The sequence below is a fragment of the Macrotis lagotis genome, chromosome 3 (genome assembly GCF_037893015.1).
Source record: "Macrotis lagotis isolate mMagLag1 chromosome 3, bilby.v1.9.chrom.fasta, whole genome shotgun sequence".
NCBI lineage: Eukaryota > Metazoa > Chordata > Mammalia > Peramelemorphia > Peramelidae > Macrotis > Macrotis lagotis.
In genome coordinates this window covers 282,993,700-283,267,418 of record NC_133660.1, presented here as the reverse complement: position 1 = coordinate 283,267,418, position 273,719 = coordinate 282,993,700, and the positions used below count along the sequence as shown (strand labels likewise).

Here is a 273,719-nt window from a genome sequence, read left to right as displayed (position 1 = left end):
GACTCCACCCACCCTGCTGCCTTGGTCTGGGAAGTAATTTAGGGACTAAGAATGCAATATAAAATCAACTGTAAAAGGAGAGTTTTATAATCTCTATTTAAAGTATATTTGTATTCTCTTAAAAAACAAGCAGTATCTCCTGAATATTTGTATTTTTTCCAGGTATATGTAATAATTAGACTTCTGGCCCATGTGAATATTCTTTTGGATCTGCTTTTAATGTCATTAATGTTTTGTCATAGTTCTTTTAAAAAAATTATCCAAAGACTTAGTTTGAATTATATAAGCCCATCGTGTCTTAGGTGAATTGTGAATTGTGTCATAAATGGTATTTCCATCAATTTCTCTAAAAAATATTATCTCCTAAATATTTGTATTTTTTCCTGGTATATGAGGTCATTATGAATCTGGCCCCTGCAAATATTCTTTTGAATCCACTTTAATATCACCAATGTCTTGCTATGGTTCTTTAAAAAAAAAAAAGTTACCCAAAGACTTGAGTTTGAATTATATAACCTATTGTGTCTTGGTGGGTGAAGTGTGTATTCAGTTATCATAAATGGTATCTTCATCAATTTCTTTTTTGGTCAAGAACAGTATTTTTAAAAGAATGATTTATAGTTTCATATTCATCTTGTTTCTCTTGACAAATCCATTTTGTCATTGTCTTTTTACTAATATGATCTATTAGTCACCGTTGTCCCACAGACCATGAATGGAACCTAATCCTTGTTTTGATTTGCTCTCAGTACTAGAGCTGCCCACCCATAGATACACCCCATAGATGCCAAAGATGACCATAAAGACTCTATCCCTTTGGAAGATCATGTGTCCTTATTTCTCTGAAGGAACCCTATTCTCCATAGTATTGTTCCGAGGGTGCTCTCTCTGTTAGATGAGATCATAATCCATTTACTGTTCTGAATTCCAGGCAAACTTTTGTTAGGTGTGTATGTACATGTGACTGCCCACATGTCCCCTCAACCCGTTATCTGAGTCTCCCATATTGTGTGCTTTTCAACCCCTGAGTCTTCAACCTTTATATGTATGTGTTCCAACTCCTAACCCCAGCTCACCTGCTACCCAGAGTACCTGGTTTCTTGTAACTTCCCTTATAATGTCTTTAGATTATTAGGTTTACTATTATTGACTATTATTATTAGATTATTAGGTTTACCTTCGAGTTGCCATTGATTTGTCTTCTCCCTGAGCCATTTCTCCACTCTCCCTCCATACTCAGGAATTAGAATCCTCCAAACTTGTTAAAGCAGTTACTTCCATTTATTCAGCAATGACCTTTCTTGGGCCTTGAGAAGCAAAACGTTTTTTAGCTGTATAACATATGCCAGCAATTTTAGGCTATAAAACAAAAGGTTTATAAAAAAAACCCATTAATTATAATTTTAAAATTCTCTTTAATAAGCATTATCTTTCCCTCCATCTCCCTTAGCATTTGTAGTTTAAATATAAAACTGTGGTCTATGTGAGTATTATTTTGGTTCTACAGTATTTAATTATCTTCTCGTGTTTTATTCATGACTGTTATTTCTTATGGTACAACAATGTTCCATCGTATTCCAATTGTTTTGACTTCTCCCCATTGGTTAGACATGTGGATTTCCAGGGGTTTCTTATAGATAATGCTGCCTTGCATAGCTGAATGAGACCAGTCCATGTGGTAAAAAGGTCTAAGTAACCTTGCATTTTTCATTGTATGATCTGTGTTTCACTGAGGAAATTCCTCCAGCAGCAGCATGATGAGTCTCTTATCATAGCTCTACTACCAGTGTGTCTTTTATTGTTATCTTTGCCAGTTTGATCATTAGATATTTCAGTCATTAAAAACATTTAGATAACTTGTTTTGGAATGTATACTGTGAGATCTCTCCAGTCTGTAAGATAATGTATCCTTTCCCTGGTGTTTTGATAGTTTTGGTCATTAAAATCATGCATTTAGTTGATATAGGGTTATTTCATTTGATTTACAGCTCATTTCTTATTTTTATCTAATATAACTCTGTAGTCATAATACATGTATATTATTTAATATTAGTTTTGATTAGTCCTTTAGAGTATTTTTTGGTTTGAAGGCAGCAAAATTCAATGAACTCTTTGGTAATCATGTACATTAACTCTGTCTAGTTTAATTATTGACTGAAGGCATACATGTTTTTTGATGAATTCCCAAATAAGTTAACAGATTCTATTGTTGTAAATGGTCTTTGATTAGTTTTTTCTTCCTGCTGTTTTTACTTAGAGAATGCTATAGGGATGTTGACAGTCTTATGGGCTTCCTGGCATCCTGTTTTTGCTAAATCTACTTAGTACTGTGTTTTGATGAGTTGCTTTTTTATCTCTTTGTGTTATGGTATTAGTAGTCATGGTTGTAATGGGGGATTGACTGCAATCTCACTTTTTCTTTATTTTCCCCAAATTAGTCAGTTTAAGGATCTGTGAATAGGAAATGCTTAACGGTGTTGGAATTGAATCCCATGAAACTCATTTACCTCAGCTCTTCCTCTGAGTGTTGCTAGGAAGGAGGAGGAAAGTGAGTTTGCTGCCCTCTGATTCTGTTTGTGTGTGTGTGTGTGTATGTGTGTATGTACAGCCTAATAGGGCTGTGGTACATCCCCGCAATTCCCCTACTTGAGGACCCCAAGATTTCAAGATATTGTCTTGATGTTGAGTCCCCCCCACTCAGTTTGATATGTATATATTAGCCCTCATAGCCCCAGCTGATCGTGACTCTCCTCTCGGCCTTGTACCCCATCTGTTTCTCTCTGTCAAAGTTATGTTTCAAATAAACATTGTTTATTCTGTTTTTGCCCAACTTTTCTCCCTGCCAACCCCCACCCTCCTCCTGCCTCTTTTGAAAACTTTGCCAGGAGTAATACAGGGAAGGGTTAGGCTTGTATTTGATATTTATAAGGTGTTATTCTGATGATCTCCATGGATCTAACCCTTCAACCTTCTCCCTAGCACCTGCCCCCCCCCAAATGTCTGTGAAATTCTTCCCTCAAAACTCTTTAAAGCCCATGTCAAATACTGCTTGCTAGTGGCATCTTCCCTGATCCACCATTTTATTCTGCACTGACCTTTCCCGAGCTTCAAGTACTAGTAATTGATTTTCAGTTCTGCAGTAAACTTAGAGGTTGCTAATTTTAGAATATAAGAACTTAGAACTAAACAACAAAACCAAGCTTTTTTTATGTATGACAAATTTTTTTCCTCTAAAAAGCCATAACGATCATAATCTTCCAAACATTTGTGTATTTTTCCCTTAATGTTTATAGTTTGTATAATCATGGTCATTATGAATTTAATATTTCACTTCTTTCCACATTAAAAAAATTTCATCAAATTTAGATTATCCTGATTTGCTAAGAATTTCTCCCCGGCATATAACTATGATATAGCATTCTATCAGGTCCTAATATTTTAAGATATAGCTTTAAAATAGGTGACCTGCATTTGCAACCCACTGAGTGCAGGTGTTGTGGTATTGATGTCTGACTGCCGCTTTTGGCTCTCCAGTTTTCTGTATATTGAATAATGGATCCCTTCCCCAGTGTTTGACTCTATCTCCCTGTGAAATACTAGCATTTTCAGTTTAATATTTTGGCACCACTTAGGTGATTTTCTCTGATCTGTTGATACAAATGTCTATTATGTGGTTTTGATTCTTTCTTTAGAATATATTTTGAGATCTAGTTGTATTAGATTCCCCCTTCTCCCTCATGAACATTTCCATTTGGTGTATAAATGTTGTTTATTAGTAATCATAATAGCTAAACTTATACAGCACTTTTAAGGTTGCAAAGAGCGATACACAAGCTGTTTGATTTGTTCCTCTTTATAATCTCTGAAGGTAGGTGACAGGATCTGGTTTTTTATTATGTAAATATTTTACTTGTTTTTTAATTATGTACAGTAATAATTTCTATTGATCATTTTTTTGGTAAGGTTTTGAATTTTACACATTTTCTCCTCCCACAGAAGGCAGTCTGGTCATCTTTACATTGTTTCCATGCTATACACTGATCAAAATTGAATGTGTTGAGAGACAAATCCTAGGATCTGTATTTTTGAAAAGAAAAGCACCCTTAGAGTCACTGACTTTGCCCAAGATCCCACGTCCCATAGTTGCTTGAGGAAGTACTCAAACTCAGCAGAACCTGCTACCCATCAGGAATGGTCTGTGAAGGAGCCTTGACACCCAGGCTCTGAAAAAGCAAATTGAATGTAACTAGGCATGGTTTTGCCCTCCCTACAATGTTGTCTTCCTCCAGTTGGTTGATCTATGATCGGCTTTATGTATCTAAAGTGCATTCATAACCGAACTCAAATATCTATTATGTCTTTGAAACTGATATTTCTACACATCTATTTAAGAAAAGATTTTTGTAAAATGTTTGGTTTTGTAGTTTTATCCTGTTTTTGCTAAGATTACTTACAGTTTAGATTAGTTTTTCTTTTGTGTTTTGAGGAGGTGGTATATAGACCACACTAAAGTCTAATCCAAGCTTTGATTGCCCCAACATTGGACTCTAAAAACCATAGATGCATAGAATTGTGGGAACTGAATCCCAAGGGATGATCCTGAAAGAACCCTACCCCTTTAGAAGACAAATCCATTTACCTGCTCCAAAAGCCTATATGTCTTTTCTGTAACATGTGTATGTCTGTGTGTTTACCTGTGTTTCTCTTTGATGTGTTTGTTTCTTGGCCTTTCTTGGGCTTCAACCAGGAACAGTCATTGGTATGATTCAATTAATGTATTCTAAGTGATAGGTAAACTTGAACAACAAATATACAAAAACCCACCAAATTTCATTGTTGATGGTAGATTTTTCTTCTCTTTTATCGAGCATTTCTATAGTTTTGTTATCAGAGATAGTCCCGGGATGCTAAGTTTTAGTATAACAACAAAATGATGAATTAGTGTGCTTTTTAAAATGCTGATTTCAGTCATGTGCATTGTTTCCTTATCTGCTTTAATTCTTTTTCTAAATTGTAATTATATAATATGTGTGTGTATATATCCAAACATTTCTATCTTAGAGAAATACTCTCATATACAATATAGTCTTCTATACCAAGACAGTCTGAGATGACATTTCTAGGACCTTTGAACTATAGAACAGCATAAACCAGAGATAAAAAAAAAGTCCAATTTTGAGTTTCTCTTCTACTCCATCTACAAGAGAACAATGGTCACTTAAGACAATTTTACTCAATTTCTTCTAATACCGTCCTCCAAGATGGAAAGGGTTGCCTCCCTGTGAACAATATCCTAATCCATTCCATATGATGAAAGGACTCTTTTATGTTTTCAGTTTAATTCTCTCTTTATTCATAGCTCTTCACATTCACGTCCAGGTTTTTAGACTGGAGTACTAGTTCTTAATACCTTTCCATTGAAACAAACCAGTTTTAAAATGCTTCTCTTCCAGAGACTGCATATAGAAATGTTGACTATTTTTTGTGTATACTTTACATTCCATTTTTCCAAAACTACTAACTGCTATTATTAGTAGTTTTCACCTGGTGATAGAGCATAATAACCCTTTGGTAGTATGGCTTGGTTTCTATGATCCTGGTGGTCATTTTCAGAGTTGTATTTCAGTGCTTATTTCAGAATTTGTTGATTTGAAATTTTTCAGCACCTTTATTTAAAAAAAAAAAAGAATTCACATGTCCCTTCTAAGCATGGTTCTAAATACATTGGAAAGCATCATTTATTGCTGAACACGTAGATGCCGTTTTTCTTTGTGGTGTGTGGTTACCGAACATATTGGTTCCCTTGAACTGTATCAACAGGCTCACAACCTGCCCCTAGCCCTGTACTGAGCCCAGCTGTTGATAACCTTCTTCCTCCTAAGACTTTGTACCAAACCAGATGCCTACCTCCCATATGCTTTTTATGTAACTTTGAAATGGTTTTTGTCTCCTCCATTCACATCTTCTATTCTCTCCCCTGTCCCACTGTCCAGGAGGTAGTGACCTTTCCCAGGCTTCAAATGACAACCATTGGTTTACTATACTATAATGTATTGGGCAGTTGGCAGTTTTCAAAATTTAAAAAACCCCAAGATTTGTATTCTTTAAATAGTCATAACAATTGTCTCTTGAACATAGATATATATAATTATGGTCAATGTGATAATCCTTTTAGTTTCATATTTTGTTATTTTTTCCAAATAGATTGTTTATGATTGAGTTCAGCTATTTGTCCAGTCATTAATTCTGTTCAGCCACTCTTCACCTTGTTAGACATGGGGATTTTCTAGATTTTTGTTGTTTGGAATAATCTTATTCCTGCTAAAATATTTGCTTGAAGCATAGCCCTAGGAGTGGAATCAGGCATTAGAAGTGTGGCAGCTCTTTATTGTATGGGACCATATTGCATTGAGGGGATCATGCCACTTTCCAGCTGCCCCAGTGCCAGTGCAGTGTGTCCATTTTGCCACAGCTCTACCAGAACTGAATGATGTCTTTCACAATCTTGGCCAGTTGGACTATGAGAATATTAAGGCAGTTTTTCTAGTTTGCATTTGTTTAAAGACTTCCATGAGGTTATTTGTATTTCTATTAAGAATGAATGGGGGCGGCTAGGTGGCATGGGGTGGCTAGGTGGCGCAGTGGATAGAGCACCGGCCCTGGAGTCAGGAGTACCTGGGTTCAAATCCGGTCTCAGACACTTCATAATTACCTAGCTGCCTAGCTGTGTGGCCTTGGGCAAGCCACTTAACCCCATTTGTCTTGCAAAAAAAAAAATGAATGTATCCTAATTATTTGAAAAATGAATATTTTACATTTGGATAAGAAATTTTCTTTGTTCCCAAGATATACTCCCTCCCTAACCCCAAACATTTGCTTGCCTTTTTCCCCTTGATGTTTTAAATTTTGCTTACGATAGCTCTTTATTCTCACATGATAAAATCCATTTGTGTTGTTTCTTATAATTCTTCTACTTGATGAATAGTATAGGATTGCCCTTGACTCCTAATTCTATTTTTAAAGTTATATAATTTTATTTTTTCAATTTCATGCAAAACATGTTTTTCAACATCTTTTTATATAAGCTTTTGAATCTTATATTTTTCTACGTCCTTATGATCATAAAAATGACATAGGTTATACATGGACAATCTTGTTTCACATATTTCCATATTAGTCATATTGTGAAAGAAAAAACAACTAAAGGGGGGAGAAGCCATCTGGTTCATTGAATCTCTGACATATCTAGCACTTGGTAAAGTTGATTACAGGTTACATGTATGTCTAGGTGAATGCCCCCGTGTTTTCTGTTGTTGCAATGTTCTATTTCTAAGGTTTCATGTGCTTCAGGTTAGCATTGTGTCAAACAACGCCAGCTGATGGTGCTCCACTCTTCAAATCTAACTCGGTGCCTTACAACTAACTTAGTATTGTATTATAGAACTGTACCATAGAAGTATTAGTAGTTAAGGATCAACAAAATAAGATTTTTCAAAAAATCTCTATAATTTTAACAAAGCAGTAACAAAGTAGCCCTTGATTTCTTAAATGATTTGCTGTTATGTAACTACATAGATTCATTTACTTCTAATATGCTATTATTTACTTAAAAAACAGAGATTCCATACAAATTTACCTGTGGACAGGCTGACTCTTTGAGCTTTGCTTAGGTCATTTCATTTCATTCAATTATGTGCCAGTTATTTCCTGATTTACCTTTGTTTTTTCCTCTCCCATGAGCCTTTCCTCAAAACCAATTTAAAATCCCCCTAGCCCCCAGATTGGGCTCTCTTAGAGAAGAGAAGCTCTTGTCTGTGTATTTTTCTTTGTATGAAAATTCAATACTTTTCCTTCTCAGATTGTTCATTAATGTCCTTTGACCATTTAAAAGTACTGATTTCAGATCACAGACTCAAATATGTGTGGCAAATCTCGTCCTTTTTTTGGTAAGCAATATTTTTTCAATTATATGTAAAGATGGCTTTCAACAACCTTTTTCATAAGATTGAGGTTCAGATTTCTTTCATCCCCAAGATGGCAAGCAATCTTAATAGTTTCTTTTCTGACAACTTGCATTTTTCTGCCTGTGATTTCTCTCTTGGTTGAATACTTGAGAATTTTGAAGCAAAGTTAACTACAGCATTCCATTCTTTCCCAGTTCTTATAATTTGAGATAATTAAAATTTCTAGTATATTTGTCATATTCTTTCCTCAGTGTATCATGAATTTTGATCTTCTCCAATACCAGTTTATTTCATCTCTATTTCAGTTTTCTGTTCTCCTTTTCTAATATTATTTGAAAATAGGTAACTTTGATAAAGAGATTTAAAGGGCACGTGTTAGCATCTGGACATGTTTCAAGTATCCCTCACTTCCAGAGAAATCATTTTTGAGACAATAATGTCCTATTTTGGGTATTCTATTTTCATCAAGTTCTGTGAAAGCAGCATGTTGGTATAGAAGTTTAATGCAATACCATATTACATATTACAAGTAGTGTGAGTAATGTTGCCATCTAAAGTTTACTACATTGGACTAACTCCTAATTTCTCCAAACTTTCCAAAGACATCTAAAAGAGAGGGTACTTAATATATTTTTGTCATTTATAATAAATATTCATTTATTCTTTGTTTTAAAAAAATTACTGTCAATAAATAAAAAAAATCTAAAGAAATCTTTAAACTTCTATTCTTGCAATAGGTTTTAAGAAAGATACATTAAAAAAAGGTACATTCTTCCTCTCTTCCTTGTCCTGTCTAAACTTTTCTGTTTTTTTTTTATGTGATTTGCTATTTATGTATTGCAGTCAGTAAAAATGTATGATGTTAGAGCTGTAGAAGGAATGAGTTATTTCTCATTTTGCTATGAATAACCTCGTATCACATTCAAAAAAAAATTTCTCGCAACCAGGGAATAGTAAATCTGTTTACCCCAGTCCCCACCATCTTTGGATTCTATATTTTCACTAACTTCTCCCTATGAATAGTAGAAGAACATCCTAGTGCTTAAATTACATTCCTTTTGCTAGAGTTTGAGCATATTCATGTGGTTATTGATTTGTTTTCTTCTGAGAATTGCCTGTTCGGTTCCTTTGACCATTTTTTTGTCTTTTGGGTTAATGAATCATAACACTATAAATTTAGGTGTCAGATTTTTATCCAAATGTATTTTGCAAATATTTTCCCTTAATTTCTTGGTTTCTTTGTCACAATTTAGGACAGTGGCACACTTGTAATCATAGTTTAGGTGACTTGATAACCTGACTAAACATTTTTTAAAAAAAATTTTTGTCTTCTCTACCTGATGTGTTTTTTATTGAATGTTTTATTTTATAAACATCAGTTTTTCTGATCATGGAATAGTCTTATACATTTTTCTTATTATTGTCATTATTCTTACATGTTTGATTTTGGTTCAGTGACCTTTTATATCCATGTCCTTTTCTTATTCCTAACTGGTACCATGTTGTTTTGATTACTGATACATAATATATTCAAAAATGTTGTCATACAAATCTACCTTTCTTTTTTCCTTCTCATAATTTCCTTTGACTATTTGTTTTTTTTGCAAATTCATTTTTTACATATTACAAGTAGAATATATTCATTTCACCTAGCCATGCACATTGAATCTCTAAAATTATTGAATTATTCTATTTTTCTAAAATACTTAAATAACATGAAATATTTATTTTTAATATTAGTATAAAGTAAATGTTTAAATTTAAAATACTCAACTTTTAAAATGTCTTATAGGTCTAGTTATGTGTCTTGGTAGATAAATGTCCTGGTATTTGCTATATTACCATTATTACAAATGTCTTTTCTCCTTGTCTTTTGTGACAAAATTATTTTAAAATTGAGTTATCTCACTATCTCAGTTTTAAGGGTTTTTTTGGTTGCATCTCCTGGTAATATGTTTCAGTGAAGCCATTTGCCTCATTCCCAGTCTCCCCTCATAATCTGCCCCTTAAAGATTCCCTAGTGTGTCTTTGAGGTAGTCAATCTTCCCTCTCCTCCAATGGACTTAACCAGTCAACTGAACCCTCCCCATCCCTTGTAACTGCTTATATCATAGCATCGGACTTGCCCAAAGCTTGTGGGACATACATGATGCTATTCAAAGCCTTTTCTGGGCCAGGGCTGCTATCCTCTATTTTATCTCATGGTATTTTCCTGAACTCTCAGGTATTGCAAGTTTTGTAAACTTAATTTCAGGCAGTATGTGTATTGGTTTAGTTCTGCTTTCTTCACTAATGTTTCCTTATTTCTTCCCATATATCTCTAAACTACAGTTATCATATCTTGGGGGACAGACTCCTGGATGTTGACTTGCAGACTTATTCAGTCCCTTGCCTCAGGTTGTTTAGAACCAAGAATATTAGATACAAAAAGTTTTCTTCTTTGGTCAGTAACTTCTTTAACTCCTAACAAAGTAATGTTATATGCCTTGAGAAGAGATTATGGTTATTTGTCCACAGGAGTTTTTACTGCAAAGATTCTATCTTTAAATTCTCCTTCATTTTTCTTTTTTATTTGGATATAGTTCATTTTGTACAATTTAATAATCAAATAACTTGTCTATTGGAATCAGAAGAATTTTCTAGTTTTTCAGTAACTTTATTGATATAATTGGAATTGAAATTGTGATATGTGAGATGAATTCAACACAGGTTTTGCTACACGAAAATTTAATTTTCTGCTTTTTTAAAAAATTCAGTATCTTCCCTGATATATTAAGATCGTGGATTTGTCAAACTGTTGGTTGGTTCTAGCTGAAGGTAGCCTAATTTGTTTTTTAATCTGTCTACTACCTGGAGTTACATGCTTTTGATTACTACTTTTTATATACTTTTGAGATTTCCTCATACAAATCCTTCTTCTAAACACCCTATCTTCTAGTTTTCTCTGATACTGGTCATCTGTTGGAAATTTTTTCTAATTCAAGTCTAATGGAATACCAGCTCAATAGAGGAATTTGGGTAATATTGTCCCCTTTGCTGTAAACCTAACCTTCATAGTGAACTTCTTGACTTCTCTGTCACCACAATAGGAACAGAACTGTTTTTCCCTGTAATCTACCCTCCAAAAGATATAAAGATGCAGAGTCCAACAGAACAAATAATGCCATGGACCATGTCCCCAAATACTTCATGACTTCTAAAGGTGACTGGTGGGTTTCCTATTTACTTCTCTGGATTTTGCTATATCATTCTGTTGCTCAGAATTCTAAAGCCTATTGGTTTTTCTCTATAATATTGTCATTATATAAATTGTTCTAGAAAGATTGAGGCACTTTATTCAGACAAGTTCCCAGATTTCTTTCAGCCCTGTAATAATCTATTCATAAATCATAATGTGCTTGGTTTCCAATTGTTAGATACTATATTGTCTAAAAGTTGTTTTAATTTACCTTTCTCTATTAGTGATTTAGACAGTTTCCAATATAATTTTCCATTACTTTGCTATGTGTTCATATTGTTTGATCAACTTGTCTGTTGAGAAAGGCTCATCTTGAATATGAGACCTTTTTAACAGAACCTTGCTGCAAAGAGTTTTCCTATCAACCTGTTCCCCTTCTGATTTTATTATATTTGTGCAAAAACTTTTAAAAATTCATTTGATCAAAACTGCCCATTTTATCATGTGATCATTTCCATTTCCCATTTAGTAGTGAACTTTTCCCTTTCCATAGATCTAAGAGGAGATGGCCTTTACCTGACACATGGGTTGCTTTGGAGCTTATCTGGTACGTGGTTGGAAGGGCTGGTCTAATATTCTTTAGCCAACATAGTCTTCTCTGCCCTCAACCTCCTTGGGTTTAATTGGCTTGAGTTTCATTAGAAACTTTTCCTGAATTTTGGACCCTCATGCCTCTGTTAGCTCTATATGGGCAGATTTGTCCCATGCTCTAGAGGGAACACCATGTTTATTTGAGCTTAATCAATAGAACACTGTTCACATGACTGTTGGTGTCTTTTCTCGTTTTAACTCCTTAACTCGTTTTGACTCCTTAACTACCATTCTGTTTGTCTGGTGCTTCTATGTTTTGGGTCTTATAGGCCAGTGTTTTATATTGGATGACTTCCAGGCCATGTTTGGCAGTGGTTCCTCCTATCATTGGGAACAGTCCATACTTCTATTCTAACTCATGGGGGACTCTTCATACTGAGCTGGGGGGGGGGGGGCTCTGTCCTTCTGAGAATGCTGGCGTGAAATGCGGTTCTAACCTTAGCTTTTCCATACATTGCCCTACTAGCTCGCCTCTGGCCTGCCTCTTCCACTTACTTGTCCTGTTGCCTTGCCTTCTGTAGCCCGCTGACCTCAGACGGTAGTCTGAGAGCTAGCAGGACCAAGCCCCCCACCCCAGTGTTCCCCTTTGTTTCTCATGAGTTTCTCATGCCCTTTTATTCTTCAAATGGATTTTGTTTTGTCTCAGCCTTCCAAGGCATCCCTTCAGATAGTGTGGTTTAACGCAATTGCACCAACCTGCCCTCTTCTCCAAGCACAGTCTCCCTGTACATGGTCTCAAGGATGTAACCTGTTCAGCCTCCAGCTCCCAGAACTGCCTCCTGTTGCCCATTCCCCTCCAAAGCTCCTAAGACTGCACAATCCTCCCCTTTTCCCGCCTCCCCAATTGATGTCCTCATCTATAAAATCCCCCTCCCCTCCAGGAAGCCTCTGTACCGTCTGCACCCTTAGCATGGCACAAGTGGTACCCCTGAATGACTGTCTTCAGGTTTGCTGGCTGTTCTGCTCACCCTGACCAGATTGGACAGCTGGAGTTTGTTATAAATCTAATTCTTCTTTGGGTAGGAAGGGAACCTGGAAAGAAGTGAAGTGAATGATCCGGAGCTGTCCTTTCCCTCACCTGACTGACTGTCCTTGCTCTCATCAGAATGCCTTCCTTCCAAACTTCATGCTGGATGCCCGACCCTTAAGACTGCAGGCCCGAGCTGGCATGCCCTTGACCCGCCCCTAAGCCTCCTTGGCAGCCTGGCAATGGGGAGGTTGCCGGCTTGGTACCATCTCTTGGCTTCCCTGCCTCCCCCAGCCCTTGACTCTACCCTCACTACCCTCCCCCAACTGGAAAGTTTCCCGTGGACCCTGGCTCCCCTTCTTCCCCCACCCCACTCCCTGTACTCCTGTATCTTTGGGAAGGAGGCCAAGAGGTGTGTTGGCCCCTGCATTTCTTCTGTGGCCCGGGCAGCTCCCCAGTCAAGGGGAATGACATGAGGGCCTGCTTAGGAGGCTCCTCCAGAATGAGACAAGGCTGGCTACTCCACTGTGTCCTCCAACCACCTGATGTGAGACCATCCCTCCAATCCCCTGTGGAAGCAAGCAAGCAGGACCCTTCAGGGAAGCAGTGAGTGGGGCCTGGGCATGGGGGGAGAGGGAGAATTGTGATGGGGGGGCTAGCATTGCCTGGGTGTCATCTTAGGAGTCAATTGGGAGAAAACCTGGGTTCGGAACCTGCTCTGTAACTTACTGACCGTGGGACCTTGGACAGGTCCCTTCTAGCCTCTGTTTCCTAAATTATAAATTGAGGGAATTAGTTCAATCATCTTTAAAGGGCCCAGTCGGGTGTCCCTGGAGATACCAGCCTTGATTGGGAGGGTGTCTGCTATGGTCAGAATGTCCTTGGTGGCTCTGTCCCCTTGGCTGGATTTTACCATGTGGTCTTGGGCAGGGAGGAGAACAATGGTATAGAGAGGGGAAAGATGGCTGGCTGGGCACAATTGGCATCTGCTATCTCTAGAGATTTCCTCGTCTGTACGACATATTGGGGGCAAGTGTGGACGTAAGGAAGGGGTGAATTACCACTGTTAGAAGTAAGTTATGTTCTGAACCCTAAAAGGCCAAGGAGCCCTTGTGAGCACCAAAAGTGATGGCAGGTACCAGGATGAGGCCTGTGGAGAACCTGGAGCCAGGTCAGGGCTAGAATGGAGGAGAAGGAAGCAAGCCAACTCCTGGGGTGCCCCTCCCCCATTCCCTTCCTTCCTGGGGTTCAACAGGAGTAAAAGAAAAAGAGGAGCAGCTCAAGGCAGGCTTGGTAAGATTTTCTTGGGGGCCATTTCTTGGGGAGGGATGGAGCAGCTGAGAACTCTATAGGAGAGCATTCAGGGGCATCCTGGCCAAGGGAAAGGCTTGTCTTCATTGGGCACTGACCTCCTAGGCTTCTGTCTCGTGAATGACCTTCATTAGAATTGGCTCAAATCAGGGTGGGGGTGAAGGGGGAATTGGCAAAGAATGAGTATTGGGGAGGGGGAACCAGTAGAGCTAAAGGGAGAAATATACAGGAAGAAAAGTGAAGGAATAGGAAAAATTAGCAGAAGGGAGAAGTGACAGGTAATAGAGGTAAGAAACACGGAAAATGGAAAAAAATGGCTCAGAGGGAAGACAAGAATCTGGGAGATGGGGCAGTCAGATGAGAGAGAAGAGGAGAAAAGTATCACAGGGGAAAGAAGGTGAGAGTCAAGAGATGAGAAGGGGGAGAATAGAAAGGTCAGATACAAAGAGGAGAGGGGTTGGTTAGAGGGGGAAAATAAGAAAAGGTCAGATGAGAGAAGAGATGAGAAGGGTCCCAGAGGAGAAAGAAGGCAAAGGTCAGAGGGAGAAGAGGGGAGGAAGGGTTAAATACAGGAGGGTTAGGGTCAGATGTGAGAGAGAAGGGCCAGATGGAGTGGGGAGTCAGTCAAAGAGGAAAGAAAAGAAAAGATCAGATCGAGAAAGGAGAAGAGAAGGAAGGGTCTGTCAGAAAGGGAAAAGTGATACTCCTAGTACAGCAGCTGGCCTGATCTGAAGGGCCTGGACAGGAAGGAGGCCCCTCCTTCCTGTGGGTGCTGTTGGGACAGTGGGGGGACAGCCCCGTCCGCGGGTGTTTCTTTTCCTGAGGCCGCTGTGCAGCCTCAGGTTTTGCTTTTCACCCTTATGTTTGTGAGAGAAAGTGTGCCAAAAAGCAAAAGGCACTGGCGGTGGCGCGCCCAGTGGGCCGGGGTTCGAGTCCCCGCGGTGTCTCTGCTGCTGGCTCCCTCCTCTCCTGACTCCTTGCCCCTTGGGGAGGGGGGCTTGAACCTGCTTTGAAGTCTCCTTCCAGCTCTAGCTTTTCCTGAGGCCTGAACTAAACCACTAGTGGGCTTTTCCCTGGTCATAGATTGAGCTGGGCTGAGCTCAGGTAAGCAGGTTGCAAGCTGAGGAAACACCTACTGGTGCTGGGAAACAGCCCCCACTTGCAAGGATCTTACATGGGGGGTCGGGGCATCCTGGGCACCTGTGTTGAATGTTGCTCAAGTGAATTTGGGTTAAAAGTCAGTTATGGGGGCAGCTAGGTGGCACAGTGAATAGAGCACTGGCCCTGGAGTCAGGAGGACCTGACTTCAAATCCCACCTCAGACACTTAATAATTAGCTAGCTGTGTGACCCTGGGCAAGCCACTTGACCCCATTTGCCTTGGGGGAAAAAACCTAAAAAAAAAGTTATGACTAAAAAGCCCAGGCTTGGGTGGGCCTCAAGCTGAAAGCTCTCCATGGAACTCTGCTGTGATAACACAACTGCGTCCTCCGTGGCCTCACTTGTGTGATAGCCTGTACCTGAACTTCTTGCCCTGGGTTCATTCCTGCTAGGTTATTTCCTGCCTAAGTTTGAGAAACCTCATTGTTTTATCCTGTGTGCTAATTTTGTGGCTTTCTGCGATAAAGAACTGTCTGATAACTACCAAAAAACAGCTCTGCTAGGTGTCCTACCCGCATCCCCACCCCAGTGTACTTGTGTTTCTTTTCTCTCCTGAGCCAAATCAATTCCCTGGTGGACAGGGGAATTTAACACTCACGTGGGGCAGGTATTGGGACTTGAAGCTGTCCAGAGGCTGTGATAGTCTTTCAGGAGAAGAAAGGCCATGGTAGTCCGGAGATGATTCAGTTGAGGGGGATCTTGATGAGAGTCAATAAGGGTTGTCAGCTTTTTACTTACTTTTTCCAAGCAGGTAGAGTGGATGTAATAGGGAAGTAACTTTTTATAGAGCTAAAAGGCGCCAGGGCAGGATGTAAATATTTTGAAGAAACTGGCTAAAGAGAAGGGCTTAGAAATGATCAAAAAACAAATAGATAAGTTTTTACAGATTGTTTGTGAGTGTTCTCCATGGTTCCCAAGGAAAGGAGAATTGAGCTTAGAAGGTACTTTGCAAATCTACATGATGGGAGAAGAGTGTGTGAACAGATAAATGAATATTAATAGGATAAAATGCTGTTTGACTTTTTCTCTTCCCCGCTTCTTCACTGTGATTCTGCCAGACGCTTCCCCCCACCTCCCTCTCCGGAATTTGTTCATTTGCTTATCTCTCGACCTTGAAGTTTAGCAGAAAGAATATTTTTAGAAATAGGACAAGCCAGAGAGAGAGAATTACTTCCTGAAGATCTGGATAAACAAGTGTTAAAAAGGAAACTTATTTGGAGTTAAAAGAATTAGGAAAGAGGTGGTGTATATTACCAAATATGTTATATATAGAGATCATAAAAAGAAATGCTATTTTTAACTTGAAAATTTGGGGGAAGTAAATTCCAAAAAGACAAGAGAGTCAGGTTAATTGTAAAGTATATAATTTGGTGGGGCGGCTAGGTGGTGCAGTGGATAGAGCACCGGCCCTGGAGTCAAAAATACCTGAGTTCAAATGCGGCCTCAGACACTTAATAATGACCTGGCTGTGTGGCCTTGGGTAAGCCACTTAACCCCATTGCCTTGCAAAAAACTAAAAATAAATATGTTTAAAGTATATAATTTGGGTATTATGTAATGCTATAAATAAATAAAAGAAATAAGGGGAAATTAAATAGTTAATCTTTTTCATTTTTTTCATTTAAGGCAATGGGGTTAAGTGACTTGCCCAAGGCCACACAGCTGTGCAGTTATTAAGTGTCTGAGGTCAGGTTTGAACTCAGGTACTCCAGACTCCAGGGCTAGTGCTCTATCTGATACTGGACCATCTAGCTGCCCCCTAAATAGTTAATCTTTTATCAGAATGATATAACATTATAGCTTAAGGTGTTTATCAATATAGATTCTGACAATGTTAGTTACTACAGAAAATTATGGGTCAAGTGAAGATTTGAGAATGGATTATTCCACTCCTCCCCCCCAGAAAATACTTAGGACTGTCCCCTTAAAAAGAAATTATTTGGTTTATTCTATTTGAAGAAAGGGGATATTCTAATTAGGCTGAGGGATTTTGAGTGACTGTTTACCTTCTCAAAAGTTATACTAGTTAAAATCCAGAAGTGCTAAATATTAGTACCCTTCTATGGAAAAATGTATTGTGATAAATGGAAGGTTCCCTGTATTTTCTCCAGTGTGAAAGCAATGTGGGGTTTTTCCCAGAGTTCAGGGGCCTCTCTGGTTCAAAGTGCTCTCATTCTGTTTGTGTTTTATATGTGTTTGTTTTAAAATACAGGCAAAGGGAACCTCTCCACTATCTCTGTATGGTCAGACCTGCTGTCATGTCTTTGTGTTCTGATTGGCCAATCCTCTTTCTTTTCTCTCTTTTCAAAACTGGATCTTTTTCTTTTTCCAAAAAACTCATGATTCAGTGAAACAGTAGATTTTTCTTGAAAATCATATTTGGGGGCAAGAAGGGGTTCTATTAATTTTCTCTTATTTTCTATTGTTTATTTCCTGGTCTGATTGTGTAATAGTTTTACTTACTGATTTGGCAAACTATACTTATAAGGGACCTAGTAGAAATTGAAATTGTCCCTAAAATTATTTTTTCTTGACTGATCTTGATAAAAGAGATTATGGAAAAGAATAATGAAACAGTATATTAAGGGAATATGTAAGTAATTCAGTCTGAGTAATGGGTTCTAAAAGATTTGGATAAAGAAAAAAGGGTTGCAAGGAAAAATGAAAAGGCATAAAGAGACTTATTGGGATTTTTTAACCATTTATGAAGTATGGAAGTTGGTTAATGTCTGCAGAAAGTAAGTATGAGAGGTTTGACTTTGTATAAATAGGAGATGGATTTTGGGAACTTTGAAAAATGATCTATAAATCAATGTAGTAAGAGAAGAAAGTATAGAGAGCTATAAGTCTATATGGATATATGTGTTTAAATGAGGTTGGGATAATCTAAAAATCGCATTAAACTGCCACTTTTGTAATATCTGGCAGTGAATTGACTGGGAAAGTAATAATCCCCATAAAGTGAAAAGTTCAATATGAAAGCAATTGCTAGGTAAATGTTAACTGTTTCTTCAAATTGGTTAATTCTATAATATATGTTAATCCTGTGTACAAAGTTATCTGAAATGACATGTAACTGAATTAAAGGGGTTTGTAAAAAATAATATTGATTTTTTGGGGGGGTTATAATGTTTTTTGATTCCTCCAAAGTCATAGGAGGAAAAAGAACTAATGGGAATGCTAAAATAGATAGGGTCAGAATGGCCTTGATAGAGGCTGGGACTGCCAAAACCTTTGTTAGCCAGACTTCTGAGTTATGTGTTCTTAATCAAGCTTTATAATTGCTTAAAAAAAAGGGGGGGGTATAGTTTATGTATTCAAAATTTTTAGGGTGACAGAGGAATGATAAACAATAGAGGTAAAGAATTAGTATGTACTATCTCGATATCTCAAAGTTCCCAGAACATCATTTTGTCAGGGAGGATAGAAAGCTCTTATTAAGTTAGAGTATTGAGAAGTCAGAATAGCACTAATACAGATAAGAAGAATTTGAAAACTTTTATATTTTGAAAAGGAAAATAGTTTAAGGTAATTTTTTAATATGAATTTTGGAATTTATAAGATTATTAAGAGAACTCTAAAGAAAATCTTGTAATCATAAAAATCTTTAGAAACATTTGGTCTTAAGAGTTTTTTTTATTGTAAAGCTTTAGGGAATAAAGGGAATATACTTTTAAATTGAAAATATGTTATGGGGCGGCTAGGTGGTGAAGTGGATAGAGCACCAACCCTGAAGTCAGGAGGACCTGAGTTCAAATCCAGCCTCAGACACTTAATAATGACCTAGCTGTGTGGCCTTGGGCAAGTCACTTAACCCCATTGCCTTGCAAAAAGTAAAAAAAAAAAATGTATAAATTAGTAAACTTTATATAAGAACAGATTCAAACAGGTTTTTTTTGAAAATGTAAAACTGTGTCACAATAACAAAATATGAACGAGTTGAAGTGTCATCTATCACATTTGTAAAGATTTGTGATAAGAAAATTAGAGAATACCTTGCCAATAGGTTATATCTCTCAAGGTCTTTTTTGGCTCAGTTTCCACCCCATGTTTATGAAATTTTATATTATATATATTAGAAATTAAATATGTATCTTGTAATATATATATGTATATGTATCTGGTTTTGGTAAAAATTTTACATTGGGTTTTCTGAAATATTTAAAACTAAATTCATATAGAATCTTATTTTCTTTTTGAAAATAGGAGTATATTTGGAAAAAGAGAAAAATAATCTTATAATACAGAGATATGAAAGAAATTTGTGTGTGAAAGATATTCAGGTCTAAGGTTATCTTTAAAAGAACTTGTTTTGTTTCTGCTTTAAGAGAATGAGATGTCAACCTGGAGATCTTATGTTTCTCATGGGTTGAAAGTTAATTGTTCAATTTTAAAGAAGTGAAATGGTAAACTCAGAAGAGTATATAAGAGATTGGGAAGCATACCCTAACTGCAATTATTTCCAATAATACTGAGGATATGTGAGGGACTTTGAAAGATGATTGGGAAATTGAAAATTATGTAACCCATAGTTAGGTAACTTACTGATGAGCAAGATGTTGAAAAAGTTATGAGATCTAGTTTTGTCTATATAAGCTATTTTTACTATAATAATATCTAAGCCTAGAATTAATAATTAATTGCTTTGTAAAGATAATGAGGGAAAATATCAGAAGTTATGACCTTCTGGGTTCTCTGAAATTTTTAAACAATGTGATGGACCTTATTCTAAACCTGTAGGTCCAAACATATTGCAATAATAGAAAAGAAATTATATACTCTTTTTATATCAACACAAGAATGAATTATATGCTGTATTATTGGTATTAAGATAACAGCCATAAATCTTTAATATTTTAAAGATAAGTATGATTATCATGTGGTCAGATGCAAAGAAACAGCCTTTATTAAACATAGCACTGATGTAGTATTATATCAATTCTTTAAAGAACTACTAGAAGTTAATAGAAATAGATACAATTCCTTTTTTATTGAACACATAAATTTTCACCCTGGATTGCCTGGAGATATATATATATATGTATATATATAAGCTTAGTGGAAGAATAAGCTAAACTGTTTTACAAAAAAAATTCATCAGAATGCCTCTTTACTAAGGAAAGAATTTTAAATCACCAGAGAGCAAGCTTGGAATATAGTAAAATCCTGTCCACAAAGGGCTATTTATTTACCTACCTCTCCAAATTATTTTAAGAATTCTAGAGGCCAGCCTCCTAATGACTTGTGGCAGATGGGTGTGACTCATTATGCACCTTTGGGGAAAAATGAAATTCATGTTATTGTAAATACATTTAGTTCATATACAATGGCAACAGCACAAAGTTCAGAGTCCCCTCAAGGTGTGATTGATCATTTATTCCATTATTTTGCAGGGATACCAAAATCGATAAAAACAGATAATGGCCCTGGATATGCTTCTGTGGCATTTAAACAATTCTGTCTAATTACAGTATAAAACATATTACAGGCATTCCTTATAATCCCATGGGTCAAGCCTATAGTTGAAAGGAAGAATAGGTCACTAAAAATGTTCCTACATAAACAGAAAAGGGGGACTGTGGGGGAGCAGATACTGGATGTGCCTAAATACTGATTATTTGACTTATTTGACTTTGGATGATAAGAATAAAACTCTGGCTGAAAAACACTACAAAATTACCATAGGTAATATAATAAATACCCCTAAAAAGAACTTACAGAGTAATGTGGAAGGATATGAAAGATGGTCATTGGAAAGGACTTGATCAGTTACTAACCTGGGGTCGAGGGTACGCTTTTGTTTTGTCCACAGATGGAGAAACTGTCTGGATGCCAGAAAGGAACATCAGATCATGCAGGTCAGATGATCAAGCAATACAGGAAATGAAAAACTTACACTTAAGAAATTAAAAAAGAAAGCATAAGAGAAGGAAGGACAGACCATGCAAAAGGAAAGCACAACATGGACTTAGAGGACAGCTTGTGACGCTTGCATTAATCATGAACAATTTGGGGACAGCAAAAGGAGCTGTATATTGGACTTATATTCAAAACTATGCTATGGAGAGAAAAGTATGACTGAAGTTGTTTTGATAGGGGAAGCTGAAAATTCTTTGGGATATAACAAAGTTACTATTGGAAATATCAAAGAAGAGATGCTGAGAAGTTAGGCATAATTTTTCTGGCTTAAATAGTATCAACACCCCCTATACAGGAATTTATGACCATTGCTGAGAAAAAGAGGGGAAATAATATAACCTGTTACAATTGCATTATTGAGTATGTAAAGAAGTGATGAATAAGGAAAAGATAGAAGCAAAATATACTCAAGAATTGTCTGAAAATGTTACTAGAACATGAAAGGCTCAGAAGAAGACTTCATGAAAATCTTTATCATTTGATTAATACATTACAAACTTCTGTAATGAACAATTTGTTTTAGGGAAGAAAATACAGATTTGAGCAAGAAATTGTACGATTGGTTGTCTGTAATTGGTATATGGTTACATGGTATTAGTTCTGTTTTCAGCTTTGTTATAATTCAGATACTGATCATTTGTTGTTTGTCTCTCATTTTAAAAACTATCTTTGCTCTAAGTAAGACTGTGGGTTTCACATTCAAGATGTTAAAAACCAAAGGATAGGACCAATCCACTGCTGATCATGTTTTTGGTGAATTAATTCAATGACAGGAAAACCTCCCATCTGGAAGGTTTAAAAGATGTATTAGTTGTTCTGTAGTTGGAGTTATTATGTTTGTATCTCTTACAGCCTCATCTTGTATCACTTGCCCTGTCTATATCTTATGTACAAAATGAAGCAGTTCAGGCACATTATTTAGAGGAACTTAGTAATAATATAAGTTTGGGCTTCCAAAAACAGACATTGATAAGCAGTTTTTGCAAATGTTAGAGGATTTGAAGAAGACAGGAGTTTCTATAGGAGATGGATTGCATATGGTAGAGATTAGACAGATACTTAGTTGTGAATGTTGCTACATGTGAATTTGTGTGACCAGTCTGGAGTATAGTGATCCTCAATGGGAATGGGAAAAGGTTAGGAATCACCTTTATGGATTGTTTGGATAAGTTGGCTAAAGACATCCAAGAACCCTCCCAGTGAGATTTGATTCCTGAAAAGACAACAGATAAGATACTAAAATGGTTTCAGCATCCCGCCCTCTTCAGGCAATGGACCCAGAGTATTACACAGTCGTGTCTTATGTTGATTCTCTTGATGTTTCTGCTTTGCTGTTTTCCAAGTTTAGTCAAAGTATTTTTTTCCTGTAACCAAAGCTACTGTATATGCTATCAATAGAATGCAGAATGGTGGAACCAGGTGGAACATCAGGTTGGGCAACTGTGAGTTTGCTGTGGCCTTCACTTGTGTGATAGCCCTGTACCTGAACTTCTTGCCCTGGGTTACATCCTGCTAGGTTATTTCCTGCCTAAGTTTGAGAAACCTCATTGTTTTATCCTCTATGCTAATTTTGTGGCTTTCTGCGATAAAGAACTGTCTGATACTATCAATAAACAGCTCTGCTGGTTGTCCTACTGGCATCCCCACCCCAGTGTACTCCTGTTTCTTTTCTCTCCTGAGCTGAATTCATCCCCTGGTGGACAGGGGAACTCAACACACCTGCACCTGCACGTAGGCGCTGACAGACAGCTTGACTTGACCTGGTGAAGAGGAATGTCCCCCTTTTTACAGATGAGTAAGCTGAAGCCAAGCACCTCAACCACCTGGCCAAGAATCCCCTAGCTTGTATATGCAATCATGTAGGAAGTGACTTTTGAACTTTGAACATTGTAAGAGCTAGGAGGCCAGACTTAATTGGGGGGGAATCAAGTGTTAAAAGGGCTCGAAGGTCAAACAGCATTTTGTAATTTCTCCTAGAAGCGATAGGGAACCATGAGAGTGATCTGTGCTGCGGGACAATCTCTGGCAGCTGCCTGGCAGTCTGGTGGTGGAGACTGGAGGTGGGGAGGCCCACCAGAAGTCTGTGCCATGAACCATGAGCCATGAGCAGGGTGGTGGCAGAGGAGGTAGGGAGCTGTCACTGATGCGGAGTCTCCAGGACCTGATAAATGGGTACAGAGGAAAGATGAGCAAGGCAGTGATTCTGAAGCTGGGAGCCTACATGTATGTGGGAAGGGAGGTGGGGGGATGAGTGTACCGAAGGAACAATTGCAAGAGATTGAGTGAAGGTGGACATGACAAGATTTGGCAATACAGTGACTGTGGGGGAGGTGAGAGTGGAGAGGAGGTATGGGTGATGAGGTCTCTCTTGGACATAATTACATTCAAGATGACTACAGGGCAGCTAGGTGGCACAGTAGATAGAGCACTGGCCTTGGAGTCAGGAGGACCTGAGTTCAAATCCGGACCTCAGACACCTAATAATTACCTAGCCCTGTAGCCTTGGGCAAGACACTTAACCCCATTGCCTTGAAAAATCTAAAAAAAAAAAAAATAAAAAAAAAAAAGATGACTACAGACCATTCGGTCAAGGGGTCCAAAAGGCAGTTGTTGGTGCCCTGGCCAGCAGGAGTGATCTTAGGGCTAGCAATAGAGATCCAGGAATTGTTTACACAGAGATAATTGAACACCCCCTTCCCCTCCAGAGTTGATATTGCCAACTGGAGTCTTGAGGGAGAAGAGGGCCCAGGGAAGATGCCACAGAGGAGATAGCAGGAATTGTCTGATAGGTACCAGAAGAACTGAAAGATGTCCTGAAGACTTGAAGAGAAGAGAATAGCAAGCAAAAGCAGAGTGCCCAAAACTGCAGAGGGCCAGAAGAATGAGGACTGAGCAAAGGCCCCACTGGGGATGCAGCTGAGCCTAGCCTAGCCTAGGTTGATTCCTGAATTGCTCCCCATATCCAGTTTGGGTCACCCTGCCTGTTCAGAGCCCTAGGTTCTGAACTGATGATCCTGTCCCTCCTGGAAGACAGGCTATTGATCCTAGGCCACCCCTCTTCCATGCTTCCTGCCCTGGTCACTTAACCATTGGATTAATTAGGATGTAGAAGTTCAGATAGCAATGGAAGGTAAGAAAATGGGAGACAGATTTCTGACCTATAATTTATTTTTTTAACATTTTATTTGTTTTCCAATTATATACAATAGTAATATGTACCCATCATTTTTTGCAAGGCTCTGAATTCTACAATTTTCCTCCCCACCCTCCCTTCCCTCTCCCATCCCCAAGACTGTCTGATAGTCTCTACAGTGTTTCTATGCCAAACATTGATGTAAATTGAATGTTATAAGAATAAACATAAACCCCCTCCCCCCCAAGAAGATGGGAAACCTCAAGAATAGAGAGGGGAAAAAATGTACTTTAGTCTGTGTTCAGATTTCAATGGCTCTGTCTCTGACCTATAATTGAGGAACAGCAGAATGGCCTCAAACAGTGATTGGGTCTAGCTTGGGTCACTGCCTCCTATTTCTTGCTCCAAGTGTCAATACCGGTCTTCCTTGGTGCAACTGCAGCAGCCACTAGTAATGATTAGGGAGGTTACGGTTTAATCTGCTTTCCATTGAGGGGAAAAAAAATGTTGAAGGAAAATAAAGATGCTAACATGCAGTGGCAGTGGATTTCAGCCCTTTCAAAAGAAGTTATTACATCACCCAATTGCCCTCAATTGCCCAATAAATCATGATGCCATCCCAATATTCACTTCCTGGCAGGTTGCTGATGAAAGAAAGTCATAGATGATCATCCTCCTTTAATAATTGTGATCATATCCTTAAACTTAAACTTAAAACAGATTATGTCTCAAATAATTGGGCAAGAAACACAGAAAGGGAATTTGGAAATAATTTACAATCTCCTTTTTTAGTAAAACTAAATATTAATAAAATTTTCTCTGATATATAAAAATGCTCCCCTTTTTCCCATTAGAAATGTAGGTTAGGGGGTGGCTACGTGGTGCAGTGGATAGAGCACTGACCCTGGAGTCAGGAGGACCTGAGTTCAAACCTGGCCTCAGACACTTAATAATTACCTAGCTGTGTGACCTTGGGCAAGCCCCTTAACCCCATTTGCCTTGCAAAAAAAAATGTAGGTTAGGTCAAGAACAAAAGGCCTTTTTTAAGGAAATGTATTAAGGATAGAGACTTAACTTGGAACCAAAAAAATCTCTTGGTTTCTTACTTTGCCTTTCCTGCACCTTGGACTGAGCCATTGATCTATCTATGAAAAGTCTCTTCTTATACATGTAATGAAGCCATGGTCCTGGCTTCTTCCCTTTTCCATTACAAAAGGATGATTCTGACCCACCGAGATCTTTTTCAGTCCTTCAGAGGAATGATCCAGGATGGAACCCAAGTAATGATTTTTGTTTAGTGTTTTATAATCTTTTCCTAGTTCAAAATTTCTATAAATGTTATTTCAAATTATCTTAAGGAAAAGAGTCGTGTTCAAGGATTTGAGAGAGGAACTGAGCTAGTTTGGTTGTTTCTTGTCTCAGTGCTAGAAATGCTTGGATGGTAATAAAAATTCTCTATAAAGAAAAAAAAAGAGGAGGCTAGGTGGTGCAGTGGATAAAGCACTGGCCCTGGAGTCAAGAGTACCTGTTCAAATCTGGCCTCAGACACTTAATAATTACCTAGCTGTGTGGCCTTGGGCAAGCCACTTAACCCCATTTGCCTTGCAAAAAATAAAAAAAAAACTTCTCTTATAAGAAAAAGAAAAAAAATGTGCTCACCAAAATAAAGGAGGTGAGAATGCAGAAGGAGTCAGGAATGCATCACTCTTCTTATGTACATCATGATGATTTCAGTAATATGCTTCCTCCTCCGCCTGCATGGCTTGAATGCCCAAAAGCCTATTTTGAACTGAATGAATCATCCTAGATGAGCAAAAGCACCAAGCTGGCCTCCAATTTTTTTTCCCTTAACTCAACCCTGGAAATGTCAAATTTTAAGAATGCATTTGCAAAGAAAGTCGAAATGGTAAAGTAAGTGTGAGGTGTTGCTATTTGGAATCTTGACTTTTCTCTATATTTCCCTTGTTTTTATATTATGTATGTGTGTGTGTGTGTGTGTGTGTGTGTGTGTGTGTATATTATTCAAGACAATGTGTGGACTGAACCAGTGATTACATTGGGTTAATACTTCCCTTGAATTGTACAATAAAGTTTAGTTTTTCATTGGGCATCAATAAATATGAAGGTTTGCAAAATCATTGTATTAGTTCTATGTTCCTATGCAAATTCTCAAAATGTACAAGAATTGTTCAATGGAAGTTAGATGTAGAAAATCTAAAAGAAAGTTCGAAATATTAAAGGGGGAGGGCAATCATTTGATGTACATATCAGATTACTTGATATCCCAGGGTGGGATAAGGAAAGGGGGGAAAGAGAAATTTTACAAAAATGAATGTTAAACATATAATACAACTACATGTAATAGAAAAAATAAATAACAATCATATAAAAAAGAAATCATTGAGTAACTTGGTTGAGAGTAGTTTTGGTTAAACTGGTTAGAAAAGAAAACTGCAAATTATTAAGAGAGGATAAAATTGAGGTGCCTACAAAGCGAAGGAGCAAAATGGGACAAGAGGGAACCACTAGGGGCAGCTAGGTGGTGCAATGGATGGAGCACCAGCCCTGGTGTCAGGAGGACCTGAGTTCAAATCCAACCTCAGACACGTAATCATTATCTAGCTGTATGACCTTGGGCAAGTCACTTAACCCCATTGCCTTAAATAAAATTTTAAAAAAAGAGGAAACTACCAGTGCATAGAGGACTGACTCTTGAATCAGACTCCTCTTCCTGAGTTCAAAGCTGGTCTCAGACACTTACTCATTATGTGACCCTGGGTAAGTTACCTAACTCTCTTTGCCCCTATTTCTTCATCTGCAAAATGAACTGGAAAAAGAAAGGACAAGCCACTCCAATGGCTCCACACCACTCCTTGAGCAAGAAAATCTCAAATGGGATCTTAGTCATAGAGTGAAATGACTCAACAACAACAAAAATAGGTCCCCACCCCTCCCCTTGCTGTATTTGTGAGGTTTGTTTTTAATCCAAGCCTAAAGCACTGTATTTCCCCTTCATGAAATTGTTTTAAAAAATTTTTTAAAAGCTTAAAAAAATTCTAGGGCCAGTTGGGAAGGTCAGGGGAAATATTTTCAGAAATGATAGTGAGGAAAAAATGAAAGCTATCCATGAAAAGTGCCAAGAAAAAAACCCATTGTGTCCCTGTTGAGCTCCATCTTGTTCCATCCAGTCAGTGCTCCAGTTTTTCAGGCTCTCAGATGAACAGTGGGTAAACCTGGAGTCAAACCAGGGGAGCTGAGCCAAGTTCAAATCCCAGTTTGGATTTCCAGGCACTGCCCTCTCCAACTGGCTCCCACAGCTGAAACAATGAGATAATTCTCAACCCTTCCAGGGGCTGGTCGGGGGCTGGACCTAGCCAGAGATGGCAAGGGAATCTGCCAGGGTCGCCCTGAACATTAAAATTCCTCTCTAGCCCTTTTACCGAAATAAGTGTTTCTTCATCTAACAGATAGGCTCATACTTTCACTACAGGCAGTAGAGCTCCCTGAGTTCAGAGCTGTATTGTAGTCATCATTCAACAAATACTTATCAAGCATCTGCTGTATGCCAGATGCGAAGGCCACAGAGATGAACATGAAACCACATTCGCTGCCCTCAAGGAGCTTCTGCTCTATTGAGGGAGAAAATGTGTCCATTTATGAGCAAAATTGGACACTCATCCATGGAGGTCATCTATAGAGGGGACAGGCAGGGGAAGGGCCTGGTCCTAGAGTGCAAAGAGTCTGGAGTGGACCAGGAGCAAAGCTGGAGGACATCAGTTCTCTGGAAAGTGTGGCAATTGGACTGAGGGCTTGGCTTGAAGTTAATCCAGGCTCAAATCCTTTAAAAACCAGTGTGTGACCCTGGAAGACTCACTTCTCTTCTACATGCCCCATAAAAATGAAGCAGAATTCCATGTCCTGACTCAAAATCTGTAATCCTAAAGAGATGAATGAAGAAGTTTGGAGTCCTCTCCGCCCAGAAACTTTCATCTTCACCTTAGACCAGGCTCTCAGGAGGGGAAAAGAGAGAGAGAGGTAAAAAACATCATCCAAAGGGCCAAAGATTTAATGTTTGTCCTTCATTTTTGAAGAGGACCTGGATATTAGGGAGCTCCTGGTAGGAGCTAATACCATGATAAGCACATGAACTGGATGGGGGGGGCTGTGTTAAGTCCCCAGCCTCACTTACTCCTCCAGAGACATCTGGGTCCAGTGGCCAAATATGGAGATGGCCCTGGCCCTGGATGCAAGGCATCAGGGTGAAGTGACTTGGCCAAGGTCACACAGTTAAGCATCAGAAGTTGGATTCAAATCTGGCTTCCGATACTTCTAGCTGTGTGACTCAGCGCATATCCACGAGGATAGGGACCTTAGATCAGAAAATGTGAGAGATGGGGTCAGGAACCTTAGACCAACGATGGACTAGACAGGAGGGACATTAAAACACAAAACAAGGCCATGGCTGGGAGGAACCTGGGATTCCAGTGAAGGAAGAATCAAAATGGCGCCAGACACTGAGGAGCAGAAACAATCAAACATCACACTACTGATGCAAGTCCATGAATGGAGGAGTTTCTTAAGGGTCACTGAGAGTCCCTGGACTTTCCCAGTCAGACCCCACCTTCTTAGGCTTGGGAGATGACAGAATGGAGAGACCCAGAAGGGCTGGCTGCCACATGCACTTCCTCTTTTGAGGCCTCCTGAAAGTGTTAAGCAAAGTTTCTGGAAGCAAGGACTCCTTGTCTTCCACAGGGTGATATGGTAGCTTTAAAAAAAAGAATGTGCTCTAATCGACCTTGAGGATCACTCAGTTCCCAAATGTTGACCTGGAGCCAGTGATGTGATAGCAAATATTTAACTACAGTTTTCTATCAAAAAACTGTGGGCAAGACCCTCTTATAAAGTGATGATGATGGAACACTATTGTTCTATTAGAAACCAGGAGGGTTGGGAATTCAGGGAAGCCTGGGAGGACTTGCAAGGACTGATGCTGAGTGAGATGAGCAGAACCAGAAGAACACTGTCCACCCTAACAGCAACATGGGGGTGATGATCCACTCTGATGGACTCGCTCATTCCCTCAGTGCAACAGTCAGGGACTATTTGGGGCTGTCTGCGATGGAGAATACTGGCTGTGTCCAGAGAAAGAACCGAGGGGTTTGAACAAAGACCAAAGACCTTCAATTTAGAAAAAAAAAAAATCTGCTATCTTCTTGTCTGATCTCGCTCTCTCTTATACTTTGTTTCCTCCTTAAGGATCTGATTCCTCTCTCATCACACTCAGGTTGGTTCAATGTGCAACATGGAAACAATGGAAAGACGGACAGCCTGCCTTTTGTGGGGGGGATTGGGGGAAGGAAGGAAGATTGGGGAAAAATTGTAAAACTCAAAATAAATAAAATCTTTATAAAAAAAATAAAGTGATGATGGTTATTTACACGGGGCTGCTAGGTGTGGAAGTGAATAAAGCACCGGCCTTGGAGGCAGGAGGGTGGGAGTTTGAATCCAGCTTCAGACACTTGCCACTTCCTAGCTGGGTCACCCCACCCTGATGGCCTCCCACCCAGGGCCATCTCCAGTCTGATTCGTATCTGGTCACTGGACCCAGTTGACTCTGGAGGAGGCAGTGAGGCTGGGGACCCGGACATGTTCCTCACTCCAATGCAATGCATGGGCCCGTCATGGCCTCACTTCCCCCAAAGTCATGGTCTTCTTTGAGAACGAAGGACAAACAAGAACTCACATTAACCTTTCCCCCGACTCATTTATCTGGGTTTGTAGCATTTGCAGATTTCTGAGGGAATGGAAATGCTCCATCCCATTGGCAATTTACCAGGCTGCTCCCTCTAGGGACAGGCCTGGGCTGGGAGGGGCCTTCCACATAAGGAAGGTATTGGGTTCTTTCTTGGTGACCTTATTTGGGGTTTTCTTAGAAATACTCCAGTGGTTTTTCATTTCCTTCTCCAGCTCATTTTACAGTGGAGGAAACTGAGGCAAACTGGGTGAAGTGACTTGCCCGGGGTCATACAACTATTAAGCATCTGAGGATAGATTTGAACTCAGGTGTGAGGCCGGCTGGCACTCAACCCACTGACCCACCTAGCTGCCCACGAGGGAGCAGAAACAGGTGGTGGTGGTGCCGTCCCTGTCCTAAATGGACAGAGTCTGGGCACCAGCTTTTAGGAAGGACATCAGTCAGTTGGGGGTATCAGAGGAGGCTGGCCAGGGTGGGCACAGTTGTTACCAAATGAAGGACTTGAAGATGGCAGAGCTGGGCTGGCAGTGAGGCTACCAGGAGAGTAGTGGGAGGGGGAGCACAAGAGGCTTCCTCTGGAGATCAGCATCTTCATCATGGGGGGCTGGGGAGGCAGGGGGCTCCCCCCAGGGGACCTCCCCCAGACTGAAGTGCGGGGCCTGGGCCAGGGCGCCCTCTTGGATGCTCCTGGGGGCTGCTGGCCCGAGAGGCCGAGGAGACTAAGGGAGGGAGGGGCCCAGCCCTGGTGCGGCGCAGGGAGGGGGCCCCGTCCGAGCCGGATGGAGATGGGGGGCAATCCCCTCCGGTTACAGCGAAGGAAACTGAGGCCTGGGGGGGGGACAGGAGACCCGGCTAAAGGGGCTGGTTCCGGGGCTCCTCCCCTCCAGCGGGCCCCTGATGCGAATCCCGCGGGGTGGAGGGGAGGGACTCTGCCCCAATAACGGCCCCCTGGGGAGAGGGGAACCTTGCAGTAAAGGGGGGAAGGCGCGACCCCCCAGCCCGGGGCCTGTGCCCGAGGGGGAGGGGAGGCCCCACCCCAGGCGGGGGCTGGGCGCGTCAGCCCGGCTCCTCCCGGCTGCGGCCGCCAGGGGGCGCGCGCGGGCAGGCTGGCCTTCCGCAGGGGGCGGGGCGCCTCGGCGGCTCCCGGAGCCGAGTCACGTGCAGGGGGAGGGGCGGGGAGGGGCCGGCAGGTGCCCCCCCGCCCCCACCCCCATTTACAGCAGAGGGCACTGAGGCCGGGGAAGGCGCGGGGCCGGGTCAGTGACCCCGGTGCCACCCCGGTGCCGCCCCGTGCCACCCCCGCCCGGCCCGGCTGGCGCTATATTTGGAACTCCCAGAAGCCCCCGGGGTGTTTACCCGCTCGGCCCCGCCGGCCCGGCCTGGGGGAGGGGCACGGACCCCGCCCCCCTGACCCTGCCCTCCCCCGCCCGGGGCCAGGGGCGCCCCGGGAGAGCCCACCCCCGCCTCGGCTTCCCCGCCTGTAAAATGAGGAGGACGGGGGAGCCCATGCCCTTGGCTTTGCCCAGACTCGGGCTCAGCTACGGACGGGAGCCCGGGGCACGGGGGGCTGTGGAAGGGGGGATCACGGGGGGGCTGTGGAAGGGGGGGATCACGGGGGGGCTGTGGAAGGGGGGCTCACGGGGGGGCTGTGGAAGGGGGGATCACGGGGGGGCTGTGGAAGGGGGGATCACGGGGGGGGCTGTGGAAGGGGGGATCACGGGGGGGCTGTGGAAGGGGGGATCACGGGGGGTTGTGGAAGGGGGGGGATCACGGGGGGGCTGTGGAAGGGGGGGATCACGGGGGGGGCTGTGGAAGGGGGGATCACGGGGGGGCTGTGGAAGGGGGGATCACGGGGGGCTGTGGAAGGGGGGCTCACGGGGGGGCTGTGGAAGGGGGGCTCACGGGGGGCTGTGGAAGGGGGGATCACGGGTTATTCTGGGATCAAAGGGCATCAAGGCCAGGTGGGGGGATGGAAAGGGCAAGTGGGGGGCCTTGGGAGCCCCGGAAGTGGCAGGGTCAGCCCCGCAGCCCCCCAAGACCGGAGAGGACAAGGCCATGAGGGCCCGGCGCAGGAGGAGGGTGGAGGGGAGAGATGCTGACTGGGGGAGGCCATGACTCCCGGGGCTCCGTGGTTGACAGGCCCAAAGGGGGGTGACTTAAACAAGGTCACACGGGGGACAGTCAGCAGAGGCAGCTTCAGACTGGGGTTCAGAGCACTCTGTGCTTTTCCACGGTGCCCCCGGGGGTTAAGCCCAGCCCTGGCTCTGGAGGCAGAGACTTCTGGCACTAAGTGGCCCCTCCTGGTCCTCTTCTCATCCTGATTCACAAAGGGAGGGAACAAGCTTTTATGAATGCCCAGGGGCAGCTTGGGGTACCACAATGGACAGAGAACCAGGGTTGGAGTCAGCAAGACTCCTTTCCCTGAGTTCAAATCCAGTCTCAGACTCTGTCCGTTGTGGTACCCTCAGCTGCCCTGTTTCAACTTCGGGGAACATTTTTCTGGCATTCCATCCACTGTGCCACCTAGATGCCCCCATGTGCCTCACATGGAGTTGGCATTCATAAAAGCTTGTTCCCTTCCCTTCCCTCTGTAAATCAGGATGAGAAGAGAACTTAGTGCCTGTCTTACAAAGGGCACCAGAAGGCAGCTAGGTAGCACAGTGGATAGAGCACTGACAGTGGAGTCAGGAGGGCCTGAGTTCAAATGTTCAAATGTGAATTCAGACACTTCATAATGACCTAGCTGTGTGACCTTGGGCAAGTCACTTAACCCCGTTTGCCTTGAAAAAAATTAAAGAATTAGGAGAACAGCGCTCAGCTGCCTCACTTATAAAGGGCAACAGATAAAGGGGAGAGAAGGAGAAAGGTCTTTGAAGCAATATGGCCTCCCTCATGGGAGCCTGAGACCCTAGCATGGGTGGTGACTTGCCCAAGGTCACTCAGGTTAAGTAAGGCTCAGAGCCAAGAGATTAGTCTGGGGCTTGCAGCATCCTTTCTACTCCTCTGAGCTGAACTGAAATAAAATACTTCATTTGAAGAGACCCTTAAAAAGGGACCAAAAGCCCCTGGTGCCCCAAAGGGACTTGCTGGGCCATGGACAGTCATTCTGGCCCCAGCTTGCCCACTTTTGTCCGGTATCCCAGGCCGCCCCTGCAGTGTCCTTCCTCCTCAGTCTCTGAGTCATGCTGCGGCCCTCTGATCACGGTAAGAAAGGACACCTCCGCCCAGTTAACGCAGGCTAAGCGCAGGCTGAGCTCATACTGCGGCAAGCAGCCGCTGGGACTGACAGGAGGCCTCTGCGGCAGGCAGGCCTTCCGGGGGAGTGAGAGCAGGAGCAGTCTGATGACTTTGGAATTTCTGAATCCTCCTCCCAAGATGCCTTTGTTCCGAGGTCTAAAGACAATTCTGAAGCAGGAGAATGTGAAAGGAGCCAGGAGAACATGGTCTCTACTCAGAAATCCCTGGTTCAGATTTCCTCCATTTGCCCCCTGGACCATAGAAAACTTGAAGGTTTAGAGGGTCACAAAGGCAAGGGAGATAGAAGGAAAGTGCTTTTGCTACCCTGACCTCCCCTCCCCCCCAGTCTAGGGTTACAGATTGAGAGCTGGGGGGGCTTAGGGAGTCCAGTCCACAGATGAGGGGATTTCCCCTATAGCAATCATAGAATAATAAGGATCAAAAGTAGAATTCGAACCTGGGGTCCTCTAGCTCCAAAACTAGTGTTCTGACCAGGGTCTGGTGCTGCCTCTCAAAGGATTCTGGGTCTGACTTTGTCAGCAACTTGCTAAGGGAATGTCCTAACCTCTTACTGTGTCCAAATGAATGGAAGCCTGGAACACTGGGGAATTCCACACCAGGGAGAGAGGCAAAACTTGATGGATGTACCCGGGAGGTGTTAGAGATCCTTCTCTGAGGTCTAGGAAGATTCAGCTACATTCCTGGGTTTGGGGAAAGGGCATGACAGGCATAGGGCACAACCTGGGCAAAGACACAGAGATAGGCCCCTAGAAAGCAGGGTCTGTTTCCTTTTGGATCTTGTTTTCCCAAGTGCTTCAGCCCAGCATAGGGCACTTAGTAGGCATTTAATAAATACTGGCTGATTAATCTGTAAAATGGATTGATCAGACTAGAGAGCTCCAAGTTCCCCATCTCCATATGACACCTTATCTCTGTCAGTGGCCTCATCCTTCACCTCTCAAGCAGTGATACTGGACCCAGAAAGCCTGCCTGCCCTAGTCTCTCGAGCTTGTCTCCCATCACCAAATGTCTTTTGAACATCTTGAATTGGCTGGCTCATCAACATCCCCCACACACATGTTCAAAACAGAACTCACAAGCTTTCCCTCCTAACTTTCCTGTTGTGAGGGTACCATTGATGGGGAGGTCTCTAGTCCATCTGCCACCAGGAATTTTCTTTAAGCACAAAGTCTAAGTCACCTCCCCCATCAGACACCCACACATGCACACCTCAATAAACTTCAATGGCTCCCTATTACCTCCAGGCTCAAATATAAAATCTTCTATTGGACTTTTAAAGTCTTTCACTACCTAGCTCCTTCCTACCTTTCTTATCTCCTCAGAGTTGACTCTCTTTGCATCCTAAGATCCAGCCTCATTGGCCTCCTTACTACTTCTCACACAGGACCTTCCCCCCTTCCAGTTCAGGGTATTCAAGGAGGACCAGCATCTTTGGGGGGACGGCTGCTCATCCACCTTTGGTGTCCACCTTTCCCCTGTGGCCACAGAAGCTCTAGCCCATGCAGTGGCCACACCCCTGTAAAATAGACTCGGAAGATGGGCTAAACCACATTGAGGGTAATCAACAGGCCTCAAAACTGTCAGTGAGATAGGGGGTGTCTACCCCAAGCACGTGAAGACTTCCCTCAAGGAATGAATAAATGAGAATACTGTTTTAAAGGCAGCCAAAGCAGGCTTTGTGGTCATCCACTACATCCAGAGCCTTCTTTGGCCAACTTGACTTTGGTCGTGCCATTAAGACTTCGATAACACTGGTAGAGAAATGAGGTTGGTACCTTTGGGCAACCCTGCCTCATTTAAATCCAGTTCATAGCTGAACCTAGACATCCCTGCTTACTGACATTGGCCCTCTTTGAGACTCCTGAAATCCCATCTTCTGCAGGGAGTTTTTCTAGGGTACCCTCCTATCCCCAGGTGTCTTCCTGGAGGTTACTGGCACGATGGAGCTTCTAGGCAGCTGGTGGTGTTTCAGTGTACAGAGAACTGGGCCTGGAGACAGGAAGAACTGAGTTTGGATCTAACCTCACATCTTTAGGGCTGTGTGACTCTAGGTAAGTCACTGCCCCACTGCCTACCTCAGTTTCCTCATCTAGAAAATGAGAAGAAGAAGAATAACCCCTGTCTCCTTGGGTTCTTATGAAGGTTCCCATGAGATAATATTTGTCAACAGCCTTTAGCAAAAAGGAGGTGCTGCATATATGTTTAGCCCCACCCTTCCCTCTAAGATTCCTTTGCAGCAATTATCCAACCTTACATAGTTGCTGCAATTTTCTCTCCCCCTTTAGCTCCATGAGGCTGGGACCATGTTTTTCCTTCCTTTGTATCTCGAGCTTAGGTAAAACACTCAGCAAAGAGCAAGTGGTTAATAAATGTTGACTTGAAGGACAGATCAGAGCTCTGATTGCTTGATGATCCGGTGACTTGGAAGGCTCTGGTTAGGATGCCAACGTCACCCAAGGCACAGCAGGGCAGGGCAAGGGGCCCTGTGGTGACACATGGATAGGTCTGCTAGGAGGGCCCAGTTGCTCTGAGGAGATACAGTCAGAATTCCTCTTTGCTCATGGAGGTGGGAAGAGGGCAAGGGAGGGAAGCAGCTTCAATGCTTCTTTCAATCATCCAGTTTCATCAACACTCATTAAAGGGTTGCCATCTGGGAGCTGCCCTTCCTCCTCAACAGCCTCTGCCTGGCAGCTTCCCTGCCCTTCTCCTTCCAGGCTCACTGCCAGGCCAGGACTGAACTCTTTGAAGGCAGGGACCCATATGTTCAGGTGTCTTGTATCCGCTCTCAGAGCAGTGGCTTCCAGTGCTAAGAGTCTCTTGGTGCTGCCCAGCACTGATGGATTCTGTGACCCTACTCCCAGTTTGACCCTGCCCTCAGAGAGCTTCCTCTGGACTCCCCTTCTCCAGAGCCCTTGGACCACGGAAACACAGCTTTGTCCTGAACAGGTTCACCCCCTCCTTCTAGACTAGGGGCCACAAATCATATGGTGCAGCTAAGCACAGCTTTTACATTTTTAAATAAAGTTTTATCATGTTTAAAAAGTATAAAAAAGGTCTTTCAACAAAAGACACACCAGTAGGCCTGCTGGCAGTTTGCTGACCCCTGCCCTGGACTCTCTTCAACCTACCCACTTTGAGTTACCATACACACTCATTTCAAGGACCTGGTCTCTTTCTAGATGTCTTCCATTACATACTAACCTTTCTGAACCTTGTAATATCTCATGTTATGAGAGAGGTTGTGTGCTCTCTGTGTAGGACAGAGTTGGCCTGAGCCAGGAGGACCTGGGTTCAAGTTTTGTCTTAGCCATATACTAACAATGAGACCCTGGACAACTCCCATCATCTCTTCTCTGAGAAGATTAAGTTTCAGAGGAATTGCCACCTGGATTTACACTGGCAGGGGAGATGTTTTCCAGGGGCTCTCCGTACTAAGAAATAACAGATCTGGTCCAAAAATAAAATAGTGCAGATGATTTATAACCTCTATGGGTCTGTCCATTGTCTTTTGGGTGACCTGTACTGTTAATTTACCCGAATGAAATTAAATTTCCAGAAACGGATAAGTTAAAAAATTTGGAGCATTATGGGGAGGATACTTCCAGAGATGTTAACTTGAGACGTGGGGCTCCCTCAAAGTACTGCCTAGTTTCCCAAAGGTGACCCAGTCTGCTCCCCTCCATCTCTTCAGTAACTGCCCATCTAGTAAGACTTTCCAGGAAAGCTATATTAATAGATGACCAACTATAGGATTTGTTCTTTCATTTTCCTAATATAATTGTCACAATAAACTTCAATCATCCACTTGGTTTATCATGTGTGGATAGTTAGGCCAAATCCTCTTGATCAGGAACCTCATTTGAGGTTCTCCTCAGAACGAACCCCTTGAGGGTAGGAACTGCTTTTGTCTTTTTTGTCTTCAGCACTTATTATAGTAACTGACATACAGTAAACTTTAATAAATTCTGGTTGACTGATAAAGCTGAGGCGGGTTGTTATCCTCTTTTCACTGATGAAGAGACCAAGGGTAAGAAAGAAAAGTCAGATTATTTGCCAAGGATGACAGACATAGAAAGCATCTCTCTGTTTTGAAAATATGATTATTGAACAAGTATTTATTTAATATTTATATTTTACTAGTTCTAATAGCAAAGGGTGAAATTCAAAACAAGTATAAGACACACATAGGAAAAAGTTAAGGAGCTAACTTTTTGGATCCAATTTTGCTTTTTTTCAAATCCAACCTAATTCCTTATTATTTCAGATAATTTTTCAGAAATTATTTTATATTAAACATTTTTATTTACTAAAATGCTTTCAATTTCTCCAATGTTCACTAGTGCCTTTAAAATAACAACTTCATATGTGACAATTTGAACCCAAAGTAATTTTTTAAAATCCTGAAAAGTACGGTTACATATATTCTATTTAATCTAACTAATTTCAGTTTTTGGCAAAATGATATCTAAGTTAAAATTCTTTCTTAAAAATATCTATTTACAGGGGCTGCTAGGTGACACAGTGGATAGAGCACCAGTCCTGGAGTCAGGAGTACCTGAGTTCAAATCCTTCAAATCCGGCCTCATACACTTAATAATGACCTAGCTGTGTGGCCTTGGGCAAGCCACTTAACTCCATTTGCCTTGCAAAAATCCTAAAAAAAAAAAAAATCTATTTACAATATATTATTTAATTCTGGAATGTCTTTTTCTCTTCTGTACTTTTTTTTTTTACCATATCTAAATATGTTTACTTGAAATTATTTCACCAAATACAATGTATTAGGAAACATTAGAAACAGCTCTGCTGTGTTCCTGACCTTGATACACCCACTACACTGATATCCTCCAAGAGGGGAATTGTGATTGTTTTTGTGATCTTTTTGTGATCTTTTCCCTACATTTCAGCTAAACTAGACTTTTTCCAATATGCCTGGTGATTTTTTGGCTTCTCTGCTTTTCTTTGCCCTCCCCATCCCTGGTCTTCTCTTATTGAAATTCTTTCCATTTCCTAAGCCAGTTAGTTCATTACTGAGTCTTTCTGGCTTCCCTCTCCTGGGCCCCAATCTCTCCTCTCCTTGGTGTTCTTGTGTCTCTTCATCCTCTGAAGGCTCCTTTCACTTAGCTAAAATAGTAAAATGGACTCCTCACCTTCCATGCCCTGATACCATTTCTCATCCGGATACCTTTGCTTATGAACAAGGAGAGTCCTGTCAGACAGGTTACATAAGTGTACATGGAAGGTAGATAGGGAGCACCCGGTGGAGATAGGTGTCTCAAGGTGTCATTGAATTCAGGAATTTTGAGGGGGAGCAGGAGAAGGGACCTTGAGCTTGCCCTGATGCTTTCCTCCAAGAGAGAAGAGTATCTGAATAGAACTACTTCTACCTGCCTCTGATTGCTAGTGGTCTGGGGGCGTGATCGATTCTGAACAAAATGCCCAGTTTCCCAGGTCATTCTTCCTTAGGGGCCGTTCCCTAAGCTTGCACCCTTACCATTAAAGTCCAGTTACACAAAAGAGCCCAGGTGGTGAACTATGAGGAAGCCTAGGATTGTTTCCTATTTGGCGTCTCCAGAGTCTAGCTAAGTACTTCACCATCTAGGGGCAGCCAGGTGGGGAATTCTAGGATAAAGGGCAAGGTGCCCAGGTAGGTTCACCTCCAGCCCTCCTGGAGGATTTGAGTCTGAGTCCCTCAATCATATTTCCCTGGCCTCAGTTGCTCCAGTGTAAAATCAGAAGATTGGATTGATCTCTACAGCTCTGCCCTCTGCCAGCTCAGAATCTCGTGATTCTTAGTTATCTTTGTGTGACTGAGTCTAAGAGGCTGTAAACACTAATTGAATGAGCTCATCTTTCCTTTTTAATCCCTTCATCCTTCTCTCCCTTCAGGCCTTTCCAAGATAGGAGGAGGGGAAGGAGTCCGGGAATAGGAAAGTCACCCTCCCCAGACTCCCCAGCTGAAATCAGGTCAAAACCAATATCCTGGGCAGCCTTAGTTGGGGAGAAGAGAGAGGGAAAGGATGCTGAAAGACCCTCTAGAAAGAAGTTGAGGATGGGGCTAGGGCTGGGTGGTAGGGAGGGAGGGTCACCTGGTATTTGACCTAAAATTCAGTTATGGATCTTTTGTTTCTGAGAGTTGTTTTGATTTTGTTTTTCTGTTTGAGCTGGCCTTATTCTGTTCTCTTTTCCCTGGGGCAGCCCAATAAAATACCAGGGAGGTGGAGGGGAGGCTCAGAGAAGGGGGGGAGCCAGTACCCAGAACCAAGGCTGAATGCTGTCCTATATTCCTGGCCTCATTTTCCAGGGCCCTTTAGAAGTCCCCAGAAGGGACTCTCTGGCTCATAAGGGAGTAACTGTGTCAGTTAAGAGTCCCAGGCTGTTCCCAAGGCAAACCCTTCTACTCCTTTTTCCTTCTTTCCTTCGTTCATGGAACTCTAGAGGAACTGGGATGGAGTTGTGACATCAGTATTTCTTAATCTAGGGACCCTGAACATATTTTCAAAATATTTTGATCTCTGTATTTCAATATACTGGCTTCCTTTCTAAACCTATATATTTTAGTTTTTACCCTTTAAAACATGATTGTGACGAGGAAGCCAAACTGTCACACAAGGGGTCCCCCCCAATCTAGTCTACCCACTCTGGCCAGAACAGAAGGTGGATTCTGAGTGGATAAAATCAATTCCACAAGAATTCATCAAAGGCCTGCTATTTCCTGAGGTGGGCTAAGCCTTAAGATAACAAAATTCCTCAAAGTCTGGACCTAGGAAACCTGATCAAATCCTCTCTACCATTGTTCCTGAATGGGGCCAGTCAGTCTTCCTTCCTAGGTTCACTTTTCATCTTGGTCATCCCCTGCACCACATTGCTGCTCCTGGTCAGCACGCCCTCCCGGGGTGGACTTGTTATGAGGGTGAACTCGACATGGCTTTCATTTTTGTATCCTCAGTGCTTCTGTGCTCATGTGTGACTCATCACAACTATTTAATAAAGCTCCTTCATTCATTCATCTACAATATCATAGCCCATATAAGAAGGGAATTCTTATTCTACATAACATATCCACAAAAGGTCCTATACTTTTTGTTTTTTAAATTTTTTTAAATTTTAGTTTTTGCAAGGCAATGGAGTTAAGTGGCTTACCCAAGGCCACACAGCTAGGTAATTATGAAGGCCAGATTTGAACTCAGGTACTCCTGACTCCAGAGCTGGTGCTCTCTTCACTGTACCACAAATTTGAACAGGGACCACCATTTCCTTATAGACATTAATGAAGACACCACAGAAAACTAATCCTATAGCCCTGAGAACAGTAGGACCTTGGGCCCAGCTATCAGTTGGCCATGTTCCCACAGAGGTTTTGGCCACAAATACCAAAGACCCAGCAAAGAAAGGGTTTACCACCAAAGGCCTTCACACTTCACCTTTGGATGGTTCACCTTCAGGATCTGATAGGCCTGTCTACAGAGAAGAGGCCTGGCCACTGGCTCTGTGGCTGTCCCCGGGGGGCCCTTCCATGGGACTTGGGTTGTCTCCCCTATTAGAATGTCAGCTCCCTCACAGCAAGAACTGGCCTTTTCTCTTTGTAGCCACAACACTTACACTATTATAAGCTTGATAAATGTGGTCAGGCCTTGACTCCACCCCACCCCCACCCCTCTGCCCCAGGTCTTCTCAGCATTGAGTTCTGGGCAGGACGTGTTTTTGCATCTCTAGGATTTAATCACATAGTAAGCACCTGATGCCTTAACCTCTCTCTCTAGCTTTTTGTGATGCCTCCTCTCTTGGCACTCCCACCCACCCCTCCCTTTCATTTCTCCCCCCCACCCTATTCCCACTCTTCTATCTAGTACCCTTCCTTAGTCTTCTCTGCTGAATTTTCCTCTACTTCATGCTAACTCCCCAAATTTTTATTTGACTAATGTTTCTACCTTCACAACATCTCTTAAAAAAAAACAACCCATCTTTCCACTTGCCCAGCTGCCACCTTGGTATAGGCTTCCTAGCCTGCAATCTTCTTCCCTCCACCCCCACATACTCTGCCATCCAGTGATGTGCCCGGAATATTCTCTCTCCTCATTGCCACCTACTGAGTTTCCCAGCTTCCTTCCATCCCCCCCCCTAAAATCTCATTATCTCCAGGAAGTCTTCCCAATCCCTCCTCAATCTAGGACCTTCTCTCTGATGATCACCTACAGTCTTCATGTATGTTTTCTGGTTTGTACATAGTCCTTTGCATGTTGCCTCCCCCCCCTTAGATGATGAGCTTCTCCAGATCAGGGACCATCTTTTCCTTTTCTTTGTATCCCTAGTGCTTAGCCTAATGTCTGGTAGTCTAGTAAAAGCTGATTTTTGACTGACTCTTGTAATAGCCAGCTAATGGATGGGAAGTCTACCTGGACCAAAAGATTGTCCCTGTTCCATTCAGCTGTCAAGGAGCTCTTCCTAAAGCTCAGCTGAGACCACATCACCCTCCCACTGGTGAAACTCCAGTGGCTCCCATGGCCCCCAGAACAAGGATGAAATCCTCTAGTTCATCACCTGCCTCATCTTTCCAGCTTTCTTACACCCCAACAACCTACAATCCATCAACACCAATTTTCTTGCTGTTCTTTAGCAGAACAATCCACCTCCTCATAAAAAAAAAAAGTCTTTTCACTGAGGGTCCCCCAGAAATGGTCCTTCCTTCTCCAACCTGTGCCTGAGGGCTTCCTGGGCCTACCTCAAGAACACAGAGACCCTTCCCAGACCCCCTCCCCCCTCACTGCTGCTGGCTCCATCTCTTCTGTATAGAGACTGTGCCTATGAATGAATGTCCACACATATCCTTGCTGTCCCCCTTCACGGCAATGGAAGCTCCCTATGGACATGTCCATTCATTTGGCCCCTACTAAGAGCTGGTGCCATCTTGGGGAGATGGAGGATGAGGCAGTCTCCCCATCTAATGGGGGGGCAACATAATAGTGCTGTCCATTTTTGAAGAAGGCCACGACATCAGGGAGGTGATGCCATGACAAGCGCATGGATTGCACTGGAGTGAGGGGCGGCTATGCTGAGCCCCCAGCCTCACTTTCTCCTCCAGAGCCAGACAAGAATCAGGACGACCAGAGATGGGAGGGGGGCAAGGAGGGGTAGGTGACATGCCCAAGGTCCTACAGCCAGTAGGAGTCAGATGTCCTCCGACTCCATCACTGAGCCCCCAGCTGCCCTTAGGGACCACATGCCTGGGCACCAGGAGATAAGCAGAGGCCCCGGCCTCGGGCCCCGGCCCGACGCCAGCCCAGGCACGGCCTGGGGTCCTGGGGCATGTCGGGGCCCAGCGGGCCGCTCGGACCCTGATGGCAAAGGAAGGCCGCCCTGCCCCGGCTTCTCTAGGGGCCAGGAGAGGAGAGCCGTTGCCATGGCAGCCCGGGAGGGAGGGGCCCACCCACTCCTCGGCTCCCGGAGCCGGCTCCAGCCTAGCAACAAGCCCGGGCCAATCCGCGTCCAGAATTCCGGGGCCTGAGGAGGGGGAGCCAATGAGCGCGCAGCTCTGCCTCGGGAGCTGGGGCGCCGCAGGAAGCCGTCACGTGGCCGTTTCCATGGTGACGGTCCCAGGCCTGGAAAAATTTCAGCTTGTTTTTGAGTTCTGGGAAATTCCACTCCAGGAGGAGGGGGGAGGGGGGAAGGGAGGGGAGGGGGAGGGGAGGCAGGGAGGGGGCAGGGAGGGGGAAAGGAGGGGGAGGGGGAAGCCTCTTATGTTGCCCCTACTGTGTACAACCTTGTGCTTTTATGTTGGGAAGACCTGGGGCCGGGGTGGGGGAGGGGGTCAGGGCCTGAGCCTCAGTTTCCTCATGTGGAAAGTGGGGGATGGGGGATCAGCTGCCTCTGTGTGAGACCTCCCTTCAGGTCTCAAGGTGCCCCCCAGACCCTCCAGGGGCACCTGGGGAATAGAAGGAGGCAGAGATGCAGCCCAGAAGGATTCAGTCAGCATATAGTAGGTGCCTAATAAAAGCTTGTGAGAGGAATCCATCCCTCACAAGGTCAAGGCAGAAGAGGCCCCTCCTGATTCTGGTGCTCAGAATCACGTTTTTGAGTTGCCAGGGTTCCAAAGGACACCAGATATATTGAAATAACGATGCCATCCCCTCCCCAGCCCCCATCCGAGCTCCCCAGGCAATGGCCTCCAGGTGAAGAACTCCTGGTCAAGCTTCCCCTTTCCAAGGCCCAGGAGTTGGCACGTTGGATAGCATCTACGCAGCCATGACCTTTGTACCCTCTGGCTGGTTAGCCTCCATGGACCTTCCCACGCCCTCCTCACCTACATGGGGACCCTATTGATCAGGCATTCCAGCCATCAGAGGCGGCCGGGCTCTGGGGCTTCAGACTGGGCAGCTTGGATGGCCTCCACCAGCCTCCATGAAGGAAGGGCAATGGAAGAGAGCCCAGCAGTGGTCCCGGGTGCCCCAAGAAGTTGCACAACACCCTCAACAATCAGAAACTTCCGGCATCTCTGGTATGTGACAAAGAGGTCAGAGGTTGAGGAATGCCCAAGGAATTCCCTGGCTGCCTAGCCCAGGGCCAGGGGGACCAGGTGAGGTCAGGAGACATTGGGGGTGACTCATGTTTGACCCCTCCCTCATCCCCAAAGCAGGAAGTTTTCAAGAGGTCTCATCAGTCAAATATGGAAACCCTCTTTAGAATCCCAGGGCTTGAAGGACTCTCCCAAGGTCATCTAATCTTCCTTCCGGGCCCCCATGGAACACTGCACCCAAATGGCCCCAGACTGACTCTAGTCTGTCCGACAAAAACAACCAAGCTCCACCTTGAAGTATTCTGGGGAAATAAAGAAGTTTCCTGTAGGGTCTAATATCTAGGGAGTCCAAGAGGAACCATGACTTTTATCACACTAAATATTTAAAACATTTTAACAAGGGCAGATTTAATTGACTAATTTGTCCCTGGGAGTATGAACAACAATGTTCATTCATTCATCCAATAAGCAAGTATGAAATGTCTATCCAAAGAGTTAATGCCAAACTATCCAAACAAATGTGGATTGGCTATTCAAGGCACTAGGAAGGATGATAGGAACACACAACTGGAAAGGGGTCTTTGCTTGAACAAATAAGGATGCTCCAGGCTAAACTGTCTACACAAGAGAGGCCCAGTTTCTGAGCAATCTGAGGGAAGATGGGCAGCTTTTGCCTTGAAAGCTTTCAACCAGTCAGAAGAAGGGACTATGATCAGCATTGGGGAGAGGCCAGTTGGCAGGAGAACAAGGGATGAAATCAGGAAATGGGAGGGAGTTCAGTTGGGTGGGAAGGGCATAGAGCAAAATCAAGGTGGAAGGACAGGTTGGAGCAGGCCTTGGAGACCAGCCCTGATGGGCAAGCTAAGGAGACTACATGGGCCATGGGGAGCCATGGAAAGGTTTTGAGCAGAGGGGTGGAGGGTCTTTCAGTAATCTTAAGAAGCACCTTTTCCTATCTCTGGGCTACATAAGATCAGCCACGTGGGTTCCCCAGTACTTAGGGTGGCCATGGAAGAACAGAGGCTCACGGGAGGCAGCCAGACTCCTCAAAGGCTGGCTTGTTTCCCAGCCAGGAGGGGGTCTTCTCGCCCAGGCCTGAGGCTCCTGATAGCAAGCAGTCCTTCAAGCACATACTTGGTAGATCCTCCAGGTTGAGAAAAGCTAGACACACATACATGAACCCTTCTGCACCAGCCGACCCAAGGGGGAATCCTTTTCTTACGCTGACCACATCTGTGAATCCATTGCTATATTGCTGTTGGTAGAGATATAGACCCTGGGGCTGCCCTGACCTAGAGGGGAAACTCCTTCTACCAGCATGAACCAGGTTCCTGAGAGTTTTGGACAAATGTCTACAACCCCGGGGGGGGGGGGGGGGGAGGGGAGTCAAGACTAGTCAACTGATTGCCCACCTGGGGTGAGGGGCAGAGAGCCTGAGGAGATAAGGATGAGTGTGAAGCTGTGCACCTGGGGGTCCTTAGACTGGAAGTGCCTTGAGGGCAGATTCTGGCACAAGCCTCTAATAAATGATGGTAGACCGTCTGGCTGACCTGGCTGACTGGCAAGACAGTGGTGCCCTCCAAAGAGAGGAATCAGAAAAGAATCTTTCTCTAAAACTTCCATCCCCACATTTGCAACTGCCCCATAGTCATCTCAAGGTCAACAGGTCAAAAACAAATTATTCTCCTTTCTTCCCACTCGTTGAGCTACTGACATTCAATCACTAGCCTCTACACCTTTGCCTCTTCTTGCCATTACCTTTTTGATGACCCGGATTCCTCTAAGGCTGTGAGGAGGCCATGAGGATGCCCCATCATTGCTCCTCGACCACCACTGTCTGTCTCTGTCCTCCTGAGGCCAGTGGATTTCCAATGTGTCTAGGTTGTTATTCCAGAAAGAACAGAAGCCTCTGGAGGGCAGGAAGATTCCCTTTTGTCTTCCTATCTCTGGTACCTGACAACGAGTAGGAGGGACCCTGTGTGATTTCACTGGCACAGAGAGCTCCCAGCTATGGGTAAACAAGTGATCAGGGTCACAGCAGGGATCAGAGGAAGGACTCGAATCCAGGACCAGGACAAACCAAGTGCTTAATCAATGTAAGGACACTCTGGGGCTGGTTGCCCTTGGGCCAATCAATTCTCTCTGGGGAGATTACTCTAGATCTGGGTTCTTACCTTTCGTGAGCCACAGTTCTGGCAGACAACTGGTCAAGCCTGTGGGCCCTTTAGATAGACATGAAACCTCCCAACTTTTTTTCAGAATAATTTTTTTAAAGTTCATAACTGAAGGAAATGTGTTATTTCAGTTAGAGGTTAGTGAAAATAAAGGTGTCTTTTCTTCCCCATCCCCATTCCCAGGCCCCCTTGAAACCTGTCCTTGGATGGACCTCCAGCCCCTGGGAAAACAGGTCGCACTCTTGGTTCTGTGATTTTTGGGGTACAAGACCTCTGTCTGAGAAGCCAAGCTGAAGCAGGAGTCTCTATGTTACAAGAAGCCTTGTCCTCCATCATTCTCTAGGAAAGGCCTCAGTTTCCCTAGACTGGGCTGCCCGGGGTGTGGGTGTTGGTTTTCACTTCCCCCAATGTACTTTTTTTGTTTGAGATGGAGATGATCTGGATCTAGGCAGCTCCCCCTCCACTTCACTTTCAGGGACCTGCGTCATCTTGCAGGCAAAAATTTTCCTTCTGCAGAGGCTGACTGCGGAGATGGGGGCAGGGCAGACGGTGCTTTGTCAGGAGACTGCAGGGTTCTGGATGGGAGGGGGGATGGCTCTGGGAGGCCAGCAGAGGACAAACAAGGCGGCCTGGAGCTCCGCTGGGATGGGCTCCCCTTCACAGACCCCTTCTCAATATATTTTGTTTTGGATTTTCAGAAAGAGAAGAAATGTTTCATTTTAATCAGAGGTTCAGAAAAGTAAACCCCATTTTCCTGGGGTCACAGACCCCCAGGCTGTCTGTCCATGATATCAGGTTAAAAACCACTGCCAGAAAGAGAGAGTGAGTCCCCCCCCCCACAAGCCCCTCTAAGCTTCATCAGGACAAGCTGATGGAGATTTGCATTGGTAGGGGGGTCAAAGGGAGAGGAGCACCAGCTCGAACCTGGCTTTGATACTGGGGAATGAGCCTCAGTTTCCCCATCTGTAGAGGACATCCTGAACTAGGTGACTTCAGAGCTGGTGGTGCAGCCAGGATCCTCCTAGAGAAAGAGAGAACATTGGCTGGGACTAAAACCTAAGGGCCTGGGGGTGGGCCAAATGGAAATTTGTCCTTGCTTTCCAGAGGAATGGGCTGGAGAAAGGGGTGAGTAGGAAGAGGGAGGAAGCCCGTTCTGGTGATCTGGGGAGGTGGGGGAGCTTTGGACAAAAGCTCCATTGTAAAGGCCCAGGCTCAGTGAACACTTGACTTTTCATCCCCTGCAGCTGCAACTGCAGCTTGGTTTGGAGGCAGTGACCATCAATCAGCCGACTTCCTGTTCAGTTATGGGGCCACCTGTGGGTTGGCTCCCCTAGACCCCCCAATTTCTTCCTCTGAGCATCCCCCCCCTTCAGCATCCTTTTTAGCTGAGGAGCTGAAAAAGAATCCTTGATTCACCCTGAGATCCCAGATCCAGAGAATTCAGACTCAACTCAAAGTTTACTAAGAATATTCTGGAAAGTTTACCCAGAGTCTTCCGGCCTTGACTTGGGAACTCACTGCCTCATGACTAAGCCTATTCTGCTTTGGGACAAGCAGAGCAGAAAGGAGCAGCAGTGTTTCCTTGGCCAAACTAATAACTCTGTTTTTATTTCTTTACCTCTACTGGAGATCATCCGTGGGGAGGGCAAGAAACAAGTAAACTGAATTTAGTTATAGAATTTGCGGTAGAAGCTCCCTGAGGGAGCTTTTCTCCAAAGAGCCAGCACAGTGACTGGCAGACAGTGGGCACTCCTAAATGGGCACCGCTCCCTCCTTTGAGGCAAAGGTTCTGGATTTGAATCAGACCCTGGAGGAATGTCTCTGGCCCCTTTCCTACAGAAATGCTTTGGAGATCAAAAATACATGAGAAGAGTTTGAATTACCTAGCTGTGTGGCCTTGGGCAAATCACTTAATCCCATTGCCTTGAAAAAAAAAAACCTAAAAAATAAACCAAATAAAAAGAAGAGTTGGAAAAAGCAGAAGCAGAGGTTGAGTCAGGTAGGGGCAGAAGGGACACGAGGGGATGGAATTATCAGGGAGAAGAGAAGGTTAAAGCCTTCCCAAGGTGAATCTTCCAGAACTTGAAAGTGGCTTCTGATGCTCATCAAATGGGGAATGGCTAAGTAAATATCAGCCCATGAATGTCATGGAATATTCCTGGGCTTTAAGAACTGACAGATGGGATGAATATAGTGAGACAGGATGCCGAGTGAAGCCGGCAGAGCCAAGAAAGCATCCTATTTATGACAAGGGAAATGAAAAATGGCAAGAACTAAAACCATGGAGAATCCAAAATCAAATGTGGCAAAAACACGAGTTGGGAGAAGAGATAGCAGACATCTGGCGGGCACGACTATTATATAATGTACTCTGATGTATTAGCAGTCACATTGATTTTTTCCATCTTTTTTTGCCTTTAAAAATACTTCTTGTTAAATGGCATAATCTCTGGGAAGCAATGGGGGAGGGACACTGCGGTACTCCACAGGGATGGCTTAAAATATACCAATAAAAACTCAGTTTTTAAAAGAAGATTCTGAAATGGTTGAAAAGAGATCATTTACCCCCCCACACACACACATATTCTGGGGAGACAGGTTCGAATCTTTCCATAAAGGACTGCCTGCAATGACCAACTTGGCCCTGGCTAGTTCAGCCCAGATGAGGACCTTCTCTGAAAAAAAGGGCTTTGTGATGCAGCTCAAAGAAGGAATTCAAGAACCTTGGGAGATGAGGAAAACAAGCCCTGGGAAGCCTCCTGAGCCATTCCCCAGGGCCCATGAGACAGACAGACATTGGTCACCGGTAAGATGGCATTCCAGACCCCCAGAGCAGGGGTGGTGACAAATGCCTCATGATTCATGGATGCCATTCTAAAGTTTTCATCAAAATGAGCCCTTAGCAGAGAAATCATAAAAGGCCAAGTTCAGGAGGCCAAGCCGAGCCCTTTGGCCTGGGACCCTCGCGAGCCTGCCCTCCCAAAGCCAGTGAAGGGGCAGCAGCGGGTGGAAGCTTCCAGGGTCCGGTCTGCTCCAGCCAGGCCCTGTGCCCCTGACTCAACTCCTTTCCTCTGAAGTGGGGAATTCTCTTCTCCCACACCTCCCAGGACTAATTCCCTGCAAGAGTCCCAGGCCGAAACAGGAACCAGGGGCTTGTTGCTTCTACTCATGCTCTACGGGGAGGGCCTGGGAGACCCAAGGGGTCAGAACCAGGGCTCGGGTGAGCTGCAGGAAGAAGGGGCGTCAGGCTTGGACTGGGAGCTCTGTGGGCAGCTGACCTCGTCCCCGGGGGCCACCATCTGCAGCTGCAGCAGGCAGACCCCGTGGCCCCAAGGGCCAGCCTGGGAGCCCCCTGAGTGTGGTGGGGGGCTCAGGAAAGAGCAGCCACAGGACTGGCACCCTGGGTCTGGGGGGAGGGGAGGTCCACTGTTTGGTCACAGAGCCCCCCAAAAGCCCGAGCACAGCAGCCCGTGCGTGGCTCGGTGGGTCCGTACAGCCTCGCTGCTCACGGGACTAACGGGGTCTCCCCCTGCTCGGGGCTCCTTCACCTCCCAAGCCTCAGTTTCTCCTCCTCTAAACTGCGGGGGTTCTCCTCAGCAGAACAATGGGGACCCCACAGGGGAGGGGGAGGGCACCATTTTCTTCCCTTCCCCCCAAACAAGCCGCAGCGAGGTGGGGGCGGGGGAAGGAAAAGAGTCGCGCACGCGCAGTAAGTCACTGCGCCACTCCACGCCGCACCCGGGGGCGGACAGGGGCGGTTGCAGCCGGTTAGAACCGGCCGAGGCCGCACGCGCGGGCCGCGCTGCACACAAAGGGAGGGGAGCCGCCTCACCCGGCCCGCCGAATCCCTGCGCCCGCCGCCCGGCCTCTCCCCTCTGCGCAGGCGCCTTGCTCGTGGCTCCCTTTCCCCGCCCCCCCAGCTCTTTTGGGGGGCCACCCAGCGCGGGGAAGGAGCCCGCGTGGCCCCCGCTCCGCCCGCCTCCCTTGTCCTGGAGCCCCCTCGGCCCTGGGGCGCCCAGGAGCCCGCCCCGAAGCTCGAGGAGGAGGAGGAGGAGGAGGAGGAAGGGAAGACGGGCCGCGCCCGCTGCCATCTGTGCCCGCTCCCCTCAGTCCCCCGGGGAGAGCTGTGGCCCTGCTTCGGGGGGGCCTGGGGTGCGCGGGCCGGGCAGGGCTGGGGGCGCCCCAGGGCGCCGCCCGAGGCGCCATGTACCGCCGGGCCGCTTCGGGGCCGGGCCTCAGTTTCCCCCGTGTGACGCCGGCTGCCCCGGCTCTGCAGCGGGCATTGCCCCCTCTCAGTTCCCTTTGGGGTACGGTGGGGTACACTTGCCAGGGTGTTTTCAAACGCACGAAGGGCAGCATTTTCCCGGCCAGGGCAACATGGGCACGGGAATGGGGGCCCCGGGGGCGTGTGCTGACGCCCCTTTCTGGGCCCAGACTCAGTTTCCTCAAGCGGGCGGGCACGCAAGGAGGCTTTGCGATGGGGCCCTCGGGGCAGGGGCGCTGCCAGGCCTCCCGCCGCCACCCCAAGGGGGCGCTGTGCTTGGCCCCTGGGAGAGGGGGGTCACCGCCGGGGGTCTGGGGGCAGGAGAGGCCGGGTTCCCCGGTGGCCTCGGAGCCCGGGCCCGGGGGTGGGCACCCCGAGTGAGGAAAGGCCCCCTACATGAAAGCAACCCCCGGGCAGGCGGCACCCCCCCGGGGAGGGCACCCCCCGGGGAAGCGGGCAGCCCGCTCCCGGGCCCTGGGCCACCCCGAGGCCGCGGGCTGGGGCCCTTCCTCAGTTTCCTCTGGCCGGGCCTTAGAAGGTTCTAGAAGGGTCTAACTGCGCCCCCCCAGCGGCAGACTCCTTTCGGCTTGAGTGGGTGAAAGGGCGGGGCCGGGCGCAGGGGTGGGGGCGGGGCGGAAGGGGACTACTTTTGCTTGCTTAACAAAGGGGGCGGAGGGTTACGTCACCGCGGTGAGGCGATCCCGGGCCTATAAAAGCTGCGCTCCCAACGCCCGGGCAGGCAGACGCAGGCAGAGAGGCGAGGCGCTAGAGCAGGTAGGCGCAGGGAAGGCCAGGGAGCTGCGAGGGAGGACCCGGGGCGGCCTTGGGAGCCAGCCCGGCCTGTGCTAGGCTTTCTTGGGATCTGGTCTGAGCGCACGGCGCCTTTGGCCTTATGAGGGTCCTGTTAGGGAGGCGGCAGAAGGATCATGCTGGCCAGGCCCAGCCGAGAGGAGCAACTAGCAGTGAGCCGATGTCAGAAGAAGCTTGAGCCGGTCAGGGAAAGTGCCTTTTATATGAACTGGCAGGGAGAGGCCTCCTGTGGGAGCCCGAATTTTAGCCCAGATGTCTTAATGAGTGGCAAAGGCGGCCCTAGGTCTGAATCGGCAGGAGTTAGGGTTGACCTGAAAGAGCTTTTCTGTAACACGCGCCAGGGCTAGGGCCAAAGAAGCCAGATAGGAAAGACGAGAAACTAAGATGGGGGACAGTAACCCAAACCCCGCCCCCCTTAAAATGGCACCAGCTGTAGGGGAGGAACTCGGAAATGAGGATCAAGCTAGATGAAGAAGCGGCCAGGGAGGGAAAGCCCAGGACAAATAGTCAAAAGCATTCGAAGAAAAAGAACTAGCGAGATGGGAAAAGAAGGAAGATAGGAGTTAGGAAACGCCCGATTGGAAGAAAGAAAATAGGATTTAGAAATAGCAGGAGACTGGAAGAAAAACTTAAGCAAAAGAGCAGGTGAAAATAGAAGAAAAGATTAGCAAGAGGGTTTTGAAGGACAAGGTTTAGGAAAACGGCAGGTGAACGATTGAAGGAAGACAATTAGAACTAGCAAGAGGAAGGTTGGAAGAAGGAAAATGCAATTGAGAAAAATAGAAGAAGGAAAATAGAAATTAGAGCAAAACAAGATTGGAAGAGCAAAGTAGAATTAGCGGAAGTAGCAAGAGGACGATTGAAGACAATAAGAATTAGAGGAAACTAGCAAGAGGACGATTGGAAGACACACTAGAGCTTAGAGAAAAATAGCAGAAACCCCAGAACGGCCTAGCCTTAAGGGAGCCAGGTAGCGGAGCATTTTGGAAGAGCAATTTTGACAGCAAAAAGCGACGGCTAGAAAGGAAAATGAGAAACAAGATAGAAGAAAATAGGGAACTTCGCAAGATAATTAGCAAAAAGGAAAATAGCAAGTTACAGAACAAGAAACTAGGAAAAATTTGTAGCAAAAAGAATCAGAAGAAAATAGGATTTCTGAGAAAAAATGGAAGAAAAAAGAGAAGAAAGCAAAATAGAGAAAATTAGTAAATTAACGAGACACATTGTAGTTCAAGTAGGACTTTAAGGCAAATCTGTAGAAGAAAAGGCTAAAAGAAGATAGGAAAGAGCTCCTAAAGCTCATCGGGAGGTAAACTTAGCAAGGTTGTCCTCCCGCTCAATGACAAGTGAGGCTGAGCGCTTCGGGAAGATGAGGCAGCGAGTAGAAGAGGAGCAGAGCAGCTGCAGGAAGAAGGGGCGCGCCTGGGGGAGCGGGGGAGCAGGACTGAGCCAAGCGCGGCCACTCGGGGAGAGGAAGAGCAGTTGCTAGGCGCCCTGCCATCGGACTGAGCGCGAGGCGAGGCGAGGCGAGGCGTGGCGTGGCGAGGCGTGGCGAGGCGTGGCGAGGCGAGGCGAGGCGAGGGAGTGCCCGCGGCCCGGCCGCGAAGCTAGGAGAGGAGCAGGACCCTGGACAGGGCCGCGGAGGAGCGCCGCAGCTGCCCGCGGGCGTAGCGAGGAGGGCGGCCCCTGGCGGCAGAGCCGCGCAGCGCAGCGCTGGAGGCAGCAGGAGCAGGAGAGGCCAGGGAGGAGAGGAGGAGGAGGAGGAGGAGGAGGAGGAAGGCAGGAGGCGGTAAAGGCGGGAAGCTTGCTGAGCCGGTAATGTGAGGCCCGTGTGCGGGGAAGGGGGAGAGGCGCGTGGCCGCCCCAGGACAGCCAGCTCTCGGGCGTGCGTGTGCGTGTGCGTGGCCGACGGGTGTCGGAGGCTCTTTCAGTGAGTGGCTGCGGCTTGGGAGGGCTGCCGAGGCTCTTAGAATCCTGCAGGTCTCCTTGGCAAGGCTCAGTAAACGTAGCTGGCCGCCATGGCCAAAAGAAAAGAGAGAGAAAGCAAAGTGGGGCACTGGAGAGAGAGAGAGAGAGAGAGAGAGCTGGAGCCCCCCCATCTTGTGAGGAAGTGTAAGCAAGTGCAAATTTCAGCTTGCACACGTTTGTATTCTATTTTATGCCTAAACGTTTTTATTCTTCCCACCCCTCGAATTTTAATTTTCTAATAATGTTTTTCATGTTTTTGGGGGGCCTTGAGAAGGGCAGGAACTGGGGAGGGCCAATTTTTTTTTCAGTTCTTTTCCCCCCAGGTGTTTTCTAGAGCTCAAGGTCAGATGACTCGAATAACAAAGACAAGAAGCAAGTATCAGGATAAACACTACAAAATGAAAGGTTTTACAAATTTCTAGAAAAACTAAAGCTTAACTTTAAGCCCTCAGTGGAACTGGGCAGCCCTTTGGAAAAATGGCCGGTAGCTATTTTCTATTTTTTCAACCAGACTTTAAAAGTTAAATTTGCAGATATCTATATACTTTTGGGGGAGTTATTAAGTTGTACTAAGTTTTTATTTATTTTTCGGGTGGGGGTAGATGACTGAGCTTGTTTCTAAGACTTTCCCCCCTCACAGATGACTAGTCAAACTGGGTAGAAGCATTGATTACACTGCCATACTGTTGTCAAGAAAACATCAGAGACGCTTGAGCTGGCTTTTTTTTACCTTGGAAGAATTGGAAACCAGCTTGTGTTTGATAAATTCAGTCTACCCTGGAGAGTCTCAGAAGAGCAATAGGCCAATCTGGCAAGTGAAGTGTTAAGGAAGTCTGGGGCCTAACCGTTTCTTTGAGTGAGTCAATGTTTAGAAGGCATAGATGTCTGGTATTGTGGGGGGCTGGGGGCTGGGGTAGGTAATTGTTTATATTTTCAGATTACTGAAAGCCAGAGAGCCTAAATACTTAGACGGAAAAAAAAGAGAAACAATTTTCAGCTTTCAAGTTGGCAAGTAATTCATTCCCCAAATATGGTAAATCCGTCCATTTTTAAAAAGTTGGCAATTGGGGAAGTACATTAAAGACCCTTGGGTCCCTGGAAAACTTAAATTGTTCAAAGAGAGGAGGAAGAGAGGTAAAGATCTTATTTGAATCTTTTAAAGTGGCTGATCTTAAAAGAATTTTAAGAGAAAGAAAAAGTGCACTCCACCCATCCTTTTCTTCTTTAAAGCGAAAGGTAAAAAAAGTATTGGGGTTTGAGGGTTTGTGATGATATTGTCTGCTTTTGGCTGAGTGTATGTGTGTGTGTGGGTGGTTTTTTTCTTGGCATTTTTTTCAGGTGATTTAATAAAATTAATACTCTAGAACTTCAGTGGAAAGGCATTGCTAAGATCCTGAGGGATTCCTTCCCATGGTAGCTTTGATATCAAGTAAGATTCTGTTTTCAGTCTATAAACAAGTTTCTTCTTAGTGGAGGAAATACATAAGATGCTTTCTTTTTGTATGACTGCACCAAGATGTTAAGGTATGCCCTTTTTAAGTTCTGTACATTTGGAATTCAAAGTAAAAGTACAAAAACTGAATCTTTAACCAAAGTAATTGATTAAAAAAGTAAGAACTCTATACTCTTTGATTTGAGCTGTGCTCCAATGTTGTTGTCTTTTCTTGTGCGTTGGCGGTGGGGGAGGGGAAATCTTTTTTTTTTCTGTAGACTCTTTTCAGATAACTTCATCTGAATCATAACCAGCTTGACAAAATGGCGGCCTAAATGGAGAGAAGGGACCAAACTCCTTGGTGAAAATGATAAGTAAAAGGCAGAAAAGATTCTAAGTAATCCTACCTCATGGGAGGGAAAATAACAAATGCCCATAACCTGAGAATGATGTTAAACTACCCTGGTCAACCACAGAGAATCCATTATCTTTCTGCAAATGCAAAAAGGAAAAATTAAAAAAGCTAAGCGAGGAAAAAAAATCTACCTATTTTAACAAAAAGAGCTTTATGGCTTGACAAATGAGAGCTATCTCAATGGCAAAATCTTTTAAGGACATTTTATTTGCAATGAAGAGAAATTTCACCTTGAAAATGGCTGCTTTTACAAAAGCAGAGTAAAAAGAAAAAGGAAAAAGAATTTAAAAGTATTGCTGGCTTTAGAAGAAGCGGAAATGATATGCAAAGATGAGTGGGAAATTGGAGTGGAACAGTTTGGATTGAAAGGAGGCTGTGTGCTGTCTGTCCATTTCGTTTGCCTCAGACAGGTTTCTCTGTTGAAGAGTTCATTTCATCTGGGAGCAGAAAACAGCAGGCATCTCTTACCAGATAAGTTTAATTTGCCTTTAGCAGTTAATTGCATGTCAGGGATAAGAAGTAAATGCTTTTTTGTTCAGGACTGAAGCATCTCTCTTGCCCTTTTCCTTTAGGGTGACCACCTACAAGAACATAGCTTTTTCTATTCTGTTGATGCTGTACTGGGGCAACCTCCCCACCCCCACCCCCTTACCCTTAGAAATAGATAACCGAATCCTCAGATTTTCTCTGCCAGACTTGCCTTTTGTCTGTGGCACCCTGAGACCAGATTACAGCTGACTGCATCTAACTTGTTTCTCAGGTCAGCCTCAGAAGGTCCTATTATTATTTATTTGTGTGGTTTAGGTTAAAAGTCACATGTTCTAAATTCCATTTTTAAAGGGATTAAAGACTGTATTTACTTGTAAAGTTGTATTGTTTTAAGATCAAACTAGTAAGTCAAGCTAATTAAATAAAGTTCTAGTCTTGTCTTGTTTTGTGGTTGGTGTGGGGCAATCTTGGGGGGGATTCTTCTCTAATCTTTCAGAAACCCACTCTTCGAACAAAGTTTAATGGACAAGATCAGGATTTGAGCTGAAGATGGAAACAGGCAGGAAAGACTTAAATTTAAACCTACCCCAACCAGCATTTATAATCCAGGCCCTTTGACAATAGAGGCCCTCTAAAAATAAGGAATAAAAAAGCCAAACCACTTAGACAGTTGGGACACTTGCTTATGCTCAGACAAAACAGGTAACTGGTGAACTCATCCAGTCGGTAAGGGCTTCTCTATCCAGAACAGGTGATTGTGGTGATGACAGCAGCCAGGATTGAGAGAAGTGAATTCAGGAGGAAAAGCACAGTCAGTTTGCACAATGCCAAGAGACCTGCATGCTGATTTTTGAATGCTGAAGCCATCTCATTTAGCCTTTTGAATCGTGATTATCGGAGCTTTTGGGGGCATGTGGGGGTATTTTTTTTGTTCTAGACTTTTCCTTTGCAGAGAGGCTTCATTTCACCCTTCATGAAGCTGCTCAGGATTTGACATGCATAATAAGCAAGTGCTTGGCTCTGCTCTCCTCTTCTAGTGTGTGAGTCCCTGCAGTGATGAGTAATCATTGGTCTCTTGAAAACTTTGCTCTCTTTGCTCTGAGGGAAAGGGCGGCTCAGGATGGGTGGGGGGTTTACTTGTTTTGTAGCTTTTCTTTTTACAGACTTCACACAGAATGAATGCAGTGTATTGACAGCAGGTCTGGTCTGTTGGCAAGTAATGGCCGTGTGCTTGTGGTCGGCTGGGTGTAGCTCGCATTTTGGAACGACTGGAGTATGAGTTATTTAAAAAAAAAATTGTTCCCCAATGCTTGGAGTAGTGATTGTTGATGGAGAATCCAGCTGATGAGTGGTTTAAAAAAAATGCTGAGTGTTGAAAGGAAATTTCTGCAGATTTAAGCAGTCGTGTTTGTGTCTGGCAAGTTGGGCTTCCTTCCTTTCGGTAAAATGCTTTTTTTTTCCCTTTCTGTAAGGGGGGGTGGGGGTACTGAAGCCTTTAGTCTTTTCCAGATGGAGCCATTAAAATCAGTTCAAGAAATACATTCAAACAAGCAGAAAATGTTGAAGACACAATTTATGGCAAGTGAAATCCAAAATTGACGCAGTTCAGTGGCAGTGCATCTTTTTTTGTCCTAGTCTCTCTCTCTTTCCCCTTTTGGTGTTTTTAACTGTCATATGCAGGAACATACAAACAAGCTCTTCCTTGTGATGGGCCACAGAAGCCAACCCAGTAAGAAGTAGCTCATTTTCTTTCCAAACAATTTAAATGCCATTGTCATGATGGGGGAATTGGGAGCAACTTTTTGAGATAATTCTTCAGAGCATTAGAAGGGACTTACACGAGACATTTACTACAGAGGACAAAAAAAGAACTAGCAGGTGACTCAAGTATTTCTCAATCTGTTTACTGAGGAGTTGTAATGAGCAAACCCGAAGGGAATGGAGATGTCCTGCTTTAGGTGGGACCAGTGTTAGTTCCCTCAGGATGGAGGTGGACTAGAGAAGGGTGGAGAGGGGTGAGGTGGGCGCTAAGCCTTTTTTCTTAAGATTTTTTCAGATTACCCTTCATTAAAGGAGGCACCTAAGACTTTAAAAAAAAAAGTAGCTGTATCCGAGAAGCCTTCTTGTGGCAAGTGCTGGATGACACAGCAGTCTTTATTGAGCATCTCTATGGGGAGATTGGCGTAAACCAATACAGTGGATAATAAAACAGTATTCTCTTGATTATCTCTGGGGAGATGAGATGGCTTAAACCAGCGGTGTATCTTAATTATCTCTGGGGGGAGATGGTGTGTAAACCAGTCCAGTAAATACAGACTGACTATAAGCATTCAGCACCTATCAACTCTTGCCAGGCTCTCCTGGGCCTGAGCCTCTGGGGGTACACCAAGGGATGGCTTTATTGGTATCTTCCCTCCCCCTACTCCCTCTTTGTTCTAAGAACTTAATGACCAGAAAGAACTTAAGTTCGGATCCTGAGCCCCTGCACCAAGTAACTTGGCACCTTTAAGGTGTCCCTGCAGGGGAGGGGGCAGTGCATCCTAGTGATCTGACTGCCCTTGGCCCGTCTGGCCTGGTGCTATGTAACCGAATGCTTACTGATACCCACTCTACTTTGGGCTTGGTAGCTAATAAGGGCAGACTGTTTTTAAAGCAGTTCCCAAGGGAGCCCAAAGTATACTTTTTTTTTGAGGGGGGAGGGAAAAGGGCAAAAATCCCCCCCCTCAACTTTTCCAGAAGCTTAAACCAACCTCTCCCCCTCCCCTAAGTGACTCCTTCCTGCCACATTCTGCCTGAATCTTTGGCCTAGCCCAGACCACACCCCCCTCACTTCACCAGGCTTGGATCCTCCGCCAACTGGGCACTTTAAGGTAATGGAGAATGGCCAGAGGGCTGGCTCCTTGGGCATTAACTCTTAACACTTAGACATGTGTAGAGACTGAACAGTTAGTAAAGTAGCTCTTGAATGCCATGCTAATGCCCACAGACCTCTAAAAGAGGCTGCTCTGGTCTGAGCCACGGGGTAGTTGCCATGGGGGGGGTCAGGGAAGGCAGGAAGCAGCTGGTCCACTAGGGACATCCAGTGTGGGTGGGATTGCCCAACTCTTCTGCTCAGACTTTTTTCAGGTGAACCGTACACACAGGGCAGCTTCACTGAAGCCGATTCTGCTGCTCCTATACATTCTATCCAAGGGTTTTTCTTTTCCTGAGAAAACACGTTTGTTTCCTCAGGTTTTGCTTTTTCACCTTTCCTACTTTAAAAAAAAAAAGCAAAAGATACTGGTGGTTGGCACTCCTGGTCTCCAGGACGGGGTTCAAGTCCCTGCGGTGTCTTTGCTTTTTCTGCTCTCCCACACACTCTTTACACACTTTCACACACCTTAGGGTTTGTAAGGTCTGAAGGCTCTTGCCCTTCCTGACCTCTCCTCTCCTCCTATTTTCTGTTTTTTGAGTTTCCAGGCTGCCTCTCCCTTGAAGATGGAAGAAAACTTTGTAAAATAAAGCTTGTTTTAAAGTAAAATAAAAATGCACTTGTGAACTTTCTGTGGTGGTGGGAGGTGGTGAAGGGGCTGGAACAGGCTGAAATGGAAGCTGATTGGAGGGTAGGAACTGGGGGTACTTCATTTTTGTTAGAGCAGAGGCAGGCCTGCTGTTCCCATCCAGCCCAAACCTGCCGGCTGTCTGCATTTCAGAGTTTGGGGCACCAAGATCAGCTTTGTGACTTAGATGCAGGGAAGACCCAATAATTGACAGGACCTAGCTTAGACTGGGAAAGCTGTTGCCCTAATTGGACAGAAGGTGGCCTCTATTGGAGCTCCCCAGCCAACTCGGCACATCTTGAGATTTGAGGCTTCTTCTCAAAGGGTTCTTGAAGCTAGTGGGCCCCGCTGGACTGAGACCCTGGGCTCCTTTTGTCTGGGGCACCCTGACACCAGAGGACAGCTGAATGCATCTAACCTAAGGTTTCTTGGTCAGCCGTAGGCTGTTCTGACTGTGGCGCTCGGCTTGCCACCCTTGGCTGCTCTTGCGTGGTGTCCTGCCTAGGCCCCCGACTGCCTGGGGGTGCTGGGGAGGGAATGGGCCCAGCTCAGGATCCCAAAGGCTAGTTGGCAGTGGCCGGCCTCCAAGGGTCTCCATAAATCCAGGATTGGAGGGGCTGCCCCACCCCCACTTGCTTTAGCATTAAAAAGTGACCACGCGGACAGTCCGCAAGGCAGCTGGGAGGTTGGGACTGACTCGAAGTGAGATTTGGAACATCGGCTACGGTGATGCAGCAAAACAACTCTGACTTGAGTACTTAAGGAAATGATAAACCAGTCTAAAGGCCGACTGCGCCCCCTCCCGACCGATGCACTGAAGATGCAGAGTTGCATTTTGGGACTGGCCAAAGCTGGAGGTTGTATCTGGGCTGCACTGGGTGGCTTGTAGGGAGGAATTTTTTTTCCCCCTCAAGATTTTTGGGCTTTATGCAAGGCCGTGGGTTATGTGATTCGCCCAAGGTCACACAGCTAACTCGAGTGCCCCTGACTCCAGGGCTGGTGCTCCAGCCACTGCAGCACCTAGTTGCCCCTTCTAGGATTATACGCTCAAGAAAGCTTGTGGGGACCCTTGGCAAGTCTGCACAGAGGACAGCTATTGGGTGCTTGAGAGGACAGGCTTTTAGAGAAAATGAGTAGGGGGCTAGTTAGAGGTTTCTCTCCTTTATTGCCAGAGATTGGAAGCAAAAGCAGGCAAGGGAGCTCGGCAGATTGGTCTCATGGAGGCTGGGGGACAGTTCTACGGGGCCCTTCTGTCTCCCCTTCCCTGAGTGGGAACTATGGAAAGGGCTGAGAGTCAACTGACCTGGTCGTGAGTTCTAGCTGAGCTCCTTCCGGCCTAGCCCTGGGACCCGGAGGACCAGGATGTCACCATCCTGGGTGATTGCCTCGGGGATTTCAGGGGCTTCCAGGACTTGTCAGAAAAGAGCATGTGGGATCATTCTGTGTTTTGGGAAGGTGCAGGGAAATAGCACAGGACGTGGTCAGTTGAGGCCTCCCAGGGAGAGCCCAAGTGAGGAGGAGATGTGTCTGGGACAACTGGAAGATGCAAACAGGGCAGAGTGAGTGGCCCTAGAGCCTTGCCTGGGCTGGAGGCCTTGAGAGGTGGGGCCATGGGGCCCTGCCCGAGCTCCCTCTCTTGGGGAGAGGTCAGAGTCTGACCTTTGCCCCTCAGGTGCTTGGGGGCAGGCCTGAAGTTGGCAGGTATGGCTTCAAGGCCCAAGGGCAGTGACCTCCATGGGCAGGAGGCCTGGGCACAGGAGGGACTTCCTGGGGGAGAGGTTGGAGCCTCTCTGTGCTGGGGGCCCTTCTGCCTCAAGGCTTGGGGGGTGCATCCTTCCTTTCTCCCCATTCTTCCTTTCAGTAGAAATGAGTGGAAATCCCCGAAGGCCTTGGAACAGACCATGGCTGGGCCTTTGCTGCCATCCAGTGGTCAAACGCACCCTTGCAGCCATTGATCCTAACAGGCCTCCCCCTAGGATGTAAGGCTGATTATGGGGTGACTCTGCTATTGGAGCTGCCCCTCGGCCCCCTAACCCCCTGAAGGATCATCCTCTTGCACGGAGGGTGTCAAACAGAATATACCCCCTAGGAAACTGAAGTTAATTGGGGAAGGGGCAGGGAGGGGATGCCTTGGAAGCAGCGCAGCATTCTGGGAACCTGGGACCCACTGGGTGCTTGCTGATGACGTAATGGACTGAGGCCTGGCTTGAGAAGCGGGGGAAGGGAGAGAGAGAAGTCTTGAATACCAGAGGCAGCAACAGGGTTGCATTTGGTTCTGCTGCCAAAGGACTCCCTCGGGGAGCATCTTGGGCACAAGAGCCCTATGCCCCTAGACCCAAGACCCCAGCTCTTCAAAGCCAAGGATATGACCTTCACTCATATTTGAGAGGCAAAACTGTGGGCAGCGGTCATCCCAGGCACCAGGTGGAACCCTGAGGGGGCAGGTTAAGGGTTGCAAAAGGCTTTCCTAAGGCCAGGGCAGTGGATGGACTTTATGTTGTTGAAGCCTTGTTACAGCCCTGGAGTGTAGGTGCTATTTATCCTGATTTAACAGATATGGAAGCTGAGGTTGAGAGTCTCAGTGACTTGATCAGGGTCACCTGGGGGCAAGGGTGCTCACAGATTTCCTTTTCTCCAAGGGGATCTCTCAGGGTGGGGGGGCATAGGAGAACTGACCTTCCCTACTGCCCCCCAGGAGAAAGGGACACTCCCAGTGACCCCGCTGGGCTCTCATTTGACTTTTCTTTCCTTGAGGCTGGCACTCTCCTCCTCTGGGGCCCAGGCCAGGCAAGAACTATGTTTATTAAAGGTCCGATGGTGCCAGTCTCTGGAGCAGAACAAGACAGAGGGAGGCTGCCTAAGAGGGGCTTGGTAGACCCTCGGGAGGCATGCAGGTAACCGATACAAAACATGTAGAGTACGTAGTAAATGGGGAAGGCTGGGGGGGGACAGTGAGGAAGCCCTCCTGGTCAGCACGGGGAGTCAGCCTAGAAAGAGGCTGGAGCTGGGGTCAGAGGGAGCCACTGAGGCTCATACAGCAGGGGAGAGCCCCCTCAGACTGGGGGGGCATGGGGGGGAGAAAAGAAGCCCAGCGGAGGCTCCAGGATCATCTGGGGGCTCTGGGGCACTTTGGATCCCGGGGTGCCTAAAGAAAAGGTCACATGTCTGAGGCTGGCTTTGAACCCCACTCTTCTCCTGCCTCTGCCCATCAGAAGAGCTTGGGGGACCAAGGGCTTGGGGCCAGCACCGGGATGCTGCATCACCCAATCAGCTTTCAGTTTCCGACTCAGTCGCCAATCAGTCGCAAGATTCCATCTTCCCCTTTCTGCCTTTTAACAGGCCTCCAGGAGGGCACCGCCCATCTCTAGCATCGTCCAATGGGAAACATTCTTTCTCCAGCCAATCAGGAGCGGGGGGCTGCAGTCAGTTTCGTGCCGCCCCGCCCCGCCCCGCCCCTCCTGGGCCAGGCCACCCAGACGCTCCACCTTCTTCCCTTGCCTCCCACCTGCCCTAATTCACAAAAGATCCCACGGACCACCCCTCTGTCACCCCCAGTCTCCAAGCAGTGACTGACTTATTTATGAGTTTTACCTCCTGAAGAGCCCCGACAGCTCTAAAAACCAGTCCTCAAACGGGGCCTTTCACTCATCTTGTTCGTTCACACTTACATGAAGCATTCTGGGGAAGCAGAAGACTTTTTATTTCCCTTCAAACAGCAAACTGTTCACAGATAAAAAGGAACTTCACCTTCTCTTATCTACAAGGGAATTGAATTCAAGCCCAGAAGCTTTTATCAAATTCTGGGCTTGGCCAGTCTAAGCCTTATACTCTGGCAGTCTAGATCTCTGATCAAAAATGAGTTTCTCAGCTTCTAATTCTTCTGAATGGTGACCTTTGGCCTCCTCAGGGTCTGTGTCTCTACAGCCAGACATCTGAAGGCAGCCTCTATCTGTTTTATACAGCCTGTTTCCCCTGATTGCATAGGCAAGCTTGCAAGTTTAACTTTCCCAGCTGGATCGAGAATTGGCTCTAAAAGCTCTCCTGAAGAAACAGGAACGTTGCCCCTGTTATCCCAGAATAGGATACAGTAGCTTGCCTTCTACCTGCATCCTTATCTTTACAGATATATTTTTAGGTTTTTTTCCAAGGCAAACAGGCTTAAGTGGCTTGCCCAAGGCCACACAGCTAGGTCAATATTAAATGTCTGAGACCGGATGTGAACCAAGGTCCTCCTGACTCCAGGGTCGATGCTCTATCCACTGCGCCACCCAGCCGCCCCATACCTGCATCCTTATCCATTTCCTTATACTAGCACAGACCTTGAGTAATCTATAAGTAAGATTAATGCCATTTTACGCACTAATGTCTAACTGATCAAAATTTTACAGTCCTTCGTAAGATTTCTATAAACATTGTTCCTCATGAGGCTCTTGGCTGATATCTTTACTGATACCATCCATCCGCGGTGGCTAGGTGGCACAGTGGATAGAGCATCGACCCTGGAGTCAGGAGTACCTGGGTTCAAATCCGGCCTCAGACACTTAATAATGACCTAGCTGTGTGGGCAAGCCACTTTAACTCCATTTGCCTTGCAAAAACCTAAAAAAAAAAGAAAAGACTTGATACCATCCACCCATCATTTGGATAAAACCCAAGTTAATAGCATACAAAGGTAAAAAACAGAGCTTGCAGTTCCAGGAAGGAGAAACCCTACAAACAACTGTCTACCAGAGGCATTGGAGAGCATCTCAAAAAAGCCCCTAGGATGAAGGGCCTGGAAAAAAAGCTTTTTTTGGTAGAAAGTGGGACAAAGCTGAAATCTGAAGGAAGACAGGGGAAATCTATATTTCTTGGCATCTGAAGTTTAACCATTTTTATTAACTCAAATTGTTCTTCTGCAGCCAAATCGTTCATCTATAAGAAGGACATTGTTACTTCCCAAGAGAACTGATTTCTTCTCCTTTATCCAAAAAAACACTTTTTCTGCCTTTTGTAGCAGTCAGTTTTTCTTAAGGGGACACTACCTTGTACTAGAAAATAATTTGCTTAGTTGTTCGCCCTTTGTCGTAGTTTCCTTAAAATTCTTACTTTTGAAAAAAAGCTCCTGCTGCACCCATCAGATGGACTAATATGGCAAAAAAAGGAAAATGTTGGATTTTGGAGGCACTGTTGGTGAGTGGAGTTGTGAACTGATCCAACCATTCTGGAGGGCAATATGGAGCTGTAACCCAAAGGGTTATAAAGCTGTGCATACTCTTTGACCCTGCAATGTCACTACTAGGTCTGTATCCCAAAGAAATAAAAAACAAAATGGAAACAGACCTATCTATACAAAAATATTTATTGCAGCTCTTTTTTGTGGTGGTTAAGAAATAGAAATCAAGAAGGGGCCCATCAATTGGGGAATGACTAAACAGTGGTATATTATTGTGTGATGGAATGCAATGCTATAACAAATGATAAGCAGGATGATTTCAGAAAAACCTGGAAAGTCTTACATAAACTGATGAAAAATGAAGTGAACAGAACCAGGAGAACATCTTACACAGTAACAGCAGTACTTCTGAGAAAGACTTGTGAATGGCTTAGCTATTCCATCAATGCAATGATCAAAGATACTCCAAAGGACTCAAGATGAAAAATGCTATCCACCTTCAGAAAAAGAATCGATGGGAATTTGAATGTAGATCAGAACAGATCATTTTTCACTTTTTAAAATTGTTCTGGGGGAGGTTCTTGGTCTTTTCTTTTGCAACATGGCTAATAATCTTTCCCTTCCACCCCACCTCATTGAGAAAGCAATTTGATATAGGTTATAAACATGTAGTCATATAAACCATTTCCATGATAGTCATGTTATGAAAGAAAACACCCCTCCCCTCTCCCCCAAAAGAAACCAAGAAAAATAAAGTAAAAAAGCATGCTTCAGTCTGTATTTAGACACTATTAGCTTTTTCTCTGGTGATAGCAGTGTTTTTTTTAAATTGGTATTTTACTTTATTCTTCTAATTACATGTTATAAAAGTTTTCCAACATTCATTCACATGCATATTCATGTTTTTAAGTAACATAATTTCCTTCCACTCTCCCTGCCCCCTTCCCCTCAGCAGCCAACAGTCAGGTTAATGTTGTACATACACATTTGTGTTTAACATGTTTACAGATTAGTCATTTTTGGTATGAGGAATTAGGACTAAAGGAAAAGGAAAAAACCATGAGATGGGAAAGAAAAGCATAAGAGAAGTTTTTATAAAGTGAATGTCGTGTTCATTCAGATTCTGAAGGATTTTTTGTTTTGTTTTTCTTTTTGTGGACAGGGATAACATTTTCCATAGCAGGTCTCCTGAACTGCTGAGAGCAGCTGCTTCCATCAAACTTACAATGTTGTTGTCAATGTGTACAATGTTCTCTTGGTTCTGCTCCCTTCGCTCAGCATCAGACCCTGTAAGTCATTCCATGCTTCTTTAGAGTGTGACCATTCATGGTTTTTAATAGAACAATAGTATTCCACAACAGTCATTTACATAACTTGTTCAACCATTCCCCAATTAATGGGCATCCCCCTCAATTTCCAATTCTTTGCCACTCCAAAAAAGAGCTGCTAAGAATATTTTGGAATATGTAGGACTTTTCGCATTTTATATGATTTCTTCTGGCTATAGAATTGGAATTGCTAGGTCAAAGGGAATGAGCAGTTTTTTTGCTCTTTAGGCATAGTTCCGTATTGCTCTCCAGAATGGTTGGATCTGTTTACAACTCCACTAATAGTATATTAATGTCCCAATTTTCCCACAACCTCTCCAACATTGATCATTTTCCCTTTTAGTCATCTTAGCCAATCTGATAGGTATGAGGTGATACCTCATAGTTTTAATTTGCATTTCTCTAATCAGTAATAATTTGGTATTCGTATCCTTTCACCATTTATCAAATGGGGAATGTCCTTTATCAGAATCCCTAGTAATGAAAATTGTTTGCCAGCTTTCTGTTTCTCTTCTAATTTTGGGCAACATTGGTTTTATTAGTTTCATCATTCTTAATATAGTAAAAAATCATCCATTTTGCAATTTATAACGTATCTATTTCTTGTTTGGTCATAAATTTTTCCCCTTTCCATAGATCTGACAGATAGAGAATTTCTTGATCTATTCACTGATCTATGGTGCAGCATTTTATGTCTAAATCCTGAACCCATTTCAACCTTATTTTGGTGTAGGGTATGAGATGTGAGTCTAGGCCTAGTTTTTGCCATACTACATTCCAGTTTTCCCAACAATTTTTGTCAGCTAGTGAGTTCTCTCAAAAGCTGAAGTCTTTGGGTTTTCCAAATAGGAGATTGCTGTAGTCATTTACTGCGGTTTCTTTTGAAGCAATTCTAATCTACTGATCAGTGATTCTAACCTGTACCAGGCAGTTTTGATGATGGCTGCTTTATAGTACAGCTTTAAATCTGGTAGAGCTAGGCCACCTTCCTTTACTTTTCTTTTTTTAGGTTTTTGCAAGGCGAACGGGGTTAAGTGGCTTGCCCAAGGCCACACAGCTAGGTAATTAAGTGTCTGAGACTGGATTTGAACCCAGGTACTCCTGACTTCAGAGCCTGTGCTTTATCCACTACGCCACCTAGCCGCCCCCTTTACTTTTTTTTAACAGTTTCCTTGAAATTCTTGACCTTTTGTTGCTCCAGAGGAATTTTGTTACTATTTCTTCTAGCTTGGTAAAATAATTGTTAGTTTGATTGGAATGAATGGCAGTCTTAAGTTCATCAGAATGTCTTTGTGTCACAGTATTGCTGAGAAAAGCTAAATTATTCTCAGCTAATCATCCCATAATACTGTTGTTACTTTTTACACAGTATGTTTCATTTTGCATCAGGTCAGATAAGTCTTTCCAGGTTTTTCTGAAATCTGCCTGCTCATCATTTCTTTTTGTCTTTGAGAACATTTTTTTTATTTTTCACTGCTTTTTCAGACCCATGACAAGTTCTTGCAGGTACACACATCCAATGCTGTACTCTTCTCTTAGCTAAAGACAATGAAAACAAAACCAATGATAAAATACCCTCCTCTATTCTGTACTCTCAATAAAATGCATAGTACAGTCGACAGATATCTTGTGGCATCTTCTGCAGAAAACTTAAAACTGGGACATAAAGTGAGGACACACACCATCTAGTGGTCGGGTTAAGACTTCACAGCCAGTGTCCGTGACCAGCAAAGGTGTGCTCAAGCTGAGCAGAGCGCTTCCCGTCTCTAGTCACAGCTGTCCAGCCATCTGGCCAGGTTTCATCTTACCATCCACCTTCACAGATCATAGGTTCAATTGTAAATACATGATCGGGCTTCATGACTCCAACTGCTTTATTTTTGGCATAATGTGGGACATTGGGGGCTGTATGGAAAAGCTTATGGATTCCATGGCCGCAATAGCTTCGAACAACTGAAAAACCATTTGCTTGAACATGCTCCTGAATAATGTTCCCCAGTTCTCTGTATCAAACTCCAGGTTTCACTGCATCAGTTGATTTGCATGAGACACTCAAAAATTGTCTGAACCAGCTTTCTTGCACTGTCATCCACTTCTCCAACAAAAAATGTTTCATTCAGGTCCCCATGATAACCATTTCGATAGATAGTGATACCCACATTAACAATATCACCATCTTGCAAGGGTCTCCTGTCTGGAATTCCATGGCAGATCACTTCATTTACTGAAGTACAACATGACTTAGGAAAATTATAATAATTCAATGGAGGATAGCAATTTCTTGCAATGCAAGTTAAATGGACAGCATGATCTATTTCTTCAGTAGTTACACCTGGTTTAACCATCATTACAGCAACATCCAACACTTCCCTCGCAAACTGCATGCCTTCTAAATTGTCAGAGGAAAGTATTTTTATTTGAGAAGTACCTTTGAGAGCCTGTTCAGATTCAGACATTCCTAAAAGATGATCAGCATAATCAGGTCTCTGGATGTAACTTGGCACTGGTCTTGTTGGCATCAGGGGATAATGTGGTCTAAGTTTACCAGTATATCTATAACCTGCCCAAAGATCTGTGTTAATATCACCTTCCACAGTCCAAGAAGAAATTTCTTGTTTTGCTTTTTCATCTTTCATTTCTTGTGAAGTAACTTGTGAGTGGCCCAGCTTCCCTTAAAACACTCTTGAGAGCAGAAGTAGGAGCCCTGGATCCCCAGCTTGATGCAGGTGGAGCACTGAAGCTTGGCCTCGCTGCTGCAGCCCGCTGTCTCTCACACACAGCTCTCCACGGCCGCCATGCTGCTGCCACCGGGGCCACATGAGCTCCGCTTGCTCATCATTTCTTATGGAGCAATAATATTCCATTATATTATATACCACAACTTGTTCAGGAATTCCCCAATTGATGGGCATCTCTTCAATTTCTAATTCTTTGCCACTACAAAAAGAGCTTCAATGAATATTCTTGTACATGTGGGTTTTTCCCCTTTTTTGGTGATCTCTTTGGGATATAGAACTAATAGTGGCATTGCTGGATCAAAGGTTATGCACAGTTTTATAACCCTTTGAGCATAATTCCACATTTCTCTCCAGAATGGTTGGATCAGTTCACAACTCCACCAACAATGCATTAGTGTCCCAGTTTTCTCACATCCCCTCCAATATTGATTATTTTCCTTTCTAGTCATGTAGGCCAGATAGAAGAGGTGGTTACCTCTGAGATTTTAATTTACCTTTTTTCTTTTTATTCTTTTTTCTTTCTTTCTTTATATCCATATGCACATGTATATTTTTAAGTTACAAAATTTCCTTCCATTCCCCCTCCCCTCAAGCAGCAAACAGGTTTAGTATTATACATATATATTTTGATAAACATATTTACAGATTAGTCATTTTTGCTATGAATCAGGATTAAGGGAAAGAGATACAGAAGAGATAATTTTTATAAAGTGTTCATCAGATTTTGCCTTTTTCTAATCAAGTGTCACTTAAAGGGCAGCTACATGGCACAGTGGGTAGAGCATATCTGAAATTATGATTGCTACCCTTGCCTTCTTTATTTCAGCTGAAGCATAATAGATTCTGCTCCAGTCCTTCATTTCAACTCTGTGTGTGTCCTTCTGTTCCCTTGTACATAACATACTGTTGAATACTGGTTTCTCATCCATTCTGCTAATCACAAGTTTGTTTTGCTTTTGGCATTGCCTTTCTCAATTCCCTCTTCTCCTTATCATCACTCTTTCCCAAACTCTCCTATTCATTTTCCCTCCTATCTTTCTTCTGAGTAACAGATTTCTCTAAGCAACTGACTATATACACATAATATATGCACATTTTCCCCTCTGACCCACTTTCCCTTCCACTCCCCCATCACTGTAAACATTATTCTTTATCCACCTCCTTCTTTGTGAAAAAACTTACCCCATTCTACTCTTTCACCTTCTCCCAATGATTCCCTCTCACCCCTACATTCTCTCTTTTAAAAATCATTCCAATGAAACTGATTCACACTCAAACCTTTACCTATGTAAACACCTTTTAATTGCCCTTATAATAATAAAGTTCTTAGGAAATATATTATCATCTTCTTGCAACAGAATATAAACAGTTGAGTTTTATTGAGTACTTTGAGTACTTTATGATTACCTTTTTTTTTTTTTTAAGATTTTTTCAAGGCAATGGGGTTAAGTGGCTTAGGCTATACAGCTAGGTAATTGTTAAGTGTCTGAGCCCATATCTGAACTCAGGTCCTCCTGACTCCAGGGCCTGTGCTCCATCCACTGAGCCACCTAGCGACCTATGATTACTTTTTTTTTTACTTTTTTATGCTTTTCTTGGGTCTTTTGATGTTTGAATGTCAAATTTTCTATTCAGCTCTGGAGAAATACAATAAATTTGAGCTTCTTGGCCTTGAAGCTGCTCCTTCAAGGACATATATATTTGGAGTGAATTCTGTCATTTGAATCTTTTTGTAATGGTTAGCGTCCTTTTGGTAGGCTTCCGATAAAAAGGTGCAGACATTCAGTATCTCCAAACCCACCAATAATGTGAATGCTTGAAGTCCTCTATTTCATTAAATATTCATTTCCCCACCCCTCCCTGACCCATTTCTTTGAATAATTATCTTCAGTTTTGCTGGGTAGGTTATTCTTGACTGTAATCCTATCTCATTTGCCCTCTAAGTTTTCTGCTCCTTTAATGTAGAAGTTGCTAATTCTTGTGTAATCCTAACTGTGGCTCTGTAATATCTGAATTGTTTCTTTCTGGTTGCTTGCAACATTTTCCCTTTGACCCAAGAGCTTTAGAATTTGGCTATCCTATTCCTGGGAATTTTCATTTTGGGGATTGCTTTCAGGAGGTCATTGGTGGATTCTCTTTTTTTTCCAAGTTAAATATATTTCCACATTAGTCATGTTGTGAAAGAAGAAATAGAACAAAAGGGAAAAAACATGAGAAAGAAAAAACAAAAAACAAACTTAAAAAACATGAAAATAGTATGCTATAGTTGGCATTCAGACTTCATGGTTCTTTCTCTGGATGTGGATGGCATTTACTGTCAAAAATATTTTGAAATTGTTTTTTATTATTCTGTTGTTGAGAAGAACTGAGTCTATCAGTTGATCATCACACAATGTTGTTAATGTATAAAATATTTTTCTGGTAAAGGACCCACATATACATAAATATAGCAGCTCTTTTTTAGTGGCAATGAATTGGAAAAGGAGGGGATGTCCATTAATATGGGAATGACCAAACAAGTTATGATATATGAAAGTAGGGAACACATTGTTCTGTAAGAAATCATGAAGGACCAGACTTCACAAAAGTCTGGAAAGACTCATAAGACCTGATTTTGAATGAAGTCAGCAGAACCAGGAGAACACTGTTTACATTTTAGGATCAAGTATGATGCACTCAGCATTGCTGAGAAGAGCTAGGTCATTCGCAGATGATCATCCTGTAACATTGCTGCTACTTTGTATCCAGCATCTTTCCCATTCCATCTGCTCATGTAAGTCTCTGACTGAGAGTATCCTGCTCCTAATTGATGCTAACAGAACAGCATTTCATCTCAATCACCTATCACAATTTGTTCAGCCATTCCCCAACTGCTGGGCATCCCCTCAATCTCAACTCCCCACCACCAGAAGAGAGCTGCTAGAAATATCTCTATACATATAGATTCTTTTGTTCCAGTTTTTCATCTCTTCTGATAGTGGCACGGTTAGGCTGAAAGGTAGGCACGGTCTTTTAGCCCTTTGGGCATAGTCCCAAACTGCTCTTCAGAATGGTTGAATTGGGGCAGCCAGGTGGTACAGTAGATAGAGCACTGGCCCTGGAGTCAGAAGGACCTGAGTTCAGATCTGATCTCGGGCACTTAATAATTGCCTAGCTATATGACCTTGGGCAAGTTACTTAAGCCCACTGCCTTGGAAAAACCAAAAACAAACAAAAAAGAATGATTGAATCATCCCACAACTCCTCCCAAGGGACCTCAATTTCCCTACATCCCTTCCAACATTTGTCATTTTCTCCTGTCCTATAAGCCAGTCCAATACCTATAAGGTTGTACCTCAAGACTGTTCGAACCCACATTTCTCCTATACATAGTGAGTTAGGACATTTAAAAACTATTTTTTTTTAGGTTTTTTTTTGCAAGGCAAATGGGGTTAAGTGGCTTGCCCAAAGGCCACACAGCTAGGTAATTATTAAGTGTCTGAGACCAGATCTGAACCCAGGTACTCCTGACTCCAGGGCCAGTGCTTTATCCACTACGCCACCTAGCTGCCCCTAAAAAAATTTAAATAGATTGTGTTGATAACCTTATCTGAAAATGTCATATCTCTTGATCATTTATCAATTGTGGCTCTTTTTTTTTAAATAAATTTGACTTAGGTCTATATGTTTGAGAAATGAGATCTTTATCAGAGAAACTTGTTTCAATAATTTTTTTCACAGTTGCTGTTGCTAGCTGTATTTCCCTCCATCCTATTCCCCTCACCCCCATTTATTCTCTTTTCTTCTTTTACCCTGACCCTTCTCATAAGTGTGTTGCATCTGACTATTCTATCCAATGATCTTCCTTCCCTTCTATCACCTACATCCCCCTCCCCCCCCCATTCCCCTTTCTCTATTCCTTTCCCCTCCTATTTTCCTTTAGGGTAACCAATTGAGTATGTATGTTATTCTCTCTTTGCTCTTTGAGCCAATTCAGATGAAAGTAAGTCTCACTCATTCCCTTTTACCTCTCCTCTCTTCCGTAAAAGCTTTTTCTTGCCCCTTTTATGTGAAGTAACTTACCCCATTCTAGCTCTCCTTCCCCTTTCTCTCAGTACAGTCCTTTCTGACCATTAGTTTCATCTTTTTAATATATTATACCTTCAAATTCCAGTCCCTATTGTGACTTATCTGTATACTCTACTTTTAACTTCCCATGCAGGGAATATAAGCAGTTCAATATCATTAAATTACTTTTGATTTGCTTTTCTAGTTTACCTTTTTTATGCTTCACTTGAGTCTTTTATTTGAAGAGCAAACTTTCTGTTCACCTCAGGTCATTTCATCAGGAAAGTTTGAAAGTCCTCTATTTCATTCAATGCCCATCTTTTCCCCTGAAAGAATTTGGTTCAGTTTTGCTCAGTAGTTGATTCTTAGTTGTAATCCAGGCTCTTTTGCTTCTGGAATATCATATTCCAAGCCCTACAATCCCTTAATGTAGAAGCTTCTAAATCCTGTGTAATCCTGACTATATGTGCATGATATTTGAATTGTTTCTTTCTGACTGTTGGCAATATTTTCTCCTTGACCTGGAAGTTCTGAAACTTAGTTATAATATTTCTTGTAGTTTTCATTTTGGGATCTCTTTCAGGAGGTGATCAGTGGATTCCCTCAATTTTTTTTCTTTTACTTTCTACTTCTAAGATATCATGGGCAGGTTTTTCTGGATAATTTCTGGAAAAATGATGTCTAGGCGCAAAATTTTTTGATCATGGCTTTCAGGTAGTTCAATAATCTTTAAATTATCTCTTCTGGATCTGTTTTTCAGGTCATTTGTTTTTCCAATGAGATAGTTAACATTTTCTTCTAGTTTTTCATCCTTTTGGTTTTGTTTTATTGTTTCTTAATTTCTCACAAAGTCATTATCTTGCCTTCATTCCATTCTGCATTTGAAGGAATAATGTTCTTCAGTATTTCCTTTTCCATTTGACCATTTTTGCTTTTTAAGGCATTCTTTTCCTCATTGGCTTTTTGGTCCACTTTTTGCATTTGACACAATCTGACTTTTAAGATGTAATTTTCTTCATTATTTTTTGTTATCTCCTTCTCTAAGTTGCTTACTTGGTTTTCATGATTTTCCCTCATAGCTCTCATTTCTCTTCCCAATTTTTCCTCTACCTCCCTTACTTGATTTTCATAATCTTTTCTGAGCTCTTCCATAGCCTGACACCAATTCATATTTTTCTTGGAGGTTTTGGATTCCAAAGCTTTGTTTTCTTCTGAGTGTGTATTTTGATCCTCCATAGGAACAAAGTAATTGTCTATGATCAGATTTTGTCTTCTGTTGTTTGCTCATTTCCCTAGCCTATGACTTAATTTTAATTCTTTATTAAGATGGAGTCTGCTTCCAGGGTGAAGGACTCACTGTCCTGAATTTTTGAGGGTTTTTGTAACGATTTTCAGGGACACCCTTCAGGGACCTGCAAGTTTTCACTTCTTCCAAGATCTTATGAGAGGCTATGACTGCTGTCCTGGCCTGTGCTCTGGTCAGTGGATGAACACAGGCACTCCTTCCTGTCCTGGAATCGTGAGGAGAGTCCCTGTTCTATTGCAGGCAGTACATTTCATTGTGCTTCTGCTCCTTTTCCTGAGACTGGGACACCAGACTTCGACCTGGCTCTGAATAAAGCAGAATCCTGTAGGGACTCTCCCTACAGGGAGCCCCAGGGATAGCAAAGAGACTCCTGTAATCTCCCTCAACCCCCTTACTGTTCATGGGCTGAGCTCTCTTGAAGCTCTCCAGGGCTGCTACTGGTCCCTAGGGGTCAGGTCTAGCTTGAGGCCTGCTCTGGACTGGGCTCCCCTGTCACTCTGATGTGGGAGAGTTTTCCCCTCTGACCTTCCAAGTTATCTTTGGCAGTACCTGACATGATAAATTTTGAAGTTGTCATTGCTCACAGACCCAGGTACCCTTGATCTGTTCCTGGATGTCTGGAGCTGGTTTATTCCAACAGTCCCAGCTGTGTTGCAACCCTTTCTAACCCTGGTGCAACAGACCCTTCCCGCAGATCTTCCAAATTGTCTTGGGTTGGAAAATTGTTTCACTCAGTTTTGGGGGGATTTCTGCCACTCTAGAATTTAGTTAGAATCATTTTTTTTTGCTAGGCAATAGGATTAAGTGTCTTGCCCAAGGTCACCCAGCTAAGTAATTATTAAGTGTCTGAGGCTGGATTTGTAGAATAATTATTTAAAGGTATTTTGAGTGATTTGGGGGAGAGCTTGTGGGAATCTCTGTCTTTACTCTGCCATCTTGGCTCTGAGACTTTCTCCACCCACTTTCTCTTTTTCTCTTTCTTTGAAAGAAAGTCAGATTTACATTTAATTTGAGGAAAGACTTCCTAACATAATGTAGTGGGTTCCTCAGGAAAGTTTTGTTTTCTTGGAAAATATTCAAGAGAAGTTTGAGTGACTGCTTGTTGGGCTTGCTGTAATGAAGGGGCATGCATGGAATTAGTTTTAATGTCTTTAACTGGATTTCAATATAATAGATTTCCCTTGTAACCCAATGTAGTTTATTTTACATATGTCAAAAAACTCTGAGAAAGGGTTACTAGGCTTCTTCAAACTACCAAGGAGCCCAGGAAGCAAAAATGGTGATTAATCCCTGATGTAGGGTATTTCTGTACCTTATTAGAGTAGCCCTGAAGGTTTTTTGTGTCTATGAATACTGGATCTTATATCTGACAGAGACCATTTCTTTCTTAGATTCAGGGTATGAGTCAACAACCCCTATTTCAAAAAGCAACTTCAGCATCAAAGAAAAAGAGTGAGTTGTTCTTAGACAGTTGAGTTGATTTATTTTGTATGTTACTATCTCTTGTTTTACTGAAAAGAAAAAGTAAGATATCTCAGAGTCAGCTGGGCCCAACCCAAAGAGGCCAGACAGTTGATTCTTCCATCTTGGGGCTCATGGTTGTGACCCTTCTTGGGTGAGAAGCCCAATCCCCAAGGAATCTACCTATGTCAGTATCCTCAAGAAATGGATCATCCCAGGGCAGCTAGGTGGCACAGTGGATAGAGCACTGGCCCCAGATTCGGGAAGACCTGAGTTCAAATGTGACTTCAGACACTTAATAATTACCCAGCTGTGTGACCTTGGGCAAGTCACTTAACACCATTACCTTGTTTAAAAAAAAGAAATGCATCATTCAAACTATATATATATATATGTATATATATATATATATATATATATATATATATATACATATATATATATAGGAGGTGGAGGCGGGGTGGTTCAGGGTGAAGGCAGTAGGATATAGTAGAGAGAATGTTGGATTTATTGTCAGGAAACCCAACAGTCTCACTTACAACATCTAAGAGCTGTGCAACTTTGGTGTTGTGAGTAAAATGGCAAGAAAGGCATGCTGAGACAAAATTTCCTCCAGGGCAAGATAACATTTTGTTAATAACGATTAACTATTCTGATAGTTAAAATGGGCTCCAAAGGTATCTTTCTCTGATGTAATTTCATATAGAACCAATCTTTAGGCTGTAAGGGAGTGACAGTTCATTGAAAGCTCTGGGCAATATATCTAGGCTGTACAATTCAATTATCATCAGTCACATGAAGAATTGCATTCAAAGGATTTAAAGTGGAAATATTGGTTCTCTTACAAGTCTTCCTATGGATTTCCCATGAAACCATTGACTGGGTTCAGTTTTACATAATTAGGATGGGTTTCCCACGGGCTGAACACTTCCATAGTGTTCTTAATAAACCATCATCAATTAATGCAGAAGTCAATGATTGTTTACCTCAGTTGAAATCAATCTGTTCCTAACTGAAGTTCCAACTGAAGAAGTCTTTTTTTTTTTAGGTTTTTTTCAAGGCATGGGATTAAGTGGCTTGCCCAAGGCCACACAGCTGGGTAATTATTAAGTGTCTGAGGCCGGATTTGAACTCAGGTACTCCTGACCCCGGGGCAGGTGCTCTATCCACTGTGCCACCTTAACTGAAGAAGTCTTGAATGCTATTAAGCTCCTTTCAAGTGCAAAGCACCTAGTGCTGATTCTATTCCAGCTGATGTTTACAAAGTGGGGGGGGGGGTCTATTACTCATCTAAAAGTTGACTGAAATTTTCCAGGTATGGAGTTTAGGGTTGGGAAATATAACCAATAAAATCTAAGGTACAGCAGATCAGCTGAATTCATAGGGCTAATTAGTCTGGAATCCCAACTTATTCTGGCATTCAAGGCCTCCTTCCCCTACCCATGCCCTCCACTCAAGTTACCATGGCACCCCACTCCCATTCTATGTATTTGCCAGTATTAAAGGTGCATAGAAAGTCTTTGGTTTTTGTTCATTTTTGTTCAAACTGTTCCTCCTCCCCTGTTCTATTCTATTCTACACCCCTCTCCACTCTTCTTATTTCTCCCCTTCCTTCAGCACCTACTTCAGGTCCCATCTACTTCTTTTTTTTTTTTAGTTTTTTTTTTTTTTTTGCAAGGCAAATAGGGTTCAGTGGCTTGCCCAAAGCCACACAGCTAGGTAATTATTAAGTGTTTGAGGCTGGATTTGAACTCAGGTACTCCTGACTCCAGGGCCGGTGCTCTATCCACTGCACCACCTAGCTGCCCCCTGTTATTCTTTACATTGTTTCCATGGTATGCATTGATCTAAGTTGAATGTGATGAGGGAGAAAGCATATCCTTAAGGGGGAAAAAATAAAGTATAAGAGATAGCAAAATTACATAATAAGACAATTAAAAAATTAAATTAAAGGTACAGAGAAAGTCTTTTGTCTTTGTTCAAACTCCACAATTCTTTCTCAGGATACAGATGGCATTCTTCATCGCAGATATCCCCAAATTTGTGCGTGATTGTTGCACTGATGGAGTGAGAAAGTCCATTAAGATTGATCTGTGTTGCTGTTAGTGTGTACAGTGTTTTTCTGGTTCTGCTCATCTCCATCAGCATCAGCATGCAAATCCAGGCTTCCCTGAATTCCCGTCCCTCCTGGTTTCTAATAGAACAATAGTGTTCCATCACATATATATACCACAGTTTGCTAAGCCATTCCCCAATTGAAGGACATTCATTTCAAATTCTTTGCCACCACAAACAGGGCTGCTATGAATATTTTCGTACAAGTGATGTTTTTACCCTTTTTCATGATCTCTTCAGGGTATAGACCCAGTAGTGGTATTGCTGGATCAAAGGGTATGCTCATTTTTGTTGCTCTTTGTGTGTGTTTTATCATCTCTTTTAATTACATTTGTTTTTTGCTTTAACTTTGTTGAGATCATAATTGCTACCCCGGCTTTCTTTATTTCAGCTGAAGCATAATGATTCTTCTCTATTTTTATTTTAAATAATACGTAATTTTTCTATTTCAAGCACATTTCTTATAAACATTATCAAATTCAGTTTTTTTATTTTATTTTTAATTCTCATTTTGTACAAATGTTTTTTACATTAATAAAATATTCTTGTTTAAGAGTAAACAAAATACCCCTCCCCTCCCATGAATATAGACTTGCTTGGGTGATAAAGTAAAGGGGAGAGAAAAAAATTAAAATTAAAAAAATAATAGTAATTGTAGGTATGGCCAGGTGGTGCAATGGACAAAGCACCAGCCCTGGAGCCACGAGCACCGGAGCCCACATCCAGCCCCATAGACCCAACAATCACCCAGCCATGAGACATGCAAGCCATCCAATCCCTACTGCCCTGCAAAAACCAAAAAGAAGGGGAAAAAAAGACCCAAAATAAAATAAAATAGTAATCATAGTAAGGGTGGCTGGGTGGCAGACAGAGCATTGGCCCCTAAGCCAGGAGCACCCGGGTCCAAATTCGGCCTCAGACACCCAAAGATCACCCTGCTATGTGACCCCAGGCAGGCCACCCAGCCCCACTTGCCCTGCACCCTCCCTCAAATAATAATAGTAAAAAATGTGCTTCAGTCTGTGTTCCAACACCAACAACTCTGTCATGGATGGATCGCATTCTTTATGGTAAGTCCATCGCAAAAGTTACTTCCATATTTTTCCAACGTTGCCATTGCTGATCGCAACTCCCTCCTTTCTTATTTCTCCATTACTATGTACTATATTTTCTCTCTCCTTTCACTCTGACTCTGCTGTAGGGTCGCTGAGTGGCACAGCAGCCAGATCCCTGGTCCTGGGGCCAAGAAGCCCTGAGCCCCCATACCACCCCTTAGGCCCAGAATCCACCTGTCCCTATGGTCCTGGACAGGCCTTCCAATCCCAGCCCCTTGCAAGAAGTAAAAAAGAAAATGTGTTATATCTGACCACGCTTCCCCCATGATCCATCCTGTCCTCCTTTATTCACATCCCCACCCCTTCCCCCTGCTCCCCCCCTCCTTCTTACTCCAGATGTCTATACCCCATTGAGTATATATGCTGTTTCCTCTCCTAGCCATCTCTGATGAGAGCAAAGGTTCCCTCATTCCCCCTTGCCTCCCCCATTCCGTATCATTGCAATAGCTCATTGTAATAAAAAAAAATCTTATTATATGAAATATCTTGGCCTATTCCCCCTCTCCTTTTTATTTCTCCCATTACATTTCCCTTTTTTTCTATTGACTCCTTTTTTTACACCATATTTTATCTTCAAATTCAACATTCTCCTATGCTTCAACTATAAAAACTCCCTCTACCTGTTCTATTAACTGAGAAGGTTCATATGAGTTTTATCAGTGTCATTTTTTCTATGCAGGAATACATGCAGTTCATCATCATTAAGTCCCTCAAATTTCCCCCCTCTTCCAATCTCCATGCTTCACCTGAGTCCTGTATCTGAAGATCAAACCTTCTGTTCAGCTCTGGCCATTCCAAAAGGAACCTTTGAAATTCCCCTGGTTCATTGAAAATCCATCTTTTTTCCCTGGAAGAGGACATTCATCCTTTCTGGGTAGTTCATTCTTGCCTGCATTCTAAGCTCTTTTGTCTTCCAGTATATTATATTCCAAGCCCTACGAGCTTCCAATGTAGTTGCTGCTAAGTCCTGTGTGATCCTGGCTACAGCTCCACGATATTTGAACTGTGCCCTTCTGGCTGCTTGTAATATTTTCTCTTTGACTTAGGAGTTCTGGAACTTGGCTATAATATTCCTAGGGGTTGTTTTTTGGGGATCTCTTTCTTGGGGGGATCAGTGGATTCTCTCCATTTCTATTTTGCCCTCTGCTTCTAGAATATCAGGGCAATTTTCCTGTAGTAATTCTTTGAAAATGATGTCAAGGCTCTTTTCCTGATCATGACTTTCAGGTATTCCAATAATTTTTAAATTATCTTTCCTAAGTCTGTTTTCCATATCAGTTGTTTTTTTCAATGAGATATTTCACATTTTCTTCTAATTTTTCATTTTTTTTTGTTTTGAAGTATTGATTCCTGATTTCTGGTAAATTCATCAATCTCCCTGAATTCTATTCTTTGTCTGAAGGATTTGTTCTCCTCAGAGAGTTTTCTTATCTCTTTTTCCATCTGGCCAATTTTGCTTTTTAAGGCATTCTTCTCCTCAATAACTTTTTGAACTGTTTTATCCATTTGACCTAAGCTGATTTTTAACATGCTATTTTCTTCAGCATTTTTTTGGATTTCCTTGACTAAGCTGCTGACTTCATTTTCATGTTTTTCCTGGATCTCTCTCCTTTCTTTTCCCAGTTTTTCTTCCAACTCCCTCATTTGATTTTTTATTTTTTTATTTTTTATTTTTATTAAAGATATTATTTGAGTTTTACAATTTTCTCCCAATCTTGCTTCCCTCCCCCCCACCCCCACCCCACAGATAGCACTCCGTCAGTCTTTACTTTGTTTCCATGTTGTACCTTGATCCAAATTGGGTGTGATGAGAGAGAAATCATATCCTTAAAGAGAACAGAATTCTCAGAGGTAACAAGATCAGACAATAAGATATGTGGTTTTTTTTTCTCCAAATTAAAGGGAATAGTCCTTGTACTTTGTTCAAACTCAACAGCTCCTTATCTGGATACAGATGGTACTCTCCTTTGCAGACAGCCCAAAATTGTTCCCGATTGTTGCACTGATGGAATGAGCAGTCCTTCAAGGTTGAACATCACCCCCATGTTGCTGTTAGGGTATACAGTGTTTTTCTGGTTCTGCTCATCTCACTCAGCATCAGTTCATGCAAATCCCTCCAGGTTTCCCTGAAATCCTGTCCCTCCTGGTTTCTAATAGAACAATAGTGTTCCATGACATACATAGACCACAGTTTGCTAAGCCATTCCCCAATTGAAGGACATTTACTGGATTTCCAATTCTTTGCCACCACAAATAGGGCTGTTATAAATATTTTTGTACAAGTAATGTTTTTACCCTTTTTCCTCATCTCGTCAGAGTATAGACCCAGTAGTGGTATTGCTGGGTCAAAGGGTATGCACATTTTTGTTGCCCTTTGGGCATAGTTCCAAATAGCTCTCCAGAAGGGTTGGATGAGTTCACAGCTCCATCAACAGTGTAGTAGTGTCCCAGATTTCCCACATCCCTTCCAACAATGATCATTATCCTTCCTGGTCATACTGGCCAATCTGAGAGGTGTGAGGTGGTACCTCAGAGAAGCTTTAATTTGCATTTCTCTAATAATTAATGATTTAGAGCATTTTTTCATATGGCTATGGATTGCTTTGATCTCCTCATCTGTAAATTGCCTTTACATATCCTTTGACCATTTGTCAATTGGGGAATGGCTTTTTGTTTTAAAAATATGACTCAGTTCTCTGTATATTTTAGAAACGAGTCCTTTGTCAGAATCATTAGTTGTAAAGATTGTTTCCCAATTTACTACTTTTCTTTTGATCTTGATTACATTGGTTTTATCTGTGCAAAAGCTTTTTAATTTAATGTAATCGAAATCATCTAACTGGTTTTTAGTGATGTTCTCCAACTCTTCCTTAGTCATAAACTGCTCCCCTTTCCATAGATCTGACAGGTAGACTAGTCCTTGATCTTTTAATTTGCTTATAGTATTGTTTTTTATGTCTATGTCCTGTAACCATGTGGGTCTTATCTTGGTAAAGGTGTGAGGTGTTGGTCTAATCTAAGTTTCTTCCATACTGACTTCCAATTATCCCAGCAGTTTTTATCAAAGAGGCAGTTTTTATCCCAGTGGCTGAACTTTTTGGGTTTATCAAACAGCAGATTACTATAATCCTCTCCTGCTTTTACACCTAGTCTATTCCACTGGTCCACCACTCTATTTCCTAGCCAATACCAAACAGTTTTGATGACTGATGCTTTTTATAATATAGTTTTAGATCGGGTAGTGCTAAGCCACCTTCGTTTGCATTTTTTTTCATTAAGCTCCTGGCAATTCTTGACTTTTTATTTCTCCATATGAATTTACTTACAATTTTTTCTAACTCATTAAAGTAATTTTTTGGAATTTTGATTGGTAGGGCACTAAACAGATAGTTTAGTTTTGGTAGAATTGTCATTTTTATTATATTAGCTCTCCCTATCCATGAGCAATTGATATTTGCCCAGTTATTTAAATCTGATTTAATTTGTGTGAGAAGTGTTTTATCATTGTTTTCAAAAAGATTGTGAGTCTGTCTTGGCAAATAGACTCCCAAATATTTTATATTGTCTGAGGTTACTTTGAATGGGATTTTTCTTTCTAGCTCTTCCTGCTGTTTCTTGCTAGTCATATATAAGAAAGTTGAGGATTTATGGGGGTTTATTTTATAACCTGCAACTTTGCTAAAATTGCTAATTGTTTCCAGTAGTTTTTTAGATGATTTCTTGGGATTCTCTACGTAGACCATCATGTCATCTGTGAAGAGTGAGAGTTTTGTCTCTTCCTTCCCAATTCTAATTCCTTCAATTTCTTTTTCTTCTCTAATTGCTGAAGCTAACATTTCTAATACAATATTGAATAGTAGTGGTGATAATGGGCATCCTTGTTCCACCCCTGATCTTATTGGGAATGCCTCTAGCCTCTCCCCATTGATTATAATGCTTGTTGATGGTTTCAGATAGATACTGCTAATTATTTTAAGGAACAGTCCATTTATGCCTATACTCTCTAGTGTTTTTAATAGGAATGGATGCTGTATTTTGTCAAAAGCTTTTTCAGCATCTATTGCTATGATCATATGATTTCTGATAGGTTTGCTGTTGATATAATTGAGTATACTTACAGTTTTCCTAATATTGAACCAGCCCTGCATTCCTGCGATAAATCCTACTTGATCATAATGTATTATCCTAGTGATGACTTGTTGTAGTCGTTTTGCTAAGATTTTATTTAGGATTTTTGCATCTATATTCATCAGGGAAATAGGTCTATAATTTTCTTTCTCTGTTTTAACTCTTCCTGGTTTAGGTAACAGTACCATATTGGTTTCATAGAAAGAGTTAGGCAGAGGTCCATCTTTCCCTATTTTTCCAAAGACTTTATATAGGATTGGAACCAATTGTTCCTTAAATGTTTGGTAGAATTCCCTCATTTGATTTTCAAAGTCTTTTTTGAGCTCTGTCATAGCCTGAGCCCAATATCTGTTTTTCTTGGAGTCTTTAGATGCAGGAGCTTGTGCTTCCTCATCTTCAGACTGAGTATTTTGATCCTTCTTGGGCTCATTTGCAAAATATTTCTCAATGGTCTTTCTCTTGTTTCTCTAATTGCTCATTTTCCCAGCCTGGGCCTGGTTTTGGGGTGCTTCCTGAGCTTTTGGGACACTCCCACAAGGGTCTCAGTGTGTGAGGCTTTGTCCTCCCTCCTGGTCTGTGAATGACCAGAAGCGCCCCCCTCTGCCACAGGGCTGAGGTGGGGGGGGGGCCCTGCTGTTCTATGGGGGGGCCTAGACTGGGATCAGGATCTGAATGTAGTCAGAACCCCAGAGTCCTGTTCCAGGGGCAGAGGACAGAGCTCTGCTCTCTCTCTTCACTCCCCTCCCTCAGCTCAGTGGGCTCATGCCCTGGGGGCTCCTGCTTACTGGCTCCACCTGCTTCTGTTTCTGGGTCTGGGCTTCCAAAAGACCAAGCTACTAGCTGTGTGCCCTGAGGGCTGGGCTCCCCATGCTCACTCTGGCAGAGGGCCCTGCTGTTCCCCCACTTTGTGCCCGGTGCTCCCCGGGGTGCAGCTCAGGAGACTCCCCGACTTCTGTGAGCCCCGGCTCCCAGCGCCCTGGGGCTGCCTCCGGGAGGCTGAAGTTCTTTCGCTCTGGCGGGCCACCCCCTCCTGCGGGCCGCCCCTCCAACCCTGGGGAGCTGAGCCTTTCTGCTCTTTTCCAGGTTACCTTGAGTAGGAGAACTGCCTCAATGGGTCCCTTTGTGGGTTCTGTCTCTTGAAAGTTTAGTTAGAGTCCTTAGTTTCAAGTTTTATCACAGAGCGCCTAAGACTGGATCACTTCTTGTCGCCATCTTGGCTCCGCCCCACCCCCCAAAATTCAATTTTTAAACCATACTGCTGTTCTCTTTTTTTGTCCTTGACTTCGGTGTTCTGGATTTTGCCTACTATATTCCTTTCAGGAGGTGATCAATGGCTTCTTTCAGTTTCAACTTTATTGCAGATTCTAACATATCTGGGCAATTTTCCTTTATAATTTCTTGAAATATCTCTATTCTCTTTTTTAATCATGATTTTCATGTAGTTCAAGAATTCTTAAGTTATTTCTCCTTGATCTATTTTTCAGGTTAGTTGTTTTTTTATGAAATATTTCATAATTTCTTTTAATTTTTTCAGTTTTTGATTTTGTTTTATTATTTCTTGATATGCCATGGAGTGATCAGCTTCTATTTGGTTAATTTCAATTTTTAGTGTTTTATTTTCTTTAGATTTTTTTGTATCTCTTTTTCCAAATTGTTTTTGTAATATTCATGTATTGTTTCCATTTCTTTTCCCATTTTTCTTGCATAGCAATTATTTGATGGTTTTTATTTTTTAGGTTTTTGCAAGGCAAATGGGGTTAAGTGGCTTGCCCAAGGCCACACAGCTAGGTAATTATTAAATGTCTGAGACTGGATTTGAAGCCAGGTACTCCTGACTCCAGAGCCAGTGCTTTATCCACTGCGCCACCTAGCTGCCCTGTTTTCTTTTTTTCTTTTTAAATTGTATTTACTTAGGGCAATCGGTTTAAGTAACTTGCCCAGGGTCACAGAGCTAGGCAATCATTAAGGTCTGAGGCTGGATTTGAACTCAGGTTCCTCCTGACTCCAGAGCCAGTGCTCTATTCACTTTGCCATCTAGCTGCCCACACTTATTTGATTTTTAAAGCAATCTTTTTCTTTTTATATGACTTTCTTTATTCTTCTAGGAATTGTTATTGGCTTTGTGTTCAATCTGAATGTAGATGATTTCAAGTCATTGTCTTCTGAATTTGTGTATTGAGTTTGCCAGTTGCCATAGCAGATTTTTGGTCAGGTTCTTTTTTTGTTATTGGCTCATTTTCCCACCCCACTTATTGATTTCTAATAAAAACTTCCATTGCTCATATCCAGAGCTCCCAGGTAACAGAAAATATACTGTCGGCAGCCAGGAAGAAATTACTCAAGCACCAAAAAGCTCCAAGAAGGATCACACATGTTTTAGCAATTACCCCTATAAAGAAGCAAAGAATTTGGAATTTGGAACTCCAGAAGGGCACAGTTAAAAATAATTTATCCAACAAAATTGAGCATAATGTTAGTGAAATATTGACTTCTAAATGTTCCTGATGAAAGCAATGGAGAAACTAAGAAGTTCAAACAAGGAGTTAAGAAAAACATTTATTGTTATTCAGTCATTCAGTCATGTCCAACTCTTCATGTTCACATGAATTAGAGCATATCAGGTCCCTCTATCCTACCTTATCTCCTGAAGTCTGTCTAAGCTCATGTTCTTGCCACTGTCTATCCCTTTTACCCTCTGCTGTACCCTTCTCCTTTTGCCTTCAATCTTTCCAAACATCAGGGTCTTTTCCAATGAATCTTATCTTCTCATTATCTGGGCAAAGAGATTACAACAAGTTTTTATTTGTTCAGGCAGGATTTATACCAGGTAGGTAGGGATGGTTCAATATTAGGAAAATAATCAACATAATTGAACATATCAATAACAAAACCAACAGAAATCATACCATTATCTCAATAGAAGCCGAAAAAGTCTTTGACAAAATATAACATCCATTCCTATTAAAAACACCAGAGAGTAAAGGAATAAGTGGAGTTTTCCTTAAATTAATAGGCAGCATCTATTTAAACCCATCAGCAAATATTTTATGTAATGGGGATAAATTAGGAGCATTTCCATTAAAATCAGGGGTGAAATAAAGGATATCCATTATCACTACTACTATTCAATATTGTATTAAAAATATTAGTTTTAGGGATGGCTAGGTGGTGCATTGGATAGAGCACCAGCCCTGGAGTCAGGAGTACCTGAGTTCAAATCCGGCCTCAGACACTTAATAATTACCTATCTGTGTGACCTTGGGCAAGCCACTTAACCCAATTTGCCTTGCAAAATCCTAAAAAAAATGTTAGTTTTAGCAATAAGAGAAGAAAAAAAGAAATTTAAAGAATTAGAATTGGCAATGAGAAAGCAAAACTTTCACTCTTTGCAGATGATATGGAGGTATACTTAGAGAACTCTAGAAAATCATCTAAAAAAACTCCTTAAAACAACTTTAGAAAAATTGCAGGATATAAAATAAACCCAAATAAATTATCAGCATTTCTATATATGAACAACAAAGCCCAAGAGCAAGAGATAGAAAGAAATTTCATATAAAGTAACTGTAGACAACATAAATTACTTAGAAACCTATTTCCCAAGATATTACAAAATACTTTGCACACAAATAAAGTCGATCTAAACAATTGGAAAAATGTCAATTACTTATGGTTAGGTTGAGCTAATATAATAAAAATGGCAGTTCTATCCAAATTAATTACTTATTCAGTGCCACACTAATCAAACTAGTAAATACCTTTTTTTAAAGATTTTGCAAGGAAATGGGGTTACTTGACTTGCCCAAGGTCACATCACAGCTAAATGAGTATTAAAAGTGCTTGAGGTTGGATTTGAACTCAGGTCCTCCTGACTCTAGGGCTGGTGCTCTATCCACTGAACCACCTAGCTGCCTTCTTACCAAATAACTTTTTTCAATTATTTTTTTTTTTGCAAGGCAATGGAGATAAGTAACTTGCCCAAGATCACATGGCTAGGTAATTATTAAGAGTCTGAGGCCAAATTTGAACTCAGGTCCTCCTGACTCCAGGACCAGTGCTCTATCCACTGTGCCACCTAGCTACCCCCAAATAACTTTTACAGAGTTAGGGGGGAAAAAGTAACAAAATTCATCTGGAATAACAAAAGCTCAAGAATATCAAGGGAATCGGTGAAAAAAATGCAAAGGAAGGTGGCCTAGCTCTATCATATCTTTTTTTTTTTTTTGCAAGGCAATGGGGTTAAGTGGCTTGCCCAAGGCCACACAGCTAGGTCATTATTAAGTGTCTGAGGTCGGATTTGAACTCAGGTCCTCCTGACTCCAGGACTGATGCTCTATCCACTGCACCACCTAGGTGCCCCATATCATATCTTAAAACTATATAAAGTAGCAGTCATCAAAATTGCCTGGTACTGGTTAAGAAATAGAGTAACAGATCAGTGGATTAGGATAGGTGTAAAAGAAAGTGTAGTGATGATTACAGTAACCTCCTGTTTGGCAACCCAAAGATACCAACTTCTGGGATAAGAACTCACTATTTGTCAAAAATTGCTGGGAAAATTGGAAAATAGTATGGCAGAAACTCGACCTGGACTTACATCTCAGATCCTATACCAAAATAGGGTCAAACTAGGCCTGGATGTAGGATGTAGACATAAAGGGTGATACCAGAGATAAATGAAAGAGATCGAGAAAAGGTCTGTCAGATCTACGAAAGGGGAAGAAATTTATGACCAAACAAGAAATAGAGAATATTATAAATTGTGAAATGGGTAAAATAGAAATGAAAAGGATTCATTGATCTGAAAGATCTCAAAATGAAAATTCACAACAATATTAAGGGCAAATTTCAGGACTCCCAGGTCAAGAAGATCATATTGCAAGAGGTCAGAAAGAAACAACGCAAGTTTCATGGAGTTACAGTCAGAATAACCTAAGATTTTAACAACTTCTACATTAAAGGATTGCAGCTTGGAGTATGATTTTTCCAAAGACAAAAGAGCTCAGTTTACAACCTCAGATTCCCTAATATGAAAAGACAGAATGTAGCTTACATGCATTAGGAGGGCAGAAAACGTTAAATCCTTAAAATCTGGATCTCAGACCACCTTCATATTGATCTGGGAAATAACTCACAGTGATCAGATTTTTCTTGAAAAGATATACTAATCCTATGAGCAAATTCAATTCTCATTTCCTTTGAAATCATTCTGTTGCAAGTTGCTAATTTTCATCACCCACTGTCAACCTACCTATCTTATGGGCAGCCATGCTTGTTTCTCCATCATGTTTACTTAACTGTGTCAACATTGGTAGAAGTAAACCTATAGGAGAACATCCTTATTTCTTCAAATCACTTTTTCCTTTGTTTCTCTAGTTCCCAAGCAATCAAGAAAATTTATCTCTATATTTTGGAAATAATTAATGAAAAACTTTTATTTTCTGTTTTTACATTTCTGTTATTTCTTACATTTAGCATGGATAGTTAGTTGCAAAGAATAGGTCTTTTTTAATGGTGGAAAATTTATATATTTTATTTTTGAAGATATTGAGAATTTAAAAGAAATCAATATCAGCTAATATATATCATGGATTTTTTTGTCTATTTGCTTGGAAACAAAATTCATTGTATTAAAGTGAAATATTGACATGATAGGATTAGGAGTAAGACTCCTAATATATCATAAGTGACTGACTTGGAAAGGAAAAATGGTAAAAATGCAGACTGAAAAGTAAAATTAGGAGAAAAAAACCCCCTAAATTAATAAAGCAAATCAGTTGACAGAAGGTTTTAAAATATTTTTAAAAATTTATTCATTTTGAATTTTACAATTTTTCCTCTAATCTCGCTTCCCTCCCCCACCCCCCACAGAAGGCAGTCTGTTAGTCTTTACATTATTTCCATGCTAAACATTAATCTAAGTTGAATGTGTGGAGAGAGAAATCATATCAGAAGGTTTTAAAATGTCATGGAACAACCAAATTAACTGGAGCAATAGAAAAGACAGATATGATGAAATGTAAACTCTTTGATTAAGGGACTGATTTCAGCTTTTAGGAAAAGGATATAAGGCTTTTTCAATTTTTTCCATAGGGCCTAGCACATTATATGTGGGCAATTAAGAGCTATATGTTTACTGGTTAAAAATTCTAGGCTACTCATTAAAGAAGAGATACTTCTTAGAAACACAGTATCTTGGATTTTCCTGGTTTTTAGTGGCCTACAAAATCAATGAACCTATCAGAATTCAAATTGGTTTCAATCATATCATTTGATGAAAATAACAGAAATATAAATCAAAAGTCTACCAGTAATGCAGGAAGTTAAATTATAATGGATGATTTAGGTTTTTTCCCACATAAATAACCAGAGGGTTTAATGGATTCATCGTGAAAAATCAATCAATTAATAAACCTCATTACTGAGAATCAAGCTTTATTTCAGCAAGTGTGTTAATCCCTTGTGCAATTATAATTGGAAGACAAACTCATTCCCATATATCTCATTCAAAGATCAATTCTAAACATGATAGAACATTTCGTTTCTCTTCAATATTTTTTGGTGGAAATCTTTTGAACTACCAATGGAGATAATGTGCTTTTTTCTGCTTTGATGCAGTTTTGTCTTTTTTCTTTTCTTTACCTCACTTTTTTAAAAAGGAAATTTAAGGAGGAGCTATTTTTTTCTGTTGTATTCTTGCCTGATACAACCTTATCTGAAAAAAATCATCTCATTTCCAAGAGAAACTCTGAAAATAATTCTAAAAAGAACCTGGGTTAGGGAGGAGAAAATACTTAAAAACATATCACCTGCCTCAGAAGAGAAGGGAAATGTACCTATAATTTTCTTTTTCTTTTCTTTTTAAAGATTTTATTTATTTTGAGTTTTACACTTTTCCCCCCTAATCTTATTTCCCTCCCCTTACCCCCCAGAGAAGGCAATTTGTCAGTCTTTACATTGTTTCCATGGTATACACTGATCTAAATTGAGTGTTATGAAAGAGAAATCATATCCTTGAGGAAGAAACATAAAGTATAAGAGATAGCAAGATCAGACAAGATACCAGATTTTTTCCTAAATTAAAGGTAATAAATAGTCCTTGGTCTTTGTTCAAATTCCACCGTTCTTTCTCTGGATGCAGATGGTATTCTCCATTGCAGACAGCCCTCCAATTGTCGCTGATTGTTGCACTGATGGAATGAGTGAGTCCATGAAGGTTGATCATCACTCCCATGTTGCTGTTAGAGTGGACAGTGTTCTTCTGGTTCTGCTCATCTCACTCAGCATCACTTCATGTAAATCCCTCCAGGTTTCCCTGAAATCCCGTCCCTCCTGGTTTCTAATAGAACAATAGTGTTCCATGATGTACATATACCACAGTTTGCTAAGCCATTCCCCAATTGAAGGACATTTACTGGATTTCCAATTCTTTGCCACCACAAACAGGGCTGCTATGAATATTTTTGTACAAGTGATATTTTTACCCTTTTTCATCATCTCTTCAAGATATAGACACAGTAGTGGTATTGCTGGATCAAAGGGGATGCACATTTTTGTTGCCATTTGGGCATAGTTTCAAATTTCTCTCCAGAAAGGTTGGATGAGTTCACAGCTCTGCTAACAATGTAATAGTGTCCCAGATTTTTCACAACCCTTCCAACAATGATCATTATCCTTTCTGGTCATATTTGCCAGTCTGAGAGGTGTGAGGTGAAATGTACCTATAATTTTTATTTTGCTTTTCATAGTGAGGTTAGGTATATATATATATATATATATATATATATATACATACATTATATATATAATATCTTCAGATAATCTTTTAAAACAATTATTTTTTGAAACTCTAATGAAGACAGCACAAATTGTCAAATCTACTATTAATATAGCTATAATTCCTCCACTTTCATGTCCCTATTGTCTTTAAGGAGGAATTTATTAAAATTATTATAATTCCATTCCATATAACTCATTTTATTGACATAAATGGTATCTATATGTTCCTACAACATTATGAGAGAAAGACAATATGCAAATAAAAAAAGAAAACCCAGATAATATTTTTTTTAGGTTTTTTTGCAAGGCAAATGGGGTTAAGTGGCTTGCCCAAGGCCACACAGCTAGGTAATTATTAAGTGTCTGAGACCAGATTTGAACCCAGGTACTCCTGACTCCAGGGCCGGTGCTTTATCCACTATGCCACCTAGCCGCCCCAGCAAGGAATCTTTAAAAGAAAACATTGTACTATGCCTATGTTCTGTCTTTTTCACTAATTATTCAAAAGATATTGTCTTTATTGAACATCAAGCTTAATTATTTCAATATGTGATAGCCCAAATGGTCTTGAAGAAGCCATTCCATTCTATGAAGTATGTAATTTGTGTTTCCAAAAATTTCCTAATTACATAATTAATTGATAAAATGGATTGATTCCAAAGGTTATACAAAATAGAGATGTTTAAAAAAAGCACAGAACCATACAATAATCCATATTATATATGTATTAGGTTTTTGCAAGGCAAATGGGGTTAAGTGGCTTGCCCAAGGCCACACAGCTAGGTAATTATTAAGTGTCTGAGGCAAATTTGAAGTCAGGTCCTCCTGACTCCAGGACCATTGTGCCACCTAGCTGCCCCCCACAACAATCCATATTAACCAACTATATAAAGTGTTGTAGTTCCCGTTTAAATTTACATAGATTAGATTAAAAAAGTAGAATTCATAAAGCTGATGAATGAAAAAGTGAAAAATAATGACTCAGTCTAAGAATGAAAGTGAGCAGAACAGAATTTGGATTTCCCTGATAGAGAAAGCTATTGGATGAAGAAACTTTCCCAATCAATGGAGATTCCTATATTCTCTTTGACATATTTAACTCATATATTAACTTTAACTTAGAGATTTACTTATAATTCTGTGATGTTTAGTGATTTATTCAGGGTCACGTAAACAATATGTAACAACAAGATTTATTCCAAGATTTGGAATTGATTACTAATGTGGTGCAAAAGCCAGTTTGCCTATCTACTCACATGAGCTACATATGTTTCTGACATGTCCCTAAATCAATGCAGATATGTCAAAGCTTTACTCTAACTTAGCAGATGATGTTTCAGAGGTGACAGTAAAGTCAAGTTCATTCTGCTATAGCAATTCCTAGGTTATTCTGCTAAATTTAACCAGATTGGCCCTGGAAGGGGAGATCTTAAGTCTTGTTTTTGTCTGTCATTCAAGCTAGATACGCACAGTTGGTTAGATCCCATCGGAATGTGTGTACAACTGATATTTTTGGAAAAATCAGTGGTACTTTCAACTTCAAGATAAGGTCTTCATAGAAGGTTTTTCATTATTAGGAAGTAATATTAATTTAGACCACTTGGGATAGATGGCATTTTTGTTGGACACTATGGGATTAACAAAGCCACCTTCCAAAGTGCATTGGTCATGGTCTAGATATCATCACACAATGAGTCATTAGCGAGATGTAGATTTTCATGGAATTTTTGTTTTTGCAAGGCAATGGAGTTAAGTGGCCTGCCTAAGGCCACACAGCTAGGTCATTATTAAGTGTCTGAGGCCGGATTGGAACTCAGGTCCTCCTGACTCCAGAGCCGGTACTCTATCCACTGTACCATCTAGCTGCCCAGATTTTCATGGAATTTGAATAAATTCAGCATCAGAAGAAATTTTACTGGCAAGTTTTTAATTGTCAGTCAGTGAACATCATCTACAACATTCCTTAGAAGAACTAATCCCATATTTGTTTGAAGGACACGAAAGAGTAAAAACTTGCTCTTACCTCATTGCCTGTTACTTTCTGTTCATTGCTAGGCATCGATCATGCCTCAATTTCCCTCTCTTCCCTTGCACAAACTGATGCTGAATGAAGTAAGCAGGGGAATGTTCCAGGGGAACATTATAAACATTAACAACAACACTGAGAAAATCAACCATGATGGACTTAGCTTGTCTCAGTTGTTCACTGATCCAAGGACAAATCCAAAAGACTAGTGATGGAAAATGCCACCCACATCCAGTGAAAAACCTTTGGAGTCTGCATGCAGACCACAGCGTACTATTTTCACATCTTTTAAAAGTTGTTTTATGTTTTTTACCTTCTCATATTTTCTCTCCCTTTAGTTCTGACCTAATATGGAAAAATGTTAAGCATAATTGATGTAAAAACCTATATCAGATTACTCACTATCTTGAGGAGAGGGGCAGGGAGGGTGGTAGAAAAATGGGGAATTCAGAAACATACAAAAAGATGACTGTTGAAAACTATCTTTGCATGTAATTAGAAAAAATAAAATAACTTTCAAAAAATTATCCTTGGGGCATCTAGGTGGCGCAGTGGATAAAGCACCGGCCCTGGAGTCAGGAGTACCTGGGTTCAAATCCGGTCTCAGACACTTAATAATGACCTAGCTGTGTGGCCTTGGGCAAGCCACTTAACTCCATTTGCCTTGCAAAAACCTAAAAAAAAAAAATTATCCTCTTTTAAAACTCACTACTTCTGGATCTGCTTTCCAGGGCCAAAGGAAAGAAAATCTATTCCATATAATAGAAATTTGAGAGGATTTTAATTACAGAAATCAAATCCTCTCAAATTTCTTTTTCTGACGAAACTGTTTCCTTAACCGTTCTGAAAATGCCTTGAACACATTCTTACCTTCTGTTCAAAAGGTAAGCATTTAGGTTAACTGGGTGGGAACATGTTGTAGTTGTTGGTTGTGGTCCCTTGTTTGCTTTTTGTTTTATTTTGTTTTTGACAGAAACTCACTTCACTCTCTCAAATTATTACAATTTAGTCAGGGAACTAGTCTGTAAGAATTTATTGAGGACTGAAGTCCTAGGGTTAAGTCCTAGAAGAAGCAGAAAAAAGCAGAAAAAAACGAAGACAGCTTCTTCCTCCCAAAGTGCTTCTATTTTTTTTTTGGGGGGGAGGGAGGCAATGCTAAAAAATGGAGCTCAGGAGAGGAGAGAAGCAGAGGGTCACCAGCGTGGGAGCTGGGTCAAGAAAGTCCAGAATGGAGACTGGAGAGGAATGCAGATCTGGCTGGTCAATTTTCCAGGACGAGCTAGCCAAGAAGAGGGAAAGGCAATGGAGCTGCTGGATGTATTTTGGATGGATGAAAGCCAGAGAAGAGAGGATTTTCCAGTATGAAAATGTTTCTGGGTATGGTAGAGAAAAGTAAGGAATTTAAGTTGGAAAGGAATAAAAGCAACTGTTTATCTTGAACCGTAAAACCCACCATTAAACAGAGACACACAAAAATAATAAAGCCATGAGAGTACATAGAAGCCATACTAGTTCAGTTGTTAAGGGAACAAGAGAACATTTCAAATAACTACAATTTATTGAGCTCATATCTGGAACAAAAATGATGGTGTCCAATATTCAGATTATCCACCTCATCACCTAAATTATTCTGTTACTAAATAAAAGAGGTTACATAGGGGAAAGAAAATTCTGATTGTACACATTAGTCAAAAATGGTCAGAAACATATGAAGCATGATTTTTTCCCTTAAAACATATGAAGGGGGGCAGCTAGGTGGTGCAGTGGATAAAGCACCAGCCTTGGAGTCAGGAGTACCTGGGTTCAAATCCGGTCTCAGACACTTAATAATTACCTAGTTGTGTGGCCTTGGGCAAGCCACTTAACCCCATTTGCCTTACAAAAAAAAAACAAACCTTAAAAAAAACATATGAAGGGGGGGTGGTGGTGCAGTGGATAGAGCACTGGCCCTAGAGTCAGGAGTACCTGAGTTCAAATCCAGCCTCAGACACTTAATAATTACTTAGCTGTGTGGCCTTGGGCAAGTCACTTAACCCCATTTGCCTTAAAAAAAACTAAAAAAAAACCCAAATAAACATATGAAGGATGATTTTTTTCCCTTAAAAAAAGGAAAAAAACCTCAAAATCTGTGGGAAACATATTAATGTAAATAAATGGAGATCAGAGATCAGAGTAGAGGATAAATATTGTTGAAATAAAAATATCATCTTTCTAGACTTGTGAGAAGCAATACAGCCATTAAGTTCCAATTTCATCTATTTTTTACAATTAAGAAAACAGATTCAGAGATGAGGATCTTCCCCAAAGTCACGAGCATAGCAAGAGTCAGATGTGGGATTTGAACTTATTTCCTATGCTGTCCGGCATTCAAGGGGCTAACCATTTGAAAAAAAGAATCATACTTGTGCCTCTCCTTATGTTTTTCTCCATAGCTGGAATATTTTCCCCTTAATATTGAATATAAAGTCAAATGCCATCACTTCGTGAGATGAAAGGAAAGAAAATGTTAAGCACAAGGAAATTACTTCATATGCCTTTTGGGAAAATGTTGAAATAAGAAAAGGTCTTTTTATTAGGGAACAGAGTGATGTTTCTACAAAAATATGCTAAGTCCAGACTGAGCCACGCCAGGTTATGGCTTTTAAAAAAGTTAAATACTATTGACTGTCAGTGAAACTTTTGAATGAAGGACACACAGCTTTTCTGTGGATGATCTGTCATTGTTAAGGATAACTGGGGTGTGCTTAGGTGGAACAGTGGATAGAGCACCAGCCCTGGAGTCAGGAGGACCCGAGTTCAAATCCACCCTCAGACACAATAATGACCTAGCTGTGTGACTTTGGGCAAGCCACTTAACCCCATTGTCTTGCAAAAAAAAAAGACAACTGGGAGTTATATATATCAGAGGCCTTCAGAAGCAATATTAAGGGGCATATTAATAGAACTGGACAGGCAATTCTTACAAAGTCACATGTTAGAGTTAGTTAATATTTTAAAATATCTCAGTCAAAAAAAATAAAGATTTTTCTTTCAACTTGATAAAATACATAACTTTGCCTTCAAAATAACTCTTTGGCAATTGCAAGAAGGTTAGATTATATTATTATTTCTATTGTTGATAATGATGACAATAAATTCAGACCACTTCACAGTTTCTTTTTTGTAAGAAAGTAGGAGAAATCATCCATTGACATCTTTCAGATTTATAGCATGTCCTTATAACTTTAATTAACAATGAAAGATGCAGGTAAAACTTTTTTCCTCCTAAAATACGAAAGGAGGGAGTTACAATCAGCAATGGCAACGTTGGAAAAATATGGAAGTAACTTTTGCGATGGACTTACCATAAAGAATGCGATCCATCCATGACAGAGTTGTTGGTGTTGGAACAAAGACTGAAGCACATTTATTATTATTATTATTATTATTATTATTATTTGGGGGAGGGTGCAGGGCAAATGGGGCTGGGTGGCCAGCCTGGAGACGCATCGGTGGGTGTCTGAGGCTGGATTCGGACCCAGGTGCTCCTGGCTCAAGGGCCAATGCTCTGTCCGCCACCCAGCCACCCCTACTATTATTGCTATTTTATTTTATTTTGGGTCTTTTTTTTTTCTTTCTTCTTTTTGGTTTTTGCAGGGCAGTGGGGATCGGGTGGCTTGCATGTCACACGGCTGGGTGACTGTTGGGTCTACGGGGCTGGATGTGGGCTCTGGTGCTCGTGGCTCCAGGGCTGGTGCTTCGTCCATTGTGTCAATTATTACTATTATTTTTTAATTTTAATTTTTTCTCTCCCCTTTATTTTATCGCACAAGCAAGTCTATATTTATGGGGGAGGGGCTAGTTCATTTACTCTTAAACAACAATATTTTATTAATGTAAAAAACATTTGTACAAAATGAGAATAAATATTAAAAAAAAAACTTTTTTCCCCCCGAGACCAAAAAAAGTCACTGCAAATTCTTAGGTCAAGATGATCACGATATATCATCATTTCTGTTCCCTTTGTAATGGTTCCTTTGGGACAGATGGGGCTTCACAGCCCAGGGACAAATTCTTTTCTTGCTTGGTGATAGTTTTAATGTGAGCAAGCATTTGCTAATTGGAAAACTTACCTATAAATTACACTTCAGGATCATGTTGCTGTCTTCTAGCAACTCTACTTCTGAGTTCCCTTGAAATGTCTTATCTAAAGTTCTCAGAGTAATAGATCCATATGCTTTGAGAGAAAAAAAATGGGGTTCGAATACTGAACAGGTACCAAATCATGAACAGAAAAAGTCAGCACAGTCTTACAAGGACACCAGGCATAGAACTCCCAGAATGAGCTACAGTTGGCAACAAAAGCTGGTCACAAGGGAGATTTGTTTATTTTGTTTATTTGGGGGGGGGGGTTTCGATTGTTTTGTAAAACAAATAATTGTGGGGAAAGGATCCTCTAAGAAGAGATAAAATGCTTCGGATGAATAGGTCAATGATAGCTGAGAACAAAACTTGGCCAAGCTAGGGGTGCAGTGGATAGAGTATTGGGTTTAAAGGTGAGGAGATCTGAGTTTAAATTTAGCCTCAGACTAGGTGACTTTGAACAAGACACTTAAACCCTGTCTGCCTCAGTTTCCTCAACTGTGAGATAAAGATAATAACAGCACCTAAAGAGATGAAGAGAGTTAATATTTGTAACATGCTTACACAAAACCTATAGAATAGTTAAGTTCTATACAAATTCTAGCTAGTATTAAAAATAAAACAGAAGAGCAATGGATGATTTCAAATTATTAATGGAGAAACAGAAGAATATTATTATCCTCAAGAGATATTAGGGCATTTAAAGAAAGGGTGAGTTGGAGGGGGCATTAAGACTTGCGATAGATAAGAGTCCATTGACCTGGGTTCAAATTCTACTTCCAACACACAGTATATGATCTTGGGCAATTCATTGAACCTTCTTTGATCCATGATTTCCAGATCTATGATACTACAAGTAAGAATTTTAATTGCCAAAAGCTTGATGGAGAGAAATTGAGCAATAAGAATTAGAGATAGTGGAGAAAGGAAGGCATAATTGTTGACTCCATGAGAGAATCTGTTTGGGATATTTTTACCCTCTAACATCAACACAGAGGACCATCTTCCTTGGACATTCATTCAACATGTTACAGGGAATGTCTATGAACTTCTGGTGATTCATGTGTACACAAATGATATTGAGAAAATAAATTCATTTAAAATATTACAAAGAATATGAAACTAGAGACCCAAGGGTACAGATTTTTTTTTTTTTAGGTTTTTTGCAAGGCACATGGGATTAAGTGGCTTGCCCAAGGCCACACAGCTAGGTAATTATTAAGTGTCTGAGATCACATTTGAACACAGGTACTCCTGACTCCAGGGCCGCTGCTTTATCCACTGCGCCACCTGGCCGCCCCAAGGGTACAGATTTTACCATCATCTATCAGTGAAAATGGCTTCAGAAGACAAAATAGTTTTAGCAGAGTTCTTTACGGTATGAGTCAATGAACTTTTTATTAGGTAAAATAGCTTACATTTATACACACAAATATTCTAGACAATGAAGTATTATTATGAAGACAATGATAGAAAAATCTAATTAGAAAAAATTGGAAAAACAAAATTTAAAAAAGTATGACAGGAGTTAAAATAAAAAATTTATCTATTAATCATTGTGAATGTATTAATTTTATCTCTAAATCCTTTAATCATTGGTGCCTTCTTTGATATGGCTCCAACATTCATTCACATAGGTATGTCTATATCCATAGATATATATGTAAAATATATTCATATACATATATGTATTCATATATCCACACATATGCATTCATAGACATGTATATATCTGTGCATGTATATATTTATATGTATCATTCCATAAATTCATAGACAATCTATGTAAAATTTTATATTATTCTCCACCTTCACACTTTTAAATCTTATCATCTGGTGATCACTACTGAGGTAATGAGATTTTCTATACTTAGCTAGGCTGGTCTTTCAATAATTGATTTAAGGGGCAGCCAGGTAGTGCTGTGGATAGAGCAATAACCCTAGAGTCAGGAGTACCTGAGTTCAAATCCAGCCTCAGACACTTAATAATTACCTAGCTGTGTGGCCTTGGGCAAACCACTTAACCCTATTGCCTTGCCAAAAAAAAAAAAAACCCAACAAACTAAAAAAAAAAAATTGACTTAAGATCTGTTCCTAAAATTATATCTTAAATATTTTATCTTGGGAGCACTTGACACAGCCTAAAATCCATCACCACAATCTTTGTTGATTCTGTGGCATATAAGTGGAAGATACTTATGGTATTTTTTTTTGCTCAATTGTTCCACAGATAAAGAATTAAGTGATTATCCCCCAAAGTCAGTGCTGTTGTTATCTGTATTTCACAGTTGAGGAAAAAGAGAGAGAGAGAGCAAGAGCGAGAGAGAGATTAAATGACTTTTCCAGGATCACACAGTAAATGTAAGACTAAATCTGAACTTGTATTTTCCTAATTTTAGGCCTGAGACTCGATCCACTGAACCATCTACCTGCCTCATCATACAGATTAGTTTTTTTATAGATAGATAGATAGATGGTAGATATATATTATAGATATTGGTATAGACAATTATAGATATAGATGATGATAAATAAAGATACAGGTTAAATAATAACCAAGACTTTCTGCTCAGATGGTCAATAGAATGCAGGCACTATATTTCAAGAAAGCTAAATAAAATTGTCAAGATATATTAGAACTAGAGCACAAAATAAATGTAGTAATAATCTACTCATTACCTCTGGAGAAAAATAAAGCTCTAAATGAAAAGTGCAATCAAAATTCATAGTGTTCAAATCAAATGAAAAATATTTCTTTCATCCATAATGTAGGAGATTACTTCAGAATTGTCATAGTCCCACAAGTTGTAGCAGCTTCGACCAAAACCCGAAGAAGATCTTGGAATAAATATTTCAAGATAATAAAAATCATGGTGGACTTAAGAATAACCACTAAAGATCACTGTAAATTTGTGGGCTAAAAGAAAATGAACCTTTAATAACACAGGGGACTTTCAAATATTCCTGATTAAAAGACCTGCCTTGGACTCATTTCTAAAATATACAGAGAACTGAGTCATATTTTAAAAAAAAAGCCATTCCCCAGTTGACAAATGGTCCAAGGATATGCAAAGGCAATTTACAGATGAGGAGAACAAAGCAATCCATAGTCATATGAAAAATTGCTCTAAATCATTACTTATTAGAAAAATGGCAATTAAAGCTTCTCTGAGGTACCACTTCACACCTCTCAGACTGGCCAATATGACCAGAAAGGATAACGATCATTGTTGGAAGGGTTGTGGGAAATCTGGGACACTACTACATTGTTGGTGGAGCTGTGAAGTCATCCAACCTTTCTGGAGAGCAATTCGGAATTATGCCCAAAGGGCAACAAAAATGTGCATACCCTTTGATCCAGCAATACCACTACTGGGTCAATATTCTGTGCTAGATACAGAGCTGAGCACACTGCAAATGATGGTGCTGATATTTTGCTCATGTTACAGTGCCGAAATCTGAACCAAATAGAGACTAACTGACTTGATCAGGCTCCACAGATATTAAGTCTCTTAGGTTAGATTTGAACTCAGAATTCCCTTCTTTCATTTCCACTTCTGCACCACTACAGTGTAACCTTAAGGCCTTAGGGAAATCGATATTGTAAAATGAATCAAAAACTTTGAAAGAATTGATGAAAGGAATGACAAACCTGTATATATATATAAACACATTTAAACATGCACAAAATGGTATAGCGATGATAAAGATAATAGATATAGATTATATATAATATGATATAGAAATAGGAAATATAGGATCATGGTCATCACAGCAAGATCTCAAATCATTTGAAGTTTGAATTAATATTCAGAGTTAGAGCACTGGATAAGAATTCTGGGCAGTTATCAGAGCTTTAGGAAGAAGAGTTATTAAATGATAAGAATAGGCCATAGCAATCTCAAATTAATTTCTGCTATTGAGCATCATGGAAAAGAATTTAACAGCTAAAGTAACAGAGAGATACTCCCTTAGAAACTGTTACATATGAAGGGTACCAAGACAATGATGTTTCTTCACTAGAGAAAGGCCCCATGAAAGGCTTAATTAAAGCGAGAAAAATATCAACTGAGAAATGGGAAAGGAAAGCTCAGTAGTCTCAACACCGTAGATTACCTAAATAGCAATAACAATATTCTGACCAAAAAAACCAGAACAAAGCAAAGCTAACTATTTCTTACTTTTTCAACTTAAGGATAAGCTAAAATCCCATTAATGGTCATTTTGATAAAGTTTTCAGATGGCAAACTTGATGAGTTTTATGTTTAAATATCTCTTTATAATAGTCAAGACATGGCTAGGTGCCACAGTGGATAGAGCACCGACCCTGGAGACAGGAGGACCTGAGTTCAAATGCGGCCTCAGACACTTAATAATTACCTAGCTGTGTGGCCTTAGGCAAGCTACTTAACCCCATTGCCTTACATAAAAAAAACCCCCCTATAATAGTCAAGACAAGCTAAATTACATTGCGTAGACCATATACATAGTGAATGTGATCTGAAAGTGAGTTTCTATTAAGCAATTAAATTATTAACATTTCCTCTATTTTACTTTGCTTTCAATCAAAAGCATTTGTGATCTGCCTTACCTAATTTACACGGAGGCTCTTGCCTTATTTACACATTGATGCATCTAACAAAAAGCAGTTCACATAAATAGTTAAATATCTAATACAGTATCTGGAAAGAACCATTTTATGTCTCTTCAAGGCTGGCTGTGATTTCTACCTTTGTGGAAAGTTAAATGAAGGACTGAGGCCATACAACATTTCAGATATTTGAGGTTCATGCATATGGAATCTCCTTTAGTAGTTCAAACATCGATTTCCCCCAGGTTCTCTCACCAAGAGAGTAACACTTCACTTATTCTTGCTACTTGGTTCCCTCTCACATGCATGCCCTAAACAAAATCATGAACAGCTAGTCAACCTCTTTATCTAAATGGGATATAAACAGAAATTGTAGAAATTATCCATATTAGGAAATATCAATATATAGACATAAGTTAGTAGGGTTTTCCATGGAGAGATAAGAATAATCTGAGGAGAAACTTAGAAGCTAAAGGGATGTGTCTCTCTCTCTCTCTCTCTGTGTGTGTGTGTGTGTGTGTGTGTGTGTCTGGGAGGGTGACTAAATAAGGGTATTTAGGAACCAGTTTTCTTAGGGCTATGCCAATGGGGAGATTTCTCATGGTCTATTTCCAATTTTCTCATCTCTTCTATATATCTCTCTTGAACTCCTTTTCCAGATATATCAACCTATAGTTCAACTATCAAAGAGAAAAGTCACTTCTTCACTGTTGCAAGAATTTAGTGGTTTAGGAGAAAAAGGCTTTCTCAGCTTACCAGGTATTATGTTTTCCCATTAGTATGCCACACATAGTGCCAGAGGACTATAGCTCAGGAAAATGTCTGACACTTGTGGTAGAACTGTTAACGTGCATTGGAAATCCTTGATTAAAATCATGGAGAATTTTTTACATGTAAATGTTCATCTCTGAAATGAGTATTTTCCTTGTCATTCAGATCAAACTTAGAATCACAAATTTTTAAATTGGAGGGGACTTCAGAAAACAGTCCGACAAACCCATATTGGGGAAAAGAAAACAAAGAATCGAAACTTTCTCAGCTAATAAATATTTATAAAGGGGCCAACTTTCTTGAAGACCTACAATGAGGGAAAACCAACTTCTTCCCAAACTTAGCCCAGTTTACCTTTAGATATCTTTTAAAAAGAATATATTTTCCTCAATTATTTATAAAAAAATTAATATTTTCTTTTGTAATTTTGAGTTTTAAATTCTGTCCCTCTACCCTTCCTGAGATGGTAATCACTCTGGTATGGATCAGAACTGTGCAATCATGTAAAACCTCAAAGAAAGTAAGGAAAAGAAGAAAGAATGAAAGAAAGAAAGAAAGAAAGAAAGAAAGAAAGAAAGAAAGAAAGAAAGAAAGAAAGAAAAGAAAGGAAGGAAGGAAGGAAAAAAACAAAGAAAAATATGACTTGGTTTGTATTTAGACTCCATTGTTTTTTTTCCCTTAGGAAGTGGATAGTAGTTTTTCTCTTGAGACCTTGGGTTTGTCTTGGATGAGTTTAGCTGAGGATAGCTAAGTCATTCACAATTTTTTAGTGTAAAATATCACTGTTACTGTCTCAAATGTTCTCCTGGTTCTGTTCACTTCTTTTTGCATCAGTTCATGATGGCATTTCCAAGTTTCTTCCTGAACTCACCCTGCTAGTCATTTCTTAGAGTACAATTGTATTCCATTATACTCATATTTACTACAACTTGCTCAGCCATTCCCCAGCTGATTCCCTCAATTTCCAGGTTTTTTACCACCCCCAAAAGAGTTGCAGTAAATATCCTAGTATTTCCCCTTTCTTTGATCTCTTTGCTGCTACTGAATCAGAGGGTAAGCACAGTTTTCTAGCCCTTTGGGCATCCAAATTACACTACAGAATGGTTGGATCAATTCCTGTCTGCAAAAACAGTGCATCTCAATGTATTTTAATAGTCAAAAAAAGGTATTTGAGAGTATTTTATCAGAGGATTTATGGGATCAGTTCAGGTTCTAGGCAGTGGATGGACCTCAGTTGCCTCTAAGATGATTTCTAATTCTTGGATTTTATGAGTCATTTTGAAATCTCTTCTTAAACATATGTCATTAAAATCCAGACACTTAGCAAGTGATACAATGTGGAGAGGGGGGAGATAGACTGGGCCCTTGCTAAAGGGTTTTTGATACCAGTAGCTCCTGGTTGGGCCCTGGATGAGGGGTGTGGAGCTGGGGATGTGCCCACTGGTAGGTGACCCAGGAAGAACCCCTCACCCTGTGATTTATAAAGGCTAGGGAGATCAATTCTTTCTGAGGAGGCCTCTGCTGAAAAATAGGAAATTGCAGCTCTTCGAACTCTCAGTCAGGGGAAGTCTCTCTCCTCTTTCCTCCCAGAAATTATGGCAGATAAATATAGTGGCAGCAAAATGCGTCTCGACCTCAAGTTTAGTCTGCTGCCTAACCCGGCTGAGTCTGGTTTGTGTTTCTTTCCCTTTGCACCAGACCAAACACTGATCTGGTGGATGCATCCTGCTCTGGTGGGAAATCGAAGAGGTTGGGAGTTTCTGGAAGCAGGAGGTGATTCCTCAGCTGGCTTCCGAGTTGGAAAGTACAGTACCTAAAGGATGCCAAAGGCCTACAGACCAAGGGTGACCTGGCTTGCTGGGAGATTAGAGTTCGTGAGTTGCTCAGACAGGGCAGGGTCAGAGGGGAAAGAGAAACACCTGTTCCGCAGGCCTGCAAAGGTGTAATGTGAGCTTGAGTCTTCTGTGTTTTTATTTTATTTTATTTTATTTTTTACTTTTTTTTTTTTTGGTACAGAAGGAAATAAAAAGCTGTCCTCTTGTGATCTACTACTTTGTACATTGAATTCCAATAGGGAATCTGGCAGCCCTCTGGAACAGAGCCTCAGACCCTCACCCCTGGACTGTTGCAACAGCTACTGGAGGGGGAAGGGCTCTGCCCGCCTCAGTCTCTCCTCACTCCATTCAGCTACTTCAAGGATTTTCCTAAAACACAAGGCCACATATCCAGAAGAAACCATAAAAAAATGGGAAAAGTTCCACATATTCCAAAATATTCATAGCAGCTCTTTTTGTAGTGGCAAAGAACTAGAGATTGGGGGGACGCCCATCCAGTGGGGAATGGCTGAACAAGTCATAGTATATGAATGTTATGGAGTACTATTGTTTTATAAGAAACCATAAATGTCGGACTCTAGAGAAGCATGGGATGAATTATAGGAACTGATGTGGAGCAAAGGGAGCAGAACCAAGAGAACAATGTCCATATTAACAACATTTGAGTTGATCAACCTTGATGGATGCAGCTCCTTCTCAGCAGTTCAGAGAGCTAGGACAACCCTAGGAGACCTGTTATGGACAATGTCATCCCCATCCATGCAGAGGAAGAAAAACAAAACAAAACAAAACAAAAACTGATGAACACTACATTTGCTTTTTTTTTTTTTTTTTAGATTTTTGTAAGGCAAATGGGGTTAAGTGGCTTGCCTAAGGCCACACAGCTAGGTAATTATCAAGTGTCTGAGACCAGATTTGAACCCAGGTACTCCTGACTCCAGGGCCAGTGCTTTATCCACTACGCCACCTAGCTGCCCAGTACATTCACTTTTTTTAAAAACTTCTCTTATGTACTTCTTTCCCTTAATCCTCATTCCTCATACTGAAAATGTCCAATCTGTAAACATGTTTAACACAAATGTATATCTGCAAATAGTCACCTGATGTTCACCACTGAGGGAAGGGGGGTGGGAAAGGAGGGTGTAAGGAAATTATGAAACTTAAAAATAAACATATACATATGGATGAATGTTGAAAAACTTGTAACATATATTTAGATAGATAAAATATCAGTTAAAAAAAACACAAGGCTGACTATGTCACTTCAGGATCAAATATAAAATACTGTCTGGCATTCAAAGCCCTTTATAACCTGGCTCCCTCCTACCTTTCCCTTTCTCCTAACACCTTACACTCAGATAAGTAGTGATCCTGGCCTCCTGGTTGTTCCCAGGCCTAGAATGTTCTCCCTCTTCTACCCCAACTACTCATCTCCCTGGTTTCCTTTAAGTACCACCTAAAATCTCCCTTTTTACAGGAAGGCTTTCCCAACCTCTCTTCACCCTGGTACCTTGCCTTTCTTGATTATTTCCTATTTACCCTGTTTATAATTTACTTGTATATGTGCTACTTATCTTCCCATTAGAATATAAGTTCCTTGAGGGCAGGCTCTGTTGTTTGTATCTTTTTGTACTCAGCACTCAGTACAGTTTGGCAGGTGGTAGTAAATGTTCCCCAAAATGAAGAAGAGTCCTCACTGAATTTTGACCTATTAGAAATAAATATGGGTCAACCTTTATCCTAATCAGAACAAACATTAAACCCAGAGCTTGTCCTAATCAGGGACAAACGTTACTATAGTTTGTCTTAAGAAAAGCAAAACCGCGCAGCTAAGTGACATAGTAGATAGAGCACTAACCTTGGAGTTGGAAGGATCTGAGTTCAAATCCAGATTCAGATACTTAATACTTACTTAGCTTTGTGACCTTGGGCAAGACACCTAATCCCATTACCTTGCAGCCCTTCTCCCCAAAGAGCAAAACAGAAAAAGTTAACAAGCACATTTATTGATATTTCTCTAAATTGAGGGGGACAAGGGGAGGTGGGACAGGTCTAATTAGAGAACCAGACTCCCCCAAATGGAGGTCTGCTGCCTGCTTTTTATAGCTTTTGGCCATCAGAAGCAATCTGAAGCATCACCTCTGGCTAGTCCAATCAAAGAAGGCCACTCAGGATGGGGAAGGGGCAAGGCAGGAAGGGGCAAGGAGAACTGATGTCAACTATGCCAGTAAAAAGAGTGCCTTATCCTAAAAGACCTTCAAAGTAATGGAGATTAGCAGAGGGGGCTCTTGATAGGATTAAGATGGCCAGCCTTGGTTCTGTTTACAATTGAGGGAGTCTTCTCCAAGTACCCTTTTCCATTATTAAATTGATTTGATTACAGGAGGCCCTTAGTATCTAAGGGAAAGATGGATTATTAAATTGACTTAATTATAGGAGACCTTTAGTATCTAAGTAAAATATCAATTATTAAATTGACTTGATTACAGACTTTTAATATCTGATTTTTTTTTTTTTTTGGTTTTTACAAGGCAATGGGAGGTTAAATGACTTGCCCAAAGTCACATAGGCAATTATTAAGTGTCCCAGACTGGATCTGAACTCAGGTCCTCCAGACTCTGGGGCCGGTGTTCTATCCACTGCATCACCTAGCTGCCCCCCAATTATTAAACTGACCTGATTACAGGAGACCTTTAGTATGTAAGTGAACGTTTGACCTCACTCACCAAACTGCTTAGAGACCCAGAAATATAATTATTGGAAGGGTAAAACTCTCTGTTGACAATGCTTAATAAATGTTTGCAGACTTGATAGATTGTGTTTGTGTTTGATTCTTGAGATTATAGAGTGCTATTGGAGTTCACTGAGAGGGGAGGGAAGTTCAAGTTGTACTCTAGGAAGAGAGTGGATTAGGAGGGAGACCTCACACCTTTCCTCATACCTTTCCTGAGATCTGTAGGTGTGACTGGTTCAGAAACTTCCTTCTCATTCCCCTGGGGAGCTGAGAGGTAGATGACTCCAGAGAGCACATAGTTCATTTCCTTTCTTCTTCTCTCATTCTGTTTAAGAAAATGCAATTACTGTAGTTTGTGTAGAAGTCCTACCCCTCCCTCTGCCCTCTGCCACTTCCACATCATCTCTTTGGCAGCATAACTAACTTCTTGTTTGAGCTCTGCCCTGCTTGCCCAGAGATCAATCACCCAATCCGGGGACTTGTTGTCCTTAGCAATCTGGCCCTGAGTCATTCTCTGGAAGTTGCCCTCCCCACTTGTCCACAAAGGATATCACAGTCATACCTGCAGGTGCTCTGCCCAAAGGAATATAAATTTTGATCTCTGAAACCTCACAAGATATCTTAGGGTTTACCAGCTACATTTCTAACTCAAGGACCATGCCTTAAAACCCAAATCACTCTGGATTGGCCAACTATGGGTCCAAGGTCAAACCTCATTTCGTTATTGTTTGGGTCCTGATGGCTCAGTGTGGAAGTAAATAGTTACTGTTTCTGATTGCCCAGAAAAGTATGAACGTCTTCCCCTCCCAGATTGATTTCTTTTTTTTTGAATAGGTGAAGAGGCCATTCATTGCCTCATTTCTTCCCTTCCTTAATCCTTGAAAGGGTCCGGTTCTCCCACTGCACCCAGGGCCATCTCCAGTCATTCTGATTCACTTGTCCCAGGTGGCTCTGGAGGAGAAGGTGTGGCTGTTGACTTTGTACAGCATCCCCTCACTTAGATCCAGTTCATGTGTTTCTCATGGCATCACCTCCCTGATACTATGGTCCTCTTGAGAACAAACAAGCCATCCCCTCACAAACATCACTGAAGCCCTTGTTTCTTGGTTTTGGCTTGGTTTTTGCGGATCAATGGAATTAAGTGACCGGCCTAAAGTCAGAGCAGCTAGTAAGTGAGACTGGATTTGAACTGAGGTTCTCATGACTCCAGGGCTGGTGCTCCCTCTCCTGTGCCACATCAATGCCCCAAAGTCCTTCCTTGTAAGATGGAAGCACAATTAAGCAATCAAACGTAGAACACTCTCCTCTGGAAGTTTCAATGCTTCTGGGTGGTTAGAAGGCCCTCTCCTCTAACCAGGAGAAAACAGGTATAAACCTAATCTCTGTTCATAGCCTGAGATCTATTGAGATCTATACAGTCTAGGGAAGGGGGAGCTGCCAACATCAAGGTTGGGGAAAAAAACCCAAGGGAGGTTCAGTTGGCTGGCTTAGCCAACATGTCCCAGGACAATTTCTCACAGAGCTCCATGGAAAGAGATAGGAAGATGGAAAAGAGGAGAAGGTTCTATTATATTTGTGTTGTTCAGTCATTTTTCATTCATGTCTGATCCCATCTGAGTTTTTTTTTTAGGTTTTTTTTTTGTAGGGCAAATAGGGTTAAGTGGCTTGCCCAAGGCCACACAGCTAGGTTATTATTAAGTGTCTGAGGCTGGATTTGAACCCAGGTCCTCCTGACTTCAGGGCCGGTGCTTTATCCACTGTGCCACCTAGCCACCCCTACCATCTGAGTTTTCTTGACAGAGATTTTCGAGCAGTTTATCATTTCCTTCTCCTCTCATTTTACAGATGAGGAAACTGAGGCAAACAGGATCAAGTGACTTGTCCTAGGTCAAACAGCTAGAACATGTCCAAGCCAGATCTGAACTCAGGAAGATGAGTTTTCCTGACTCCAGGCCCAGGGCTCTGTATACTCTATGGCACTAGTGGTGCCCCTTCTATTATTCATACACTCTATACTTTTCAGTTAAAGGCCCAATAGATGGGCCTTTCCTTCATTTCCAGGTTTCTGTTTGTTGTTTTGTTTTTGTTTCCACAGAGTCCTACCTTGACTGTCTTGGTACATATTGGGTTTTTATGTCTGTCTTTACCCTCCTTTGGGATGTGCTCAGTGGTGGGATCATTGAGTCAAAGGACAAGAAGTCTAGTGACCTTTCTTGCCTCATTCCAAACTGATATCAAAAGCACTTGATCCAATTTACTGTCCCACTAACCCCTCTGCCCTCTGCCATAGATCCTCAGGTACTGGTCATCTTTGCCAAATTGTGGGGTGTATTGTAAATCCTTGTGACCTTAAGTCATTCCCCCCTTTTATTTCTCAAAAAGAAAATTTGGCATCTGGTGCACAGTCTTCTCCAACTCTATTTCTACCTGCCTGCCTTGGGGCTTCAAAATGCATATTGATGTCCCCTTAGACAATGACGGTCACATCCTTGATCTGACCATCTCCTACAGCAGTTCCAACTCTGAGTCGAACTCTGAACTCTTACCTGATCACAACCTCTCCACTTCTCTCTTTGCTTCACTCCTCCTGAATCTATCTTTAATTGTCCCCTGGCCTCCATCCTAGGGTTGGCTTCTCATTCTGTCTCTTCAAACCCCAAATGTGGGTTCCCCCCTAGTTCTTCCTACCCTCCACTCCTAGCCCATCTCTGCTCCTACTCAGGTGCTCTTGGACATTCTCCTGCTTCCTCAGAATGAGGGAGGATCCAGGAGATCCAGAAGGTGCCTCTTCCTCAGACAGGCCAGAGTTAGAGCTGGATCAAGTCTACTTTGGTTTGTACTCTTTGTTTGGGTTTCTAGGCACTGACTAGATTAATAAGTCACAAGACTATCAAGAATTCTTTATATATTCTCTTTTAAAATTTTGCTTTATTTTCGGTTTCAAATTCTTTCCTTCTACTTTCTTCCCCATTCATCGAGAAGGCAAGAAATACATTACCCAATAGATATACAGAGTATCAGGCAAAACCTATTTCCACGTTTACCATGTTGTGATGGGGTCTCTGCCCAGTTCTTCCTGTCTTGAAATGTTTCTAATTACCAAAGATTATTGAATTCACCACTTAAAAATGTTTTTAAGAAAGGAAAAAAAAAAAGGGAATCGTATCCAATTAATGGGGTGGCATTGTCTGAGAGAAGCCCTTAGGATGGGATCTGGAAAGGATGAAAGGGATTTTATATTGCTAGCAATCTGAGCTATTCCAGATATCTCTAGGCTCCTGCTGAACTGGGGGCCAGAGGTATCCCCAAGGGCAGGTTAGGAGATAGCAGGGTGCAGTAGCAATGACTTCTTTTTTTTTTAATTTTTGCAAGGCAATGGGGTTAAGTGACTTGCCCAAGGCCACACAGCTAGGTAATTATTAAGTGTCTGAGGCCAGAATTGAACTCAGGTCCTCCTGACTATAGGGCCGGTGTATCCACTGCATCACCTAGCCACTCAAGGGGATTGCTTCTTGCTATTTGTGGACAACCCCCTTTGGCTCCAGCTTCAAAGATGTGATGCCAAGGAGGGATGGGAGAGCCAAAGTCCCTCCCTAGCCACAGAGAGTGATGGTACCCATATGGCTTCTTAGCCTTGCCTCCTCTATGTCTTTTGGCTCTGGCTGCCTTTGGGTCTTTGTGTTTACCACCCCACCCCCCCAGCATCCTGAGGGACTGGCCTCTTGTGCAGTGGTTGTGTTGGTAGCATCCTGTTAAGTGGGCAGCATCAGAGTGATGAAGCCATTAGAAGATATTTCTTGGTGTTTGATCTGACTGGGCTTTCTTGGAGACTAGATAATTAACAATCTTGCAGAAAACCAAGTTTACTCCAATAAGGTTTAAATGAATAGACTCCCAATGAATTGTACTAGAAATGCCATGTACCATATGACAGGCAGCTAGGTGGTGCTATATTGCTATATTGCTCCATGCTGGGCATGGAGTCAGGAAGACTCATCTTCTGGAGTTCAAATTTCATCTCAGATAACTTACTAGTTGTGTGACCCTGGGTAAGTCATTGAACTCTGCCTCAGTTTCTTCATCTATAAAATGAATTGCAAATTGCAAATCATTGCAGTATCTTTGTCAAGAAAACCTCATATGGAGGTCATGGAGAGTCAAACAATACTGTAAAACCAGACAAATAAACCACACCATAATTCTTTTTTTTTTTATGCTTAGCATTCTCTATTCTGTTTAATAAGGATTCTATTTCAACCCTAATTAATGTGTGCATATTTTGAGCGTTTTTTTTAACTTCCCTACTTCCTCAACCCCTTTCTTTGGAGGAACCCTAGAGTCAAAGGTGACATTACTCCAAGGGGTAGCTTTCCTCAGGAAGCCCCAGTGGGGATGATGAATGTGAAAACTGGGGAGCTTATCTCCCCTGAGCTTTCCTAGAGCTGAACCTCAGACATGCTGGGAGATCAGAGAAAGGACAGGATTAGGCTCTAGCCAGGCTTGAAAACATCCAGTGGAGAGCTGGTGATATAGAATTGCAACTCAAGAAAAGACAAACCCAAGCAAAAGATAGTCAGGCCTTGATTTCAAAGCTCTGCCATTCCAGTCATAGGTGACAATGGATAAAAGTGAGCTGAACTAGGGGACAGAGGACCCAAAAGTAGGAGTGAACACGTGGGGTAAAGGTTGAGCCAGGTTTGAAGAAAGAAGAGTTGGCACAGGCACCTCAAATGGAGGTCTCAGAGAGGACTGGCTGGGAGTTGTTGTTCTTTGTTCTTTAAGGAGCCAAATGACCTCACTACATTGGGTCAAGGTCCAGTGCATCCAGACGGTGGCTAATCAGCCTAATGACGAGCCCCAAGGCTCAAAGGCTGGGAACAAATTATCCCCATGAATATTTAGAGAGAGCATCTCACACTTCTGTGAAATCACTGTAATTCTGCTTCACTCATAGAGCACATCACCCTCTCTGATGAGGGCACACCATGGTGGGCAGTCTTGTGCTAGTGTCTCCTATGTCTCACAATCAATTTTTAAGTTCTTCAGAGAAACCTTGAGGGTGTCCTTGTACAGTTTCTGACTTCTAGGTGAATGCTTCACTTGGGTGAGTTTTTGTGTAAAATACTTTGTATAGTGTCCGTTTGGCATTTGAATAAAGTGGCCAGATGACGGAAGTGCTTTCTCTGAAGTAGTTGGAATGCTTAGCAGCTTAGCTCAAGAAAGAATCTTACCAAAAACCAACTAGATGATTTCGATTACATTAAACTAAAAAAGCTTTTGCACAGATAAAACCACTGGAACCAAGATCAAAAGAAATGCAGTAAATTGGGAAACAATCTTTATAACTAATGATTCTGACAAAGGACTCATTTCTAAAATATACAGAGAACTGAGTCATATTTTTAAAATGAAAAGCAGTCCCCAACTGACAAATGGTCAAAGGATATGCAAAGGCAATTTACAGATGAGGAGCCATAGCCATATGAAAAATTGCTCTAAATCATTAATTATTAGAGAAATGCAAATTAAAGCTTCTCTGAGGTACCACTTCACACCTCTCAGATTGGCCAATATGACCAGAAAGGATAATGATCATTGTTGGATGGCTTGTGGGAAATCTGGGACACTATTATAGTGTTGGTGGAGCTGTGAACTCATCCAACCCTTCTGGAGACCTATTTGGAACTACGCCCAAAGGGCAACAAAATTGTGCATACCCTTTGACCCAGCAATACCACTACTGGGTCTATACCCTGAAGAGATGATGAAAAAAGGTAAAAACATCACTTGTACAAAAATATTCATAGCAGCCCTGTTTGTGGTGGCAAAACAATGGAAATCAAGTAAATGTCCTTCCAGTTGGGGAATGGCTTAGCAAACTGTGGTATATGTATGTCACGGAACACTATTGTTCTATTAGAAACCAGGAGGGATGGGAATTCAGGGAAGCCTGGAAGGATTTGGATGGACTGATGCTGAGTGAGATGAGCAGAACCAGAAAAACATTGTACGTCCTAACAGCAACATGGAGGTGATGATCAACCTTGAAGGACTCGCCCATTCCATCAGTGCAACAATCGGGAACAATTTTGGGCTGTCTGCAAAGGAGAGTGACATCTGTATCCAGATAAAGAGCCGTGGAGTTTGAACAAAGTTCAAGGACTATTCCCTTTAATTTAGAAAAAAAACCATATCTTATTGTCAGATCTTGTTAAAAAATAAAAAAAAGAAAGTTAAAAAAAAAAAGAAAGAATCCTAGTATCTGGTATCATATCTTGTCAGGTGATATTCCTAAGACAATTTAAATGGAAGTGATTCCGTTTCCTGACGTGGCACTGGTGGACTGTCCAGGTTTCACAGGCAATAGCAATGAGGTCAGCACAATGGCTCTGTAGACCTTCAGTTTGGTAGTCAGTCTAATCCCTGTCACCTCCCACACTTTCCTTCCAAGCTTCCCAAACACTGAGCTCTGGCAATGTTTAGGTCAGTCTCATCATCTATGCAGACATCCCTGGAAAACAATACAGTCAAAAGAAAGAGCTTATTCACAGCATTCTCCATTTGCTGTAATCGATAGTTCTATGTGTGAATGGTGCACTGCTTACTGGGTGGGGAATCTCTGTTTTCTTAGTGTTAATTATCAGACCAAAATTAGCACAATCAGCAGAGAACCAAGCCATACTCTGTTGCAAACAAAAAAAAAAATCATACCTCAATTCTCCTTCCATTTTAGTCTTGGCTTGTAGCCTTTCCAAGTTAAATAATTTGCCATCAGCGTAGTAGATGACCTTGAAGCTGTGTTTGGTCTCATTGACAACATTGCTAAACACACCATGCTAAAATGCATGGAGGCAAGGACCCAGCCCTGATTCACTCCATTGGTGATTTGGAAAGCAGGAGAGCATCGGCCATCATCCAGAACCAGGCAAGCATGCTGAAAAGGAGGACTGTAAACGAAACCGTGAAATACTTTTATGCACAGATGCTTTATGGGTCATTATCAGTCTTTTTGGAGTCCACACTGGTCACTGATCCAAGTTCTTACATTTTCCACAGTTATTTTTCTGAAGGTCAATTTGAGTGTGTAAGGGGGTTGTCTCCATAATATAGATGAGACTCTTAACTGCGTGGCCAGATAGGATCTGAGTCTGGCACCTTTGCTGTTGTTTTTCATATTAGAAAGGGACCAATGATATCACAGATTTGACTTAAGGGAGGCAGAGTTGCACAGCCTTACCCTTCCAGAGTCACTGGAGTCTGGTAGCAGGACAACAGTCAGGACAATGGTGATGGCTGAGAATGCTTTTTTTCTTCTGTGATCTTTATAATGGAGGGCTTGAAAGAGGGGGAGAAAGAGGAATGGATTTGGAAATTAATGCCCAGGTCACACAGCTAGGAAGCGTTTGAGACCCCATTTGAACTCAGGGCTTACTGACCCAGTCTCATCCAAGAAAGATTATGGTATTCCCCAGTGTTCCCCAGTGAGTTTGGGGCCTGCCTCTCAGCTTTTCTCCACTCCCCAACTCCTGCCATCCTACCAGAGGACTCCTAAACACAACAGTGCTCCCTCAAAGACCCTGACCTCCCAGTTCCTCATTTTCCATGACTTCAGCCCCACACAGAAATGCTGGAACCCATGATCCACCATCACCACAAATGTTTCACTTCCATGTTTCTGATGATACTTTGTGGTCATCCTGGCTCTCAGTCTGCCCTGAAGGCCCCTGAAAGTCACCACATGTGACCTCCTCCACCCCACCCCCAGCCCTTGGTTCTTTCCGGGATGCCCCCTCTGCCCCAGCCACCCTCTTCTTCTTCCTCATCCTGAGCCCTTGGGTATCATTTCAACTCTCCCCCCATCCTTTTCTTTCTTACCCCACCAAGCCTCAACCCTAGAGTAGTCTTCCTCTGCCAAACTGTCCCTGTCACCCCCTCCCCGTATCTTCTGTCTCTTGATTCTTCCCCATCGCTCACAAACATGTCCATCCTCCACCCCCTCTGACACAATCCCTCCATCATTCACCTGGAACTGTTCTCTCCCAATGGCCTTTCCCCACCCAAAGGCCTTGACCTCTCTGCCCGCCTTGGATGCATTGACCACCCTTTTCTCCCAGAGGCTCTCCTTTCCCAGGCTGTCTGAGATCATTCCCTCTCAATCTCCTTGCCTGGCTCTTGTCAAAGTATAAGTTCCTAAACTAGATTCTTGGTTAAAAACAGGCTAATTTCTTTGGATTGTACTCTGCCTTTCCGACTCAGTCACCTTTGCCCCTGGGTGAGCCGTCAAGACCTGTGGGCATCTCTCCCATCTTAATGACCAACTCAGGAGGACAATGACCAGGACCTGGAGGACACCGCCTACCCAAATGGCAAGGAGCCATCAGTAGAAGTCAATGGTAGAAGGACGCAGCAGCTGAGGAGCACCGGGGCAGCCCCCAAGGAGGGCAATGACCAGACAAATGCTCCCCTCTCTCTTAGGCCGGATGGTCATCTTGGCCATCTCGGTAGCCTCCCCGGAGAGCTGAATGGTCAATCCCGGGGAACAAACCTTGGAGTCTAACCTCGGTTTCCTGGTGCCCAATTTCTCTTTTTAAGGTTTACAATCTTTCTCCTGGCCCCGGTCTTTGTGGGTCAGTCGTTGTCCAGTCGTGTCTGACACTCAGTGACCCCCATTGGGGGGTTTTCTTGGCAGACCCATGGCGGAGGGCTTTGCCATTTCCTTCTCCAGCCCATTTTACAGGACAGGAAGCTGAGGCAGACAGGGTTAGGAGACTTCTGGATTTGAACTCAGGTCCTCCTGTCTCCGAGGTCAGTGGTAGGATAGCTCTCCTCCCTCTCCCCATTTTTCAGGGGAGGATGCCAGGGGTACGTCGTGGGCTCCAGTGGAGGGCACATCTGAACCCGGGGCCCCCGACTCCAGTGCAGCCCTGTGCTTCTGAGACTCATGGCGGGTGGCCGTGGGCAAGTCATCTCCCCCTGCGCCTCCGTCTCCTAAAAGCCGCTGCCCCGCCCCCCTGCAGGCCGGCCCGGGCCCGGGCCGGGGCGGCCCTGGCTTAGCGCCCGCGGCGCGCCGGCCCCGCCCAGTCTGCCCACGTCACGGCCGGATGCGGGGCTTCCGTTCCGCTTCCGCCGTCCCGTCTTCCGCCCCGGCCTGCGCCTCCCTCCGCCCCCTCGAGCCCCGCCCCTGCGCGCCGGATCGGCGACTGGCGGGAGACGGAGAGGCTTCGAGGAGGCGGGGCCGGGGAGCGGCGTGCGTGAGGGGCGGGGCCCAGAGGGGCCGGCGCCGGACGGGGGCGGGGCCCCGAGGGCGGAGCCTCCGGGGGCGGAGCCGCTATTGGCGGAGCGGCGAGGGGGCGGAGCCGGGCGGGGGCGGAGCCGGGCAGAGGCGCAGCCGGAGCCGGAGCCGGAGCCGGAGCCGGAGCCGCAGCCGCAGCCGAGCGGGCCGAGCGGAGCCGGGGCCCGAGCCGGGGCCGGGGCCGGGCGGAAGATGTGGTTCTTCTCCCGGGACCCGATCCGAGACTTCCCGTACGAGCTGAGCCCGGAGCCCCCCGAGGGCGGCGGCGCGCCGGGGCCCGGGCTGTGGGCGCTGCAGCGCGGCAAGAAGAAGGTGACGGGGCCGGGCCGGGGCGCCGAGCGGAGCCGGGCGGGCGGGCCGGGGGGCCGGCCCCGCCCCCGGCCCGCCCCGCCTGACGTGGCCCCCGCGGCCGAGCCCCCGCGGGGCCGGGCGGGGGAGGGGGCGCCCCGGCCGCGGCCCCCCACCAGCCCTCGCTTCCCCGCAGGCCACGGGACACGCCGTGTCCGTGTTCGTGTTCGAGGCCCGGCCCGGCGACGAGGAGCAGACGCAGCTGGCCAGGGCGGCCTTCAAGCGCCTCAAAACCCTGCGGCACCCCAACATCCTGGCCTACACCGACGGGCTGGAGGTAGGCCGGCCCCCCCCGCCCGAGACCCCAGCCCAGTCTTGGGGGACCCGGGGCCGGAGGCGCCCGGCCCGAAGGTCACGGCGGAGCTGAAGCCCCGGACCCCGGTCCAGGGTGCCCCAGACCCCCCACCCCCGGGCGTTGTTTGCTCGGGCCCCCCCCCCCCACTGACCGCTGTCCTGGGCCTCCCCCAGACTGACAAATGCCTTCATGTGGTGACGGAGCCCGTGACCCCGCTGGGGACCTACCTGAAGCTGAGAGCAGAGACGGGGGGCCTCAGCGAGCTGGAGATCTCCTGGGGGCTGCATCAGATTGTGGTGAGCACGGGCACTGGGATCCCCCCGCTCACCCTCGGGGGCCGGGAGGGCCGGGGGGCTGCCGCCTCCCAGGTGGGCCCCAGCCTTCTCTCCTCCCGCACAGAAAGCTCTGAGCTTCCTGGTCAACGACTGCAGCCTCATCCACAACAACGTGTGCGCCGCGGCCGTCTTTGTGGACCGAGCCGGGGAGTGGAAGCTGGGCGGCCTGGACTACATGTACTCGGCCCAGGGGGACAGCGGGGATCCTCCCCGCAAGGGGATCCCCGACCTGGAGCGCTATGACCCACCCGAGATGACAGATAACAGTGGCAAGAGCGTGGGGGAGAAATGGTGAGCTTGGGGGCATTGAATGGGGGATGAAAGGCTTGAACCCCTTGTGCAATGAGACCTTGTGGGGGGGGGCCCAGAGGTGCTGGAAGCCGAGGGTGAGGAACAGCTGATCAGAGTCCTGCCCCTTCTCCTCTGCCCCTCCTTCTCCCATCCCCTTTTTCCTCTTCCCCCATCCTTTCTTCTCCAGCTTCTAGCTGTACCCCAAGAAAGGGTAGGGAGGCCCTGGGGCCAGCGTGGTCAGGCCCCAGAGGGCCCCTAAGTCCCATCTTTGGGTCAACACAGGTCAGCTGACATGTGGAGACTGGGCTGTCTAATCTGGGAGGTGTTCAATGGTCCCCTGGCCCGGGCCTCCTCCCTACGCTCCCTGGGGAAGGTGAGTCTTTGGGAATCTGTTCACCCCCAGACCACTGAATACTCCCGGTTTCCTGAACCTTGCCTTCCTCCCTTCGGCCATGGACCCCTCTCTCTTCTCCGGTAATCCCTGCCCTTTTGCGGTCTACCTCTTGAACCCCTCGTCCTCCCTGGCCCACTGAGGCCCCTCTCGTGCCTACCCTTCTTTCAGATTCCAAAGTCTCTGGTTCCCCATTACTGTGAGTTGGTGGGAGCCAATCCCAGGGTGCGTCCCAACCCATCCCGCTTCCTGCAGAACTGCCGGTCCCCCGGTGGGTTCATGTGCAACAGCTTCGTGGAGACCAACCTCTTCCTTGAGGAGATCCAGGTGAGCACAACAAGAGGGAGCCCTCGAGAGCAAGGGCCCTGGTGGATGGCCTTCTGCCTTACTTGTCCCTTTTGCTCCCCCTGCCTGGGGCCAGAGCAGCTGGATGCCCACTATTATTCTTCCAAATTCCTTCTTTGTCCTCTGCAACTCAGGGAAATGTACACACATATCTCTCTCACACACACATATCACACATATCACACACATCACACAGTCACACATCACACACACCACATATCACACACAGACACATATCACAGATATACATATCACACACACAGACATACACATCACACACAGACACACGTCACAGACACATACATCATATATACACACACACCCACCACACGTCTCACACACACATGCATCACAGACACATATCACATCACTCATACACGCTACACATCACATACATCACTCACACACATCACACACACACACACACACACACACACTCACTCACACACTCCCCTCACTCTAGATGTTATTTCCTGGCGGGCAACCCAATATGCCAGTATAAACAAAGTGATGGCCTTGGACACCAGACTGGTCTGTTGGCCCGGCCCAGCTGACCTGTGACCAGTTAAACAAGACCCCAGTTCGTTCATCTGTGAGCAGCAGGCAGGTGGGACCATCCAAGGTGGGACCATCTCACTTGGCAGAAGAGAACCGAGCCTGAGAGGGAGGGGTGAAAAACATGCTGGGAAGAGAGGGGAGCGGGGGAAGGTCTTCAAGATCTGCTTAAGAAAACTAATGACAGCTTGGAAAACAGCCTCCCCAGACATCCCAGGTGAGTCCACATTCATTGTGCTGAAAAGTCCCTCTCCAGACCCTCAGGAGAGGAGGCCGAGGGGTGCAGAGTGTGACAGACAAAGCAGAGGTTGCTTCGTCAGCTTTGCCGTTTGTGTTTTTGATCCCGAGGGATTTCTCTGGGGAGTACGTTGAAAAATGATGTGTGTTGGGGTTTATTAAAGTTACACATTTCTTAAAATAGAAATGTCTACCATCACACACATAAGAATAATTTGACAATGCCCCTTTTGGGACTCTTAAATTAACTCTCTTATAGGATCATGGCTAGTTTAGAAATGAAATAAAGGAGGGCATCCATGATAGCCCTTTGGTTTCAGGTGAGCTGACCAGAAAGGGGACTGGCCCCAATGCCCACAAATTCATTGCTTTGGGTAACCCACAAATCTGAGCCTCAGTTTCTTCTTTTATAAAGGGAAAGGACTGGACCCTAGGGCCCCTAAGTGCCTCCTCACCCCCACCCCCAGGATCTTACTTTTGTGGACTAATCAGAGCACAGGGTCTAGAATCAAGAAGACCCAAGTTGCTTAACCTCTCATTGGCTCAGTTTCCTCAACCGTAAAATAAGGATAATAATGGTATCTACACAAGGTTCTTGTGAGGATAAAGTGGGATACAGCTGTAAAGTGCTCCCTGGCACACAGTAGGTGATCTGTAAATGCCTTCTCCCGTTTCATCTGCACTCACTGCCCATCCTTAGAGAAGGAAGCCATGATCACACAGCTGTGTGAGGGTAGCACTGGGGACATGGTCCCTCGAGTTTGCCAGGTGTTAGCAGATCAGAGCAGGGAGGGAAAAATTTGGTCCCACACCCTCATTGTACCAATGAGGAAACTGAGACCCAGAGAGGGGAAATGATTCATCCAAGGTTACACAGGGCTAGGGTTTGAACTAGATTTCTCCCCTCCAAATGCAACAAGCAGTCTTTCCACTGCCCAGGCTACAGTTTTGAGAACTCATTGAGAGTCCAGAAGGAGGTCTGAAATGGGGGGGGGGGCTGTGAGGTTTAGCAATTCTTCCAGAGACTTGGCTAAAAGGACATGTGTTCTGTCTGAAGGCTGACAAAAAGCAGAAAGGGTTCGCTGTCTCTGGATCACAGGATACATTCTTGACAGTCTAAAGGGCTGGGACAAATCTAAGAAAATGGAATTTTCTAAGTTTTATAAACTTTTTTCCACCAAATAGTATTTTATTTTTTTCCAATGACAAGTGATAATAATTTTCAACATTTTTATAAGATTTTGATTTCTAAATTTTTCTCCCACTTTCCTTTTTAAATTAAAAGGGAAATTTTGTTTGTGACAATACTACATCTTTCATCCAATACCCAACATTCCCTCCCTCCAGCCCTTCCCCATGACAAAGAAAAATAGTTAAGCAAAAGCTCCTGACTGTCAATGATGCATGTACCATTCTGTGTCTGTGGTCCCCACCCCCAGCTTGTCTCACAGACACTTTGGGAAGTGGGTACCATTGTTATCACCATTTTACTCCTGAAGAAATTGAGGCAAATGAGTAAAGTGACTTACCTACTCAGGGTCACCCACTAGTAAATGTTTGAAGCTGGATTTGAACTCGGGTTTTCCTGACCCCAGACTCTGCACTCCTCCCATCGCCACCTGGCTGCCACTGTGATCGTTTCCGTATTTGTGCTTGGCCCTCAGTCTCACATGTCTGCTACTCTTCTGTGTCTCACACCTTTTATTTGGGACATTGGAAGCACAGGTGGCGCAGTGGTCAGTTTCTCTTATCCTAGTTGCGATCAGTTGTAATTACTATTTTTATTTCGGGGCGGCTAGGGGGCGCAGTGCATAGAGCAGCGGCCCTGGAGTCAGGAGAACCCGAGTTCAAATCCGGTCTCAGACACTTCATAATGACCTGTGTGGCCCTGGGCAAGCCACTGAACCCCACTGCCTTGCAAAAACTAAAACAACTACAACAACAACCACCAAAACCCCCATTTTGATTTCATTAAGTCTTTCCCAATTAACAAGCATTTAAAAAAATCTTAATTGCAAATTCTCTCCCCCTGTCCCAGCCCTTCCCTCCTTGAGAAGGCAGCAGGCAGTTTGATTTCGATTGTACATGTGAGGCCGTATGAAACATTTATTTCCATATTAGCCATTTAGCATTTTTTGCAGTAGATCATTTGCTTTGTCATTTGTGATCCTCTCTCCGGCTTATTTGGTTCTGAAATCTCTTGATGGCCGTTCTTGAAAGGGAGCTCTTTCAGCTCATTCTTTCTTCTTCTTTTTTATTTATCTATCTATCTATTTATGTATTTATTTTTTAGGTTTTTGCAAGGCAAATGGGGTTCAGTGACTTGCCCAAGGCCACACAGCTAGGGAATCATTAAGTGTCTGAGGCCACATTTGAACCCAGGTCCTTCTGACTCCAGGGCCAGTGCTCTATCCACTGCACCACCTAACCACCCCCAGCTCTTTTTCTTTTTTGGCAAGGCAGTGGGGTTAAGTGGCCCAGCTCTTTCTTTTGATGAAGTGATTTCCTGTGTTGAGTTCACTCTGGGAGTGTTTCATGATTCCCCCCCCCCCAGATAAATGGATGTTTCCTAGGAAGGATTGGTCCCTGGGGATTTAAAGCAAGTCACTGGAGGCACAAGAGGTTCACTGTGGGGGAGGGGGTGGTCTCCCAGCTTTAATATGAGTTAAAAGCCAAGAGAAGCATGGCGGTTGGGACTTGGAAGTGACCTCACCTGGGATGCTCCGTTTAGTTTGGAGGACCACCCTTTAGGACAGAAAAGAACAAACTGGCATGTATCCAGAGGAGGGCAAGTAGCCTGCAGAAGGCCTCAGGAGGCTGCCCTAGGCGGATAAATGGCTGGAGAGGGGGAGGCAGTCTTGGGAGGTTTGTCCATGGTCCCATGATTCCAGAGAATAGACCAGGAGCGATGAGTGGCTGTGGGAAAGGGGTATGTTAAGTTTTTTTTTTTTAAATAAAGATTTTATTAATTTTGAATTCTACAATTTTTCCCCTAATCTTGCTCCCCCCCCCCCCACAGAAGGCAGTCTGTTAGTCTTTACATTGGTTCCATGTTACACACTGCTATCTCAGTTGAATGTGATGAAAAGAAATCAGATCCTTAAGGAAAAAATAAAGTATAAGATGAGATAGCACAATTACATGATAAGACAATGGTGCATGTTAAGGTTTCAAGTGAGGAGAAAAGCCAACACCTGAGCCATTGGAGCTGTCTGCCACTAGCCCAGGCTTCCTGCAGCTGGTGGCCCCTTCCCAGAGATGCGTCAGCAGGTGACTAGATCGTCGGAGCCCCCTTCCTCAGAGCCGCTGTGATTCCTCCTCCCATGGGCCCTCCACCTTCCATCTCTCTAGATCAAAGAGCCAGCGGAGAAGCAGAAGTTCTTTCAGGAGCTGAGCAAGAGCCTGGATTCCTTCCCCGAGGATTTCTGCCGGCACAAGATCCTGCCCCAGCTGCTGACGGCCTTTGAATATGGCAGTGCGGGATCGGTCATCCTCACCCCTCTCTTCAAGGTGGGCAACGTGTCCGCAGGGGCCCGGGAAGGGGAGGAGGGAGCAGAGGGCCCTCGGCTACCAGCCCGTGTTTTGACTGCCGCTTTGGCCCTTGCAGGTTGGGAAGTTCCTCAGCGCCGAAGAGTACCAGCAGAAGATCATTCCTGTGGTGGTAAAGATGTTCTCCTCTACAGACCGAGCCATGCGCATCCGCTTACTGCAGCAGGTGGGTCACTCTCTGGCCCAGCACAGGGCCTTGCTCCCCTGGAGGCCCCGGGGCAGGGATGTGTCTCTGCTGGGGGTGGGTGGGAGGAGAGCAGTGAAGCCTGGAGGGGGCAGTTGGGGAGTCAGAGGACAAGCTGTGCCTCCCCTGGGGCCTGGGGCTATCACAGAGTGTCTGGCCTGGCAGGATGCCCCACAGTAATGGTCCTGGGGCTGGAAAGCCAGGCAGCAAAGGCTCTGATATGTTGGGCTGGCTCATAGGGTCTCTTTTAAGTTGAAGAGATCCCGGGCAGTAGCCAGAGATGGAGCTTCCCAGGAGAGGAAGCCTGCAGGTGATGTCTGCTGGTCCAGCCTGAGCTCAGGATCTTTGTTGTTTGTGGACTAGTTGGGGAAACTGAGGCAAAGAGGGCCACATCCATGAGCAAAGAAGTGAAAAACCATGAAGCACTTCGTTTGGCACACACTATGCTAGATAACTAGAGATATAAACTGTCCTGACCGAGGGGGCCATAGTTGAGAGCAGGTCTGGCTCTGGGGCTTTCCCCTGGGGACCTTCCTGGGCCTCATGTGTCTCCTCTTCCCACCCGCTCTGGCACAGATGGAGCAGTTCATTCAATACCTCAACGAGCCAACGGTCAACACCCAGATCTTCCCCCACGTTGTGCATGGCTTCCTGGACACCAACCCCGCCATCCGGGAGCAGACTGTCAAGGTGGCTCAGGACTGGCTGAGCACTGGCTCCAAGGGGCTGGGAGCCACCCTGACCCTAAGCACCCTCAGCCAGGGTTGGGGGGGATGGCCTCCCTCTATTCCCTGGGACCTTGCACAAATCAGGGCACCTCTTGGGCCTCAGCTTCCTCATCTTAAAGAGGAAGGGGTTGGGTGGGATGACCCTTCAGGCCTGTGAACCTCCTTCCTGGGGTTTGGTTGCCATGGGATCTCCTTGGGATGAGTCCTTGACTGGAAGTGCCATCCAGCGCCTTCCTTCAGGACCGAGGGAGGAGGGCAGAAAGGCCCTGGCCCCACCTCCCTCAGGGAAGCACAAATGAGGGTGGGGAGAGCCAGGTGCTAGAAGTTGGGAGCTTTGGGTGGCTGGGATGTTCAGAGAGGGGGTCATTGCTATGGGACAACAGGACAGAGGGGCACCCTGTGGGTCTGCCCAGGGCCCCTCTTCATTGCGGCTGATGAGTTGGTGTGACAACAGACACTAGGGTCCCAGGCTCCTCTTCTACTTCCTGCCTGGGTGACTGAGGGCAAGAATGCTCCCATCCCAGCTCCTCAGAGGAGGACTTGGAGGCCTTATTGAGGTTCTGTCCAGACCTCTCGGTCTAGGATCCTGCCCGCAAGGCTCAGGGTCTGACCGGAGAGAGCATTTGTACTGGGTGGTCTCTCCCAAAGATGTTGGCACACCTGCATTGGGAAACTTACAGGATTCCTCTGTCAGGGATTTTGGGAGATCTGAGTGTGGGCAGTGGGCCGGGTGCTGGAGCTGGGGGCTCGGGCACCCTGGGCAGGTTCTGAGGCAGACCGGGCCCTGATCCCTCTTCCTCCAGTCCATGCTGCTGCTGGCCCCCAAGCTGAATGAGCAGAATCTGAATGTGGAGCTGATGAAGCACTTTGCCAGGCTCCAGGCCAAGGATGAGCAGGGCCCCATCCGCTGTAACACCACCGTGTGCCTGGGCAAGATCGGCCCCTACCTCAGCGCCAGTGTGAGTTGGGCCCCCGCCTCTGCACCCCGTACCTACGGGGCCTCCACCTGCTCCCCTCTTCCCTTTGGCTCTGCCGCGGCCACGTCCAGGGCCACTGAACGCCATCTCCTCTTCCTCAGACCAGACACCGGGTCCTCACATCAGCCTTCAGCCGGGCCACCAGGGATCCCTTTGCCCCATCACGGGCCGCGGGCGTCCTGGGCTTTGCCGCCACGCACAATCTCTACTCCATGAGTGACTGTGCCCTCAAGATCCTGCCGGTCCTTTGCACCCTCACTGTAGACCCTGAGAAAACTGTGCGGGACCAGGTGAGGCTGGGCAGCAGCCTGGGCACTGGCCAGACTTGGCAGGCTGCCGCACTAGCTGGGGCTCGTCTCCCACCTCCATTCTTTTGCCTAGGCTGTGCCCCCATGCACTTCATCCCCGTTTCTTGTCTGTTGGAATCAGGTGCTCACCAGCCCCCTCCCCAGAAGCCTCCGTTGAGCCTCCCAGTCCCCCGATTGTCTGAGAGAGTACTGTCTGGCCTTCTCTCTGGGCTCTTCTGTATTGCTTTTATGAGTGCTTGAGCCCAAATCTCAGCCAGAGTCCTAGATCGAGAGCTGAAAGAGAAGGAAATGGGGCCTAATCCTCTCTTCTTACAGATGGGGAAACTGAGGGCCAGGGAGGGGAAGCTTTATTCAGGATGACTGGGCCATAGAAGTAGAGCCCAGGATGGCTCCTTTCTTTTACTCCTGAGGCAGGATTGGAATCCAACCCCTGGGCCACACTACCTTGGGGTCCCTAACGCCCCTTTGTATGGATCAGAAAACTGAGTCCGAGGTAACTCATTGTTTAGGATGCCATGGGGTGGGGTCTCCTGGCCCCTCCTCTGGCTTGCTGAGCAGGCCCCCTCAGGTCCCCCACTTTCCCTTCTCTCCCCCTCTCAGGCTTTCAAGGCCATTCGAAGCTTCCTAACCAAACTGGAGTCTGTGTCTGAAGACCCAGCCCAGCTGGAAGAAATGGGTGAGTGCCCCTCAGTCCTCCACCCCAAAGTTCTTTGTCAGTAGCCTTTGGGATCAGTGCCCCATCCCCCTGGGTCACACTACTCCTCAAGCTCTCTGCTGGGAGCCCCTCCCCAGGGATGCCTGGGCACCCCACATTGTCTGCTCCTCCCCTAGAGAAGGATGTCCACAGAGCTTCTAGCCCCAGGCCGGGGGCCACCGCAGCAAGCTGGGCCGGCTGGGCAGTGACGGGGGTGTCCTCCCTCACTTCTAAGCTGATCCGAGCCAACCCCACCACCACCACTGAAAGCGCCTCAGCCAGCGATGCCTCCCTCAGGCCACTCCCAGAGGGTGAGTCTTCCAATTGCTTGGGAGCTTAGGCTTCCCAACCATCCTGGTCCCCAATTATAGATGGCATCTGGGGTACCTCTGCAGAGGGCCAGCTTCAAATCCTACCCTAGATGCCTCACTTTCTGATGTACAAAATGAAGGGGCCAGCACGATGGCCTCAGAGGGCCTTGCCAGCTTTGACCCCTGGGAGATTTTCGTTTGGGGAGGGCCTGGGAACCTCCATCTCACCTCAGCTAAATGCTCCAGAGCCCTGGAGGCCTGGGTGGGGTAAGGGGGCTCTCCAGAAGAGGGCTTTGTGCAGCCCCCCGTGGAATGCTTGGCCCCTACAAAGTCCTCGAGGGACCTGGCAGACCCATGTCCTTCCTTCTTTCCCTTGGGTGATGGGCAGAGAGGAAATCTGGGGTCTCTGAGGATGCTGACCTGACATGCCCCTTTCCTTCCCTTCCCAGCTTCAGCTCCAGCCCCAGCCCCAGCAGCTGCCCCTGCCCAGGTCCCTCCGGTGACCTCAGGTCAGTGGGACACAAGAGGGGTGCAGGGGGAGGAGGAGGAGGAGGCGGCTGAGGAAGGGCAGGGCTCGGCTGACCGCTGGGACGATGAAGACTGGGGCAGCCTGGAGGTAAGCAGCCTCTGGACCGCTCTCTGGCTTCGCAGCCGCTTCCCCTCTCTGCCCTTACCCATGCTGGGAACGTAAGTTCTGGGAGGGCAGAGGCTGGCAGACTTTAGGCCTCCATCCCTGGGCTGTTATTTTGAGTTGTCAGTCTTGGGGCGGAAGAGACCAGCCCCCTGGGAAGGTGACCTCTGAAGGTGGCGGGCCCAGGAGTCCCCCTCCATTCCCGTCTCGGGACTCCATCTACCGCTCATCTTCCCCTCTCCCTGGCATCCTTCCTTTAGCCATCCCCCAAGGCCATAGTGACGGGCAGGGGAGGATCGAGGCTCAGGTGGACCAGAATTGGGGCGTCCTGACTGCAAACAGTCTCAGACACATCCTGGCTGGGTGACCCTGGATGAGCCACCTCACTTTTTTATTTATAAAATGGGGGTCAGTGCCAGCTCCCTCCCTCAGCTCACTGTGGGCTAGGCTCTCCTTGGCAGAACAGCTGGCAGAGTTGATGATTTTCTGGAGGGTGGGGGGGGGGCGGGTCCTGTCTATCTTCCCCATTAGAGTATAATCCCCAGGAGACAGTCCCTTCTCTCTTCCTGGGGCAGGAGAAGGATAGACTGATGGAGGGAGACCCTGGGGTGGGAGGGGTGGGCTGCCAGGGAACAGGCTCCCCAACACTCTGCCCCCTGCCCTTCTTTACGGCAGGATGGAGAGGCTCAGCGGGACGACTGGAGCGCCAGTGAGAGGGAGCACCAGGCCAGGAGGGTGAGGTCCCGGACCGGGAGTGGGGTGCCTCGGTGGGGGGCTACCAGCCGGTGGGCTGAGTCCACCTGGTCCGGGGACTCTCCATCCCCTCCTCCCCCCACAGGCAGGCAGCCCCTCTCGGAAGCCCCCCGAGTCTGACTGGAGCAGCTGGGAGGCCGAAGGCTCGTGGGAACAAGGCTGGCAGGAGGATCAGCCCCCCAAGCCCCTGCCCGAGGGCACCAAGCTGACCAGTGAGTACAACTGGGGTGGCACGGAGACTGGCGAGAAGGCGGACCCCTTTTCAGCCCTGGCACCGCGCCTGGCTGCCCACACGCAGGTAAGGTGGGATGCCCGGCGGGGGGAGGGGGCCTGGGGGGGTCAGGCCTCTGCCCAGCCGGGGACCCCTGACTTCTTTCTCTTAATCTGCAGCGGAACCCGGATTCCTGGAGCACAGAGGCCTCGGGGGACTGGGGGACGGAGGAGAGCTGGGGGTCGCTGGAGGCAGAAAGCAGTAAGTAGGGCCCCGAGCCGCTGTGGCCCTGGGGGAGGGGGCCGGGGCGGCCGTGGCCCCAGCGCCCCCTGACCCGCCTGTCTCGTCCCCCAGAACAGGCCAAGGCCGAGCTCGCTCGGAAGAAGAGGGAAGAGAGGAAGCGGGAGATGGAGGCCAAGCGGGCCGAGAGGAAGGCGGCCAAGGGGCCCATGAAGCTGGGGGCCCGGAAGCTGGACTGAGGGGTGCTCCGCCCCGGCCCTGCCGCTGGGAGAGGGGGCGGGGCCTCCGCCCGGGCCGCCGGTGTACAGAGCGCGCGTGGGGGCCCGGCCCGGCCCCATGTACAGAGTCAGAGCTGGAATACACTTTATTTCTAGTCCCGTCGAGTCTCGGGCCTGCAGTGTCGGGGCGCGCGGCGGGGCGGGGGGACGAGGGGCCCACCCCCCCCCAGGTCCCCGCGGGCCGGGCGTCGGGCCCCGGCGGAGAGAAGCGCGCCGCGGGCCCGCGCGGGGAGGGCGGGACGGGCCACGTCCACGGGCGCCGCGCCGGTCCAGTTTCCTCGGGGCGGGCCGCCGGGCGGCCGCGGCCACGCAGTCACGCAGTCACCGGGCCTCCGTGGCTGAACGCCCCCTGGGGCGCCCGGCCAGCCCCGCGGGGGCGCTTGGGTCGGGCGCGGGGCTCAGCGGCGCCTCTGGGGTACGCAGGCCCCGTGCGGCCTGACCCGGACGAAGCCGGCCTTGCAGGCGCAGCGGAAGGAGCCGCTGGTGTTGACGCAGCGCTCGCTCTTGCACAGCAGCCCCCGCTGGTTCAGCTCGCGGCACTCGTCTATGTCTGCGGGAGACGGAGCGGGGATGGCGCGGGCCCGGGCGCCGGGAGCCCAGTGGGGGCCGCGCGCCGCTCCCCCAGGCTTACCCACGCAGCGCGTGCGGGACGCGTCCAGCTGGAAGCCGCCCGGACACTCGCACACCGCGCCCCCCGGGCGGGCCACGCAGCGGCCGCTCACGCAGCGACACTCGTCCGAGTCCTCCTCGGAGCTGTCCTCTTCTGCGACCGAGAGGGATGACGGAGAGAATCATAGCTAACACTTACACAAGGCTGCCGTGCGCACCCTGGGGGGTAGGCGGAGTTACGACCCCCGCTTCGGAGTGTCCGAGCCCCCCGGCTCCCTCGGAGAGGCCTGCGGGGGGGCTCCGGGGAGCCCCGAAGCGGCGGAGGGCGGGGCGACTCACCTCGGGGGGGCTTCCTCAGGAACAGGGGGCTCACGTCCCAAAAGGAGTTACTTTCGCTCTGGGAGTTCGGACACTGAAGTCCTGGGGGGGGGGGGGCGCAGGGGAGAAGCGAGGTCAGTTTCGAGGTCCGTGAGCTGCGCGGCCCCCTTTTACGGGGGGTCCCCTCCCCTCCTTTCCCGGCCCGCGGCTCACCTGGGCCCCGGGGTGGGCAGGGTCGGCACTGGGCCCCCCAGCCGCGGCCCTGGCGGCAGCAGCAGTCCTCGTAGGGCAGGAGGGGCCCGGCCAGGGGCCCGGCACACATGCCGTCCTCCCCGCGCTGGCCCCAGCACACGTCCCTGCGCTCCTGGGGCCTGTCTGCGGGCACCGGGGACAGGCTGACTACCCTGGGGGGGCCCCCACCCCCGTGGCTCCAAGCCTGCCCTCCCTTTCCCGGCCTGGGACGACCCCCACCCCCAAGGTCCCGGACTACCGTCGGACCCCGGGCGCCAAGCAGGGGCGCCCCGCCCTCACCTGCTGGGCTCTCCAGGAGCTGGCAGTCTCTGCCGGTGGGCCCTGGCACCCAGGGCAGGTGGCACTCACAGCGGAACGAGCCGGGGAGGTTGAGGCAGCGGCCGTGCTGGCAGGCCCCGGGGTCCTGGCACTCATCCACGTCTAGGGGCACGAGAGTCAGCCCGGCCGCCTCCTCCTCCTCCCGCGCCCCCCCCGCCCCCCAGGACCCTCCCGCGCCCCTCACCCATCTCCTCGGGGATCAGGCACTGGCGCTGCGCCGGGCTGTACTCGGCCGGCGGGGTACAGGAGCAGCGGTAGCCCCCACGGGTGTTCTCGCACACGCCATTCCTGCACTTGGACTCGTCTAGACACTCGTCCACATCTGAGCAGAGGGACGGGGGGCTCCCGTGGGCTGGGGGTCGCCCCGAGTCTGCCGCCCGCCCCCGCTGCCCGTGGCCTCATTTCCTTTGCCCGAGGGAGCAGACCGGGAGTCGGTCAGTGAGGAGGAGAGACTGGGGGAGCCGGGGGGGGGGGGTCCTGCTCTCACGGGGTGGGGGAGGGCTCCTGCACCCTGGCCAGACCCTCCTGGGAGCCCTGGGTGCGGGGCCGGGGCAGGAGCAGCCGGACCCCCCAGGCTCACCCACACACTCCAGCAGGTTCCCGTCGTAGTAGAAGCCCTGCTTGCAGTAACACTCGTAGCCGGGCTGCGTGTTGACGCACTTGCCCTCCTTGCAGATCTCCTCCCCGAAGAGCACGCACTCGTCGATGTCTGGAGGGGCCGGGGGGTCAGCGGGAAGCCCCTCCCCCCCGCCTTCCCCTCTTCGGAGCCGGAGCGGGGCACTGCCCCCCCCAGCTGCCCCTCCTCCCTCTAGCTCCCTTCCAGCCTCAGCCCTGGGGCCGCCTCCCACGGGAGTTGTTGACACTCTGCTTGAACCCCGAAATGGACTTCGGATCTGTTTTATACGTCCGGAGGAATAAAACTCCCTAAGGGCAAGGTTCCACCTTCTGTCCTGGTTGTCCAGCATGCAGTAGGTGCTTCCTAAGTGCTTGGGGCTTTTGTTTTTCCCTTGGCCAGGCAGTGGGCTTAGGTGACTCGCCCAAGGCCACACGGCTAGGTCACGCTGAAGTGTCGGAGGCCGGATTTGAACTCGGGTCCTCCGGGCTCCAGGGTCGGCCCCCCTAGCGCTAGTGAAGTGAATGACAGAACTAGCGGCTGGGGGGCGGTGGGGGGAGGCGGGGGGCGGCGGCCCTTACCCCGGTGAGCTGGGATGCCGTAGCTGATGACGTTGCTCTCTTGGATGTAGCCTTTGCCATCTGGACAGAGACTATGAAATTCCGCTGCGGGGGGCGAAGGAAGGCGGGCGGGTGAGGCAGCACCGGGCTCTGGGAAGGGCCTGAGGAAGGGTCCTGGGGGTCCCACCAGCCGCCCTTTGGCCCCGGCCCGGGCACCCACCTGAGCTGTGCACGGGGCAGGGGTAGATCTCGCAGTGGTCGCCCCAGCCGGCGCCCAGCGAGCAGCAGCACTCCTGCCGGGTGACGTTGGTGGCCAGGACGCTGTCGCAGAAGACGGGGTCGTCGAAGTTGAGGTAGCACTCCTTCTTGTGGCGGGGGGGCTCGGCCTCTGGGGGGGGAGAGCCAGCTCAGCACCGCGGGGGGCCCGGGGCCTGGGGTGGGTGGAGGCGGGGCGCTCACCCTCGCAGGCGCGCCCGTCCCGCGTGGGGGTGAAGCCCTCGGCGCAGATGCAGACGTAGGAACCGTGCACGTTCTCGCAGGCCCCGTGGGGGAGGCAGAGCCCGGGGTCCTGGCCGCATTCGTCCACGTCTGCCGGGACAGGACAGAGGGTGGAGCCCCCGGCCGGGCCGCCCCGCGGGGCCCCCCGCGCCCAGCCCCCCCGTACCTTGGCACTTCCTGCCCCCCACCAGCCGGTGGCCCGGGGGGCAGAGGCAGCGGTAGGAGCCGTTGGTGTTGCTGCAGTCCCCCCCGATGCAGGCCGCCGGGAAGTCGCACTCGTCCACGTCTGGGGGGACCAGGAGCCGTGACCCCGCCGGGCCCCCCGCGCCCCCGCAGGGAGGGAGAGGGGGAGAGACAGACGGGGCCCAGCCCGGGCACGGGGACCACCCCCCCGCCCAGGGGACCCCCGCCCGGCCCCCCCCCCCAGGGCCGCAGGGGCGCCCGGGCAAGGAGTGAGACTGCGGGCTGCCGCCAGGGGCCCCGAGGGCGCCCTTGGATGCCCTGCCTCTGGGGGACCCCGGAACCAGAAGTCGGGGCCCAGGGGTCCGGAAGATGGACCGTGGCAGCCCCCCCCCCCCGCACCTTCGCAGCGGCTCCGGTCGCGGGACAGGTGGTAGCCCGGGAGGCACTGGCACTGGAACGCCCCGGGCGTGTTGGTGCAGGCGCCGAACTCGCACACGCCACCCGCCTCGCACTCGTCCACGTCTGCGGGGCAGGCGAGAGGGGCTCAGAGCCCGAAGGCCGGGCACGGGGGGCTGGGGCTGGGGGCTGGGGACGCCCCGGCCTCGGGGGCACTCACCCAGGCAGCTGCGGCCGTCGGGGGCCGGGGCGTAGCCCTGGGCGCAGGTGCAGCGGAAGGAGCCCGGGAGGTTCTCGCACCAGCCGGGCTGGCAGGGGCTGCCCTCGGCGCACTCGTCCACGTCTGGGGGGGGAGGGGGTGCTGGAGGGGCCGCTGGGGCCGCGCCCCCTCCCCTGCCCTTCCCCCGCCAGGCTAGGGTGGGCTGGGGAAGGCCCTCCCCACAAGCCCCGCCCGGCAGGCCCCGCCCTCCCCACGAGCCCCGCCCGGCAGGCCCCGCCCTCCCCACGAGCCCCGCCCGGCAGGCCCCGCCCTCACCCCGGCAGGCCCCGCCCCCCTGGCTCCGGTAGCCCGGCTGGCAGGCGATGCACTTGAAGCTGCCCGGCTTGTTCTCGCACTTGCTGTCGGGGCACGAGCTGGGGTCTCGACACTCGTCAATGTCTGCGGACGGAGGGGCGGGTCAGGGGGGCCCCCGGGCCGGGAGGGGGGGCGGGGGGGCGGGGCCTACCTTCGCACAGGGGCTGCCGGGACGGCTTGGGCCGGTAGCCCGGGTAGCAGCTGCACTTGTAGTTCCCGGGGAAGTTGATGCAGAAGCCGCCGTCCCCGCACAGGTGGGGCTTGGTGCACTCGTTGAGGTCTGGGGGCGGGGCGGGGAAGGGGCGGCAGCCGCGCTCCAGGCTCCGCCCCCTCGGGGCTCTGCCCCAATGAGAGCGAGCCGCTCCTCCCCGAGGCCCGCCCCGCCCCTTATCTGCATAGCCGCGCCCCGCCCCGCCGGGCCCCGCCCGCGCCCGCCCCGCCCGGGCGCCCCCTTACCCACGCAGGAGCGGCCGCTCGGGGTGACTTGCAGCCGGTAGCCGCGGTTGCAGTGACAGTTGTAGGACCCTCCCGTGTTCATGCAGACGCCCTTCCCCACTCCGCAGGGCTCCGCCTCACATTCGTTCACGTCTGGGGGAGGGTCGGTCGGGGAGACGTCGGGGCAGATCCCCCCGTGGGACGCGGCTGAGCCCGCCCCGCCCCCACTGCGGCTCCCCCGCTCACCCACGCAGTAGAGCTGCTGCGGATGCGGCCGGTAGCCCGGGTAGCACTGGCAGGAGTAGCCCGCGGGGCCGGGCACGCACTCTCCGTGGCCGCAGATGTTGCGGTTCACTCGGCACTCGTCAGTTTCTGGGGGGGGAGCGGCGCCCTAAGGAGCCGGGGTCCCCGCCTGGCGCCCGCTCCCCTGGGCCAGCTGGTGGGGCCGGGGCCAGGCTGGGGGAGGGCCAACTGGGGGGGCCGGGGCCAGGCTGGGGGAGGGCCAACTGGGGGGGGCCGGGGCCAGGCTGGGGGAGGGCCAACTAGGGGGCCGGGGCCAGGCTGGGGGGGCCCAGCTGGGGGGTCGGGGCCAGGCTGGGGGGGGCCCAGCTGGGGGGGCCGGGCCCAGCCTGGGGGGGGCTGGGCTGGGCCGGGGCCAGGCTGGGGGGGGTAGGCGGGGGGAGGCCAGGCTGGGGGGCCGGGGCCGGGGCCGGGCTGGGGCTGCGGCTGGGACGGGGCGTACCTGTCACCTGCGTGGGGGCGATTTCCACTGCGCTCCTGGAGGGCAGCAGATCGGGGGGGACTCTCCGCACGGCTGGCGGCGTGGGGCGGGATATCAACTCTGCAAGAGAGACCACCCGGGCGTGGTTGATCCCCTTGGGTGGGGGGCGAGATCCCCGAGACCTGGCCCCCAGGCGCAGCCCTCCCCCCCGAGGCCTTTCCTCCTGGCCCGTCTCCTTCCCCTTCCCTGGCTCACCTGGATACTGGCGCACCGGCGGCGGCGTGGTGACGGGGGGCTGGCCCTGTGGAGGGGAGCGCTCCTCCGAGTCCATCTGGGGTTTGGGTGGGGTGAGCGGGGAGGGCAAAGAGGCAGCCTTGAGCTCCGGGCTCAGCCCTGCCCCCCATTCTCCCCACTGCTTCTCCCGGGCTGCTGATGCCCCCCGGGCTCCCTGCCGCCCTTTGTGCCCCCCCCCCCCACAGCAGAGGAACCTGTATACTCACAGAGTCCGTGGTCACCCCTGGAAGAGAAAAAGCCACCATTTAAGAGGCCGGACTTTAGGAAAGTCTGAAGTCCAGTTAAGGACTGAGAGTTACAGGGAAATTACTGTCATGGGGCGGGGGGGACGGAGGGAATTTGGTCAGAGCTCTGGTGAGGGTCCTGGTGGAGGTAGTCGGGGTCTCTGCAAGACAGGAGGTCAGGGCTTTCGGAGCTGAGAGGGCCCAGAGAGGGATTGGCGAATGGCGGGAGATGGAGGTCCTGATGAGCTATATGGGGTCAGATGGTTAATGCAAAGAGACTGAGGTTTAGCCCCAAGTCCTAGACATGTCTATCCCTGGGGTGCCTAGCATAGGGCAGGGGGGAGAGGAGGAACTGGAGATGCAGCTGCTGGTTGGACTCCTTGGGGAGAAGTTCCCCCACCTATCCCCCTCCGCCATCCCCCCTTCCACACCACCACCTGGGCCTCTGACTCAGTGCTGTGACTAGTGCGCCAAGCTCTTACCTTTATCCTCCTCCAGCTCGTCCTGCAGGGGGGCTCGGCTGGGGCTCTCTGGGAGCTGCTGGGATTTGGGGGGCCCATCAGGGTGCAGGAATAGGGAAAAGTCACTCTCTCCTTGGATGGTGAGAGTCTGGTGGGAGGTCAGGATGTGGTAACCTTTCCCCGCAGGGCAGATCTCTTTGAAAGCAACTGGGGGGAGGGAAGGGAAAAAAGAAGTAAACTTTCCCTGGACTTCTCTGGGGTTCCTGCCTGCCCAAAGTAACATCCTGGAGCTGAGAGGAGCTTATGTCCTCTAGAGGCACTCTGGGGTTCCTGCTCCCTCCGATTTCCCCTCTAGCTCCTGGGAGGCTGGGGGATCCCCCCCAAACAGTGCAGGGGGCAGCCGGTGTCTGACCTGTGCCATCAGCAGGGCATCGCTGGCAGCGGGCTCCCCAGGCCTTGCCCACACTGCAGCAGCACATCTGGCGGGTCAGGTGGGTGGTGAGGGGGTGCTGACACTGCAGGTCAGGGCTGACCAGGCGGAAACAGAGACTTTTCTCCTCTGGCTTCTCAGCTGAGACATAGGATGGGAAGAATCGGGATAGAAGCTCCTCGGGCACCCTGCCTCACCACCTCCAGGCAGCCCCACCTGATACCCCAGGGTGACCCTGACTCCATAGCAAACTCGACCCATGTTCTCCATTTTTGCTTCAACCTATGTATATATTTTCTGACTTATCCACATATGTTTGAATGATTCTCAACCTGACCTTACTGACCTCTGACCTCTCTCTGCATCTGACTCCTGCAGATCAACCACCTTTTTGGGTTTTTTTTTTTTAAACAAGGCAATGGAGTCAAGTGACTTGCCCAAGGCCACACAGATATGTAATTATGAAATGTCTGAGGTCACATTTAAACTCAGGTACTCCTGACTCCAGGTGCCCTATCCACTGCGCCATCTAGGCACCCCCAAACCACCTTTGATATTGCCATGTGGCCTCTGATCTTTCCCGGAGGGCTCTTACCCAAGCACTGGGTTCTGGAGGGGCCAAGGCTGTGTCCAGGGGGACAGACACAGCGATAGGAGCCTGGGCTGTTGAGGCAGTCTCCATGACGGCACATTCCTGGCATGGCACACTCATTGATGTCTGTGGGGAAAAGAGGGAGAGGATGGAAGGAGGGAGAGAAGTGAGGATGCCCTCCCAACCCTGTCCACCTTGGCTCCCTCCTCCTCTCACGGACCCTCCATGAAGTCAAATCTCCAACCCATGGTCTGGCCTCTCTCTGGCCATTCCCCACCCCGACTTTGTATACCTCCCAGGGTCCCCATACCCTGGCAGTGGGTGCTGTTCAGTCTCTTGTAACCCTGGGGGCAGTCACCCCCCAGCTCCCCTCGGACGGGGCCTGGTTTCTGCACGCCGGTGTCTGGGGAGAGCATGGCAATAGGTCACTAGGGAGAGGGAGAGGGAGGCCAGCTAGGAGGGGATGGGAGGGAGGGAAGGATGGGGAGGAGGAGCAGGGCCAGCAGGTCAAGCAATGGGAGGGGGCTGGGCCGGGCCACCATGGACTCACACTGCAACTGGGGACACTTGTGACATTTGTTCTGCCCCCAGGCCGTGCCGATGCTCCCGCAACAATCTTCCTGCTTGGTCAGGCCAGGAAGTGGGTTACTGCCACACTGGGGCCCAAAGAAGGAACAAGTTAGGTTCCAGCCCCCCCATCTGCGCCTCCCAGCCCCCAAGGATCTTGGGATGGTACAGCTGCAGATTCGAAGGGCATCTCATTAAGTCCCTGGTGATAGACAGGGAAGGGGCTTCTCTAAAGTCACTGGGTTAGCCAGAATCCGACTCCCCACCCAAGGCTGCCTACATTGTCTCAGAGCCAGTTCAGGGTTGGAAAGGAGTAATGGGGAGCAGGATTAGGGTAGTCATAGCCTGTTGGGGAGCCTAAGGGTGGTCCGAAAGGCTGAGGTGGGGCTCCTGGGGGGAGGGCCTAGGGACTTTGGGGGTCACTCACAGCCTGCTTGGGTAGAGTGTCCTGGAAGCAGCGGCCCAAGGGCTTCTGAGTAGGAGGCCTGGGGTGGGGAGTCTTGGGGTGAGGGAGGAGGTGCTGGGGGGGTGCAGGGCCCTCAGCATTCAGCCCTTCGATGCGGTGAACCTGGACAGAGGCCTCTGGGGGATGGTGAACTCTCACATTTACCAGGGGTGGCGGTGCCTGCACTAGAGGCCAGAGGATACAGTGGATCAGTATCATATAGCCTGGACACCCCCCCAGCTTTCTGGTGTCCCCCACCCCACAGCACTTCCCCACGAGGTCCCTTCCTAGCTGGGGTACTAGTTCTGACTCCCTGTCCATCAGTTAGTCTGTCTGTCTCTGTCTCTCTCCCTCTCTCCCTTCTGTCCTTTCTTTATCCTTCTGTCCCCCTTCCTTCCTTCCCTGCGAACGTAATGTAGGGAGTCGTGTAGCCCTAACTTGAATGAGGACTCCCTCCCCTCCACAAAACCCTCAGGTGACCTCCTCCTGGAGGCCTCTGATGAAGAGGGACCCACCACCTCTCCTGGGAGCCCCAGACCCTTGGAGGTAGAGCTCATTCTGAGGAAGGTTCCCTTTCCCCCTCCATCAAATCTAAATTGTCCACGTTGGCTCCTGGCCCTGTTCTCTGCCCTCCCCCCATTCCTGAGGTTCCCATCATCGGCACCTGGGAAGGACCCTGCGGCCTCCTTGGGACAGCCTGCAAGATGGCCACGCTCCCTTTCCTGAGCACAGTTGGTCAGGAGCTTTCTCACTTCATAGCTCCATCACTCCCTGTGAAGCCCCTCCCCCTCTCTGAGCCTCAGTTTCCTTTTCTGTAAAATGAAGGGGTAAAACTATATGATCTCTGCGGTCTCTTCTGGGTCTAATTCCTCTAAATGAATGAATGAAAGCATCTCTGTGAATTCCCTGGAGACGCAAAGAGACAAACTGAAGCCACCCTGGACGTCTAAGGACATCGAGTCCACTCTTGGAGGAGGTTTCCACTCCCCCTCCATTCATACCCATTCCCTGTCCTGTCTCCCACCTGTCTTCCCCCTCTGTTCTCTCACCTTCAGCTGAGATCTGGCCAGGCCCCAGGGGTACCAGGAAGGCTGCATGCTGGGCGGGGGGCTGCTCCCCTGCACCAGGGGGGTCTGCGATCACCTGGACTGCATAGATGGCATGCTTGCTGGCCACCGGTTCTCCCTCAGGGGCAGGGGGTGGGGGGCCACCCAGAGCCCCCCCTCGGCCTAGGCCTGCCCCGACGCTGCCAGCTGGCACCTGACAGAATCGGCCGGTGAAGTCCGGGGGGCAGAGACAGTGGTTTCGAGATGAACACTGGCCCCCATTCATACAGGGCAAAGGGCACACCACTGCAAGGGAAGATGAGGCAGGGTGGGGAGGGGTGGTTAGGCCGCCCACCCACATCCTAATCCAGTCTCCACTTTCCCTCAGTCCCCCCCAACTCGAGAGCTCTCCCATCGACCTCCCCCAGGGGCTTCTGGGGGCCAAACTCTCCCTTGGCTACACCCACACATGTAGGGTCCGGAGGGTTTAGAGCTGAGAGGGATTCGGAGGAAATCTCCAATTTGCACCTGGCCTCTCGCATATGTGTGGCCTTGCAGGTGCACCCAGGGGTTTCGCGCCTCACACGTACAAACCCACCATAGAACCACTCGGCTACGAGTTTCTAAGCTAGGGATCTGAGAAAGGACAGGGCCAGCCGGAGCCGGGAGAACCCTTGGAAAGTGAGCTAACCCCAGACCCTGGCTTTAGGGCTGAGAAAATGGAGAAATGACTCGTCCAGGGTCACGGGGGTGGCGATGGGTCTCAGCCAGGACCTAGTCAAGGCGCCACCTCCCCAGCACCCCCCAGCCTTCAGCTCCCCTCCTGTCCTGGAGACATCCTCTCTCCCTAGCCCAGGGCTGCCTCCCAGATAGCAGGAACAGGGTGGGGCAGCCCCTTCGGAGCTCAGCCCTCCTCCGTGGCCCTGGCTGGGAAGCCCCCAGCCCCTGGGAAGAAGCATCCTTCCGGGCCCATCCATCCTGTTGGGTGGGGGTGAGGGGGCAGGGCCTCCTTCCTGCCCTCCTGAGTGAGTCACTCCTGGCGGTGAGCTTGACCTCCCAGTGACACCGCCCACCCGCGGCCGGGCACTGTGCCCGAGGGATGTGGGCAGCCCAGACCCAGACAACAGGCCCGGGCTCGGCAGGAAGGCCTAGCTCCTGCCTGTTCCCATCCACACACCAACACTCACCCATGCCTCACTGGACACACAGTCACACAAGTGAGGGACTGCAGGTGGCCCCTCCAAGCTGGGGTTCTCTGGGGGGGGCACCTTCCTGGGCCCTGGCTGACTAATTACTCCCCCAGAGGCATAATTAAAAGGGGCTCCTCCCTGCCCCCCCAGGGTCCTGGGGATAATTATTAGACAGAGTCAGGACAGAAAGAGCCCCCTCCCTCTGCAATAAATGGTCCTTTGCCCTCAGCTCTTGGGGCCTTGAGGATTTGAGGGGGTGGGGATCCCCTGGCTGTAGGGGGCTGAGTGTGGGGTTGGCAGGGCCAGGAGGGCAACTTGAAAAGGCCTAGACCTAAGAACCCAGACCTAGTGAGCCTGAGGCAGGGGGAACAGAGACTGCCCAGGAAAGGAAGACCTGAAGAACCCCCCCCCTTTGATTTCTGCTCCTGGAGCTGATCCACACTCCCATCCAGTCACAGAGTTCTTCCTCCCAGAATCCTCTCTGGATGCCCCAGGCAACCAAAATCCAGGTGCCTCCCCCAAAGTCTGAACATCCTGGTGTTCCCTTTCTAACCCAGGTGTCCCCTTCCCCAGACACCGTGGAACCCCATTTCTCCTCCTGATTTCCTGCCCTCTCCAAGTCACCCCATGAATCTGCCAAAACCCGGGTGACCCCATCCCCACCGGGCCCCCAGCCTCTCCCCCTCGCTGGAATCCAAGGGTCCCGGTCCAGCCTCACCCACTCGGAAGCCGGAGCCAGTGAGGGTATCAGTGCTGTGCCCGTTCTCCCCGATCAGGGTCATGTTGCTGCCCTGCTGGCAGCTGTCCCGGCACTGCCCCTTCAGACACGTTCTCTTGCAGATGACGGGGGCAAAGACCACCTTGAAGCGTTCCCTTGCCAGCGCCCCCCCGCCCCCTGCCCCCCTCTCCCCTGCTGGGCCCCCCAGCACCCCTTCTCCCAGGCCCCCCAGCAGCAGGAGAAGCAGCAGCCCGGAGGGGGGCATCTCAGGAGGCAGAGGGAGGGGGGCACAACAGGCCCAGAGCATGGGGTCCCAGGCAAGGGGGCCCCAGGGAGCTGGGGCAGAGGGACTGGAAGAAGCAAAGAGAGAGAGAAGAGAAAGGAGGACAGAGAGAGAGGGGAAGGAAGGGAAGGAGGGAGAAGGAAGTGGGAGAGATGAAAGTGAGAAGCCCCAGGAGGGCGGGAGATGGGGAGCCAACTGGCCCCAAGGCTTCCAGGTCCTGATGGGGGGAGCCGGGTGGGGGGAGCGGGAGCGGGAGTGGGGGAGTGGGAGTGGGGGGAGCGGGAGTGGGGGGAGCAGGAGTGGGGGGAGCAGGAGCGGGGGAGCCGGGTGGGGGGAGCGGGAGTGGGGGGAGCGGGAGTGGGGGGAGCAGGAGTGGGGGGAGCGGGAGTGGGGGGAGCAGGAGCGGGGGAGCCGGGTGGGGAGCCGGGTGGGGGGAGCGGGAGCGGGGGAGCCGGGTGGGGAGCCGGGTGGGCAGGGGCTGGCCCGGCCGGCCCGAGCTCCGCAGCCTGCGATGGCGGCCTGCCTGCCTCCTCCGGCGTCCCGGCGCTGCCTCCCGGCCCGCCAGCTCCCGACGGACCCGGGGAGTGTGGGGCTGGGCAGGCCGAGCGAGCGACGGAGGGAGGGAGGCAGGGAGGGAAAAATGAGCAGTTGTTTTCCCTGGCTGAGGGAGCGGGGAGAGCAGGGGAGGCGGCGCTGGGGGCTGGGAGGCTGGCTGGGGGCCAGAGGGGGAGGCGGCCGGCTGGCTTTGGAGAGTCACCGCCCGCCCTGCCTTCGGGGGAGAGAGAGGGGGGCACGTCTGGGGCGCCTGGGCCCCCCTCGCACACCTGGCCAGGAGCTGGGGCCGACTGTCTGCCCAGCGCCCCCAGAGCCAGCTCCTGCCTCACCTGGGAAGTGATGTGGCAGCCAGGGGCCAGGAGGGAGACGGCGCAGCAGACGGCCCTGCCAGCCCCCCTCTCCCTCTGCCCGGCTCCAGCTGGGGCACAGGGAGGCCCCCGATTCCACTTGGGAGCCCGGCCTCTGCTAGCCTCCCTCTTCTGGCCCTTCGTGGAAAAGGAGGAGGTGGGTCTGGAGGAGCTCTAAGGGCCATCTCCTCCCTCAGCAGCGGGAACTCTGGGGCAGGGGTGGAGGTCCCCAAGCTGCAAGGCCCCGTCTTGCCCCAGGTAACAATCATACCACCTCAGGGCCAGAAGTCACCCCCTCCAATCTCCCACCTGCCCTCACCCTCCAGGGAGCCCCCAGGGATACAGGGCAGGGCAGGGGGCAAACCCGATCCTCTGGAAGTAGGTTGGGCAGAGTAGCAGAAGGCAGAGCCTCAGCCCCCCCCCCCCCACCTGCAGCTCCCCCCCCGTCCTCAGACCCATGGCGCACTCAGGTCGCCCACCTCCCAGACCCCCGGGGCCAGGTCCTGGTGGTGTCTGGGCTGGGGCTGGCTCCTTGCCCCAGACAGTTCTGGCTGGAATAGCCAGCGCCTGAGCTCAGGGCCTGGCCCCTTTCCCAGCCGGATGGCCCGGGAGAAGATGGGGAGCCAAGCAGAGCAGGACCAGGGGATGAGGAGGAGGGAGGCCCAGCTTTGGGGCCCAGGGCTTGGGAGAGGGGGCAACGGGCCCCTAACGGGGGGAGCAGCCCGCGCCAGCCCAGCCCTCTCACCAGGGTCTGAGCAGCAGATGAAATAGGAAGCCCCTGGCCCAGGGTTCAGGCGGATGGGGCCAAGGGGAGGGGCCTTCTCCGGAGGAGAGAGGGCCAGGCTCCTGAGCTCCACTTCTCCAGCCTTGGCTGAGCGTTATGGCCTGTCCAGGCCACGGCACCGGCCACATGGCTGAGCGGGGCCGACCCGGCTGTGGGAAATGCACCAACCGACTGGGGGATCCCATTCAACTCACACTTAGGAGTTTGTATTTATTAAGCACTTAGTAACCATTCAGAAACGGTCCAATAACGGAAATGAAGAAGACAAAAAGAGCCAATGGAAAATGTCTGTTACGGTGCAATCTTCTAAAAAGTTTGTGAAGTATCTTATAATTGAAGTCTATTTTGTATTTTAGTGCAATTTCATTCAAGAGTCACACAGTCATCTCTGTGACCCCACTTGGGGTCCCAGAGTTCATTTTACAGAAGAGAAAAACAGAGTTAAGTGACTTGCCCAGGGTCACTCAGCTAGTGGGTGTCTGAGGCCAGATGTGGACTCAGGAAGAGGAGACTTCCTGACTCTAGACCCACAGCTGCCCCTTAAGACCTGGGGGAGGAGGAGGAAGGTGAATAGAATATAATGAACTTGGAAACCAAAAGAGCTGAGTGCAAATCCTGATTAGACACAATGCTAGCCCTGAGACTTTGAACAAGTCACTTAACCCCATTGCCCCACTAAAGGAAAAAACAAAAGAGCTATGTTGGGTGTGAGTGGGGGGTGGGGGGGAGAGAAAAGAATAAAATAATGATGGACTTTGAAACAGAAAGAACTGAATGCAAATCCCACTTCTGATATTTAAAACTATATGTGTTCCTGGCCATATTATTGCACTTCTTTGGGGCTCAGACAGTTCCCCAGGATTTCTCTGCAGCGTCCCAGTGATGCCTGTGGAGTGTTCCAACATGAAAAAAACACAGATCTTTTAAACATTCTAACTTTTAAAAAATAATTATAAAACCAACCATGTCTCCTCCGGATGGTTTTGTTTTTAACATGCCTTAGCATGGATTTTTCTGGATTTCAGTGGACAATTACAAAGCTCTCATTCTGGGGTAGTCAATTGGGCTTAGATTCCAACACTTGCTAGCTCTGTGACTCTGGACAAATCACTTAACCTCTTTGAGACTCTGTTTCTCCATCTGTCAAACAGAACAAATTATCCCACCTGCCTCCCAGTTCTGGACTCACCTTGACTGGATGTGATCTCAGGAACCTTAAGGTTCTCTATTGCTTTTTATCCCCTCACCCAGGACAGTTTCCAAGCCAGCACTTTGGAAATAAGGAATACTTATCTACTACAAAGCAAGCTTTATGTCCACCCCTGGAAAAGGCAGGAAACACTCAGCCCACAAATTCCCCTTGGGAGTAAGCTGATGGGGTTGTAGGAGGGACATCCTTCTTACATTCTGATGAATCCCTGACTCTGATCCCTTCCTCCCTCCTATACAATCCTCATTTTTGCAATAGGGGAAAGTGAGGTACAAAGAGACTGGGAAGTGGCATGATTGGAATTTGAACTCAAAGCCCTCTGCCTCCAGGTGCAGGGTTGTCTCCCTGCTATCATGATAGGTGTAATCACCGGGGCAGCTAGGTGGCGCAGTGAATAGAGCACCAGCCTTGGAGTCGGGAGTACCTGGGTTCCAATCCGACCTCAGACACAATAATTACCTAGCCATGTGGCCTTGGGCAAGCCACTTAACCCCATTGCCTTGAAAAATCTAAAAAAAAAAGGTGTAATCACCAAGATTAGACATAGACACAAATAACCACCCACCCATACCCAACTGATGGCATCCTGAAATTGGCAGGGGGTCCGATCTGCCTATTCTGAAAAGGAAGTCTGCCAGAAATCTGGGATGGACATTATGTCCAGAAAGGCAATGGGGGGGGGTGTAGCTATCATGAAGGGAAATTACTCACTTCATGAGTGCTGACTGGATGCCTGTCTCCATGGGGACACAGGCTAAGGCCTTGGAGAAGTGGGTAATCCCTCTGGGGCAAAGGTGTAACCAGGGTAGGCCAAATGGGGCTTTGTCCCAGGGCACTGTATGAGATAGAGGCAACGACTGTCCTCCAGGGTCCTCTTCACTACCCCAAAGTGCAGCCTCTGACCCTCTCCCATGATCTGTTTTCCTCATCAACCTCCATGATTATAGAGGCTGAACTTCCTAGTGGGTGGCTGTCCCCTATTTGAACCCATGGTCAAACTGACCCCATCTCTCTGTTCCTTGCTCCTCTCCCACCTTTAGCTCTTTTACCTCAGGGTAGATAGAGTCATTAGAAGATAGATTTGGAACTGGGAGGAACCTGAGAGATCACCTACCCCAATGTCCTCCTTTCACAGAGAAGGAAACTGAGGCTAAGGTGACAGTCAGAATTCCAGGTTCACTCTTCTATTTACTGGTTGAGTGCACTGGCAGAACTGTTTCCCTATAGGTGTCTCAGTTTCTTCATCTGTAAAGTGGAGATAACATTTGGGTTATCGGGAGCGCCAAAGATCAGCTTCCTTTCCACACTACCTCGAAGGAGAGAAGGATCCCTGGAACGAAGTGAGAGTCTTTAGCTGGCAGAAGAAGAGAGGGCAGGGACCTGTAATCAGATCATGACTTGTCTGAAGGATGAGCAGCTTGGCCCCAGAAGCCATATGGGGGTGAGAGGGAGGGTATCACAAACTGTAGTCTTAATGGGAAAAGCCCCCAACTTTTTTTGGTTTTGCAAGGCAGTGGGGTTAAGTGACTTGCCCAAGGTACAACTAAGTAATTATAAAATTTCTGAGATCTGATTTGAACTCAGGTCCTCCTGACTCCAGGGCCAGCCACCTAGCTGCCCCTGAAATCCCAACTTCTTAACTGTTGATGTTATCTAAAAGAATGAGTTGACATGGCAGGTAGTGAGTTCCCTGTCACTGGAGCTCAGTCAGTGGTGGGGCTGGATAACCACTGGGGAACATCTGGAGAGAATTCTCAGGAAAGCTACAGGTTGACCTTGAAGTACCTTCCAGTCCTGGAATTTGTCATTTTCTCCTGCACTCTGGAGGATGACCAGGCTTTGGTCCAGCAGGAAGGAAAGAGAGCAATCTCTAGGGTGGGGGACATAGTGGGAGCAAATGAACTGACATTTGGGGGAGTCTGGGGAGAATTCTGATAAGGCAGAAGTGGGTCATGAAGAATTGTGGATGGTTTTGAATGACAGGCCAGGTCCACCTCATCTGGAAAAAACTGCTGGGTTGGGTTCTCCCAGGAGAGAGAAGGTCCTCAGAGCAGCCCTTGGTTTCCCTAGTTGAGCCCCTCAGAAATGCTCTTGTGGGTTGACTGTTTGGGGGAGTCTGGAGCAGGACAGAGAGATGGAGGCAGTGCATGGATGGGCCCAGTGCTTTCCAGGCTGTGGGTCTGGATGAGCTGAGACCTCAGGGAGCAGGAACATCTAGGAGCTCCTGTCTTTCCTCAGTCTCCCTCTTATTTTCTGGGATGAAAGGATCTGGACTAATGAGAAAATAAGGAAGAATAAAAATCATGATCACGTGAAGGGTCTGTGACTGTTCTAGAGCCTCCACATTCTTATTCTTTCATTAGGAATTAGGAATTCACGTTGAGAAGCCAATGCTTCTGCAACCCAAGTTGGTTTCTCAGTGTGAAAGGTGGAAGATCTGGGCCCCCAGCTTGGACAGTCCTAACACCTAGAGTCAAGTCATGCCAAGTCTACAGATGGAAGCATTTATTAAACACTTGCTGTTTGCTAGATACTCTGCCAAGGGCCGGAGGAGGGTACAAAGGAAGAAAAAAATGTACTGTCTCTTCCTGCAAGGAACTTCCATTCTAAAGGCAGCTGGAAGAATTCAGGATTTGCCATTAGAGGATCTAGATTTGAATTCTGCCTCTGCCAAGAGGGATTGGCTAATCATTCCACTCTCAGGGCCTCGGTTTCCTGATCTGTATAGTAGGGACAAGAACATTTACTGTCCTTATAGCCAAGGGCCATGGTGAGGAAAGCTCTGGAAGGCTTGACAAAGCCTGGCAGGTGACATCAAGCCACAATGGCTTCGGGTGGGGCCATGGACAGAGTCCAAGGAGGCTCAACATCAACAGACTGGGATCAGGAGGGAGAGATGTTTAACTGTTATCTCCAATGTACCCATCAGGGAAAGGGGGCCATATATTCAAGAAGCCATAGATTCTTGAAGTATTATAATTTTTTTTTTTTTTTAGGATTTTGCAAGGTAAATGGGGTTAAGTGGTTTGCCTAAGGCCACACAGCTAGGTCATTATGAAGTGTCTGAGGTTGGATTTGAACTCAGGTCTTCCTGACTCCAGGGCTGGTGTTCTATCCACTGTGCCACCTAGCTGCCCCCATTATAATAATTTTAAAGTTGATTTTAAAAAATTTTTATTGTACAGTATTTCCACCTGAAACCAAGGCATTTCAGGGAGAATTCCTTTACAAAAAATATAATGCCTGAGAGCCCCCCCTTAGCTCTTCCAAAGGATACCCTAGATTCAAGCTGCTTTCTGGATCCAGCCTCCGTTAAAACTATTTGTTTTTGAGCCCCAACCACTGTAGTTAACTTTACTAATCAGTCAGAAGACACAATCTATTCAAAACAAATGCATTTAATGAAAACATATAGTAAGAAAAGTAGCTCCAAAGCATTCTCTCCCATAAACGCACCAAAACATCCCACCGGGAAAGATGGACATAGATGGGGAACACCCTGGAGAGGCACCAACCCATGGACCTGATGGGGGGGACGCTTCTTCTGCCTCCAGTGCTGCAGGGGATTGTCCTCCAGGGTTGCCATTGTCTTGCTCCCAGAACTGGATCATCTCTGCCAGGGATGTGAGGTGCCGCCTGCTGGGCCTGTGGCTGCCATGCCTCCTGGGCCTAGAAGTTTAAGCTTTGGCTTGTCAAAAGTGAGGAAGTTTTAAACTTCTATTTCTTATGAAGTCTGTCCTTGGCTCCTGGGCCTCTCAGTTCTCCATGAGAAGAGTGGGTTCTCGGGGGCTCTTTTAATTCAAAGCCTGATGAGGTTTTTAAAAAAAAAAAAGTGGCACATTGGATAGTGCACCAGCCCTGGAGTGGGGAGGACCTGGGTTCAAATGTGACCTCAGACACTTAATTACCTGGCTGTGTGGCCTTGGGCGAGTCACTGAACCCCGTTGCCTTAAATAAAAAATTAAAAAAGAACAAGGAAAAAGTATTCCTCTGGGGGAACCAGCTGGCAGGGCCTTTCCAGGGACCCTTAAGGGGTCTGGGCCAACAGGACTCCCCCGGGGCCCGAGATCCTCCCCCCCAGGGCAGACCCTTCCCCAACTGGGGAGCTCATGCCTTCGGGGCCCAAACCCAGGGTCCTGGCCAAGCTCACCCCGGCCCGGGCTGGCCCTTCCCCCAGCTGATCTGGGGTGTCCCCCCTCCTTTTAGGGCCGGGATTCTGGGCTTCCGGGGTCTCCTGCTCCCCAGAAGAGGGGGGAAGGGGGGCAGCCAGGCCGGGCTGTGACCTCATCCTAACCGACCCCTCGGCCGCGGGGTAGGGGTCCAGGCCCCCGCCCTTGGGGGGCAGAGGGGGAAGCGGGCAAGGACTAAGCGGGGGTCCCATCCGGGGCCCCTGGGGACTCAGGCAGGGGCGGGGCTCGAGCGCGCTGCCCGGCCCCGCCCCCGGGCTCCGGAACCGGCCGTTTCCTCGGGGGCGGGGCTTACGCGCGTCTCCGTGGCAACGCCTCAGCGCGTCCCAACTTCCCTCCCTCCGGGCGAATCCCCCGCTCCACCCCCACCCCGAGCCGGCTCCAGTCTCGCGAGAGTGCAGGAACCGACGCGCCCCGGGGCTCAGGGAACGCGCCCGCCCTCACCCCGCCCCTCCCGCCGCCAGTGGATGAGCGTCCCTGGACGTCACTTCCGGGACCGAGGAGCGAGGCCAGTGGCCGTGGCGCCGGCACTTGCGTCACTTCCGGCGCGGTGTTTGTTAGCGGCGGCAACGGCGACATGGCTCTGAACGGAGCAGGTGGGCCCGGGCGGGGGCCGGGGCGGGGGGCCGGGGGCGGGGGCCGGAGCGGAGGCCGGGCCTCCTCACCGCCCCGGGCTCCCCGCGTCCACAGAGGCCGGCGGCGAATCGGAGTGGGAGCCGCCTTCCGAGGCCGAGACCAAGGTGCTGCAGGCGCGGCGCGAGCGGCAGGATCGTATCTCCCGCCTCATGGGCGACTACTTGCTGTGTGGCTACCGCATGTTGGGGGACACGTGCCAGGACTGCGGGGTGCGTGCCCCGGGCCTCCCCAGCCATCCGCGCCCTCGGGGGGTGGGGGACACGGGGGACACGGGAACGAGGTGGGGGGGCAGGAAGCTGAGGCCGGGCTCGGAGGGCCCCGCCTTCCCCTCCCACCCCCGCCCCTTACTGGAGAGCCCCCTCACCTCGGCCTCTTAGAATCCCAGGCTTCCTTCAGGGCCCAGCGGAGCACGGGGGGCTGGGCAAAGCCCACCTGGGATCACCTCCTCCTTCGACACCCAGTATCTCCGTGGCCTTGGGTCACCCCTCCCCCCCAGTTTCTTCATCAGGGAAGAGTGTTCCAGAGGAGGAGATGACCTTCCAAGCTCCAAGCAGCCGATCCCGAGACCCTTCTGGAGCCCTGCTTGGAGCCTTCCCTGCCCCAGGCATTGGCATCCTTTGTCCCTCTCTCCAGGGAAGCTGCCCAGATACAAATACGTAGCGGATGTGGGGAGGGGCTTGTGAGACCACTGCACACCAGAGCACGGAGATTTAGAGTATCAGGCGAGGCCAGGTGGCAGGGTGAAGAGAGCTGCAGTGGCCCTGGAGTCGCGAGGACCAGACAGTCAATAATGACCTAGCTGTGTGGCCTCGGGCAAGTCCCACCCCATTTACCTTGCAAAAACAAACACAAGATTTAGAGTATCACTCCAGCGCATTTGTTTACTTGTTCAAAATTTTATTGCACATGAGAAGGAAACTGGGGGGGGGGGGAATGACTTACCTAGGATCACATGGAGAGTAGCAGAACCCTTTGACTATTTTTTCCAGACCATTTTACTCCAGGACAAACAGCGGAAAACTTACTGTGTAGCTTGTCAAGAGCTGAATTCAGATGTGGACAAAGATAACCCAGGTGAGGGGGACCTGGGGATCTTTGGGGTGAGAGCAGATCAGTGTCTCTGATCTGGGGGCCCCAGAGGTCCAGAAGATGCCGTTTCTGGCTTAGGGAAACCGAGGCGATGAAGGAAGGGGCCGACTCATCTGTTTGATTCTGGAGGACATAGGGCTGTTTCTTTCCTTATCTTGAGGGAGTCGAGGAAGCTGAGAAATATGGGGGGATCCCCTTTAGGGATAAGGCCCTGTCAGGCCCTGTGATGTCCTCTTCCTTCTAGCTCTGAATGCTCAGGCTGCTCTCTCCCAAGCCCGTGAACACCAGCTAGCCTCCTCAGAGCTCCCCTCTGCTTCTCGACCAGCCCCACAACCCCCAGTCCCCCGGCCAGAGCACTGTGAGGGGGCAGCTGCCGGGCTCAGGGCTGCCCAGGGGCCTTCTCCCACCTTGGCTCCCACGACATCTCTGGCCCCAGATGTCCTGGCAGCCTCACAGTCAGCTTTACTTCAGAAACTTGCCTGGGCCTCAGGAGAACTGGGCCCCAGCACCTCTTTGGAAGGAAGCATCCAGCTCTGCACCCTGATCCGGGTCTGTGCTGAAGCCCTGCAGGGGATTCGTCAGCTGCAACAATGAGGGGGTCTTGGGGAAGAAGAACGGCCCCCGGGCCTTGGACTTGTCTAGTGTATGGGTCCAGGATTTATAATGAATAGCTGCAAGAGAAAGGCACAAAAAAACCCCAAAACAAAACAAAACCATTGCCCCCGTGTGGTTTGTTTCTTTTCCCCAGTCTGCTTGTGGCAATTTCTAGAAAAAAGAGGCTTTGCTGGAAGCGGAAGGCGTTGGCAGCTGCCAGTGAGGCTTTGCTCTTGTGTGACATGAGACATTTGCATTCTGGTTGCCTTCCAGGTGAAATGTCCCCCCAGGTTCAGTGATCTCTTGAGCTCATTCTCCCCCAAATCTTCAGACACTTTGCTCCTGTCCCTTTGCTGCGGGAGGGATCCTGACCTACTTGTGCAGTGTTTGGAAGTCCAGCCCTGGGATCCCCCGACCCTGGGCTTCACTCACCTAGGCTGAGTGCCAGAAGGCCCCCCACAGAGGGCCCCCGCTGCGCATGAGCAACCAGACCCCCCAGGGAGATGTTTAACGTAGCTATGAAAAACCAAGTTGGGAGCAGGTGGGGGCAAAGCTAGCTGATGTAACCAAAAAATTATAAAGGGCCTCCCAAAGGGGCTGACATTTCAGTCGAGGCTCTGATGGTGCACTGTTGTGCCATAGCCAAGGGCATATGGGTCAGGACAGCGAGGAGGGAACTGGGGGTCCAAATCCCTCCCAGTGCAAGGCTGCGTTTTGGCCGATAAGAGTTGTGGGTCGAGTCCAGAGAGAGCCTGATCCCCCTCCCCCCCATGACAGGTTAGGAAAGTGCCGGGTGGGGGGCCCCTGCTGCCTTGGGAACGGGGCTACCCGGCTGTTCCCCCAAAGTGAGGGTCGAATGGGCTCCGGCCGCCTCCCGCCCTTGAAGGAGCAGCGTCCTTTGCCCCTCCCCCGCGGGCCCCGCAGCACCCCTGGGCGAGCGGTCCTTGCCGCCTCCCGGCCAGGCTGGGCCGGGCCTCTCCTCCGGGCTGCGGGAGCGCGGGCAGCGCGGGCAGCGCGGGCACCGCGGGAGCGCGGCCGGCCCAGGCGCTTCTCCTTTTACCGGAGGCCCCGCCTCCGGGCCGCGGGGAGGGGGCGCAGGGTGGGGCTTCTCGGGACCGAACAAAGCCGGCGCTCGCTGGGCCGGAGGAGGAGGGGGCGCAGCCGGGGATCCCCGCCCCGGGCCCGCCATGAACGGGCCGCCGGGGGCCCCCGCGCCCGCGCCCCCGGGCTGCCCGCTGGAGGGGCTCCCGCCGCTGCCCCGGGGGCTCAGCGGCCTGCTCAACTCCAGCGGGGGCTCGTGGCGGGACCTGGAGCGCGTCTACAGCCAGCGGACCCGCATCCAGGACGAGCTGAGCCGGGCGGGCCGCGCCCCCGAGGGCCCCGCGCAGCCCCCGCGCCGCCCCGCCAACCTGGACTCGGCGCTGGCCGTGCTGCGGAAGGAGATGGTGCGGGGCGCCGGGGGGCGGGGGGCGGCGGGGCGGGGGCGCGGGGCGGGGGGCGGCGGGGCGGGGGGCGCCGGGCGGCCGCCGCGGGCCCGACACGCCCCCGCCCCGCAGGTGGGCCTCCGCCAGCTGGACATGTCGCTGCTGTGCCAGCTGTGCTCGCTGCACGAGGCCATCCAGGACTACAAGCACCTGTGCCAGGACGCGAGCCAGGACATGTCCTCGTCCCTGCACTCGGACACCGGCTTCTCGGACGACGACGAGGAGCCCCCCGACTGCGGCCTGCCCCGGGACCCGCCGCCGCTGCGCCTGCCGCAGCCTGCCAACTCCCGGGACCAGTGGCTGCGGGACTCCTTCAGCCTCTGAGCGCCCGCCGCCCCCCGCTCAATAAAGCGCTCTGCTCCCGCTCCGCCGGCTCCTTTCTCCGAGGGCGGCGGGGCCCGGGGGCCCCCCAAGTCGGCCGGGGGCGGGGAGGAGGGAAGGAGCCGCCGCGGCGCTGGGGGTGGGGCAGGAAGTGCGAGGGCCGGGCCCCCGGCCCAGCTCTGGGGAGCCCCCGGGGGGGGGGCCGGGGCCTCGGGCGCCCCCCAGCCCCAGCCCAGGAGGGAGAGCAGGCCCGCTCCAGGGCCGGAGGGGGGCGCTAGGCCTTGACTGGGGGGGTGGGGCACCCCCTCATTCGGGCCCCCCGCAAGCGTGGCCGCTCGTCTCGGGGGCCCCACCCAGCTGGGAACCCCCCCCCCAGCGGCTCGACTCCGCCCCCCCCGCCTTTCCGGGGGGCCGGCCCCGCGCTGGCGGGCCCCCCGTTTTACGGATGAGGACACGGAGGCCCCGGGGCGCGGGAGGGGCCCTCCAGAGGCGGGGTGACCCCGTCGCCCCCCCCCCCCGCCCGCAGCCTGCCCCACGGGGGGCCGCGGGCCCCCTCCACGCCCCGGCCCCGCCCCCTCGGGCCCCGCCCCGGCCCCGCCCCCTTCCGCGGGGGGGGGCGGGGCGGCTCCAGGAAACGGGCGCCGGGCCGCGGCCGCCAGAGTCCCCCCGCGCCCCGAGCCGGCCCCCACTCGGGCCTCCGCTATTCGGGGCGGCCGCCCCGGACCCCGGCCCCCGGCCCCCGCCCGCCATGCAGCCCCGGCGCCGCCGCTGAGGGGGGCGGCCGAGGCCATGACCTCGGTGTGGAAGCGGCTCCAGCGCGTGGGCAAACGCGCCGCCAAGTTTCACTTCGTGGCCGGCTACCAGGAGCTGGTGGTGGAGTGCACCAAGAAGTGGTGAGCGCCCGCCTGGCACGGCCCCTGCCCTCGCCCGGCCGCCGCGGGCCCCCCGGGGGCTGCCCCTCCGACCAACCTCCTCCAGAGCGGGACCGGGAAGGAGCCGGTCGAAGGGGGGCCCTGGGGGGCCCAGCCGCCCTCCAGATGGGGGCAGCTGCCCGCGCTGCCCCCCGGAAGGTGGGGGGACCCTGCAGAGCCCCCTGGACCTGGACCTGGACCTCCTGAAGTCATCCCGACCCCTCGCCCCTTCCAGCCGCAGCCCCCACAAGCCCTTCCCTCGGAGAGGAATGGGGCTGGGCTCGGGGTGGGGTGCCGAGGCAGGACGGCAGACCTCGGGGGTCTGACGGGGGTGCAGGGGCGCCAAGACGATCAGAGGAGAGGCCAGCCCCGCCCAGGGGCAGAGAGGGGCCAGACGCGGGGCAAAGCCTCCCGGCGGGGCAGGGAGCCACGAGGCTGGGAGATTTCTCCGAAATGCCCTTAAAAGGGGAAACTGAGACTGTAGGAGGAGACCGCGAGCTAGAAGGGGACTGGAGGGAGTTACGGGGGGGGGGGGGGCGAGGAGCAGGAGTGCCAGGGAGCAGGGGGAGCAGAAGAGGAAGAAGCAGCGGGCACAGGGGGCAAGGCCCCGAGGAGAAGAGGGGGGAGGGCGAGAGGGCCAGGCCTCGGAGGGGAGGGGGGCCGGCCTCCCCGGGGCAGGCCTCGGCCTGCCTAGAGCTCCCCGGTGCCATCTCTGTGACGGGCCCTCTCGTCCTCCGGTCTGGGTGACCCAGCCCAAAGCGGGGCCAGGTGGCTTCCTGGCAGCCACCCCTCCAGCTGCTCCGTGTCCCCTCGTCATACCCTAAATATACCCTCGCCGCCCGGGTGTCAGCTTCCCCTCCGCAGCGGGATTAAGGCCGCAGCTGTGGGCACCTCTCCGCACCCTGCCCCTCCGAGGACTAAAATTAGGCTTCGGAACACAAGGGGCCCGGGAGGGCGTGTGGATGGGGGAGGGGAGCCAGCTCAGAAGAAGAGACTGCGGCCCCAGAAGGTCCCGGTCCCCCCACGGTGGAGTATTGACTGTGTCTGGCTGAGTCACTTCTCTGAACCTCTCTTTTGTCATCTTCAGGGAGGCCTAGTCATCTGGGCAGGGATTCTGTGAGAAGGGTGGGAATGATGCTGAGCCAGGGCCAGGCCAAGGGCAGAGCGGCCCTGGGGCTGGGCAGAGCCCTGGGTGGGTCGCAGGTGGGAGTCAGGATCGTTGACTCAGGGGCGTCCCTGGCCCTCTGGGAGCATGCTCAGGGGTGTTGGGCCGCCCTGGTCACAGGATCTAAGGGAGACAGAACCTCGATCTAACCCCCTCGGTGAATGGGCAGAGACTTTGCCCAAGCAGGAACCCCACCTTTCTGGATTGGGTTCTTGCTGTTCTTGGGGCTCTCGACCCCGACCTCCAGGCCGCTCTCATACCTAAGGAGGGTCTCGGGGGGGGGGCGGGCAATGGGGAGCCTGAGGCAGGAGGCCGGCCTTGGGGGGCAGCCCCAGCTCAGGCGATTATCCAGAGCCTGGATGGGTGGGCTGAAAGGCAAAGCAGCATCTGCTGGCATCAGCTGCTGCTCGCTTGGCACTGCCCCAGCCCAGGCCCTTCAGCCCCACCCTTCAAGAGCCAACAACCGTTGCCCTGGCCTCTGACCCGCTCCCAGTAGAACACCCAAATAGAGAAGCCTGCTCTCTTCTCCCAGAGATTATGGGGTCCCAAGCCTCCTCTCGGTCTATCGGGTCCTTCCTGCCCAGTCTGGGGCCCCCACCTCCCAGCTGTATCTCATTTTACTCCCCTCCACACCAACTGCCCCTCCCCCAACATGCCCCAGATCTTCCCACCTCTGCACCTTTGTCTGGGCTGTATCTTCTCCCTCTATCTTTACAACTCCAGCGTCACCTCCTCCTTCCCTGATTCTTGCCCCCTCCCCCTGTAAATGGCACAAAGGTAGGGCTGTTTCTAGTCCAAACCCAGCCTCTCCTGCCCCCCCCCCCGTCACAGCAGGCACCTGAGGGGGCAGGGCAGAAAATTCTCTTTCCTTCTCTCCTCTGATCAAAGGAGGGGGGTCACTCCCTCTTCCTGCAGAGAGAGCTCCCCTGAAAGAGCACCCCGCTCTGGCCTAGGGACCACACGTGGAGCCAACCAGAGCCCCATCAAGGCCAGGCTCAAACAGGCCCTTCCTGCGCCTCTGCCCATCTGCCTGCTGGTCCTGGCTGCTGGAGACCACCTGCTCTAGGCCCATGGCCTACTTCTGCTGCCCCCTTTCCCTCCTGCCCTCTTCTCTTTCTACCCTTTGCCCTGCTGCTCCCAGGCTTCACCCCGCCCTAGAGTCTCCACCCTACAACTGTGCCCCAAGATAAGAACCAGCTGGTGACCCTTCCCTTCCATGGTGTCAAATATGGGGGGAGCTGGAGGGGGAGCAGGGGATGGGGCCGGCCCCACCGAGCTTTCTCCCTTTCTCTCTGCCTCAGGCAGCCGGACAAGCTGGTGGTGGTATGGACCCGGAGGAACCGACGCATATGCTCCAAGGTGAGGAAGGCCCCCCCACAAAAAACAGGAGGCTGAGCTCATTGCTGGATGTGTCCACGTGGCTTCCTTGGCTCTGGTGGAGAGAGGCGGGGTTCGGGAGGGAGATGGAGCGCTGGGGGGCTACTCTGGGGACTCAGAAATCTTTCCACAGGCCCACAGCTGGCAACCTGGGATCCAGAACCCTTATCGGGGCATGGTGGTGTGGATGGTGCCAGAGAACGTGGATATCTCTGTGACCCTGTATCGGGTGAGCCCCCCATCCCTGTGCCCCCCACATTCCAGGACTAGGGATGTGCAAGCTGGGCAGGAACATTTCCAAAAGGAGCTGGTCAAAGCTCTGAAAGGCCTGGTGGGGGTCTCCAGAAGGCAGCAGAGACCCTTCCTGAGCTCAGCAAGTCTTTATGGAGCACCTTCTGTATACAGAGCCCCAAGTTCTGATAAGTCAGAACCAGGCCATGGGCCACTCAGGGTTGGGTGGAGAGAGACGGGATAGGATTCCTTTGTGGAATTCACACCTCTGGTTTCGGTAGGGGAGGAAGTTCCCAACAATGAAGTGAGAAAGGGAAGGAGGGAGGACATTCATGCTTTCAGTTCCGTTTCTCCAAGGCCTACTATGCCCTAGGAGCTCTGCCAGCACTCTACAAGTCAGACTTCCTTTGCTGTCCAAGGCATCCCCCTTCAGGCTCAGAGAGAGTTCTGGCACACTGAGGGATTTGCCTGGAATCGCCCCTCCCATGTCAGATGTGGCATTAGAACCCAGGTCTTCCCCTCTGAGTCTCACGGGTGTGGTCAGTCCTGATTGAACAATTAAGTTGTACCCAAGCTTTGACCCAGAAAATAAGAGTGACGACAATCACGATATCGTGATTGTCGTCACTCTTATTTTCTGGCTTTATTAAGTCTTTAACACATTACTTAGTTCCCAACAATCCTGGGAGGTGAGTGAGGCCTGTGGGAATTCCTATCCTCATTTGCCAGCCAGGGACACTGAGGCAGGGAGTGGTTAAAGCACACACCTGAGAGCCTTGAGTCAGAACAGAACCCCCAAACCCCTTCCACTCCCCTTCTTTTTTGTTTGTGTTTACAAAAACCGTGTCCTCGTGATTCGTTATCCATCCTTCAGTCTCCCCACCATCTTCTAAAAAACAATGTTTTGGGCGGTTAGGTTGTGCAGTGGGTAGAGCACTGGCGCTGGAGTCAGGAGGACCTGAGTTCAAATCTGGCCTCAGACGCTTAATAATGACCTAGCTGTGTGGCCTTGGGCAAGTCATTTAACCCCATTGCCTTGCAAAAAACCCCCTAAAAACAAAAAACCCAATATTTTGCAAAGATTGAATCCCTGTGTCCTGGTCTGAGAGTCTCTGTATATTCTGCTTCTTTTGTCCCCTTCTCTGTCCTGGATGGAAACAAATATATTCTGTCTTGAGGCCCCAGATCGGAGCCTGCCCACTGAGAGGCCACCAAAGTTCTGCTGTTGATGGGAATTGTGTCACTGTGGCATTAGACTGGTGGAGGTGGGAAGTCTCCTCTTCCCTCTGTCCCTGCCTCATCTTCCTCATCTCTCACCCTCTTCCAAAGTGCCCTTGACTCTGGTCATGCTCATTGGTTCAATAGGACACCCAGGAAGTGGGGAGGGAGGTGAGGCAGGATTTCTGTTCTCCGTGAGAGGAGGACACTGAGAGTCTGAGAGGGTTCCAGAGCTAGTGTGTCCAAGGTCCTCCCACTCACCTGCAGCCCAGAGCCCTTGGTCTTGTCACTGCCCCCTCCATCTGTTCCTGGCCCCTTATTCTTGTCCCTGACTACCCACAGGACCCCCACGTGGAGCAGTATGAGGCCAAGGAATGGACGTTCGTTATCGAGAACGTGAGTGAAAGAATCCAGCATTTGGAGATTCGCCTAAATTTGGATTTATGTAGATTTATAGATTTTATATATATATATATATATATATATATATATATATATATATATATATATATATATATATATATTTAAGTTGGCATGTTTGTCGCTACACCCAGTCCCACTCCTTCCAACTGAGGGACTGCTTTGTGTGAGCTGCCCTGTGGTGGGCCAGGGTGGAGTCCCTGCTCTCCGAGGGCTTCTGGTTTACCAGTTATTAAAGGCTAAGCTCCTAGCTGTAGGGGAGGAGCCGACCCGAGACCTAGTCCAACCCTCTCATTTACAGAGGGGGAAACTGAGGCCCAGGGCCGTGGTCTATAAAGGACGCCCACCCAGACTCATCCCTTCACAGCTCTAGATCCAGAAGGGCCTTCAGAGAGTAGCCCACACTCCTTCATTTGACACGTGAAGGAAATGAGGCCCCAGGGGACAGCATTCACTCAAGATTACACAGCTGGGCCTCCAAATTCTCCTGTCGGGGAGCTAGGATCCCCTCCTCTGGTGCCCGTCATGTCTGGGGGTGGGCCTGTGTCCTCAGAAGCTCCCCCAAGCCACCAAGCTGGATAGGCATGGGGTCCAGATGGACTGGACTGTGCTCTTCCCGACAGCCTTGGGTGGTCTTTGGGCCATTTTCCAGAGGAGGTCCCTGGCGACACGGGAGCACACTTGAGGGTGGGGAGCCCGGGGGGGGGCCCCAGGTCTCTCTGGCATCAAGTCTACCCCTTCCTTTCCAGGAGTCCAAAGGACAGCGCAAGGTGCTGGCCACTGCAGACGTGGACCTGTCCCGCCATGCGGGACCAGTCCCGTCACAGGTGCCCCTGCGGTTGAAGCTAAAGCCCAAGTCGGTGAAAGTGCTGAATGCGGAGCTGAGCCTGACCCTGTCCGGGGTTCTGGTCAGGGAAGGCCGAGCCACGTGAGCACCTTTCCCATAGTCTCCCGGGCCCCGGCCATCTCGGTTCCGTTCCCTTTAATTCAGTGTGCCAGCCCACAGTGAGCTTCCATTCTAAAGGGTGGATAGTTACGCCGGCAGGGGGGGTCGCCAGCATTAGCAGTGAGGGGCTGTACAACGTGGGAAGGCTGCTGGGTGGACGGCCTCTGCAGAGGCCCAGAGAAGGCAGGTGGCCAGGAGGCCAGCTTGAGAAGGAAGGGAGCAAGGGGCCTGAAGCAGCTCTTGCCCTCAGGGATGACGACATGCAGAGCTTGGCCAGTCTGATGAGTGTGAAGCCCAGCGATGTGGGCAACCTGGAGGACTTTGCCGAGAGCGATGAAGAGGACACCATGGGACAGGGGGCTCCGGAAGCCCGGGCCAGGCCTGCCCAGCCAGGTGGGGTCTGGGAGAGGACAAGCCCCAAGTCAGCCCTGAGTCTAACAACTTGGGTCTGAGCTGCTCCTTCGAGCTTCATGGGGTTTCTGCTCACTAAGGGGACCTCAGGGCCCCAGCTCTCACCCCTCAGGCTGACTTCACCCCCTCTGCCCCTGCTTTTCCTCTGTCTCTGTCTGGATTTCTTCCTGCTCTCTTTCTCTCTCGGTTTCTCCTCCATCTCCGTCTCCGTCTCCATAGGTCGGGCTGCCGCCCTGAGGTCAGGGCATTTCCCAGGTATGACCTCTGCTCTCTCTCCTGGGTGGAGGGGCTGGACTGTGTCGGGGAACCTCTGAACTGGTCTCACATCCCCACCCCCTTGTGCCCCTACCCCAGATCCAAGCCGGGAGCTGAACACCGTGCGTGAGGAGGAGGAAGGAAGGAGGCCTGGCTCTGGGGCCATCTCCAGGAAGGGAGGTGAGGTCAAGTGGCTGCCCCCTGCCAAGCTCCAGGAAACTGAGGCCCTGCATGTGGGGGGGGAGGCGCTGGGGACAGCCGAGGAGGGGGGCAGCTCAGGCAGAGCCGCCCTCCTCATTCCTTCCCTTCCTTTGCCAGCAGCGGCTTCTGCCCACCCTGTGGCTACGGCCCAGCCGTCCCAAGCTGCACTGGAGGAGGGTGGCGTGAAGGAACCCAACCCTGTAAGTGCCCCTGCCCCTGCCCCTGCGCCCCCTCTCAGGGCTTCCCGGGGCCAGGGGGGCAGGGTGCATGGAGGCCTGCCGAGCCCGGGGGGCCAGCCCAGGGAGGAGATGGAAGCAGCTGGGGGCAGGACGGGTGCCGAGGCCCAGCCGCTCCAGGGACCCGTGCAGGAGATGAGGTGAGGGCTCTAAAGAGAAAGAATCAGCTTTGGACCTTCTCCAGGTCCAGGGCGGGTGGGAGGGGGTGGGTGATCCCAAAGCTCCTTGCTCCTAAAGGTTCCTCCATTTGGACTTGGATGGGCCCTCCAGGCCAGGGAGCCCAAGCTGCTCTTTGTACCAAAGGGCACACACTGAGGCCCCAGATGGAGCCAGTGTGGCCCTGGGGACCCAGGGTGTGGGTCATCTCTCTGCCTCTCTCCTGGGGCTCATTCTTAACCCATTCCCCTGCCTCCACCCTCTCTGGCCATGCTCCCCCTTCCAGGAAATGCTGTTTCCCCAGATCACTTCCCTCTTAGCTGGGCCTTGGCGCCAGCCCCCTCTCCTGGAACCTCTCTCGCCCCTCCTTCCCTGCCCCTCCCTGCTTCCTCTCTGTGTCTCAACTGCTTTCAAGTGGGAAGTTCTAGGCCCAAAAGAATGGGGGGGGGGGGAGAGGCTGATTTTCAAGGTGGGGGAAGGGCATGACCCTCTCCCCGTACCTAGCCTGAAATTTGTTTTCCATCCTGTTTCCCCCAGGTCCCCATGGCAACCCCTCGAGGATTCCCCCATCCCAGCCCCCCGGCTCAGGAGAGCGGCCACTGCCCCCCTGCACCCAACCCCGCCAATCAAAAAGGAGGAAGCCCCAGGGGAGCAGATAGGACCTATAGGAGGGGGAGACCATCAGTTAGAGCTTGGAGCAGGAGAGAGAGGCCAAGGCAGTGTCAAAGCCAGGGAGGCTTCCCAAGAGGAAGGAGGAGGAAGAGAGGAAGGAATGCCTCCCCAGGAGGCTGGAGGGTCCTGGGAGAGAGACAGAGCTAGGCAGGTGACTAGGAGCCCTGAGAACCACGAAATGGGGCAAGGAGTAGGGGAGGGTCAGGGTCAGGGTGCAAAGCCTGGGGAGGAGGTCGAAATCAGAAAGGAGGAGAAGGCTGAGGGGGAACCATACAAGGAGACAGCAGATGCCATAGAGAAGTCTGGGAAGGGGCCCCAGGCCATAGAGGAGACTGGAAAAAGGCCAGAGTCCCCCCAAGGGGCCCAGACAGAGGCCCAGTCAGGAGCAGCTGCTAATGAGATCCCCCTTGAAGCACCTTCAGTCCAAGAAATTGTTAAGGAAGCAGATGAACAAGTAAAACAGCCAAGAGTCCAGGCTTCTGGCCCTGCAGAAGCCCAGGGCCCAGACCACCATCCACCAACTCAGGAGAATGAGAACCCAGAGACCCCCAATCCAGTCTATGGAGCTGGGTCTGGGTCTGAGGCAGGAGCCCCCAAGGGCCCTGGCCAGCTTCCCTTGGGCATAGTGGAAAGACCTTCAGAACAGGAGAAGGCCAATGGGAGAGCAAAGGAGAGGGTCCAAGAGGGGGCAGGGGCTCTGGGGGTCCCTGCCACAGGAGCTGAAGGCACCATGGCCCAGGTGAGCAAGATTGGCGCTCATCCAAGGGGCATGGACAGGCGGGTGCATGGGGCTTGGCTTGGGGTAACAGGGACTGAGGACATGGGTGCTGGGACTCTGAGGGGCAGGGAGGAGACAGAGCCTGAGATAGTGGGTTCACAGGAGACAGAAGTTAGGGGAGCAGAGCCTGAAGAAATTGAGATTCAGGTACTTCAGACAATGGAGATGGTGGGTTTAGAAACTGGAGGATCAGGGACTGAGAAGATGGAAGCTGGGGTATTGGGGCTTAAGGAGACAAAACCTGGGGTATTGGGGGTTAAGGAGACAGACCCTGGGGTATTGGGGATTAAGGAGACAGACCCTGGGGTATTGGGGGTTAAGGAGACAGAATCTGAGATATTGGGGGCTAAGAAGACAGAACCTGGGGGATTAGGAGCTAAGGAGACAGAATATGAGATATGGGGGTTTAAGGAGACAGAATCTGAGAAATTGGGGGTTAAGGAGACAGAATCTAGGATATCAGAGGCTAAGGAGACAGAACCTGGGGTGTTGGGGGTTAAGGAGACAGACCCTGGGGTATTGGGTCTTAAGGAGACAAAACCTGGGGTATTGGGGGTTAAGGAGACAGACCCTGGGGTATTGGGGATTAAGGAGACAGACCCTGGGGTATTGGGGGTTAAGGAGACAGAATCTGAGATATTGGGGGTTAAGGAGACAGACCCTGGGGGATTAGGAGCTAAGGAGACAGAATATGAGATATGGGGGTTTAAGGAGACAGAATCTGAGAAATTGGGGGTTAAGGAGACAGAATCTAGGATATCAGAGGCTAAGGAGACAGAACCTGGGGTGTTGGGGGTTAAGGAGACAGACCCTGGGGTATTGGGTCTTAAGGAGACAAAACCTGGGGTATTGGGGGTTAAGGAGACAGACCCTGGGGTATTGGGGATTAAGGAGACAGACCCTGGGGTATTGGGGGTTAAGGAGACAGAATCTGAGATATTGGGGGTTAAGGAGACAGACCCTGAGGTATTGGGGGTTAAGGAGACAGAATCTGAGATATTGGGGGCTAAGGAGACAGAACTTGGGGGATTAAGAGCTAAGGAGACAGAATATGAGGTATGGGGGTTTAAGGAGACAGAATCTGAGAAATTGGGGGTTAAGGAGACAGAACCTGGGGGATTAGGAGCTAAGGAGACAGAATATGAGATATGGGGGTTTAAGGAGACAGAATCTGAGAAATTGGGGGTTAAGGAGACAGAATCTGGGATATCAGAGGCTAAGGAGACAGAACCTGGGGTGTTGGGGGTTAAGGAGACAGACCCTGGGGTATTGGGGCTTAAGGAGACAAAACCTGGGGTATTCGGGGTTAAGGAGACAGAATCTGAGATATTGGGGGCTAAGGAGACAGAACCTGGGGGATTAAGAGCTAAGGAGACAGAATATGAGGTATGGGGGTTTAAGGAGACAGAATCTGAGAAATTGGGGGTTAAGGAGATAGAATCTGGGATATCAGAGGCTAAGGAGACAGACCCTGGGGTGTTGGGGGTTAAGGACACAGAATCTGAGAAATTGGGGGTTAAGGAGATAGAATCTGGGATATCAGAGGCTAAGGAGACAGAACCTGGGGTGTTGGGGGTTAAGGAGACAGAATCTGAGATATTGGGGGCTAAGGAGACAGACCCTGGTGTATTGGGGGTTAAGGAGATAGAACCTGGGGTATTGGGGGTTAAGGAGAGAGAACTTGGGGTATTGGGGGTTAAGGAGACAGACCCTGGGGTGTTGGGGGTTAAGGAGACAGAATCTGAGATATTGGGGGCTAAGGAGACAGACCCTGGTGTATTGGGGGTTAAGGAGATAGAACCTGGGGTATTGGGGGTTAAGGAGAGAGAACTCGGGGTATTGGGGGTTAAGGAGACAGACCTTGGGGTATTGGGGGCTAAGGAGAGAGAACCTAGGATATTGGGGGTTAAGGAGATAGAACCTGGGGGATTAGGAGCTAAGGAGACAGAATATGAGGTATGGGGGTTTAAGGAGACAGAATCTGAGAAGTTGGGGGTTAAGGAGATAGAATCTGGGATATCAGAGGCTAAGGAGACAGAACCTGGGGTGTTGGGGGTTAAGGAATCAGAACCTGATATATTAGGAGCTAAGGAAAGAGAATCTGAAGTATTGGGGGTTAAGGAGACAGAAATTGAGGTGCAAGCATTTGAGACAGTGGAAACTAAAGTTGTAGAAACTGGAGTATTGGGAACTGAGGAGATGAAAGTTGAGATATTAAAAATGACAGAGACAGAATCTGGGGGGCTCGGGGCTGAAGAGACAGAACCCAGGGTGTTGGAAAAGGGGAAACTGAGGGCTGGCACAGTGGGGACTGAGGAGACAGGAGCTGGGGTATCAGGCAGTGAAGAAACAGCTGGGGTATTGGGGACCAAGAAAACAGAAGCTGAAGCGTTAGAGAGGGGAGGGTCAGGACCTGAGGGATTGGCCTTTGAGGTGCTGGTGACCGAGGAGACACCCGAGATCTTGGGCAGCAGAGAGGCAGGGGCTGAGGTCTTGGTGCCTGCAGTGTTGGGACTCAAGGAGACCAAGGCTAAGAGACTGGGGACCACGGAGATTGAGTGGGCAGCTTCGGGCACCCAGGGGCTTGTACCTGAGGCCTTGGCACCTGCTGTAGCAGGGATCAAGGAGAGAGACGCAGGAGTCTTGGGGAGGAGGGAGGTGGCGGCTGGGAGGCAGAGCTCAGAGGAGGCAGGGATGGAGGTCTTGTCAGTGGGGGTTCTGGGGAGTAAAGAGGCAGCATTCATTGAAGTGGAGGCTGAAGGGCTGGGCCCTGAGAGAGCGAGGGTCGAGGCTCCAGGAGCTGGGGTGTTGGGGACCCAGGAGCTGGAGGCCGAGGTGGGGATATCTAGAAAGGTGGCCTCAGCCAGGGAAGTGACCGGGTCTGCACTCTTGGGTTCGGGGGAGGAGTCAGAAGCAGAGCCAGAAGCTGAAGGGTCTGTCCAGGAGCCTAGTCCAGCCCCAGCCCCCAGGGCCCTGGCCACCAGCTCCCCCTGGGTGACCCCCACCTCAGTGCAGGAGGAGGGGGAGGCCCAGGGCTCTCCTGCCTTCTCTACACCAACGCCCCCCAGCCAAGAGGGGCCTGAAGAGGACAGGAGGCCTCAGGGCTGGGGGGGAGGCCCGGAGCCTCCCCTGGGTGCCAAGGTAGGGATAGGGGCCCCCATGAGCCCTCCTGGCTTGCTGCTTTTTCACTAACCCCCCAAGATCAGGATGTTTGGGGCAAAAGCTGAGAGAATGACTTTGAGTCGTGCATGGACGGGATGGGGGAGGAGGTGCAGGCCACCTTGGGCATGCCGCCCCTTCTTCAAGGTCTGAGCTTGTCTGAGTGGCAGGGCAGCCACCTCTGCCCCCCTCAGTCCAGGAATGCCTCCCTTTCCCCAGTGCTGACCAGCATGGCATGGTGGGGAGCCTGGCATCTTTGGTGGATCTCTGGGTAACCAGATGGGTGTGAGCCGCTGTGGCCTCTGCCCCTGACAGGGAGGGGTCTGGCCTGGGTGAGCTTCCTGGGGACTTCCATATTTGGCACATTTGGTCTCCAGATTGAGGGCCCGGGGCTTGGGACCATGAGAGCAGATGATTCCCGGGAGCAAACAACAGCCCTCCAATGGTGGCCCTGGCCAGCCAGGATGCCAGGGACCCCCCGGGTGAGGGTCAGTGGGTAGGAGGCCTGCTCCCAGGGGGCCCAGTGCTGAACTTTTTTTCTCTGTGGTGGAATTGGGAGGTCAAGGAGGATGCCATCCCAGAGCAGGGGCACCCTGGCCTCTTTGGTCTCTGGTCCTGGATCAGCTTCTCCATCGCTCTCCTCTCACCTCCAGGTCAGCTCCAGCCAGTCCCTGCTTGAGTGGTGCCAGGAGGTGACGAAGGGTTACTCGGGTGTCCGTGTCACCAACTTCACCACATCGTGGCGTAATGGCCTGGCTTTCTGTGCCATCCTGCACTACTTCCATCCAGACAAGATGTGAGAGGCTGGGCAGCCAGATGGGCAGGAGGGCAGGACTGGGTGGCAGTGCCCAATGAAGGGACTGGCTCTGACATCGCTTGGCCATGTGATCATGGGCATGTGTCAGCTCTCTGAGCCTCAGTCTCCTCCTCTGTAAAATGGGCTAGACATCTTTGTCCTTTCCACGGCTGTTAGTGACTCAGTCCTCCTGCTGGGGGGTGGGAGAGTGGGTGGTCAGAGTGCCTGCCCCAACCGCTCTAACCCTGACCTTGTCTTCCTGGTCCTGCAGTGACTTTGCCACCCTGGACCCCCAGAATATCAAACAGAACAACAAGCAGGTGTGTGTGATGGGGAAGAAGGGAGCCCAGGTAGATGAGCTGGGGGTGCAGAGGTGGGATCCATCAGTAAAATGGAGGCAGTGTTATCCAGTGAAGAGAGCCCCACTGGGTTACGTGGCAGAGGCCCTGGGTTCAAATCCACCCTCTGCCGCTTCCTACCTGGGGGATTGTGGACAATCCCCATTGCCTTCCAAGGCCTCATCTTCCTTACCTCTGAAACAAGGGAGGCGGGCCCCACTGGAGCAAGACTCCAGGGGGCATCTGGCTCACCCCTTCCCATTCTACTGGTGGGAAAACCCCAGTCCAAATGCAGTCCTCTCCCCACTGTGCTGCTGCAGGTCTTTAAGGCCAGCACATCAGCCTCCGAAATCCCCTGGATGGTGGCTTTGGTGGAAAAATCCCCATCCCTGGTCACCAGGAAGTTCTGGGGCTGTTGTTGGAGAGAGGGTGGGAATTCCCCTGGCTGCAGCCCCGGCTCACATTTTGGCCTTGCTTTCTGCCCCCCCCCCCCCCAAGGCTTTCGATGGCTTTGCGGCCCTGGGCGTCTCACGGCTGTTGGAGCCGGCAGACATGGTGCTCCTGGCCGTTCCTGACAAGTTGATCGTGATGACTTACCTGTGTCAGATCAGGGCCTTTTGTACAGGCCAGGAGCTGCAGCTGGTACAAGTGGAGGGTGGTGGCCGGGCTAGCACCTATAGGGTGGGCGGCCCTGAGCCCGAGCTGCCCGAGGCCCTGGGCTCCAGTCACCTGGCCCAGCGCCTCCGAGAGCGTGGTGGAGATGTGGCAGGAGCCATCCCCACCAGGGAAGCCAGAGCTCTGGCTGGTGGGGCCGAGATGGATGGCAAGGACGCTGCCCACCCAGGGCCCACCAAGGAGCTTGCCAAAGCTGCTGGGAGACAACTGAAGGAAGAACAGAGCAAGGCCAGCCTTCCCACCCAGAGCCCAGGGGCCGGAGTGGCTGCCAAGAGCTCAGGACGGGCGTCTAACGGGGACACAAGGGATTCCGGGATGCGGGCCCCCGATGCCCTAAAGGATGCAGGCAGTGATGCTGGCGGCCAGGCCAACAGCTCTGAGGATGCCAGAGCCAAGGCGGAGGGTCCCATGGTCAGGACCGGGACGCCATCCCCCGCCGACGGGCTGACGAACGGGACGGGGACCGGGGCCGTCAGACTGAGGCGGTCCTCGCTGAATGGCGAGGCTGGAATGGGACCCATCCCCCCTCCCCGAGCCCACGGCTCCTTCTCCCACATTCGGGATGCCGACTTGCTGAAGAAGAGGCGCTCACGCCTCCGGAGCAGCTCTTCCCTCTCTGTGGATGACACCGACTCAGGGGCCACAGGGTCCTCGGTGAGTGGGGTGAACTGGGGTGAGGGTCTCTGAATGGGTGGGCAAGGAATCCCAAGACTTCATGTCTATAGCTGTGTCTGGCTCTCTCCACGAGTGCACCTCTAGGTTTGCCGATATGTCTGTTAGACGTTGCGTCCTTTCACTAGACCACGGTTCACTTCGAACCTTAGCTGAAGGTCCTTGGAGACGACCATCCAGCCCTCTGATTTTACAGATGACCAATGAGGCCTAGACAAGTTAGTGACTAGCCCAAGGTCACACAGGATACGACTAGGGATTTGAACTCAGAACTTCTGACTTTAGAGTCAATGTTCTCTTGTGGGCCACACAATTTCCATTGTCCTGAGTCCTCACAATAGCCTTGAGGGGCAGGCAGAGCACAAGTGTCCTTATTTATCAGGTGAAAAAATGGCGAGTTCAGTGACATGTCTAAGGTCACATAACTAGTAAGTGATGTGGTCAGAATGCAGATCTAGGTCTTTTAATTCCTTCAGTCCATTTTCCCACTGTCCTTCACTTCACCACCCTGCAATGGGATGCATGTGGCTCAGAAGATAGTGATGGGGACAGCTAGGTGGCGCAGTGGATGGAGCACCAGCCCTGTAGTCAGGAGGACCTGAGTTGAAATGCGGCCTCAGACATTTAACAATTACCTAGCAGCTGTGTGGCCTTGCGCTAGTCACTTAACCCCATTGCCTTCCAAAAACTGAAAAAAAAAAAACCTGGCGGGGGCTCTTCTGTTATTGCTTTCTTCACACATTCTGATGAAAGGGAGTGGACCCTCAAGAAGATGGGAGATGCTGAGAATCAATGGAAGATGGAAATGAGAAACTTGTGGGGAGTAGATTCAGTGTGGGTGACATGGCCACCAGGACCAAGAGAGGGCCCCAACTCCCAGGAGGAGAGTGATAACAGTGTCAGCCCCCATTTGAAGGATTGGGTCCATTTCTGAATACCACACTGATGAGGGAGAGGATGCTGCTGACTGGGAACAGGTAGGGCTGTGGTCCATTTGAAGGGTAGAAGAGAAGGTTCTAGAAGGACATGAGAGCTCACCTCAAGTACCTGGGACTCTTGTAGACAAGGGGCCAGCCTGCTTCTGTTTGTCCCAAAGGGCAGGACCAGGAATGAGGAATGGCATGAAAAACCAACCTAGTGGCTCAAGAGCCATCCCAGGATGGCGAGGACTGCCGAGGGAGAGTGAGCTCCACGTCCCTGGAGATATTCAAGAAGCAAAGTGCAAAGGTGGATATTTGTTCAGGATGTCGTAGAGAGATAAGCCCTGGACTGGGGGCTGGGAAGACTAGGTGCTAGGGCTCTGCCACCTCCTCACTCACTTCCCTCCCAGCTCTCAGTTTCTTCAACTGTTAAGTGAGGAGGGGGTGATAAGCTCCCCCTCCCCCCTCTACTCAATCCCTTGGGTAATATCCCATCAGAAGTTATATTCTAAGAGGTTATCTGGAGGGGCCAGTCTTCAGGATGGTACCCGGGCCTGTGGCCTCAGAGGAAAGGAGTTAATATTTCTAAGGTTACGTCTCAGGCCAATGGGGCCCAGTGACCAGGACTTGCCCAAGATCACACAGTGAATAAGTATAGGTATGGTTTCAGGGAGCAGGTCCAGTAAAAAGCATAGATGAGACAAGAGCCCTGCCTGGAGGAATGGGATGATGAGCGTCCAGAACTGGGGAAGCGGCTGCCCCCTCCCCCTGCCCTTGTGACCCCTCAGCAGCAGGGCCACGGAAGGTCCTGCTCGGGCAGAGTCAAAGACCTTCTAGAGGAGGAAGACAAGATGGCAGCAGGGCCAGGTTCACCCCTTCCAAGAATTGGCCAAAGGAAGAGAGGCTGGAATGCCCAGAAAAGAGGAGGTTCTGGGAGAACCTGGAAGCTGAGGAGCCATAGGCAGAAACAGGAGGAAGGCAGATTTAGGGAGCTTTAGACTTGACCAGAAACTCTCCAGAACAATTGAAGAAGATGGAGAAGTGGATCAGTACCCTTGGAAGGCGGTGGACCTTCTCTCATTGGAGACCATGGAACCTAGCTCCAGAACTGGAAGGGACCTGAGGGCCCCCTGTCTTGCACCCCCCTTTTACAGAAGATAAAACTGAGGCCAGGAGATAAGTGATTCACCTAGCATGACATGGGTGCTGAGATGTGAACTTAGGTCCTCCAAAGCCTCCCATCCTCGGCCTGTTCTGGCTGTGGGGTCTGGGGTGATTTTATCTGGGGTGATCTCGACCAGATACCTCTAAGGTCTCATCCAGCCAGAGATTCTGGGATCTTGTTGCATCCCTCTGAGTCGATGACCACCCCAGGCCTCAGGAACGTGGACCTTGGCCCTCAGGAGCATCACCTGAGGAAGACAGCCAGTGACTGTGAGCTCCTTGGGGAAGCACAGTGCCTGGCTGGGAGAAAGTGCCCATTCAAGGTTTATCCATGACGGTCATCCTGGGTTTTCCTCAAATAGTTGTAGCCCAAATGAGTCTTATGCCTAGGTGCCCCACTCTGGACCCCCATTATCCCATTTGTACAACAGATCTGACGTTCCATGTTCTAAGGTCCCGCCTAGCTTGGACATTCTTCATTCCAAGGACCCTCCTAGCTCTGATCATTCTATTTTCCAAGATTTCTTCTAGCTTGACATTTGATGTCCTATGTTCTAAGCCCGCCCCCCCCCCCGCCAATTGTGACATTCCATGTTCTGAGATCCCTTCTGACTTGGATATTCTATATCTTATGTTGTAAGGTCCCATCTAGTTCTGACATTCTATGTTCTAAGATTTCTCCTAATTCGGACATTCTATAGTTTAGGTTCTAAGCCCCCCCCCCCCCAGCTCTGCCATCCCAGTCAGCAGCATCTGTTTTACAATGCCAATTCTGCCTTCTGTATTCTCATGGGCCTTGTGGTGCTATTTCCCTCTCTGGGAACATTCAGGGTATGGCCACACATCACGGGGTGTGGACCCTTAGAGTCTGGGAGTCGCTCTGTTGAAGAGGGAGGTGTTTGGAGGAGTCTGCAAGGCGGTGGTGGCATGGAGGGGCCTCCCAGCCTAGGGTCAGAGCAAAGGAAGGAAGGGCAGGGGAGGCGGCAGGGAGCTAAATTGGGTAACTCCAAGCCGGGCCTCAGAGGCAAATGGGAATTTCCCAATGAATGGAAACTGGACCTGGTCAGAGTGGTGGTAGTGGAGGTGGAGGTGGGGAAGAACTGTTAGGGAGAGAACAAAGGGGACCCCTGAGGGGCCTCCCCTGAAGTCAGCCTCATATGGAATCCAGATTCAAGGAAAAGACAAGAGAGAGAAGATCCCTTGGTTTGTAGAAGGCTTGGTCACATGGAAGGAGCCCCAGGGGAGTCAGCCCTCTTCCCACAGCCAAGTGAATTGGGTTGACTCACACCAATTTGGGCTTATTTCCTAGTGTCAGGGAGGGAAAGAGAGGAGAAGGACATCACTGCACTGCTGCTGGGAAGCCTGGGGGTGGGGGGGTGCTCCTGCCCCTTGTCCTTTTTCTGCAAAAGAAGGGGGTTGTATTCTCATTCTCTCTATCTCTGTCTCTATCCCTCCGGCAATGGGGTTTTGACCAGGACTTGCCCAAGATCACACAATTAATAAGTGTCAAGTGTCTGAGGCTGGATTTGAATTCGGGTCCTCCTGACTCCAGGGCTGGTGTTCTATCCACTTCTCCACCGGACTGCCCATGGTTGGATTCTCTAGGTTATCTTTAAGCCCTACAATCCTGTCAGGGAAGCAAGGGACAGTTCTTTATAAAGTGCCTTGCCAAGCATGCGGCCCCTTTGCCAACCTGGCCCCATTTCTCTGGAACAGCATAAGAGTGCAAGAAGGGGGCCATTTGAAATAAAATAGGACACAGGGAGTGTTCCACAGGGAGCGAGGAGGTGGTGGGGGAAGTAGGTGGGACCCAGACAAGTTGTTCCAGGAATATTTGAGGAAAGCAAACAAGGCCTGAGAAGGCCATCGGAACTTGGCCTGAAAAAGAGAGAAAGATCGTGGCTCATGGACCTGACCGAGGGGTTATTGAGGCTAAACCCCTATTTTACTGGGGCAGCTAGGTGGCCCCGCAGTGGGTAGAGAGTGCTAGACCTGGAGTCAGGAAGACTCATCTTCCCCAAGTTCAAACCTAGCCTCAGGCACTTCCTAGCCATGACCCTAGGCAAGTCACTTCATCCTGTTTGCCTCAGTTTCCTCATCTGGCAAATAAACCGGAGAAGTAAATAGCTAACAAGGCATTGGACACAACTGAATAATCTCATTTTATAGAGAGCTGAGGGAACTTTCCCAGCATCACAGCTCATAATTGGCAGAGCTGGTATAGGAGACCAGTTATTCTATTTTACTTATTTAAGGCAATGGGGTTAAGTGACTTACCTAAGGTCACACAACTAGCCAATCCTTAAATGTCCCAGGCCATGTTTGAACTCAGGTCCTCCTGATCACGGAGCCGGTGCTCTGCGCCACCTAGCTGCCCTGAGACCAGTTTTTGATTCCATTTTTTAAGACATGAGGCTCTTTAAAATATCTTTTTGGGGAAGGAGGGATTTTTTATTTTTATCTTTCCATTTACATATAGAAATAATTTTTAACATTTGTTCTTTTAAATTCATAAATTTTCTTTATAAACTTTCCAGTTCTCTCCCCTTTTCTCCCCTCAGTCTACCTTGAGAGGGCCAAGTTTTGACATATCATACGTGTTCAGTCCTGCAAAACATATTTCTATCTTTTAAAATTGATGCCAAGCATCAGATAGTGCTTGGGACTCCTTCTATACAACACTCCCTACCCATAGGCCCTTGCTTCTACAACGAAGGGAGGGAGGTACGGTTTCTCACATCTCCCCTCTACTTGGCCCCCTGCCAAAGGCTTCTCCATTGACACTGTCCTAGGCCCTGTCTGGTCCTGCCCACTTTACCCTGCATCCCTTCATAGAACCCTTCCCCTGCCTCTTTGAGCTCTTCCTGGCCCCCATTGCTTCCAGCCTTTTCTCTTCCTGGGCCCCACCTATTTAACCATCACCCCACTGGTTCCCAGGTCTCTGAGTCCCAAACAAAGTGAAGCTCTGAATAGTGCATAGGGCCTTTCTTTCTGTCCTTGACTTTCTTGGGGCACCTGCCTAGCAGGGGCTGTTTGAGATGAAGGGTTTGAGCAGGTTCCTTGGTTTTTAGAGCAAATTCCAAATTGCTTTCCATCATGGTGACATGGATTAACAGGCTCAGCAGCATCACTGTGGATGCAGCAGGCCTTTGCCCATCCCTCCTCCCAAGGCCAGGGCTATGGGAAAGAGGGAAAGAGAGAAGTCCAAGTAGGGTGGGGCAGGAAGTGATTAAGAATGTTTGAAAAGGGGGGTGGCGTCCAGTCTGGCAGCCCAGTGACTTGCATTCTGGCATCTGGAAGGTCTAGGGAGGAATTGGGAACTATCACAGTATCACTTCCTCCTTCCTCCAATCTGCAGCAAGTCTGAGGCCTTGAGTCAAGTACCCACAGACCAAAAGAACCCCTCGACAGGATGCCCCCTCATCCCAGGCAGATCACAGAAGCTCCTTGGCCACCCACTGGTCAGTCTGGCAGCCTGGGAATGTTGGCCTAGCCTGGTGGGTTCCACTCGTTGGAGTCATTCACCCAACAATTATTTGGTAGTCAAAGGTTGGCTAAGGCTGGCACGATGGAGTCTAGCATAGACCTGGGCATCCCAAGAGCCTGTGATCAATGCCTTGGGAGGGGACAAACAAACCCGGGATGTGAGGGTTGGACCCATTAGACAAGAAGGAAGGCTTCCTGAAGGAGGAGGCCCTGGAGTTGGCCTCTGGAAGATGAGCAGAGGCTTGGCGGTTCCAGGAACTCTTTTTTTTTTTTCTTTTGCAAGGCAATGGGGTTAAGTGGCTTGCTCAAGGCCACACAGCTAGGTAATTATTAAGTGTCTGAGGCCGGATTTGAACTCGGGTCCTCCTGACTCCAGGGCCAGTGCTCTATCCACTGCGCCACCTAGCTGCCTGGTTCTGGGAACTCTTTTTAAGGAGCTTCATTTGTCTGGAGTGTTGAGTGGGTGGGGTGGCCGCTGGAGTGGCCAGGCGGTGCCAGGGGAGAAGCTGATGGGCAGGAGGAGGATGCTTGAGCAAAGGAATGAGAGGTCCAGAGGGCAGGAGGGGGTCAAGACGATTGGAGGGATTGGAGAGAAGAAGCCTGTTAGTCCAGGCAGGTAGTAATGAGATGGCATCCAGAGGACCAGCAGCTCATTGGAGGAGACAGAGAGGAGAGAAAGAAAGGAGAGAGGAGACAGTGCTTAGGTAAGTCACTTAAATTGCTGTCTGCCTCAGTTTCTCCAGCTGTAAAATGGGGGTAATAATAATGATAACACCTTCCTCCCATGTTGTTGTGAGCATCAAATGAAATATTTGTAAATACTGAGGATAGCAGCCGGTACCTAGAAGGCCCTTAATATATGCCAGCTTTTTACTATTGCAGTGACCTCTAAGGTAACTGAAAGAGTTATTATCCCCATTTTATAGAGGAGAAAACTGAGACTCATTGAGGTTAAATAATGAATCAGATTCACAAAGCCTCTGGTCACAGGACTAGTGAGTGTTAGAGGCAGGAATAAGAGCTAGTTGGGTGACACCCCCATAGATCGGAACAGTGAAGGCAGAAGAAAGGGCAGGTTTGGAGTGGGGGGGCTCCAGATGAGCTGAGTCCGGGGTTCTTCTGCTAGTGGCACATTAAGTGGACGATCCTGAAGGCAGCTGGAGGGCTGGGCCTCGTGTTCCGAAGAAAGGAAAGGACCAACGATAGAGGTTTGGGAGCCATTGGCATGAAGGTGGTGATTGTTGGCAAGCCCAAAGAAAAGGAGCAAGAGGAGGAGGAAGAGGAAGACGAGGAGAAGGAAGGAGAGTTGGACCAAGCGATTAGGAGACTACTGGTGATCTTCAGGGGGAGTGCAGGCTGGCCAGACTTCCAGGGTCCAAGGAGACAATGGCCACTGACAAAGGAGGCAGCAGTGGGACCAGAAGGGACCTTAGAACACAGAACATGGGACGTTGGTGATGGGAGGGACCTCAGAACATAGATCATGGAATGATGAAATGTCTGTCAGAATGCCTCAGAGCTGGAAGGGCTTCAGAGACCTCCTCCAAGCCCCCCACTTGGAGCTCAGAGGAGGTGGGGGCTGAGGGCAGGGACTCCATTCTCTGCTTTCCTCCCCCCTTTTCTCTTGCTCTCCTGGCCTCTCCAGCCCTCACTGGCCTGACAGGCAATTTTCCAGGGTTCCTCAGGTTCCCTCAGGAGCTGGATCTTCTCTCTCCAGCAGGGCCCATCGTGGCCTGGCCTGGCCTGGCCTGCCCATCCTGCTCTCTCTTGGCTGCGGGCCTCAGGCACACTGGGGCCTTGGCTGTCTTTCCCTTAACAACTTTTGCTGCCTCTTCTCTCAGAGGAGGCCCTTGGGCTGATCAGCCCCTCCACTCCCTGCTCTGTAGGCAAAGGGTCCCTTCTCCAGCTCTGGCACTGGGGGCTCCCTGCTCCCAAGCCTTGCTCAGCTGGAACACACAATTCTCTGCGCCAGGAGGGTGGGTGATTCAGGATGATTGTGTAAGAGCCTCATTGTTAAAGAGGCACTGGCCCCTTCACTTTTAAGGAGGCCTCACCCAGGTCTGGCAGCTGACTCTCTCAGTGGCTAGACTGGCATTGGAATTCCAGGGATCAGGAAAAAACAACTAAGGGGCAGCCTTGGTCTTGTCTGGCCTATTCTTGAGCCAGGAGCCCGGGAATAACACCCCTGATCCCTCCTCCGTAATCCAGGCCTCTGTCCCCTGGGACATCCCAGAATCCCGCTTAGAGGGATGAGGCTACAACCTTGGAGGTAGGGTCTGGTTCCCATGGAAACAGAGCTGGGAGGAGCCTTGACTGGGACAGGACTCCAGGACCTGGGATTTCCTTGGGGACGTTCCGGATGGACAGAGTCCCTTTACCGATTCAGATAGGCGCCTTCTAGGCCAATTGAGAGGCCTGAGGGATGAAATTGCTCGTTCACGGGTTCTCCCCAGTAGGGACCAAAGGCAAGATTCAAATGGGTCTTCTTGGCTCCTGGAGGACAGAGAACCTGGAGCAGCAGAGCTGGGGTGGGGGGGGGGTGCTTAGAACCCAAAACAAGGAGTGGCAGTGAGTTGAATAGGCCTTCCTGATAGTACAGAGGAGGAGCCTGGGTCAGGAAGGCAGGACTGGCCAGACCCTGATGCCCCAGATGTGTTCTCTGAATCTCAGTTTCTCTGCTGGCTCAGCCGCCTCCTTGCACCCTCACCCCCACCAGTTTTCCAGCCTCACTGGCAGTAGCATATGTCTGCTTTGCCAGGTCTTTCCCTGGGCCTGGAACAAGCCCTCATTATAGGCCGCCTCCGAGCCCAGCCTTATATTAGGAACTGAGGTCACCAGAGACAGAAGACGATCCCTGCCCTCAGGGTTCATGCTTACTAACTGACCCTGGACAAGTCACTCTTTCTGACTCAGTTTCCCCACCCATAAAATGAGGGTGACAATCTAGATAGCCGCCTCCACCCAGGGCTGCTGTGAGACCCTAAATGAGGTAGCAAGTCTACAGCTTTCGCCAACTCTGCTATCCTTATTGCTACCCAGGGTTAGTCACATGAGTCAGAAGCAAAGGAGCCAGGATTTGAACCCAGGTCTTCTGGCTCCCTACTGGGTGTAGCAGAAAGATCCCCAGACCTGGAGGAACCTGGAGCTTTGGCCTTGGCCTTGCCTAAGCACCACATATATTCAAGGTGTCTTACCTGTCAAGTCAAACGGATCAAGTGCAGTGGAGGATTTGGGGGGTTCCGGGCCTGGCGTGAAGAGCCCAGTTCTGGCCTGGACGTCCCTGCTGTCGCATGTGTGAGTGTCGGTGAGAGTGTGGGAATGCATGTGTGTCTGAGAGGGTGTGTGTGGGTGTGTGTGGAGGGTAGAACACAGCAAGGGGGGGCACTTAAGGGGCCAGCCTCCCCTGGGTGGGGGACTCCCCCCTCTCGGTCTTGCCACCCTAATACCTCTGGTAAGAGAGGGTCTCCAAGCTGGCAGTGGGGGGGTGGCAAGGGTGGTCGAGGCAGGCTGGGAGAGATGGCCTCAGGATCCTGGGAAACAGGAGGGCCGGCCCCGAGGAGACAGGAGACGGGTAATAGTGGTTAGGTTGCCTGGTTGGAGCCGAGGCTCTCGCCCGGAGAGACCCGTTCTGGGAGCCGGCAGATCCAGTTGGGAGGCTGGCGGGCTCCAGGGCAGCTAGATTCTTTATCATCTGGGCTGAGGGCCAGGCGTGGGGAGCCAGAGGCAGAGTCAGGTGGAATCATGGACCTGAGGGGGTAAGGCGCACAAGTGAGCCCAAGGCTATGAAGGGGAAGGGCTGCTGGCAGGGCAGAGGGCCACCTGGGACTTGGCGCCTTGGGTCTCCCCACTTGTAAATGGGGGCTTTGGGTAGATGATCTCTAATACTGCTAATCTCCCATCATCTATGTTCTATTGTTCTAAGCCCCCCTTCACCCCCCAGCCACCCCCTGCTCCAGATTCTCTCCAAGGTCTAATTGTGATTTTTATGAAATGTCAGACTGGCCTAGGACATCCTAAGGACAGAACTGGAACCATTTTCCTTCTTTTGCCCAAATCACAGCATTGAAATAACTGCTTGTGCAGCTCGTCCGCTGCCTTGGGCAGCTCCCTTCTCCTTGCTGAGCCTCAGTTTACTCACCTGTCAAGTGGTTGCCTTTCAGTCTATCCTGCTTTCCTTTAAAATGCAGCTGACATGGGGGTGGGGGGAGGAGAAGAAAGCATCAGAGACCCCAGGCCCTGGACTGGGAAGACAGAAGTGCAGGAGGTCTCTAGGAAAGAGTCATGGTGGAGGGAAGGTGGAGTCAGAAGCAGCCCCCCCTCCCCAGGTTGGACTTTGGGACAAAGGTCCCTCTGTACTCAGGAGACCTTTAATGTGTTTGTTAAATTTTGCAAGAAGTCATCAGGGTTTCTCAAGGGCACCCACTCTGATGCCACCCCATTTGTCAGCCAGGGAAACCGAGGCCCCAACAGGGGTGGCAGTGTCCACGGCCTCCAGGGGAGTCTGCCAAGGGTCGGGGTCCATCTGCAGATGGCAGAATGGGGGAGGGAGGGGGCTAGACCTTGTGGGGCTCATCCCTCCACCCGAGGTGGGCCCAGCCTCCGCCGCCTCCTCAGAGACCCAGGAGTGACTGTTAGTCAAGAGGATTTGGAGGTGCAGAGGCCCTTTTCTTCCCATGGCCCCCCTTGCGGGCTCGGTTGACAGGAGCTGCCAGCCTGGGGGTTCCAGCGCCCCAGAAGTGAGACCTTCAGTCGCTGTGCCTCGCTTTCCTCCGCTCTAAACCGGGAGCCAGCGGTGCTAACGGCATGTGTACCCCCCCCGGGCCTCACCTGTAAATGGGGGGTAGCTGGATCGGGGCCCTCAGCCCCTTTGTAGCCCAGACCTTGGGTCCCCTGACAGAAGCCCCCCATCCTCTGCCTCACCCGACCCACCACTTTCTCCACAGGAGGCCCCGGCTCCGGATTCGGCCTCGGCCTCTGCCCACCAGAAGCTTGCCGGTAAGCCTGGGGCTCCTGGGCTGGGGGTGGGGCTCACCGCCCTAGGGGTCCCCACTCTGTGAGAGGGAGCCCCCGACTGGCCTCCCTCCGGCCCCGGGGGCAAGCGGGGTGATTTCTGTTTCCAGAAGTGACGCCCCCCGTGGAGGAGGCAACGCCGAGCCCTCGGCCCGTCGCCAACCCCGGGGAGGATCCCGGCATGGTGAGCGGCCTGGGCCCCCCAAGTCCCGGCGCCGGTGGGGGGTCGTGTCTGGGCGGCGCTTGTGTGGAGGGGAGGGGGGAGCCGGGGGCGCCCCGGGGCCCGGCCGTGACCCCGCCGCCCCCCGCCGCCCCCCGCAGCAGCGCTTCCAGGACACGAGCCAGTACGTGAGCTCCGAGCTGCAGGCGCTGGACCGCGAGCAGAGGCAGATCGACGCGCGCGCGGCGCAGGTGGAGGCGCAGCTGCGGGGCCTCATGGAGACAGGTGCGGCCCGGCCCGGCCCCGCCCCGCCCCGCCCCGCCCGGCCACGCCCCGCCCCGCCCGGCCACGCCCCGCCCGCCCCGCCCCGCCCGGAGCCACTGGTCCCGCTCCTTCTCGCTCCTCCCGGGGCTGGGCCCTGGGCGGGCGGGTCAGCGGCGGGGCTCGGGGCCCCGGGCCTCCCCAGCCTTGGCCCTCTCCCCTTTTGCTCACCGCCGCCCACCCCACTGGTTCCTCCCCAGTGACCTGTGATCATGGCCTCGATCCCACTCTGTCTAGTTTGGCGACCCCCCCCCCCCCCCCCCCCCCCCCCGCCGTGTGAGAGTGCTCCCCGGCGTCCTGTCTTTCCCTCCTCTCAGCTAGATTCCGTGGATCGGTGCAGAAGCTTTTCCACCCCACGATCACGCAGTTCTCTCGTTGGGTCCCACACGCCCCCTTTTCTGCACCTCTCCATTGGTCTGTAGCATCATGTTTTATGCCAAAAGCCTGGACCCGGTTTGTGGTATAGGGTGTGGGATGCGGCCCTAGGCCTACTTTTGCCACATCCTTTCCCAGTTTTCCCAGCAGGTCTTGGTGAGCAGCAGTTGGTACTCCAGAGCCTCCCGCCTTGCGGTTTGTCGGACAGTAGGTGACTCTAGCCATTGCCTACTGTTTCCTCCGGACCGGCCTGGCGCTCTGGTCCGTCACTCTGTTTCTTAAGCGGTACCAGGCAGGTCAATGACTGCCGCCTTATAGACGGTTTCAGAGATGGTAGAGCACGGCCACCTCCCTTTATATTTTTGTAACCTTTTGTAGCCCCAGATGAATTTTGTTCTATTATTTTCTAGCCCTTTTGGGGAGTTTGATGGCTATGGCACTGAAGAGTCACTTAATTTGGGTAGAATTGTCCTAATTATATTAGCTCAGCCTAACCAGGAGCAACTGATATTGCTTAGATCTGAGTTGATTTGTGTGAAAAGTGTTTTGTCATTGTGCTCACAGGGTTTCTGGGTTTGATTTGGAAGGTATTTAATGCTGTCTCCACTTACTTTAAGTGGAATTTTTCTTTCCACCTCTTTCCCATAGGCTTTGTTGTACATCTATAGAAATGCTGATGATTTATGTGGATTTATTTTATATCCTGCTACTTTGCTGAAGTTGTTGATTGTTTCAAGGAGCTTTTTAGTTGATTTTCTAGGGTTCTATTAAGCTTACAAAGAGTGAAAGTTTTGCTTCCTTATTGTCAGTTCTATGATGGAGTTTTGAAGGAAGGCCAGGGATCTGCCAGAAGAGTTAGGGGAGGGAGAGCGTCCCAGGTAGAGGGAAATGGTAGAAAGGGCAAGCCAGGCATGGAGATGGTAGCAATCAGCCACGGCAGCTGCCTGGCACAGATCAGCCTCTGTCCTCAGGCAGCTTACGTTCTGGAGGGGGCGGCGAGGAGGGGCCTCTGCCCCTCCAGACAGTTCCATAAATCAGGTGGCTTCCCAGGTGCTGACAAGCTGCAGGAGGAGGTGCTGATCCAAGAGTGGTTCACGTTGGTGAACAAGAAGAATGCTCTGATCCGGAGGCAGGACCAGCTCCAGCTCCTGTGAGCCCCTCCCTCGGGGTGGGGGTGGGGGGGTCAGTGGATCCTACCTCTGGGACAGGTCCTTCCCTTCTCCTTCTAAGTCTTGGCCACAAACCTATTATGTGTTGGGGGACCCTAGCTGAGCTGCAGAGGGGACCACAGTCCAGGATACCTAGAGGACTTGCCATGCTAACTCCTGGGCAACACATTTAAGGAAGGAAGGAAGAAAGAAAGAAAAGAAAGACAGAAGGAAGGAGAGAAGAGAGAAAAGAAGAAAGGAGGGGAAAATAGGAAGGAAGAAAAGAAAGAAAGGGGAGAGAGGGAGGAAAGATGGAACAGAAGGAGAAAGGAGAGGAGAGGGAAGAAGAAAGAAAGGGAGAGAGGGTGGATAGAAGGAATGAAGGAAGGGAGAGAGGGCAAAAAGAAAAAGGAAAGGAAGGAGAAAGGAAGGGAAGATATGAAGGAAGGAAGAAAGAAAGAGAAAAAAGGAGAGAGGAAGAGAGGAAGGAAGAAGGAAGGGAAGAAGAAGTGTGTATTCTGTGATAAAGAATCATAATAGGCCTTGGGCAAGCCACTTAACCCCATTTGCCTTGCAAAAAAAAGAATCATAATAACTCCCATGTACATAGTTTTTAATGAATATAGATTAGACTGGAAGAAACCTGGTAGGTTATCCCCATTTTACAGAAGAGGAAATTAGGACCAAGGAGACTGACTTGTCTATAGAGTTACGTAGGTGTGGGAGAGACTCTAAAGCAGTCACTCCAATGTGGTGAAATTTCAGAATTTGCAAAAGATTCCCAATAACCTTGTCCCAGACGTCCCATGACCTCCTCCTGCATTCCTGAGCCCATTTCTTAACCTGTTGGCCCCTGGATGAAAAGGCCATTTTTTCACCCTTCAGATCCCACTGAAAGGTTCTGGGAACCTGGGGGTCTTCCAGGTCTCCAGGGTGCTGATGCCCCTTTCTTCCTGTTGCAGGATAGAAGAACAAGACCTGGAGAGACGGTTCGAGCTCCTGAGCAGAGAATTGAGAGCCATGATGGCCATTGAAGGTAAAGTGGTTGGAGACATGGCAATGGGATGACCCATTCACCCCCTACCTCTCATCTCTCCCCTTCCAATTCCCCTTCTAGGTATTTGCCAATCTGATCTTTGTAAGGCTGGCTCTGAGCATGGTACTCTCCTGTTGAGAGACCTTCCATGGCTCCCCACTTCCCCTGGGACAAAGCCCAACATTAAAGGCAGCCCACAGTTTGACTCCAACCCTACCATTACAGTCTCAATTCATTCCACTCCTGTCACAGAGTCAGTGCACACTGCAACTAAACCAGTCCACTTGGTTGGTTCCCTGCCAGTCAAAGGTCATTTATTAAACTGATGTGCCAGGCCCTCAACTAATCTCAAAGGAGCTCACAGTCTAATGGAGAAAGACAATCGGCAAATAATTGTGTATAAACAAAGATCTATTGGAGCAGTGAGTCAAGAGGGAAACAGCTCTGAAGTCAGGAAGACTTGAGTTCAAATTCAGTCTGACAGATGATAGTTGCTAACTGTGTGACCTTGGACAAGTCATTTAATCCCATTGCCTTGCAAAAACACAAAGACCAAAAACAAAGAAATATAGATGGGTGAGTGCACTGGAAGCTAGCTGCAGGAAGGAAGGTTGGGACAGACTAGAAGGTGGTATTTTAGCTGGGACTTCAGAGCCAAGGATGGAGGGCACACTTGGCAGGGGATCTGGAGAAAGTTGGAATCTGGAGAAAAACTAGGGTCACTGAATCAGGGGATGTGGTGGGGTTGCTAAGGGGGCAATGGGCAGACTTTGGAGGGCTTTAAAAGTCATATTAAAGATGTTCTGTTTGGTTCTGGAGCCATAGGAAGCCACTGGAGGCTGTCGACTAGGAGAGTGCCAGGGTCAGGTCTGTGCTGAATGGAAGTTGTTGAACGGAGGGTAGACTGGAGGCAGAGCAAGCCCCTAGCAACTGGTGTGAGGGGTGAGGTGACGAGGGTCTGGGAAGAGGAGAGGAGGAGAAGGTATGCATAGAGGGTAGACAGGACCTGGCAAGAGATTGGGTCTGGGGTGGGGACGAGAGGGAGTGACCAGATTGCAATCCTGGGGGGACTGGGAGGGTGATGGAGATTAGGACAGTCATTGGACAGTTAGGAGGAGGTGAGAGTTTGGGCGGAAAGCAAAGGAGGTCTGTTGGGGACATGTGGAGTTGAAGATGTCCACAGGACGTCAGGTTGGGGATGCAACACTGGAGTCTGGGAAGAGGACATAAGCACTCATTAATCACCTACTAGGTGCCGAGTGCTTCACAATTATTATCTCGTTTGTTCCCAACCCCAAGCCTGGGAGATGGCTGCTGTGAGTAGCCTTGTTTAACATATGGGGAAACTGAGGCAAACAGAAGTGAAGTGGCTAAGTGTTTGAGACCAGACTGGATCTTAGGTGTTCCTGACCCCAGTCCAGAACTCTGTCCGCTGCACCTCCACCAGTCTCAGTTAGGGCTGGACAAATAAATCTGAAAGTCATTTGCATAAAGATGGATACCAATGAAAACAGCAAGTGATCCCCTGGCCAACCCTGCCCCCAGTGCCCTGGCCAGCCTTCCTCATTCTGCCAGGGAAAGAAACTCTGCCCTTCCTTCTCCTGGTTCTGGCTCTCCTCTCTCCCTCGCCAGCCCCCTCAAGCCCCTCCTGTCCAGTCTGTCTTGTAAGTGTCTGTGTCTGTGTCTGTGTCTGTGTCTGTCTCAGTCTCAAGCTCCTCCTGTCCAGTCTACTATATATTACCCTATTTCTGGACACTCTAGTAAACTGCCAGCACAGGAAAGGCAGAGACTGTAATTGGGGGACTGGGGGGGCAGGGGATTGCGTTGTATCTCCAGGGCTCAGCCCCTGGGCAGATCGTTAATAAATGTTCATTGGTTTAAAATGAGGAGCCAGACAAGGCAGACCCAGACCCAGACAGACAGACCAGCTTGCCCCCCAGACAAGGTCAGCCAGTCTTCTCATCTGCCCCCTTGCCCCCATCCCCAGACTGGCTGAAGACAGACGCTCAGCAGCACCGGGAGCAGCTCCTACTGGAGGAACTGGTGTCCTTGGTGAACCAACGGGATGAGTTGGTTCGAGATTTGGATAATAAGGAGAGAACGTGAGTCTGACTGACCCAGCCCCAGATTCCAGCTCAGGTTTGGGGTGTTGGGGGGGTGCCCACCCTCTCCTGCTGATCTGGTGCCAGGGCTAAGGTCTGGCTGCCCCTGCCCCTGCCTGAGCCTCTCCAGTTGGCCAGGTCCAGGGTCCAGGCCGGTCGGGACCCTCAGCCTTGTTGTTGTAGGGCCCTGGAGGAGGACGCACGGCTGGAGCGGGGACTGGAGCAGCGCCGTCGGAAGCTGAGCCGCCAGTTGAGCCGGCGGGAGCGCTGCCTGCTGAGCTAAGCCGGGCCAGGCCGTCCAGGGCACAGATCCTCGGCCAGTCCCCTGGGGTGGCCGCCCCCTTTCGTGGCGGTGGAGTCGAGGGTCACCACCAGTCTTGGGGATCCCCTGCACGGGGGCATCCCTCTCTGCCTGGGCTAGGCCACAGCCACCCCGCACTCTGCCTTCCTGCACCCCCAAGAATCAGCCCCTTGGCTCTTCTCCTTCCCCATCCCACTCGTGCCTTTCCACGCATGGCCTCCAGAGGCCACCATGGGGCCTAGTTTGCAGCACTTGGGGCGTGGGGTTGGTCCCCCCCCCCCCAGTATTTATTGAAGCGTGTACGTGTGTATGTGTGTATGTGTGTATGTGTCTGGTGGGACCCCAGGACGTTTTTGTTAACTGAATGGGGTGGGGAGAGGCAGAGTGGACGAGGACTTGGTCCTCCCACCTCCTGGCCCCTTCCCCGAGCCAAGAGGATTATAGGGTGGGGGTCACTGAACCACTGACAATTGAGTCAGTGGCCATCATTGGCTGTCAAAATGGACCCCAGCACCCACCCACCCCCCAACCGCATCACCAACGAGGAGTTTGTCCACAATAAATTTTGACTTGAAGCTGGCCTTGGCTCTCTCCTTCCCTCCTGCCCCCCCGGGTCGGGGTGGGGGGGGCAGCTGCTCCATGGAACCTAGGGTAGATGAGGATGGGGGCGCCAGAGATATGGCTGTCCTTGAAGGGCGTCCCCCAGGAGGTCTGGCCTGCATCCTAGCTCCCATAGGGCCCGCCTATGTGACTGGACCCTGGGGGAGCCCCCTTGGCACCCCCACTTCCTCCTGTGCAAAATCAACAAGGAAAGGCCAAGTCTTCTTCCAGCTGAATAACATACAAGAGCATACCAAGGACTTCTCTCCATGTCGAGCAGGGGAAGGGGTATAGGCCAAGCCATTGCCCATTTTACAGATGAGGACACTGAGGGTCTGGATAATCAGATGTAGCCTGCATTATAGAAGTAGCTGGTCCAGGCTTCTATGACCTTGGGCAAGGTAGGTTCTTTCCCTGGCCCTATTGGCTCACCTGCAGAAGGGGGCTGTCCCAGTGCCAAATGCTGGGGCCAGGCAGGTGCTGCAAGTGGTGTAGCCTGGGGGCTTGAATCTGAGAGGACTGGGAGAGACTGAGTCACAGACAAGTGGGAACTAGACTTCTTTATTCACGACACACACACACACACAAACACAGAAACACACATACAGACACACACACACACACACACACACACACACACACACACACACACACACACACACCCATCCTGTGGGGTGCGGGTGCTCCAAGTTCTGTCAGGAAGCTCTGGAGGGGGAAACCTGTCCCTGGGCCAGACCCTGAGGAGCAGGGGAGGTACTGGGTGGCGGGCAGTTATTAAGGGTCAGAGCGTCCTGAGCCACAATGCCCCTTTGGTCCTCTGGGCTCTTGGAGCCGCTGGGGCTGAAGAAGCCCACCACTACTCGGACCTCCCTTAGCTCTGACACGGCCTCCAGAGTCAAGAGCAGGGTGAACAGCCCCAGAAGCAGATAACCTAGGGAGAAGAGAGCCAGAGTGAGGGAGAGAAGGGAATGGGGTCCTAGGCTGCCAGAATTCAAATTGTTTGCCCCCTGCCTGGAAAGAGTGACTGGGCTGCTGCCCCACTTCATCTCTTGCTGTGCCATCCCCTCATCCCTCCCAATCCTTTGGCCTCAGGTCTTAGTTTTGGAGAGGGGCCATAGCACAGCTCTAAGGGCCCCTGGGGATGGAGATCAGGGAGAAGCACATGCTCCCCCGCCCCACCAGATCAGCAGGAGAGGGTAGGCACCCCCCAAGTTTCTCAGTGACAGAGATAATCCTCCCGGTTTAAGTCCTCTCCCTCAGACTACAGCCATGGGGAACAGGATGGACCCTTCTGCCTTCCCCACAAGAGCCTTCTGCATTGTTTGAAGACCATTATGAAGTCTCCCTTAATTCTTAAAAACACTGCAACCAGGGTAAATTGTCTCTTGACTCTGGGAGGAGCCTTCACATTGAAGGTGGCACAGTGAATAGAGCACTGGCCATGGAGGGAATTCAAATCCAGCCTCAAGACACTTGATACTGTGTGACCTTGGGCAAGTCACTTCACCCTAACTGCCTCCCATCCAGGGCCATCTCCAGTCTTTTTGATCTCTATTTGGCCACTGGACCCAGTTAGCTTTGGAGGAAAGAGTGAGGTTGGGGACTCAGCACAGCCCTTTCTCTCACTCGAATCCAATTCACGTGCTTGTCATGGCCTCACCTCCCTGATGTCATGGTCTGTGAGACAAAACATGTTCACATGTTCACAAAAGGACAAAAACATGTTCACCACGGTGCCTGAGTTTACACCATTAGAGCCTCTTTCAATTTAAGGACTAAGCATTCAGTGTAAAGGGTCCCTGGGGTCCCCCAGCCCAGGGGCCATCTCCTTTACTCACAGATGAGGGCCAGCTGGTAGAACCAGTAGAGAGCAGGGTGGTAGTCCTGGCCAGGAACAAAGTCCCCCAGGCCAATAGTGCTGAGTGACATAAAACAGAAGTAGAAGGCATCTAGTAGGCTCCAGTGGTCCTCTCGGTCCCAGAGCACCAGGGCAGGAAGCAGGACAAAGATGGTCCCGACCATCAGCCCCAGCAACAAAGCCTGGAGCCAGGGGACCCTGGCAGGGTCCAGGCCACAGCGGGTGGCTGCCCAACTCACCAGGTGGTGCAGCCGGCGCAGCAGGGGCTGGCGCAGGACTGCCACCAGCACAAGACCCGCAGGCAGGCCCAGGCCTGCAAAGCCCACACAGAAGGCCTTCCCGCCATCAGAGAGCAGGGCGGTGTGGCCATAACCTGGCGGTGGGGAGAGAGAAGGGGAGATTGAGTAGGTGGCCTGCCCCCAACTCATCCTGGTCCTGGGAGGGCCCTGAAGCTCTCTCACACTTGCTGGGGACTTTTCAAGGCTCTTGGTCCCCCGAACCCACAAAAATCCCCCAACAAAGATGGTCCAAGCCAGGAAGCCCAGCACCATCTTTCCCTCCCCTAGGTCCCCAACCCAAGAGAGATCTTCGTGGTGAACTGAGTTGTGCCCATCAGAATGGACTTCAGAGGCTGGGGGTCAACCCAGGCCAGAACAAGAATGGCTTTTGTGACGTCCCTGACAAACAACCACCCATCCTCTTCTCAAAGATGGGGAGCTCACTACCTGGGGGAGCAGCCGCTCCCACCTTTGATAGGTATTCAGTAGAAGCTCTTTCCTCCCTCCATCAAAGCCCAAATCCATCATTTGTCTCTGTGTGCTGTGTGTCCATTCTTCCCATCTGCCCTTCCACAGGATGGCCCAGCACCCCCATAAAGCTGCCGGCTCTGTGAGCAGTTGAGGGAGGTTTGCTGAATGGGGGGTGAACTGCCCCCCTTAACATCACAGAGTGCCACCTGACTCACACACCTGTAGGGCCTGGAAGGACCAGAAACTACAACCTTTTTTGGGCCAGTTTCTTGATTTGACAAATGGAGAAACTGAGGCTCAGGGAAGGGATTGACCTTCTCAGGGCCATGTGGTCAGGTAGAAGCACTGCCAGGCCTGGAACCCAGGCACCCCAGCAATTTGTACCCCATTCTTCTAACATTTTACCGGGACATTGACTCTAAATAACAGCTCAGTTGGGCAGACACAAAGCCAGCACTGGACTGGATGGTGGGGATTAACATTTTTCCAAAATGCCATGCGGGTGCCCTCAGTGACCGTATAGATAGAATATTTGGAATCTGGAGAGGCCTGGGTTCAAATTCCACTCTACTCACTCTCTGAGTGACTAAGGACAAGTCCATGAATTTCTCTGAGCCTCAGTTTCCTCATCTGTTAAAATGGAAATAATATCCTGGCCAGGAGTGTGTGTTGGGGAGGGGGACATGACCTGAGAGCTGTCCCGTCCTCAAGTGTTTGAAGAGTCGTCTTGGGGAGAGGAGGGAGCTCCAGGGGGCAGAACTGAGGGGTGGGAACTGGGTCTTGATCCCAGGAACATCTCGCCATCAGACCGGGGAAGGAGGGGGGCGGCTGGCTAGTGGGGGGGGGCTATCCCTGAGGAGTTCTCCACTAGTCAGAGAGGTCACATCGCTGCCCTGAGGCCCCTCCCAAACCCAAGATTCTGGTCCGGTCGGGGGTCCTGCCCATCTCCACTTCCAGAAGGAGCAGCCTGGGGTGGGCAGGGCCTAAAGCCAGGGCACACCCCTCTCAGCGGATAAACCGGAGGTACCGGTTGGGGAGCGTCTAGGGCTGCAAGGGGATCCCCCTACACCCCACACCAAGCTGGGGTATGTATGGGGATCTCTGGGGCAGGCAGAGGAAGAGCCGAGACCCCCCCCCCTTCCACCCCACAGGGGTCTGCAGGCTCTCCCCCGCCTCTCCCCTTCCTCCAGGGCCCCTTTACCTGTGGTGGTGAGGACACTGACGGCAAAGAACAGGGCAGAGGCGAAGTCCCAGTTCTCGGGCTCAGTGGCATTGCCCAGGGCAGAGACACCATAGGCCTGGGCACGCAGGACCCCCTCCAGCAGCGGCGCCAGCCTTCCAGGGGGCAGGCAGTCCTGGTAGTCTGCCTGGAAGGCAGCCAGGTGTCCCAGGAGCTGCTCCCAGAGCCTGCGCTCAGGGGGACCCTCGATGGCCATGAACACAGCAGACCCCAGGAGGAGGAAGGCCAGATAAGAGGCCAGGAGCAGCCAGTATCGGGCCCCAGGCCCCATGTCCCACAGCAGCCCTGCCCCTCAGACCCTGAGCCCGGGTGGGCTGGGGGGACCCTAGGAGTGAGTAGCTGAGGAGAAGGCTCCTGGGAGCTGGGAGGAGGACCAGAGCAGCGCCCTGTGTAGGTGAAAGAGAGCCAGGAGGAGGGAGGAGGAGCCCCAGGGAGGAGGTGTATGGGCTGGAGCCAGGTGAGAGGGATGGGAATCTCCTTCAACCACCGGGGTATCTGGCCAAGGACAGACGGACCAGAGGGGAGAGACTTGCCCGTCACTCAACCATCAGCAGAGCCCACAGGTCCTGGGGTTCCCTGCTCCTTTCCATACCCCCGGGGGTCCACTGTGTGCCCCCCCCCCAACAGAGATCATCTGGACACTATCCTTCCTTTACAGGTGGGGAAGCTGAGGCCCCAGATTCCCGGGACAAGCCCCCACACATGATAGGATGGAGTTTGCCCTTCATTCTCCCCAAGGCCATGACGTCAGGGAGCTGATATGAAACACCAACTGGATTTGAGTGAGGGGGCCTGGGCTGAGTCAGGAGCTTCAGCTTCTCCCCTGGGGACATCTGGTCCTGTGGCCAGAGATGGATCAAGATGACTGGGGCTGGCTCTGGAGGTGAGGCCGTCCAGATGAAGTGACTTGTCCAGGGCCACACAGCTAATGAGAGGCAAGAGTCAGACAGGTCCTCCTGGCTCCAAGGCGGGGGCTCTCTCCAATGTCTCTGCACTGCCTAGCGGCCCGAGTTCTTACATCTCTGGCTCATCCACACCATAGCAGCCAAGCCTTGGGGTTGGCCCCCGACAGTTTCCCAGCAACACACCATCTTTGGGTCTCCCCCTGCTTGGGATGCTGCATCCCATCCCCCATTCCTTTAGGAGGATTCCTGTGGCCCTTCCTCCAGGCTTCCTTTTCCTGATCCCCCCGGCTGCTAGCGCTCAGCCCCCTCCTCCCAGTCTGGCCCCCTCCTCTGAGACATCCTCCTCCCTGTGCAGAACCCCAGGACTGGGGTGGTGGCTGCAGGGGGTTTGCTTGCCTCCAGGTTCACAGTTCACAGAGGTTCTTCAATCTGCTCTGAAGTGGCCCTTTTTTGGGGGGGGGGCAGAAGATGGGGGTGAAACCTCCCATCCCAGTTCACAGCCACTCTGCCACCAGTGACTCCCCACATCCTAGTCTGGAGACTGGGTTCTCCTCCCATCTTTCCAGTCTTCTCTCACCTCACTTCCAAATGGGGACTCTTGGGTCTGGGGGGCACCCCCTCCTCCCCCACATCTGGGCTCCGGGCCTTCTCTTTGGTCATCCCCTGGCCTGGACAGACTCTCCCTCCTCTGCTGTGACCACGCCCCTCCCTGGCTCCCTTCAAGGTCCAATTAAAGACCAGGGAAACCTTTCCAAACCTTCCTCGATTTACCTTGATTGGTATAGCTTTGTCCATTTTTCCTACTAGAACGTCAGCTTCTTGAGGGCAGAGGCTGACTTGCCTGCATGTTTTTTAAATATTAATTTTTAGACTTTTTTGAGTTCTAAATTCCCCCCACCAAAGGCGCACAGAATAGCCATCATACATGTGAAATCCCATGAAAGTTTCATTTAGCCACGTCTACATATCTGATCAGAAATTGGTTTCTCATGGGGTTGATGATCCACCTTGTTGGACTCCCTCATTCCATCAGGACAACAACCAGGCACAATGTGGGGCTCTCTGCAATGGAGAATCCCATCTGTATCCAGAGAAAGACCTGTGGGGTCTGAACAAAGACCAAGGACTATTCCCTTTAAGGGAAAAAACCAGATATCTGATTGTCTGATCTTGCTCTCTCTTATACTTAATGTTTCTTCCTTAAGGGTCTGATTTCTCTCTCATTACACTCAATTCGGATCAATGTACAATAAGGAAACAATGGAAAGACTGAAAAATTGCCTTCTGTGGGGGGTGGGGAGGGAAGGAAGATTGGGGGGAAAATTGTAAAACTCGGAAATTGTTTTCTCAGGGGCCGCCAGATGGCGCAGTGGATGGAGCACCAGTTCTGGAGTCAGGAGTCCCCGAGTTCAAATGTGACCTGACACTTCATAATTACCTAGCCGTGCGGCTTTGGGCAAGTCACTGAACCCCATTGCCTTGCCAAAAAAATTGGCTTCTCAGCCTCTAATTGAGGTTTGTGAGTCTGAATCTCGGCCTCTGCCCTCTTTGGGGTCTGTCTCCCCAGTGTAATCAGGGAGATCTCTGCCTAGAGGGAACAGCCTAGTCCCCTCTAATGATGTGTGTGTAGGCCGCTCCGAGGAGGTAGGAAGCCGGAGATCTCCAACAGACCGAACAAATCCTTGTGACATTGGGGAGAAATCCTGATGTTTTACACGTCCCTCCGACCTCAGGTACCAACATAAAATCTGGAGTCAGAAGAAGAGCCGGGGGTCCTAGTGCCGATAGAGTCCTTGTCAGCTCTGACATAGAACAGACCCACGGATGAAGAGAATCAAGCAATCAATGACACCCTTATGTCCTAATTGTGACTTTTCCCTCCTTAAGTTCTTGGTCGACATTCAATGATGCCGTCCGCCTGGGGGTCCAGGCCGATCCTAGAGAATAAAACTTCATGGACGCAGGAACTTTTTGTTGTTTCATTTTTAACCTGGGAAAATCATGGTCCACAACCATCACAGACTCACTCCCTCACAGCTCTCAGAATCCCCCCCCCCTCAGAGAAGAGCCAGGCGGTGTAGACAGCTGAAGAGTTTATTTGGTTTCAGTAGCACTCGAGGCTGTGACCCCCAGACCTGGGTTGGGAGGGGGAGGGAGTGTTCTGGGATTCCCCTCTCTAAAGGGACTGCCGAGCTGCAAGGGGGAGTCCGGAGTCCCCATCCCAGACACTCTCTGAGCCACTGGTGTGGAGAAATACAGTGGGATAGACCTCAAGGGTGGGGATGGTCCAGTCACTCCTGGAGACCCCAGTCCCATCCCTCTCCCCATCCCCAGGGGCCACAACCACATAACTTTGCATTCCCTGCCTCCCCCACCCCCCACCCTGGGCCAGGGGGAGGGCGGACAGCGATTCCCTGAGACAGGTTCTGGTGCCCCCTAAACCAGCCAGTTACAGTGTCAAGCCCCAATGGGGAGAAGAGGGGCAAGGGGATGGCTTCAGAGGTCCCCTAGAGATTGGAGAGGCAGGAGTGACCCCAACCTCCCCTCTGGACTCTCCCTCAGTCCAGTGTTAAGGCTTCAGGTGCAGCGTAGTGTTCCAGGGAAGGGAGGTTTCATCTCCATCTTCTGCCCCCCTAAAAAAAAGGGCCACTTCAGAGGAGATTGAAGAACCTCTGGAAGAAACTGAGGCAACTGGGAAAGAGCTGCAGCTCCCAGAGACTGCTCAGCCCCTTCCAGAGGGACAGGGGAATAGTAGGCAAGGGCCATCAGCCCCATGAATATAGTGGCCTTTGGGGTCCGGCCCCTTTCTCCTTTTCCAGTGTATACAGTGGCTCCTGGCTGAAGGTGCCCCTTGGGGGGCATCCACCTCCCCAGGGCCAGCTCCCTGAAAGGTTCTTAGACACTCCCACTTCGTGGTGTGGTATGCCTTGCCCCTCACTCAGGGGCCCCCCAAGGAGCCTGACTCCCCAGATCTTTGGTCTGGGCTCTGCTGTTCTGGGGGGATTCTGGAACAAAAGGGTTGAAAGGTGGGGGGTCCCGGAAAGGGTCTGAGTCTGGGAATAGGGTCCAGGGGGCTCGACGTGGGGGAGGCTGTGGAGATGGAAGTGGGGATGGGCGGGGTCCAGTGGACACAAAACTCCAGGGATCGATGCGGCTCCGGAGTGGGGAAGGCCGAGGTCTGCCGATGAGGCCTAGCGTTGGGGATCGAGGGGTGCCGGGAGGAGAACGGAAGGCCCCGGGAGGGGGAGAGACAGCCCCGCCTGCAAGGAAAGCAGAGAAGCTTAACACTGGAGAGCCGAGTCTAGGGCAAGTGTCCCCCCACTTTCCTGAAGCCCAGGCCTCGACTTCCTTCCTGAAGAAGCAGCAGCTCAAAGGAGATGACATGTGGGGAAGTGGGGGCCCTCCCTTCTGGAAGGCAGGGGAGTGAGACTCTGCTCCTTAAGGCTGTGCTGGCTTAGGGGGTCCTTTTGACAGGGACACCCCAGTCCTAGGACCCTCTGAGCCCTGGCCTGCCTTTTTGGGTCACGGCCTGGTACTATATGATCTCTTCTAGATCAGATACCCCCAGGTCAACAGGTACTCCCAGCTCCAGTGTTCTACGTTTTGAATTCTGGGTTTCCCCCACCTGATAGACTGCTGCTTATTTGGAAGCTAGAGGTTCGGTTCCTTCCCTAGGCCTGGGCCTTCTTACCCCAAGTCTCCTCCTCCCGGCGGGGGCTTTTGGCAGAGGGCTGCCCCCCAGGGGTTCCCAGGTCAAGCAGAGGAGGGCTGGGAGGTCCCTCAGCATCCAGGTTCAGTGGCGAGACTGGGGCATCTGGCGTCTTGGGAGAGAAGCGAATGAGGGAGGAAGGGGGGGATGCCTCTTCAGGGGTAGCATCTCCCTTATCCCGGACCCCACTGCCAGCCTGCTGCAGATCCCGGCCCAGCCCCAGAGAGGCCAACAGAGCTGTCCCCCGGAGCAGGGCCCGTTGGATGATCTTGGGAGTCCCGCTCCGGTCCGAGGGGCCCGCTCGACGTGGCTCCTCTGGCTCTGGGGGACGGATGTCACCTGAGGAAGGAGTGGAGTGGGGTCTTTACCAAGAAGAGACCACCCCCTCCAAGGCAGGACCTGCCAGGGATGAAGGCAGAACCAGAGAGGCTTCACCCTCCCCTCCCGCCCTCCTCCCCTTGTCCTTCCACTAGCAGGTGGTCCCCCCACTCCCCAGACTACTGTGATGGTAGATGCCTTTGCATATACTTCCAGTCACTTTAAATGTTAAGTCTTCACACCTTGGGCTGCAAGTCACCACCCAGATCAATCCTGTGCTCAAGGGGCTTCAATGGTTCCCTTTAAGTTCTGTTTAAGGGTCTCACCAACATGAGGCCTTTTATGACCTCCCCGTATCCCCTAACACGATGACTACTTTTCCTTCTCTAAATGTTTTATTTTCCTCCAATAGAATGGCAGCTCCTCGATGGTAGAGGTGGTTCATTTTTGTCTTTATGGTCCAAGATGACCAGCAGGCCTGGTATACACTGGGCAGTTAATAAATGCTGGTTGAGCTCAATGGATTGAATTTCTCTTTCAATAGCCTGGAGGTGGGGGAGGCTCTCCAAATCCTGCTGATCCCCGAGCTCCTCCTGAAGTCTTTCCTGAGCAGCCCGACCCCCCAGCATTGACCAGGAAACATTGGGGGAGCTCTGGGAGGGAAGGGAGGGCTGCCTTTGTCAGTATTTCCTGACCCAGCTCCCCCCCCCCCATTCCATCTGTCCCTCTCCGGGGACACCCTGGCCTCTACAGGAACCATGCTGGGGACCGGAAATGCAGAGAGCAACATATCACTGGGGGCACATCATGGTAGATATGTGATCACGAAGGTGTCCCCAGGAGGCGAACACTGAGCCAATCCTCCTGAAGGCAGGCAGGGCTGCCTGCAAAGATGAGGAGGTAGGAGGTGACTTATGGAAGGACAGGTTGGCTAGTCTGGTAGGAATGGAGGACTTGAAAAGGGGAGCAAGGTAGGTAAGTCTGGCACAGAGGCCAGAGCCTTTCTTGGGCCTCCTTTGACACTCAGAGCCTCAATCTGCCTCGAGCCATTTGAGACACTGGGTCTCGGGGGCTCATCCTGCCTCAGTCCGGGGCCAGCCCCTCCTCCAACTGGTCCTTCTGACAGGGGAAAGGAGGCCCCACAGGTTTCCACCAACCGGGAGGCAGGTCAGCTGTCAGGCCCCCGGCCCCCCAAAGTATCAGAACTGTCCCGAGGCAGGCCGGATAAGGCAGAGAAGCCACCACTCACCATTGAGCGCGGGAGGTGTGGATGGAGATCCCAGCGGGGACGGGTCGTTGGAGTCCAGGTACCAGGTCGTCTCATCCGTTCGGGACCGTCTCCTGGGGAGGGGGAGAGCCCAGGTGAGCAGCGGAGGCTGGGCAGGGCGGAGGCTCCCGGGCCCGCTGGGCTACTCACCTCCCGTTCTGGGCCTCTCCCGGCTTGGGCGAGCCGGGCCCCCGGCCCCAGCAGGGCCGGCGCTCCCCATTCCCCGCATCTTCCGAGCGTCGTGGGGACTGACGCCCCCAAACCTGGGCTGCGTCCGGGGCTTCCACTGCGGAGGGAAGAAGCCCGGGGTGAGCGGCCCGGGGGAGGGGGCTAGCGGGGGCCCCTCGGTCTCGGTTTCCCCCTCGGTGATGTTAGGCAGCCCCACGGCTGGGTTGCTGGGGGGGATCTTACACTGGATTGCCCTGAAGCGTGGGAAAGTGGGCGAGTCCCCCGGCCCGACCTCAAAGACGTTCTTCCTGCGGTCCAAACCGGGAGAGGCCTGCACGGTGATCCGGTGCTTGAAGTCTAGGAGGCCACAGGGAAGCGTGGGACCGAGCCGCGGCCGGCCCCAGGCCCCGCCCCAGAGCCAATCCCCGCGCAGCCCGGCCCCAGGCCCCGCCCCCGGAGCCACACCCCGGACAGCCCGGCCCCGCCCCCGCCCCGGAGCCACTCCCCGGACAGCCCAGCCCCACCCCCGAGCCACTCCCCGGACAGCCCGGCCCCGCCCCCGCGCCAACCCCGGACAGCCCGGCCCCGCCCCCGCGCCAATCCCCGGACAGCCCGGCCCCGCCCCCGCCCCGGAGCCAATCCCCGCGCCGCCCGGCCCCGGCCCCGCCCCCGCGCCAATCCCCGCGCAGCCGGCCCGCGGGCCCCGCCCCTCACCCAGCGGCATGCTGATCCTCTCGCCGCCGTCCCGCGCCCGCAGCTTGCTGCGCTTGAAGGTGCCCCGGCGGCGGCGCACGTGCGGCCGCTCCCGGTCCACCTGCTGCAGGAGCAGGGTCAGCTCGCGCTCGAACACCTCCAGCTCCCACTGCGCCAGCAGGTGCTCGCGCCGGCGCAGCTGCTCGGCCTGGGACCGCTGCTCCCGCGCCGCCCGGGTCAGCTCCTCCTCGCGGCTGAGCAGCTCCTGGGGCCGAGGGGGGGGCGTCAGGGCCCGCCAGCTCCGGAGCCCCGCCCCGCCGCCACCACTCGGGGTGGACCCGGGCCGAACCCCGCTCCCGCCCCCTCCCCCGGGCGGGGCCGGCACCTTCTCCTTCGCCCGGATCTCGTCGAAGAGCCCCTGGATCTCCCGCTTCCAGCCGTCCTGCATGGAGTGGAAGGAGTCCCGCGGCATCTCCCTCAACACCTGCGCCTCCAAGGCCGACAGCTGCTGCAGGATGGCGGAGAAGTCCGGCCGCCGGTGGGGGTCCTGCGCCCAGCAGTCTGGCGGAAGGGAGGAGATGGGGGCAGGGGGAGGTGGGCGCCGGCCGCCGGCCCCTCCCCCGCCCGGCCCCCGGGTGCGGGTGCCTACCGGCCATGAGCTGGGCAAAGGGCTCGGGGCAGGTGGAGGGGATGGGCAGGGTGAGCTTGTTCACGGCCACTCCGTAGGCCACGGCCAGGCCGTCGATGCCCCGGTAGGGCACCTCTCCCGTCAGCAGCTCCCACAGCAGCACCCCAAAGCTGCGGGCCAGAGGAAGAGGCTGAGTCCCCGGCCAACGTGCCCTCCCGACACCCCTTCCCCCTCCCTCCGGCACGGCCCTCAGACCTCCAGACGTCGCTGCCCTTGGAGAAAGTGGACGCCTTGATGACTTCGGGGGCCATCCAAGCATAGGTGCCCGCGGCGCTCATCTGGGTGGTCTTGTGCCACTCTCGGGCCAGGCCGAAGTCGGTGATCTTCAGGGTCTTGTTCTCCACATCGTCCCCCTCCACGGGCTGCAGCAGTAGGACTGTGGAGAAGGGGAGCCCGGTGAGCGGGCGAGGGTCCCCGGAGGGCGGAAGCCCGCCTGGCTGGAGGGTTTTGTCGGGACAGGGATAGAGAAGCCCCCAAGATGGGACACCCAGGCAGTAAGTGCCCCCGCCCTGCTCACAAAACCTTCCACCCCTCCCTAGGAAGTCTAGGAGGAAACGGTCAGTCCTTCACAGCCTGATGCCAGTCTACCAACTTCACCTTCACCCAGATGGGACCAGAGGCGATTCTGCCATCTGCCGCCTCCAACCATTTGGCTGAGCAAGTCCTCCATACCTGGAATGTACCCCCTCCTCAACTTATCTCCCTTGAAGGCTCTACTCTGAGCCCTTGAGACCCCTCCAGGTGTTTGCATTCTTTTCTTCTTCAGACTATCCTAGGGCACAGGTTCAGAGTCCTCCTTTGCCCCTCCCCCCCGATTTTATTTAATTTTGGAAAGAACCCTGACTTTTCAGCTCTGTACAACTTCCCAAGACCCCTCTCTGGGCCTCAATTTCCACATCTGTAAAATGAGGGGGTCCCTCCTAGCCCTACAGCTGGGCAGCTAGGTGGACTGAGACAGGAATTCAAATTCTTCCTCAGAAGGTCACTAGCCATGTGACACCAGGTGACTGACTAGGCCACAGTTTCCTAACCTGTACAATGCACCTCCCTCATAGTACCTGGTTTCCCTTCCTTCCTGGAAGTCCCCAAGTCCCCCCCACAAAAAAAAAAACCCATCATGGCCCTGAGGATGAAGCCTCAGATGCCCAACAGGGGCCTGACAGCAACAGTTAAACAAGAATGATTAAAATCTGGGGCATTCCAGACTAAAGCCCTTGGTCACGTGACCTCCTGGGATCTGACGTCAGGCCTGGGCCACTGGGGCTTCCTGGACTGGTTTGGGTTCTAGGGAGTTGAGCCCTGGGCGGGTGGGTGTCCTAAGGAATCTGAACTTGGGTTTCCCAGAGGTCCTCCTCCTCCCAGCCCACCAGGGCCTCTGGGGTATGCCAGGCCCAAGGGGAGGGGGGATTCCTTTCTGCCTCCAGTTCTTTTCATTTCCTGTTTCCTCCAGAGCCCCACCCTCTGGCTGGTGCCTTTCACTTTGGAGAGGCAGCCAGGTAAGTGGGAGGAGAGCTGGCTCAGCGTTCAAATCCCATCTCCTAGCCCACCCCTTCTCCCAGGGCCTGGGCTGGTTTCCTCTTTTGTTAGAAGGGGGCTGGAGGAGATGGCCTCTGGTATCTTTTATCACACCATTCCTGCTGGCTGCCACTAGCTGAAGGGGAGTGGCTCTTAAGTTTGTTGGGGACCTCCCCATCCTGACTCAAAAGCAGAGAGGCCTGGGTCAGCTAGGTGGCACAGCAGAGAAAGCACTGGCCTTGGAGAGAAGAGGATCAGAGTTCAAATCTGCCTCAGACACTTTCTAGTTGTGTGCCCCATGGCAAGTCATTCCACCCCCAATTGCCCCCCACCTAAAAAAGAGGAGTGGGGCAGCCAGGACCCAGACAAGTCAGGGAATTCTCCCAAGGTCACACAGGAAGCACAAAGCAGAGTCCAGACTCCTCCCAAAGCTGAGGGGGACACAGATGCCCTCAAATTGTGACTCCAGGGGCAGCTAGGTGGCACAGTGGATAAAGCACCGGCCCTGGAGTCAGGAGTGCCTGGGTTCAAATCTGGTCTCAGACAATAATTACCTAGCTGTGTGGCTTTGGGCAAGCCACTTAACCCCATTTGCCTTGAAAAAAAAAAATCTAAAAAATTGTGACTCCAGTGGGATCCAGAAGCCATGGTGCCTCCCAGCTAAGGTTGGCAGAGCTGGCGGATGGACACTGTTGGTGCCCTCCTTCCCCAGCAAAGCTCGGCCCACCTCCCAGGGAGGCAGGGGAATGTCATGGCTATAGGCCTTGGGGACCAGTTCCCGTCTCATTTTCTATCTCACTGGCCTCACTGCCTGGCGCTTAATAAAATTCTCATTGACAGATGAGGAAACTGAGGCACAGCAAGTTCACGGCAAAGCCAGGATCACAAGCTGTGTCCTGAGCCTGGAAGGGTGGGCTCAGAGCTCTCAAGAGACTTCTTCCCCTTCCCTTTCCAGACCTCCCAGCTTCCCCTTTCTAAGCAACCTCAGTCAGGACAGCAGGCTCTTCTGGGAAAGCCAGGGGGTGAGGGGAGTAGGTCTGGTCTGGGCCAGGGCAGCCCTGGAAAGCTGGTCCTGTGACTCGTGGGCCTGGAGAATTCCCTCCCTCCTCTCCCCCAGTCGAGGCTCACAAGGACCCCATTGTCCAGGCTGCTACAGGAAAATCAGTCCATTGTTTTCTGCCATGTCCCCCCACCCTCAGGATAGGGATTTCCCCCCCCTCCAGTGCACTCAGGACTCCTGGGCCCAGGACTGGGGACAGTCTGGAAGGCAGGATGCCTGAGCTCTGGGAGGCCAGAAGCCCAAGGAGCCGGAAGTGCTAGAAGCCAAATCGGAGCTCGGCACCCCATCTAGAGGGGGGGTATGGTGGGGGCACTGCTCTCTGCTCCCCCCCCCCCCCAGTCCAGCCACCCCCGCAGCCAGCTGTGCTGGGAGAGGGAGAGGGAGAGAGAGATCAGGGCAGGGACAGGAAGCCCGTTCAGGAAATGCAGGAAGTAGCAGGGAGGGTGGGGAGCGGGGGCTCAGGCTATTGTTCCATTTTCTCAGTAAAGAGAAGGGAGGAAAAACAGAAGCCAGGAGTCCCCCCCCCCCCCAGCCTAGGGTCCAGCCTGCAGGGGAATCCCCCCTCCTGCCAGGGTGGAGGGTTGGGGGAGCTACTTGCATGGGTTCTGGGGAAATAGGGATCCCTCCCTGATGTCCATGGACTCCTTCCTACCAGCCAAAGAAGCTAGAAGTGGGAGAAGGCTGGACACTGGACCCAAAAGATGCAGAGACTTGGAGCCATGAGGGACCCTTAGATGCCCAGGCTCCAAGAGGATCTGTAGCCTGATGTCAACCCCAAACCTGTTTCCCCCTAAATCCCACCTGGGCAGGGCCTGCCTCTCTGTTTTCTGCTGAGGGAGTGATGAGTTTCCCTCTGGGAGGGAAGGACACAGAAACCAATGAGGGTCCCAGCTTCCACCCTTGGCCTTGGAGATCCAACTTCCCCCCCCCACTGCCTCTAGTGTCTGTCAATGAAGCCTCAAGGGCCAGCTCCTCTGCCTGGCCTTCGAGGCCCTTCATAGTCTGACATGTGAGGCTAGCCGGCTCCCCATCCTCCCGAGCTGTCCAGCCCTCTCTGCCCCTTTGTGGGGGGTGCCGGCACCCTTCCACACAGGCGAGCCTCAGGTGGACCCAGCGTGAAGCTAGCAGAGCTGGCCTCTTGGGCAATCACCAATCTAACTTCTCTCCTGTACAGCTGAGGAAACTACAACCCAGAAAGGACAAGAACTTTATGCTTCCGCCTTCTGATCCACCACCCTTGGAAACAAATCTTTTGGTTAAAAAACACGAAAGTACACACTCAAGGAATAGCCGCCTATTTGGTAGCTTAGCCAGAGATGGACCAAAAGTCATTGGAGGGGGAAGGAGGGGGCCACTGTGGATGGAGGTGGTCAGAGAAGGCTTCGTAGGCAGCGGCAGGCCCTCTTTGCGACTCAGGCACTTTTACGGGGTTCGTTTAAAGCCCCCACCGAGGTCAAGGCCCCGCTCCGGGCTGTGCATCGGCTGGGGTCGGTGGGGAAACGGGTGACTCCTGAAGCCTGGGTGGGGGATCCTGAGCCAGACTGCCCGTTGCCCAAGGGGGGCCCCAGATGGCCTCCCTCAGTCAAAGGTCAAGCCTTTCCGGGCCTCAGCTTCTCCTGCTGTAAGAGCAGGGGGTGGGAGCCCAGCTGGGGCCCTGCCCAGATCTCCGGGCCCCGGAGAGTCACCTCCTCCCTAACGACTGAGCGCTCCCCTTTCTGGGGAAGGTGCCCAGGCCCCCCGGGAGCCTCAGCCCCCTTTCCCAAGCCGGGAGGGTCGGGGGTGCCCCCCCTCCCACTACTCACTGTTGTTGGACTTGAGGTCCCGGTGGATGACGGGCACCGGGGCTTCGCAGTGGAGGTAGCGCATCCCCCGGGCGATCTGCACCCCCCAGTTGACCAGGACGTGGGGGGGCACGCGGCGGCCGGCCAGGGCCCGGCTGAGGGGGCCCCCCGCGGCGTACTCCATCACCAGGCAGAGGTTGGGCTCCTCCAGGCACACGGCCTTGAGGGCGATGATGTTGGGGTGCGCCAGCATGGCGAAGAGGCGGGCCTCCTGGCGGACGCTGTCGGCCGTGACGCTGATGTCCTGGTCCGGGTCCTGGCGCGCGGCCTTGACCGCCACCAGCTCGCCCCGCCAGCTGCCGCGGTAGACCTTGCCGAAGCCGCCGACGCCGATCACCTCCTCCAGCCGCAGCTCCTGGAAGCGCGCCGCCTCGGGCTGCGGGGGCGCCCCGCGCGACACGAAGGCGGCGGGGAAGATGCCCACGCGCTCGCCCACCCGGCCGGCCCACCAGCCCTCGTCGCCCGACACGGCCGCGTCCCGCGACAGCACCTCCACGCGCTCGCCCTTGCGCAGGCTCAGCTCGTCGCGGCCGGCCGCCTCGTAGTCGAAGAGCGCGGTGCAGAGCGGGCCCCCGCAGGCCCGGGGGGTGGCCTCGGCGCGGCCGGCCCCGGCCCAGGGCCCCAGCGGGCTCTTGAGCAGCAGGTTCTTGAGGGGCTCCATGCCGGGGGGCTCAGGCCCGGGCGCCCCGCCGCCGCTGCTGGCGGCCCCCCCGCATGGCGGGGCGGCTCAGGGGCGGGGCGCCCGGGGGCCCATGGGCGGGGGGCTGGCGCGGGGGGCTGCGGCCGGGCCGTGGGCTGCGGCTGCCGCCCTGCCCGGCGCCCTTTGTACTGCGGCCGGGCGGCGGCGGCGGCGGCGCGGGGAGGAGCCTCCCGCAGGAAGCAGCATCAGATGACGCCGGCCCCGCGCCCGCCCCCCGCCCCGGGGCGCCGACGGGGAAACCTCCCTCCCGCCGGGCTCCCCCGGGCGCCCCCCGCCGCCCCGCGCCGCGCCTGGCTCTTTAAGGCGGCCGATGCTCGCCCTGGCCTCCTTCGGCCGGAGCGGGCGGGGCTGCGCGGTGACCTACAAACCCAGCGACTGCGGCGCGCTCGCTCCGTGACGTCGTCCCCGCCCTCTTCCCAGAGCCCGCCCCATCGGCCCAGCCGCCCGTCCGTTAGCGCTTGTGGCCCAATGAGTCGTTCGGCTCCGGTGGAAGATCCACCCCTCGGCCTCGGCGCGGCCCCGCGCATGCGCTCCGGCGGCCCGGCCCAGGAACCGTTCCCGGGCCCCGGGCCCCGGAGCGCAGCCGTCGGCATCTGCGCATGCGCCCCGGCAGCCTCCTCGGAAGGCACCCGGTCTGGTGGCACAGCGCGCCCGTCCCGCGGCTCGTGTCTCACCTGATCCCTCGGCCGTAGTCGGGGCCCGGCGCTACGAGCGTCCCTAGGTTACAGGGGAGCCCCCCCCCACTTGTGCCCAGTGAATGCCGGCGCTCCTGCCTGGGGTGGGCACCGCCGCCACTCGTGCTCCCCCCCCCCCCCCCCCGTCAGAAATGTCAGCTCCTCCAGGGCGGGGACCGTGCTTGTGCCCGTTCTACACCCCTCCAGCCGCCCCCGACGCGGGGAGCGATGCCTCCTCCTCGTGCCCGCTCCGCGGCCGGCGCCTCCGGGCCCGGCTCCCCGCCGCCCCAGGCGCAGGCGCCTCGGGGCACCTCTCGGCCTCTCCCCTCCCCCTCCCCGTTTGACCCCGCCCAGAGAGCCGGACGCCGTGCGCGCGGGCGCCGGCGCACTAGGCTCCTCGGCCCTCCGGCGCGTGCGCAGTGCTGCGTGGCGCTCTTCCCTTTCCGGGTCCCTCCCCCCGGGTCCGGCGGGCGCATGCGCGTCCGGCAGCTGGCGGCTCGCGGCTCCCGCTTCCGGCCTTCAACGCCCCCCTCCCCACAGCCCTCCCCCCCCGCCGGGGCCGGCGCCGCAGCGGGAGCCTGGTCGGGGCCGAGCGCGGAGGCCCGAGGCGCGGGAGCCGCGGCCGGCGGGGGGCGGCGGGGCGGCGGCGGCGGCGGCGGGGCGGCGGGCGGGGGGCGGCGCGGGCCCCGCATGCGGCGGGCGCGGCGGGGGGCGGGGGGGGCGGCGAGGGGCCGGGCGCGGGGCCGCCCATGAGGGCCCCGGGCCCGGGCCCGCGCGCGGCGCCGCCCCCCCCGGGCGGCCATGGGCTCCCAGGTGCTGCAGATCCTGCGCCAGGGCGTGTGGGCCTCGCTGACGGGCGGCTGGTTCTTCGACCCGCACCAGAGCACCTTCTCCAACTGCTTCCACCTGTACACCTGGCTGCTGCTGCTGGCGCTGCCCTTCCTGCTGTACATGGTGAGGGCGCCGGGCCGGCCTGGGGGGCAGCCCCGGCCGCCCGGCGCGCGCTCACCGGCCCGCCCCCCCAGGTGATGCCCGCCAGCATGGCCGTGGCCGCCGCCTACTGCCTGGTGGTGGCCGGCATCTTCACCACCATCAAGACGGTCAACTACCGGCTGCACGCCATGTTCGACCAGGGCGAGATCGTGGAGAAGCGGGGCTCGGCCCTGGGGGACCCCGAGGAGGAGCCCGCCCCGGGGGACGGCGACGCGCCCAGGTAGGCCGGGCTGAGCGGGCGGGGGGGGCGCCGGCGAGGGCAGGCCGGGCCCCCCTGACCCCCGTCCCCCCGCAGGGACCCCGGGGTGGAGATGACGGTGTTCCGGAAGGTGAGCTCCACGCCGCCGGTGCGCTGCAGCTCCCAGCATTCCGTGTTCGGCTTCAACCAGGTCACGGTGAGCGGCCCTTCCCGGGGGGCTGGGGCGGGCGCCCCGGGGACTCCGGCTGGCGGGGACCCCGGGTCTATGGTTGCCGCCTCTTCCTTCCCGGTCAGGAGCTGATTCCCCGGACGGAGGACTCCGGACCCCTGCGAGGTGAGTGCCGGGGGCGCCCCTCCTGGGACCAGCGTGCAGGCGGGCACCCCGGGGCAGCGCTGACCGGGCCCCCGTCGCTTTGCAGACATCAAGGAGCTGGTCCGAGAGCGGGGCAGCAACAACGTGATCGTGACCGCGGCCGACCGGGAGATGCTGAAGCCGGGGCCTCCCGAGAAGCCGCGTGAGTGGGCCCGGGTGGGCTCCTGGGGGCGCCGGTCCGGGCGGGCTCCTCGGGGGCGCCGGTCCGGGGCCTCGCTCTCCCGGGAGGCCTGACGGCTCCTCTCTCTCCGGTCTGTTTCCCTGTAGTTGGAGAACTCCCCCGGACTCCTCCCGGGCCTCCTCCCCCGGAGCCTTCGCTGCCCAGCACAGACTCCTCGGAGCGGTCTCCCCTGACCGGAGACGGGGGGACCCCCTGGAGCAGAGAGAGCGTGGCCGACGCTCCCGTGAGCCCCTTACTCAAGGGGAGCCTCGGCCGGGAGTTGAGCAGGAGCTTCTTGAACCTGACCCTTCCCGACCGGCCGCTCGTGCGCACCAGCAGCCGCAAGGAGAAGCGTGGTGGGGCCGGTTACCGGCCTCTGGACCGGCAGGGCTCGGGGGACCCCGTGCCCCTCAAGGCTGGCTCCTCCGATTCCTGTTACAGCGGTACCGACAGGGAGACTTTGAGCAGCTTTAAGAGCGAGAAGACCAACTCAACGCACCTGGACAGCCCCCCCACGGGCCGGCCCAGGGACGGCAGCGACACGGATCCCCCCTCTGAAGGTGACCTGCCCCCCTCCCCTGACGCGGGGGTCCCCTCCGACGACACCCTACGCTCCTTTGACACGGTGATCGGAGCTGGGACTCCGCCCGGGGGCCCCGAGCCCCTCCTGGTCGTCCGGCCCAAGGACCTGGCCCTGCTCCGGCCGGGCAAACGCAGAGCCCCGATCCGCCGTCATTCTCCCCCCCACCGAACCTCCCGACGCTCTTACGCCGCCCCAGTCCGCCCCCTCCTGGAAGGTGGGGGCTTTTTTGAGGACGAGGACACGAGCGAGGGCAGCGAGCTGAGCCCCGCGTCCAGCCTTCGCTCCCAGAGACGCTTCAGCACTGACAGCTCCTCCTCCACTTCCTGTTACTCCCCAGAGGGCTCCAGAGGGGCCGGGGGTGGTCCCCGGAAGCGGCGGGCTCCCAGGGGGGCCGAAGAAGCGGCCACAGTGCCCCCCAAGCGCCCGTACGGAGCTCAGCGGACCCCTAGCACCGCCAGTGCCAAGACTCATGCCCGGGTGCTCAGCATGGACGGGGCGGGCAGCGAAGGGTTGCGGGCAGCCCCCCTGGCAGGCTCCAAAGCAGAGCTGGAGGTCCAAGCCGCGGGGGAGCCCACGGCCGCCCCGACTTCCCTTTCGCCATCAGACGGCTTCACCCTCGGGAACAGGAGGGGACCTGCCGCCAACCAGCCGGGCTGGCGGGGGGAGCTCCAGGAGGAAGGGGCCGTCGGGGGTGGTGAGTGAAGGCCGGGCGAGAGGGGAAGAGGGCCAGACCCGCCCTGGGCCTGGATCCGGCCGGTCCAGGGTGGGGGGGTGATTGCCAAACTTCTTTTGGAGGGACCGCTGAGGAGGGCGTCAAGCGGGACCGGTCGAGTAGCGTGTGGCGGACGCAGGCAATCCGGAGGCGCCACAATGCTGGGAGCAACCCCACCCCACCCTCATCCGTCATGGGATCCCCCCCTAGGTGAGCTGACCCCCGTCCCTCGCGGGAAATCCCCAAGCCACCCCAGGTGCTGACAACATCTCTGGTCTCCAGCCTACAGGAAACCCAGCGGGGCCGTGCGGCCTCCCACTCACGAGCCCTGACCCTGCCCTCTGCCCTCCATTTCGCCTCATCTCTGCTGCTGCCACGCTCCGGAGCCGCCGTCCACGAGGCTTGTACGTTTGATGACACCTCAGAGGGCGCTGTACATTACTTCTATGACGAAAGCGGTGAGACACCCCCCTACCCACACACACCTTCTCTCTTCAGAACCCTGGGAAGTTGGTGCTCAAACACGGGAGTTCTCAGGGTTAGTCTTTTGCTTGCCCGGTCCTATCTGTCTCTGACTTATCTCTGGTGGTGAGTCTGGGCTCTGAGTCAGGTCTTTGGGTCTTGAGTCCCATCTCCACTTCCCACTTCTAGGGGTGCGGCGTTCCTACACGTTTGGTCTGGCTGGAGGCGGCTATGAAAACCCCGTGGGACAGCAAGTCAGTGGGGAGCAGGGGACCAGCGGGGCCTGGTGAGCACACTTGCCCTCATCACCCCTTCTGCTCCAGGCTTCAGCAGAACATTGAGTTTCCTTGCCCCGTGTTCTTGGGTCTGGGAAGGGGGGAAGAAATAACCTATCCCCTTGGAGACACTTCCCTGGAGCTCCCTAGCACCTTCAGATGACTCATCGCTGGTGCCTGTGGGGCTGGCCCCATCCCCCAGGTCTACACCTTTGCTGACCCTGCTTTCTATCTCCCGCTTCTGTCTTTCCATCTCTCTCTTCTTCTCTCCAACAGGGATCGCCACTCTCACTCCTCCAGCTTCCATTCTGCTGAGGTCCCTGAGGCGGCCGGAGGCCTGGCCTTGCTCCAGCCCCGTCCCGTGGTCCTACAAGGGATGCAGGTCCGGAGAGTGCCCTTGGAAATTCCCGAGGTGAGGAGAGCTGGAGTTCAGGGTCTTGAGGAAGATGGGGGGGGTGGGACCAGGTTGAAAGGAGGGCTACCCTCGGTTAGATGCTCCCAGTGGGGTGGGGGCCATGGTGAGGTTCTCCCGACTTGTGCTTCCAGAGGGGAACTTTTTCCAGATGGAACTTGGCCTGGAAGTTTCTTGATTTTTCTGGGATTTTCTGATCCCTGAGACCCCCAGGGATTTTTGCCCAAGCCTACCAGTGGCGGTGGTCTGGGGAGGAGACCCTCGGGCCTAACATCTGGGGGTTGGGTCGGCAGTTTGACCTACTGGACCAAGATTCCCTGCACGAGTCCCAGGAGCAGACTCTCATGGAGGAGGCGCCCCCCCGGCCTCAGCACAGCTACAAGTATTGGCTGCTCCCTGGCCGCTGGACCCCCGTGCGATACGAGCGGTTGGCCCTGCTGGCCCTGCTGGACCGGTAAGTCAGGGATAAGCCTGACTTGTGTCTAGACCACAGTACCCTAGGAGTGCCTGGGTGGGGCGGGTCCTGGAGGGTGAACCCTGGGCCTAGACAGGGCAGGGGGAGGTGGGAGTGACCGGGGCCCAGGGGCTAGGTGGCAGGCTCATCTGGCAGGTGGGATGGTGACACTGCTCCACGGCAGAGGCCGTGGCCCCTGGATACCCCACCAAAGTGGGTCCTGTCTTCAGGGGAGGGTATGGGAGGGAGACCCTGCGCCAAACAGACTCCAGACCCTTGACACAGTGACCCTCACAGGACCCGGGGGGTGCTGGAGAACATCTTTGTGGTCTGGCTGGGCAGTCTGGTGGCCTTTCTGGGCTACCTGCTTCTTCTCAAGGGCTTCTTCAGGGACATCTGGGTCTTCCAGTTCTGCCTGGTCATCGCCTCCTGCCAGTACTCACTGCTCAAGGTCAGGTCCCCCCCAGCCCCCCTTTCTGGAGATGGGGAGCCCCTGGGCCCCTCCCACATCTTGGGGCCTGTGGAAACCACAGAAACTCCTGTTTCTTGCAGAGCGTCCAGCCTGATGCCGCCTCCCCCATGCACGTGAGTAATCATCGGGGGTCTTTCAGTCATCTGCTAGAAGAGTGGGCTCAACTCAGTTTGAAATGGGCTATATGAGGTCGGGGGATGCTTGCAGGTCAGGAGGGTCCTTGCTCCAGCAGGGGCTCATCTGGCTTTTTACTAGGGCCACAACTGGGTGATCGCCTACAGCCGTCCCGTCTACTTTTGCTGCTCCTGCCTCCTCATCTGGCTTTTGGACGCCCTGGGCAAGGCCCTGCCCTTCCCCCCTGTCTCTCTCTATGGCCTCACCTTCTTCTCTGCTCCCTTCTTCCTTTGTGCCCGAGACGTTGCCACTGGTGAGGCAGCCCGGGGAGGCTAGGGTTGGGGGTGGCTTCTCTGGGCTCTGGGGCAGAAGCTGACCTCCCCGGTGTCCCCACAGTCTTTACCTTGTGCTTCCCTGTCGTCTTCCTCCTGGGCCTCCTTCCCCAGGTCAACACCTGCCTCATGTACCTGCTTGAGCAGATCGACATGCACGGCTTTGGGGGCACAGGTAGGCTGGGGCTCCCAGGCCAGGACCCTGGGGAGGGGAGAAAAGGGGAGATGTGGCCACTAGCATGAGGGGCTGGGGGAGAGCCTGGCCAGGACCTGACTGCCCCCCTCCCTCCTAGCGACCACCAGCCCCCTCACCGCTCTGTACAGCCTCCTGCGGAGCCTCCTGGCGGCTGCACTGCTCTACGGCTTCTGTCTGGGTGCAATTAAGGTAGAGATGGGGGGGGGGGGGCTCGGGGATTGGGGCCTGAGGAGGGAGATTGGCAGCAAGAAAGGATCCTGGGAATGGCTATGGAGCCCAGTGAGGGACTCCAGGCTCTGCTTCCTCACCCCCCGCAGGCACCCTGGCCAGATCAGCACGTGCCTGTGCTCTTCTCCGTCTTCTGTGGCCTCCTGATGGCAATCTCCTACCACCTCAGCCGCCAAAGCAGTGACCCCACTGTCCTCTGGTCTGTGCAGGCCCCCGGTCCCTGCTGCCCCCCACCCACCCAGAATTGTCAGAGCCCCCTGTTTCCCAATGTAGTCCCTGAGCCAGGGGACCTGGTTGGGCTCACCCTGGACAATATCTCCTAGGTCCCTCTTACGCACCAAGCTTTTCCCTGATCTGGAGGAGCGGAACCTCGAGACCCCTCGTGCGGAAGCCCCAGATCCACTACCTGGCAAATTGAGGCAGTCTGTGGTGAGGCTTTGAGGCCGAAACTGGAGGGGCTTTGGAGAGCTGGCGAGGGGGCAGCAGGGCCAAGACCCCCGAGGACTGGAGGGGACTCAGAGGGTGGGTGGGCAGGGAAGGGGTGGAGCTGCACTGACCTGCATCCCTGCCCCCCTCCAGCGGGAGATCTTGCACTCGGACCTCGTGATGTGCCCTGTGATTGCTGTGCTCAGCTTTGCCATTAGCGCCAGCACCGTCTTCATTGCCCTCAAGGTGGGTGGGGGCCCTCAGGCTAACCCCTCTGCTATTGCACCTTGGCCTCGAGCCTCCACATTCTACCCTGGACTGTCCTTCCCTGCAACATCAGGGGTGGGAGGGATCCTCCCTTCTATAGGGCTCACGCCTGCCTTCCCTCCCCACATTCTCCCCTTTTCCGAGTCTGAGAGAGGCAACCTGGTGACCTTAGTGCCACAAGGCATTGCTACCTTGTCCAGGGCCCCCCATTGCCAGGACAGGTCAGAGGCAGACAGTGACTCTTTGCACCACCCCGGCACCTCCCAAGCCCCAGTTGTTGGTCGCCTGTGTGTATTGGGCCCCCCCCCCCCCGACGATCAGGGAGAGAAGGGGGGGTCCTGGGGGCAGGGTAGCTGCCTGATACCCTGCTCTCTCTGCTCAGTCTGTCCTGGGCTTTGTGCTCTACTCCCTGGCTGGCCTGGTGGGTGTCCTCACCCATTACCTCCTGCCCCAGCTCCGCAAACAGCTGCCCTGGTTCTGCCTCTCCCAACCCGTCCTCAAGTCGCAGGAGTACAGCCAATTCGAAGTGCGCAGTGAGTCATGCCCACGTGTCCCTTGCCCCCTGTGGTCCCAGAACCTCAGAACCTGGCACAGCCATCAGCTCTTGCCAAGAGTCACACCGGCCAGCTGGCGATTGCCAGAGACCCCCCCACACACACACCAGGCTCTGGGCCCACAGAGAGGGCCTGTCCTCTTCAGCCCCACTTTTTGCACCCCCCTCCTCATCTGTAAAGTGCTTAGACTAGCTGACACCACTCTCTGAGGCTTCTGGGATCGGCAGTGACTCGGGACGCCACCCCAGCACCTTCCCTCTAGACAAGGGTACCCCAAGGAGGACCCCAAACGCTGTGATCCCTCTTAGCCCAGTAGTCTCTGGTTCCAGGGAAGCCCTTCTGCCTTCTGGACTGTAGTCCTGGTGCAGATCCCCCCCACCCTACAAATTGTCCTGTCTCAACCAGAAGAGACTTGAGAGGAGCTGCTCTGGAGCGCTGGTTCTCAGCTGCCGAAGCCTCATGTTTCTGGGTGGGAGAAATATTTCCTTTCTCTTTTAGCAAAGGAGACTTTTAGCCTCATGAGACGGTGCCTGTGTCATCTGCCCATCAATGGGTGCTTGGAGGGTCACCGTGGCACTGCCCGTAGTTCTCCAGCCCTGGCCCACATGCTCCGCTCCTTTTCTTGTCCTGGATCTCTATCCGCCCAGGGTCCCCCTCACCTGCTCCTTGATCATTCACCTCTGTTGGGCTCCTGGGTTTGGGCTGACTTAGTCACCATGGTAACCCCCTCAGCCTCCACTCACAGAGTGGATTTTGTCTACCCCCTTCCCCAAGGGGAATGGAAGCGCCCTGAGGGCAGCTGACCCTAAGAGCCCTTTGAGAGCTGGCAAGGGTTTGGGGTCATTCCGGGGAGCAGGTTCATTTAGGGACCAGGGCTCTGCTAGCTTCCAGTCAGCTGACTCTCATGGTCCAAAGAGGGTAGACGTCCACTCCCATAAGCCCTCTGGGTCCCTGGCTCTCACGGCTCTCTTCCCATTGGGGGTAGTGACCCAGAGACCAGGGCCTGGAGGAGAGGCATGAGTCCTTACATCCCAGCTCCCACCTGTCAGGTGTCTGTGTGGCCCTGGCTCTCCATTCAGCACTGCCTTGCCCCATGGGCCTTGTCTCCCCCCAGGTGCTGCACAGCTGATGTGGTTTGAGAAGCTGTACGCGTGGCTCCAGTGCGTGGAGAAGTATCTCATCTACCCGGCTGTGGTGCTCAATGCTCTCACAGGCGATGCCCACAGCGTCAGCGGCCACCCGGACAAATTCTGTCTCTAGTGAGGGGGGGCCTGGGTCGGCTGGGGGAGATCCTCACCTGGGGTGTCCTCATCTGGGGTGGGGGCGCTGCGATCTGACATGCCTGGGGACCGACGAACGCAGCCCTCTGACCTGTGCTCTCCCTCCACCCCCAGCTGTCGGGCCCTGCTGATGACCGTGGCCGGCCTGAAGCTCCTGCGCTCGGCCTTCTGCTGCCCCCCCCAGCAGTACCTGACCCTGACCTTCACAGTCCTACTCTTCCATTTTGACTATCCGCGCCTCTCCCAGGGCTTCCTATTGGACTACTTTCTCATGTCCCTGCTCTGCAGCAAGGTAAGACTCCCAACCCCCCAAGGTAATGAGAAGAAGGGCTGGGGGGGGCGCTGCTCAAGGAGGTAGTGGGTATGGCTCTCCCGAGGCCGCCCCATCCATGCTGGAGTCCTCCAACTCCCAACCAGGCCCAGGGCCCAGCCATTCTCTCAGTCAGATAGCTTGGGGTGGCCACCCACTGGTCAGTTCCCGTATCTCACGGGCTGGTCCAGGGAGCTGGCACCCAGGAGGCCTGAAAGGAGGCAGCCCCCGCGTGGACCGCTCACCCCGTGCTCCCCCTCTCCAGCTGTGGGACCTGCTCTACAAACTGCGCTTCGTGCTCACCTACATTGCCCCTTGGCAGATCACCTGGGGCTCGGCCTTTCATGCCTTCGCCCAACCCTTTGCCGTGCCCCGTATCCTGTGGGGTTTGGGGGGCAGGAAGGTGGGGGGTTGGGGGCAAGAAGGTTGGGGGGTGGGAGGGGGGTCTGCCATTGTTGTGCCACCTTGACCACCCCTGGCTGCAGACTCCGCCATGCTGTTCGTGCAGGCCCTCCTCTCTGCCCTGTTCTCCACCCCTCTTAACCCTTTGTTGGGCAGTGCTGTCTTTCTGATGTCCTATGCTCGGCCCCTCAAGTTTTGGGAGCGAGATTACAAGTGAGTGATGGGGTGCAGGGGGGGCATGCCTCAAGGGACTCCCAGTCTGTTTTGAGAGATTTGGGGCTGGGCCCCAGGGCCAGATGGAACAGAGCCTGTCGGGTATGGGGGGGGGGGAATTGCACATTCATAGACTTTGAAGGTGTGGGAGACTGGGGGGCGTGGGCTCAGTGTAGATGGTCGGGAGTCGGGACTGGGTGCTGTGCCAACTCCTCCGCCCCTTCCCTGCAGCACTAAACGTGTGGACCACTCCAACACCCGTCTGGCCACCCAGCTGGATCGGAACCCGGGCGCGGACGACAACAACCTCAACTCCATCTTCTACGAGCACCTGACGCGCTCTCTCCAACACACGCTGTGCGGTGACCTGGCCCTCGGCCGCTGGGGCAATTACAGTCCCGGGGACTGCTTCATCCTGGCCTCCGACTACCTCAACGCCCTGGTGCACCTTATCGAGGTCGGCAACGGCCTGGTCACCTTCCAGCTGCGGGGCCTTGAGTTCCGGGGTGAGTGGGCCTGGGGGGAAGAGCGTAGAGGTGAGAGCCTCTGACCTGCCCTCAGGGGACTCTGGGCCTAGGGGGAGGAGGGGCCTGGGAACAGGCAGGGGGATGGAGAGAAGCTCCTGGTGGTATTCTGTCTTCCCACTGTGGAAGCCACCACGGGCCACTTGCGGCAGAGCCAGAGCAGACTATGGGACCCTCTCGGGCCAGCCGCCATCCTCAGCCCCTCCCCTGCCCTCCCAGGGACCTACTGCCAACAGCGGGAGGTGGAGGCCATCACGGAGGGCGTGGAAGAGGACGAGGGCTGCTGCTGCTGTGAGCCTGGCCACCTGCCCCGCGTGCTGTCCTTCAACGCCGCCTTTGGGCAGCGCTGGCTGGCCTGGGAGGTCACGGCCAGCAAGTACGTGCTGGAGGGCTACAGCATCAGCGACAACAACGCTGCCTCCATGCTGCAGGTGTTTGACCTGCGGAAGATCCTCATCACCTATTACGTCAAGGTAGAGCAGCACCTTTTCCATGGGCTCCCCTCTGAGCGGGTAGGGACTGCCATGGGCAGACGGGAACACCAGATCTGGGATTGGATCCCAGAACCCCTTCCCTTGCCCACGCCCAGCTGGAGGCCAGTGGGGTCTTCTCTCTGCTGTATCTGATACTGGGGGCAAGTCAACCCCACCCCCAGGAGTGACTGGGCCTTCCAGAGTGGCAGCACCCAGTGAAAGGGACAGCTGTCAGGGCTCCAGGTCTCTGGAGGTAGTTGTTCAGTTCCACGTTGGACACCGTTCCTCTGCATGCCAGGCCAGTAGTTACTTCATGGGGGTCAGCGAGTAATGGCATGGATGTCCTTTGGCAGTGTCGCCTCTGCCCTTTCTGCCCTACCCCAACACGCCTACCTGCCACCTGGAGCTTGCCATCCAAGCCAGAGTCCCCCATACCATGCCCCAAACTCAGCCTCCCCCCAGTGACGATGCTCTCCCTCTGGCTCACCCGCCTCTTCCTCTTGGCTCTCCAATATAGCACATTGGACTGAGCTCAGCCATTGACCATGACAGTCCCCTCCTCTCTGGTCCCTGTATCCCCAGCTGCAGGGGCTTCTTGAACCTCCAGATCCAACTGGAAGGGGTCTCAGAGGGCCTGGGGCAGTTCCACAGCCTCCCCCTTTACCTCTGGGGACGCTGGCCCCAGAGCATTTCTGTAGCAAGGACCAAAGCAGCATTCACATCTTGGGCCCCTGGGGACACCCCCTCCCTCTTTCTGCCTTGTAGACTAGGTCACCCACCCCTTGCCTCAGCTTGACTCAGGCACTTCTGGGGTCTGGCTGCCGCTGTGCTTCTTGGTGAGGCCGACCCTGCAGACCCTCCCTGACACTGACAGCTGCCTGTTTTCCTTCCTCTGTGGAAGGCCTGCTTGGTCTGTGGCTGTGTTTGTAGTCCCACCTCTTAGATTCCCCCATCCTGGGTGGCCACCTCACCCTGGGCCCCTCTGTCTTCTAAGAGTATCATCTACTATGTGAGCCGCTCCCCCAAGCTGGAGGCCTGGCTGAGCCACGAGGGTATTGGGGCGGCCCTTCGGCCTGTGCGTGTGCCCGGTTACGCCGACTCAGACCCCACCTTCTCACTGAGTGTGGACGAGGACTACGACCTGCGACTGGCCGGCCTCTCTCTGCCCGCTTTCTGTGCAGTCCACCTTGATTGGATCCAGTATTGTGCCGCCAGACGAGGTCAGGTGAGCCTGGGGGACGGGGCAGGCTGGTTCTCGAGGAGCTGATGTTGGCACCTGGACGTCAGACCCCCATTATACAGTGGGGTCCCCCTGGAACTTGTCCCTCTCTCCTTCACCTGTGAAGCCGAGTCTGAGCCATGTCTGGGGGCGGGTGGGTTTGTGTTGCAGCCCATGGAGCATGACTGGAACTCTCCTCTTGTCACGCTGTGCTTTGGGCTGTGTGTGCTAGGCAGGCGCGCTCTGGGGACGGCATCCCACAGCATGGCAGCCAGGTGAGTGTGGTCCAGGAAGCCCCCTGTGACCCCTGCCCCCCTTGGACTGCCTCCCCCACTTACCTGCCCTCCCTCCCGCAGCCTGGAGCCCTTCCTCTACGGGCTGCACGCGCTCTTCAAGGGCGACTTCCGTATCACATCTCCGCGGGACGAGTGGGTCTTTGCCGACATGGATCTCCTGCATCGAGTGGTCGCCCCAGGGGTCCGCATGGCTCTCAAACTCCACCAGGTTTGTGGTGGGGTGCCAACCGGGGAAGGCGGGGGAGCCAGCAAGGCACTGGGGCCCAACACCCTCTTGCTCATCCTCAGGACCACTTCACGTCCCCTGACGAGTATGAGGAACCTGCCGTGCTCTACGACGCCATTGCTGCCAACGAGGAACGCCTGGTGATCTCGCACGAGGGTGACCCCGCCTGGCGCAGTGCCATCCTCAGCAACACGCCGGCCCTGCTGGCGCTTCGGCACGTCATGGATGATGCCTCCGATGAGTACAAGATCATCATGCTCAACCGCAGGCACCTCAGCTTCCGTGTCATCAAGGTCTCTGCTGGGTCACCAGATGGAGGGGCTTTGGGCAGGTCCTGTGAGGCTGGAGGACAGTGGGTAGAAGGTTCCAGGCTGGGTGGGTTTCAAGGAGGGTCCCCATTGCTCTTGTTGCCCATTGTGTGACTGATGCCTCGGTGGGGGGGGGGTATCCACCCCATCATCCTCCTCCACATCTGTGACCACCATGGGGCTGGGTCATACTTTGTGTCAGAGGCCCCAGTGTGTTACCAGGCCTGGAGTTCTGGGTTCGAATCCCCACTCTGAGCCTCAAACAGGTCCAGGTCAGCTGCTGCCTGTGGCTCGGGGGGGGGGGGGTGTCACTGAGTCAGCAGGATGGACGGACAGACTATCTGTCCCCAGCTTCTTGGGATTTGAGCGCTCCCCCTTTCCCAATTCCCCACCAGGGATACTCAAGTACCCAAATGAGGGTCACAGATGGGCCCTGGCCTCTGACTCCCCCAACCCGTAGGTGAACCGTGAGTGTGTGCGGGGCCTGTGGGCCGGCCAGCAGCAGGAGCTGGTCTTCCTCCGCAACCGCAACCCTGAGCGGGGCAGCATCCAGAACGCCAAGCAGGCGCTGCGCAACATGATCAACTCTTCCTGTGACCAGCCGCTGGGCTACCCCATCTACGTCTCCCCCCTCACCACATCCTTCGCCGGCAGCCACCCCCAGCTCCGTGCCCTCTGGGGAGGCCCGGTCAGCCTCCAGGCCATCGCCAACTGGCTCCTGCACAGCTGGGAGAGGTGAGGAGGGGCCCGCGGCTCGAGGGCGGGGAGGAGGCCCCGGGGCGGCTCCCCCAAAAGCCTCCTATCCTCTCGTCTAGGCTTCAGAAAGGCTGCGGAGCTGGCTGCAACAGTGGCGGGAACGTAGACGACTCAGATTGTGGGGGTGGCTCATCCGTCAGCAATAACCCTCCAGCCCCCCACCCCACCCCTGAGACCCCCGCTGGTAAGAATGGGAGATGGAGTCTGGGCCGGGTATTCCCAGAAGAAGCCAGCTTGGCAGGACCCCGGCCTCCCAACTTCCACCCACTTTATATAGAAGAATAGGCCCTGGCAGCAGGGGAAGGGGCTGGGGTGGGAGACCCTGGAGGGGAGGAGGGCAGAGAGGACAGGACCAAGGGTTCTGCTGGTAATGCTCTTGTTTAATGGTCCTTCCCCCAGCCCGAGAGCAGCCCTTCCCTCTGGGCCTTGGCTGGACGCTGCGGCCCTCCCTGAGCGGGGCCGGCGATGGTTTTTCCTCGAGACGAAGGAGAGAGGGTGGGCCCCCCTCCCTCCAGTGGCCCCCTCCCATGGGTGCTCCCCGGCTCCCAGGACCAGCCCCTTCCCCCGTGCCCGCCTCACCCGCCCCCCCCGAAGGCCCCCAGCCGCTCCAGGCTGGCACCCCTGCCCCCTTCAGCTACGAGGGCCTCAGTGGCAAGTGGAGCTTGGGAGGCAAGAAAGGTCTGGGAGGGTCCGATGGGGAAGCGGCCTTGGGAAGCCCGAAAGGAGGGCCCCTCCGAACTCAGGTAAGACCAGCTGGCTCGCGTGCCAAGCGGGGCTGGGGGTGGGCTGCGGCCGCCCAGGGGGGCGGCCTCCCTGCCGGCCTGGTGTAACCCGGCTCTGTTCTGCCTCCCAGGTGCCCAGCACCTCCCCCTTGGACCTTGGCCTCAGTCCAGACAGCACGGACACTTCGACACCAGGGCCTGTCCGAGATCCTTCTCTATCGGCCAGGCCTTCTGAAGCAGGGACCCCCGGGGGTGGGGGCAACTGGCTGGCTCCCCCGGAGGAACAAGAGAGCCCGGCGGCCCAGCCCTTACTGGAACACCAATACTGACCGGTCCTGACCCGGTGGGACTGAGTGACAGAGCGCCCGGCCCCGGCCTCGCCTCACCAAACCGATGGGCTGGTCCCGTTCAGATCTCTGGAGCCAGGGGGCAGTGCCCTCTCCACGGGGGGGCCGGGACTCAGGGGCCTCACTCCCCCCGGGGCTGGAGCCGGGGCTTGACCAGGGAGGGAGGAGCTGGTGCCTCTGGGAGATGTTGGCCCCCCTCCCGCCTCCCAGGGCCCCAAAAGAAGGGGGGAGGGGTCTTTTTTTTCTTTTTTTTTTTTCTGCTTCTGAGACACCAGAATTAATAACACTATTTTTGATTTTGGTTGGCGTTTTCTTTGTTCATTTTGCGGGGTGGCCAAGAGGGGCAAGCGAGTCTGAGGGAATGCCTGATGGGCTACTCCAGAGATCTATGGGGGCTGAGCAGGGGTCGCCGGTAACCCCCCAAAGCCCTGGAAACACCCCTGAGCTTCCTTCAAGTCAGAGGTGGGGGGAGTCTCTCTAGGGGCCCCCCCCAATCCTTGGGATCATGTCAGAGGTGCTCAGGGAGCCCCCCCAGCTTGTCCCCTTCTGATGCGTGAAGACCCCTGGAGTGGCCTTGAGGAGGGGGGGTGGCAGCCAGCAGACACCCCTAGAAGGTGGTCCCCGTGCCCTCGGCTATGCCGGTGTGAGGAGGGCGATGCCCGGGACCTCACCATTGGCAGACCTGCCCCTCCCCCTTCGGGTGCTCAGAACCTTTGAACTCTGCTTGTAAACGAGCAAAGAGGCCCTGAGAAATGGGGGTGCGGCCCCCCAAGAGCCCCCAGGTCACTTGGGGACCCCAGGCGACGGAGGCCGCAGGCCAGGACTCCCTGGTGCGTGGGGCGCCCTCTCCGCGGGGCTGCGGCGCCCAGAGCCTGGGAGAGCCCCCCCCCCCCGCCATGCTCCTCACCCCTGGCCTTGGCCTTGAGCCTCCAGCCGCCCGCGCAGCTCCTCCCTCCCGGCGGGCCGGGGCGGGCCGGGGGCGGGGCCAGAGGGGGCGGAGCCAAGGGGCGGGGCCGCGGCGCCGGGCAGGGAGCGGCGCGCGGGAGCCTCGGCCGGCACTGGCGGGGCGCGGGGGACCCCAGAGGTACCGCGGGGGGAGGGCCGGCGCCCAGCCGGGGGGGGCTCGCTTCCTCCGCCCCCCCAGCCTTGAGCATGGGGCGCGTCCTGGGGCCCCGGGGGGAGGCGGCGTCCCGAGGGGGAGGGGGAGGGAGAGGGGCCCTGCCCGCCCCCCCACGTGTCCCGGCGCTCTGCCCCCCAGACCCCTGCGGACGCCCCTCGGCACCGGCCGCCCCCCCCGCCCCCGGCCCTGCAGGGCTCCCCGGCTCCTCTGGGCCCCGGGGGCCACTGTGACCCCTCCCTCCGCCCGTCTCCTCGGGGCCCCCGGCCCGGCCCCCCAGGACTCCCCAGCCCGGCGAGGGAGGAAGCATCTGTCCGGCCGCCGGCCCGGGGTCACGACCCCCAGATGGGAAGAGCGGGCTCCGGCCTCCCCCGGCCGCCAGCACTTCCGCATCTGGGCCCCTTGGGGGACAGGCGTGGGCCCCCCATGACACAGGCCTCCTGGAATGTCCCGCGGCCTCAATGGGCCCTGTGTGGGGCTGGGGGGGGGCTGGAGCGCCGCCCGCCCCCCTCACGCCCAGGGGTGGCCCCTGGAGCGCCCTCCCGGCCCCCCGCCCCCTGCCCACCTGGGCAGCCTCCCCCAGTCCTGCTCGATGGGAACCGGGCCTCCGCGGGGTCCCCCTGGGCCAGGGCTGTTCCCGCCTGCACATGGGATGATGAGTCCTCGCGACCTCACATCCTGTGACTGGGCAGAGGACGGGTCCCCCTTCCCCTCCCCCCTCCGCCCCTGGCTCCTGTCCCTTCCAGGCCCTGGGCCCCTCTGGGAGCCCTCTGGGGCCCCGTGGGCAGCTTGAGCCCTCTCCAGCCCCCCCCCACTCCCCTTCAGACCCTCATCTTCCACCTGGGCCCTGGGGCCCCCCATCTCCTCATCCGGGGCTGCCCCCCAGCCTCATGGCAGCAGTGGGGATGGGGAGGTCAGGGAGAGGGGGGGGTGGTTTGTGGCTCGGTGACCCTAGCACCTTCCTGAGGATGTGGGGGGGCAGGACGAGGAGCGCGGGGACCCAGAGCCAGGGGCCACTTCCTGTCTCACAGGAAGGCCGTGCTCGCCGGACCGGCCGCTTGCCTGCCAGGGCCTTGCCCTTTCTCGTCTGGGGACCCCCGAGCCACCCCAGCCACTGCCAGGTAGCGAAGGCTGTCCGGGGCCGGGAGGAGGGGCGGGGAGGTGGACGAAGGCCCTCGAGGGGAGCGGCCTCCCCACGCCCAGAAGCCCGGCCGGGGCCGTCTCTTTGCCCGTCGGCTGGTCCCCAGCCTTCAGGGGGTCCGGTCCGACTTCGGACTCCAGCCTGGCTTAGGGCTGAAGAGGAAAAGGGAGGGGCTGAGAGGAAAGGCCCCGGGGGACAGGACGTCCTCCTTTTGTCAGGGCCCCGGGTGGGACCCAGGCTCCCCAGACTCTCCCAAGCCACTGCTCTGGCCCGGGATCTGCTCCTGTGCCGGGACCCTCCTTCCTCTGAGGTGCCTTCTGGGGGCCAGCCTGAGTGGGGATCCCTCCGACTGGGGAGGTGTCGGGGGACCTCGCTATTCCTCTTGGCTCCGGCCTAGCACACCGGGCACCACCTTCGGGCACGGGAGGGGATGAACGGCCCGATTCTCCTGGGGGGGGGGTTGTGCCCCGTCACCCTGTGACTGGCTTAAGGGATCCTAGACTCAACACGCCCCTCCCAGGACTGTGGAGACCCACCTCGATGGTCAGAGGGGAAACCGAGGCCTGGGAGGGTCAAGCAGAGCGCTCCGGATGGCAGAGGGAGTTAGAGGGGCTGGAGCCCTTGAAGGATTGGGGTCCCTGCCGGCCTAAGCCCCCCCCCGATCCCATCCCCGGGAAGACTCTGCCGAAACTTTAACTACTGTAACCCCCAGACAGACCAGGACGCCCCCTCCCCCAGGGAGGAAAGGCAGGGGAAAGAGGAAGTGGCTTTGATGAGCCTGGGGCCCTGGAGGAGGGGGGCCGGAAGCAGACCCTGTCATGGGGGAGGAGAGCTGGACCGCAGACGCATTGGGGGGAAGTGAGGGATGGGTTCCTGTTTTCTCACCAGGTCGCCTTGGTCCCCTCCGCTCACCGGCTGCCCCCTCTCCCCAGACGGATGAGCCGCCCCCCACGGAGCCGGACCCGGATGCCAGAAGGCCCCGCGCCCCACTGCCCGGCCCGCCTTTCGCTCGTCTCCGTGGGCACACCCCCCTTCCCTCTCCTCCATGCGGGGTGCCCCGACGCCCCTGTCGTGGGACCCGCGGAGCACCAGTGACCGGCGGATGGTAGAACGGGTCGGGGCCACCGCCAGGCCGCCGGCCCCGCTCTGAGGCCAATGTGGCCGGCTTCTGGGGGGCCGGAGCTCGCGGGGCACCCATGCGGGCGGGCCAACCCGAGAGCCCCCGGCGGGGCCCGGGCCCCGCAATGCAGTCCGACGACCTCTTCGTGCGCAAGTTCCGACAGCCTGCCAGGCCGGCCCTGACCCCTCTCACCTTTGAGCCCCGGGGGCCCGGGGCAGAGAGGGGGCCGCTGCTTCGCAGTGGCAGTGATGCCGGGGAGGCCCGGCCCCCACCTGCAGCGAGCCCCCGGGCCCGAGCCCACAGCAATGAGGAGGGGGGGCGAGGGGTCCCCCCTGCCCGCCTCTTCGCCGACCCCTTGGCCTTGTTGGGCCTGCCGCCCGAAGGAGAGCCGCCCCCCGAGTTCCCCGCTGTTCCAGAACCCCGCTGGTTTGCACACTATGATGTCCAGAGTCTTCTCTTTGACTGGGGAGCGGGGGTTAAGGACCCACCCCCCGAAACCCCTCCCAGCCCTGACCCTGCTCAGGCCTCTGACTCGGACCTGCTTCTGGGGGCCCCCGGCTTTGTGAGTGAGGTTGGGGGGGAAGGCGAGCTGGGCCTCGGGGGGTTGTTGCCCCCCGCTCTACCCCCCATGCTGCCCAACGCTGCCATCTCTGTCCTGGAGGAGCCCCAGAATCGTTCTGAACCCCACAGCCTAGAGCACACGGATTCGGGGGCTGGATATTACCGCAAGTACTTCTATGGCAAAGGTGAGAGGGACTGGGGGGGAAGTGAAGGCAGAGGGCAGGGTCAGGATGGGGGGGGGGGGGGCTTGGCCTTGCTCCTGAAACACTGGAGCACTCCAATCACAGAAAAGAGCCTCAGGGATGGAAGGGACTCCGAGTGTGGAATGGCAGAGCCGGGAGGGGAGACTGCGGCCACCCCGGCCCTGGAATGTTGGAGCGGACAGGGAATGTCGGCCGATGAGGGACCTGGGAAGCCTCCTCCAGCTAATGGGAGAAATGAGGGGAGGACGGGGTATCACCTCCTCTCTGGGAGCCCGTGGTCCCAGTTCCCAAATTGGGAAGTCTTGGATGGATGAGGTTTCTCTGTTCCAAGCAGAGCTGGGAAGAGAAACTCGAAACTAGGGGCTCCCTTTTCTGTCACTCCCCAGAATTGGGGAAGAGGCCAGAGCTGGCCTGCCGGGGTGGGACTGAGGCCTGACAGCCGGCCTCCTCCCTCCCCAGAGCATCAGAACTTCTTTGGCATGGACGACACCCTGGGCCCCGTGGCTGTGAGCATCCGGCGGGAGGAGAAGGAGGCCAGCGGCTCGGCCACCCCCCAGCACAGCTATCGCCTCATCATTAGGACAACTCAGGTGGGGGACTGAGGGTTGGGGGGGGGGCGCCGGCAATAGGGGCACCAGCCCTAAAGGGGAATTGCCCTTGCCCTTAGCTGCGGACCCTCCGAGGCTCCATCTCCGAAGAGGTCCTGCCGCCTGGTCCTCCCCGGGGCCTGTCCCCCAAAAAACTCCTGGAGCACGTGGCCCCCTGGCTGAACCCCAGCTGTCTGCGCCTGGGTTCTGCCTCCCCCAAGGTGCCTCGAACCCTCCTCACCCTGGACGAGCAGGAGGTGAGTCCGGGATTCCAGCCCCGTCCCCACGGATGGTCGGTCTGGGGCCGTGACGACCTGAGGGATGGCCCAGCAGGGAGGGGGATTCTCTGGGGTCTGCTCCCCAGGGGCCCCGACGAGCCTTCAGGCCCTCATCTCTGGGAACTTGGGAACAATTTTAACTTGGGTCCAAGGTGTCCACAAAGAGGGGGAGGGACCCCAGGGCAGGACAGGGCAATGGACAGAGAAGTGGACCTGAGTCGGAGGGCTCTTCCACTCAGTTCTTACCTTCCCAGGGTCGAGGAACTTTGTCCACTGGAGTGGAAGAGGGGGGCGGCTCCCCTGACCCTCTCTTCCCCTCCCCTAGCTGAGTCTCCAGCGCAAGGTGGGCGTTCTCTACTGCCGGGCAGGCCAGGCTTCAGAAGAGGAGATGTACAATAATGAGGAGGCCGGCCCAGCCTTCACCCAGTTCCTCAGCCTCCTGGGGGATGTGGTCCGACTCAAAGGCTTTGAGCATTACCGGGCGCAGTTGGACATAAAGAGTGAGTGCCCGTGGTGTGCTGGTGGGGGGGAAGGGGGGATCGGAGGGACCCTGCCCAGGCTGTGGCATGACCTCGGCCATGTCACTGCCCTTTCCGGGTCTCGGGTTCTCCCCATCTGTAAAATGAGGGCGTTGTGCTGGCCGGCCTTTGGGGCCCCACCAGGGCTCATGGTTTAGAAGGACAAATCATAGACAAGGCCCCGGTTCTGACCTTGGTGACCCCTGCAGGCCCTGCACCCCCCCCCGGGGGGCACCCTTCTCCCAGGGTCCGCCCTCCCAGCCAGTCTGGAGCAGCCCAGTTGCTCTGGGCCTCAAGCTCAGCTTTGGGGACCCCTGTCTGGGGTCTAGAGCCCCCATCCCCACATAGGTAGGGGCCATTTTAGGAGGTCTTGGATCTGGAGGGACTTGAGTGGCCCCCTCCTTTTGCATGTTACAGGAAACTGAGGCCTGGGAGTGGGAGTGACTTGCCCAAGGTCACCATGGAGCAAACACCAGAGCAGGATTAGAACTGGGGCACCAGGCACCACAGTCCAGTTCCAAACACTTATTAGACCAGAACCCCAGGGCCTGTGAGCCCCTTCTTCTGGTGTCTCCTACTGTGGACCCAGGCCCAGGCTCAGAGCAGGGCTTTGGGCTCCCAGGATGCAAGAACTTGCCACATTGGAAGTTCACTCTGCTCATGAGGCCAGATAGTGATAATGGTATCATTCCAATAGAGATGAGGAAGGAAACAAGTGTTTATTGGGCCCCTACTGTGTGCCAGCAGCTGGGCGCTAACTACTTTGGGTACCTCACAGGACCCTGGGGAACAGGGCTTTTATTATCATGCCCATTTTACAGGTGAGAAATCTGAGGCCCACAGCAAGGCTGGGTCAGATCAGCCCCCCAAGGCCAGGGTCAGCCCCTCTCCCTTCCGCCCTCTCTGGGAGTATTCAGGGACCATCAGGGTCAACAGGGAGCCAGGGATTCCTGCAGGTGGCAGGGCAGGGGGAGCACCCCCCAGGTTCAGCCCAGGCTCAGATTCAGGGAGTGACCTGCAAGCCATGGGACGGGAGGAGCAGCGGGGGAAGGCCTTCTGCCAGGCTGAGGCACTGGGGCGGGGGGTGCCAGCCTCAGACCTGGGTGTCCTCAGATTCTTATGACAGCTTTGAGGGAGACAAGGGATGACAAGAACCCAGGTGAGAGGTCGTGGCCTAGGGGTGCTGGGTGTGTGTGTGTGTGTGTGTGTGTGTGTGTGTGTGTGTGTGTGTGTGTGTTTTAGAGGGGACCTGTGCCAGTGGAAATAGGGGGATCGGGTCAAGTGGGGAGGGTGTTTCAGCTAAAGATAGTGGGTAGCCATGTTCAGGGTCAGAGATGTTGGGGCTCCAGGTGCAGCAGGAAGGAGACCTCTGGGCAGTTGGGCCCAGTGCTTAGCCTGGCCGAGGTCTATTGATTTTGGGGTCCACGTGGAAATCTCTGTGACTGGGTCTGTGGGGGTTGCTAAGGGAGAAGGGACACAGAGAGAAAGGATGAGGGTCCAAGAGCCAGAACCTTGGCTCCCAGAGTACTTGGAGGAGGGGGGTGTATGGGAACCAAAGGGGGAGAGAGTTTCAGTCCAGGGGACATGTCAGGGCAGAGAAGCAGGTGCGTGATAGGGAAGTAGAGGCCACGTCGGGAGGGGCAGTTTGAGAGAGAGACCTGGTGGGTTTGTGGGTGCAGTGGGTGAGAGAGAGAGGAAGAGAGGGGGCAGGGGAGGGGGATAGAGGGGAGAATGGGGGAGAAAGGAGAGGAGAGAGTGTGTAAGGGCCCTTCTCAACTGTAAGGAGAGAGAAAAAGAGACAGAAATAGAGACAGAGAGAGGGAGGGGGGAGGGACAGAGAGGGAGGGGGAGAGGGGGAGGGAGAAAGAGAGAGATACAAGGAAAGACAGAGTGATAGAGACAGAAAAGGAGACGGACACACAGAGACACAGAGAGTGACAGACAGGAAGGGGGGGAGAGAGAAAGGGAGGCAGGGAGGGGAGAGCACCCTTTCTTCAGCCCTCCCACCCCCAGCCCCAGCTGCCTCTCTGGTGGTCTCCCGAGGACACCCGGAGAGCCTGGGGCTGAGGCCAGGAAGGATGAGAGGCCCCTGGAGGCAGTGGCCGCTGGGAGAAGGCCGGAGGGCTGAAGGGTCAGGGGCCGTGGGAGCCTCTTGAGTGTCTGGCAGGCCAGCCGGTGGAGGAGGGCAGATGGAGGGGCCTCTGGCCAGCTCAGGCTCCTCCAACCATGGAATACCAGAGCCTGGATTCTGGGGGGGGAACCTGCCCACTCTGGGGGTTTGGGGGATGGTCTGTTCTCCCTGTGGGATAGTCAGGGCCCTGGGGGGGGGTCATGCGAGTGAGGGAGTCTGGACCCCCATCCTGACTCTGACCTTCCTGGCGTGTGATGGTCCCCTCTCTGACCGCAGTTTCTTCCTTTGTAAAACGGTGCCCGAGGCCCTTTCCCACTCCAGATAGGGGGGTGACCGGGGCGAGTGGCACATGAAGAGGGGCTGCCGGCTCCTTTGCCAGCACCTAGTCCCTCAAGTCCTCTGTCCCCTCCCTCCCTCCCAGGCCGCGGCCCCTCCCCTTGACCAGAAACCTTCCCGTTCCTGAGGTGTGTGGGGGGCCTCTGAAGGAAGGCCGGGCCCCAGGGTGGGAAGTGGTCATGACCTCATCCCTCCCTGGGCTTGGCGTCCTGGAGCAGGCCCCGGGGCCCCTCAGATGGGGGCTGGGCGGCCGTCCTGGGCCAGGCTCCCCGGCTCCTCTGCCCCGCGGCCCGCAGACCCCGAATTTCCCCTTCCTTTCCTTGGCCACAGCGGACTCCACGGGGACGCACTCCGTCTACACCACCTACCAAGACCACGAGATCATGTTCCACGTCTCCACCATGTTGCCTTACACCCCCAACAACCAGCAGCAGGTGGGGCAGAGCCCCCTGGAGTCTGGGGGGCCCCGGCCCGGGTCCTCCCCACCCCCGTTCTGGTCCCCTGGTTGGGGGGTTGGGGGTGCTGGGGCTCCCCGCCCCTTGAGCCCCTCACCCTCACCCCTCACCCCCCCCCCAGCTCCTCCGGAAGAGACACATCGGCAACGACATCGTGACCATCGTGTTCCAGGAGCCCGGGGCCCGGCCCTTCTGCCCCGGCACCATCCGCTCGCACTTCCAGCACGTCTTCCTGGTGGTCCGCGCCCACGCCCCCTGCACCCCGCGCACCTGCTACAGGTCCGTGCGGGGGTCCGCCCGGGGGGGGGAGATGTGGGGGGTCGGGGGGGAGCTCGGCCTTGCACCCGAGATTCCACGGGGTTGCCCCCAAGCGGCCTGAGGGCCCCCCCCCCCGCGACAGCCGTGCCCACCGCCTCCCCTCCCCCCGCAGCGTGGCCGTGAGCCGGACCCGGGACACGCCCGCCTTCGGGCCCGCCCTGCCCCCCGGGGGGGGCCCCTTCCCCGCCTCGGCGGCCTTCCGAGCCTGGCTGCTGGCCAAGGCGCTCAACGCCGAGCAGGCCGCGGGCCGCGCGCGCAAGTTCCACGCCATGGCCACGCGCACGCGGCGCGACTACCTGCAGGAGCTGGCGGCCCGCGAGGTGACCACGGCCTCGCTGGACTCCGTCTCCCGCTTCGGCCTGCCCTCGCTGGGGGCCCGGAGGCGCGAGCGGCCGCGGGGCGCGGGCGGGGAGCTGCAGGCGCAGGGGGCCCTGGCCTGGGGCGTGCGGGCGGCGCCCGGGGGCCGGGAGGGCGCCCCCGAAGTGCCCTGCCTGCTGGCCATCTCGGCCGAGACCCTGGTGCTGGTGGCCCCCCGCGACGGCCGCGTCGTCTTCAACTGCGCCTGCCGCGACGTCCTGGCCTGGACCTTCTGCGAGCAGCGGCTGGACCTCTACCACGGCCGGGGGGAGATGCTGACCCTGCGCGTGGGGGGCGCCCCCGGGGGGGCCGTGGGGGAGATCGTGGCGCGGCTGCAGGTGAGGGGCGCGGGGGGGGGGGACGGGGAGGGGGTCTGGGTCCGGGTCCGGGTCCGGGGTCCCGGCCCGGCCTGAGCCGCGCCTCCCCGCAGCTGGTCAGCCGCGGCTGCGAGACGCGGGAGCTGGCCCTCCCCCGGGACGGCCAGGGCCGCCTGGGCTTCGAGGCGGACGAGGGGGGCTTCGTGCGCCACGTGGAGCGCTTCACCTTCGCCGAGACGGCCGGCCTGCGGCCCGGGGCGCGCCTCCTGCGGGTCTGCGGCCGCCCCCTGCCCAGCCTGGCGCCCGGGGCCGCCGCCGCCCTGCTGCGCTCGGCCGCCAAGGTCTGCGTCACCGTGCTGCCCCCCGACGAGAGCGGCCGGCCCCGCAGGTCAGCGCGGGGGCCCGGGGCCGCGGGCGGGGGCGGGGGCCCGTCGGGGCGCGCCCCCCCTCACCCGCCCCCCTCGCCCCCCAGGAGCTTCTCGGAGCTGTACGAGAGGTCGCTGCAGGAGCCGGTCCGGCGCGCGGTCCAGGGGCCGGGGGCCGAGGGGTGCCCGGGGGCCGGCCTGCGCCCCGCCACGGTCCAGATGCTGCACGAGCTGCGCCTGCAGGACGGGTCCCCCCCGCCCGGGCCCCCCCCGGGCCTGGCCGAGGAGCGGACCGAGTTCCTGCGCAGTCCCAGCGACCCCTCCCCACAGAGGTAGGCGTGGGCCCCTTCCAGCCCCTTCCCCAGTCAGTCCTGGGCCCCCTCCTCCTTCCCGGACCGGGGGGGGGGGGGGGGGGCTTCTGTCTCCCTCACTCACCTCTCCCTCGCTCTCCCCGCCAGCTCCCCGTCCGATGGGGCCCCGGTCTTGCCGGACGCCACCCCAGACCTCCTCTTGGTCGCCACCCCTAAGCCCCCCCAGCCAGGTCCGGCGGGGGGGTGGGCCGCCAGACCAGGTAAGAAGCTGAGCTCTCCGCCCCCCCCACACCCCTTTGGGGTCCCGAGGGCCCAGCTGTGGCTCCAGGCCCCCTCTCCTTGCTCCCCCCCCCCAGACTCACCCCGATGCCCCCACTGAACCAGAGGCTCCGGAGAGCCCCGGGCCGCTGCCCAGAGACCTGAGCGACTCCTTCCTGCCTCGGACCCTCTCCCTGAGGAATTCCATCACCAAGAGTGAGTCGTGCCCCCCCGCAGATGGGCCGAGGCGGCCCCTGGGCAGGAGCTGGCTGACCCTGTGACCCTGCCTCTGCTTCCCCTCCCCCCAGTCCTGTCGGAGGCTGGAAGCGAACCCCTGGAAGAGGAGTGGAGGTCCATCTCAGAGATCGCCAGCACCTGCAACAGCATCCTGGAAGCGCTCTCCCAGGAGGGTGAGCCGTCCCCTCTGCGAGGGCATCGGGGGGCGGGGGTGGGGTGGGACACTGGAGCCCAGGGCCCAGGCCCCCTCCCTTCTGCTGCCCCCTTTTCCTTGCTCCCCTGGGGGCCGGAGGGAGGACTGGAGGACAAGGCCGGTGCTGTCGTTCTAGGCCAGCAGCTTCCGGAGAGTGGAGACCCCCGGGAAGTCACCAGAGCTGAGCCCGAGTAAGAGAGTGGGGGCCCATGACAGGGGGAGGGGGGATGCCAGGCCCCCCTCTGAGTCAAATAGCTTCACTGCTGCTGCGGCCCCTTGGGTGGGGGAAGGGAGAAGAGCTGAGCAAGTGGTCCTTGGGTCTGGGCCCTGGGGTGGGTGAGCTCTGCCCACCCCTGTGCCAGGCTCCTCAGGTGCCCTCCCCGTCCACAGCTCGTCCTCCCGCAGCCTGTCGGAGAAGGTCTCCCACCTGGAGGCCATGCTGAAGAAGCTTCAGGATGACCTGCAGAAGGTGGGTTGCGGGGAGGCAGGCCCTGGGAGGGGGCATGGGCCCCGCCGCCTGGCAACTCCTGGCCATGTGGCGGGTCCCTCCCTCCAGGAGAAGGCTGACAAGGCAGCCCTGCAGGAAGAAGTCCGCAACCTTCGCCAAAACAACCGGCGGCTCCAGGCAGAGTCCCAGAATGCGGCCGCCCGCCTGCTCAGGGCCTCCCAGCAGCTGGGGACCCCGGGGCCTTGAGTCCTCTCCCACGGGGCCCAGGACCCTTCCTCCAGGGACAGAAGTCACAGGACTCTGTGGAACCGGAGCTGCCTGGGACCCCCCCCATCTGCCCCGGTGTGAAAGGGGAAAGGACATGCCCTGCTGCCCCCCAGCCACCCCGGAACCTCAACGAGGGCAATCCCTTGGGTTCCAAGAACGTCCCCCCCAGCTCTTGTCTCTTCTCAGGACCTTTCTAGGGCCTGGCTTCTCTAACCTCAACTGTAAATATTGTTTGGCATGAAAAGTAAAGATCAGCTGTGGCCCAAGTAGTTGGGAGCTGAATGGAGGAGACAGGATTCAGGATGGGGGGGGCACCCTGGGGTTCTTTCTTCTTCCACCCAGGAAGAATGGGCTGGGTTGGGATGAATGGTCAGGGACCCCAGGCCCCCCGGTCTTCCAAGGCCAGCCAGCTTCCTCTGTTCCACCCCTCCCCAGCTCCCAGCTGACTCCCCTCCTTCCTCCATCAGGACAGAACCAAGGCCCCTGCTTCTGAGGGGTTCTGCCCAGTCCAGGGAGATAAGGAAAGAGCCCAAGGGTTGGAAAGGATTCGAGCAACATGCATTTAGAGCCCAAAGGGTCGACCCACCCCCAGTTTTCTAACTGGAGAAGCAGGCCCAGAAAAGACAGGTTGCATGAGTCGAGCCAAGACTCGAACCTGTGTCTTTTTAACTCCAAAGCCAGCTTTCTTCCCTGATGACTGGGCCAGACCCCGAGGACACATGGGTGGGGTGCTCAGAGGGCGAGGCTGGCAGGATGCCCAGTTAGAAGAGCCCCAGGCTCTGCCCAGACCTGTGAGAGAGAGATTGGGCAGCCATGCCCCACGCTCCTCACTCGTAGGGTTCTCGAAGCTTCTTCTGGTGGAGACGTTTCCCTTCCTTCCCCAGCTGGGGTCCACTCCAGCTCCCACCTCTCATTCTGTCCCCCTTCCCAAAGGTGCCCTTGCCCGGCATCAGCCGTGGCCTCCCTCCACTTTAGTGGTTAGCCTCTGCCTCCCGGGAAGCCACCTCACTATTCAGGATCAATCTATCTAAACCCTTCTGCCCCCCTGCCTCTGGGGGTGGCTCCCCCTCCACCAGGGACCCTGACTTTCGGCCTGGCTAGTTTTCAGGGGTGCCCCACTGCTTTGCTTCAGGATTAGGAGTAGCCTTGGCTGCAAATCTAGTCCACACACTCTGGAAAGATCCTTGGAGTTCCGTTCCCCTCCCCCTTTCCCTCCCTGTCCCAGTCCCCGCCTTGCCTTGCTTGGCCTGAGAGGCCTTTTGTGTGTCCACCCTCAGCCTCTGAGTGAAGCCCCTGAGGGAAGGGAGGAGGTCAGGCACCCAAGAAACAAACAGCTTGATTTACTGGGGTTCAAGGCACATAGGCCTGTATTGGGAAGGAGAGGCTGGGTTTTCTGCCTGCATCTTGGTCTTGGGGGTGGGGTGGGCAGCTGGGGGCTCCAGAGACAGTTGGAGGGGAGGGCTGGGACTCCCCCCCCCCATTCACTAGCAGAACCTCTTCATCGTTGGGAGAGGGAGCTAGACACCCAGCCCCCCCCATCATTGGTTTCCCAACAAGCTGGCAGCTGACCAGCCTTGACCTGAAGACTGATGGGGGGGGCAGTCCAGTGTGGGGCAAGACTGAATGGCTTTACAGGACTCAATTGCCCTCTCTGCCCCCCCCCATAAGTCCTGGTCAGTCAGATGACCCCCTTGTCTACATGACAGTCCAGATATGATATTATTTCCTTCCAATCTAAGGAAACGTCCTCCATTCATTCACCCTGTGTTGGCCCTTCACCAGCCTGGACCCCTCCTCTGGCCTAACTACCCATGAGGAACCTGAGGTGCTGCCCAGGGAAGGGATTTGTTCCGGGGCAGAGCTGGGATTGGCATCCCCTAAATCGCAGACCCTTCTCTTCCTGCCCATCCCCTAGGACCCCGGGGTCCTTCCCTGCTGGCCAGCTCCTCTCCTGCATCTTTGGAGTCCAGCCCCTTGGTTTTAGCTTCCCAGAGGTCTTCTAAGGAGGCAGGATCATCGCCGGACCCTGGTCGTCCTGGGTGGGAGGAGGCACCCACCCTCCCCAGGAGGAGCCAGAGGAGTGGATTGGGGAAGGTGGGCAGAGGCGCCCAATCGTGCGGAGCAGCCCGTGGGGCCCTACCCACCCCCCTGGGGCCGGCCTGGCTGGCTGGCTGACTAGGGCAGGCCCGAGCCTCGTGGACAAGACCCGGGCCAGGGAGGAGGATGGCCGCTCTGGTGCCAGCCACGGACTGTCCCTGCCTCCGTTTCCGGGGCCGCTGGCTCCTGCCCTTGGTGGGGGTCGAGCCCCCGTGGGGGTCGAGCCCCCAGGCCGGTCCCCAGCTGAGGGACGATGACGGCGTGACCCACGCATGTCCGGTCCCTGCGGTCCAGGGCTACAGGAGAACGCCCCTGTCCCGGCCCAGGCTCCCCGAGCTGCGGAAGACGACCCCGAGGTCCAGAGCGAGCCACTGGCCGAGGTCACCCCAACCCCCGCCTCTGGGGCCACCTGCCGGGTCCCGCCCTTGCCTGGCTGCAGGAAAGGAAGGGAAGTGGAGGCACAGGCCTCGGCGGCGGGGGCCCCCCACCGCGAGCACTGACAGGGGCGGGGCTAGGCCAGGACACGCCTCCAAAGCAGCCGAGCCGCCTGGTCCTGGCACCGCGCATGCCCAGCTCGGCGGAGAAGAGAGACCAGCGGAGCCCCCGAGCCAGCGCGCATGCGCGACAGCTGGGCCGGCACTTCCGGGTGAAGGCGGCCCAGGCCGCAGAAGCCGCGGTTAACCGGGGCCTCAACACGTTTTCCGGGGGGTGGGTTCGGGCACCTCCTTCCCCTCCCCCTCCTCGCGGCAGCACGCAGCATTAAATCAACACGCATGCGCCTCCTGGGCCGGCGCAAAAGCGCCGCTGCGCGTGCGCAGCCGCCAGCTGTCACCCGGACTCCCCCCGAGACCCCACCGGGCAGGAGAGGGCGCGGGGGGCGCGAATCAGTGGAGCCCGGACTCCCCCCGAGACCCCACCGGGCAGGAGAGGGGCGCGGGGGGCGCGAGTCAGTGGAGCCCGGACCCCCCCCCCCCGAGACCCCACTGGGCAGGACAGGGCGCGGGGGGCGCGAGTCAGTGGAGCCCGGACTCCCCCCGAGACCCCACCGGGCAGGACAGGGCGCGGGGGGCGCGAGTCAGTGGAGCCGGCACACCCGAGGGCTCGGACAGGGTTTATTAGTTCAAGAGGAAGGAGAAGGCGGCGGCAGCCCCGCCCCCACCCCGCCCCCTCGGAAGGCACTTGGGGGAGGGGAGCGAGGCCCGCGCTCGGGCCTCCCCCCTCCGAAAGCCTGGCAAGGGTGGCACTGCCCCGTCCGCGGGCAGAGCCGGGGGCGAATGCTGCTAAGGATGCTGGTGTTGGGTGCAAAGAGAAAGGCGGGGGAAGTTGGCACAGTTTCACCAAAAGATCCCCCCAAAGGCGCTTTGGGATGGGGGAGCCCCGGCGGACCCCGCTCCACAAGCCGGGCCGGTCCCCTTTGTCCTCCGGTCCTCCCCTTCCCAGGTCCAAGGAGCCGCCAGTCGGGGGAAGGGGTGCGCGTCCTCCCCTGCCCCCCACTCACCCCTTCTTCAGAGGAGTTAATGCTTTCACTTAAGCACCTCCAAAACAGAGAGATAGTGCAGATAAAATATCGAAACAGGGTTCACTCCTTCGTCTCCCAGAGAAATTCAGGGGGGGTAGGAGCAGCATCAAGAGGCACATCCGGTCCCTGCGGCCCAGGGCTGAGGTCCCAGGATGGGCGCGGGGCCCCAAGATGGGCATCGGCCCCTCTTAAGAGCTGATCTGACTCAGGAAGGCCTGCAGGTCCATGTCCCCCATGGAGGGGAAGCCTTCATCCGGCCCCACCAGCCCGTTGGACAGCCCCGAGGCCCCTGGAGGGGCTGGACTGGGCTCGGGGGGCCGCTGAGGCCCCGCCATGAGGCGGGTGATCGCCTCGGGGTACTCCATCAGCATGGGCTCCCCGGAGGCCGTGGGACCCTCAAGGGTCCCTGCCATTCCCTGGTTCAGCAGCTGTTGGAACTCAGAGTTGTCGATGGCCGCCAGGTTGGTGTAGGTGCTGTCGGGGTCCCCCAGGAGCTCGGCCAGATCTCCATCTGTATCAAACTGCAGGCCCAACAGGGCCTCGGACAGGGTCCCCTCCCCGGACTGGGAGAGCTGGGGCAGGGCGGGGGCAGAGGTGGTGGGGGGCGGGGCTGGAGTCAGGGAAGAAGTAGGCGCAGGGGCAGGGACCAGGGTGGGGGCCGGGACCTGGCCAGATGAGAAGATGGGAGAAAACTCCTCCAAGTTGATGGTGTTGAGGGTCGTGGAGAAGGTGTAGGGCTGGGGGTTGGAAGGCAGGCCAGGAAGGACAGCTACGGGGGAGAGAAATGGTCAACGACCCCGCTGGCCACCTCATCCCCCCTCCCCTGCCCTCTTGTAAAGCCTCCTTTAGCTCTCAACTGTGGTCCTATGGTCAGTTGGCCAACAGATGGGGAATTGTGGCCCTCAGGGCAAGTGATGGAGATGACAAGCCTCTACCCTAGGCCGACCAGGTCCCAAACCAACTTTGATTGAATCCCAGACCCCAACCAGAGTCCTCCAGCCCTTCTTCCCTTCCTGGATGGTCTGAGGAGCTCTGGGGAAATCCAATCTTACCTGGGGGCTTGGAAGCAGAGGCTGCAGCACTGCGGGTGGGCACTGCGATGCGTCTGGGGGCTGTCCAGCTATCTGAATTGCCTGCCGGGTGGAGAACGTAAGTCAGGCCTGGGAGAGTTCCCCAGCCTCACCCCTGCGCCCGGTCCCCCAGCTGCTGGGGCTCACCGGTGAAAGGACTGGTCTTCATGATGTTCTTAAAAGTGCCCAAGGTCCTCTTGCGCTTCTCTTCGATTCGGTGTCTATCATCTGGGGGAGAGAAGAAAGTCCACCTGGATGTCATGGACCCCCTATAGGGGAGCTGTCCAGTCCCCCAGAGCCAAGCATGGCATTCACCCCCACCCTGCCTCGATCCCCCGAAGCCCAGACGCATGGAACAGGAAAGATGAGATTAGGCGTCTGGCTGCCGGGACTCCACTCAATTCACTCAATCCACAAGCACCGACCAAGACCTTACTGAGGCTGAGGAGTGTCAAGTCCCACTGGGGTGCCCCTAAAAAGGTGCCCCCATTCCTACTTCATCTCTCCCTGAGTACGTGAAGGCCAGATTGGGAAAGACTTGAAATGATGGCAGATTTCATTCCCCATTCTAGAGACAAGTCCAAGCTTTGGGAGGTGAGGAGGCTTGATGCAGAAATGAGGGGGCTCGAGGAAAACTTCATCCCGGTGAGGGCTGTCCCAGAGCAATGGGCAGCCCCAGTCTGGGATGGGGGTCACCCTGTGTTTGGTGGGGCCTCAAGGTCCCTTCCACCTGCCACAGTCAGGGGAGGGAGCCCCAAGGGAGGATGGAAATAGAGGGGATGTCTAATTAGATAGGGAAAGAGAAAAGAATGACCCAGATTTGATAAACCTAGGTTCACAAAGGGAGGATGGGGCCACACTCACCAATGGGGGAAGTTTGGGGGAAAGCCAATGGTTACCTCTTGGCCAAACAGAGATTGAGATGCCCCAAGGACATCCTGTTGCAAGAGCCCAGCAGACGATGCTAGGGGAGATTAGGCCTCCGGAGATGAGGGCCACAGATAAAGCCTGGGAGCCAGATTTATACCCCAAACCATCCAGTGGAGCTGAGCAGGGGGCCCCTGGAGGTGGGGTGGGGATAACAACCCGGAAAAGGGGCCCGAGGTCAGCCAGGACAGCGGCCTGGCCCCCATCTCTGGCCACCTGTCGTCTCCTGACTGTCAAAAACATCTTCCCTCCCGAGGTCCGACCCCAATGCTACATGGCCCATCTTTCCAGACAAGAGTCCAGCCTTTGGTTCCACATGATGTTCCCAATCTAAAGTTCAGTTGAATCCCACAAACGTCCATTAAGTGTGAGGCACCAGAGAGACAGGTAAGTCCCCCTGCAGGCAGCATTTTGCCAGGGGATGGAGAGCTCACCCGCACGGCACACAATAAAGAGAGGCTGGGGGAGCAGGGATGCAGAGAAAGAGATGAACGATCTCCGTTATACATCTTCTTTCTCCCCCAAGAGTAAAAGTCTTTAGAAGAAGGCACTGAACAACAACGGAGAGCACAGAGAAGAGAGGAGTGGGCCCCCTGCTGCCCTCAGGGAGGTCACTCCACGGGAAGGCTCCCCACCAGCAAGAAAAGAGTCTGGAAACAACAGACCAGGGAGCTCAGCTCCAACTTCTGGCACACCAGGGATCACTGTGTTCCTCAAGGACAGACTCGAAGGGGCAGCTAGGTGGCACAGAGCACCCACCCTGGAGTCAGGAGGACCTGAGCTCAAATCTGGCTTCAGACACTTAATAACTGCCTAGCTGTGTGGCCTTGGGCAAGCCACTTAACCCCACTGCCTTAAATAAAATTAAAAAAAGAAAGAACAGACTCGACCCATCTTGAACTCGTCTGACTGCTGACCATCGGTAAAGTGCCCAGGCTCAGCAGAGGTGAGCGGCTCCAGGTACAGAATGGGGCACACTATCAGGCCTGGCCAAAGTGTTGGCTGGTCTGGGGGAGTTATGTGCATGGCTATAATGGGGATCATGGAGGAAGGAGAGCAATGTAAAAGACCACGTAGATAACAGGTCACACTTGACTAATCCCACTTCCTTTTCTCCTGAAGCCCTAGCACAGTCCTTCTGGGGAAGACCAAGGAGCCACAAGGAGAGGGAGAGCACCTGTGGTTTCCTGCCCTGCAGCATGTCTGAGTGCAGTCCAGTACCTGGGCCGGGGCGAGATCATAGATGGCATGGGGAGCTGCCGAGCTGGGAGAGAGGGCTGACACCTCGGAGAGAGGGACCATCTGAAAGGTCCCAACTGACCAGAATAATGGAAGATGACAGAGGAAAGAACAGAACTGATATGACTTGGGACTTTCAAGTCAGTCACTCCACCTGTACCAGCTACATGTCCACCAAAGCGGGTCACAGCAATGACCGGCTCTTGGAAATCTGAAGTCCTACGTGCAGCTTCAGCAACCTGACAGAAAAGCACCTGGAAACTCAGTGAACGCCACAGCAGACAGGGACCCAGAGTGGACCAGGTCCAGTTCCCCGAAGAGAGCGGCTAGCCTGTCGCTCCCACAACTGCCAGCACTGGGACCCACCAAGCTTCAGGACGCTGGTGAATGAGACCTGGGAGTGACCAGGAAGGAGCAGCCTGTGGCTGATGGGGAAGATATCCAGAGGCCGTCTGGAGAAACCTCTTCTAGAACCAATTGGATCCTCTGACAACAGGCTTCCTGCCCAGACAGTGACTAACGAGGCCCTTCCTGCCCCCAGGTCTGCTGTGAAGTGCTCCCTTGCAGGGCAGATGTGGGGGAGATGGTGCCCAGGCCTAGGGGTGGGGAGGCAGAGGGTGGGGGAACCAGAAACTGCTCCAATCTTAGGGGCTAGGGATGAGTGGGCAGACATAAGAAGGCATGATCCCAACCCCCGCCTCCATTCTGCACTAGAGGCCAAAGCCTTTCTCCGCTCACAGCCACCATCATGTCCTACTCTAAGAGTCTGCTGGGGGTCACCCACTCCAGCCCATCCCCCATTCATCTACCAGGGACCTTCCTCAAGGGCAGGCAGGTTGGACCAGGTCACTGCCCCACTCAATAAATGCAGGGATTCTTAATCTGGAGTCTATCAACCCAGATGGGGACGAACATTTTGATTTCAGATTTGTTTCCTTTGATGTTTTTTGCTCTCATGCCACAAGAAATGGATCATCCTCCAGGCCCTACCCAGGAAGGCATACCTGTACATGACCCCCATGCCTGTGTCCAGCATGGTCCCCATACCTGTGTCTGGCAGATACTGGAACTCCATGGGCTCGCTGAGCTCCCGGTCAGATGGCCGCCGAAGCTGCATGTGGACACGCACCGGGGCCTGCAGGGCCGGCTCCGCATATGGCGGTGTGCGGAACACGATGGCCACCTGCCTGTGCACGTCGGCCTGAGAGAAGGATCCACGTGCCTCCCAGCCTGGCCCAGTGAAGCATACCTCGATGTCCTCTGTCAGGGACACAGCAGATAAGAGGTGCGGCAGCCCCTCCTGGCACTGCCTCCCACATCACCCCCTCCAGGCCCCACTGGCACTGACCTTTCTGCACCTTGTCACAGAGAAGGAAGATCTCATCCCCCCCGAGGCAGCTGCCCGAGTTGCGGTTCACACGACAGATCTTCAGCTCTGCGGTGTTGGGGGCCCCTGGAGGTGCGGGGAGAGCAAGAGGAGCTTGGGGGCTGGGACTCTGATGGGAGCCATGGCACCCCGAGCTCCTGCTTCACCCCACAACCCAAGGAAGATAAACTTTTGATCCCTCCTCCTCTTGCAACCTGCCCCGCAGTCACCCCACCCTCCCTCTTGCCTACTGTGCCAGACTTAGATGCGGGAAGCCCTGGGTTCCAATACTGTCTCAGACATTTATTAACTGTGAGACCCTGGGCCAGTCACTTGGCCTCTGCCTGCCTCAGTTTTCCTCATCTGCCACTTCCCAGGGTCTTTGTGGGGATCAAATCATTATTTGTGAAACTCTCTGAAAACCTGTGTTGTACAAATAATATGCCAGTGTTATCAAAGCAGGTGCAGTTCCCTTTTGTTTTTTCTTTCTCACGAAGCTTCCCTTTTGTTCTGATTCTTCTTTCACAGCACGATTCATGTGAAAACACACTTAATATGACTGCCTGTGAACAGTCCCTACTGTCTGTCATCCTGAGGTGGGGAGGAAGGGAAGGAGGAAAAAGTGGAACCTTGGCAAAACGAATGTTGGACGCTATCTTTATATATAATGGGAAACAAATAAAATACTAAGTACAAAAAATGCCGGCTCTGATCCCCGCTCCAGCCTGCCTGGCATCTGCTACTCTGACTGTTATTAATCCTAGCCTGATGCTGCTCATATTTTTGCCTGCATATGTTGGCTCCTCCCTGGAATGAAAGCTCACAACAAGGGGACTCTGTTCTCCGGACCTGGGGTCCAGTTCAGCCAGTAGCCCAGCCCACAGCGGGTGATCAATCAATACTTTCTGAGCCCTGGGCTGCAAATGCAGAGAATAAAGCTCCCTTTTCCCTGGCCTCTGACATTGCTGACTCCAAAGTCTCCTCCTATTCTTCCTTCTCAGCATCTTTTGCTTCTTTTTTTCCCCCTGTAGGGCAATGGGGTTAAGTGACTTGCCCAAGTGACCTTGGGCAAGGTCACCCAGCTAGTAAGTACCAATGCCTGAGACTGGATTTGAACTCAGGTCTTCTTAACTCCAGAGCTGGTGCTCTATCCACTATACCACCTAACCACCCCTCAGTGTCCTTTGATGAGACAGCACCTGCTGGTGACCCGCCCCCCAACTCTCTCCTTTCCTCAGGGGATCACATCAGATCCATACCCAGGAACTCCTCTAAACTCTCTTCTACTCAATTCAGTACTGACTCCTGAATGTATATATTGTGGACATTTCTGGTTCAGATGCATCAAACACAACATCATCCTGATGCCCTTTCTCCCTGTCACAACTCTGCTGGGTGGGCACCATTGCCCTTCCAGTCCCTCAGGTTCCAGACCTGGACTCGCAGAAGAATATGCCCTCAGATTTTAAAGAAAAGCTAAGTTACAGAGAGGTTAAGGATCTACCAAAGACCCCCCAGCTAGCGGTCTCAGAGGCTGGCTAGGAACCCAAGTCTTCTGGCTCTGGGCCTAAAGCCCATTGCCCACCACACTCTTGTCTCTCCATCATCTGATGAAGAGTCACTGCCTGAAGTCTCAGCATCCCCCCCCCAACACAGCCTAGCTCAGGTTCCTCCCCCGCAATGAAGGTGCCTTTAACCATCCTGGCCCGATCCATCCTGGATTCTTCAGAGCCAGTTCAGATGCCGAACACTTCTTCAGACTAGGCCCCATTCGAACATGTGATTATTTTAAGGTCACAAGTCTGGCTTCTGACCCTCGCCTCCATCTGTAAGCCCCCAACGGGCAGGACCAGGCTTTGTCCACTGGCTCTAGCCACTGGCACATCTTCTCATGCCATGGCCTCACCATCACCTGACCTGGGGGGGGGGCACAGCTTGAGCCTCGCACCAACCAGAAATATCCCCAAATGGACTCAGTCCACCCTCTCTGGCAGCAGAGACAAGAGCGAGACTAGGCTGCATGCTCTCTCAAGACCCCTGCCCCATGCCGCCTCATCTCCCTCCCATCACTCCTGGGCTCCTCCTCTCCCACCCCTCAGTTCGTTGACACTGGTCATTGTCATCCCCGGGTCAGCACAGGTGAGGTCTACACCCGTTGCCTCCACCCCTCCCCACCACCAGTGGCTCCTGGATCTGGGAAATGGTCTTTGGTCCCAGACCTCATCCACACTGCTGATCATATTCTCCCTTGCCTTCTCCTTCTTAGGTCCCTCTGTCTGCCTCTGAGTGTGGGTCGTCCCTCCCCAGCCCCTGTCCAGGGTGTTCTCTCTGACTCTTGGTGTGACATCACCATCCTCCAGTCCCACACCTCCTCTTAACGGACCTGAAACCCAACCGGTTCCACTGCTTTCTCTCCTGACCGCCTAGGCTCCAGATGTGGCTCTCCCTTCTCCAGGGAGCCATCCATGCCCTTTCCTCCATGCTCAGAGCCAGGATAACCAAGAGGCTTCATTGAAGGCACCTGGAAACACCCGCAGGATGCCCAGGCCCTGCTCCCATGACCTGAGCCCACCCAGACACAGGCCACTGTGACTGGCTCCCAATTCCCATTAGGCACTTGCTCAGTTCATTGGGCCTAACTGTGATACCATACGGCAGTCAGGGAGAAATCTAATCCTCTTTTTGTAAGATACAGGGCCAGGAATGCTGGCTTGAGTACCAGGGCTTGTGTTCAAGTCTCAACCCCTGAGCCTCATTCCCTGGGTGATCTCCAGCTAGCTCCTCCTAGAGCCTCATAGGTATGCTGGCCCTGGTATCACCCATGTTCACCTCTCCCCTCTCTACCTAGACCTGGAATCCTGGCCCCGGCCTTCCAGCCCTTCCCTTTCCAACTCAGCTCCACACAGCTTTCATCACATAAGTATCCCCTTATCCCCCCACTCTGCCAAATGATCTCTTTCCCCAGGGGGCCATGCCCATCTAGCTCCCCCTGGCTTTCCAGACTTTTCCCCATTATTTACTTTCAAACAATCACAATCTACCTTCTGGCCAAGTGGGGCTCCCAGCACCCACACAGATGGCCCCACTCCACTTTAAGGTTTGGCCAATGCACCCCCAAGTTTTCCCTGGGTGCCCCAAGCTGGCAGCACTTGTTCCTTTGTCAGACAGTCCTTGGGCATGCGTCTATGGCTTGCCTGTCCTCTCCTTACTTGTTGGTGTGCCATGCTCTCCCCAGAGGCACAGAGAAGTCATGTCATTTGTGACTGTTGGCATCCTGGCCACAACACATTCCCTGCCACTACTTAATGTTGGTGGAACTGACAGGATGTCCTCTCTAAGAGTTCTCGGCCATCCCTCCCCAAAGACACGGCCTCGGGCTACATTCCCTTCCCCCTGGCTGGGACTCACGGTTGTCGTAGATGGGATGAGAGAGGACGGGGGGCAGGACAAGGGGTCTGCCTGCGGGGTCCCGGATGGTCACTTGGAAGCAGAGCCGGACAGCATTCAGGTCGTAGTCTCCACGCTGTTCTTCCAGGGGCACTGTGGGAATAGGGGAGGCCACAGGGTAATGAGGCTCCCACAGAGGGGGAGCCCCTTACCAGGGCTGTGGGGGGGTGACCCCGAGGGGCCGCAGAACAGGAAATCCCTGGGCCAGACCTAGAAGTGGACAAGCTAGCTGGTTAAAGTGAAGAAGGAAGCCTTCCTCAAGACATTTTGAAAAGAACCCATTATAAAGGTCAGAAAATGACTTCCAAAAAGAACAAATAAATTTGGGGGAGGGGGTGGTACTGGGAGCAGGAGAGGAAACGAAAGGTGAAGAGCTGTTAGAAAAGAGGAGAGGGCACCCCCCCCCCCCAGCATCGAGCACTGGAATGTCAGTGGAAAGAGGCACACTTCACCCATCTGGGTTGGGAAGAACACAAGACAAGGGGAGAATGGAACCTAAAGATCCCTGACCTTTGATCTAATGATCTAATTGTTGGGGGGGGGGGGGACAAGACAGAAACAATAGATCTGATATAAACCAAAACATTCCCAGCAGGTCTTTACAGCTTTTTGCTTTAACAAAGCAGGAGAGCCTCAGGAAGTCCTGAGTTCAAAACTGACCTCAGACACTTAACTAGGTAGTAGCTGTGTGGCCTTGGGCAAGTCATTTAACCCCACTGCCTTACAAAAACCAAAACACAGCAAGGGTCCTCAATTAAAGAAGGGGTGAAAAGCTCCATGTATCCTCTGCAGTAACAATAGGAAAAGTTCAGTGAACAGAGAAGATGGGGGTGAAGAGAAGTGGAGAACAAAAGACAGGTAGACTGAGGTCACTGGAAGCCAGCCAAGGGCGGACTAAGAGAGCAGCCCCTGTGGGGCCAGGGAAAGGAGCCTACCCCTCTGGCATCTGAGAACTGGGGGACGCCAGGCCCAGAACACTGCTCTGTCCCCTGGGGAAGGGCTCCTGAGGAGGGCTATGAGAAAGAGGGGATGTGGGAACCAGGAGCAATCCCCCCAAAGAGTGTCTCAAAAGATCCAGAAGCCCTGAGCTGCAGCCAGGCCTGGGTGTGGTGGGGGCATGGGGCTGGGGGCCTCTCACCATTGAAGGGGTTGTTGTTGGTCTGCATGCGGTGGGCGATGGCCTGCTCCAGATCTCGCTTCTTCACACACTGAATCCCCAGGTTCTGGAAGCTAACACCTCACACCTGTCAGGCCCTGCCCCAGCTCTCCGCCCATCCGGAAAGACCCCCTAGCGTGGGCTCCATTTCTCCTGCTCTACGGCTCCCCTTCCCCAAAATGATCTTGGGAGATGAACTTGGGAGGGCCCCCCGACTCCCTGGGCCCTGGGAGGGCCCCCCCTGACTCCCTGGGCCCTTGTAGGCCCTCACCTGTGGATGCAGTGGTCAGGGGAGAGGTCGGCCTCATAGAAGCCATCCCTGCAGTCCTTCCCCACCAGCTCGTGGGGGTGAGGCCGGTGGGGGGGTTCCTTGGTCACCAGGGAGATGCGGACAGTCCCCGGTCCCGTGTAGCCATTGACCTGGGGAGGGGAGGGGGGAGAGTCAGGGGAGGGGGGGCCCCAGGCCCTTATGGAGGGGCGCTGCCCCCTCCCCCGGGTGTGCCCCTCCCTCCCCCTCTCCCCAAGCTCTCAACCTTGATGGTGGGGTGTGTCTTGGTGGTATTGGTGCCACGCTCCAGGGGTGCCCCCCTCCCCCTGGTGCCCCCCTCCCCCCCGGGCCTCTCCCCTGGCTCCAACCTTGATGGTGCGGTGCATCTTGGTGGTGTTGGTGCTGTGCTCCCCGGGGTGTCCCGCTCCCCCCCAGGCTCCTCCCCGGGGTGCCCCCTCCCCCGGCTCCCGACCTTGATGGTGGGGTGCGTCTTGGTGGTGTCGGTGCCGCGCTCCCCGGGGTGCCCCCTCCCCCCCGGGGTGCCCCCCCCCGGCTCCCGACCTTGATGGTGGGGTGCGTCTTGGTGGTGTCGGTGCCGCGCTCCCCGGGGTGCCCCCCCCCGGCTCCCGACCTTGATGGTGGGGTGCGTCTTGGTGGTGTCGGTGCCCGCGCTCCCCGGGGTGCCCCCTCCCCCCCGGCTCCCGACCTTGATGGTGGGGTGCGTCTTGGTGGTGTCGGTGCCGCGCTCCCTGGGGTGCCCCCTCCCCCCCGGGGTGCCCCCTCCCCCCCGGGGTGCCCCCCCCGGCTCCCGACCTTGATGGTGGGGTGCGTCTTGGTGGTGTCGGTGCCGCGCTCCCTGGGGTGCCCCCTCCCCCCCGGGGTGCCCCCTCCCCCCCGGGGTGCCCCCCCGGCTCCCGACCTTGATGGTGGGGTGCGTCTTGGTGGTGTCGGTGCCGCGCTCCCCAGGGTGCCCCCTCCCCCCCGGGGTGCCCCCCCGGCTCCCGACCTTGATGGTGGGGTGCGTCTTGGTGGTGTCGGTGCCGCGCTCCCCAGGGTGCCCCCTCCCCCCCGGGGTGCCCCCCCGGCTCCCGACCTTGATGGTGGGGTGCGTCTTGGTGGTGTCGGTGCTGCGCTCCCCGGGGTGCCCCCTCCCCCCGGGGTGCCCCCTCCCCCCCGGGGTGCCCCCCCGGCTCCCGACCTTGATGGTGGGGTGCGTCTTGGTGGTGTCGGTGCCGTGCTCCCCGGGGTGCCCTGCTCCCCCCCGGACCCCTCCCCGGGGTGCCCCCCCGGCTCCCGACCTTGATGGTGGGGTGCGTCTTGGTGGTGTCGGTGCTGCGCTCCCCGGGGATGCTGCCGGCCGAGCGCCCCTCGCACTTGTAGCGGAAGCGCATCCCCCGCTGCTTGGGCTGCTCGATGATCTCCACGAAGGGGCCCCGGGCCGGGGGCGAATCTGGGGGCGCAGAGCCCGGCTTAGGACCCGCGGGGCCCCCCGACCCCCCGGCCGCCCGGCCCCCGCGCCGCCCCCACTTACCCGAGGCGAAGATCATGGGTAGCAGGTCTGAAAAGAGGGGGGACACGGGGGCACTGAGTCGGGGGCCCCGCCCGCGCCCCGCCCCGGCGGGGGGCCAGCTCGCCCCCGCGCCGGCCCGGGCCCCTCCCGCGCCCCCGCCCCGCCCCGCCCGGGCCCAGCCTCACCCTCCATGGCCGGGGTCCTGGGGGCGGGGCCGGGGTCGCAGCTGGAGCCCCCGCGGCGCGGCGCGCGCCCTACGCCCGAGCCATTCGCCAGAGGCGGAAATGCGCCGCGCGCGCTCCCGGCGTCGCCGCTCGGAATGCGGGGCCGCGCCTGCGCACCAGAGGCCCCCGGGCCGCGCGCCTGCGGGGGCGGGGCGGCGGGGTGCGCAGGCGCGCGCAGGGCCCGCGCTCGGGCCCGAGAGGCTTGGGGCCCCGCCGGCCGCTCCGCGCTCCCGCGAGGCTTCTCTCCGGCGGCCCCGGCGGCTGGGCCCAGGCTTTCGGGCCTCGGTCGCGGCTCCGGGCCGAGGCGGGGGCGGGCGGGGCGCGGCCCTGATTGGCGGAGAACGCGACGCCGTGCGCGATGGCGTCACGCGCCCTCGCGCAGCACGTGGCCCCAGGCCCCTCCGGGAGTGGCCGGAGGAGGCCGGGGCGGAGCCGGCGTGCGGGGGAGGGGCGCGCCTGGCGGGGGCCCGGCTGGGCCCTGCCCGGAAGGAGGAAGCTGGCCCCGCCCCGCCCCGCCCCGCCCCCCCCGGGGCCCCCGGCCTCAGCCTCCCTGGGCAGCCCGGGCGCCCGCCTCTCCCTGCCCCCCGCCGCTGGCAGGGCCCGCCTGCCTCAGGTGCCCCCTCCAGGCTGCCCTTGAGGCCAGACCCGAGGGTGGCCCCGGCACAGCCTCCTGCCGTCGCCCCCGGAGGGGCGCGTTCAGAGGGCTGCGTTTGGCACTCAGGGCCCTCCCTAACCCGGCCGCCTCTCCAGGCATTTCCTCCCACCAGGCCTCTGCCTTCTGGCTCCCAAGTGTTCCTGAAACTCCCACCTCCGGGAAGCCCCCCCCCTTAATTCTGGCGACTTCTCCCCTCCAGTCTGCCCCTGTTGTGCATGCCCGGCTCGTTTGTACACGGCGCTGCGTGGTCTCCGCTATGAAACACGAGGCTCCTTGCGGCCAGGAGCTCCCTCGCACCTCTTGTTTTGTACCCCCAGAGCTCGGCCATGATAAACGCCGAGACGACGCCGGAGGGTTGATGCGCCGCCGCACAGGCCACAGCAGCTGCCTCGGCATTCCGGCGTCTCCACGAGGGAGAGGAGTTGCTGCGAACGCAGCTGCCTTTCGTAGCGGTGGGCACGAAGCCGCTGGAGGCTTTGGCCACAGCATCTGTGGCGAGGAAGCCCCCAGAGCTAGGTAGCCCTTCGCGGAGGCAGCGGTCACCAGTCCTAGCCATTGACCAAACAGCAGCCCAGGTGCGGCAGAGATTAGGGAGGGCAGGGCCAATCCACAATGCACTGGGACCGTGAAGGGCCGCTGTATAAAGCTCACAAAGGCAGCATTGCCTTAGAGGAAAGATGAGAGCAGGCCAGCTTGGCCAGAACTGAGAGGACCACGGATTCCTCTGGTCACTTCCTCAGGTCACTTGATGATCACAAAAACCTTGCCCAGTCCAAGGATTATCTTCAGAATCTCCTCCTTAACTCTGAGAAGTTTATGATCCCAGACTTCTTCAGGGAAGGGAAAAGAAAAACATCTCCAAGAGCTTCATATCCTTGACTAATGGGCCCAACTTGATGGAAAGATTATTCTCAATTCACTAGGACTAGAAACCTAAGAAACTTATCTGGGCACTGAGTTGTTTTGGCAACTTGGTCAGGATCTGCCAGGACATGACGAGGGTCAGACTTGAGTCAAGACTCTCTGACACTAAGTCCACTTCACCACTCAAGAAACTGCAGTCACTCCCACTTACCTGGAAGAGCAAGTACCAATTCCCCTGTTTAGCATTCCAAGTACGTCCAACTGGGGCCCATTCTACCCTTCCAACCAGCATATGACTCCCCTCTACCCACTAGAGGCCAGTGTTTAAATCTTACTGTTCCTCCCAAATGCTCATCTCATTGTTGAACCCCATGCTCCCCCATCTCATTTTTGACTTAAAAAAAACTTTTTTAAAATTCCAAATTTTAACAAGAGATAGAGATTTCCATGTATAGAGCTCTGCTGCTGTTTGTCCTTTCTTGAAGAAAACCATGCCATCAGGAGGTGATGCCCTGACATGCAAGTGAATTGGATTTGAGTGAGGGAGGCTACACTAAGTCACCAGCTCACTTTCTCCTCCAGAGCCAACTGGGTCCAGGGGCCAGATAGGAATCAGGTTGACTGCAGATGGTTCTGGGTGCAGTGGGAGACCCTGGCCTTTTAAAAACTAGGTCTTTCCCAGTTCAGTTTGATTGAAGCAAAGCCCATTCAGTCATTAAGGTTAGGTAAGAGAGAAGTGAGGAAAAGAGGCCACTTTGACTAAGCAAAAAAAAAAAAATACTCATTTCTTTTCTTTCTTACTTACCTTAATCATTTTCTCTTGTGCACAATTTAAGAAAAGTCTATAATAAATTTGTTGGATTATATTCCAAGCTGTCAAGCTTCTCTGGGTTGGATTATATTCTCTTCTCTGCATTTCTAGCATTACTTTAGTGACCCTCTCTTCTTTATGTTCTTTTTTTTTTAGCAGTAACTACCCCAAATAAACAAGACAAAAACCACATGATCCTTGGAACATGGTGGAACCCAAATTCACCCATATGCCATTTCCTTACCTTGCACTGCACCTGTGTCAGAAGGTGGGGAACCTGCTTCCTCATTGCCTCTCTGGACTTGTGGTGGTTCAGGGTTCCAAGTGATTTTTCTTTATCCTAGAACTCTAGGTTTTCTCGGAGATTCAGTTTGTAGTAGTGCCTTTCCCCAAGATGACCCTATTTGTGCCCCCCATATTAGAATGCAATCTCACTGAGGGCAGACACCATGATCCTTTTGGTTTTTTTTTTTTTTATCCTGCAGTGCCTAGCATAGAATGGATATTTAGAGGATTGTGGAAGCACAGTCCTGATGAGATGGAGAAATGTACATGAAAAAGGGTAGGGAGACTGTGGAAGTAGACCCTGCTTCAGTTTTCTCTTTTCTTTCTCCTGTTTCTATAAGGGATGGTCATCTAGGTGGGAAAGATGGGAGAGAACCATGGGAAAAGATAGTGGACTAAAAAGATGTCAATAAACTCTTTAAATTAAAGGAAACACTGGTTGAATGCTTATTTGTATCAATCTCTTTATTGTATATATTTGAATATATATATATATATATGGATATATAGTTTTTAGCATTCATTTTTTTTTTTAGGTTTTTGCAAGGCAATGGTGTTAAGTGACTTGCCCAAAGCCACAGGGATAGGTAATTGCTAAGTATCTGAAACCAGATTTGAACTCAGGTACTCCTGACTCCAGGGTTGGTGCTTTATCCACTGTGCCACCTAGCCACCCCTAGCATTCATTTTTTGCAAGATTTTGAGTTCCACAGTTTTTCCCTTCTCTTCTTCCCTTCCCTCCGATAGTGAGCAATTATACATTTATATATATATATATATATATATATATATACATATGTATATCTATATATACATATGTATATATATAATCATGTTAACCATATTTCCATATTAGTCATGTTGTTTAAGAATTAGAACAAAAGGGGGGAAAATGAGTTTCTGTTCACTTTTTAAAGCTGCCTCTTCTAAAGAGAGAATGTACCCTGCTGACGAATCTCTTTTCCTCTCTCCTCACTGAATTTTGGTGACACAGTTCTCTCCTGGTCCCCCTTCTACCTGTCTAACCATTGCTTCTCAGTGCTCTTTGCAGGCTTATCATCCCTATCGTGGTCTCCAACTGTCTGAAGATGTCCCCTGAACCTCTGTTCTGAGCTCTCAGATCTTTCTCTAGCCTCTCTCTTGTTCTCATCATCTTCTCTGGGTTCTGGTATCATGTCTACACTAGTGACTGGCGAGAACATTGGGTCAAATCTAATACGATGAAATTCAGTAAGGATCAATGGAAAGTCTTGTACGAATATATGAAGGTAAGAGGCATGGGTGGAAAGTCATTGTTCTAAAAACAATCTTGGGGGCTGAGTGACCTGCAAGCTCAGAGCAATGTAAAATTCAATCTCATCCTGGGCTGCATTAAGAGGGGCCAAGCTCCCAGGGGCAGGGAAGGGACCACCCTTCTAGCTTCTGCCCTGGTCAGCAAGCATCCAGAGGAGTGTGCTCAGTATGGGCACCACAGTGTAAGAAGGGCATCAGTAAGTTGGAGTCTGTTCAGAGGAGAGAAGTCAAGGGCTTGGAGTGATGCTATGGTAGTATCACTGAAGGAAGTCAGGGGTATGTGTTCAGGGATAACTGGAAGGGAAGAGAAAGCAATTCCAAAGAAGCAGATTTAGGTTAGGTGTCAAGGCAAAGCTTCTGGGCAATTAGAGCTGACCCGAAGCATCCGGGACTGTCTTGGGAGGAAGCGGTGGATCCCATGTCTTAGTTGGTCTTTGGGTAATGGATGCCCACTTTGTGGGTATGCTTGAATGCAGATTCCTTACTGTAAAGGTTGGACTAGAGATCTAGTAGCTGAACTGCCTTTCAGTTCTCAAATTCTGTGACTTATCTCCTAAAGAAGGATTAGTTTCCATAAGAGCCTCTATTTCTCCTAAATATCAGGACTAAGGGTGACCTATCCTTTCTTTTTTTCTTTTTCTTTTTGCAAGGCAATGGGGTTAAGTGGCTTGCCCAAGGCGTCACAGCTAGGTCATTATTAAGTGTCTGAGGCCAGATTTGAACTCAGGTCCTCCTGACTCCAGGGCTGGTACTCTATCCACTGCACCACCTAGCTGCCCCGGGGTGTCCTATCCAAAGGACATATTTGTTGAGAAGTTCCTAGGGAAGTCACTCCAGAGATCTGTTAGTAATCTGGTCCTAGATTCAGCAGCTAACATGAAAAAGGGATTAACAGGGTTCAGAATTGGGCAGAAAGCTTGGAACCAAGGAAGGATGTGTTTTAATTGAATTTTTTTATAAATCAAGTTGGGGGCAGGGGGAAATTACCTTGCAAAGTCACCCATGAACAAGAAGACTTCACTCCTCTCTTGGCTTTTCCCAGCTCTTACTGCAAAGAGTTTTTGGCTAATGCAGAAATTACATGAATTATAAATGGATTCTAAATTAAATTGGTGAAAAACTTGGATTTTTTAATCAATGACTGTATCAGAAGAAAAATATGACCAATGAGATAGCTATGAAATCTTAGGTTTTCATTTTCTCATTCAGACTTGGTTGGTTTTAATCAAAGCTTAAAGCTGGGAGAGACTTCAGAAATGGGAGGAGATTTAGGACAGGTAATATAGAATTGATCAGCCTAGATAAATCTAATAACAGAGTACTGGAACTGATTGGACCCTTTGTTGTCATGGTTGTTGTTCAATTATGTCTGATTCTTTGTGACTCCATTTGGGGCTTTCTTTTCCTTTTTTTTTTATTTAAAGCAATGGGGTTAAGTGACTTGCCCAAGGTCACACAGCTAGGCAATTATTAAGTGTCTGAGGCCAGATTTGAACTCAGGTACTCCTGACTCCAGGGCTGGTGCTCTGGCCACCTAGCTGCCCCCTCATTTGGGGTTTTCTTGGGAAGCATACTGGAGTGGTTTGACATTTCCTTCTCCAACTCATTTTACCAACGAGGAAACTGAGGCAAACTGGGTTAAATGATTTGTAGGATCACACAGCTAGTAAATGTCTGAGGCCAGATTTAAATTGAAGAAGACCATTTCTGACTCCAGGCTCCACGTTCCACACACTGTACCATCTACCTGCCTGAAAGAGCTCTTAGCATATGGAATATCAGAAAAGATAAGAATCAAGGGACATCTACTATAGAATATCAGTATTGGGAGTGACCTTAGACTGGGAAAGACTGGGTAATATAGGATGTCAGATAGGAGGGGGACCTTTTATGGTCAAAGCTGGTTAGGGGCCTTAGAATGTGGATTAGCAGAATTGTGAGTGACCTTAGAACACAGATTAGAATTTACTGATGCTCTTTTAACTGTCAGATCCAATGGCCTTTTCCAATCCTCATTCTCCTTGACCTCTTGGCAGCCTTAGACAATTTTGGTTGCTCTTTCTTGCTACTGTCTTTCCTCTTGACTTTCAGGACACTTCTCTCTTCCGGTTCTTCTATGACCACTGTCTCCTTTGCTGGATCCTCTTCTGGATCATACCCTCTAGCCTCGAGGTTCTTATGTCCTGGAATCTCTTCTCATCTACCTCTCTACTTCACTTGGAGATGTTATCACTTCCATGGATTGAATAAGCATCTCTAACTCTCCTGTCTCAACTCTGATTTCCAATTTCACATCTCTTGACTGCCTTGCAAGACATCTTGAACTGGATGTCCAGTAGGCATCTTAAATTCAATATGTCCAAAACACAGCTCATTGCTTTTCTTCCAAAATCCTCCCCACTTCCTACCTTCTCTATTACTGTAGAGGCCAACACCATCCTCCCAGTCAGTCCCTTAGGCTCCCAAACTAGAAGCTGTCCTCCCCTCCCCCATTCACTACGGTGCCGAGAACAGCTGATTTCACCTCTGCAGCATTTTCCCATGACGCCCCCTTCTCTCCTCATCACCACATACCTAGACTACTACAGTGGCTACTGAGGGGTTTGCCTGCCTCAAATATCTCCCCACTCCAGGCCTTCCTCCATTCAGCCACTAAAGAGCAGCTCCCACCAAATCACGCCCTACTCAAGAAGTTCCAGAGGCTCCTGTTACCTCCAGGATCAAACAGATTCCTCTATTTGGTGTTTCTTGTACCTTCCTCTTTGATCCAGTGATATGGTCTGGCTGGTCCATGAACAAAACCCTCTGGCTGCCTCTCATCCCTGGAACATGGTCCCTCCTCATCTGTGACTACTGGTTTCCCTGTCTCCTATGTGTCCTAACTAAAAGCCCATGTTCTACAGGAAACCCTTCTCTTTCCATCTTAATTCTAGTGCCGTTTCTCTATTGCTATTTTTCTTGTATAGTGTGTATGTACGTGTTTTTGTACATTGTTGTTTGTCTTTTGGGGAAACCCCATTGGATTGGAGGTTCTTGAGGGTGGGGACTGCCTTGCACCTTTCTTTGTATCACCAGCATGGAGCACAGTGCTGAGAACTTGGGTGCTAGATAAATGTCTACTGGCTGTCTGAGAGCTGAGAGGGAATGAATAAGAGATGCTCAGGATAGAACCTGAAATGTCAAAGCGCAGGCCTTGGCAGACCACAGAAGGCAGACTGGCTGGCCCTGAGAAAGCCCATCCAAGGTGTGAACATTGCAGAAGTGGAAGCGAGAGAGAACTATTCTCAGGTGTGGATGGATGTTGCAACATGCCATGGACTCCTACGGTGTGATGGGAAGGACCTGAGGAAAAACATATCCAAAGTGATCTTTGAGTAAAGACTGATGGAAATGACATTGTTAGAACTTGTTAGCTTAGAGACGGCCTTGGAGACGAGCTTGTCCAGGCTGGCGTGGTCCAAGAACCACTGAGGTGGATGGGACATCAGAGCAATAAACAAAGAGAGATAAGTGTGACCCTGGGGCAGTTTGTATTGTGGAAAATGCAATCTTTGGGGAGTCAAAGTTTCAAATCAAGACAATCTCCCTGAGCCTCAATTTCTTCATGAATAAAATAGTGTAAGGGTCAGGGTGTTAGACTCCAGATCTATGATCCCAGAAAGATATAGAATGTCTGACTGGGAGGAGTCTAAATATGGAGAATGTGGACTGTCAGACATGTGTTTTTTTAATTAATTTTTATTAAAGATATTATTTGAGTTTTACAATTTCCCCCCAATCTTACTTCTCTCCCCCACCCCTACCCCCCATGAAAAGCAATCTGTCAGTCTTTACTTTGTTTCCATGCTGTACCTTGATCCAAATTGGGTGTGATGAGAGAGAAATCATATTCTTAAAGAAGAGACAAGAAGACATCTAAAGAAGTAACAAGATCAGACAATAAGATATCTGGTTTTTTTTTCTAAATTAAAGGGAATAGTCCTTGAACTTTGTTCAAACTCCACAGCTCCTTATCTGGATACATCTGGCACTCTCCTTTGCAGACAGCCCAAAATTGTTCCCGATTGTTGCACTGATGGAATGAGCGAGTCCTTCAAGGTTGATCATCACTCCCATGTTGCTGTTAGGGTATACAGTGTTTTTTCTGGTTCTGCTCATCTCACTCAGCATCAGTTCATGCAAATCCCTCCAGGCTTCCCCAAAATCCCATTCCTCCTGGTTTCTAATAGAACATTAGTGTTCCATGACATATATAGACCACAGTTTGCTAAGCCATTCCCCAATTGAAGGACATTTATTTGATTTCCAATTCTTTGCCGCCACAAACAGGGCTGCTATAAATATTTTTGTACAAGTGATGTTTTTACCTTTTTCCATCATCTCTTCAGGATATATACCCAGTAGTGGTATTGCTGGGTCAAAGGCTATGCACATTTCTGTTGCCCTTTGGGCGTAGTTCCAAATAGCTCTCTAGAAGGGTTGGATGAGTTCACAGCTCCACCAACAGTGTAATAGTGTCCCAGATTTCCCACAACCCTTCCAACAATGATCATTATCCTTTCTGGTCATATTGGCCAATCTGAGAGGTGTGAGGTGGTACCTCAGAGAAGCTTTAATTTGCATTTCTCTAATAATTAATGATTCAGAGCCTTTTTTTCATATGGCTATGGATTGCTTTGATCTCCTCATCTGTAAATTGCCTTTGCATATCCTTTGACCATTTGTCAATTGAGGAATGGCTTTTTGTTTTAAAAATATGACTCAGTTCTATGTAGAAATGAGTCCTTTGTCAGAATCATTAGTTGTAAAGATCGTTTCCCAATTTACTACATTTCTTTGGACCTTGGTTACATTGGTTTTATCTGTGCAAAGGCTTTTTAATTTAATGTACTCGAAATCATCTAATTGGTTTTTGGTGGTGTTCTCCAACTCTTCCTTAGTCATAAACTGCTCCCCATTCCATAGATCTGACAGGTAGACTAGTCCTTGATCTTCTAATTTTCTTATAGTATTGTCTTTTATGTCTAAATCCTGTAACCATTTGGATCTTATGATGGTAAAGGGTGTGAGGTGTTGGTCTAATCTAAGTTTCTTCCATACTAACTTCCAGTTTTCCCAGCAGTTTTTATCAACGAGTGAGTTTTTATCCCAATGGCTGGACTCTTTGGGTTTATCAAACAGCAGATTACTATAATCATCTCCTGCTTTTACACCTATTCTATTCCACTGGTCCGCCACTCTACTTCTTAGCCAAACCCAAACAGTTTTGATGACTGATGCTTTATAATTTTAGATCGGGTAGTGCTAAGCCACCTTCCTTTGCACTTTTTTTCATTAAGCTCCTGGCAATTCTTGGCTTTTTATTTCTCCATATGAATTTACTTACAATTTTTTCTAACTCATTAAAGTAATTTCTTGGAATTTTGATTGGTAGGGCACTAAACAGATAGCTTAGTTTTGGTAGAATTGTCATTTTTATTATATTAGCTCTACCTATCCATGAGCAGTTGATATTTGCCCAGTTATTTAAATCTGATTTAATTTGTGTGAGAAGTGTTTTATAATTGTTTTCAAAAAGATTCTGAGTCTGTCTTGGCAAATAGACTCCCAAGTATTTTATATTGTCTGAGGTTACTTTGAATGGGATTTCTCTTTCTAGCTCTTCCTGCTGTTTCTTGCTAGACATATATAGAAAAGTTGAGGATTTATGAGGGTTTATTTTATAACCTGCAACTTTGCTAAAATTGTTGTTTCCAGTAGTTTTTTTTTTTTTTTTTTGGATGATTTCTTGGGATTCTGGACTGTCAGACTTGTACAAATCAATTGTCAAAGCTTAGGTCACTCAGTCAAGAAGAGCAGTTCTGGGAGGGAGCTGTCCAAACGGAAAGGGCCTCTTTGATTATAGAAGGGAAAATTATCAGCTAGTCATGGGCTTTAAAAGACAGGCTATGGAATGTGATCACGGCGGGGTCCGTCCAACATTTGTTAAAACTGCTCCATGCCAGACCCTCTATGAAATGTGGGTTAAACAAAGAAAGGCAAAAGACAATAACTGCCCTTGAGGTTGCAAACATTATACTGTGTGAGGCACAGGAATTAAGGGCACTAGGAATGGTTTCTTGCAGAAGGTTCAGACTTGAAGGTTGCCAGGAAGGCCAGGAGGATGGAGATGAAGAGGAAGGGCCTCGTTACTCTCTCTGGTCCTGGGAAAGCCTTGATGGACAGTAGAAAACAGAATAGAGAAAAGTATGGAGAGGCCTGAAAATACAGAACATGGTGTTGGAACTAGATGAGACTTTAGGGCAGGGACAGGGAACTTGAGACCAGCAAAGTCATTTAGCCTGGTGCTGCCAGAACAAGTGCAGGTGGGACTTAAAACTCAATAAATCTGGAGCTTTTTAGAATGAAATAATTAAATATTGGACCAAATAGAGCAGGCAAATGATGTTTTAACTATCCAAATGGCCCTTGGTACCAAAAAGATTCCCCACCCCTGCCTTAGGACGAAGATCATAGAGATGGAAAAAGGCCTTCAAACAATCACTGTGTGTGGCATTGTGTGGGCACTGGAAACACCAAGACCTCCAGGATCTGACATGCTGTCAAAAAGTGCAACTGGTACACATATAAATATATTCTATCTACATTATGGATGCCCCACAGAGAATGTAAGAGTGACCAGATTCTAAGATCATAGAACATAGAATGTAGGGATTGGCTGGGCGTGTCAGAACTGAGAGGGACCTTGGAACATCTGAGCTAGGAAGGGTCTGAGATGGGACATCGTAGACTGTCAGAGGCTGGGGTGACCTTAGAGGGAGGTTATCTAGTCCAGCTCCCTCAAGACACTGAGACTCAAGGAAGGGAAGTGAATTGACCAAGACCATATGTAACCTCCTTGATGAATTTACCATCAGTGTGTTAGCTAACCTTGAAGCCATGTTCATCCTCAGTGAAGGCAATTGAAGACATGGCTGAAAACATCATACTAAAAAGCATGAGAGTAAGGACACAGCCTTGTTTCACTCCATTGGTGACTGGGAAATCTCGAGAGCATCATCCACTATCCAGAACCCTGGTAAGCCCAGCACCATAGAACCGATGAACAATATTGATGAACTTCTCCAGGCAACCAAATTGTGACATAATTTTCCTCATGAATGATAGTCTCGAAGGCCTTGGTCAGATCCATAAATGTATAACATCTCTGCTCTGCTTCTGGCATTTTTCCTGGCATTCTTGGACAGTAAACACCTGTTCCTCGACCCTTTCTGAAGCCACACTGGCTCTCAGAGAGGTGACCATCTTTCAGGTGAAGCATCAACCTAATGAGGAGGACTTTGGCAAGAATCTTATCAGCAATGATTAAAAAATACCCCTGTGATTGTCACAGGATAAACTATTCCCCTTACCTTTATAGAGATGGACGATGGAGGCATCCTGGAATACTTGGAGGATAACTTCTTCATGCCATGTAACCTGGAAAATATCAGTTAACTTTTGGATGAGCAATGGACCCCCCCACCTTGTAAATCTCAGTTGGAATAGAATCACGTGACAGGAGCCTAATGGCATTCGGAGTCTTCTTCAGTTGGAACTTCAGCTCTGGACCAATTGACTTCAACTTGAGGTAAACAGTCAGTGGCTTCTGCATTGATCAATGATCTGTCAAGAACACTATGGAAGTTTCAGCCCAGCTCTTTAGAATCTTATCCTTATTACTAATCTTTTTCTTTTGGGGAAGGCCATGAGGTTAAGTGACTTACCCAAGGTCACACAGCCAGGCAATTATTAAATGTCTGAGGCTGGATTTGAACTCAGGGACTCCTGACTCCAGGGCTGGTGCTTATCCCACTGCACCACCTGGCTTCCCCCATCCCTATCATTAATTAACGTGGCTCCATCAGCACTGTAAATTCTTCCAATTTGTAAAGGCTCCAAGCCAAGGCCAAAGTGGAGGGAGTGTTGGTGCAGGATCTTCTGTTTGCTGATGACAGTGGGTGTCCTCAATGCAATCTTGAAACTGAGATTCAATGAAGCATTCTCTGCTGCTTCTGCTCATTTTGGTCTAACAATGAACACCAAGAAAACCCAGGTGCTCCATCAGCCAATACCACACTATCCATATGGGGAACCATCAATTCCAGCAAATGGAGAAGTTTTGAGGACCGTGGACCAAGTTTACTTCCTTTGGAAGTGTCCTTTCCTGGGAGGTTAACATTAACCATGAGGTTGACACTCGCATTGCCAGAGTTAGCTCAGTATTTGGGAGGCTATGAAAGAAAGTGTAAGAGAGAAGAGGTATTAGACTGACTACCAAACTGAAGGTCTACAGAGCCAGGTGCTGACCTCATGGCTATATGTCTGTGAAACCTGAATGGTCCACCAGTGCCATGTCAGGAAACTGAATCCTTCCATTTAAATTGTCTTGGGAAGATTCTGAAGACCACCTGGCAGGAAAAGGTACCAGACATTGAGATTCTTTCTCAAACTAAACTGCTGAGCGTTCCAATATTACTACAGAGAATGCAACTATGATGGGCTGGACACATTAGGATGCCAGAAGAACTCTTGCCAAAAAGACTATTTTGTGGAGAACTCACACAGGGCAAACTCAGAAGTGATATCAGGACACCCTGAAGGTCTCTCTTAAGAGCTTTAGAATTGATTATATAGCATGGGAGACACTGGCACAGGAGAGCCTAGCATGGTGTGCCCTCTTTGGTGAGGGGGGCTGCCCTCCATGAGGAAGGCAGAATGGAAGTAGTTCAAAGGAAACATGACATTTGTAAGTTTAGAGTACTTAACCCAAGGGGCTCACATGAACTATTTGTGTCTGATCGGAGGTAGAGTGTTGGGAGTTCGTCTTGGTCTGATCAATTGTAGTTGAACACTGTAATTCATCTCTAACATAATGATGTCATTTTTGTCTTCCATAACAAAGGGTAAGAACTAACCAACCATATAACCTTCTAACCTCTTTAGGATTTCTTTTTCACATCTCTTCATATGACCATCTAATGTGACACTTCCTTCTCCTAAGGAACTCACAATTAATTTCTTTTGCTTAGAAAAGCCAAATTGGCAATGAATTGTGCTAAAAATACAAAAGCACATTTGCTCTGCTGAAATACACGAATTTACTGTGGGAGAAATCTGTCATAGAAAGATGAGGCTTGTTCATTCTTTGTGCTGGTGGCAAAAATGTTTTTCAAATTAGAATGGGTCACCTCCTGGTGCTGCACCGCCCCCTCCCCATTCCTCATGGGTCAGTATTTGCTGCCATTAGTTTTGGTAAATTAAAAACAAATAAATCCAATAACTAGTGTATTTATTGACAGCAGCAAAATGACCTATGACCCTGGGCAAGTCTGAGTTCTGCCTCCTGGGCTCCTCACAACCCACTTCAGGTGTGGAGACCCTTGGTCCAGACAGGACTGGAGCTGCCGTTGGTGTATCCAGGCCATGTGAGCTAGCAGCTAGGTTGTGTGTGAGCCGGGTGTCTTTAGGAGTATAAATTTGCCTTTTAGGTGATGGGGTTCAGTGACTTCCCCAAGGTCATTATTAAGTGTCTGAGGCTGCATTTGAACTCAGGTCCTCCTGACACCAGGGCCGGTGCTCTATCCACTGTGTCACGTAGCTGCCCCCTCTGATACTCTTTAATTCTACATTTCCATCAAAAATTGTTTTCTCGGCCTCTAATTGAGGTCAGTGAGCCTGATGTTGGCCTCCGGCCTCCCGGGCTGCGTCTCCCCAGTCATACACTGAAGGCCGCTCCGTCTGGGGTGGGGGTGGGGACAGCCCGGGCCCCTCCAGGGAGCCGGGTGAGCTTCGGCGTGGTGTCACGGCCGCCCGGAGAAGGCAGGGAGCCGCCGGGCATCTCTAAGAGACGGAACCAATTCTCATCCCTGTGACACGGGAGAGACCCCATGTTTTAGCCGTGTCACAGGCCTCTGGCACCGACATACAACACGGAGCCAGAAGAGGAGCTGAGGCCGGATCCTCCAGTAACTGCGCCTGGATGGGCAACATCCTGAAGCTCTGCGCTGGTCCCAGGGATGACCTCATCCTCCCTCAGGCCCCACAGGATGGCTTTGGTGCCCGGCTTCAGCCTGAGCAATGGTGGTCACCAGATGCCCGGTCTTCCCCGGGCCCTGGGAGCGGGGTGCTGGGCGGGGCCCCCCGTGTGTGAGCAAGGGGACGCCCGGGGAGAAGGAAATCGGCGCCAGTCTCCCGGCTAGAAAGCGGCAGGACCCGAACTCGGGCCCTCGGAGCCCAGGCTCAGCCTTGGCCTGCAGTTTGACACGAGGCCCTTAGGAACGCGCCGGACCGCTGTCGGAGCGCGTCCCCCCTTGGCAGGGAGGGAAACCGAGGCCCAGTTGGACTGGCTCCTCTGCTCCCCGAGGGGCAGACGCGGGGCGCTACAGCCGCCTCCGTTCCCCGCTCGGCCCGGCGGGCCCGGCCGGACCTAGGGGACTTCCAGGGCCCGGGCCGGAACGACAACAACGCGTCACGTGGCCGCGCCCCCCACGTGACCCCGACGCGCTCCGACGACGTGGCATGAAGGACCCCGCCATCCTCCAATCAGGCGGCCCGGCGCGAGGCCCCGCCCCGCCCCCGCCCCGCCCCGCGGCCTCCCCGCGAAGGCCGCGCCGCCCGGCCGCCCGGAGCCCCGGCGCTCCCGAAGGCGGCCCGGCCTCGCCGCCCGCGCCGCGGCCTCGGCCGGGGGCCCCTTCCCGGGCCCCGCCCGGAGACCTGCGGCCGCCCTCGGCCTCCGAGCCGGCCGCGGGGAGGCGTCGGGACGCCGGATGTGACGTCACCCCGCGGAGCCGGAAGCGGCTCCTGAGGGAGGGAGGGAAGATGGCGGAGGTGGTGAGTCCGGGCCCCGGCGCGGGGCGGGGCGAGGCGGGGCGGAGGCATCCGCGGGGCGGCGGCGACTCCCCCGGCCTCCCCCGCTGACCGCCGTGTCTCCCCCAGGGCGAGGTCATCGAGGGCTGCCGCCTGCCCGTGCTGCGGCGCAACCAGGACAACGAAGACGAGTGGCGTGAGTGGCGGGGGGCGGGGCCGGCGCCGGGGGCGGGGCCGGGGGCGGGGCTCCCGCCGGGGGGCGGAGCCGAGCCGCCCTACCTGCCGGGGAAGGGGCGCGGGAGGGCCGGGCCTGGCTGCCGGCGGTAAGGAGGCGCCGGGCCGCCGCAGGCTGGCCCCGAGGCCGCCCGGGGGGCGCCGTGGGGTGTGGCCCGGGGCCCCGAGACCCCACCCGCACCCCGGGCGCCGGCCGGAGCGGGCGAGGCGGGTGGGGGCGGGGCCCGAGACCCGGACCCCCCCAAGGGCAGTCCAAGGGCACTCCGAGGGCAGGGCCCGGCCCCGGGGAGGGGGGCGAGACGCCCTCCTCCTGAGCCGAGGCCTGGGCAGGGCCGGGGATGGGGCCCTCCATCCCCCCCGGAGGTGGGGCCCCCAGACGCCCCCAGAGAAGGGCCCGGTGTAAGGCTCCGACCCTCCCGCAGCCTTGGCCGAGATCCTGAGCGTGAAGGACATCAGCGGCCGGAAGCTGTTCTACGTCCACTACATCGACTGTGAGTGCCCACCCTGGGGCCCCGGGCGGCGGGCGGGCCCCGCGGGGCGTGGGGGACCCCAGCGGCCCAACCTCTCCCCTCCTCCGCAGTCAACAAGCGCCTGGATGAGTGGGTGACCCACGACAGACTGGACCTGAAGAAGATCCAGTTCCCTAAGAAAGAGGCCAAGACCCCCACCAAAAATGGGCTCCCCGGGTCCAGACCGGGCTCCCCTGAACGGGAGGTGGTGAGTAGAAGCGGCGTCCGGATCTGCGCCCGGAGTTTCCGCGAGGCCCCCGCCCCGTCTCGCTCGCCCCGCCGTGCTTAGCTCCCCGCTCTCGGGCTCCCGTGCCGCAGGCTGAGGAGGAGAAGGGGGCCGAGGCAGCCCTGCTAGAGGCCGCAGCCCGGAGAGGGTCTGTAGAGATTCGGGTCGGGGTCAGGGGGAGGAGGTGGTGTGACTGAATCTTAGGTTTTGAAATTCAGTCACCGAACCCCACGTAGTTGGGGTGGGAAGCCAGCCCGAGGGGAAGGGGTGGGGGGGTGAACCCACCTGGCTGATGGGGGCCCCCTCCTCCCCTCCCCCTCGCTCCCTTCCCCCTCCCCCAGAGGAAGACCCTGGACCTATCTCTACAGCCGGCTTCGGCCCAGGCCAGTGGGAAGACACTGCCGATCCCGGTGCAGATCACGCTCCGCTTCAACCTACCCAAGGAGCGAGAGGCCATCCCCGGCGGCGAGCCCGACCAGCCCCTCTCCTCCAGCTCCTGCCTGCAGCCCAACCACCGTGCCACGGTACCCTCGGATTCCACTCTTCACCTGGAGCTCCGGGGCCCAGCTCCCTCGAACCCGCTGTTCCCTGTGAGCTCGCTGCCATCTAAGACCCGGGTCCCCTGCCCCTTTGACCCACCTTTCTCGGTCTCTCTCTGCAGAAACGAAAGGTGGAGGTGGTTTCACCGGCAACTCCTGTGCCCAGCGAGACAGCGCCAGCCTCCGTCTTTCCTCAGGTTTGTGCTCGAGGTCCCCCTCGGTGACACGGAGTCTGGCCCCTCGAGCCCCTCACCTCACTCTGTTCTCCCCTTGCCGTGTCTCCACAGAATGGCTCAGCCCGGAGGGCACTGGCCGCCCAGCCGGGACGCAAGAGGAAGTCCAACTGTCTAGGCACCGACGAGGTGGGTCTGGGCGGGAAGGAGAGGAGGGAGCCGACCTCTGGGGGAGATGGCACGCTCATCCCCCTGTCCTCCGGCCCCTCCCAGGACTCCCAGGACAGCTCGGACGGAATCCCCTCAGCTCCTCGCATGACCGGCAGCTTGGTGTCCGACCGGAGCCACGACGACATCGTCACCCGCATGAAGAACATCGAGTGCATCGAGCTCGGCCGCCACCGTCTCAAGCCCTGGTACTTCTCCCCGTACCCCCAGGAACTGACCGCTCTGCCCGTGCTCTACCTCTGCGAATTCTGTTTGAAGTATGGGAAGAGTCTCAAGTGTCTACAGCGGCACCTGGTATGTCGCTGGGGCCCCTCACCCCCTGCCTCCCAGTGTGGATTAACCTACTTCTGTGTGAAGTTCTGGGCAAAGAAAGGCAAACCCACAGTCCTTATTCCCAGGAAATCGGGGGAGAGCCTTAGAAGGGACAGGGAAGGTGGGCAGGAACGCCCTCCTGCAGCAGGGGTCTTGGAGCTGAGTCCTTGGAAACGAGCGTGCTAGGCGTGGGGCACAGCCAGACCCAGGAGGCCTGGGAGATGAGGTGGGGGCAAGGCTGGCTTGCTCTCTCGCCTGCCTTCCCTAGCTCTTAGGCTTTTCTTTCCGGCTTTGTTCCTCAGACCAAATGTGACCTGCGACATCCCCCAGGCAATGAGATTTACCGAAAGGGCACCATCTCGTTCTTTGAAATCGATGGACGTAAGAACAAGGTGAGTGGAGAGAGAGAGAGAGACAGAGAGAGAGGAAAATAGAGGCAGAGATAGAGAGGAGGAGGAGGAGGAAAGACAGGAAAAGAGAGAAAGGAGGGGGAGGAGAGAGAGAAGAGGAGAGAGAAAGAAAGACAGGAGAAGAGAGGGAGAGAAGGGGGAAGGAGAGACAGGAATAGAGACAAGAGAAAAGGGGAGGAGAGAGAGAAACAGAGAGAGGAAGAGAAACAGAAAGGGGGAGGAGAGAGAAAAAGAGGAGAAGAGACAGAGAGAGAGAGAGAAAGAGAGCGACTTTTTCTTTTAAATGCTTTGAACACATTTTGGATACTTTGACAAGTCAGATTCCCAGAGGCAGTCTGAGGGAAGGGTTCACCCCCCTCTACTTGGGAGGGTCCGCCCCCCCCCCCCCCCCACTTAGCAGCCCAGAGTTTTAAAGCTTTGAAAAGGACCCAGCAGGTCCACCCAGGGCCCTGCCAGGAGGTTGGCACGGACTCTCTCCCTCTCTATGGTGACATCTGGCTCTGGCCGAGCACCATCACGGGCCTTTTCTAGCCCTGCCCTTCATGGCCCACCCTGGACCCGCTACACTGATGGTGGTCTTCTCCTTCTCCTCTTAGAGTTATTCCCAGAACCTCTGCCTTTTGGCCAAGTGTTTCCTGGACCACAAGACCCTCTACTATGACACTGACCCCTTTCTCTTCTACGTCATGACTGAGTACGACAGCAAAGGCTTCCACATCGTCGGCTATTTCTCCAAGGTCAGTGCCTGGGTGTCCCAAGGCACAGCCTCCTCTGGCTTCCATCAGCCTTTCTCTCCTCTTCCAGCGCTCCTTTCTTCCTCCTTAGGAAAAAGAGTCCACGGAGGATTACAATGTGGCCTGCATTCTGACCCTGCCTCCGTACCAGCGGCGTGGCTACGGCAAGCTGCTCATCGAGTTCAGTGAGTGTGGGGAGGGCAGGGATTAGGGAGAGAAGGGAAGTGGGCTCCTGGGGTAGCTGAAGCGGAGAGGGGAGGACAGACACACAGAAGAGTGCCGGGAGAGCTGCAGCTGGGGTCTCCTGGAGGTCCGGCCCAGCAGGCAGAGCCAGGGGCACCTGAATGTGCTCCTGTCTTCTCTGCTGAGGAGACCCCCCCCCAAACTGAAATGGCTGGTGGTTTGGTAATGCCCGGAGGAAGTTAAGCCCAGGGGTCCAGAGGAGCGACACGTGTGAGTGTGATGGGTTAGGAGAGGGGCAGAGACAGGCGTGGGTCTCCAGGATATAGCCAGTGAACATGTGGACGCGAAATGGGAATTTCAGGAGTTGTGGCCCAGCTTGACCAGTGGCATCTCCCCATTTTGGGGTGTTTACATAGATTGTAGCAAAACATCTGCTATGGCATCTTCTGCTCTTCTTTCCGCTGATAAGGGAGTCAGGGACTTGGTTGAGGGATGGGGGTCCAGTGGGGAGTGCCTCAGGCTCTGCCCCTGGGCCTGTGGTGTTCAGTGGTTTTTCTCCATGTCTTGAATAGAAGCATAGGAACTGAGGGACCGTGCCCTGGAGGGCAGAGTCAGGGTCCAAAAAAGAGACTGGTGGGCTTCGCAGATGAAATTCAGTAGGGATACAGGTTGAGTCTCCCAGCTAGCTTAGAACCATGGGTCTCCTGAGTATAAGGGGTCTTTGTGGAGAGGCCAGCCAGGCTTGTCTGAGAAAGGTCTGGAGGGGTTGGCACATGGGCCTCCAGTACTAGGGTGATGACAGCCTCTCTGTCCTGGGCCCCCGCCAAACCTCCCCTGGAGGATGGCAAAGGACATGGACAAGGTGAAGAGCATCCAGAGTGGGGCAGTCTGGAGAAGTGGAGATTTCGTGGAAGGGCAGAATCTTCTAGGACTGAAAAACCTGCCTGCTGTGGGGAGGGGCTGATTGACTGCATGGCCCCGGGGAGCAGTACGCTGCCTCCAGAGGCAGGACCTCCATGCCCCCCACTTCGCTTCTCTTCTCCCTGGTCGGGCACTGCCTCCAGTTCTTTGCTGAAGGCCTACGAGGTGCTGGCTGCTGGAGGTGCAGGAAGGACCCCAGGGGTCTGGGCATTCCTGAAGCCTGGAACTGGATGGTGGGAATGCTGAGAGGCTGGAAGGGCTCCTGCCCTTGGGCACTCCAGACTGGTGGAGATGACACCTCTGCCTGTAAGCTAAGAAGGATAAATAGGAAATGAGAGGGACTGAAGAAAGCTTCCTGGAGAAGTTGGGAGGTAGGAAGTGGAGGAGGTTTTGGGCCAGGGGGCTGGCCAGACAGAGGACCCAGAGCTGAGAGGGTCTTGTTCACGAACCAGCCAGAGGTTGGGGTCACAGGGAACCTAGTGACAGGAAGGCATTGGAAGATGGGGTAGGTGAGAGGCAACTGGGAGCCATTGGGGTGAGGGGATGAGGGTCTGAGATGGCTGGAAGGCAGTGGGAGAGTCCTCAGCAGAGCAATCCCGTGCGTGAAGTCATTGGTGAAGTAGTAGAGGGAGGAGAACAGGGGCCTGAGACAGAGCTCGAGGGACCCCAGGGACTCCCCTGGTCAGAGGCTGGGACTTAGAGGTGGATCTGGCGAGAGCACAGGAGACTGGGGTGTGTGAGTGTCTGTGTGTCTGTCCCAATCAGCCCAGGGGGATGGCGATTGTACGAGGCTGCAGAGGTCAAAAGGAACAGTGACTGAGAAAAGGCCACGGGGTTTGGCAGCTCCTTTGCCCCCGGATGGGTGCTGCCATCTCTGCTGGGCTGTGATGAGGGCCCTGATCTGTCCCAGACTTAAGGGTCTTTCTTGGTGCCTTCTCTTTCCCAGGATTCCCTTCTTTTTAAGTCATAGTTGGTCAGGAGATCTTGGGGGGCACCATCGCTGCCTCCTCACAGGCCTGCATTTCTGAAAGTACTTGATTTTTTTTCTCTTCCAACTGCTTTGGGCTTCTTCCTGCCTGTCCTCCTAAGGTTGGCCTGAAGTGCACGGCCCCTTGTGGGGCAGGGGCCTGGAGGCACTGCCCACATCTCAGATGTCCTGCTCCCCTCCTGTACCCCATTAGAGCTGGTACTTGCCCTGCAGCTGAAGGGAGCCCCCACCCTCTCCTCCAGCAGTCAGTCCCTTGGCAGGCCCCTCACCCCAGCCAGGGTGCACTGCCTCCCCAGCATAGCTGGACACGGCCCCTCAGGGACTGGCCTTGGGGCTCTGAGAGCCCTGAAGGGTTGGAGGGCTTCTCATGGGGGAACGGGGACGCCAGAAAGTAGAGCCAGGAGCTGCTCGAGCAAGGGGCTAGGAAGTCTGAGGGAAAGCCACGAGTGGTCCCAGTGTAGAAACAGCTGTGGTCAAGACCCAGGCCCTCTCAGTGGAGAGGACGGTCAGTCCAGTCTGATGGCATGGAGGGAGGGTTGGTGCCAAGATTGTGCTGAGCTGGCCTGGGCCTGATGGGGGGGGCCCACAGAAGCTGCTTGGCACCTCCCCGCCCAAGCCTCTGACTTCCTTGCTGGTATGTGCCCCCTCCCCCAGGGTCCCTCATCTCCTGGGAGCCTTCAGGAGGCAGTTGAGCAGGGCAGCGTTCTCCCCTGACCGCTGTCTCTCCCATCCTTGCAGGCTACGAGTTGTCTAAGGTGGAAGGGAAGACGGGGACCCCTGAGAAACCCCTCTCGGACCTGGGCCTCCTGTCCTATCGCAGCTACTGGTCGCAGACCATCCTGGAGATTCTCATGGGGCTGAAGTCGGAGAGCGGCGAGCGGCCCCAGATCACCATCAAGTGAGCCTCCTCCCTCTGTGGGTGAGGGCTGTGCCTGGGTGGGGGTGGTGCCAGGATGCTTAGTGACCCCTGAACCCCTGCCCCACAGTGAGATCAGCGAGATCACCAGCATCAAGAAGGAGGACGTCATCTCCACCTTGCAGTACCTCAACCTCATCAACTATTACAAGGTAGGAGGGGGGGCTGGGGGCGAGGAGGCCCAGAGGGCCCCGACCTTGTTTTTCCTGCCCTCCCCAGAGCTGGGGTTCCCCTCCCGGGGGGCCGCCAAGGCCCGCTTTTGTGCCCGAGGACCAGAACCTGCCGGAAGGGACCAGACCGGGCCTCTACGGTGGTTGTGTGTTTTTGGTTTGGTTTTTTTGGTTGCAGTTTTTCAGTTTTTATTTTTGTAAAGCCCCCCCCCCCCCCCAGGAGAGGAAGTGATCTGCTAGAGGTGACACAGGTACAGTCCTGTCATAGTCACACTGTGAAAGAAGAATCAGAATATGAGGAAAAGCAAAAAACAAATTGAAAAATGTGCAAAGAGTCCGCTTGGATCTGTGTTCAGATTCCGCTCTTTTTTTCCCTCCGGACGGCCCTGCTTTTTATTCCTTTTTGAAAGCATCCTACAGGCCTATCCCCCTGCCCTGAAAAAGGGGGGGAGGGGGAGCCACCACCTCTTGTAACTGCTGGGTCTCCCCAGGCAGACCCTCCCCCCCCCAGCGGGGCCGGAGCCACCATAGCCTCCCCTCTGGTGCCTCTTCTCCTGGGCTGGCTCCTCTGCCTTCCCTGGCATCTCTCATTTTCCACAGCCCCCCCCCCCCCAGTGGTCCTGTACCCTGATTTATTCAGCCCTTGCCCTCCATGGATAGGCCCCCAGGCTCCAGATGGAACAGCTAGGCAGAAGGGTGGCTCTTTCAGGGACTTGCATCCAGAGCCGTGGGGGCTGTCTCATCCAAGCTCTTCCAGCATTTGACCTTTTCTCTGCTGCCACCCTTACCCACCTTTGGTCCTCAGAGACCTGACCTACCCCCTTCCCCCCCAAGGGCCAGTACATCCTGACGCTGTCAGAGGACATTGTGGACGGCCACGAGCGGGCCATGCTGAAGCGGCTTTTGCGCATTGATTCCAAATGTCTACACTTCACCCCCAAGGACTGGAGCAAACGGGGCAAGTGGTGACCTCCTCCTCCCCCTCCCCAGACCCCATGGCCAATAGGCCTCTTAGGGGCTGGACTGGACCTAACAGGACCTTGGCCAGGAGGGGCCTTCTCCTGCTTCTGGCTGACAGTGCAAGAGGCGGCGGCAGGGCGGGCCGGGGCGGAGACCCAGGGCCCACTGTGTACAGAAAGCTGGGCAGCTCTGTATAGTGTTGGGGGGAGGTGGGCCGGGCCGGGGGTGTACAGTTGTTTCGTAAAGTGTGAAGGCTGCAGGTGAGGCTGGGCCTGCCGGGTCACCTGCAATAAACCATTTGTACAGACCCCAGGCCCCTTATTGTTGGCGCACGAGAGGGGTGCTCAGAGAAGCTTCGCAGCCACATAATCGACAGGCTTTTATTGGGGGATGAGGGGGCAGAGTGTGGTTCGAGAGCCTCTGCCTCAGTCGTCGTCCTCAGCCACCGGCCCATGGATCTGCAGGGGATGGACGGACAAGAGCTCCAGGGCCCGGCCTGTCCGGTGAAGGGGACCCCTGGGCTTGACCACCCCACCCCGCGGAAGGGGGAGAAGCCCTCCCTCTCGCTGATGGGGAGGGCCCGGGAGGAGGGGCTGGGGGTCACTCACGGCAGCGGCCAGACTGGGCCAGCTCAGGGCCCCTCGAATCCTGGCTTCTGGGCCCGGGGACGTCTCCAGGCCCCAAAGACTAAAGGAGTCGAAGGTGCCAACGACCATGACAGTCCGATCCTGAGGAGGGTCCGAGAAGGAGGGGTGACTGGGAATGCCCGGGGAACTGGCACCTGCCCCCCCCCCCCCCCCCCCCCCCCCCCGTCTGCTCACCTCTGACCCCTGGGCCTTGTCCTCTTCCCGAAGCACCAGCCCCGCGTAGCCCGAGGGCAGGGGCACCTCCTCCCCGTGCAGGCTGCGCCCCCTGAAGGACACCACGGGCCCTGGGCAGGAAGGGGCCCCGGGTCAGGGCCTCCCCCTCCCCCTCCCCCCTCCCCCCCCCCAGACCAGATTGGAGGCAGCTGGGGAAGAACGAGTTCAAAGTCAAAGGCGCTGGGTTCAAATCCCAGCTGTCATGGCTGTGCAGGCGTGGCCTTGGGCCTGGGCTCAGGGTCCCCAAGGGCACAATGGGCCTGCGGATGAGGCTGGGTGGCCCGAGGTCCTCGGGGCCCCACCAGCACCCTGGACCAGTGAGCTCTGCATACAGCAGGTGCTTAATTACCGCGTTAGAAGGAACCAGTGAGACCACCAAGTATTCCTCATTCCACGCCCTCGGCCCCCCACCCAGGACTCCCTTTCTGGGCGCACCGGGAAAGCCACCGACCCAAATACCTCTCCCCATCGACCCCCCTCCCCATTAGCGCGCGGGTCGATGGGAATGGTAGTCCGTTCCCGCCCGGCCCCCAACGCGCATGCGCCCGGCACCTGCGGGCCCAGGCCGGATGGCCGGGCTGAAGAAGCGCTCGACGGCGGCGGGCCCGTTGTGCCGGATCTCGCACGGCAGCAGGTGCAGCGGCGTCGGCGCGGCGGCGCGCACGGAGCCGGGCTGCAGCCGAATGAGGCCCGAGGCCGCGGGCGCGGCGGCGTCCGGCATGGCTCCCACGAGTCGGTGCGCGTGCGCCGCTCCGGGAGGCGCGCTGGGAACTGGCGACCCCCGCCCCGCCGCGCCTCTGCGCTTGCGCCCCGCCGGGGGGGGGGGGCTGTAGTCCGGCGTGGCCTGCGCGCTGACGTCATCGGCACCACGTGCTGCCATTCCCGAGGAAGCCGGAACTGTGCCTTGGGCTTCTGGGTAAATTCGGGAGCCCCGCTACCGTGGGGCAGGATCCTCGCCCTCCCACCCCCCGAGTGGGCGAGAGAAACGAAACTGCCTGCGCCCTATCACGTGGGCAGCCTGGTCACGTGCCCATCAGAGCCCCTGGATCGCGTGCCCTGGGGGGGTGCCCTGAGACCATTCCAGGGATGGAGTGGGTTGTGCTTCCTGCGGGAAGTCTGGGATTGGGGTGCCGGGAACGTAGGGCCCCTGGCCCAGGAGGCGCCACCTGCCCATCTCCCTGGAAGCTCTTCTTGAGCGAGGAGGGCCTATAGGGGCAGCCCCAACATTGCTCTCTGAGCAGCCCCTGAACCCCACTTTAGCAAGGGGGATACATTTGGATCTGTGACTCCTGAGGACTGGGGGACAATGGGCAAGGCACTTGGCTGGGGGGGGGGTTCCTCTCCTGCCTGAGGGTCCCCTTTAAGCTCCAAATAAATGTATTTTCTCCGATCTGGGCCCTGATTATTCAGAAGACAGTCACTCTGGGCCACCCTCACCCCCAAGGCCACCTTACAGCAGAGGAAACACAGATAAGGCGACTTTTCACCAATAAATAGCCTTTATGAACAGGGGGACGAGCAGCCCGGGACCCCAATCTCCCCCCTGCCCCGTCCCCAAAATGACTTCTATTGGTTCTCCCCGGACCGGTGTCCCTTCCTCGCTCAGGTGGCAGCTCCCAAGCCTCGGAGATACTCCCCAGCCAGAGGCAATATGGCCCAGTCATCAGTCCTCAGGGCCACCCTCACCCCATCTTCCCCAGAAGCCTCCAGCTGCAGCAGCAGCTGAGAGCTGGGGGGCAGGCGGATGGCCACCTGATACCTGGTAGGGGGGGTGGCAGACACCACAAAGGGCTTCCAGTGCTCGGTCACCAGAGTCTGGAGGGCCTGGCCCCGCCAAGGGCCCCACATGCAGCTCTCCACTCCCCCAGGCAGGCAGGCGGCCCAGAGGTCCTGGAAGGCACTGGGGTGGCCCTTCTCTGGAGAAGAGGGCAGCAAAGGCAGAAAGAGGTCAGCAAAGGCAATGGGCAGGCCGGGCAGCTGGGCGTAGCAGGTGAGTCCACTGGGGTTGGCATAGACGACGCTGATGTCCAGGAGGGCCGGGAAGGGGCGCCGGGGCTCCAGGGGAAGGAGCAGCAGCTTGGGGGAAGCTCCGGGACGAAGGCAGGGCACCCGCACGGCCTCCAGCGGCTCGTAGGGCGAGCCCAGGATGCGGAAGCGAAGCTCCAGGGAGTAGAGCATCTCCGAGGCTTCCACGGTGAGGCCCAGGGTCAAGGGGGGCTCCTTGGCCAGCCGGGGAGCCCGCCTCAGTCTCAGAGGGGCTTGGGTCTCCCGCACAGTCAGAGCCGAGGCAAAGCCCTCGTTCTCCTCCACCAGGGAAGAGCCGAGCACGGGCACAGAGCGAGTGGGGCCCAGGGCGGAGCGCAGCTTGGGCCCCGCCAGGTGGGTAAAGAGGCTGTAATAGAGGCGGGCACGATCGCGGCCGTCGGGGTCATCCAGGCCCCGGGCCAGCTCCTGCAGCAGATCGGCCAGGGCCCCGGGGACGGCCCCGCCGGGTCCCGGAGTCCCTCGGAGGAGGGCCCGGCAGGCCCCGAGGAGGGCCTGCTCCCAGGCCCAGTCCCCGGGCCGTCGCGGGGCCGCCCGCAGGAAGCCGAGCGTGGGGCCCGGAGGCTGGGCCCCGGCCACCTCGGTGAGGATCCGCAGGTGCCACCGCAGGGCCCCGGCCCCACCCGCCCCTTCCACCGCCACCCGCTGCAGGGCTCTCCCCAGGGGCTCGGCCAGCGCCGGCCCGGCCCGCACCAGGAGGTCGACGAAACGAGGGGCCAGGTCGGGCCGGGCCCGGTAGAGCTCCGCGAGACCCTCGGCGAACGGGGCCAGGGCCCCCGGGCGGCCGGCCAAGCAGCGGGCGGCCAGGAAAGAGGCCCGGAAGCAGAGAGCGGCGGAATCCGGGGGGGCCCCCGGCCGGGCCGCCCCCTGCCTCAGTCCGGCCAGCAGCCCCTGCAGGTGAGCCAGGGCCCAGTCCCCGCCGAGCTCTTCACCGCACAGGAGGCACAGCAGGCGCAGCCGGGCCAGGAGATCCGGGGGGTCCTGCAGCAGACCGGGCAGGAGACCCGCGGCCAGGCTGGGCGTGAGCAGAACGGGGACGCCCTCCTCTCCGGCGGGCCCCAAGGGCCAGTTCTCAGGGAAGTGCAGGAGGCAGTGGAGGTAGAAGAGGCGGGCGGGGGCCTGCAGGGCCGGGTGCTGGGCCGCCCCCACCAACCTCCGAAGCAGCAGAGCCTCGTCCTGGGCCGTGAAGAGGGCCTCCCCGAAGGCGTCCTTCAGGGCCAGCACCGCGTGCAGCAGGGAGACCCGGGCCGTGCCCAGCAGCCTCACCAGCTGGGGCTTCAGGAGGGCCGGGGGCTGCCCCCGCACGGCCCTCAGCACCTGGCTCAGCTCCCGCAGCAGCCGGGCCTGGGCCGGCGGGGTCAGCAGGTAGGAGGCGTCCAGCAGCTGGGACACGGCGGCACGCAGCTCCCGGGCCTCGGCCGGGCCCAGGTCCAGGGGGCCCCGGGGCGCCGTCTGGTCCCCGCCGTCCTCCCCGGCCAGGCTCCAGTCCCAGGCCTGGCCCTCGGCGGGCAGGGGCCCGGGGGCCAGGAGGCCTCGCGGCCGGGCCCCGGGGCCCGCCCTGGCCAGGGCCCGGAGGGCATTGCGCAGGGTCAGCGAGAAGAGCAGTCGGTGGGCCTGGGTGCCGGGGGTGTCCTGCAGGCCGCGCAGCAGCCCCAGGCGGCCCGCCAGCAGCCCGGGCAGGCAGCTCTCCAGCTCCCGCAGGCACTCGCAGGCCGTGGCCTGCAGGGGCCGCCGCTCGGGCCCGGGGGCCGGCTCCGCCGCCAAAGCCCAGAGGACGGGCAGCAGGCGGCCGGTGGCGGCCGAGTCCGGGCCCAGGGCCCCGCAGGCGGCCAGGACGCTGGTGACGGCCAGCAGCAGGGGCCGCCGCAGGGCCGAGGGCCGCGGGGCCAGGAGGGCCAGCGTGTCCAGGAGGCCGGCGGCCGCCGCCTCGGCCGCCGCGGGGTCCGGCCACAGCAGCGTGGGGAACTCCAGGACCACGGCCAGCAGCGAGCCCTGCGGAGGGGGGGAGTCAGGCGGCGCCCCTGGACTGGGGTGGGGGGGGTCAGGGGGCTCTAGGAACGGGGGGGGGCAGAGAGGGGGTGGGGGTCGGGGATCTATGGGGGCGGGGGTCTGGGGGGGCAGAGAGGGGGTGGGGGTCGGGGGAGGGGCGGGGGGCGGGTCCCACCTTGGCCGGCTCGCCCCGCCTCTCGCTGCGCAGCTCGCTCAGCAGCTGGGCCCCCAGCGCCTCGGCCCCGGCCTGGGCCCCGAAGGCGGCGGGCCCGGCCCTCAGCGCGGCCAGCAGGCGGCCCCAGGCGTCGCCGGGCCGCGGGGCCATGGCTGGGGAGGGCGCTGGGGGGCTCCTGGCTCCGGCGCCGCTTCTCCCCGGAGGCTCCGCGCTGCTTCCGGGCCCGCCCCGCCCTCTGGGCCCCGCCCCGCCCTCTGGGCCCCGCCCCGCCCGGGCCCCGCCCCGCCCCGGGCCCCGCCCCGCCCCGGGCCCCGCCCCTCCGCTGGGCCCCGCCCCTCCTCGGGGGCCCCCAGCGCCCGCGTCTCCTGGGGGGCCCTCGGACCCGCCCGTCCGCCCCCGCCGGCACCGAAACCCGGGCGCCGCCCCCGCCCCCTAACGGGCCGGCCCGAGGGCGGGGCGGGCAGTAACGGGGCGGCCCCGGGGGGGGGGCAGGCGCCGGCTCGTCGGCTTCGCTGAGTAACTGTCGCTCCGCCGCGGGGGGGGGGGCCGCTCCCCGAAACCGCCCGGCGTGGGGGCGGGGCGGGCGCCCTAAGCCCCTCACTCGGGCTCCGCCTCGGGGGAGGCCCCTCGGCGCCCCCCAGCCCAAGCCCGCTAACGCAGGCTAACGCAGCCGGGGAGGGGGGGGGGCCCCCACGTCCGACCCCCCGCCAGGAAACGGGCCCCAGGGGCCCGGGGTCCGGGCGGGGTCGAGCGTGCTCCGAGGGCCCCGCCCTGAGTCGGCAGAACCAGTCGGGGCTGGCTGCCTCGTGGCCCCCGCCCCTGGGCCCGGAGCCCCTGGGGCCCTGCAGAACTCGGGGAGCCCGGGTCCGAGCTGCGGGCCTAGGAGATGGGGCTTGGCCCCGGGAAGCCTTGAGTTCAAATTTTGCCAGTTGGGGGGGCAGTTGAGGAAATGGAGGTGGAGAGAAAGGCCCCCTCCCTTCCCCTTCCCCCCACTAAAAGCACCAAGCACTTGGCCCTGGCATCATACCCGGTGGGGGTGGAGGGGGTTGCCTTCTGTTTCGGGTTGGCGCCTTTGCCAGCCCCCTGGCTGTGGGGGTTCAGGGCAGCCCCAGGGGAGGAGGCAGCACTAGGCCCTTAGACCCTGGTGGTCTTTGGGGTCCTGGCCCTTGGGAGACAGAAGGTCCCAGTGGCCCACCCGTATGTGACGGGCACTTGTGGGGGCACAGCCAGACCCAGGGGTCTTCACCAGCCCAGGACTCAGATGCAGAACCGGAGCCGAGCCCGCATTCCCTGGCCCTCTCTCCCCAGCCCGGCGGCACCCCAGAAGGGAAAGGGGAACCTGGGGATGAGAGAAGAAAGGTCTGTGGGGCCCAGACGGCGAGGCCCCGGGGGGTGGGGGAGAGGCCAAGGAGAGACGCCTGGCGTCGGGGTGTTTGTGGGGAGGATGAGTGGGCAAAGACAGTCCGCGGGTACCGGTCTGGCGGCACCTGAGTCAGCTGGGCCCTCGGGCCGCTGTCGGCTCAGCTCCTGACTCACCTCCTCGGCCCCAACCACTTCCCCTCTAGGTACCTCAGTTTCCCTGGATATAAAACGGGGATAATGACCCCCAAGAGGCTGGGGGTGGGGAGACCTCCTGGCTAATTAGCACCCAAGATGAAAGAGGGAGGCCAGAGACAAGAGGAGACGGCGGGTGGGGGTGGCCCTGGGACAGTTTTATTTGGCCGTCGGGTCAAATCTAGACCATCAGGTCTTGGAGCCGCCACCATGGGCCCCGGCTGAGATGCGGCCCTGCTCTGCCTCTCGGGAGAGCAGGAACTCCCAAAGGCCTGGCAAACCTCCCTGGGGACTTCCAGGTTTAGCCGGGACTTGGGGCCCCTGCTCTTGGCCTTTGGAACCATCGCTGGCACCATGCCCGGGGGCATAGCCAGTCCCTCCAATAGGGAATGAGCTCTCCTGGTGGTGCGTGTGGTGGTTTACCAGGCCAAGAGAGCAGGTGGAGGGGTCTGGCCTGGGTCCTTCTTCATCCTCTGCTGACCTGATCCTCAGGGGCATGGGAGCCCTGAGCAACAGGGCTACTGAGGCTGCTTTTCTTCCAGGAGACTTGGATGATCTCCACGGGACAGAGGAGGAAACTGAGGCTCGGGGAGCCAGGCTCACCTTGCCCCTCTGACGAGGCAGGTGATCCCTCGGCTGTCTCTCCTTCCAGAGCTCCCCTTGGGCATGGCCTGCTTCTGCCTGAGCCCGGCCCCTGCTTCCCCAGGGCTCCCCTCATAGCCTTGCCTGGGCAGGGTCACCCCAGTCTCTGGATTCCAAACTGGAAGGGGTGTCCGAGGCCCTTCATTTTACCCAGGATCTGACTGTAGGGACCTGGGAGAGGCAGGCAGGGTGTGAGCTGGATGCTCGAGTCAAATCTGGGGCTCTTTCCGCTGAACCCCAGGAGACCCCAAGCTCCCTTTAGTCTGGCAAGCCCCCCCCCCCATCCTCTGGGCCTGGGGAGGCACGAAAGAAGGGCCAGAAGACCTGGATTCAAGTATAACTCCATAACCAGGTACAAATTCCCTCCCTTTGGTTTCCTCATCTGTAAAATGGGGGTAACCACTATTCTCCCAAGACTTTTGAGATTCACTTAAGGGGCACCTAGAGCATCGGCCCTGGAGTCAGGAGGACCTGAGTTCAAATCCGGCCTCAGACACTTAATGACCTAGCTGTGTGACCTTGGGCAAGTCACTTAACCCCATTGCCTTGCAAAAACCTAAAAAGGAAAAAAACCCCAAATGTGGTTACAAGTTGGTTGAGGCTGAAAAACAACAATCCTGCTGAAGGCCCCCGTCCTCCCAGCTGCCCCACACGATGGCCACCCTGACTGACCCCCCTACCAGTCAGCATCTCCCACATCCAGCCACCTCTAGTCTCTGACAAAGCCAGTCCCTGGTCCAGCCCCTCCCCTCCCCTCTTCAATCCCTCCACCCCCTGCCTAGTACCCCCTGACCACACCAGTCTCCACCTTCTCCCTCTGCCCAGTCTGCCCCCTGGCTCTGCCTGCTCTGGCCACTTGCCTCTGTCTCCAGGCCTTCTGGCTTTCTCCAAGCTCAGGTCAAAGCCCACCTTCATTTCTGGTTCCCCCCCCCCCCTTCAGATTCTGCAGCCAGCTGTTTGTTTGGTCTGTGCCCAAGCAGAATAGAAGCATCTTGAGGGCAGGGCCACTTTGGCCTTTTGTTGGATCTCCCAGGCTCCCAGGGTCCTGTATCTCCTGGGGGCCCCCTGAGACCCCTGATGGTAGGCCCACTGTGGTAGGTGATGAGAAACAATGAAGCAGAACCAGAAAAGTAATGAAGATGGACTTCCCCCCATTCTTTTTAGAAGTAGGGGGCAATAGAGGTGGAGCCTTGTCACCCTGGACTTGGCTGATGGGTAATGACATTTGTTCTAAATAAATTAAAAGGCAAATGTTTGGTCAGGTCCTCTTTTCTTGGCAGAGATACTGGAGGGGTTCGCCATTCCTTCTCCAGCTCATTTTATAGAGGGAGACTGAGGCAGACAGAAATTGGGTGACTTGCCCAGGGCCTCACTGCTAGTAAGTATCTGAGGTCAGATTTGAACTCAGGTCTTCCTGACTCCAGGCCTGGTGCTCTATTCACTACCACCTAGCTCCCCCCGCTCCCAATAAAAAAGATAAGCATTTTTTTTGTTTTTTGTTTTTGCAAGGCAGTGGGGTTAAGTGACTTGTCCAAGCTCACACAGCTAGGGGTCGATCGATCCACTGGGCCACCCAGCTACCCCAAGACAAGATTCTTTTTTTTTTTTAAGGTTTTTTTTTCTTGCAAGGCAAATGGGGTTAAGTGGCTTGCCCAAGGCCACACAGCTAGGCAATTATTAAGTGTCTGAGACCAGATTTGAACCCAGGTACTCCTGACTCCAAGGCCAGTGCTTTATCCACTACACCACCTAGCCGCCCCTCCAAGACAAGATTCTTAACCTTAAATTCCCCATCAAACCTCAGGTGCCCTCATTGTTGATAATGACAAACAGATGGGAGCCCATCGGATGCCAGTGCACTTCCCCTAACCCTCAGCCCTCCTCCAGAAGGGAGGGTGGGTGGCTATGTGGGCATGGTGGCCGGGCGGCAACAGGCAATCATTGAGTTCTCCTTGTGCCATCCTTACAAAGAGGTCAAGGAACAGAGCCCCAAGCTGGCAGCGTCTGTGGTGGGGTGTCAGAGGGAAGGTTCCAGCAGCAGGGGGACCCAGGCAGGGAGGTCTCCCCAGGGAGTGGACGTTGAGCCAAGGAAGTGAGGAAGGGTGGGCATCTCGGGGGCGGGAACTGTTGTGTGTATGTGTGGGGGTGTCGTATGTGTCTGTGGTGTGTGTGTGTGTGTGTGGTATGGGGGGAAGCTCTCCTGGTCAGGGCAGAGAAGAGGGTTACAGGCTGGAGAGCAGGAGGGCACGGTCCAGATGAGTTCTTTATGGCAAACAGACTTGTATTTAATGGGGAAACTAATAGGAAGCCATAGGATTTTCTTTGCTCCATAAATAAAAGAAACCATAAGTCAAATTTAAAGAAAATAAACACACTGAAGGAAATACTACGATGGACCTGGTGGCTGTGACCCCTTAGCAGCCTGGTGGCGCCATACAAATGGAAGCCTCTACTAGTATGGGCAGCATTGAGATGCATCCTGAGTTCTAGTCCTGCCCTGGCACAGGCTGGGAGGAGTGAGTGCTGTACAACCCTCATCCATCAAAGGAGGCTGTGGGCCTGAGAGCCTCCAGGAGGGTCCCAACGTGCCCCCCCTGCCTGCCCCCGCCCCCCCAGGCATCTTCTCTGGGTCTTTCCTCACAGTTACAGGTGACTCACATGGCCAGGAGGAGCACCTCGAGGGCAGGAAAATTTCTGGTCTTAGTTTTGACCCCCCCCCATGCTTGACACAGAGTAGGTGCTTAATAAGTGCTTTTCAAATATCCAGAGAATGAAGGTGGAGTGATGAGAAGCTGCAGGAAGACCAGCTTCCCAAGAGCTTCACAACTATTATCTTATTTGATCCTCAAAATGAGGCAGAGGGGTTCAGTGAGGAAACTGAGGCAGGCAGAGGGATTTGCCCAGAGTCCTGCAGCTAAGAGTGACTGAGACTGGATTTGAACTTGGGCCTTCCGTCTCCAGGTCTAGGGTGCAGGGGTGTTTAAACCTGAAGAGTCTTCCTGATGATGAGTGTCTCTGAGGCTGTTCCAAGCCAGCGTTCTGTCATTTCTCTAGCCTCGGTTTACCCCTCTGTAATGAAGAGCCTGGGCCAGCTCTCCCCAGGTCATCCTCAGGTCTCAAGCTGTCATCCTAGTGTTCCAATTCAGGATTTGGAGAATAGGATCACTGACCCCCAAGGATTCTCCCCTGGGTGGACATCTGCCTGAGAAGAGCATGGGCCCCACAGTAACTGGGAAACTCAGCAAGTCATTCCTGCAGCCCATGGCTCAGCCAGAGACCTGTGGGTCCTAGGGAGAAAGCCTAGCCAAGAAGGACTGCCCAGAACCCTTCAGATTGGGGGTCTGGGGGGCATCAAGAGAAGGAGCTTGTGGCCAATGGAAGGTAGGGCCTGAGGCTGTGTGCAGACATCACTGTGGTTCTGACCCTGGGGGGTGGGGAGGGAGGGTTTGCAGATTTAACTTTTTTTTTTTAATTTAAGTCAATGGGATTAAGGTCACATAGCTAGGTAATAAGTGTCTGAGGCTGAATTTGAACTCGGGTCCTTCTGACTCCAAGACTGGCATTCTACCCACTGTGCCACCTAGCTACTCTGGGTTGGCGGATTTAGCCCTGAACCTGGCAAGGTGATGTGTGGTTCAAAACCACTCAGATCTAGAACTCTTCTTAATCTTTTCCTCTGGGCTCCCTGACTTCCTTGAAGCATCAGCTAAAATCTCATTTTCTATAAGCAATCTTTCCTAACTCCTTTTGATGCAGATGCATTAATTACCTCTGATTATTTCCAATTTATTTATCTCTAGCTTGTTTGTATGGAATACAGACTGTGAGCTTAAATGTTTATTGGCTGAATGACTGCACCCAAACACCCTTCCTGCTAGCTTCCTGGGCTCAGGGCCATCAGGGTCCCCTGGGTCCATACAGGGCAAGTCTGCAGTGGTGCTGCCCAGAGCCATCTGGGGTTTGGGACCCATACAAGACTCAGATGGGGAAGGGGGTGATCAGAGCTTCCCTGCTGGTTACTTTGAACTGCCCCCGAGGTTCTTGAGAAGAGAAGCCCTCAGTGATCAAAGTGATGGGGTCCCAAATGATGAGCCCCCTTTCCACCAAAAGCAGGTCTCACCCTTCCCTTCAGAAGGGTCTGCTCTGTAGAACAAATGCCAATCCCGAAAGAAAGACTGAGAAAATAAAAAAAGATACACATAATGAAGAGGTGTTAGGGAGTCATGAATACCCATGACTCCAACCTGGAAAAGAAAAATTCTAAAAGATCTGTAAATAAAACTTCAGGAAAACACAGCTTGATCACAAGGGCAGAATTCCTGAAGGAAATAAAGCAAGGGCTTAAAAATCATTTTATAAATAACAGGAATCCTCTTGAGAAAAGAATTGGAAAAGAAATGAGAGTGCTAGAGGAAACACTTGGAAACAAATGTAGTACAAGTAACAGAAAATTTGAAAATCAGAATGGACCAAGCAAGAGTTAAAAGTCAAAAGACTTAAAAAACCTAGCTGCCTTGTACAACTTACTTAACCTCACTCCTGGGGGTGGGGGGTGGGGAAGAAAATATAAGATACCTTATATAAAAGACAATCAACCTGGAAAGCAGGATATGGGGATGGGAGGGAGGGGAATCTAAGAATCATCAGTCTATCTGTAATCTATCAATCTATCCCCCAAAAGAGGAACTGTCTACCATATTTCAAGAAATCATGAATAAAAAACACCTACCTATTAGAACCTCTTAGAGAGCTGAATAAAGAAAGAGTCTACCAGTCACCTCCAAAGAAACCCCAAAATGAAGAGCCCCAGGAATTTCATAAGATCCGGAGCTTCCAGTTTAAAGAAAAATTGCTGCACGCATCCAAAAAGAGTCCAAGTACTTGAGGAAGGAGGTGGGTCACACA

General features: G+C 52.4%; 14 protein-coding genes, 2 long non-coding RNA genes and 1 pseudogene across 32 annotated transcripts; 8 read left to right on the top strand and 9 right to left on the bottom strand.

Moving 5' to 3' along the window:
- Window positions 1–67,033: 67,033 nt before the first annotated feature.
- On the bottom strand, window positions 67,034–68,180 carry LOC141516629 (methionine aminopeptidase 1 pseudogene; annotated as a pseudogene).
- Window positions 68,181–104,423: 36,243 nt separating this feature from the next.
- Window positions 104,424–115,195, bottom strand: LOC141518778 (uncharacterized). 2 transcript variants are annotated; one of them, XR_012477285.1, is made up of 3 exons: window positions 114,412–115,195; window positions 112,863–113,486; window positions 104,424–106,476 (listed from the first exon to the last, which is right to left on the bottom strand). It is a non-coding gene; the product is annotated as an uncharacterized LOC141518778 (long non-coding RNA). The 2 variants fall into 2 exon arrangements; XR_012477284.1 differs by lacking the exon at window positions 104,424–106,476 and adding an exon at window positions 107,828–112,662.
- Window positions 115,196–115,528: 333 nt separating this feature from the next.
- SCYL1 (SCY1 like pseudokinase 1) lies at window positions 115,529–127,203 on the top strand. The gene is made up of 18 exons (XM_074231080.1): window positions 115,529–115,755; window positions 115,928–116,068; window positions 116,260–116,382; window positions 116,486–116,712; window positions 116,995–117,085; window positions 117,275–117,430; window positions 121,592–121,750; window positions 121,848–121,955; window positions 122,550–122,663; window positions 123,505–123,660; window positions 123,780–123,968; window positions 124,587–124,662; window positions 124,818–124,991; window positions 125,441–125,607; window positions 126,298–126,357; window positions 126,461–126,673; window positions 126,766–126,847; window positions 126,941–127,203. The coding sequence occupies exons 1-18, from the start codon at window positions 115,636–115,638 to the stop codon at window positions 127,063–127,065; spliced, it is 2,481 nt and encodes an 826-aa protein (XP_074087181.1). The 5' UTR covers window positions 115,529–115,635; the 3' UTR covers window positions 127,066–127,203.
- Window positions 121,244–139,091, bottom strand: LTBP3 (latent transforming growth factor beta binding protein 3). Of its 2 annotated transcripts, XM_074231078.1 has the most exons (28): window positions 138,549–139,091; window positions 136,644–136,946; window positions 135,577–135,779; window positions 135,133–135,238; window positions 134,893–134,985; window positions 134,586–134,708; window positions 133,973–134,131; window positions 133,582–133,767; window positions 133,082–133,098; window positions 132,837–132,912; window positions 132,603–132,701; window positions 132,107–132,232; window positions 131,882–132,013; window positions 131,577–131,705; window positions 131,387–131,509; window positions 131,072–131,194; window positions 130,855–130,977; window positions 130,439–130,558; window positions 130,234–130,362; window positions 129,995–130,162; window positions 129,796–129,879; window positions 129,182–129,310; window positions 128,786–128,923; window positions 128,563–128,703; window positions 128,245–128,406; window positions 128,053–128,133; window positions 127,736–127,867; window positions 121,244–127,654 (listed from the first exon to the last, which is right to left on the bottom strand). In XM_074231078.1, exons 1-28 carry the CDS (start codon window positions 138,853–138,855, stop codon window positions 127,503–127,505), a joined length of 3,864 nt encoding a protein of 1,287 aa, XP_074087179.1. In that variant the 5' UTR covers window positions 138,856–139,091; the 3' UTR covers window positions 121,244–127,502. The 2 variants fall into 2 exon arrangements, with proteins under 2 accessions (XP_074087179.1, XP_074087180.1); XM_074231079.1 differs by lacking the exon at window positions 130,234–130,362.
- Window positions 139,092–145,101: 6,010 nt separating this feature from the next.
- LOC141519398 (uncharacterized) lies at window positions 145,102–146,493 on the bottom strand. The gene is made up of 4 exons (XM_074231648.1): window positions 146,359–146,493; window positions 145,878–146,300; window positions 145,636–145,675; window positions 145,102–145,396 (listed from the first exon to the last, which is right to left on the bottom strand). The coding sequence occupies exons 1-4, from the start codon at window positions 146,491–146,493 to the stop codon at window positions 145,335–145,337; spliced, it is 660 nt and encodes a 219-aa protein (XP_074087749.1). The 3' UTR covers window positions 145,102–145,334.
- On the top strand, window positions 146,398–148,352 carry ZNRD2 (zinc ribbon domain containing 2). Its single transcript, XM_074231077.1, has 4 exons — window positions 146,398–146,510; window positions 146,605–146,759; window positions 147,540–147,624; window positions 147,884–148,352. The coding sequence occupies exons 1-4, from the start codon at window positions 146,492–146,494 to the stop codon at window positions 148,231–148,233; spliced, it is 609 nt and encodes a 202-aa protein (XP_074087178.1). The 5' UTR covers window positions 146,398–146,491; the 3' UTR covers window positions 148,234–148,352.
- A 992-nt stretch (window positions 148,353–149,344) lies between these two features.
- FAM89B (family with sequence similarity 89 member B) lies at window positions 149,345–150,568 on the top strand. Its single transcript, XM_074227635.1, has 2 exons — window positions 149,345–149,678; window positions 149,790–150,568. Exons 1-2 carry the CDS (start codon window positions 149,421–149,423, stop codon window positions 150,039–150,041), a joined length of 510 nt encoding a protein of 169 aa, XP_074083736.1. The 5' UTR covers window positions 149,345–149,420; the 3' UTR covers window positions 150,042–150,568.
- A 117-nt stretch (window positions 150,569–150,685) lies between these two features.
- On the top strand, window positions 150,686–181,277 carry EHBP1L1 (EH domain binding protein 1 like 1). Of its 8 annotated transcripts, XM_074231069.1 has the most exons (21): window positions 150,686–150,931; window positions 153,416–153,473; window positions 153,625–153,720; window positions 155,283–155,336; window positions 156,110–156,288; window positions 156,557–156,699; window positions 156,937–156,972; window positions 157,072–157,152; window positions 157,291–157,549; window positions 158,103–158,976; window positions 161,920–162,156; window positions 162,828–162,970; window positions 163,242–163,290; window positions 163,807–164,637; window positions 175,169–175,220; window positions 175,346–175,419; window positions 175,557–175,680; window positions 177,142–177,241; window positions 178,202–178,275; window positions 180,263–180,377; window positions 180,561–181,275. In XM_074231069.1, exons 1-21 carry the CDS (start codon window positions 150,828–150,830, stop codon window positions 180,658–180,660), a joined length of 3,783 nt encoding a protein of 1,260 aa, XP_074087170.1. In that variant the 5' UTR covers window positions 150,686–150,827; the 3' UTR covers window positions 180,661–181,275. The 8 variants fall into 8 exon arrangements, with proteins under 8 accessions (XP_074087170.1, XP_074087171.1, XP_074087173.1 ...); XM_074231070.1 differs by lacking the exon at window positions 161,920–162,156 and having other exon boundaries at window positions 150,687–150,931; XM_074231072.1 differs by lacking the exons at window positions 158,103–158,976; window positions 161,920–162,156 and having other exon boundaries at window positions 150,689–150,931; window positions 157,294–157,373; window positions 180,561–181,274.
- Window positions 181,278–181,830: 553 nt separating this feature from the next.
- On the bottom strand, window positions 181,831–185,417 carry KCNK7 (potassium two pore domain channel subfamily K member 7; the record flags this gene model as incomplete). The annotated part of the gene is made up of 3 exons (XM_074231074.1): window positions 181,831–182,209; window positions 183,117–183,509; window positions 185,087–185,417. Coding segments are annotated over 3 exons (960 nt in total), but the record flags the coding sequence as incomplete, so codon positions are not given.
- Window positions 185,418–187,998: 2,581 nt separating this feature from the next.
- Window positions 187,999–198,044, bottom strand: MAP3K11 (mitogen-activated protein kinase kinase kinase 11). Its single transcript, XM_074231064.1, has 10 exons — window positions 197,251–198,044; window positions 193,069–193,249; window positions 192,835–192,983; window positions 192,571–192,746; window positions 192,207–192,450; window positions 191,736–191,849; window positions 191,475–191,610; window positions 191,307–191,398; window positions 189,722–190,078; window positions 187,999–189,290 (listed from the first exon to the last, which is right to left on the bottom strand). Exons 1-10 carry the CDS (start codon window positions 197,948–197,950, stop codon window positions 188,965–188,967), a joined length of 2,475 nt encoding a protein of 824 aa, XP_074087165.1. The 5' UTR covers window positions 197,951–198,044; the 3' UTR covers window positions 187,999–188,964.
- Window positions 198,045–199,392: 1,348 nt separating this feature from the next.
- On the top strand, window positions 199,393–213,252 carry PCNX3 (pecanex 3). 3 transcript variants are annotated; one of them, XM_074231063.1, is made up of 35 exons: window positions 199,393–199,617; window positions 199,689–199,876; window positions 199,952–200,051; window positions 200,150–200,189; window positions 200,275–200,370; window positions 200,496–200,948; window positions 201,309–201,665; window positions 201,767–201,893; window positions 201,966–202,141; window positions 202,335–202,431; window positions 202,697–202,832; window positions 203,126–203,286; window positions 203,584–203,737; window positions 203,839–203,871; window positions 204,014–204,185; window positions 204,269–204,379; window positions 204,498–204,589; window positions 204,718–204,827; window positions 204,952–205,057; window positions 205,208–205,300; window positions 205,704–205,854; window positions 206,990–207,134; window positions 207,270–207,447; window positions 207,731–207,839; window positions 207,951–208,080; window positions 208,312–208,586; window positions 208,824–209,077; window positions 210,072–210,302; window positions 210,468–210,571; window positions 210,653–210,800; window positions 210,881–211,111; window positions 211,587–211,861; window positions 211,942–212,066; window positions 212,282–212,625; window positions 212,736–213,252. In XM_074231063.1, the coding sequence occupies exons 1-35, from the start codon at window positions 199,465–199,467 to the stop codon at window positions 212,931–212,933; spliced, it is 5,853 nt and encodes a 1,950-aa protein (XP_074087164.1). In that variant the 5' UTR covers window positions 199,393–199,464; the 3' UTR covers window positions 212,934–213,252. The 3 variants fall into 3 exon arrangements, with proteins under 3 accessions (XP_074087164.1, XP_074087162.1, XP_074087163.1); XM_074231061.1 differs by having other exon boundaries at window positions 200,496–201,665; XM_074231062.1 differs by having other exon boundaries at window positions 200,496–201,665; window positions 212,282–212,377; window positions 212,736–212,923.
- A 705-nt stretch (window positions 213,253–213,957) lies between these two features.
- On the top strand, window positions 213,958–225,882 carry SIPA1 (signal-induced proliferation-associated 1). Of its 3 annotated transcripts, XM_074231060.1 has the most exons (15): window positions 215,217–217,075; window positions 217,553–217,683; window positions 217,761–217,937; window positions 218,284–218,458; window positions 221,274–221,377; window positions 221,520–221,677; window positions 221,829–222,411; window positions 222,504–222,778; window positions 222,863–223,087; window positions 223,214–223,326; window positions 223,376–223,540; window positions 223,633–223,734; window positions 223,891–223,945; window positions 224,145–224,223; window positions 224,311–225,882. In XM_074231060.1, the coding sequence occupies exons 1-15, from the start codon at window positions 216,406–216,408 to the stop codon at window positions 224,446–224,448; spliced, it is 3,150 nt and encodes a 1,049-aa protein (XP_074087161.1). In that variant the 5' UTR covers window positions 215,217–216,405; the 3' UTR covers window positions 224,449–225,882. The 3 variants fall into 3 exon arrangements, with proteins under 3 accessions (XP_074087159.1, XP_074087160.1, XP_074087161.1); XM_074231058.1 differs by lacking the exons at window positions 223,633–223,734; window positions 223,891–223,945; window positions 224,145–224,223; window positions 224,311–225,882 and adding exons at window positions 213,958–214,035; window positions 215,100–215,189 and having other exon boundaries at window positions 216,142–217,075; window positions 223,423–223,532; XM_074231059.1 differs by lacking the exons at window positions 223,633–223,734; window positions 223,891–223,945; window positions 224,145–224,223; window positions 224,311–225,882 and adding an exon at window positions 215,078–215,189 and having other exon boundaries at window positions 216,142–217,075; window positions 223,423–223,532.
- Window positions 225,883–227,657: 1,775 nt separating this feature from the next.
- Window positions 227,658–239,403, bottom strand: RELA (RELA proto-oncogene, NF-kB subunit). Its single transcript, XM_074231056.1, has 11 exons — window positions 239,254–239,403; window positions 239,090–239,116; window positions 238,857–239,008; window positions 237,562–237,710; window positions 237,273–237,364; window positions 236,096–236,227; window positions 232,670–232,774; window positions 232,369–232,581; window positions 229,303–229,383; window positions 229,138–229,218; window positions 227,658–228,854 (listed from the first exon to the last, which is right to left on the bottom strand). Exons 1-11 carry the CDS (start codon window positions 239,258–239,260, stop codon window positions 228,274–228,276), a joined length of 1,620 nt encoding a protein of 539 aa, XP_074087157.1. The 5' UTR covers window positions 239,261–239,403; the 3' UTR covers window positions 227,658–228,273.
- Window positions 230,271–231,532, top strand: LOC141518768 (uncharacterized). The gene is made up of 3 exons (XR_012477283.1): window positions 230,271–230,469; window positions 230,609–231,028; window positions 231,205–231,532. It is a non-coding gene; the product is annotated as an uncharacterized LOC141518768 (long non-coding RNA).
- A 14,506-nt stretch (window positions 239,404–253,909) lies between the features above and the next one.
- On the top strand, window positions 253,910–261,873 carry KAT5 (lysine acetyltransferase 5). Of its 4 annotated transcripts, none has more exons than XM_074231053.1 (14): window positions 253,910–254,072; window positions 254,178–254,244; window positions 254,705–254,773; window positions 254,863–254,999; window positions 255,359–255,541; window positions 255,679–255,753; window positions 255,844–255,918; window positions 256,003–256,251; window positions 256,572–256,661; window positions 257,276–257,416; window positions 257,505–257,598; window positions 260,244–260,403; window positions 260,492–260,573; window positions 261,426–261,873. In XM_074231053.1, exons 1-14 carry the CDS (start codon window positions 254,061–254,063, stop codon window positions 261,558–261,560), a joined length of 1,569 nt encoding a protein of 522 aa, XP_074087154.1. In that variant the 5' UTR covers window positions 253,910–254,060; the 3' UTR covers window positions 261,561–261,873. The 4 variants fall into 4 exon arrangements, with proteins under 4 accessions (XP_074087154.1, XP_074087152.1, XP_074087153.1 ...); XM_074231051.1 differs by having other exon boundaries at window positions 253,981–254,072; window positions 255,386–255,541; window positions 261,426–261,872; XM_074231052.1 differs by lacking the exon at window positions 255,359–255,541 and having other exon boundaries at window positions 253,981–254,072; window positions 261,426–261,871.
- A 44-nt stretch (window positions 261,874–261,917) lies between these two features.
- Window positions 261,918–263,386, bottom strand: RNASEH2C (ribonuclease H2 subunit C). The gene is made up of 4 exons (XM_074231055.1): window positions 262,964–263,386; window positions 262,373–262,482; window positions 262,160–262,279; window positions 261,918–262,009 (listed from the first exon to the last, which is right to left on the bottom strand). Exons 1-4 carry the CDS (start codon window positions 263,289–263,291, stop codon window positions 261,977–261,979), a joined length of 591 nt encoding a protein of 196 aa, XP_074087156.1. The 5' UTR covers window positions 263,292–263,386; the 3' UTR covers window positions 261,918–261,976.
- An 88-nt stretch (window positions 263,387–263,474) lies between these two features.
- Window positions 263,475–266,821, bottom strand: AP5B1 (adaptor related protein complex 5 subunit beta 1). Its single transcript, XM_074231050.1, has 2 exons — window positions 266,619–266,821; window positions 263,475–266,446 (listed from the first exon to the last, which is right to left on the bottom strand). The coding sequence occupies exons 1-2, from the start codon at window positions 266,766–266,768 to the stop codon at window positions 264,014–264,016; spliced, it is 2,583 nt and encodes an 860-aa protein (XP_074087151.1). The 5' UTR covers window positions 266,769–266,821; the 3' UTR covers window positions 263,475–264,013.
- Between the last annotated feature and the right edge of the window lie 6,898 nt (window positions 266,822–273,719).

Bases quoted from the DNA above. Each gene is read 5' to 3' on its own strand.
- SCYL1 (XM_074231080.1), top strand. From the start codon at position 115,636: ATGTGGTTCTTCTCCCGGGACCCGATCCGAGACTTCCCGTACGAGCTG. The intron at 116,069-116,259 runs GTAGGCCGGCCC...GGCCTCCCCCAG, and splicing joins CCTACACCGACGGGCTGGAG to ACTGACAAATGCCTTCATGT. The intron at 116,383-116,485 runs GTGAGCACGGGC...CCTCCCGCACAG, and splicing joins GGGGGCTGCATCAGATTGTG to AAAGCTCTGAGCTTCCTGGT.
- AP5B1 (XM_074231050.1), bottom strand. From the start codon at position 266,768: ATGGCCCCGCGGCCCGGCGACGCCTGGGGCCGCCTGCTGGCCGCGCTG. The intron at 266,447-266,618 runs GTGGGACCCGCC...CCCCCTCCGCAG, and splicing joins GGCGGGGCGAGCCGGCCAAG to GGCTCGCTGCTGGCCGTGGT.
- RELA (XM_074231056.1), bottom strand. The intron at 236,228-237,272 runs GTGAGAGGCCCC...CTATTCCCACAG, and splicing joins CAACAACAACCCCTTCAATG to TGCCCCTGGAAGAACAGCGT. The intron at 229,219-229,302 runs GTGAGCCCCAGC...TCCACCCGGCAG, and splicing joins GAAGACCAGTCCTTTCACCG to GCAATTCAGATAGCTGGACA.
- ZNRD2 (XM_074231077.1), top strand. The intron at 146,760-147,539 runs GTGCGTGCCCCG...TATTTTTTCCAG, and splicing joins ACACGTGCCAGGACTGCGGG to ACCATTTTACTCCAGGACAA. The intron at 147,625-147,883 runs GTGAGGGGGACC...TCTTCCTTCTAG, and splicing joins TGTGGACAAAGATAACCCAG to CTCTGAATGCTCAGGCTGCT.
- PCNX3 (XM_074231061.1), top strand. From the start codon at position 199,465: ATGGGCTCCCAGGTGCTGCAGATCCTGCGCCAGGGCGTGTGGGCCTCG. The intron at 210,303-210,467 runs GTGAGCCTGGGG...TTTGTGTTGCAG, and splicing joins GTGCCGCCAGACGAGGTCAG to CCCATGGAGCATGACTGGAA. The intron at 210,572-210,652 runs GTGAGTGTGGTC...TCCCTCCCGCAG, and splicing joins TCCCACAGCATGGCAGCCAG to CCTGGAGCCCTTCCTCTACG.
- SIPA1 (XM_074231060.1), top strand. From the start codon at position 216,406: ATGCGGGCGGGCCAACCCGAGAGCCCCCGGCGGGGCCCGGGCCCCGCA. The intron at 217,076-217,552 runs GTGAGAGGGACT...CTCCCTCCCCAG, and splicing joins CAAGTACTTCTATGGCAAAG to AGCATCAGAACTTCTTTGGC. The intron at 223,735-223,890 runs GTGAGCCGTCCC...CTGTCGTTCTAG, and splicing joins GGAAGCGCTCTCCCAGGAGG to GCCAGCAGCTTCCGGAGAGT.
- MAP3K11 (XM_074231064.1), bottom strand. From the start codon at position 197,950: ATGGAGCCCCTCAAGAACCTGCTGCTCAAGAGCCCGCTGGGGCCCTGG. The intron at 191,399-191,474 runs GTGAGTAGCCCA...CCCCCTCCCCAG, and splicing joins GGAGAGGCCCAGAACGGGAG to GAGACGGTCCCGAACGGATG. The intron at 190,079-191,306 runs GTGAGTGGTGGC...CTCCTTCCTCAG, and splicing joins CACACCTCCCGCGCTCAATG to GTGACATCCGTCCCCCAGAG.
- LOC141519398 (XM_074231648.1), bottom strand. From the start codon at position 146,493: ATGTCGCCGTTGCCGCCGCTAACAAACACCGCGCCGGAAGTGACGCAA. The intron at 146,301-146,358 runs GTGAGGGCGGGC...CACTCTCGCGAG, and splicing joins CTGGCGGCGGGAGGGGCGGG to ACTGGAGCCGGCTCGGGGTG. The intron at 145,397-145,635 runs GTAATTAAGTGT...TTAAACTTCTAG, and splicing joins GCCCAAGGCCACACAGCCAG to GCCCAGGAGGCATGGCAGCC.
- RNASEH2C (XM_074231055.1), bottom strand. From the start codon at position 263,291: ATGGCAGCACGTGGTGCCGATGACGTCAGCGCGCAGGCCACGCCGGAC. The intron at 262,483-262,963 runs GTGCCGGGCGCA...CTTCCTGCCCAG, and splicing joins CATCCGGCCTGGGCCCGCAG to GGCCCGTGGTGTCCTTCAGG. The intron at 262,010-262,159 runs GTGAGTGACCCC...CATCCCCTGCAG, and splicing joins GGCCCAGTCTGGCCGCTGCC to ATCCATGGGCCGGTGGCTGA.
- LTBP3 (XM_074231078.1), bottom strand. From the start codon at position 138,855: ATGCTCTGGGCCTGTTGTGCCCCCCTCCCTCTGCCTCCTGAGATGCCC. The intron at 133,768-133,972 runs GTCAGACACCGG...CCCTCCCCCCAG, and splicing joins ATGCCCTGCTGATGGCACAG to TTGCTTTCAAAGAGATCTGC. The intron at 131,706-131,881 runs GTAAGGGGGCGC...CCCCGCCCCCAG, and splicing joins GAGCGGCCGCTCCTGCGTGG to ACCTCAACGAGTGCACCAAG.
- EHBP1L1 (XM_074231066.1), top strand. From the start codon at position 159,007: ATGGACAGGCGGGTGCATGGGGCTTGGCTTGGGGTAACAGGGACTGAG. The intron at 164,638-175,168 runs GTGAGTGGGGTG...CTTTCTCCACAG, and splicing joins CAGGGGCCACAGGGTCCTCG to GAGGCCCCGGCTCCGGATTC. The intron at 180,378-180,560 runs GTGAGTCTGACT...TTGTTGTTGTAG, and splicing joins TTGGATAATAAGGAGAGAAC to GGCCCTGGAGGAGGACGCAC.
- KAT5 (XM_074231053.1), top strand. The intron at 255,754-255,843 runs GTTTGTGCTCGA...GTGTCTCCACAG, and splicing joins CAGCCTCCGTCTTTCCTCAG to AATGGCTCAGCCCGGAGGGC. The intron at 260,574-261,425 runs GTAGGAGGGGGG...TTCCCCCCCAAG, and splicing joins ACCTCATCAACTATTACAAG to GGCCAGTACATCCTGACGCT.
- FAM89B (XM_074227635.1), top strand. From the start codon at position 149,421: ATGAACGGGCCGCCGGGGGCCCCCGCGCCCGCGCCCCCGGGCTGCCCG. The intron at 149,679-149,789 runs GTGCGGGGCGCC...CCCGCCCCGCAG, and splicing joins CCGTGCTGCGGAAGGAGATG to GTGGGCCTCCGCCAGCTGGA.